Genomic DNA, 288,358 nt, shown 5'->3' with positions numbered 1-288,358 from the left:
GGGATCCCCGGTGCTCGGGCCATGAACTTGGGGGGAAGTGTGCACCCCTTGGGATACCCACTGCTCATACCATGAACCTGGAAAAGGTGCGGGGACTCTGCGGGGTCCTGGAGCCCGTAGTGGTGAACTCGGGGGAAGTGCATGTCCCCTAGGGATCCCCCGTGCTCAGGCCGTGAAATGGGGAAGTGTGCACCCCTCAAGATTCCCAGAGCTCACACCGTGAATCCAGAAAAGGTGTGGGTACTCCGCAGGATACCAGAGCGCTTGGTGGTGAGCTCCCAGACCCACACACAGGGCCATGCAGAGAGGCACCAGACCAGCTCTGAGAAGAGGCTAGCCCTGGAGACAGTACCGGAGAGACTGACTGAGTTCAGACTGGGAAGGCAGAAAAGCCACTCCAATCGCCCCTCAGCCTGCTGAAGCCAGCAAGACCAGAAAAACTGGTTTGGCCAGTTATAAACCAACAAGAGGTTTTGTTGTTGTTGTTGTTGTGGTTGTTGTGGTTGTTGTTTTGTTAGATTGTTTGATTTTATCTTTTTTAAGTAACTATTTTTTAATTCTTATTATTTTTATATCTCTCAATTCCTTATGCTTCCCTTTCTTTCACTCTAGTGTTATTCCTTCCTTTCCAAATTTATCTCTTTTTCATTCCATTCTCTGCTTTTTTTTCCTGTTTTTTTAACCTGCAAGTTATTGCATATTTGTATTACCTTTCTTTCATTATTTTTATATTTTTTATTTTAATAGTATTTTGGTATTCCTCTTCTTTCTGTATAGTCTTCTTTGCTTGGCTGATTATACTGTATCATTTCATAGGTTTCCTCTATTATCTCTTTCATAGTGTATTGCTAATTTACTATCCTTCATTTGTGTTCCATTAGTACACTACTCCAGGTTCTATACTCCCTATTCTTGTTATCTATATTATCTAGATCTCACAGATTCTGTCATACAATTATTACTCTAATATTACTGTAAATAAGACCTATTCCATATAATTGTAAATACTACACAACACCCCACCCAGATCTCAGCCCACTTCGCGGTTTCCTGAACTCTATTACTGTAGTGGTTAACTCTATTCTCTCACACACTACACCTATGTACTATTTTTTACTCTCACCCTAACTCAGAATCCCATCTCCCACAGCCTCACTGCTTTCTAGATCCAACTCACAATCCTTTCCTCCCCAACAAGAGTCTTATCTTCTTTCCATTCTTTCTAAAATGTGAATAGTAGGGTGGAAGATCACAGTTAACACAATACATAACCAAAGAATCTCCTATCTCTTCTCTACTGGCTGCTACTGTAAATATCATAGAATACTCTCTTGCTGTCCTAAACCATTTTGCCTTACCCCTCCAAATGATCACAAAAAAGAGTAGAGGGAAGCTGTGACCACCAGCATACACAAAAGAGACTGCACCACTGAATCTCACAGGTATTCTACCACAGAAGTTCACACCATAAACCCAGGGAACTACAACAGATCAATTTAAGAAACAGAGGCTAACAAGAAAAATCTCATGAACAATGAGAAGACAAAGAAACAATCCCCAAATGAAGGAAAAGGAGAAAGCCTCAAGTAGAATGCTAAATGAAATAGAGGCAACTCAACTATGAAATATTGAGTTCAAAGACATGATTATCAGGAAGCTCAACAAACTCACAATGAGCTATGAGAAATTACAGGGAAACTACAATGAACTCACTGCAAATTACATCAACATGAAAAAGGAAAAAGAAACTATCAACAAGGGCCAAGAGGAAATGAAGAATACAATTTCTGAACTGAAGAACACAGTAGAAGGAATGAAAAGCAGGATTGATGAAGCAGAAGGTCGGATCAACTAATTGGAGGACAAAGGAGAAAAAAACACCCAGAAAGAGCAAGAAAAGGAAAAGAGGCTCAGAAAGAATGAAGAGGGATTAAGAGAAATGCAAGACAATATGAAACGTAATACTATCCGTATAATAGGGATACCAGAAGAAGAAAAAGAGCAAGGGATAGAACACCTATTTGAAAAAGTAATGATGGAAAACTTCCCTAATGTGATGAGAGAAAATGTCACACATCCAGGAAACACAGAGAATCCCAATCAAGAGAAACCCAAAGAGGGTCACAACAAGACACATCATAATTAAAATGGCAAAATTTCAAGAAAAAGAGAGAATAGTAAAGGCACCAAGGGAGAAACAGAAAGTAACATACAAGGGAACCCCAACAAGGCTAACAGCTGACTTCTCAATGGAAACACTCCAAGCCAGAAGAGAATGGCAAAAAATATTCCAAGTAATGAGAACCAGAGGTCTGCAAGCAAGGCTACTTTACCCAGCAAGGCTCTCAATCAAGATAGTAGACCAAATAAGAAACTTCCCAGACAAAAGAAATCTAAAAGAATACACTTCCACCAAACCAGCTCTGCAAGAGATGCTAAAGGGCGTGCTCTAAGGAAAGAAAGGGAAAGACAGAGAGAGAGAGAGAGGAACACAGGCACATAAATGACAATGAATAAGTACCTATCAGTAATAACCTTAAACATAAATGGATTAAATACTCCAATCAAAAGACACAGAATAGCTGAACAGATAAGAAAGCATGACCCACACATATGCTGCCTACAAGAGACCCACATCAGGATGAAAGACCTGCACAGGCTGAAAGTGAAGGGCTAGAAATAAATTTTCCAAGCAAACAGACTAGGAAAAATAACTGGGGTAGCAATACTCATATCACACAAAATAGACTTCAAAAAACGGGCCATAAAGAGAAACCCAGAAGGCCGAATACACCAAAAAGACATAAACATTGTAAACATATATACACCCAACACAGGAGCACCCAAACACATAAAGAAAATCTTAGAGGACTTCAAGAAAGATATTGACAGTAACACAATTATAGTGGGGGAATTTAATACCCCACTGTCAAAAATGGACAGATCTCTCAAACAAAATATCAACAAAGATTTTGTGGCATTGAACAATACCCTAGATGAAATGGACTTAACTGATATATATAAGCCCTTCATCCTAAAAGAGCTAAATACACATTCTTTTCAAATGCACATGGAACAATTTCAGATAGACCACATCACAGGACAAAAAAACAAGCCTCAACAAATTTAAGAAAATTGAAATTATACCAAGCATTTTCTCTGATCACAAGGGACTGAAACTAGAAAGCAAACCCAAGGGAAGAAACCTGAGACACTCAAAATCATGGAGAATGAATAGCATGCTATTAAACAATGAATGGGTCAAGAATGAAATTAGGGAAGAAATCAAAAAGTTTCTGGAAACAAACGAAAATGAACTCACAACAACCCAAAACATATGGGACACAGCCAAGGCAGTCCTGAGAGGGAAGTTCATAGCAATACAGGCCTACCTAAAAAAGATAGAAACATTTCAAACATACAACCTAGCCCTACGTCTAAAAGAACTCAAGGAAAAACAACAAAGACAGCCCAGAGCAAATACAAGGAAGGAAATAACCAAATTCAGAGCACAATTAAATGAAACAGAGACTAAAAGCACAATTCTAAGGATCAATGAATCCAGGAGCTGGTTATTTGAAAAGATAAACAAAATTGACAAGCCTTCAAGCAGACTCAAGAAAAAAAGAGAAAGGATCCAAATAAACACAATCGGAAACGAAAGAGGAGAGATACAAGTGAAACCACAAAAATACAAAGGATGGTAACAAATTACTATGAAGAACTGTCTGCCAAGAAATTTGAAAACCTAGGTGAAATGGACAAATGTCTAGAAAAATATAATCTTCCAAAACTCAATGAAAAAGAAGCAGAAAGCCTGAACAGACCGGTAACACCAGATGAAATTGAAGCAGTAATCAAAAAACTCCTGACACACAAAAGCCCGGGTCCAGATGGTTTCACAGGATAATTCTACAAAGCATTTAAAGAAGAGCTAATCCCTATCTTTCACACACCAAAAAATCCAGAATGATGGAAGACTCCGAAACTCTTTTTATGAAGCCAGCATCATCCTAATCCCAAAACCAGATAAAGACACAACAAAGAAAGAAAACTTCAGGCCAATATTGCTGATGAAGATAGATGCTAAAATCCTCAAAAAAAATATTGGCAAACTGCATCGAAATATACATTAAAAAGATCATTCACCATGACCAAGTGGGATTCATCCCAGGGATGCAAAGATGGTTTAATATTTGCAAGTCAATAAACATAATACATCACATAAACAAAAGCAAAGACAAAATTCACATGATCATGTCAATAGATGCGGAAAAGGCATTTGACAAGGTGCATCACTCATTTATGATAAAAACACTCAGCAAAGTGGGAATAGAGGGAGCATTCCTCAACATAATAAAGGCCATATATGAGAGACTTACAGCCAACATCATATTAAATTCTTTTCCACTAAGATCAGGAACAAGACAAGGGTGTCCACTTTCACTACTTCTATTCAATATAGTACTGGAAGTTTTAGCCACAGTGATCACACAAGGAAAAGAAATAAAAGGCGTCCAAATCAGAAAGGAGGGAACAAAACTGTCACTGTTTGCAGATGACATGATAGTGTACATAGAAAATCCTATAGACTCCACCAAAAAACTGCTTGACCTAATACATGAATTTGGCAAAACAGCGGGATACAAAGTCAATATCCAGAAATCAAAGACATTTCTGTACACTAACAATGAGGCAGCAGAAGCAGAAATCAAGAAAAAAGTCCCATTTGATATAGCAAAAAGAAAAATAAAATACCTAGGAATAAACTTATCTAAAGAGGTAAAACACCTGTATTCAGAAAACTACATAACACTGAAGAAAGAAATCAAGGAAGACAGAAACAAACGGAAACATATACTGTGTTCATGGATTGGAAGAATTAACATCATCAAAATGTCCATACTACCCAAAGCAATTTACAGATTCAGTGCAATACCTATTAAAGTACCAATGCATATTTCACAGACATAGAACAAACACTTCAAAAATTTATATGGAACTATAAATAACCACAAATAACTGCTGCAATTTTTAGAAAGAAGAGCAAAGTAGGAGGGCTCACAATACCTGATACTAAACTGTATTACAAGGCCACTGTAATCAAAACAGCCTGGTAACTGGCATAAAAACAGGCACATGGACCAATGGAACAGAACACAGAGCCCAGACATAAACTCAAGTCTCTATGGTCAATTAATATTTGACAAAGGGGGCAAGCAACATAAAATAAAGTAAAAATAGCCTCTTCAACAAATGGTGTTGGGAAAACTGGACAGCTATGTGCAAAAAAAATGAAACGAGCACCAACTTACACCTTACACAAAAATAAATTCAAGGTGGATAAATGACTTAAATATAACCTGTGACACCATTAAAGTCCTAGAGGAGAACATAGGCAAGAAAATCTCAGATATTTTACACAGAAACTTTTTTACTGACATGTCCCCTAAAGCAAGGGACATAAAGGAAAGAATAAACAAATGGGATCTCATCAAAATAAAAGGCTTCTGCATGACTAAAGAAAACAGTACTAAGCCCTGGCTGGTGTAGCTCAGTGGATTGAGTGCGGGCTGGGAACCAAAGTGTCCCAGGTTCGATTCCCAGCCAGGGTACATTCCTGGGTTGCAGGCCATAACCCCCAGCAACCGAACACTGATGTTTCTCTCTCTCTCTCTCTCTCTCTCTCTCTCTCTCTCTCTCTCTCTCTCTCTCTCTCTCTCTCTCCCCCCCTCCCTTTCCTCTCTAAAATAAATAAATAAAATCTTTAAAAAAAAAAAAAGAAAAGAGTACTAAAATAAAAAGAGAACCAACTGTATGGGAAAACATACTGCCAATGATAGCTCAGACAAGGGCTTAGTCTCCAAAATGTATAAAGAACTTACACAACTCCACTCTAAGAAAAGCAACCCAATTAAAAAATGGGCAAAGGACTTGAACAAACACTTCTCCAAGGAGGACATATAGAGGATCCAGAGACACATGAAAAGATGTTCAATATCACTAGCTATCAGAGATATGCAAAATAAAATCACAATGAGATACCATTTCACACCAATCAGAATGGCCATCATAAACAGCAACAAACAACAAGTGTTAGAGAGGCTGTGGAGAAAAGGGGACCCTAGTGCACTGTTGGTGGGATTACAGACTGGTACAACCACTATGGAAAACAGTATGGAATTTTCTCATAAAATTAAAAATGAAGCTTCCTTTTGACCCAGCAATCCCACTGCTGGGACTATATGCTAAGAACACTGAAACAACAGTCCAAAAGAACCTATGCACCCCAATGTTCATCACAGCACAATTTACAATAGCTAAGTGCTGGAAGCAACCTAGGTGCCCATCAGTAAATGAATAGATCAAAAAAACTATGGTACATTTTCACAATGGAGTTCTATACAGCAGAAAGAAAAAAGGAGCTCCTACCCTTTGCAACAGCATGGATGGAGCTGGAAAGCACTGTGCTAAGTGAAATAAGCCAGGCAGTGAAATACAAATACCATATGATCTCACCTTTAACAGGAACCTAAACAACAAAACAAAGAAACAAACAAAATATAGTCAAAGACACTGAAATAGAGGTAGGCTGACAGTGACCAGAGGGAAGAGGGGAGGGAATTTCAGGGTGAGAATAGGAAGGGTTTACAGGAACAACTATAAAGGACACATGGACAAAAACTGGAGGGGGGAATGAGAGGGAGGTGGGGAGAGATGGGTGGATGGGCTGGAATGGGAGTAAAGGACAGAAAAATGTACTTGAACAATGATTCAAATAAAATTACAAAAATAAAATAAAAGAAAGATTACTCTATCCAGCAAACCTATCATTTAGAATGGAATAAAGTGCTTCCCAGATAAGGAGTTCATCACCAAGCCCTTATTATATGAAATGTTAAAGAGACTTACCTAAAAATAGAAGATCCAAAGCTATGAAGAGTAAAATGAAAACAAGCTCATAATTATCACCAATGAAAGCCCCCCCCTCAAAAAAAAAAAAGAAAAGAAAAACTAAGCAAACAACTAGAACAGGAACAGAATCACAGAAATGGTGATCACATACAGGTTTACCAGTGGAGAGGTGAAGGGAGTGAATGAGGGGAAAAGGTATAGGGAATAAGAAGCATAATTGGTAGGTACAAAATAGACAGGGGGAGGTTAATAATAGTATCAGAGGAACCAAAGACCTTATATGTGCAATCATGGACATGAACAAAGGTGGGAGGAAATGTAGAAGGGTGAGGTGGATGCAGAGCAGAGGGAGATAAATGGAAGAATAAAACTGGGACAACTGTAATAGCACAATCAAAAAAATATACTTAAAAAATATAAGAAAAGGAAGAAATAAAGACATGGAGATACCTTAAATGAATATCACTAAGTGAAAGAAGTCAATCTAAAAACATAGCATACTGTTTTATTTCAACTACTTGACATTGTGGAAAACTATGGAGACAGCAAAATGTTAAGTGATTGCCAAGGATTGGGAACAGAGAGAGGGGTTGGTGGGTAGAACTCAGAGACCATGAGTTCTTTCATTATTAGGACCATGAAACTACTTGGTATGATATCATAATGAAGGATACATGACATTTTACATTTGTTCAAACCCATAGCATGTAAAACACCAAGACTGATTCACAATGTAAACTATGGCTTTTGTTGATAATGATGTGTCAATGTAAGTTCACTGACTGAAATATACCACTCTCAGGAGGGATACTAATAATAGAGGATGCTGTGCATATGTGGGGGATGGGAGTAATGAGAAATATTTTACCTTCCTCTTAATTTTTCTGTAAACCTAAAACTGCTCTAAAAAATAAAGTTAAAAAATATGAGGGTAGCGTTCTAGTCAAGATGGCAGACTACATAAATGTTGTGCTATTCTGTTCCCACAACTACATCAAAATTACAACTAAATTATAAAATAAACAACCTGAATAACTATCTAAAGACTGCTGAACAGAAGTCCTATAAATAAAGATATATAGAAGAAGCCACATTGAATTGCTAGGAAGGGCAGAGAGGTGAAACAGGCTGGACACACACCTACGGGTGGCAGTTGAGATTTGGGGAAAAATATCTCAGCCACAGAAGGTCCCCTTTGAGGAGCAAGAGGTCCCAACCCCAACTTGTGAGGACACAAGTCTCCACAGTCTGGAGAACCAATGCTAGGAAGAGCAGCCCCCACAATTGCTGGCTCTGAAATTCAGCAGGGAGTGAGTCCTTCTGGGTGAGATGGAAAGCTGCTGGAAACCCAGGTATCTTCTTAAAAGAACATACACACAGATGCAGTTGATCTCAGTCACTCATGTTGGGCTCTAGAGGAAGGGTAGAGGCTTAAAGGATAATAGGGACATACAGGGAGAAACTGAGTTGTGTGGATTCAGGGCAAGTGCTGGAGGGATAGACAACATTGTTCCTGTGTTGAGCCCTCCCGCATACAGCCAAATCAGAATCTGCATTAACTTGGTGAACACAATTCACCCTACACTGGTGACTCCCTGAGACACCACCAAAGACTCTTACAGAAGTCTTACAAAACAGCAGGCAAGTGGTGGGACACTGGCCTTGGGGTGCCCTGTGGCTTTTACTAAGTGGTTGCAGGCATGGTACAGGTGCAGCCAGACTTGGTTCACAACATGGACTCTCCTACACATCCAGATCCATCAAAAGCTGCTACCAACAGTGGATTGCTTTGTAGCACATACCAGATATACGAAGAATGGTCAGAGGCAGTGTTTGACACTGGTCTGCACCTGAGCCAATTTCAAGAGACCCCAGAACCAACACACTTAGTGATGACAACAGAATTATCTCTATAAGAGGCAAACCCAGAAGGTAGTCTCAGCAGGCACCAGAGCACACTGAGCAGAAACCAGTTCATTTGGGTCAGTTACTGCACAGCAACAGCTTGTATTGATATGGTCATGGCCAGTTCTCACAGCCAGTCGCCTGAAGGACTATCCCAGTCACTGATGTACCAACAGCAAACATGGCTCAACTAAAACAGGAGGGCACACATAACACAAGGAACTCTTTGGGAGCACTCAGCTCAGGTGATCAGGGAAACAGTACCACTGGTCCCACGAGTTACCTACTACATAAGGCCGTCTTGACAGAACTGGGAAATATGGCAAATCTACACTATCATAGTTTGCTGTATATAATGGGTACTTTTTTGCCCAAAATTTTGAGGGAAAAATAAGAATGAACATTATATATGGGTAGTACCTGAAATACCTTGTATCTGTTCTTGTGTTTTGTAATTATTTGTTGCATAAAATTTCCTGTAACATAATATGTTAAAAAATAAATGCTAAAATTCCTTTATAATATAAATAACAAGAATCTAAATATAAATAAATAAATAATTGAATTAAAAAATTAAAATAAAATATTTTTCCTGAAAGCTTGGGCCAAAATGTGGGTTCATGTTATATACAGAAAAATATGGTAATATAATTCTAGAAGATGGCAGTGAGATAGGTGGGACTGAAGTCAACTTTCCCCTACACATGGGTGGAATACCTAGCCAATTCTCTGAGGAACAGAGTGAATGACCAATGGTATCCCAGCATATATGAAGACTGGAGGTCAAAACTGTAGAAGACATTAAAAAAATCAGATGGTAAGGAGAGTGCTTCAGGACTATAAGATCCCTGGGACCAGCACAGGGACCGGGGACCAGGACCAGGGCGGCTGCAGGCCCAGTCCCGGCACCCACCAGGTCTGCCTCAGGATTCTTGGAAGAAAACCAGGTCAACAGCTCCCTCCTCTGCCAAACAAGGTTTGAGCAGCACCAGGATGGCCTGGATGCTTGAAGTCATTGAGGGAATAAGGACAAAGTGGCAAACACCCAGGGACAGTGTCCACCCACTGAGACTGTGGATGCAGACTAGGAGGAGTTGGGCCATAACAGACCCTGACTCATATAGTCCCCAGTCTGGTTGGAGAGTTGGGCTCTGTGAGAGGCCAGGCACTTGTTTGGAGCAGCAAACTTGAATAGGAGGAATTTTTCAAAAAGAAAAACAGGCACTCAGTGGCTGTTTGGAGAATTTTCCTGTAGCAGCCCCCCATGCCTCCCCCAGCACTTGCAGCCTCCTTTGCCTCAGCCGTGGGCCCACTGCTGCTGCCATGACCACGACTGTGCCCCTTCCCCCAGCAGCAGAGAGCACCCAACTGCACCAGCAACCCCAGGGGCACACCACTGACCCAGCCACCCTCCACCCCGCTATGGCTGCTGCCACAGCAGCGGAGGCCAGCACTACATACCCAAACCCACATCCCAGTGGCTAACAATCCCACCCCACCAGCAAAGGCTGAGTGCTCATGCCCAAAGCCCTGGTGAGGGAGTGTGCCTGACCCTGCCACCCTGGGCACAGCAGCAGAGGAGGCACATGCCTGCATCCACAGTCATGGCAGAGCCCCCAACACAGAGGGCTGACTGGCTCTCCTGCAGAGGAGAGCAGAGGGGCTCAGGGAGTCAGCAATCCCCAGAAAGACTTAACTCAGTGAGGGGAAGAACTACCCTGAAGAGACTCTGAAAGTTCTTAGCATCTAGGACAACAAAGAGTGAGAAGGTGGTGTGTGAGTTGCTCCTAACTGGTGCACTTCAAGGATGGCACAACTGGTGGACTGAAGGCTTTGGCTGGGTGCAGAAGGGCATTAGGGGCCTGGCAGCAAAATGAGGAACTGGGTGGGAGGCTGGGCTTCTACAAATAGTACAGCTCAGACCTGGCCCCATCTTGGCAAAAACACAGGAAGGGAGAAAGAAGAAACCAACCCTTCCTCAGCTTGCTGCAGCCAGAAAGACCAGCAGAACTGGCTTTGCCAGTTTAGAGCCAGCAGGAGCCTTGTTTTTTAATTCTTCTTCTTTTATTTCCTTCTTTCTTTGTTTTATTCTTTCTTTCTTTCTTTCTTTCTTTCTTTACTACTTCTCCCTTCCTTCCTTTTTTTTAAATTCCCACAAATGAGACAATAAAATCTGGAGCTATGAAAAGACCAGAGTTAGACCCAAAGAAGGGTCATCCCAACAACTAAAACACTGAGACAAATTTCACTTTGCTACTCCAGAGAACTTGAAAGTTATTGTATATTTGTATTATCATTATTTCTCATTATTCTTATATATTTTATTTTATTAGTATTTTTTATTTCTCTTCTTTATTTCTCTTCACTTGATTTGTTAAATTGAATTGTTTGGCTTGTTTCCCTTGTTCTCTCTTTCATAGTGTATTTTTAATTTTCTATCTATCGCTTCACTTGTGTTCCAATAGCACACTACTCTAGCTCCTGTACTTCCTATTCTTGTTATTTACACCACATAGATTCTGTCATAGGATTGTTGCTCCATTACTATTGTAAATAATTCCTATTCTGTACAATTGTAAATACTACACAGCATCCCTCTCGGATCTTAGCTCACTTCACTGTTTCTGAAACTTTATTACTGTTGTCATTGACTCTATTCTCTTGCACACTACACCTATTTTTTATCCTTTACTCTCACTTTACCTCATAATCTGACCTTGCACAGGCTCACTGCTTTCTCGATCCAACTCACAATCCTTCCCCACCCCTAACAAGAGTCTTACCTTTGTTCCACCCTTTCTAAAAAGTGGCTAGTTGGGTGAAATGTCATGGTTAACCCTATACATATCCAAAGGATCTCCTATCTCTTCTCTACAGGTTAGTACTTTAAATACCTTACAATACACTCCCACTGTCTTAAACCATTTTCCCTTCTCCCTCCAACTGATCACAATAAAAAGTAGGTGGAAGCTGTGAACACAACTATACCTGATGGAAGAGGAAACCCACCAACAAGGAAACCACCAAGAGATAACAATGGAAGAAGGTGAGGGAGGGAGTAGAAGCCACACTGACTTCAACACAGGACCAATCTGGAAATACAACCAAATAGTGGAGAAATTACACAGAACAAACAACTGAACAGGAGTGAGACAGAAGCCTCAAAACCTCATGCAGACAGAAGAACCACCTTCAACACAACCTGTCCACACCTCCACAACAGAATACAAGACGTGGTGGATGGAGTGACCCTCAGTTAAACAGCTGGAGGGAAGGACCCAACAACAACAAAACTCTAAGACATACAGAGAACCAACATAAATGACAGCTCAACACCAGAGAGCTCAGGATACCTAGGAGACTGCACCACTGAATCTCACAGGTCTTCTACCACAGAAGGTCACACAATAAACCCAGGAAGTCAGAACAGATCAATTTAAGAAAGTGAGACAAACAAGAGTCTTACAAACAATAGGAAGACAAACAAACAGACCCAAAATGAAAGGAAAGGCAGAAGCCTCAGAAAGAATGCTAAATGAAATAGAGGCAAGCCAACTATCAAATATTGAGTTCAAAGCAATAGTTATCAGGGACCTCAATGAGCTCACAGACAATTATCAAAAACTACAGGGAAATAACAATGAACTCACTTCAAACTATATCAACATGAAAAAGAAAATAGAAACTATCAACAAAGGCCAACAGGAAATGAAGAATACACTTTCTGAACTGAAGAACACAGTAGGAGGAATCAAAAGCAGGCTAGATAAAGCAGAGGATCAGATCAGTGACTTGGAGGACCAAGTAGAAAGGAACACCAAGAAAGAGCAAGAAAAGGAAAAGAGGCTCAGAAAGAGTAAAGAGGGGTTAAGGGAAATGCAGGACAACATAAAACATAATGATATCCATATAATAGGTACAGAAGAAGGAGAAGAGGAAGAAGAAGGAAGAGAAGGAGAAGAAGGAGGAGGAGGAAGAGGAGAGGAGGAGCAAGGGATAGAAACCCTGTTTGAAAAAGTAATTATGGAAAACTTCCCTAATTTGATGAGAGAAAAATTCACACAAATCTAGGAAGCACAGAGAGTCCCAGTCAAGAGGAACCCAAAGAACAACACTTCAAGACACACCATAATTAAAATGCAAAATTCCAAGACAAAGAGAGAATCTTCAAGGCAGCAAGGGAAAAACAGGAAGTAACATACAAGGAAGCCCTGATAAGACTAGCAGCTGACTTCTCACTGGAAACACTGCAACTCAGAATGGAATGGCAAGAAGTAGTCACATAATGAAAACCAAGGGACTACAACTGAGACTACTCTATCCAGCATTGTTCTCAATTAAAATGGAAGGCCAAATAAGGAGCTTCCCAGACAAAAGAAGCCTCAAAGAATATACTTCCTCCAAACCAGCTCTACAAGAGATGCTAAAGGGTCTCATTTAAGAACAAGAAGAAAAACAGTGAGAGAGAGAGAGACAGAGAGAGAAACACAGGTATGAAAATGGCAATGAATAAGCACCTATCAGTAATAACCTTAAATGTAAATGGATTAAATGACCCTATCAAACAACATAGAATAGCTGAATGGATAAAAAATCATGACCCACACATATGTTGCCTACAAGAGACCCACCTGAGAACAAAAAAGGTACACAGACTTAAAATGAAGGGCTGAAACAAATATTCCAAATAAATGGATAGGAAAAAAAAGTCATGATAGCAATACTCATATCACACAAAATAGACTTCAAAAAAGAAAGAGCCATAAAAAAAAGACCCATAAGGTAACTTCATAATACTCAAAGGAAGAATCTATCAGAAAGACATACACATTGTAAATATATATGCACCCAACACTGGAGCACCCAAATATATAAAGAAAATCTTGGAGGATTGCAAGAAAGAGATTGACAGCAGCACAATTATAGTAGGGGATTTTAACACCCCATTGTCAAAAATGGGGTGTCATTGACACATCTTCCAAACAAAGTATCAACAAAGATATTGTGGCATTCAACAATGCCCTAGATGAAATGGACTTAACTAATATATATAGAGCCTTTCATCCCAAAGAAGCAAAATACACATTGTTTTCAAATGCACATGGAACATTTTCAAAGATAGACCACATGATAGGACACAAAACAAGCCTCAACAAATTTGAGAAAATTGAAATTACTTTTAGCATTTTCTCCAACTACAAGGTTGGAACCAACCAGAAACCAACCTCAAAGAAAAAAAACCCCAAACATTCAAACTCATGGAGATTGAATAGCATGCAATTAAACTATGAATGGGTCGTGAATGAGACCAAGGAAGAAATCAATAAGTTTCTGGAAACAAATAAAAATGAACTGACAACAACCCAAAATTTATGGGACACAAAATAGACTTCAGGACAGCAAAAGCAGTCCTGAGAAGGAAGTTTATAGTGATATAGACCTACCTAAAAAATATAGAAACATTTCAAATAAGCAACCTAACTCTATGCCTACAAGAACCACAGGAACAACAACAAAGACTGCCCAGGGCCAGTAGAAGGAATGAAATAAAAAAATCAGAGCAGAATTAAACAACATAGAGACTACAAGCACAATTCTAAGAATCAATGAATCCAGGAGCTGGTTCTTTGAAACGATAAACAAAAAAAAAAATGAAAGAGGAGAGATTACAACTGATACCACAGAAATACAAAGGACTGTAAGAAATTACTATGAAGAACTATATGCTGAGAAATTTGAAAATTTAGGTGAAATGGACAAATGTCTAGAAAAATATAATCTTCCCCTGGCTGGCGTAGTTCAGTGGATTGAGTGCAGGCTGGGAACCAAAGTGTCCCAGGTTCGATTCCCAGCCAGGGTACATTCCTGGGTTGCAGGCCATAACCCCCAGCAACCGCACATTGATGTTTCTCTCTCTCTCTCTCTCTCTCTCTCTCTCTCTCTCTCTCTCTCTCTCTCTCTCTCTCTCTCTCCCTCCCTTCCCTCTCTAAAAAATAAATAAATAAAATATTTTTTAAAAAAGAAAAATATAATCTTCCAAAACTGAACAATGTAATAACATCAAGCCTGAACAGACCAATAATAGCTGATTAAATTGAAGAAGTAATCAAAAAGCTTCCTACACACAAAAGCCCTGGACCAGATGGTTTCACATGAGAGTTTTACAAAGCATTTAAGGGAGAGCTAACCCCTATCCTTCACAGATTATTCCAACAAATTCAAGAAGATGGAAGTCTCCCAAACTCTTTTTATGCAGTCAGCATCATCCTAATCCCAAAACCAGAAAGAGACATAACAAGGAAAGAAAACTTCAGACCAATATTGCTGATGAATATAGATGCTAAAATCCTCAACAAAACATTGTCAAACTGCATCCAACAATACATTAAAAACATCATACACCATGACCAAGTGGGATTCATTGTAGGGATGCAAGGATGGTACAATATTCACAAAACAATAAACATAATACATCACAGAAACAAAACAAAAGACAAAAATCACATGATCATATCAACAGATGCCAAAAAAACACTTGATAAGGTACAGCACCCATTTATGATAAAAAACAATTAGCAAGGTGGGAATAGAGGGAGCATTCCTTAACGTGATAAAGGCCATATACAAGAGACCTATAGCCAACATCGTACTCAGTAGGCAAGAACTTAGAGCTTTCCCACTAAGATTAGGAACAAGACAAGGATGCCCTCTTTCACCACTCCTGGTCAACATAGTACAGGAAATCCTAGCCACAGCAATCATACAAGAAAAAGAAATAAAAAGCATCCAAATCAGAAAGGAGGAAACAAAACTGTAGTTGTTTCCAAATGACGTGATAGTGTACATAGAATCCTACAGACTCCATCAAAAAAATACTCGATCTAACAAATGAATTTGGCAAAACCGTGGAATACAAAGTCAATGTTCATAAATCAAAGGCATTTTTGTACACCAACAATGAAATATCAGAAACAGAAATCAGGAAAAAACCTCATTTGATATAGCAACAAGACAAATATAAAGTACCTAGGAATAAACTGAACCAAGGATGCAAAAGACCTGTACTCAGAAAACTACACAACACTGAAGAAAGAAATTAAGGAAGACACAAATGGAAGTGTGTACCATGCTCGTGGATTAGAAAAATTAACATCACCAGAATGTCCACGCTACCCAAAGCAATTTATAGATTCAGTGCAATCCCTATTAAAGTACCAATGACATATTTCACAGATATAGAATAAACATTTCAGAAATTTATATGGAACCATAAATAACTCTGAATACCTGCAGCAATTCTGAGAAAGAACAAAGTGGAGGGATCACAATACCTGATATCAAACTGTATTACAAGGCCGCTGTAATCAAAACAGCCTGGTACTGGCATAAGAACACACATATGGATCAATGGAACAGAACAGAGAGCCCAGAAATAAACCGAAGTCTCTATGGTCAATTAATATCTGACAAAGGGTCAAGAAGCATAAAATGAAATAAAAACAGCCTCTCCAAAAAATGGTGTTGGGAGATCTGGACAGCTACATGCAAAAAAAATGAAACTCTATCACTAACTTACACCATACACAAAAGTAAATTCAAGGTGGATAAATGACTTAAATATAAGTTATGACACCATAAAAGTCCTAGAGGAAAACATCAGCAGGAAAATCTCAGACATTCCATGCAGCAACATCTTCACTGATATGTCCCCTAAAACAAGGGACATAAAGAAAGAATAAACAAATGGGACCTCTTAAAATTAAAAAAAAAATAGTGCATGGCTAAAGAAAACAGCATTAAAGTGAAGAGACCCCACTGGGAAAACATATTTGCCTGGGACAAGGGTTTGATCCCCAAAATATAGAAAGAACTCACATGACTCCACTCCAGGAAGATAAAAAACCCAATTAAAAATGATCAAAGGCTTGAACAGACACTTCTCCAAGGACATACAGAGGGCCCAGAGACATACAAAAAGATGCTCAGCATCACTAGCCATCAGACAGATGCAAAGTAAAACCACAATGAGATACCACTTCACACCAGTCAGAATGGCCGTCACAAATAAAGCAACAAACAAGTGTTGGAGAGGATGGAGAAAAGGAAACCCTAGTGCACTCTTGGTGGGATTGCAGACTGGTGCAACCACTGTGGATAAAAGTATGGAATTTCCTCAGACAACTAAAAATGGAACTGCCTTTTGACCCAGCAATTTCATTGCTGGGATTATATCCTAAGAGCCCTGAAACACAAATCCAAAAGAACCTATACACCCCAATGTTCATAGCAGCACAACTTATAATAGCCAAGTGTTGGAAGGAACCTAAGTGCCCATCAGTAAATTAGTGTATCAGAAAACTATGATACATTTACACAATGGAATTCTAAGCAACAGAGAGAAAGAAGGAGCTCCTACCCTTTCAATAGCATGGATGGAACTGGAGAGCATTATGCTAAGTGAAATAAGCCAGGCCATGAGGAACAAATACCATAAGATCTCACCTTTAACTGGAACATAATTGACAAAAGAAAAAAAGCAAGCAAAATATAACCAGAGGCATTGAAATTAAGAATGATCTGACAGTAACCAGAGGTAAGGTGGGAGGAGATAGTGGGGGAAAGGGTCTTCAGGAATTACTATGAAGGACACATGGACAAAAACAAGGGGGGTGGAAACAAGGGAGAAAAGGGGATTTGGCTGGGGTGTTGTGGGGTGAATGCAGACAACTGTAATTGAGAAACAATAAAAAAATGTGGTAATACATATGCAAACACAGAGAGACAAGCAAAATGAAGAGACAAAGAAACATGTCCCAAATGAAAGAATAGATACCTCAGAAAACTACCAAACAAAATGAGCCTAACAATCTACCAAATACAGAGTTCAATAAACTGGTTATAAGGATGCTCAGGAGACTTAAGATAAATTGATGAACTATGTCCTGGCCTGGTAGCTCAGTTGGTTAAAGCACTTTCCTGATTTTTCCAAGACTGCAGGTTCAAACTCCAGTAAGAGTATGTACAAGAAACAACAAATGAATGTATAAATAAATGCAAAAACAAATTATTACTTCTCTCTCTCTCTCTCTCTCTCTCTCTCTCTCTCTCTCTCTCTCTCTCTCTCTCTCCCTCCCTCCCCCCTTTACTCCCCCCAGCTCTGTTCCATTCTCTCTTTGAAAAATCAATAACAAAAATTTTTTAAAAAGAAAAACAGTTGAACTCAATGAGATCTTCAACAAAGAGATATTCAGCCTAACACAGAATTCATTAAAAAAGAGCCAATCAGAAATGAGGCATATAATAAGAAATAAAAAAAAATTACACTAGAATGGAACAGAAGCAGATAAAATGAAGCAGAGAATGAAATCGTCAATTTGAAAAGCAAGTTAAAAGAAAACACCTGTAGAAAAAATAAAAAGAAAAAATAATCAAAAAAGAAGAATAGCTTAAGGAATTTCTGGGACAACATCAAATATAACAACATTTGTATCACACAGGTACCAGAAGAAGAGAGAAAAAAATTGAAAATGCATTTCAAGAAATAATGACTGAAAATTTCCCTATCCAGGCAAAGGAAATAGACATACAAGTCAGAAAGTGCAGTGAGTCCCAAACAAGATGAACCTGAAGAGGTCCAAATCAAGACACATCATAATTAAAATGCTGAAGATGAAAGACAAACAGAGAATGTCAAAAGCAGCAAGAGAAAGTGTGAGACAGGAGTGTCAGCTGATTTCTCAAAGGAAATATTTCCTAAATGACTGTCACAAAATATTTAAAGTAAGGACAAGCAAGGACCTAAAACCAAGATTACTCAGCAGTTATTATTTATAATCAAAGGAGGAATAAAGACTTGCCAGAAAAGATAATGAGTTTATCACCACTGAACCAGTACTACAGGACATGTTCAAGGGACTTCTTTAAGAAGATGGAGGGGGAAAAAACACAAATATGAATAATAAAATGGCAAAAACTACATACCTATCAATAATAACTTTAAATGAATTAAATCCTCCAATCAAAAGACACAAAGTAGCTGAATGGATAAGAAAATAAGATCCATCCATATGCTTATACAAGAAAACCAATACAGATGGAAAGACACATATAGATACAATGTAAAAATATGGATAAAGATATTTCATGAAAAACAATTTTTTTAAAGATGGAATAGCAATACTTAGACAAAACAGACTTTAAAACAATGGCTATAATAAGAGACAAACAAGGACATTACATAATGTTAAAGGAATAATCCAACAAATTTGGAGGTATCATGCTACCAAATATCAAACTATACTACAGGGGTATAGTAATCAAAACAATATGATACTGGCATAAAAAAGAGACACATACATCAATGAAACAGATTAGAGAATGCAGATATAAACTTACACTTTATGTCCATTATTATTATTTGACAATAGAAGCAATAATATGCAATAGGGTAAAGACAGTTTATTCAATAAATGGTGTTTGAAAAATTGGACAGATATATGCAAAAATGAAACAGGACCACTTTCTTACACCATGTACATAAAACAACAATCTCAAAGTGAATTAAAGGCTTAAATATAAGACCTGAAACCAAGAAACTTCTAGAAGAAAACAAACTGCCTGGCATTGCTCTTAGTAACATTTTTTTTTCTGATGTATCTCCCTGGGCAAAGAAAAAAAGAAAAAAGAAACAAATGGGACCACATCAAACTAAAAATATTTTGCATGTCAAAGGAAACCATCGACAAAACACAAAGACAATTTACCATCAGGAGAATATATTTGTCAATAATATATTTAATAAGTATTTAATAATCAAAGAATTAAAAAAACTCATACAACTTAACACTCACAAAAAAAAATATCCAACTAAAAATGGGCTGAGCCCTGGCTGGTGTGGCTCAGTGGATTGCATGCTGGCCTGTGAACCAAGGGGTCACCAGTTCAATTCCCAGTCAGGGGACATGCCTGGGTTATGGGCCAGGCTCCCAGTAGGGGGTATGCAAGAGGCAACCACACATTGATGTTTCCCTCCCTCTTTTCCCTTCTGTCTAAAAATAAAGAAATAAAATCTTTCCAAAAAAGGGGGCCAAGGACCTGAACAGAAATTTCTCCAAAGAAGACATACTGATGACCAATAGAGTTATGAAAAGATGTTCAACATCACTAATTATCAGACACTTCTCCACTGAAGTAGCAAATCAGGTAGATCTCAGGAGCTTCCTTGAAAGCCACCATATATCACTCATATGCTCACAGCAAATTAAAACCACAATGAGATATTACCTCATATGTGTCAAAATTGGTATCATCAGTAAATCAACCAACAAGTATTGTCACTGATGTGGAGAAAAGGGAACCCTCATGCATTGTTGGTGGGATTGCAAATTAATGCAACCACTATGGAAAACAGTATGGAGATTCTTCAAAAAGTTAAAAATAGAACTACCTTATGACCCAGCAATTCCACCTCTGGGTATTTATCTGAAGAAACCCAAAACACTAATTTGAAACAATATGTGCACCTATTTATTCAATGCAGTATTATTTATAACAACCAAGGTATGGAAGCAGCCTAAGTACCCCTCTGCAGACAACTGGATAAAGAAGATGTGGTACACAATTTACAACAGGCAAGTGCTGGAAGCAACCTAAGTGCCCATCAGTAAATGAGTGGATCAAAAAACTAGGGTACATTTACACAATGGAATACTACAGCAGAAAGAAAGAAGGAGCTCCTACCCTTTACAAGAGCATGGATAGAACTGAAGAGCATTATGCTAAGTGGAGTAAGCCAGGTGGTGAAAGAAAAATACCATGTGATCTCACCTGTAAGTGGAACCTAATCAACAAAACAAACAAGCAAGCAAAATATAACCAGAGCCATTGAAATAAAGAATAAACTGACAGTAACCAGAGGGGAGGGGGCAAGGGCATAATAGGGAAAACAAGGGAAAGTGTTGTCAAGGAACATGTATAAAGGACCCATGAACAAAGCTGAAGAGGGGAAGGATGCAAGGTGGGGCAGGGGAAAGTGGTGGTGGGAAAATGGAGACAACTGTACTAAATTAAAAAAAAAAAGAATATGTGGTACAAATATAAAATAAAATGTTACTGGGCCATAAAAAGAAATGTTACTTCCACAAAAAAGACTGAAATCTTATCAGTTGGGCCAGCATAGACTAACATATAGGGTGTTCTGCTAAATGAAATAAGTCTGATGAAGAAATATAAATACATTATGATTTTACTCATATGAGGAATCTAAAAAAATAAATAAATGAACAAACAAACCAGAAACAGACTCACAGACATGAAGAACAAAATGATGGTTGCCAGATGGGAGGACAGTTGGGAGCTGTGTAAAAAAGGTGAAGGGATTAAGTACAAATTGACAGTTACAAAATACAGTGGAAACTCAGTTCCAGAACGCTGTTCAAGAACAGAATTGTTCGAAATGGGAGATGTTCAGAGGCCCAAGGTTTGACTGTAGTCTCAGGGATGTAAAGTTCAACATAGGAGTTATAGTCCATAATACTGTAATATCTATGTATGGTGCCAGGTAGATACTAGACTTAATGGAGGATCACTTTGTAAATTATATAAATGCACAACCACTATGATGGAGCTCCTACCCTTGGTCCCTGATGACTTTCTGATACTAATATAAAGTAATATTGAATTTCAACTGTAAATAAATAAATAAATAAGCATTCAGCCTTTAAAAATAAATAAATAAATGGGAAGGTGGAAATATTGGCTCTATCTCTTGATTGGAAGAGTGACAAAGTGACATTTGCAAAGGGATATGCATTTGGAATGGGAAAAACTTGTGGCTATTAAACAACTTACTACCCTTAAATATGAGTCTTCAGTTTTTCTTCTATAGCTCCTTGTCCAAATCACTATGATTTTATTTTCCCATAAATTTGTCCAAATTTTAATTTAAGGTTATGCTTCCATGAGAAAAACAAAGAGGAATTCTTACACAGGAGTATTTGCATGGATATACTATCACCAACACCATATTCCAAGGTTTCTCTACAACATGAAAGAGAAGCTGCACTCCATTTTCCTAAATCCTTTCCCTGTGTGGTTCTGAATAGACTCTGTCAATCAGGGGATCCAAGAGGAGATATCAAAGGTGACAGAGAATGATGAGTCCTTGGTCCCTGAAGGCAATCATGGGCAAAGCTGTAAGCAATGTGTGATTCATAGCTGCTTCCCAGTAAGCTCTTGAGATCTATCTTCTTCACTGCTTCAGTGGTGATGGGTGGAAGAAGCTTCCCAGAAGTTCCTGAGAATGAAAGTGGTTTCTTGGAGAGCTACTAAGAACCACACTCTGCCCTGGTTGGTGTGGCTCAGTTGGTTAGAATGCCATCCCATGAACCAAAGGATGTGTGTTAGATTCCAAGTCAGGCAGGCACATAACCAGGTTGCACATTTGATGTTTCTCTTTCACATCGATATTTCTCCCTCTCTTAGCAATGAAAAAATGTCCTTGAGTGAAGATTAAAAAAAAAAAAAAAAGAACAACACTCGGGTGTGTCAGGCAGGGGTCACTGGTGGCAGCTTACCTAAACTTTACTCATATACTTCTTCCAAAAGTTTGTGTAAGCCATTATTTCCCTACATTAAAACCACTAACTGCCCTGAACAGTATGGCTCAGTGAGTTCAGTTCTTGGTTGGAGCATGTGTGAGGACGCAACTTATTTGTTTCTCTCCCACATTGATGTTTCTCTCATTCTCTTTCACCTTCCCTTCCACTCTCTAAAAATAAATAAATGAAAATAAATAAATGAGATAAACTCTAACTACACACTCAAATATAAGGTCTGTCTGAAAAAAGTCCAGCCATTTATTAACATAATGAGAACAGTTTGTGTGACATCATGTAACCTAGCAGCCAAGGAGAGTGGACTGGAATGCACACGCATGAACAATGATGACTTCAATGTACGAGTTACTGGAGGTGGTAGACACCATTGAGTGGGCATGTGTCCTGTGTGGCCCTTGCATTAAAAATAACTGAATGAGTAGAGCAATGAATTTGCATCAAATTTTGCATCAAGCTTGAACATTCCTCCATGGAAACTATTCAGAAGATTCAGAATGCTGCAGCTATGGACAACTGGTAATTGGCAGCTTCGTCACAACAAGGCACTCCATGCATCATGTCTCATGAAGAATTTTTGGTGAAACATTGAACCACCCAAGTGACTCAACCCCCTGACAGCACAGATTTGATGCTCTGTAACTTCTGGCTTTTACCAAAACTAAAATCACCTTTGAAAGGGAAGCATTTTCAAACCATCAGTGAGATTCAGGAAAATATGACTGGGTAGCTGATGGCTATTGGGAGAACTGTGTGAGGTCCCAAGGTGCCTACTTTGAAGGGGACTAAGGCATCTTTTCCTGTGTGCAATGTTTTTTGTATCTTACATCTTCTTCAATAAATGGCTCTATTTTTCATAGTACATGGCTGGATACTTTATGGGCATGCCTCATAAATTGTATTTTAAAAGATTTGCAACAATTGAGCAATGGTGTTGCTGACACCTTAGAGTCTTATTGCCTAGATTCATAATAGAAGGAAATATAAATCTTCAGTTATCATTTGTGAAAATTAAGATGTAATTTTTTCCACCTGAGGTAGGCAGAATAATAGCCCTCTCCCAAAGATGTCCACATCCTAATCCCAAAAACCTATGAATAGCAAAAAAAGTTTGGCAGATGTGATTAAGTTAAAGGTTTTGAGATGGGGAGATTATCCTGCAGCCAATGTAATACAAGGGTTTGTGTAAGAGGGACAGTGTCAGAATCAGAGAAGGAGATGTGAAGACAGAAGCAGTGGTTGGATTAATACAGCCATGAGCTGTATCCAAAAGCTGGAAAAGAGCAAGAAAGTGACTTCTCCAGGAGAAACACAGCCCTACCAACACCTTAACTTTGGACTTCTAACTGCCAGAGCTCTAAGATAATAAATTTTTGTTATTTTAAGCCAAAAAGTTTGTAGTATTTTGGAACAACAGTAATAAAAAATTAATACACCACCCAAGTTCATATATCCTTGAATTCTGCCCACTGTCCTTGTGCATTCATAGACCTTAGGTTAAGAATGTTTTCATAGAGTCTAATTCCTTTGAAAGGATCTCAATTCATTCATCTACAAAATAATAGTGGTTTATCCTAATGAAATGTATGGCCTTTCTTGCTACTTGACTTACTAATTTTAGTGTCATTCACTGACTTTGTCAATTTTGCCCTGGAAAGGGTGATACCTAGTACTAGAACTAGAAATGTGAGATAAATTTCCTCCACTAACTGTTGTTTGCACCCCTAACTAGAGAATACAGACATTCTCAGCCAGGAAAACAGGAGAAGCTAGAAGGACTTGGGGTTAAGTCTTGGTGTATACTAGCTAGATGGTTGGAAACCAAGTAGAGCAGCTAGGGAGAGTAGTTTAGGTGCCAGAGTTTGAGCAATGTTGGCCCTAGTGATTTGGAAGTAATCAATGGGAAATAATAAACCTCTTACTCATCAAAAGCATATTCAGTCACTCAGTGATATTGATTTCTGTTAAAGGACCTTAAAATACAGTCAGAGAGAAATGACAAACACTCAAGTAGGCAAAGCAAAGAATTTTTCCCTAACAGTCAAACTATGGTTGGTATAAAGACTGCTCTAGGATTTTAGAAAAGAAAAGAATCAACATAGGGTTCATGGAGGAGGTGGAAACTGAGTTTGTTTTTAGTAAATGGTTAGTGTTTGAACAACTGAAGAGGTAAACAACAGAAAGGCATTGTGTGGATATGAAGCAACACAAACCAAAGCGTAGAGGGTTGAAGAGGGTTGTGTGCTTATTTCAGCTAATCATAATGAACTAAAACCATTAATTCAGAATTGTTTGTTGGGAACTTCCCTGCCTGGTTTCAGGAGCTGTAACTCCCCCATGGCTAAGGCTGAGTGAGAGATTTTGGGACCATAAGCCACTACAGAGACAAAGCTTATCTCCCTGGAAGGGGTTCCACCTCTGCCCCTTTTACTTCACCCAGCCTGGCACCCAATGCATGATTGGTTAGCCAATGATGGGTAAGATTCCTCAAGGGAGGGACAACCTAAGACAGGCACAATCATGGGGGGCCCAGGGAAGGACTTGGGGGCTATAGCAAGAGGGGGGATGGACCCTTGCCCCTTGGCTTTGACATAGCTTGAGTCCTCATTCTGTCTGCAAGAAGTCTCCTAATCTCTTGGCTGCCTTACTTTCCCTGCCTGACTTAAGCCTAAAGCAATGACAGAGGACATTGCAGCCCTGTGCTGAAAAGGGTGCATTCCCTGGGTGATCAGTCCTAAGAAAGAATACATAAAATCCTGTGAAAACTGTTTTGCTAAGAATGCTCTCAATTAATTGATAAGAGTCTGAGCAGGAAATGAATTTGTTTTCCAAAATTTTGTAGCCCCTTAGTTAATAGATCCTGACTCAGAATAAGCTCTCATAGATCTTTGTGTGTTATCTATTGTTTGATCTTTACTGCCTGACAATGATTAATGAGCTTTACGTGTATTCCTGTGCAAAATGAACCCAATAAAAGTCTATTGAGGAAAAGACTCTGGGCCCTTCTCCTTTAAAAGATTGGCACCTTTTCTCCCCAAGCAGATCATGATCATATCTTGGTAGACTTATTCTCATCCATGGCAGCTGGGGGTCCCTGCAGGCGGAGCCCCCCACAATTATTCCCTCTGCCTAGCACTAGACCTGCCATGTGATCTCTACCCTCAAGTTGCCCACAGATGGCATAGGAAGACAAACACTAGAGAAATGAGCACAGCCCTGCTCTCTGAAATGGTTTTCTACCAGTGTACCAAGAGACCTAAGGATAAAGGCTGCTTTTGGCAATGGGACCGAAAAGGCTTTGTGGAGGAAGGGACACTCAGGTTTAGACAGTGTTTTAAAGATGAATAGAGTGGGAGAGTGGCATTGAAGCACAGTGACTAGTGGAGGATAAGCCACAAAATCTCTGCTGAGCACCTGCACCCAGCTACGTGGTGGAGAGGCAGGCAGGAAGGTTACAGGAGGAGGTCAGCCTTCAGTTGTGTCCCTCCATGACAAGTACAGCCTTCACTTCTGTACTCTCCCAGAAGTACAGGCAAGTAGAGAGAAGATAAACCAGAGAAACATATTAAATTCCAGGACTTTCCACTGTACTATAATAATCCTTCAGAAAACAGAAGTGAAAAGGAAAAAATTGCATGAAATTTTCAAACCAGAGCTCCTACAAACAAATCCTTTTTCCACATCCTTTGTCCAAGTATTTTGGTGGGTGATTTGGGATATGAGGATTTATCTGTTTTTATTTCATTTTTTCCAAGTATTTTTGATTCAAATGTTAGAGGTGGGTTGAAAGAATAAATTAAGCTTGACAGAACATCAGAAAGACCAAGGGTAGCTTGTTTCATTCCTTTTCAAAAAAGAACCAGTTTAACTCTAATGCAGAGCAGAAACATTTTAAGTAGTTCAGACTTTTAAATACACAGAATTTTTCAGAATAAGATCCAGTTAGCAGCTTTGTTATTGGTGACCCTAAACAGCAAAATTGGAAAACAATTAGGGTCACTAGATCAGAGAAGCATTGTTCTAGGTGTATGTGGAGGCCTGAGTGTTTATTCCTAATGTCCATTCCATCTTCACACCTCCTCAACTATACCTTTAGAGCAAGACTGTAGCCACCTAAGGTAGCATGTCAGAGCCACAGGGTCCATGGCCTCAGCTGGGGGCCCCTGGACAAGAGCACAAAGGTGATATCTCTTCTATCTCTTGTGCAATGGGATGATAGATCTGCAGTGGCAGCTGAGGAACCTCAATCTCATGACAGTGCTTCTCTACAATGAGTTTGGAAGAATGGAGAAGGTGTTTGGACTGCCTGTGTGTAGCTCTGGAAACATTTGCCTGATTTTGGGCCCAGAGCCCTTGAAGGAAGAAGATTTGAAGGACCAAGTTACTGTCCTCTATGGATTGAATTGAGTCCCCAGTTTAATATGTTAAAGCCCTAACCCTTCTAACATGATTTTTATTTGTTTAAGCCATCCAGCCCATGGTATTTTGTTATGGAAGCCCAAGCTGACTAATACCCTATTAGTCCCTTGGGACTTCCATCTCAAGAGAACTGGGCACCAACCTTGTTCCCCCTCATGGATCACAGCTTGCCTGTGGCTGGTTTGTCAACTGCTGACTCTGAGGATTGAAAATTGTTTTCTCAACAATGGCCAGTTTTTCAGGAGACAATAACAGCTGAGACTCTATTAATTGGGGATTGTATACAGCTTTGAATAACAGAAAGCTGATCTAGAGTGCCTTAAACAAATTAGGGGTCATCATTATATTTTTCACCTGTAATGAGAAGTCCAGCGAGCATTCCAATGTTGGTATAGCAAATTCATGATATCATCAGACACTCAGGCTCTTTCTGTCCTTCTGCTGTACCTAGATGGCACATTTGTCCCTTTTTGATTACAAAATGGCTTTTCAACTTCCAGTGTCAAGAGCCCATTCCAGGATGGAAGAAAGAGCAGGACAGACAGCACATGCCAGCTGATTCTGCCCATTCAGTGACTTCCATTTAAATCTCGTTAGCCAGGACTGTGTCACCCCCACCTGAAAACAGGATGGTAAATTTGGTATTTTCAGGACATACATAGTGCCCCCAACAAAGTGAGAATTAGAAAGAAGTGGAAGAGGACATAAGGAAGGTGAAATCAGTCCCTGATACACAGAACCCTCAGAGCCAAAAGAAGGCAAAAGGAAAACAAAACATAAAACCAAAAATAGCCTCACTTATGCAGTCTTGACTATCAGAGGGGTGAAGACAGAACAAAACTTAGAATAAGGGCTTTCACTCAAATTTGAGTTAAAAGAATCATCACTTTAATAATAACAAAAAAGGAATAAGAGAAATTCAGGACATTCAATTAGGTCCAAAGAGTACTTTCTAGAACTGACAGTTCATTTGTAACTTAAATAACTTATTTAACAAAATCCTAGAAAGAATTGTAATTCTTGAGAACCAAATGAATTGCCTAAATAATCAAACAGAAGAAAAATATCAACACATAGATAAGAAAATATGAAGACATTGAAATTATGAGCAAAGGGATAAGTTACTTGAAGGACCTGCCTGGAAGATCTGACCTGAGAAGCTAGAGTGTTTCAGAGAGAAAAGGGAAGGTTGGGGTTTGCATTGGGAAAGGGCTTATCAAGTCCCAGGTAGGAAGAATTTCTTTAGGAAATCCTGAATTCATAGAATAAAAAAGTAAATTTTACAAAACAAAGGCCTGAGCCAAAAAAAAAAGTTACTTATAAGGAAAATGACCTTAGGGTCATCAGGCTTCCCATGTGCCTGACAGGAAGCCAAAATACAGTGGGTTCGCACCTCTTGACCATCACTTCCTGATGGCATGAATGAGGAGAACATTTGCACATATGAAAGGTTCCCAAGGGGCATTAGTTGTCTCAGGATTACATTTGAGAAAGTACCCTAATCAGGTCAACTCACTGCTTTCAGAAATTATGAAGATGGTGAGTTTAAACTAGCAGTTAAAAATAAATCTACTATGCAGCTATAAAAAAAGAAGGAACCCTTATCTTTTGAGACAACAGGAATGGACCTGGAGATAATTATGCTAAGTGACATAAGCCAGTTAGTGAAAGACAAATACCATATGATCTCACTTTTAGGTGGAATCTAATTAACAAAATAAACTGATGAACAAAACAGAAACAGAGGCATGGATACATAGAATAGACTGACAGCTGTCAGAGGAGAGAGGGGAGGGAGACTACATAAAAGCAGGTGAAGGAATTAATTAAAGAACAAATATTCATGGCCCATGGACAGAGACAACAGTGTGGTGATGGCCAGAGAGAATGATGGGTGAGGGTGGGGGTGAGGGGAAGGTGAACAAAGGAGAGGAAAATGTGGACATCTATAATACTGTAAACAATAAAAATAAAGTGAAAAAAGGTAAATCTAGGAAAATCTTCAGAGATTTCTGTTGATTGTTCAAAGGGAAATCAAGTGGAAAATCCAGTATTGCTCTGTGATATTTTACAATCAATTTAGCTGCAGACTTCCCAACTAAATCAATGCACAGATATGAATGCTAGGGAGTTGCTGTGACAAAGATTCAAACATAAAAATAGACCTCAAAGTTGGTGTTGATTAAAAGAGCCCTCAATTGCTGAGGCTTATGGGAGAAAATACAAATGTAGAATTTAAACTAGATAAAAGATATAAGGGAGAACCAGATGGGCAACTGTTGCAGGCTTATCTGCTGATGTCGCTCCAAGGCCATGTGAGCCTGGGGTGGGCAGGAAGGAAAATGTTGAGGGGCAGGGAAAGGTAGGGCTTATTGGTTGCTGGTCATCCTTGAGTCTGGATTGGAGGTTCCACTTGTGGGTTTGTATCTAGGAGTTGAGAAGTTACCTCTTTTAGAACTGTGGTTTCAGAAAACAAAAGGAAAGGGAAATGGAGAAAAAAGGAAGGAGAAGGGAAAGGAATGGAGGAGAAGGAAGTCTTAAGTAAGGAATCAGAAAAGGCTGATTATGATTGGTGACCAAAGTGAAGGGGGCCCAAGTGGCATGTTTCATGCCCAGAACATTGACAGTGATAGTGAGGGTGCTTCTCTGCAGGGGCTTAAGTGTCAATTCTCATTCAAGGGCCTGGTGGTTATATGGGGAATCCTTTATCTGAATGCCAAGAAGATAGAACCGAGAACCCAGACAGAAAAGGCCTATGCTTTTCCAAAGAACAAAAGCATTTAACTAACAAGAAACAGGTCAATATTGTACTTGAGGGTGAAAAAAAGAGGGTGAGTTATTACCAGAAATAATGGTAACTCCAAAAACTAGGGCCACAGGTGGCTGTCAAGAGGGATGTGGATGACTGAGTCTGAGAAAAGGTTTTGGACTAGAGTCAGAGAAGCAAAAGCCTGAACCCTGTGCACAGACACACCAGAATTTGCTGGCACTGCTAAAAATGTCTGATTCACTAAATTATCATGATCCTTTAGGTGAAGGCACTGTGGACCTTCCAACATATATCCCAGGAAGTGTATTTCCCAGGTCTCCTTGCCTCTGGATTGCTGGTAAGTTTAGCCAATGAGAAGTATATGCTCAAGATTGGAGTGCAAGCAGAAGGAAGAGGCCAGGGTACTTTTACCCCTCTGCAGTGACCAAGTCCCCTTGGTAAACCTGTGCTCCCCTGAAGAAGCACCCCCTCTGTAGATTCACTTCCCAGCAGGATGGCCTGCTCCAGTTCATGCTTCTGGTGGCTGGTCCAAGGTCCTGGATCTACTGGTACCATTGCCTCTCTCTTTCCCTCCGGCCCTAGGAGGAACAAATCTCTTGTTTGCTTACCACCTCCCCCTTTTATTTTGCAGGGTCTACAAATAATTTTATTGAAGCTGAATAAATAACACCGCAGCCCCTCCCCGACACCATTTCCCAGGATCTTAAAGCACAGAACTTGCATAGTAGGGAATTACAAAAAAACTCATTTGTACATAGAAATCAGACTCTGCCCCAACATCATCATGGGTTAGACTATTTATAAACTTTCACATTTAAGTATTTCTTTGATGTCCTTACCTAGGAGCTCCAGTCCTTTCTCCTGACTGATCCTAAAGGATGGGCATATTATAAGTGAAGGGGTGGTGGGCTCAGAGCTACTGACACCAGCCCTATGGTCCTTTCCATCACAACAAGGTGGCAGATGGTCTCCTCCTAGTATGGGGGGGAGGGGCGGGGTGGGGGGCTGTTGGTGCAAAGGCAAGGGAGATCAGGTGGAGTAGGTAGGTTGCGGCAGGTCCCTATGGGAACAGGCATCCATAGCCCATCCTGATCCCTTCCTATGACCTCTCAACTGCGGGGCGGGCGGGGGTGGGGGGGGAGCAGGATGACAACAAGGAGCAACAACTAGTTGCAGTGGGGAGGAATCGGCCCAGTCCTGGGTAGAGGGAGAAGCCTCCCACATCAGTCAATACTCTTTTTAACAGCCAGCAAACTGTCCATCCATCTAGGGGTAAGGACACATGGATAAGTAGTTAGGAAGAATCAGGTTTGCATTGCCCCCAGCCTCTGTCTAACAGATGAGTATTCAAGGTAGTGGCTGAAATGCTCCAAGAAGGAGTAAAGGAAGTGAGAGAAAGGAAGTTCCCACTTGTGTATAGCTCCCATAGCCCAGGGACTGGAGGAAAGCAGATGTTACTTGTAAAGCAGCCCTGACACTAGCAGGGCTGGGCATAGGCAATCTTGGAAGAAAGGTCAGGCATGGGCAGAGGAATCGGACACTCCCCATTAGCATATGCCCTGCCATGCTCCTTGTAGGCATTTGATGAGGTAGGCTGCTAACTCTGCTATTAGCTCTCACCAGCCACCAGCAACCTCTTGTCTGCAGACAAATCAGCACCAAACCAAACTTGCAGGGCTTCCCCACTCACAGCTGGAGGTTCTGGACCAGTGGACTTGACACAGGATTGTGGCTTCAGCTTAGGTTTCTCAATGGAAGCCACAGCTTGAGCCTGGGGTTTTTATGCTGAGGCAGGGGGTATTTATGCTGGCCACTGCCAAGCTCACACCTCATAGAGGATCACAGGGAAACCCATGTGGATATGTGGATCCAGCTTTAGGAAGTCCTGAAAAATCAGGTTCTTATACACCTGCCTCATCTTGGTCACTTCTGCATGTTCATAGTGATGATCATCTTCTCTTAGAATTTGTGAGCCTGATACCATCCTCCCCACAGAACACAGAGTTGCCTTGCATGAATAGGAAGGGACTGGACTCAGCCTTATGGATGCACCAAAGGTGTCTCAGAGACCATGGCCTCCCTAGTCCCCACTAAGCTCTGGACCTGCCATTATGCCCTGCCTGGACGTCTGCTTGCAGGTGCCACTATGGCATTACAACCCCTTTTTATGTCCTCAGCTCGTTTACCACCCATGCCACCTAATCACTGAGCTAAATTTTTCCTATCTAGAGTGACTTCTATATTGCTGAATGACCCCTGCCCAATTCACCTTGTATAATTTCTACCCAGTCTAAATTTCACTTTCCTATCCCTACTCACAGCAGGTGATATTCCATTAGGCTCCAATATTGAGTTTATACATCTTTGGAGTTATGGGTCTAGTAGCAGAGAAATGCATTAGAGAAGAGACTATAACAGAGGCTAGACTTCAGAAGAGACTTCTCCAACCCTGTTTTGACATTCCAGGTAGTGGTTCTGAACACTGCCCTAAAACAGTGTCTGGAGTATCCCCCAGTGAAAGTCTTCTGAAAACAAACAGTGCTGTCACTCTCCTGCCACTTGCCTAGGCAGTCTGGAATTTTAAGGACTTCTCTAAATTAATAGATAGAACTATTAAAATCTAGAATGTACTGAGGGGAAAACATCACTCCTGTAACTGACCCTATTTTAAACATTTTGGAGATATGATAGAGTGGTGGGGACCATGGTACCCACTCAGAATTGAGAACTGCCTCTCCTATCTCCCTCCACCTCCACACACCCCAATGTAACTAACAAAGGGGGGACATCTAGATGGTCCTCAAATTCACCTGGAAATTTTCACTTTAGATGAGTCCACAGAAAGCATAACCTTCTGGTATTGTTTTTCCTTCTAGGTCTCTACAGGGTTCCAACTGTGTGGAGATAACTTCTCAGTGGCATTCCAGACACCTCAAATTTTACTCATTAATATATAGAAATGTGATTTCTCCCATCCCTCAGTCCCTCTCTCATCTGGCAAGCATTGAAACATTCTCTATATCTATGAGGATTTTTGTTGTTTGTTCATTTATTTGGGTTTCTTTAATTCCACATATTAGTGGAATCATATGGTATTTGTCTTTGTCTGATATATTTCACTTAGCAAAATACTATGTAGGTCCAACCATGTTGTTGCAAATGGTAAGAATTTTTATATTTTATGGCTGATTCATATTCTTTTGTATGTAAGTACCACTTCTTCTTTATCTATTCACCTATTGATGGGCGTGTAGGTTGCTTTCATATCTTGGCTATTGTTAACAATGATGAAAAAGGTGAAGCAGTTTAGTACAAACTGGTAATTACAAAATAGTCATAGGTATATAGAGAACAGCATAGGCAAAACAATCAATAATATTTTAATAACTATGTATGGTGTCAGATAGATAATAGAATTATCAGAATGATCACTTCCTAAATTATATAAATGTCTAATCACTATGTTATACATCTAAAAGTTCCATTTTCCATGTATAATATGCACATTCTTCACAAATTTTGAGAAAAAAATAAAGATGCACACTATACATGGGTAGTACTAATTCCATATCTTTATAAATGTTTTTAATTCTTTTATTTATGTTTATGCATTAAAAGTGCAACTCTAGAAAGCAATAATGATATCTGTGTGCAAAATAATATCCTAGAATATGATAATACATTTTGTTTGTAAATATAAATAAATAAATAATTAATTAAAATGAAAGATTTTTTTCCTGAAAGTTTGGGCCAAAAGCTATAGATGCACATTATACATGGAAAAATATGGCAATATAATATTGTATGTCAACTGCAATTGAAAAATTGAAAAATATTTACTAAAAAGAATGAAGTTTTCAAAAATATTCTCATATCAAAGGGATAAAAATGATGCTACCTGACTTCCATTTTAGGCAACAATAAGTACTTCTGCTTACCTCAATTTTTGAGAACATGTCACTCTTACCTGTAAATTCTCTTTTAAAGATATTATTTTTCATAAAAAGTAGTTTTTATTCTATTTTAGGAATACAATTTTTTATTTAATCAAACCATCCTTTTTACACTCATTTTGTTAACTTCATCTGAGACCTACAGCCAGTAGTATGAGGGAATTTGAATCCATGTGAAACAGCTTATAGGAGACTTCGTAACTTTGTTAGTAAAGACCTTTCTCTCTTCTATACTTTTTCCCTCTGAATTGGCATTAAAGGCTTGACCTGTGTCCTCTGTTGTTTTGAAACTGTAACTCAGTGTGGGACTCTCAAATTTGGAAGAAAAATAGAGGAAGAAAAAAGAATGTCTTCCTATGATACTGCAAGTAAGCAAACCTATATCGACTGAATAATTTTTATTTCTTTCTTGACTAAGAAATCCAGCTGGTTCTTTGCCCAAAATTTTAAGGGAAAAACAAGGATGCATATTATACATCAGTATAATAATTACCATGGGTATATTAATGGGTATAATAATCCCGTGTATAATGTACACAAAAACGTGGGTGAACATTATACAAAGAAGTGCTTTATACATGGCAAAATATGGTAATTGTCATAATATTTGGGGATTCTCATGTAGCTCTTCATCATATTAACTCATGGAATCAATGCTTCTTTCTGTGCTTCTATTAGAAGAACTGGCTGTCTTTTTTGAATAGATGTTAGACTGTACTGTCTTTTATGTTGTTTATTTATAAAGGTGTTAAAATTGCCAGTTTAAAAGTTAAGACTGGCAAATTGTTTGGTTTTGTTTGGTTTTTAAATTGTGCATGGCAGGTGTCTATGAATTCTACATATGCATTATAATTTCCCTTAAAGTACAATCATCCAGGAAGATTGCACTTTAGATATTTGCAGTGTATATACAAAATAAGGCAGCAAATCTTGCAGTTCACTTGAAGACACCCAGCAGCAGCACACAGAGTATAACCAAATGTTTTCAGGTATTCTCTGTTTTCATCATCCCTTCATGGCCATGTACCAGATAGGGCATTTAAAATATATTTCAACAGGACTTCTGGCCAAGATGGAGGTGTAGGTAGACACACTGTGCCTCATTGCACAACCAAAAGAAGGACAACAACAAATTTAAAAACAAAAAACAATCAGAACTGACAGAAAATTGAACTGTATGGAATTCTGACAACCATGGAGTTAAAGAAGAAACATTCATCCAGACTGGTAGGAGGGGCAGAGATCAGCAGCCAGGTAGAGAGGACTCAAGGCAAGGCAGCGGCCGGTGGGCCAGGTGAGGTGGTGGCTTGTGAATTGGGTGGTCCCACATTGGTGTGCAGATAAACCAGGAGGAACAACTGGGGAGCAAAATAGACCATACAACCCAGGTTTCCAGTATAGGGAAATAAAGCCTCAAAGCATCTGACTGAAAACATCTGTGGGGGTTGAAGCAGCAGCAGGGGAAACTCCCAGCTGCGCAGGAGAGTTTGTTGGAGAGATCCACAGGGTACTAGAATGTACACAAACCCACCCACCCAGGAATCAGCCCCAGAAGGGCCCAATTTGATTGTGGGTAGCTGGGGAAGTGACTGAAAACCAGCAGACAGTGGAGCAAGCAGCACAGTTCCCTCTCAGACCCCTCCCCCACATGCAGCATCACAATGCATCCACCTGAGTTGCCCCACCCTGGATACCTAAGGTTCTTCCCCTTACTACTTAACAGGCATGCTGAGACAATAAATAAACAAACAAACAAATAAATTAATTAATTAAATGGCCCCAATGAAAGAACAGTTCAAAGTTCCAGAAAAAATACAACTAAGTGATGAAGAGATAGCTAACCTATCAGATGCACAGTTCAAAACACTGGTTATCAAGATGCTCCAGGAACTCACTGGGTACTTCAACAGCATAAAAAAGACCCAAGTAGCAATGAAGGTTGCATTATGTGAAATAAAGAAAAATCTATATGGGACCAACAGTTATGGGAAGGAAACCAGGACTCAAATCAACAGTTTGGAACAGAAGGAAGAAAGAAACATTCAACCAGAACAGAATGAAGAAACAAGAATTACAAAAAATGAAGAGAGGCTTAGGAACCTCCAGGACATCCTTAAATGTTCCAACATCTGAATCATAGGGGTGCCAGAAGGAGAAGAGGAAGAGCAAGAAAGTGAACACTTATTTGAACAAATAATGAAGGAGAACCTCCCCAGTCTGGTGAAGGAAATAGACTTTCAGGAAGTCCAGGAAACTCAGAGAATCCCAAAGAAGTTGGACCCAAGGAATAACACACCAATGAGTGCAATCATAATTACATTAGCCAAGATTAAAGATAAGGAGAGAATCTTAAAAGCAGCAAGAGATAAGTAGAAAGTTATCTACAAGGGAGTTCCCATTAAACTATCAGCTGATTTCTCAAAAGAAACCTTTCAAGCAAAAATGGACTGGAAAGAAGTTTTTGAAATCATGAAATGCAAGGACCTACAAGCTAGGTTACTCTATCCAGCAAATCTATCATTTATGATAAAGCAGATAAAGTGCTTCCCAGATAAGGTCAAGTTGAAGGAGTTCATCATCACCAAGCCCTTATTATATAAAATGTTAAAGGGACTAACCTAAGAGAAAGAATATAAAAATATGAACAGTAAAATGACAAGAAACTCACAGCTATTAACAACTGAACCTAAAAAAAAAAAAAAAACTAAGCAAACAACTAAAACAGGAACAGAATCACAGAAATGGAGATCACATGGAGGGTTATCAGTGGGGGAGTGGGAGGAGGAGGGTGGAGGAAAAGGTACAGAGAATAATTAGCATAAATAGTAGGTACAAAATAGACAGGGGGAGGTTAAGAATCGTATAGGAAATGTAGAAGCCAAAGAACTTACATGTACAACCCATGGACATTGACTAAAGGCAGGGAATGTGGGTGGGAGGGCGTGAGCAAGGCAGAGGGGAATAAAAGGGGGAAAATGGGACAACTGTAAAAGCATAATCAATAAAATATATTTTAAAAATATATATTTAAACAAAGAGGGAAATAATCTTTATTCAGATCTAAATTAGTATACAAGAATGACTAATTTATGACTGTTTTGTGTGTAAGGATGTTAAATATTGTTGAGAGAAAATACAGCATTTAAGAGACAAAACTTTAAAGATTGAGTATTAAATGATTTTTTCAGACTATATAATGACACATCGGTATTTTTATATAAGCATGTGAAGACATGGAGGTTTTAATAATATTGCAACTTTATTACAAGCTTTTGGATTGAGGAACTTCTTAATTGTGTAAGCAAATCTTATGTTAATAATCATTAATCCTTTTCCCAGGGAAATCACCATCATCTTGTTTTGTCAGTATCTAGGATATTGAAAATAGAAGATTCTTTTAAGGTTTTTCAGTCTTGGACGAATTTTGTCCTTCTTAACACATAAAACAAATGACTGACAGCTGGGTGACACTTTCCCTTGGGCAACCCAACACATCTAGCTATCAATTCACTCTCAGATCAAAAACTTTTACCAAAATTCAACTGATTGTGACAAATAACAATTGTGGGATATTGTTAAATTAGTTCTCACTTACTTTTTTTAATTTTATAAAAATTGAGGTGAAATTCACATAAAATTAACCATTTAAAATGCATAATTCTGTGGCATTTATAGTACACTCACAAGATTGTGAAAGCATCACTTATATCAAGTTGCTAAACTTTTTTCAGATTTTATTTATTTATTTTTAAAGAGAAGGGAAGAAAAGGGGAAAGAGAGGGAGGGAAACATCGATGTGTAAGTTGAACAGCTGCCTCTCTCACGACCTCAGTAGGGAACCTAGCCTGCAACCCACGTGCCTTGACCAGGAATCAAACCAGCACCATTTTGGTTCACAGGCCAGCACTCAGTCCACTAAGCCACACCAGCCAAGACCAAGTTGGCAAACGTTTTCATCTCAAAGGACAACCCCACTAAACAGTTACTTCCCATTCACCCTTCTCCCCAAGCCTGGACAATCATCAATGTGCTTTTTGTCTCTGTGGATTTAATCATTCTGGATATTTTTACAGAAATGGAATAATACAATATGTGACCTTTGTGTCTGGCTTTTTTTTACTTAACATAATATTTTTGAAGTTCCTATATGTTGTAGCATATATCACTACTTTATTTCTTTTCATGGCTAAATAATATTTCATTTATTTATATATCACATTTTTATCTATTTATTTGTTGATCTATTTGTTGTTGTTTCTTTTGGCTATGTGAATAGTGCTACTATGAATATTTGTATTCATTTAGTTTGCTTTGTTTAAATATCTTATTTCATTTCCTTTAAGTATATACCTAGATGTAGAACTGCTGGACTATATGTTAATTCTATGATTACTTTCTTGGAGAATTGCCAAACTGTCTCCACAGCAGCAGCAGCACTTTATATTCCCACCAGCAATGTATGAGGGCTCCTTTCTCTATGTCTTTGATAATGGTCCTTCCTTCCCTCCTTCCTTCCTTCTTTCCTTCCTTCCCTCCTTCCTTCCTTCTTTCCCCCCTCTCTCTCTTCCTTTAAATTATCATTATAGCCTTTTCAATACATGTGAAGTTGTATCTCATTCTGGTTTTGATTCGCATTTTCTAATGACTAATGATGTTGAGCATCTTTTCATATGCTTTTTGGGCATTTGTAATCTTTGGAGAGATATCTATTCAAATTCCTTCCCTCGTTTTCTAATTGGGCTGCTTGTCTTTTTATTGATGAGCTGTAAGTGTTCTTTATATATTCTGAATACTAGATCCTTATTAGGTACTTTCAAATATTTTTCCCATTCTATAGGCTGTCTTTTATACTTCCTTGATAATGTTCTTAGATGCAAAATATTTTTAAATTTTGATGTTATATGTAAGAATCCACTCACAAATCCAAGGTGATGCAATTGTACTTATATGTTTTCTTCTAAGAGTTTTATAGTTTTAGTTCTTACATTTAAGTTGTTGATACATTTTGAACTAATTTTGGTATGTGGTGTGAGGTAGCATTCCAACTTCATTATTTCACTTATTACTATCCAGTTGCACATCTTTGTTTGTTGGAGAAACTATTCTTTTCTCATTGCAAATCAATTATCCAGACAGGGATCAAGGTGGCAACAAAGTAGGTAGAAGCTACACCCTCCTCTTCCCCAGGTCCAAACTGGAATTGCAACTAAAGTATAGAATAATCAATCTGAATAACCAGTTGAAGGCTAGGTAAACAGAAGTCTTATAACCAAGGATTTACAGAAGAAGCCATGTCAGGACTTGCGGGAAGGCCTGACATGCAAAAAGAAGTGGTCACACTCCCACAGGTGGCAGCTGGGAAACCAGAAGGATATCTCAGCTGCAAAGGTCCCTCCTGAGGAGTATGGGGTTTCAACCTCTAGCCAGCCTCCCACCCCAGAGAACAAGAGCTAGGAAGAGTGGCACATATAACATTTGGCTGTGAATATCAACAGGGGTTCTTGTCTACCAGGGAAAGATAGAAGTCTTATAGAAACCCAGGTACCCTCTTAAAGGGCCAGCATACAAAATCTTATTCACAGATACCCACCCTGGGCTCTGGCAGAGAAAAGGTGGCTAGGGACAGATTGAGGTCATCTGAAGAGACACTAGGTTGTGTGGCTCTGGGAAGAAAGCTAAAGAAATGGCCACAAGGGGCCCTGTTCTGAGCCCCTAACACTGCTCAAAGACACATTTTTTCCTGGGTTGAGCACTTCCCTCTATATGGCATCAGCCTGGGAAAGTGCAATAGCCCCACCTTCCTGGCTCCCTCGTGTCCCATTCTGATGTGCTCCTGCCCTGCAGAGGAGCAAACTGCCTAAGCACATGGTATAGAGGTCCAGATGGACTGAGAAGGTGTCAGACATTGAGTTGTGTAGCTCTGGGTTGGGGGCCATTTTACCACCTGTTCCTGGCTGATGCCTCCATTTTTGTGCAGAGCCCTGCCTTTACATGGTCAAATGTGGGTATTCTGGGACCTGATGAAGTCTTCAGCCTCATCCTGATGACTCCTTGAGACCCCTCCAAACTATGAAGATTCACAGGCAGTCAGTAGGTGGTGGCTTGCTTTGTTGTATCCTGGGACTATTGCTGAGTGGCCTCAGGTTGAGCACAGGTGCTGAGTTTAAACTGTCACAGTCTGGTGAAAACCACTCACTCCTACCTGGTGATTCACAGAGAAACTACATCATGTAACTTGCAAACTGCCAGAGGCTTTTTCAGTGGCTGAGCCTAACAGGCAACCAGCAGGAGGTGGGGCATGTGAGAGTGCCTATGGCCTTTTGCAGACCTCTAACTGGCTCAGAGCTGGTGGAAGCCAGCCTTGGTGTTCAGCTTGGCTCCTCTCATGCAACCTAGGCCCAGCAGAGGCATCCACAAATGCTGATCACTTTGAATCTTGAAACAGACAGCTTAGGCTCATTCACAGGAAGTGCAGGACATTAACCTATACCAGAGTCTCTCCCAAGAGGCCCCAGAACCAATACATTCAATGGCAGGCTTCAGACCACATTAGAGCATGACCCAATTAGCTCCAAAGTGGCACATCCAAAGGGAAATCTTTTCAGGCATCAGACCCTGCTGAGGCAAATTCTGCTTCATGAGATCAGCCTCTTCATAACAGCTTGTACACTATGGTTGGGGATGATTCACACAGTCAGCCACACTGTGGGTCAACCCCACCTATGGATGAATCAACAGCAAAAAAAGACTCATCTATGACAGGAGAGCTCACATAACCCACAAAAGAGACATTCCTGGAGCACATAATCTGAGAGAACAGCTCCACTGAGCCACACCAGACATCTATTACATAAGACAGCCACACCAAGACTGTGAGACATAGCTGATATATCTAGTACACAGAAAAAAAGTACACAGAGGCAGCCAAAATGGGGAGACAAAGAAATATGCCACAGATGAAAAAAAAAATCCCTATAAAAAGAACTAAATGAAATGGAGGCAAACAATATACCAAATACGGAGTTCAAAACATGCAGAGAACCATTTCACGTGTCCTGGAAATGTAGCTCAGCTCTCATGTGGAAAACCAGTGGAGTGTGAGTGGCACACAGGACCACCCCTGCAGATAGGTTTTTCCATGGGGAATCAGGCCTGCATTGTATCCAGACTGCTATGAGACTTGTTTTTGCTAAAACTCCCTCACCCTGAATTGAGGCAGCAAGTGCTTACTGCAACTTCCTAAAATCTGAGCTAAACCTCCCAAGTATGGAGTGTGACCTGTTCAACCACTTTTCCCCTTGGTCTGCAACATCCTTCTTTTTGAAGTAATTAACAACATTCTTTCCTTTGTTATCTGTAAAAGGTAATCCCCTGCAGTGAACCCGTGCATACTAAATGAGGACTACCCTCTATGTAACATACCCAGAGAAGCAATAAAAGCCTGTCCTGGCAGGGATTGAGTGCTCTGGCCCTCTTGCCTTCTCTCTCTCAGAGAGTGGCCATGCTATCCCTTTCTCTCCACAAGACTTCTGTTGTCCATGTGTATTTGTTCACGAGCAGCCACAACATACACGGATCCTGCCAGCCAGGATCAACCACAAAACAATGGCTACAGGATGATTAAAAACTTTAGTGAGACCTTCAACAAAGATGTAGTTGGCATAAAAGAGACATGGAAACTTTTTTAAAAAGAATCAGGAATGAAGAATACAATATTTGAAATAAATTATGAGTATGCACAAAAAAAGAACCAATAGCAGATTAGATGAAGCAAAGGATCAAATCTACAATTTAAAAGGAAACACCAAATCAGAGCAGAATTTTTTTTAATGATGATAGTTTGAAGTACTTCTGGAATGACATAAAACATAACAATAACATCTGCATCATAGGGATACCAGAAGGAAAGAGAGCAAGGGATTGAGAACCTGTTTGAATAAATAATGACTAAACAGTTTCCCTACCTGGTGAAAGAAAAAGACACACAAGTCTAGGAAGCACAGAGATTATTAAACAAGATGAAGCCAATACAAAGAGAAAATCTTAAATACAGCAAAAGAAAGTTAGTTGCCTACAAGGGAGCCCCCATAAGACTGTCGGCCAATTTCTCAAAACAAAAATTTTAGACCAGAAGGAATTGGCACAAAATATTCAAGGTGATAAAAAGTAAGTGTCAAGCCCTGGCTGGTGTGGCTCAGTGGATTGAGCAACGGTCTGCAAAGCAAAGGGTTACTAGTTCAATTCCCAGTCAAGGCACATGCCTGGATTGTGCGGGGCAGGTCCCCAGTGGGGGGCATGTGAGAGGCAACCACACATTAATGTTTCTCTCCCTCTCTCTCCCCCTTCCCCTCTATCTAAGAATAAATAAATAAATAAATAATCTTAAAAAAAAAGCAAGCATCAATAACCAAGACTTCTCTACACACAAGGCAACCACTGAAATTTAAAGGAGAAATAGATTGCTAGACAAGAAAAGCTAAAAAAAATTTACTGCCACCAAAACAATATTATAAGAAATATTAAATAAACTTCTTCAAGAAAAAGGACAAAAAGTAATATTATTATAATGGATAAAATGACAATAAAGAGTTACCTATCAACAATCACTTTAAATGTAAATGGATTAAATGTTCCAATCAAAAGGCATAGGACAGCTGAATATATTAGAGAACAAGACTCATATATATTGTCTACAAAAGACACACCTCAGAACAAAAGATATACAAAGACTAAAAGTAAATGGATGGAAAAAGATATCTCATACAAATACAAATTAAGAGGAGAATCCAAGATGGCAGCAGAGTAGTGGGCAGCTCTGTTCATTTATTCTCAGACACAAACCAAATTTGAAGTCAGGACTCAGAGTGGAGAGTGAGTTAAAGCATCTGTGAGTGAGAACATACATGGAAGAGAATGTGGGGAGTATGCAGGAGTACACAGGAATGGGCTGCCCTGCAGGGCACCTAAGGGGCCAATGGCTGGGCTTTCTATGTGGCCCACTACTGCTGCCCAGCCCAGCACTGCTGGCTGCACAGAGTCTGAATGGCTGAAGATTGGCTCAGGACCCTCAAGCTACCAGGGTGGCTAAAGAAGGCCTGGGAGGTGCTGGATCCAGAAACAGCACAGAGGGAACAAGCAGGCCTGAGGCTGAAGACTCTCTGGAGGGAGCAGGGGACAGTATGCCAGCTATCTTGAGTTATTACTGAGCCAAAGGGATCTTCCCAACACCATCCAGGAAAGATTCAGAGAGAAGCTTTACCTAAAATTGTTGGAGGCCATGTAAGGAGGTAGCCAGTCCTTACTGGGAGACACTGTGTGATTGGGGGAGAGAGGGAGTATGGGCAGAAAAGACTGCCAATGACCTACACTATAGCATGGGGAGCAATGAGACACCCTTTTAAAAGGAGACCTGAGACATACCCGAGACTTGTCAGGGACCCGGGTACACAGGCTAGAACACTTAGGCAGGACACAGCAGCTTTGCTAACCAAAAAACTCAGAGACAGAGGGAGCACTGAATGGGAGGACCCAATCCAATGCAGATTTCAAACAGAAAGCAAAGCAGAGTGCATAATTCAGGCAGAACCTCCTGTGAGAGAGCAGCAGGCTTGGGTCTGGAAGACAGGAGTTGAATGCCTGAGATTTGCTATACCCAGCCAGAGCCTTTCACAGACAAGAGAACCCAACCACCATCTGCAGGATTATAGGCTTGGCAGAGCAGAGAAGTCAGGCCCAGGAGTTTCCCCAGGAAATGTATACATTTCCTCAGGGGAAAGAAGAAAAAGGAGATAATACATGCTACACAGCTCCTCAGACCCCTATTTACTAAAGCTGGCAAAGCAGAGAAAATAGAGACAGGTGCAACAAGATGCTATCTTCATTCCTGCAAAGCTGTTTGACATTAATTTCATATACTTTAAGTTTGGGATAATGAGGCACCAGGTTTTATAACATAGTTTATTTCAAGCCTTATATATTACTCTTCTCTTCTCTTACTCCATACTACCTCCTTCCTCCTTCTTTGTTTATATTTTTTAAATTCTATTTTCTCTCTTACTATGACTTGTTTCTATTCTTCACTATTACTATTGCTTCCCCTCCAGCCTCTCAAAACCCTTTGTGATTGTCATTAGTCTGCTCACATTCTATCTCCCATTCTTAAAATACCCTTATTCTCTCTCCACCTTTATCAATTTTTGCTCATAGGTGGATATGGTGGTGGTTCTTACAGTTCTTCAATCGTATTTCCAGATAGTGACTACCTTTGTATTTCAAATCTCAGATTTCACTGTTCCACTCTCCTATTGCATTTTGTCTTCCTGCTGCTTCTCCTTTTTTTTCATTTTAAATGTTAATTATTCCCTGTCTTAGCAGGATTTTCACCCCACACTCTTAGTATTCTTTCTCCCCCTATCCTCTCAAAATAACTTCTCTTTCCTCGTTACATCACTTAAGCTCTCCTTTCTTTCCTTGTACTCTCTTATTCCCATTCCACCTATATAAATCTTACCTCATTGGTTGTTGATGTCTCTGTGGTGGACATATACATATACATATACATATACATATCCCTAATTGGATAAGAACCAATCCTAATTGGATATCCTAATTGGATAAGAGAGAGAGAGAGGGACATGCAACAGATGCTATATACCACAAGATGTAAAAAATATGTATATATGGCCCTCTACAGCCCCTAGAGATTCTTAATCTGGCCACGACAAGGACAAAATCCAAGATAAGAAAATTAACATATATAATTTCTGAACAGGTGCTTTTTCAAAGTCTGAATGGCCACAGGCCAGGGAGGAAAAAGGCAGAGAACTTCTCATGAGAAAATGGAAAGTTATAAATATGAAGAACCACAGTATTTCCATCAGTATATTATGCACAGCAAAGCAGCAGGTATGAACTGGCCATGGCTAATACAATTAATTCCACTAAAAATTACACAAATTTTACTTAATCACCCACTTTCAGAGAGGCAAATTAAGGCTCAAAGAGATGATGACTATTCCCAGATAGAAGCTAAAGGTAGACAGAGTCACCTTGTGCTACTGAGAAAGCCAATAATCACCTAGTAGAAAGCTGGTCCACGATATACTGTGTGGTATTCAATGCCAGATAGTTGAACATCTAGGTAGTCATGTACATGGATGTTCTACATTTAATGGGAAGTACTATAATTATATGGGACACCACTTTCTAATGCCTCCTGGATAGCTCCCAAGGTGCAGGTTTCATTCAGAGATAATCTAGTGTTATCTTCGCACTAAGTAAGTGGAAAAAAGACCTAATGCAGGCAACATCCATAGGAACCACCAAAAAAATCATGATATGAACATCAGCCAGAAGCTCTGAGTTCTTTATAGATATGGGTGGAGGAATAGAGATTTTTAACATAAAAAAATATTTTGAGCTGGAAATATACAATTTCTGTTAACTGGTTTGAAAAAAATACATACAATTATTTCCTTCAAAGCATTTTCTTAGGTGAGGAACAACAGATCCTCCTGCAGGAAGTCTGTCTTAAGAGCTTTGTCCCAGTGAGTCTGCAAGAAACACCCTGAATATAGAGACTAGAATACAGAAGTTTATGGATTTGAATGGCTGCTCAAGCTCCTTCAAGTCAGAACTGACAACCCTCTAATACATCTCTCCACATTCCCTCTAAGCTACTGAGGCTTGATCTGCCCCTGATTTGAAATAAAATCATCTGCAAGATATCATACTTTTCCAATTTGGAGATACTGTACAAAAAACAAACACATTATAATAACTTTTAATATTTCAAGTAAGAATATTGATTGTTCTTCCTTTTTCAGTAACTCAAGTTTCCATACCCTCAGTATGTACATTTTAGATTTAGCAAAGGGGTAATTGGACAATTCAGTTGGTGAGATAGACCACTACAGGAAAAGATTTTGAGCCAGTTACACAGCAATAGACAAGACTTTATGTGGCCAATGAATATCTGATAAATCTTTATAGTATCAATGAAATAAGGGGCTATGAAGGAGCAGTGAGAGAGCATGAACAACCTGACACCAGGTAGGTTTAAAACTAAAAGAATAATTATGCCTGCCTTGTAGGTCAAATCCCCATTAGGGGGTGTGTGAGAGGCAACCACACACTGAAGTTTCTCTGCTTCTCTTTCTTGCTCCATTACCCTCTAAAAACAAAGAAGTAAAAACTTTAAAAAAGAACTCAGAACCAGATGCACGTTCCAGCCAAAATGGAGGCATAGGTAGAAAACCTTTATTTCTTCACACAACCAAAAGGAAAATAACAACCAAACTAAAATCAATAAACAACCAGAAATACCAGAAAATTAAACTGCATGGAACTCTGAAAACCACTGAATTAAAGAAACAGTCAACCAGGCCAACCAGATGGTAAGACAGGCAGGTGGAGAGAACCTATGGTGATGCTTTGTGACTCATGGGTGGGGCTGGGTGAATGGGAAACTAAGACTCAGAGATGACTGTGGAGTAAGGTGGAGATTGTCGTGTTGGGATAAACTCCTTATCTCACACAAGGGTTCCTTGGAGAGTAGACTAGAGCCAAGCAGGTGAGCTGCATTGTTCCCTCTCTGGCCCCTCCCACACAGGGAGGAGGAGCAAAGATAGGCAGAGATGGGCAGAGGAGAGTACTCACAGCAAAGCAGTAGCTGCAGTACCAGGAGAGGCGAGGCAGTGGCTAGTGGACTGGTGAGGTGGAAGCTGGTGGAGCTGATGGTCCCACATTTGCCTGTGGATAAACCAGGAGAAACACCTGGGAAGCAAGACAGACCACGCAACCCAAGGGTCCAGCCTGAAGAAATAAAGCCTCAAAACCACTGACTGAAAAAATCTTTGGGGGTTGAGGTGGCAGAAGAAACTCCCAGACTCACAGGAGGGTCCATTGGAGAGACCCACAGGGTCCTAGAATGTACACAAAACCACCCATGCAGAAATCAGCACCAGAAAGGCCCAGTTTGCTTGTGGGTAGCCGAGGATGTGACTGAAAGCACCCAAGAGTCAGGCAAGCAGCAATGGTTCCTCTCAAACTCCTCCCCACCATACAGCCCCACCATGCAGTGATATGGGTTGCCACCCCTCCCCTGGCAAATACCTATGGCTCCATGCCTTACTACATAAAGGCATGCTGAGACAAAAAAGTACAACCCAAATGAAAGGACAGATCAGAGTTCCAGAAAAAGTACAACTAAGTGATAAAGAAATAGCCAACCTATCAGATGCACAGTTCAAAACACTGGTAATCAGGATGCTTACACAAATGCTTGAATATGGTCACAAAATAGAGGAAGAAGTGAAAGGTATGCAAAGCAAAATAAAGGAAAATGTACAGGGAACTAACAGTAACAGGAAGGAAACCAGGACTCAAATCAATGATTTGGAACAAAAGGGAGAAATGAACATTCAACCAGAACAGAATGAAGAAACAAGAATTCAAAAAAATGAGGAAAGGCTTAGGAACCTCTAGGACATCTTTAAACATTTGAACATCCAAATCATAGGGGTGCCAAAAGGAGAAGAGAAAGAGCTAGAAATTGAACATTTATTTGAAAATATAATGAAGGAGAACTTCCCTAATCTGGCAACGGAAATAGACTTTCGGGAAGTCCAGGAAGCTCAGAGAGTCCCAAGGAAGTTGGATCCAAGGAAGCACACACCAAGGCACATCATAATTACATTAGCCAAGATCAAAGATAAGGAAAGAATCTTAAAAGCAGCAAGAGAAAAGGAAACAGTTACCTGCAAAGTAGTTCCCATAAAACTATCAACCGATTTCTCAAAAGAAACCATTTGGGCAAGAAGGGGCTGGAAAGAAGTATTCGAAATCATGAAAGTCAAGGACCTATAAGCTAGATTACTCTATCCAGCAAAGCCATTATTTGGAATGGAAGGGGAAATAAAGCGCTTCCAAAATAAGGTCAAGTTAAAGCAGTTTATCATCACCAAGCCCTTATTAAGTGAAATGTTAAAGGGACTTATCTAAGAAAAAGAAGATCAAAAATATACACAGTAAAATGATAAACTCACAACTTGCAACAACTGAAGCTCATAATCAAAACAACAAACTAAACGAACAACTAGAACAGGAATGGCTTCACAGAAATGGAGATCATACTGAAGGTTATCAGTACAGGGTGAGTGGGGAGCAGAATGGGAGTAAAGGTACAGGGAATAAAAATCATAAATGGTAGGTACAAAATAGACAGGGAGAGGTTAAGAGTAGTACAGGAAAAGGAGAAGCCAAAGAACTTATATATGACCCATGGACATGAACTAAGGTGGGGGAATGCTGGTGGGAGATGGGGTACAGGGTGGAGAGGAATAATAGGGAGAAAAAAACAGGACAACTCTAATAGCATAATCAATGAAATAGATATAAAAATGAAAAAGAAAATCTCAAAGGATTCCACAGGTTTAAAAAATCATGAAAAAACATAAACAATTACATATGAACACATTTGACAATCTAGATAAAATGGAGTTTCCTCAATAACATAAGTCTCCCAAGGCTCAACTAGAAAGAAAAGGCAAAAGTCTATAGAACAATTCCCAGCAGTGAAAGTGAAACTGTAACCAAAACTCCCCAAAAAAACAAAATCCCAGGACCAGGTGGCTTATAGGTAAAGTCTGACAAATATTTAAATAGTAATTAGTACATTTTCTCTTCAAACTGTTTTTAAAACCTTAGAATAACACTGGAGAGAGTATATGAGGGCATTGTCACAGTGGTTTTGTGTGTAAAGCAATGAGAAGGTACTAGGATCTCATTTTGGGAGAACCCTTCCATAAATCTTCCCTACCACTGTGGTTTCATCCCCAACCTCACATGTTCTGTCTGTAACCTGGGATCACTTGCTTGCATGGCATGTGGGTGTGGCCCAAGTTAATAGCCAGATGGCAATTTGACCTTATTCTCATCCTGTCTGGGCAAAGAATCCACCAAAAAAATGAGAACAGGTGGATGTGAAAGAGGTCACCAGAGGCTTTGATGAGAAATAATTTAGTCTCTCAGAGAAATGTGATGCCTCTTAGGAAGGTAGGAATGTCAGCGAGTTTTGCCATCCCTCACATTTTATCCAATATTCCCTCAGTGACTGGGTGTCCATAAGGTGAAATGTGCACATTGGCCCATGATCACATCAATGTGGTTGGAAAAGGAAAATAATGGAATTTGCCAATATGTCTGATAAGGGTTTGACATCCAAAATTTATAAAGAATGTAGAAAATCAACACCAAAACAGAAGCAATCCAATTTTAAAAATTGGAAAAGAACCTGAATAGACACTTCTGCAAAAAGGACATAAAAGGTTACTAGACATATGAAAAGATTCTCAATGTCACTTATCATTAGAGAAATGCAAATTAAAAGCTGTTACATTAAAAGTCAATGTCATGTGTTTGAAGTGTTTTTTTCTTTTAGGCAATAAAACTTATACAGTGATTCTCATAGTAAATTATTAATAGAAGTCTTTTTTAAAAAAAAGATTGTGTTTACTTACTTTTAGAGAGAGGGTAATTGAGGGAAAAGAAAGGGAAAGCAACATAAATGTGTGAGAGAAACAATTACCCGTTGCTTCACAAGTGCTCCCCAAATGGGACCTGGCATGCATCCCAGGCATGTGCTGGACACCTATCAGTTCACAGGCTGATGCTCACTATGCTGAGCCACACTGGCTAGGGCAATAAAATCCTTTATAAATATTTATGATATCAAGTGTTTTAATGTGGCAGTTTAAGCCATTATTTGTAATTAATTTATTAACAGATAGTATTATAAATGCAAATTACTGCTAAGCAAAATTTTACTCCACATTTATTATCACAAGGACATTTTGAGTTGAGTCCATTTTAATCTCAGTATTTCAGATAAAAATCACAAAAGATAAGTTTTGTACATTAAAATGACCATCTATCTCTGGCAGTTCCAAAATTTTAAACCTGGAACTATATACCTTTTTAGCTCTTCATATCCTCTGTAAGTGTAGAAAAAACTCAAGGAGAGTTTGGGTAAACCTGGAAAAGAAATGGGCTTTCTCACCAGTGGTTCTAACCAGGTTTTGTACAAGTGACTCTGTGGAACTTGACTTTCCAGGGTCTGGGCACATGTCCTCTTATGGCACAAACCAATGATGGTAAAGGTAGTGGTGATAGACACCCCATGGAGTCAGCACCTGTAATGAGATCAAATAGAAGAAGACGCACAATAGGATGGACTTCAAGCAAATCTAGGATTCTGCCATGCCTTCCTCACCCACAAATTAATGCTATCCAATTAAACCTATATTCTGTAGAAACATGAGGTTTTTCTTCTGGACACAAAAATCATACCCTTTGTATATGGTCCTATGATCCATCCTGATCCATCCCACTAGTCACCATTGGAAAAATGCCACCAGATGCTACAAAGGCTATGAAAATACCATAAGTGACTGATGGCAAGAGATTTCAAATAATGTCTTCTACAACTGTTTGACTCTCCTATTAAAACTGAAGTTAACAGATTTTGTTCTGACTCCTTCACTAGTGTTGCAAGCTGTCTCAGAATGTGTCTACATTAGCAGGTGTATAATATGGAGTTTTATGAATGAAGTGATTTAAAAATCATATGAAAAATCTGAGTGGGCCTTGGGACTTTTTGCTGCCTGCATGAATGCCTTATCTGGCCACCGCAAAACACAAACTAGGACCCCATAAATGGCAGCACAAGCTCCTTGAGGGTTGCTTTACAAGTACTTTTTAAAACTCATAATGGCCACAGTTAAATAAGGAGAAAGGTAAATGATTTTATGGGAAGTTAAAATTTATGAAATACAACAATTGTGGTGGACTCCGGCCAGCAAAGTCCTCCTGTTGTGACTGAAAGAGAAAATAAATGCACAGGAGACAGCAATACTGTGGAGAAAAGGGGGACGTCATGGCTACTCTCTCAGGGGGAGAGTGCCAATGAATGCCTCGATCACTCTCTCAAGAGGAGAACACCTCGACCCTTGCCTAGACAGGCTTTTATTGTTTTTCTTGGGTCTTACATGAAAGAAGGATTTATTACCTACTACATAGAATATTATTGTCTACATTTTAGATACATTCAAGGAAATGAAAATAACATGCAGAAGGGAATGGCAGCAAGCTGATTAGCTCTATCCTTGGAAAATTCACACAAGCTCTGGAAATTACCTTGAAGATAGACAATACACATTTGCTGTTTTAGACCAAGGTGGTGGAGTTTTAGCAAGAGCAAGCCATAACAGTCTGTATACATTTTCTAGATCTGATTCCCATGGGAAAACTCGGTTTGAAGGTCTGGCTCCTGCCTACCACCTCACTTCTGTAGGTTTTCCATACAGAGCTGAGTCACACATGCCAGACCAAAACAAACCGGCCCCCTACAAACAACCACAGCTGGGCCAGCTGCATAATCTGCAGGAAGAAGCATAAGGGGGAAACCTGCCATGACTGATCCATTTAATCCATCTAAAATTACACAAGGTTTATTTTACACAACCCAATTTTCAGAGATGCAAACTACATCTCATACAGATGATGGGATACTCCAATGACACAAACTAGATGTTGGCAGAGTCACCTTGAGCCAAGGGGATAACCAGTGCCCACTTTCTGAAAAGCAGGTACAAAATGTGTTGTTTGGTGTTATGCCGGATAAGTGAACAGGTAGGTAGTCATGTAAACCATGGTTGTACATAGAAAGCTTGGTATCAAACTATAGTTTATCTCAATAAATTCAGTCAGAATAGGGGCTGTGCATAGAAAGACAGCCAGATGAAATAGTTATATATATTGTAGCTATAGTCTGATTCCAAACTGAATAGGCTGGAATTATCACACTGTTATCTCTCTGTGATTTTAGCTACTTTATTGCAAACAGCCAGACTGTAAATTTATCATTTTATTAAGTGGAAACCGCCCTTGTGTTCTAGTCCTCAAATGTGTTTTTCCATTGGTCATTGATGAGCACTGGTTTTAATGGTACTTTGAAGCACCTGTAAGCTGAGTTACCTGCAAAACAGATTTCTTCCATCCTGAGTTGTCATACACACTCTTTGCTGGAATGTGCTATTTCTCTTCCAGAAATCATTAAGTATTTTCCACTTTTAGAAATTTGGAATCTCCATAATAAGAGTAACAAAATTCAATTTAAAGTAAACCAAAAGCAATCAGTATCTTCATTTAAGATCAAGAAGGTTCTTATTGTATATGTTGTTCCTGAACACTGTCTCCAGATTGGGGAGGAAAGGCATTCTGCAGATATTTCCTCCATTTCACAGGTAGATGAAGGTTCAGAGCTTAAACCAAATGTGATTCTTCCAGACTTTAGGGGGTTTGTAATTCTGGCCTTTAAGCCTTTGAGGGACAATTTGAAATCTTGAGGCCTCTCTTTCCTTTTTTTTTTTTTAACTGTTTCTCAGCCTTTCTTTTTTATTGCACTCTTTATTCACTTTTAATTGTAATTTATTCATTTTTTATTGTCATTCAAGTACAGTTGTCTCGCATTCTTATTTCTATAATGAGAGTGTTGGTTTCAGACTCACTGAGATAATGCTCTTAATACAGACTACCCATAAAGGTGGACCAGTTGTTTCTTAGCTAACAAAATGCCTTGAGAACAATAATTGAATAATTTTCTTCACCATTAAACTCAAATTATATATTTATAGCTTAGAGTTTGTTTTTATCTTATGCACACCTGTCCCTGCAAAAACATATCTGAAGTGATAGTGTTCCTGAATAACCTCTGGAAGTTTGTTCTTCTGCTTGTTAAATGTAATGTAGCTGAAATTATGTCCCTTTTTGTATTATTGTGAGGATGACATCAGTTCATCCATGGATGAGGCTTGCACATTGAGGTCTCTCTGAAGTCATAATGCTGAAGTGCCCATAGTGTCCCTGGTACTAAACTTCACTCAGAGGACCTTTGTTTACATGACTACCTACCTTATTTCCTTTCTGACCTTCAAAAGCACCCCAAATATCCTGGGCCAGTTTTTCACTATGTGAGCACTAGCCAATTACATGTCACATGGTGACACTGCCCATTTCTAGGATGTTCCACTGGTCTAAATCCTCATCTTTCTGAGCCTGTTTGCTTTTGTGAAAATTGTTAGAAAATATATTTTATATGTATTTGGAAGGATATAATGGATCAGCCATGGCTAGTGTTTACCTGGTACTTGGTTTTGCAGAACATATTGCTGTACCTGCTGTGTTCTTTGATCTTTATAAATTTCCACGCACTCATAGAAAGGCCTTCTGCCTCTACCTTCAACTGCCTGTGGCCTCCCAAAGTTTGAAAAAAAAAAAAAAACACCTGGAAAGCAAACTGTCAAGGAGCTTCAGATGCCATTTATCTAGTCTGGGTTTTTGGTTTTGGTGTGGCCTGTTTAGGGATTTACAGGCTGAGTAACTGAAAATCCCCAGGCCCACCTAGATATTTGGTATCATTTTGGATGCAGTTCACTCTTTCAACTCTGTACCTTACATACTTCATTCAAGAAGGCCCTCTCTGAAACATTTACCATAACTCACTAAAAAAAATCAGGTACAACAATTGATCTTCAGTTTTTGTCAGAGGATCTGGCAGTCAAACTATGTATCTCTTTATCATTCCTCCACATATGTCATATGTGGTATTTTCTTAGAATGCTTTGAAACTGGAGGCATTTTCCAAATGTGGACATGAGTGAAGGATCACAAGACAATATAGATAGGTTAGTGATCTTTGAGTCCAGAGTAGGCACCTGCCATTTTTTTAGTACATGTCCTGAGGAGGAAAGAATTGCATATGGCTGAGAAGGGCCTGGAAATACCTTGGGTCTGGTCCAACCCCTTTCTAAAATTGTTGTCACTTTGTTATTTTATTACACTTCAACTGCTCTTGAGGCCTCACCCAGCTGGGGACCTGGTCTGCAGCCCATGCATGTGCCCTGATAGAGAATTGAACTGGTGATCCTTCATTCATAGGCCAGTGCTCAATCCACAAAGGAACACCAGGCAGAGCTATATTAACCATATTTTCTGCCCACAGTGGTAAGTAACTGGAAATCATTTGATGATTTGAAAAAAACAAAACCAAGCAATATATTTAGAAATTAATCAATATACTACCAGACATTCAACAAATCAAAAATTAAAATAAAAAGCCCTGGCTGGTGTGTTAAGTGAACTGAGATCTGGCCTTCAAACCAAAGGGCTACTGGTTTGAATCCCAATCAGGCAACATGCTTAAGTTGCAGGGCCATTCCCCAGCAGGGGGCATGTGAAGGCAAAAATACATTGATGTTTCTCTCCCTCTCTTTCTCTCTCCCTACCCCTGGTCTAAAATAAATAAATTAATTAAATCTTTTTAAAAATTAAAAGAAACAGAAAACCCACAACTACACTCAGACAAAGAAAAATTCAAATATGGTCTTAGAAAACCTGCATTTATCAGAAGCTCTTATAAAAGGAGCCTATAACAATACAGTTCTAACTAAAGAGCAAAAATATTGCAATAAAATCATTTGAGTTTCTAAATACATTAGAAAAAGAAGTAATTAACCAAAAAGTAAGTTGAAATGAATGTAAAACAAAGATCAGTGCCATAATAAAGAAAGAAGAGCAACAATGTAAACACTACTAAAACTAAAGGCTTTTTCTTTGAAATGGCAAATAAGTTTATAAAGCCTCTAATAAGACCCATCAAGCAGTAAAGAGAGAAAATAAAAATAAATAAACCAAAAAAAAGGGAAACAACAATCAACACTACAAAAACAGAGAATCTTTAAAGAGTACCATCAATAATCATATACAACAAATTTGACCATTTAATAAAATAGAAAATGTATAAATAATACTCCTTTGAAAGTTAACTGATGACATATCACATTATCCAAACAACATTATTCCTGGCAATATATTTGAATCAGTAATTAAAACACCCCCCAAAAAAAGCCCAGGCCCAGAGAGATTTACAGGAGAATTCTAACAAATATTTAAAAAATGATCAATACATATTTCTGAACTAATCAATAAATTCATGAAGTTCACTTACAAATTTGTTTTCTGAGACCAGCATTACTTTAATACCCAAACTAATGTAAGAGAATGAAAAAAAAAAAGACTTACAGGCCTATATTCTTGATAAATGTGCATGCTGAAATTCTCAACAAAATATACCAAACCAAATTGATCTTAAAATTGTATTCAATGTATATTAAATGTATTAAATGGATATTAAAATTATACACCCTGATCAAATGTGAATTATACCAGTGATGCAAGAAAGGCTCAATATCCAGGAAACAATTGATGCAATTCAGGACATCAAAAATAATCATATAAATATTCAAGAGATACAAGAAAAGAAAAAGAATACCATATGCATTACTGAAAGACCAGCCACCTGAATACTGGTGCTTAGTCTAGTCCTATACTGCACCAGCCATCCGGCTCAGGCAGACCACCCCCCACCCCAAGGAGCAAGCAGCCTGAAGGGAAACAAAAGCTACCACCCCAGGAGGAATTCTGCCCCACCCTATGGGGCTTAAGCCTGACAGCCCAGTGCAAAGTGATTAATTAACAACTAAAAGAGACAACTATAGACAGCAGATCTCTGGTAGTCACAGAGCAGGCTGCCTAAGGTCAGACAGGGTCAACATCTGACACCACTCAAGGTGGATTTGGAGAGAAAAAAACAGTGTTAAATACTGAAGGCTACCAAGTCAAAATTGACTGTGGTATTCTCGATGATTAGTGATATTTTCTTTCCTGCATAGCTTTTCAACATTCATTTCTTGTCCAGCAGTTAGGCATAATAAGTCACAAGAATTTATACTATAAGTTAATTCTCTCTTTTCTTATAAAAGTCTTCATCTGTTTACACCCTTATTAATACTTGTTCATATGCCATTGATACTGACATTGTGCAGGTGAAAAATTTTTGCAGAGGTAGATGTGTACCCTGGGCCAAACCAATTGATGATGAAGTTCAATGCAAATACTATTAAAATACCAATGACATATTTCACAGATATAGAACAAACATTTCAAAAATGTATGTGGAACCATAAATGACCCTAAATTGCTGCAGCAATTTTGTGATTGAAGAACAAAAGTAGGAGAGATCACAATACCTGATATCAAACTGTATTACAAGGCCAGTTTAATTAAAACAATTTTGTAGGGTTGTAAGAACAGACACATGGACCAAAGGAACTGAATAGAGTGCCCAGAAATAAACCCAAGTCTCTATTGAACATTAATATTTGACCAAGGGGAGCAGAAGCATAAAAAGGAATGGAAAGAGCCTCTTCAACAAATGCTGTTGGGAGAGCTGGAAAGCTACATGCAAAAAATGAAACTCAATCAGCTACCTACATTATACACAAAAATATATTCAATATGGACAAAAGACTTAAATACAAGTCCTGAAACCATAAAAGTGCTAGAGGAGAATTTAGGCAAGAAAATCTCAGATATCCCATGCATTAAAATCTTCACCATTATGTCCCCTAGAGCAAGGGACATAATTCAAAGTATAAAGAAATAGGATCTCATCAAAATAAAAATGTCATATTTGGCTAAAAAGAATAGCATTAAAATAAAAAGAGAACCAACTATATGGGAAAATGTTTTTGCTAATGATGCCTCAGACAAGGGCTTGATCTCCAAAATATATAAAGAACTCACATGAGTCTACTCAAAAAAAGACAAATAATGTTACAGGGTGCAGCCAAGAAGAGGGACCCCAAATGGGCATTTAAAATGGGGTCCAGAACTCAAGGTGTCTAGGAGATTTTAGGATGTCTTCATCCCCCGCCCACCCACCCAGGGTGTGGGTTGGAGGAAGGGACAAATGGAGCAGGGCCTTTGAGAGCTGTTTGGAATAGCAACAGCCTTGTAGCTAACCTCTGGTGTGGTCATTTAACATATCTATAGCCTTTGGCTGGTCACTTAGATATGTTAAATAGCTGTGGCCAGGCTCTGAGCCAGGGGAATGAAAGTAACTACCCCACCAAGGCGTAACTGGGGGGCAGGTCCCCCAAGTTACAGTGCCTGTGTGGGAGCTTGGAGAAGATTGGCTCCATGACATGGGGTCACACCTGCCCAGACCCATGATGGCAACCAGAAAAGCTGGAAAAGACAGCAGATTGAGGGCAAGTGTGCCCGAGTGTAGGAGGAGTCGGAAATGGGGCTGCAGAGGAAGATTGGCACGGGGATTTAAACCCAGACATGGCAGCCATTGAGGGGAGAATCACACGGCCTTGACAGAGTGGAGACTCCCGCAGCCCTGAGAGAGAGAACCATGCAGCCTTGACAGAGTGAGGACTCCCATGGCCCTGGGAGAGAGGACCACATGCCTTTGCCAGAATGGGGACCCCCGCAGCTTTAGAAGGGGGAACTACCACCTGGTTTTAGCAGAGATCCCGGCGACTCAGCTGAGGGTGCCAGGAACTCAGGGAGGTCTCCCAGTCGAGATGGAGTACTAACTGGGAATAACCAGAGGACCGCCTGAGTCATGGACTTCTATTTCCTTTCCTGAGATACGGTACTCTGGACTGGGCAAAGGGGGAAGGAAGGAAGGACTGTGTCTGTGGGTGTTTTAAGGGACTTTAGGATTTTTGATAAAGACATTAGGTCACTACTTGAAGTTTGTATAGCATTAAATAAACATTTCCTTTCCTTTTCATGAATCTCTGGCATTGAGAGACGTCTTTCCTCGGGCAGCGGACATAACGGATCCGGGGGCTTCTTTCAATAGTAGTATATAATCCCAGGCCCCCCTTGTTTGTTCTGTAACAATAACTCAATTAAAAAGTGGGCAAAGGACTTGAACAGACACTTCTCCAAGTAGGACATAAAGAGGAACCAGACATATATAAAAAGATGATGAGCATCACTAACCATCAGACAGACGCAAATTAAAGGCACAATGAGATGCCACTTTACACTGGTTAGAATGGCCATCATAAGCAAATCAACTCACAAGTGTTGGAGAGGATGTGGAGAAAAGGGAATCCTAGTACACTGTTGATGGAAATGGAGACTGGTGCTGCCACTGTAGAAAACAGTATGGAATTTCCTCAGAAAACTAAAAATGGAACTGCCTTTTGACCTGGCAATTACACTGCTAAGATTATATCCTAAGAACCCTGAAACACCAATCCAAAAGAACCTATGCACCCCAATGTTTATAGCAGCACAATTCACAAAGCCAAGTACTAGAAGCAAACTAACTGCTCATCAGTAAATTAATGGGTCGAAAAACCATGGTACATTTACATGACACAATACTATGCAACAGGAAGAAATAAGGAGCTCTTACCCTTTACAAAAGTGTGGATGGAGCTGGAGAGAATAATGCAGTGAAGTTATCCAGGTAGTGAACGACATATACCATATGATCTCACCTATAAGTGGAACCTAATCAACAAACAAGCAAAATATAACCAGAGGCACTGAAATTAGGAACAATATGAAAGTAACCAGAGGGGAGGTGGGATGGGATAAAGAGAGGAAAAAGGGAGAAGGTTTTTTAGGAACATAGACAAAGGACACATGGACAAAACCAAAAGGGGGTAGGATCGAGGGTTAGAGGTGGGCATCATTGGGCTGACAGGAGTGATGGAGGGAAAATGGAGACAGCTGTACTTGAACAACAATAAAAAAAGAAAAAAAAGAAAAAAAGAAATTCTGTGTAGAGTATCATGTCATCTATAAATGCTGACAGTTTACTTTCTTTTTTATTTAGATGTATTTTATTTATTTATTTTTATTGCTATGTTTAACATTCCATTATTATTTTTAATAATAGTAATGAGAGTGGACATTCTTGATATGTTTTTGATCTTTAAAAATGTTTTCAGATAACCCTCCACGTGGAGAAGGAAGATGGCGTCGGAGTAGGAGGGAACAGATTCGGCTTTCCTCTGCACAAGGGAGAAAATCCTGGCCGAGCTATGGAGTAGAGTAGAAAGCAACCAACATACCTCAACATATGTGAAAATAGGGGACCAAGGATTGTGGCAGAACCAAAAAACCAGACCCTGAGAGGAGTGCTCCAACATGGTAGGGCCCCAGGAACCAACTCGGAGTCTGGGGGGCTGCAGCCCCAGGCCCAGCACCTGCTGCTGGGTTTGCCACAAAGGCCTTGGGAGAGAGCCAGGACAACTGCTCCCTCCCCAGCCAAACAAGGTCTGAGCAGCACCGGCACCGGGAGGAACCCAGTTGCTAGCAAACATACAAGGGCTGTGAGCACCCTCAGAGGCTGCAGACACCAACAGGGTTGGGTCATGCAGCGCGCCTTGATCCCCATGGTCACCAGTCTGGCTGGAGAGTTCAGCTTCGGGAGAAGCCAGGCTATTGTATGGAGCGGCAGGCTTGAATAGGAGGAATTTCTCAAGAGGAAGGAGTGAAAAAACATACAGTGTTTGGGGAATTCTCCTAAAGCAATCGCTCCAGGCTTCCCTGCCACCCAGCCAGGCAGCGATCCCGTGGTTGCACAAAAAGGTGTGCTTCTGTGGAGGACCCTGCACACCCCCATAGCACCAGGAAGGGTGAGGCAGTCTGGCTGAGGGCACTCAGGTGTGTGCACGGGGGAGAGCATCCCTGCGCCCCAGTCCACAGCACTAACCCTGGGGAAAGACCTGATTCCCACACCCAGGGAGCAGGGCCAAGGAGCCACTATCGCTTCCCAGACACTGCCCGCCACTGACAGAGGAAGAAAAGCCATACCAATCACCCCTCAGCCTGCCTCAGCCAACAAGACCAGAAACTGGTTTGACCACTTTGAAACCAAGAGACCTTTTAATTTTATTCTATTTTCTAAACAATTTTTAATTTTTAAATTTTTATTATTTTTATTCTCTTTTAATTTTGTTTTCCTCTCTTTACTTCTTTCTTGTTTTATTCCTTCCTTCTCTCTTTCCTCCAATTTTATCACTTCTTCCTTCCTTATCTGCTTTTCTTATTTTTTTAAATACATACCAGTGAGACAAAAACCTGGATCTGTGAAAAGACCAGATTTGAACCCAAAGAAGGGGCATCACAACAGCTACAACAGTGAGATAAATTTCACTCTGTTATTACAGAGAATATGCAAGTTATTGCATATTTGTATTATTATTGTTTTTCCAGTATTCTAACATCTTTTTTTAATCATATTTTTTTCTTCTTCTTCTTTTTGTATACTCTGCTTTGCTAGGCTGGTTATATTGAATCACCTGACAGGTTTCCCCTGATATCTCTTTCATAGTGAATTGCTAACTTGCTGTCTTTTAACTGAGGTGTATACCATTAGCATACTACTGAAGTTTCTGTACTCCCTATTCTTGTTACCAAGATCGCATAGATTCTGTCATATGATTGTTGCTCTAATATTATTTTAAATAATTGCTGTTCCATGCAATTGTAAATACTTCACAACACCCCTCCCAGATCCTAACCCACTTCACAGTTTCCTGAACTCTATTACTGTACAGGTTATCTCTATTCTCTCACACACTACACCTATTTACTATCCTTTACTTTCATCTTACCTCAGAATCTGACCTCCCACAACCTCACTGCTTTCTAGATCCAACTCATAATCCTTCCTTCCCCAACAAGAGTTTTATCTTCTTTCCATCCTTTCTAAAATTCAGATAGCTGGGTGGAAGATCACAGTTAACACTATACATAGCCAAAGGATTTCCTATCTCTTTTCTACCAGCTGCTACTATAAATATCATAGAATACTCTCTTGCTCTCTTAACCCATTTTACCTTCCCCCTCCAATTGATCACAAAAAGAGTAGGTGGAAGTGGTGAAAACCAGGATACCTACTGGAAGAGGAAACCCAACAACAAAGGAACCACTTTCCTCAATCCAGGACCTATCTGGAAATACAACTAAACAGCAGAGACAGTACCCAATACAAACAACTGAACAAGAGCAAGAGAGAATACTCAAAACCTTATACACACGGAAGAACCAGCTTCAACACAACCTGCCCTCACCAGCACAACAAAATACAAGAGGTGGTGGACAGAGTGGCCCTCATTTAACCAGCTGGTGGGAAGGAACCACTAAAGAAAACCCTAAGAAAAATTAAAACCCAAAGACAAACACAAAGCCAACTTAAATGACAGCCCAAGACCAGTGAGTTCTGGAGATCAAGGAGACTGCACCACTGAATCTCACAGGTATTCTACCACAGAAGTTCACAGCATAAACCCAGGGAGCCAGAACAGATCAATTTAAGAAGCTGAGGCTAACAAGAAGAGTCTCACAAACAATGGGAAGACAAAGAAACAATCCCAAATGAAAGGAAAGGAGGAAGCCTCAGAAAGAATGCTGAATGAAATAGAGGCAACTCAACTATAAGATATTGAGTTCAAAGCAATGATTGTCAGGAAGCTCAATGAGCTCACAATGAATTAGCAGAAACTACAAGGAAACTACAACTAACTCACTGCAAACTATATCAACACAAAAAAGGAAATAGAAACTATCAACAAAGGCCAAGAGGAAATGAAGAATACAATTTCTGAACTAAACAACACAGTAGAAGGAATCAAAAGCAGGACTGATGAAGCAGAAGATTCGATCAGCAAACTGGAGGAAAAAGTAGAAGAAAAAAACACCCAAAATGAGCAAGAAAAGGAAAAGAGGCTCAGAAAGAATGAAGAGAGATTAAGAGAAATGCAAGACAATATGAAATGCAATAATATCTGTATAATAGGGATACCAGAAGGAGAAGAAGAAGAGCAAGGGATAGAACACTTATTTGAAAAAGTAATGATGGAAAACTTCCCTAATTTGGTGAGAGAAAAAGTCACACAAATACAGGAAACATAGAGAGATCCAATTAAGAGGAACCCAAAGAGGGTCACTTCAAGACATATCATAATTAAAATGGCAAAATACCAAGATAAGAGAGAATCTTAAAAGCAGCAAGGAAAAAAGAAGAAGTAACATACAAGGGAGCCCCAATAAGGTTAGCAACTGACTTCTCAATGAAAACACTCCAAGCCAGAAGAGATTGGTAAGAAATATTCCAAGTAATGAGAAAAAGAGGTCAGAAACCAAGGCTACCTTACTTATCAAGGCTCTCAGTCAAGATAGAAGGCCAAATAAGAAGCTTCCCAGAGAAAAGAAATCTAAAAGAATATACCTCTGCCAAACCAGCTCTGCAAGAGATGCCAAAGGGCCTGCTTTAAGGAAAAGAAGGAAGAGACGGGGGGGGGGGGGGGAGAGAGAGAGAGACAGAGAGAGAGAGAAACACAGGTATGAAAATGGCAATGAATAATTACCTATCAGTAATAAAGGTAAATGGATTAAATGCTCCAATCAAAAGACATAGAATAGCTGAATGGATAAGAAAGTATGACCCACAAATATGTTGCCTACAAGAGACCATCCTGAAGACAAAAGATCTACACAGACTAAAAGTGAAGCACTGGAAACAAATTTTCCAAGCAAATAGACAGGGAAAAAAAAACCAGAGTAGCAATACTCATATCAGACAAAATAGACTTCAAGAAAAGGGCCATAAATAGAGACCCAGAAGGTCACTTCAAAATACTCAAGGGAAGAATCCACCAAGAATACATAAATATTGTAAATATATATGCACCCAACATAGGAGCACCCAAATACATAAAAAAAATCTTACAGGACTTCATAAAAGATATTGACAGCAACACAATTATACTAGTGGATTTTAACACCCCACTGTCAAAAATGGACACATCTTCCAAAAAAAATATCAAAAAAGATATTGTGGCATTGAACAATGTCATAGAGGAAATGCACTTAACTGATATATATAAGCCCTTCATCCTAAAGAAGCAAAATACATTCTTTTCAAATGCACATGGAACATTTTCAAAGATGGACCACATGATAGGACACAAAGCAAGCCTCGACAAATTTTAAAAAATTGAAATTATAGCAAGCATTTTCTCCGACCACAAGGGACTGAAACTAGAAAGCAAACCCAAGGGAAGAAACCAGAAACACTCAAAATCATGGAGATTGAATAGCATACTATTAAACAATGAATGGGTCAAGAATGAAACAAAGGAAGAAATCAAAAAGTTTCTGGAAACAAATAAAAATAAACTCACAACAATCCAAAATTTATGGGACACAGCCAAGGCAGTCCTAGGAGGGAAGTTCATAGCAATACAAGCCTACCTAAAAAAGATAGAAACATTTCAAACAAACAACCTAGCCCTGCGTCTAAAAGAACTCAAGGAAAAACAACAAAGACAGCCCAGAGCAAGTAGAAGGAAGAAAATAACCAAATTCAAAGCAAAATTAAATGACACAGACACTAACAGCACAATTCTAAGGATCAATGAATCCAGGAGCTGGTTATTTGAAAAGACAAACAAAATCGGCAAGTCTTTAAACAGGCTCATCAAGAAAAAAACAAGAAAGGATCCAAATAAACACAATTAGAAATGAAAAAGGAGAGATTACAACTGATACCACAGAAATACAAAAGATTGTAAGAAATTACTATGAAGAACTGTATGCCAAGAAATTCGAAAACCTAGGTGAAATGGACAAATGTCTAGAAAAACATAATCTTCCAAAACTCAATGAAAAAGAAGCAGACAGCCTGAACAGACCGATAACAGCAGATCAAATTGAAGCAGTAATGAAAAACTCCTGACACACAAAAGCCCGGGTCCAGATGGTTTCACAGGATAATTCTACAAAGCATTCAAGGAAGAGCTAACCCCTATCCTTCACAGACTATCGCAAAATATCCAAAATGATGAAGACTCCCAAACTCTTTTTATGAAGCCAGCATCATCCTAATCCCAAAACCAGATAAATACACAACAAAGAAAGAAAACTTCAGGCCAATATTGCTGATGAACATAGACACTATATTCCTCAACAAAATACTGGCAAACTGCATCCAACAATACATTAAAAAGATCATTCACCATGACCGAGTGGGATTTATCCTAGGGATGCAAAGATGGTTTAATATTTGCAAGTCAATAAACATAATACATCACATAAACAAAAGCAAAGACAAAAATCACATGATCATGTCAATAGATGCAGAAAAAGCATTTGATAAGGTGCAGCACCTCAGCAAAGTCAGAACACAGGGAGCATTCCTCAATATAATAAAGGCCATATATAGAGACCTACAGCCAGCATCATACTCAAGGGGCAAAAACTAAAATCTTCTCCACTAAGATCAGAAACAAGACAATGTTGTTCACTTTCACCACTTTTATTTAATATAGTACTGGAAGTTTTAGCCACAGTGATCACACAAGAAAAAGAAATAAAAGACATCCAAATTAGAAAGGAGGAAACAAAACTGTCATTGTTTGCAGATGACATGATAGTGTGCATAGAAAATCCTATAGACTCCACCAAAAAAACTGCTTGACTTAATAAACGAATTTGGCAAAACTGCAGGATACAAAGTCAATATCCAGAAATCAAAGGCATTTTGGTATACCAACAATGAAACAGCAGAAACAGAAATCAGGAAAAAAATCCCATTTGATATAGCAAAAAGAAAAATAAAATACCTAGGAATAAATCTAACCAAGGAAGTAAAAGGCCTATATAAAAAAAACTACACAACACTGAAGAAAGAAATTAAGGAAGACACAAACAAATGGAAACATATACCATGTTCATGGATTGGAAGAATTAACATCAAAATGTCCATACTACCCAAAGCAATTTACAGATTCAGTGCAATACCTATTAAAGTACCAATGCATATTTCACAGACATAGGACAAACCCTTCAAAAATTTGTATGGAACCATATACGACCCTGAATAGCTGCTACAATTTTGAGAAAGAAAAGCAAAATAGGAAGGATCACAATTACCTGATACCAAACTGTATTACAAGGCCACTGTACTCAAAACAGCCTGGTACTGGCATAAAAACAGGCACATGGACCAATGGAACAGAACAGAGATCCCAGAAATAAGCCCAAGTCTCTATGGTCAATTAATATTTGACAAAGTAACATAAAATGGAGTAAAAACAGTCTCTTCAACAAATGGTGTTGGGAAAAGTGGACAGCTATGTGCAAAAAAATGAAACTTGAGCACCAACTTACACCACACACCAAAATAAATGCAAGGTGCATAAAAGACTTAAATATAAGCCATGTCACCATTAAAGTCCTAGAGGAAAACATAGGCAGGAAAATATCAGATATTTCAGGCAGCAACATTTTTACTGATATGTTCCCCAGAGCAAGGAACATAAAGGAAAGAATAAACAAATGGGATCTCATCAAAATAAAAGGCTTCTGCACAGCTAAAGAAAACAGCATTAAAATGAAAAGAGAACCAACTGTATGGGAAAACATATTTGCCAATGATACCTCAGACAAGGGTTTGATCTCCAAAATATATAAAGAACTTACATGACTCCACTCTAAGAAGACAAGCAACCCAATTAAAAAATGGGCAAAGGACTTGAACAGACACTTCTCCAAGGAGGACATATAGAGGACCCAGAGACACATGAAAAGATGCTCAATATCACTAGCTATCAGAGAGATGCAAATTAAAACCACAATGAGATCCCACTTTACACCAGTCAGAAAAGCCATCATAAACAAAGCAAAAAACAACAAGTGTTGGAGAGGTTGTGGAGAAAAGGGGACCCTAGTGCACTGTTGGTGGGAATGCAGACTGGTATGACCACTATGGAAAACAGTATGGAATTTTCTCAGAAAACTAAAAATGGATCTGCCTTTTCACCCAGCAATCCCACTGCTAGGATTATATCCTAAGAAACCTGAAACACCAATCCAAAAGAACCTATGCACCCCAATGTTCATAGTAGCACAATTTACAATAGGCAAGTGTTGGAAGCAACCTAGGTGCCCATCAGTAAATGAATGGATCAAAAAACTATGCTACATTTACACAATGGAATATGATGCAGCAGAAAGAAAGAAGGAGCTCTTACCCTTTGCGACATCATGGATGCAACTGGAAAACATTATGGTAAGTGAAATAAGCCAGGCAGTGAAAGACAAATACCATATGATCTCACCTTTAACAAGAACCTAAATAACAAAACAAAGAAACAAGCAAAATATAACCAAAGACACTGAAAGAGAGAAGAGGCTGACAGTGACCAGAGAGAAGACAGGAGGGTATTTCAGGGAAAAAGGGGAAGGATTTATAGGAACAAGTGTAAAGGACACATGGACAAAAGCCAGGGTGGGTGGAAATGTGAGAGAGGTGGGGAGGCCCGGGGGGGCGGTGGGCTGGAATGGGAGTAAAAGATAGAAAATTGTACTTGAACAACAATTAAAAGAAAAAAATAAGACAAATGTAAATGCATCCCTAAGAAACAATATGCACCCTAACAACCAATGTAATAGTGCAATGTTTTCTATGTCTGGAATATTTGTGTCAAAACTAAGATCAATTTTATGGATTAGGACAATTCTTTTTGTGCTGTAAAATTTCATTTTAAGAATAATAACTTTTAAATAATAAAAATACTGTATTTCATTTTCAATAATAGATATTCCAGCAGTTTTTGTGCAGCATGTCACGTAACATACCTAGACCACCAAGGTCAGAAGCTGCAACCTAACTTCTTTTCATGAATTCCCACAGTGGATACCATTTTTCAAAGGGTCACACTGTAACAATGCCACTAGTACACTACTTGATTCCACTGAGTTGCCGTGTCAGCAGTTCTGCCAAAAATATCTAAAATGTCTCCTGGTAAGTAATATTATTTTGCTTGTGCTGTCAAAATGTAGTGTTATGTTGGTGGGTGTAAACAACATACTTTTTAACTTATAGTTCTGGAAGTTTGAATTTTGAAATCACATTGGGTGCTGGATTATTTTCACCTGGGGACCCTTTCCTTGTTTGCAGGTGAGTATGTTTAAACTTCTTGTTCCCAGGTGTCTCCTCTATGCTTCTCTCTGACCTGACCATTTGGTAAAGACACCACTTTTATTGGATTAGGACCCCCACAAATTAACTCAACATTATTCCCCTAAAAACTATGAATCCAAATACCGGCACACTGTGAGCTAATGGGCCTTTAGACTCACACTGTGAATTTGGAAAACACATTTGAGCTCTTAACACATGCTCCTGCTTGGCTGAAGAAACTTACATAGAAATGAGGCTACAGAGAGAAACATATGTATATGTAATATATTCATGTGTGTCATAGGTACAGCCACATGTGAACTAAAAGTTCTTTCCCAATGACAGTGCCACCAGCAGTCTCTGATGGTGGTAGCTTTCTGAACCAAGACTCACTTGAAATTTATAATTGTTTCAAACCAAATCCTCAAGGTGTCAAGTTGTCCAACACTATCACAGTAGTCATTTTGTACAGTATTTCTTTTACCAATGTTATGTGTAAGGTGTCAGCCATTTACTAGAGATGTGGATTTCTTCCATGTCATGTGATCTGATACTGTCCCTGAAAAGGGCTGTATTTCTTCATTAAATCTCCAAGTATTTGTGCCTTTACTAATTCTGTTACCTCTAAAATGAAGGCTTCAAAACTTGATTAAATATAAAAACAATCATTGCCTTTTTTTTTCAAAATCAAGTGGATTCCTTTCATAAGTGTGTCTCCTGTACACTGTCTTTAAATTGTGGAGGCAGAAAATTCTCCATAAATTGATCTTTCATGTCAGGGGAGGCCAAGATTCAGTAGCTCAGAGGAATATGGTGTTGCCTGACCTTTTGCAGTTCTCTGTACTGGCCTGCAGGAACTTGAGAACCATTTGACATATTTAAGTCTGTGTTTTCTCATCCTTTCATTTGGGTTATTTGTTGTGCAACCACTGAGAAAATCCTTTTATACAGACTATTCATAAAGGGAGGTCTCTTGTTCCGAAGCAAAAAAAAAAATGCCTTGAAAAGAATGATCATATAATTCTTCTTGATCAACTATCTTATGATAACACATTTAAAGTTCAGAAATTGTTTCAGTTTGTGCGCCCTGTCTTTATATATGTGTCCCTGAAGAGCTCTGGGTTCCGGCAGGTACTCCACATTGTCATTCTTTCTGTGGTAATTGGTGATGTTGTTTACATTGTGTCCCTTTTTGTTTAACTAAATATGAAGGTGACATTTGCTTGTCAACTTGAGGGCCATTTAGAATGCATAATATATAGGATTCATAATGTCTATGGTAGCAGCCTACCCCTGTTCATAACATTTTAAAAATAACTACCCATGTGTTCACTTTTCTGGTATTTAGTGAAGTGCAACATGTCCTAGACCAGCTTTTTACTACATGGGCATTGGCCACGTCCTTGGTACCAGGAGATTCTTCCCAGGTTTTGTCGTGGGAATATCTCTTACTTCTGGGAGGCTCAGATTACTTGTATACAAATTGCATGTTAGAAACCAAACCTTGTATTATTTTGGTAGGATCAACTGCATCAGCCATGGCAAGTCCTTACCTAGTACCTGGTCTTCCAGTATATACTGCTGGATCTGCTGTGAATTTTTATATAAATAAATTTCACTCACCTATGAAACTTTTCTGCCTTCTTCACTGGCTTGTGGACCTTGTCAGTTTGAAAAAGATATAGAATACAATTTTTCAGGGAATTTGAGATGGTTTCCACCTGGTCTTGATATTTGTCCTTTCTGTGGCCAGATTTAAAGCTCTATCAGGGGAGTAGACAGTGAAATGCCCACTGAGATAACTGGTACTGTTTTGGATGAAACTCACTCATTCAACAATATGATACATCTGGTGTGTGGTGACCATTCAAGGCCAGACAGGTTCATGAGATTTAGGCAGACAGAAAATTCACGGAGTCATTGGGGTGCCTGACATGCATTTATTCAAGGGTGGGCAATTCACATATGCTGCAAGCTGCATGTCCACCTGCATGTCCCTGCACATCACCTGTCCCCTCTCCACAGCACCCCAGCATGGTATCCACTGTGGACTACTTACATGTCTCTCATCATCGAACGTGGCAGCCAAAGAGATCTCATACATCCTCTAATACTAGATAATAGACAAAGCCAGCACAGTGCCAACAGAATATGCAACAGAGCTTCACTGTATGCAAGTGAGCCCAATCAAGGCTATGGGAACAATTTTTTGGAAACAGTCTCAAGACTATGGGAAAAATATTTATCAGGCCCATTCTCAAGGTTATGGAGACTTCTTCCCTTAATAAGTCAGACACCTGGATGAGGAAGCCAGACTGCCCCCTTTTACCCTACATCCTGTGTAAGTTAAAACACAAGGGGACTAAACCATGCCTGACATTAGTTGGAAAGCAGGGAACATAGGCAAGAAAGGCGTTAGTTGGCGGGCAAAAAGTGGTGGGTGGATCTAGAATTATCTCTGAAGCAGGGAACAATGGGGTGCTAACTTCTATTAGAAGGCTGGGATGTGGGTAAGAGTGAAGTAGGGCTGGCATCAATTGAAAATATGGAAGAAGTGGGTGAGATTGGTATCAGCTTAAGTTTATTTTTTAATATGCTGTAAGACAGTGTCCAGTTTCTGTTGATTATGTATATTTTGTTTTCCAAGGATGAGCTGTTGAAAAGTCTGTCAACTAAGCAATATATATCTTTACCTTCTCTGTCATACATTAGTTGTTCATGTAAGAGGGTTAATCCTGGATACTCTATACTGTTCCATTGTTTTAAGGGTCTGTTTTGTGTCAATACCTTTCTGGGTTGATTATTGTAGCTTTCTAGTAGAGTTTGACAACACGGATAATGACATCTATAACTTTGTTCTTTCTTCTCTAAATGTAGTTACTTATTAAGTTATTCATTGTTCCATATAAATTTTAAGATTTTAATTTCTGAGAAGAAAGTAAGTTGTAGTTTGATAGAATTTCAGTTGAACCAATTAATTGTTTTGGGAGATATCATAATTATAACAATTTAATCTTTCCAATATATAGGAATGGTTTGTCCTTTCATTTTTTGTGTTAAGTTCAATTTCTTCCTTCAATGCCCTATAATCTTGAGAGTGCAGTCTTTCACCTCTTTGTTGATGTCAATTCAGAGGCAATCATTTCTTTTTCATACAGTTGTCAATGGGATTACTTTCTTTACCTCTTCTTCCTGTGTTAATTATTCTATATCAATGTGACAGATTTTTGTACACTTTGCATTTTGTTTCTTAATGAATCATTTTATTAATTCAATGAATTTTGTTGAATTCTTTAATTAATTTCATATAGAGCACCATATCATCTGCAAATAGTGACAGTTTTAATTCTTTTTTATTTAGATGTGTTTTATTTATTTTCCTTTGTGATCGCAAGTGTAATTATTCCAATGCTATTTCAAATAATAGACATGAAAATGGATATTCTTCACTTGTTTTGAGTTTTCAAGAGATCGCTTTCTTTATTTCACAATTGAGTATATAGTTATTCATGAGGTAGTCATATATACTCTTTTTCAAGCTGAGATTGTTTCCTTGTAGAAGCCTTCTGTGAAATATTTTTATCAGTAATGCATAGAGTATTCTATTTCTTTTTCTGTATATCTTGAATATTCATATGATTTTTTTGAAGTGGTGAATCACATAAGTGGTTTCTGGATGTTGAGCCATTCTTGCATTGCTGGTATCATTCATACTTGATCAGGGTGTGTACTCTTTTTACTATATCATTCAATTTGGTTTGGTACAATTTTCTTGAGAATTTCAGTGTGTACATTTATCAAGAATATAGGCCTGTAAGTTTCTCTAATTATTTTTGCAGTTTCTTGCATTAGATTTGGTATCAAGGTAATGCTGGCCTCTTAGGATAAATTGGTGAAGGATATGTACTTATCATTGTTGTCATATTTGTTAGAATTGCCCTGTAAATCTCTCTGGTCTTGGGCTTTTATTTTAGGGTGTTTTAGTTACAGATTCAAATGTATTTCTAGTAATTGGTTTGTTCAAATAATGTGATTTGTCATGATTTAGCCTTCAGAGGGAGTATGATTTAAAAATTTTCCATTTTATTAGATAGTCCAATGTATTGTACCTAATTGTTGATGGTAGTCTTCAAAAAAATCTTTGTGTTTATGTAGTGTTGATTGTTGTTTCCCTTCTTTCTGCTTTTGTTTCTTTTTGTTTTCTCTCTTTACTGCTTGATGGGTCATCTTAGAGGCTTTTCAAATTTATTTCTCATTTCAAATAATGAGTCATTAGTTTTATTTATCTATATATTTTTCTCAATTTTTTATTAGGATACTGATCTTTGTTTTATTTTTAATTCAATCTACTTTTTTGTTAATTCATTTTAATGTATTTAGAAATTCAAATGATTTTATTGAAATTTTTCTGGTCTTTAGTTAGAACTGTACAGTTATAGTCTCCTCTTACAAGAGCTTTTCATAAATGCACATTTTCCAAGACCATATTTGATTTTATATTCATTTCAGTGCAGTTGTGGTTGTTCTGTTTCTTTTAATATTTTATTTATTTATTTATTTTAGACTGGGGAAGTTAGACAGAAAGAGGGGTCGAGAAACATCAATGAGTGGTTGCCTCTCACATACCCTCTACTGGGGACCTGGCCTGCAACACAGGCATGTGTCCTGATTGGGAATCAAATCAGCAACACTTTGGTTCACAGACCTGCACTAAATCCACTAAGCCACACCAGCCAGGGCCTCTGTTTTAAGTTTTGATTTATTGAGTGTTTCATAGTATATTGATTAATTTCCAGATGTATTGTGTGTTTTTGTTTTCTGTCCTATATTTGATTTCTAGTTTCTTACCATTATGCTCAGACAATACAGTTAACATAGCCCTGGCTGGTGTGGTTCAGTGGACTGAGCACCAGCCTGCGATTGAAAGGGTCACCAGCTGGATACCCTCTCAGGGCACATGCCTGGGTTTCAGGCCAGGTCCCCAGTTTGGGCACATGAAAGACAAACACACTGATGTTTCTCTCCCTCACTTTCTCCTTTCTTTGCACTCTCTCTAAAAATAAATGAATACAATCTTTCTAAGCAGAGGAAAAATATAATTAATATAACTTAAAAACTTTTAATTTATGGAGGGCCATTTTTTTCTCTCAGTACAAGATCCATCGTCAAAGTTTTCCATGTGAAATAGAGAAAAATATGTACCCTGCAGTTTTAAATGCAATGGTCTATAAATATTTGTCAAGGATACCTGTTTTGCAGTTAGTCTAATTTTATGTTTTTAATTGTCTAAAACACAGTTTTAAAATAATATTATTCTTCTTTAATCATTCCATACCACATTTAATCCTCAAAAGGAGCCCTTGAAATAAATGCTTTTTTACCTCAGCATTACAGACAAGGAAAGTGAAAGGTCTTTTAGCTACTTTAAATCCACAACACCATTAATAGGATTTCCAATTTTTCATCCAGGAACTGTCTGTTTCCCTAGTCATCCCTATCTAGTAATAATACAGTAAGGAAGTTTAAATAGATTAGCAAGATGGGTAGACAAAAGAATAAGGTGGCTCTAGCAAGGGGCTCTTAGCAGTATTTGTACACCTGACTCTGTGGGTCTGAAGTTCACAAAGTCTACCTACAGGTTGTCTGTATGGCACAGGATGAATATAGTACAATTGATCATTCAAAAGCATTAGGAAAAGGCCAGAAGTTGAAGTGTAAAAAAATAACAAAGTGGCAACAAGATTAGAAAGGGGTTGGACAAAATCCAGGTTACATCCAGGCCCTTCTCACCCATAATGCCATTCTGTCCTCCCCAGGACATGCTATAGAAATGGGAGGCACTTTCTCTGGCCTCAAGGACCACTAACTTATGTCTATTTTCTTGTGATCATTCATTTAAGTTCACATTTGGAAAATGCCTACACATACAAAGAATGCTAAGAAAATACCACATATGACATATGTGGAGGAGACATCAAGTGATATCTATTTTGACTGCATGATGCTCTGACCAAAACTGAAGATCAATTGTTGTGTCTGCTTTTTTCTTACTGAGTTATGATAAGTATGTCAAGGTGGGCCTGTTTGAATGAGGTATATAAGATACAGAGTTGAATGTGTGAACTGCATCCAAAATGATACCAAATATCTGAGTGAGCCTGGGGATTTTCTGCTTCCCCCAGAAATCCCTAAAGAGGCCACACCAAAACCAAAAACCCAGACTAGATAAATGGCCTCTGAAACTCCTTGGCAATTTGCTTTCCAGGTGTTTGTTTCTAACTTCAGATGGCCACAGGCAAGTGAAGATGGAGGCAGAAGGCCTTTTATGAGAGAGTAGAACTTTATAAAGATCAACAAGCATAGGAAGTCCAGCAATATATTCTATAAAACCAAGTACCAGGTAAACACTAGCCATGGCTGATCCAATATGTCTACCCAAATTTATGTAAAATATATATTCTAACATCTTTCACAGAAGCACAATGAGACTCAGAGAAAGGAGCGGTTAGCCCCAAGACACAACTTAGAAATGGACAGAGTCACCATGTGACATGGAGTTGGCCAGTGCTCACCTAGTGAAACACTGGCCCAGGATATTTTGGGTGCTGCTGAATGTCAGAAAGGAAAAAACATAGGTAGTCATGTAAATGAAGGTCCTACATGTAAAGTATAGTACCATGGACACTATGGGCACTTCAAGCATTATGCCTTTTGGAGATTCCTCAACGTACGAGCCTCATCCAGGGACAAATTGATGTCATGCTCACAATAAGTTATTTTAAAAAGGGACATAATGTCACCCGCATTACATTTACAAACAGAAGAATAAACTTCTGGAGTTCACCCAGGAACACTCAGCACTTCAGAGATGTTTTTGCAGGCACAAGTGTGCCCAAGATGAAAAATCTCTAAGCTATAAATGTATAATTTGAGTTTCATGGTGAGGAGAATTATTCAATTATTGTTCTCAAGGCATTTTGTTAGCTGAAGAACAACTGGTCCCCCTTTATGGGTAGTCTGTGTTAGGAGCATTGTCTCGGTGAGTTCGAAGCCCACAACCTGATTATAAAAATAAGAACAGGAGACCACTGTGCTTAAACAACAATAAAGAAATGGATAAAATCAAATTAAAAAGAAAGAATACAATAATAAAAAACTAATGGCTTACAGATTATTAAACAAAGAAAAGGGAGGCCTCAAGATTTCAAACTGTCCCTCAAAGGCTTACAGGCCAGAAATATAAACCCCCTAAAGTCTGGATGAGCCACATTTGGTTTAAGCTCTGAACCTTCATCAATCATGAAAAGGAGGGAAATATCTGCAGAATGCCTTTCCTTTTCAATCTGGAGACAGTGTGCAGGAACAACACACACAACGAGAACCTTCTTGATCTCAGTGAAGATACTGATTGCTTTTTTATTTACTTTAAATTGAATGTTGATACTCCTATTATGGAGATTCCAAATTTCTAAAAGTGGCAGATATTTAATGATTTCAGGAAGAGAGAAATAATACATTCCAACAAAGAATCTGTATGATAACTCAGGATGGAAGAAATCTGATTCTCTGGTAGTCCAGTTTACAGGTGCCTCAAAGTTTCATTAAAACAAGTGCTCATCAATGACCAATGGAAAAACACATTTGAGGACCAGAACACAAGGGCAGTTTCCATTTAAAATAATGATAAATTCATAGTCAGGCTGTTAGCAATACAGTAGCTAAAAACAGAGAGAGATAGTGACATTGTGACAGCTACAGCCTATTCAGGTTGGAATCAGGCTATACCTATAATATATATAAATATTTCACCTGCCTATCTTTCTATCCACAGCCCCATTTCTGAGTGAATTTATTGAAACAAAGTGTTGTATGATACCAGTCTTCCTATGTACAACCATCCTTTACATGACTTCCTACCTGCTCACTTATCTGGCATAACACCAAACAACACATTCTGGACCTGCTTTTCAAGAAAGTGGGTACTAGCTCATCCCCATGGCTCAAGATGACTCTGCCAACATCTAGTTAGTGTCATGGGAGAATCCCCTCATCTGTATGAGACTCAGTTTGCATCTATGAAAATTGGGATGTATAAACTAAAACTTGGGTAATTTTAGATGGATTAAATGGATTAGTCATGGCAGGTTTGCCCCTGATGCTTCTTTCTGTAGCATATGCACCTGGCCCAGCTGTGGTTGTTGTATTTTGTGAATTTCAATGTTCCATAAAAATCACTTGCCTTTTTTCTCACTGACCTGTGGCCATTATGAGTTTTAAAAAGCACATGAAAAGCAAACCTCAAAGAGCATGGATGCCCCTTATGGGGTCCTGGTGTGTGTTTCTGTAGCCAGGTTAGACATTTAGGCAGGTGGCAAAAATCCCAAGGCCCTCTCAGATTTTTCATATGATTTGGAATACACTTCATTCATAAAACTATATATTATATTCCTGCTAATGCAGACACATTCTGAGACAACTTGCAATACTAGTGAAGGAGGCAGAACAAAATCTGTTAACTTCAGTTTTAGTAAGAGAGTCAGGTAGTTGTAGAAGAAATTACCTGAAATCTCTTTGCCATAATTTACTTGTGCTATTTTCATAGCTTTGTTGCATCTCTGGTGGCATTTTCCAAATGGGGACTACAAGGGTGATCAGGATGGATCACAGGGTCATATAAAGGGGGAGTGGTTTTTGTGTCCAGAAGAAAAACCTCATATCTCTACAGAACATAGGATTAATTCAAGAGCATTAGTTTGTGCCTGGCAGGATCCTGGATTTGCTCCAAGACTATCCTAATTTGTGTCTTCTTCAATTTGTTTTCACTGGAGGTGCTAGCCCCACTCTGGTGTCCATCACCTTTGCTTTCACCATCATTGTTTTGTGCTATAAAAGGACATGCAGCCAGACCCTGGAACATCAAGTTCTACAGAGTCACTTGTACAAACATGGATAGAACCACCAGCAAGAAAGATCATTTCTTTTTCCAGGTTTGTCCAAACTCTCCTTGAGTTTTATTTTCTAAACTTATAGAGAATGTGAAGGGCTAAAAACATACATAGTTCCAAGTTTAAAATTTTGAAACAGCCAGAGATAGGTGGTCATTTTAATATACAAAATATACCTTTTGTTCCTTTACCTGAAATAGTGTGATTAAAAGGGACTTGACTCAAAATGTCCTTGTGATAATAAACGTGGAGTGAAACTTTTCAAAGCAGTAATTTTAATTTATACTATATGTTAATAAATTAACTATAAATGATGACCTCAGCTGATACTTTAAAACACTTGATATCATAGATATTTACAAAATATTTTCTTGCCCTGGCTGGGGTGGCTCAGAGGTTTGAACATCTGCCTGTGAACCAAATGGTAGCTGGCACATGCCTGGGTTACATGCCAGGTCCCCTTCTTGGAGCTCCTGAGAGGCAAAATATCAATGTTTCTCTCACACATTTATGTTACTCTCCCTTTCTTTCTCCCTCCCTCCCCACTCTCTGAAAGTAAATAAAAACAATCTTCAAAAAAAGGCTTTTATTAACATTTGACTATGTAAGTTTTACACTGTTTAAGTTTTATTGCCTAAAAAAAACCCTCAAAACAGCTGGGTTAGGGTTAGGGTTAGGGTTATTATAACTTCTATTATAACAGCTTTTAATTTGCATGTCTGTAATGATCAGAAACATTGAGAATCTTTTCATAGTCTATTAAACTTTATGCCCTATTTACAGAAACATCTATTAAGGTTCTTTTTCTATCTTTTAAATTGCATTGATGCATTTTTGGTGTTGATTTTCTATGTTCTTTATAAATTAAAGAAAGGATTATCAAATCCCTATCACATATATTGGGAAATTCCAATATTTTCCTTTTCCAATCATGTTGATATGATCATGGGCAAATCTGCACACTCACTTCATGGACACCGAGTCACTGAGGGAATAGAGGATAAAGAGTGAGGTAGGGCAAATCTCGCTGGCTTCCTACCTACCCCAGAGGCATCACATTTCTCTGAGAGACTCTAAGTGATTTCTTATCAAAGCCTGTGGTTATGTCTTACACATCTACCTGTTCCCTTTTCTTTGGTGGAATCTGTTTCCAGACAGAATGAGAATAAGGTCAAATTGCCATCTGGCTTTTAACTTGGTGCACACCCTCATGACATGCAAGGAAGTGATCCCAGGGGACAGACAGAACATGTGAGGTTGGGGATCAAAGCACATTGGTAGGGAGGAGTAATGCAAGGATTTCCCCAAAATGTGGTCCTAGTACCTTCTCACTGCTTTACACCCAAAGCCACTGGGACAATGCCCTCATACACTCTCTCCAGTGTGTCACAGGGCATGAGAGGCAGTGTGGTGTAGGAACAAGCATTGGCAATTGGTCACCCTAGGCCTAGTAGGAGTAGATCATTGGCCATATGCTTCATTTTTGCTGCTGCGTGGTTTTAAGCAGATCCCTTGCTGCATATATACATTTTTTTTGATTTTTTTATTTTATGAATTTAACGGCTTGGCAAGAGAAATGTAGAAGGCAAGTGAGAAACATCAATTTGTTGTTCCACTTATTTAGGCATTCTTTGTTCAATTTTTGTATGCCCTGACTGTCGGCATAAGGCACATACAAAACCTGCAAACTTAATGTATAGGGATGATGCTGCAACCAACTGAGCTACCTAGTCATGAAATATTTAATCACTTATTTACTTTGTTTCAAACCCATATAATCTACACATTGCTCTCATGTTGTTGTTGTTATGGTAAGAAATGCTGAAATCCACAACCAATCGACATTGCACCAATGTTGCCAACATCCATCCACTTGCTTTCTTTGGGCTTTGTTGTGGTATATGCAGAGACAGATTTCTCTTAAACTTTTTTTAAAAGAATTTATTTACTTTTAGAGATAGAGGAAGGGACAGAGAAAGAGGTGGGGGGAAACATCAATGTGGGGATACCTCTCCCATTCCCCCATACTGAGGACCTGGCCTACAACCCAGGCAAGTGCCCTGACTGGGAAGTGAACCAGTGGCCCTTTGGTTTGCAGGCTGGTGCTCAATAAACTGAGCCACACCAAACAGGGCAGATTTTTCTTAAACTTTTATGTAGCCTGGTTTATGGTTCTTTGCCTGTATGGCTTCAGGATCATTTGTATGCCTTGGAAAGACCTCCTACCTGTTCTGGATGTGGTAGCTTTATGGTGGGGTGGGCGAAACCAAAGACAACAAAGGAAAAACATGGGATAAATCAGGAGGAAAAGAGACCTTATAACTTGTGCCATGAGTGCTAGATGAGGTTTCCTTGAGATGTAGACTTAAAAATCTGTAGGGGTTTTTAGTTTTTAGGAGTTCCATAGAAGGATTCTTTATTCTGCTTTATTGCATTCTTTAAAATCTGTATGGTTTATTAATCAATGCGCCCCAAATAAATTCAATATTTAAAAAAGGAAAAAGGAAAAGAAAAACCAGAAAATGGTTCTTCCGTTGTTCTCCTGTGAATACTCACCTCGCTAAGGTTTTAGAGTCCCTAGGCACAAAAATTTTCCTAGGTCCTCCTGGGAGCCCAGAAATAGCTGTTGTCTCACTTGGAAGCTTGGGCCTGTAATGCATTAGACTTCAGGGAAATCTTTCAAGTCCGTGATGCCTGCTTGGTCCCCTGTCCTGGCTGCTGGGCCCAGAGAGCCAGTAATTTTCCATGTTCTCCTTTCCCTGCTATGGGCACAACGTGCCAGCCGGGAACTCCCAGGTGGACTCCCCACCACCCACCAAAGGCTGAGAAACTGGATCCCAGTTTGGGAATGAGATCAGTCTGCTAGGAGGGCCAACTGGTTCAGTCCCACTGACCTTCCAGCTTCTGTCGGGCGCCACCTGTCGGCTGCTTGTATATTTCTTTCCTGCAGAGCCACGAAGGAGGTGATTTGGCAGTGGTGGTGGAAGAGGATGACTTCCAATGCACCAGTGGCACTGGGGAGATCTTGCACACGGTGCGGGGCCTCAGTGCTCAGCCTGTGTTCTGGGGATTGGACCTGCAGGACTCTTGAGAGGGTGGCTCCCTGCATCTCCAAGGACACCTGGAATGTTTGACCTGCGTTCACTCATGCTGCCCCTCCTCCCACTGGGATCCAAAGACCAAATGATGACACTGCCTGGCAATAGCAGATGTTGATGCCTGGAGTCTGCTCCAGAGGTGCCTACCAGTTCTGGGTGTATGAGGTGGATGCACAGGATGGCACACATCTGGCCACCTTTCTCCTGGGGTCCTTTCCTTCCTTGGCAGCACCTCTGAAATACTTCTAAGTCCTGACCAGAAGATGTGAAGAGACAGGCCACCCTCTGCCCACGTGGGTTCCAGCTGATGTCTACCTAGCCCATGTGTGTGTTGGCCTGACTGCTGGTCACCAAAGCAGACTTTCTTGTCGAGTGAAGTTCCCAAGGTGGGGACAGCCATGGACTGTGCACTGAGGCACTTGGAGGGCAAGTTTGTCTGGATGTGGGTAAGCCTGGGTCCCAGCCATTGGACTAAATTTTTTACACTGTTTTCTCCAAAGACCCCAGTTGGGGGAGTGCTGTGAGCTGTGCTATGGGTGAAGAAGGCTGGACACTGGTCTTGTCTTGCATGGTGTCTCCTCCAATTCTTCCTGTTCCCACCTCCTTCCTAGGTGACCAACAGAGCTGGTGTCCATGACTGGTTCTCCAGTGCCACCCACGCATGGCTTTTGGCTTTAGAATGTGCATCTCTGGCTGTCTGGATGACTATTTACCTGGGTGCTGAAGCTAACCAATTGACCTGGCCTGGAGTTAGACTGATGGGCACAGCAACTGGGTTGAGAAGCTGACCAGTCAGTCCCATACTCATCAACTTGCTCACTTAAAAATACTGCACATAGGATGATTAAGCTTTCTCCAAGTGGAGGGGGATGGAAAACAGAGGCATAAATGCTATGTAACACTTATTTTTTTTTTCAAATATGGCTGGTATACAACAGCCTGTTACTTGCAGATGTACAATAAGTGATTCGATATTTACCTTGCCTATAGTGCAATCAACCCACATTATCTGTTCAGTTGTTGACATGCAAACTTATGACAAGATTATTAAAGTTATACATCTCTTTTTCCAAAAAGAGTAAACACATGACCATGTAGCATATCATCATTGCCATGATTACCATTTCTTCACTGCCTATCGTTTATGAACATTTCACAGTGGCATCTTCTACTACAACACATAGTGACTCCAGTCAAGTTTCTTTGCCCAAAAAGGGTACCCAGTTGACCCCTTTCTTTGAGGGAATTTCTAAATTGGCACAGAACCAGTTGCCCCAGGTGGGAGCCCTGTGTGACTTTTCCAAGTTCACCAAACTTGCATTCAAACAAGCTCTTCAGTGGCCTGGCCTTGCCACTGTAGAAGCATAGGGGAGGAGTTATTCCTTGACACAGTGACCATCCCAGAACCAGTGGTGTTGGAACACAAGAGGAAAGAAGAAAGGACAGAGAGGAGAAAGCAAAGAGGAGAGAGGAAGAGAGATAATATAGTTTCCAAAGTCCCCTTCTGCTGCCATGATACTAGAGGAGGCCTAGCTGCTGAGGGGGTGACCATGTTTCCAAACTGGAGGGCTCAGTATGGAGCCCAGTAGTCAGTCCCCACTGGACTGGTGGTCACTTTTATAGCTTCCAGAGAATAAAGGTCAACTACATGGTTGGGCCAAGAGTAACAGGAGATGTGGAGGGCTGATGGAGGCAAGCAGGGGAAGGGTATAGGGAATGAGGGAGATGAGTAAGCACATTGTGCAGTGGAGAGCAGAAGGCAGTTTAGAGGTTCATTGTAGGTATTCATAGCAACCATTGCCATTGCTTTCATTTATTCATAACATTTAAAATAACATATAGAAGTATCTCAAATATAAATTTCCTTCATGTACATCTGAAATGAGGTCTCATCACTTTCAGAATATTGATACATGGTACCTGCAGAAATGTAAATATGTGATTACTTCCCACTCCTTCCCCTGCCTTCATTTTCTGCAAAATTCCAGTGGCTGTGTAGTAGCTGATCCTTGTTTAACTCTACAGGTTATTTTTTCTTGGGTTCTGGGGAGACAAAACATTTTTAAAAAACAGCAAAGCACTCAGAATTATACCCATTCACATTGTCATTAAGTATGTGGCTTCTGTGGTGTTCTCACTCTCCCTCCATTCTTGTCTCCCCTCCTACCCATCCCAAACCATCCTACCCCAACTCACACAACACCACAATCACCAACACGACCACTCTCCCAATCACAACCCCAGACCACCCAATCTGCTGTATCACTCTAGGGTTTCACTCTTCTGGCAATGGCATAGGAATGGAATCATACTCTGTCATCTTTGATGACTGGGCTCATATCATGTAGCACAAGGTTTACTACATATAGAGCCACCCATGTTTGTGCATGTATCAGTGTTTTGTTTATTTGTATGGCTTCAAAATTTCCCATCATAAGCCCTTTTTTATTTTAATTGTTGTTCAAGTACAATTTTCTATCTTTTACTCCCATCCCAGCCCACCTACTCAGCCCTCCCCACCTCTCTCACATTTCCACCCACCCCTAGTTTTTATCCATGTGTCCTTTATACTTGTTCCTGTAAACCCTTCCTCTTTTCCCCTGAAATTTCCTCCTGTCTTCCCTTTGGCCACTGTCAGCCTGTTCTCTATTTCAGTGTCTTTGGTTATATTTTGCTCGTTTCTTTGTTTTGTTGATTAGGTTCCTGTTAAAAGTGAGATCATATGGTATTTGTCTTTCACCACCTGGCTTATTTTGCTTAGCATAATGCTTTCCAGTTGCATCCATGATGTTGCAAAGGGTAGGAGCTCCTTCTTTCTTTCTGCTGCATCATATTCCATTGTGTAAATGTAGCATAGTTTTTTGATCCATTCATTTACTGATGGGCACCTAGGTTGCTTCCAACACTTGGCTATTGTAAATTGCACTGCTATGAACATTGGGGTGCATAGGTTCTTTTGGATTGGTGTTTCAGGTTTCTTAGGATATAATCCTAGCAGTGGGATTGCTAGGTGAAAAGGCAGGTCCATTTTTAGTTTTCTAAGAAAATTCCTTACTGTTTTCCACAGTGGTCATACCAGTCTGCAATCCCACCAACAGTGCACTAGGGTCCCCTTTTCTCCACAACCTCTCCAACACTTGTTTGTTGCTTTATTTATGATGGCTATTCTGACTGGTGTGAAGTGGGATCTCATTGTGGTTTTAATTTGCGTCTCTCTGATAGCTAGTGATATTGAGTGTCTTTTCATGTGTCTTTGGATTTTCTGTATGTCCTCCTTGGAGAAGTGTCTGTTCAAGTCCTTTGCCTATTTTTTAATTGGGTTGCTTGTCTTCTTAGAGTGGAGTTGTGTGAGTTCTTTATATATTTTGGAGATCAAACCCTTGTCTGAGGTATCATTGACAAATGTTTTCCCATACAGTTGGTTCATTTTTCATTTTAATGCTGTTTTCTTTAGCTTTGCAGAAGCTTTTTATTTTGATGAGATCCCATTTGTTTATTCTTTCCTTTATGTCCCTTGCTGTACGGGACATATCATTGAAAATATTACTGTGTGGAATATCTGAGATATTTTCCTGCCTATGTTCTCCAGAAGGACTTTTATGGCATCACTATTATATTTAAATCTTTTATCCACCTTAAATTTATTTGTGTATATGGTGTAAGTTCGTGATTGAGTTTCATTTTTTTGCATGTAGCTGTCCAGCTCTCCCAACACCATTTGTTGAAGAGGCTATTTTTGCTTCATTTTACCCTGCTCCCCCCATTGTCAAATATTAATTAATCAATATTAAACAGACATGGGTTTTTTTCTGGGCTCTCTATTCTGTTCCACTGGTCCATGTGTCTGTTCTTTTGCCATTATCAGGTTGTTTTGATTACATTGGCTTTGTAATACAGCTTGATATCAGGTATTGCAATTCCTCCTACTTTGTTCTTCTTTCTCAAAATTGCTACGGCTATTCAGGGTCATTTATGGTTCCATATAAATTTTTGAAGTGTTTGTTCTATATCTGTGAAATATACTATTGGTAATTTAATAGGTATTGCATTGAATCTCTAAATTTCTTTGAGTTGTATGGACATTTTGATGATGTTACTTCTTTCAATCCATGAACACAATATATGCCTCTATTTGTTTCTGTCTTCTTTAATTTATTTCTTCAGTGTTATGTAGTTTTCTCAGTATAGGTCTTTTACCTTCTTGCTTAGGTTTATTCCTAGGTATTTTATTTTTCTTACTCCTATATCAAATGGCATTTTTTCCTGATTTCTGTTTCTGATATTTCTTTGTTGGTATACAAAAATACCTTTGATTTCTGAATACTGACTTTGTATCCTGCTGTTTTGCCAAATTCATTATTAGGTCGAACAGGTTTTTGGTGGATTCCATAGGGTTTTCTATGTACACTATCATGTCATCTGCAAACAATGAGAGTTCTGTTTCCTCTTTTCCAATTTGGATGCTTTTTTTTTTCCTTTTCTGATTGCTGTGGCTAGGACTTCCAATACTATGTTGAATAGAAATGGTGAAAGTGGACAACCTTGTCTTGATCCTGAGCTTACTGGGGAAGTTTAATTTTTGTCCATTGAGTATGATGTTGGCTGAAGATCTCTCGTATATGGCCTTTATTATGTTGTGGAATGCTCCCTCTATTCCCATTTTGCTGAGTGCTTTTATCATAAATGGGTGCTGTACCTTATCAAATGCTTTTTCCACATCTATTGATATGATCATGTGATTTTTGTCTTTGCTTTTTTGTGTGATGTATTATGTTTATTGACTTGCAAATACTGTACTATCATTGCATCCCTGGGATGAATCCCACTGGTCATGGTGTATGATCTTTTTAATGTATTGCTAGGTGTGGTTTGCCAATATTTTGCTGAGGATTTTAGTGTCTATGTTCATCTGCGATATTGGCCTGAAGTTTTCTTTCATTGTTGTGTCTTTATCTGGTTTTGAGATTAGGATGGTGCTGGCTTCATAGGAAGAGTTTGGGAATCTTCCATCATTTTGGATTTTTTGTAATAATCTGTGAAAGATAGGAGTTAGCTTTTTCTTAAATACTTTGTAGAATTCTGTGAAACCGTCTGGTCCAGGGCTTTTGTGTGTCAGGAGGTTTTTGATTACTGCTTCAGTTTCATCAGATGCTATTGGTCTCTTCAGGCTTTCTCCTTCTTCTTCATTCAGTTTTGGAAGATTATGTTTTTCTAGGATGTGGAACAAGTTAAAAGCTAGATGGCAATTTGACCTTATTCTCATCCTGTCTGGGCACACAATCTACAAAGAAATGGGAACAGGTGGAGCTGTAGAAGATCACCAGAGGCTTTGATGAAAAATAATTTAGAATGTGGCCCTGGCTGGCATAGCTCAGTGGATTGAGCGTGGGCTGTGAACCAAAGTGTCACAGGTTCGATTCTCAGTCAGGGTACATGCCTGGGTTGCAGGCCATGACCCCCAGCAACCTCACATTGATGTTTCTCTCTCTCTCTCTCTCCCCCTCCCTTCCTCTCTAAAAATAAATAAATAAAATCTTAAAAAAAATAATTTAGAATCTCTCAGAGAAATGTGATGCCTCTCAGGGAGGTAGGAAGGCCAGTGAGCTTTGCCCTCCATCACACTTTATTTCCTATTCCCTCAGTAACTGGGTGTCAATAAGAAGAGTGCAGATTGGTCCATGACCACATCAATGTGGTTGGAAAAGAAAAATAATGAAATATGCCAATATATCTGGTAAGGGTTTAACACCCAAAATTTATAAAGAACATAGAAAATCAACAACAAAAAACAAGCAATACAATTTTTTAAAAAAGAAAGAAAAGAAAAAGAACTTGAATAGACACTTCTCCAAGGAGGGCATAAAAGGTTAATAGACATATGAAAAGATTCTCAATGTCACTAATCATTAGAGAAATGCAAGTTAAAAGCTGTTATAGTAAAAGTCAAATGCCAGGTGTCATGAAGTGGTTTTTTGTGTTAGGCAACAAAACTTACACAGTGATTCACATAGTAAAGTGTTGATAAAATCCTCTTTTAAAATGATTGTATTTATTTACTTTTAGAGAGAAGGGAAGGGAGGGGAAAAGAAAGGGAGAGCAACATAAATGTGTGAGAGAGGTTTGATTGGTTGCCTCTCAGGTGCTCCCAAAAGGGGACCTGGCATGCATCCCAGGCATGTGCCAGTGACTTTTTGGTTCAGAGGCTGATGCTCAATCCACTGAGCCACACTGGCCAGGCCAATAAAATCCTTTATAAATATACATGACATCAAGTGTTTTAATGTGGCAGTGAAGGTGATTTTTATAATTAATTTATTAACATATAGGATTATAATTGAAAATTACTGCTCTTTAAAAATTTTATTCCATGTTTATTCTCACAAGGACATTTTGAATCACATCCCTTTTAATCTCAGTATTTGAGATAAAAATCACAAAAGGTAAGTTTTGTGCATTAAAATGATCCCCTATCTCTGGCAGTTCCAAAATTTTAGCCTTGGAACTGTGTACATTTTTAGGTCTTCATATGTTCTATAAGTGTAGAAAAAACTCAAAGGGAGTTTGTATAAACTGGAAGCCAGTTTCTCACCAATGGTTCTACCCAGGTTTGTTTTACAAGTGACTCTGTGGAACTTGCATTTACAGGGTCTGTCCACATGTCCTTTTATGGCACAAACCAATGATGGTGAAGGTAATGGTGATGGACACCAGAGTGGGGCTAACACCTGCAGTGAAAAAAATAGAAGGCACAAATTAGGATGGACTTGGAGAAAACCTAGGATGCTGCCAGGCATTTCTCCTCCAAAAACTAATGCTCTGAAATTAAACCTATGGTCTGTAGAAACATGAGGTTTTTCTTCTGGACACAAAAATCACTGCCTTTGTATATGGTCCTGTGATCCATCCTGGTCCACCTTCTAAGCAACATTTGAGAAATGACACCAGAGTCAACAAATACTGTGAAAATGTCATAAGTGACCTATGGCAAAGAGATTTCAAATAATGTCTTCTATGACTGTCTGACTCTTACTAAAACTGAAGTTAACAGATTTTGTTCTGCATCCTTCACTAGTGTTGTAAATTGTCTCAGAATATACACCTAGCAGGTGTATAATATATAATTATATGAATGAAGTATCTTCAAAATCACATGAAAAATCTGGTTGGGCCTTGGAATTTTGCTGCCTAGAGGAATGCCTAATCTGGCCACCCCAAAACACAAACCAGGACCCCATAAATGGCATCACAATCTTTTTCATGTAATTTTTATTTTTTTAAGATTTTATTTATTTATTTTTACAGAGAGGGGAGGGGAAAGAGAAAGAGAGGGAGAGAAACAGCAATGTGTGATTGCCTCTCACATGTTCTCTGCTGGGGACCTGAGCTGCAACCCAGGCATGTGCCCTGACTGGGAATCAAACCGGTGACCCTTTGGTTCACAGTCCAGTGCTCAATCTACTGAGCAACATGAGCCAGGGCTTCATGTACTTTTTAAAACTCATAAAGGTAAGTGGTTTTTATGGAAAGTTAAAATTCATGAAGTACAGCAACCACAGATGGGCCAGCTGCATATTCTGCAGAAAGAAGCATCAGGGGCAAACCTGCCATGACTAATCCATTTAATCCATCTAAAATTAACCAAGGTTTATTTTATACCACTCACTTTTCAGAGATGCAAACTGAATCTCATACAGATGAGGGGATTCTCATGACACTAACTAGATGTTGTCAGAGTCACCTTGAGCCAAGGGGATGACCAGTGCCCACTTTCTGAAAAGCAGGTCTGGAAAGTGTTGGTTGGTGTTATGCCAGGTAAGTGAGCAGGTAGGTAGTCATATAAAGGACGGTTGTACACCAGAAGGCTGGTATTATACAACACATTTGTCTCAATAGATTCACTGGGGCTGTAGATAGAAAGATAAGCAGGTGAAATATTTATATGTATTATAGCTATAGCCTGATTCCAACCTGAACAGGCTGTAGCTGTCACAATGTCACTATCTCTCTCTGATTTCAGCTACTTTATTACAAACAGCCTGTGAATTTATCATTCTTTTCAATGGAAATGACCCTTGTGTTCTAGTCCTCAAATGTGTTTTTCCATTGGTCATTGATGAGCACTTGTTTTAATGAAACTTTGAGGCACCTGTAAACTGGACTACCAGCAAAACAGATTTCTTCCATCCTGAGTTATCATACAGATTCTTTGTTGGAATGTGCTATTTCTCTTCCTGAAATCATTACGTATTTGCCACTTTTAGAAATTTGGAATCTGCATAGTAAATGTATCAACATTCAATTTAAAGTAAATAAAAAAGCAATCAGTATCTTCATTTGAGATCAAGAAGGTTCTGGTTGTGTGTGTTGCTCCTGCACACTGTCTCCAGGTTGGGAAGGAAAGGTATTCTCCAGATATTTCCCTCCATTTCACATGTAGATGAAGGTTCAGAGCTTAAACAAAATGAGGTATATCCAGATTTTAAAGAGTTTATAGTTCTGGCCTGTAAGCCTTTGAACTACAATTTGAAATCTTCAGCCTCTCTTTTATTTTTTTAAATAATATTTAAGCCTTTTTTCTTATCACACTCTTTATTTATTTGTTCTTTTATTTTGTTTTATTTATTTTTTAGTGTTCTTTAACTTCAGTTTTCTCCTTATTTCTATAATCAGGTTGTTGGTTTCAGACTCACTGAGACAATGCTCTTAACGTAGTCTCCCATAAAGGGGGGCCAGTTGTTCCTCAGCTACTAAATGCCTTGTAAACAACAATCGCACAATTTTCCTCACGATTAAACTCAAATTATACATTTACAGCTTAGAATTTTTTCATCTGTGCCTGCAGAAACATCTCTGAAATGCTGAGTGTTCCTGGGTGACCTCTGGAAGTTTATTCTTCTGCTTGTTAAATATAATATGGATGACATTATATCCCTTTTTGGATCATTTATTATGAGCATGACATCAGTTTGTCCCTGGATGAGGCTTACACACTGAGGGCTGTCCAGAAGGCATAATGCTTGAAGTACCCATAGTGTCCTTGGTACTGAACTTCACATGTAGGGCCATCATTTACATGACTACCTACTTTTCTTCCTTCCTGACATTCAGCAGCACCCAAAATATCCTGGACCAGTTGTTCACTAAGTAAGCACTGGCCAACTCCATGTTACATGGTGACACTGTAGATTTCTTTGTTGTGTCTTGGGGCTAAACCCTCATCTCTCTGAGCCTCAGTTTGCTTCTGTAAAAGTTGTTAGAAAATATATTTTATGTGAATTTGGGTGGATACATTGGATTGGCCATGCCTGGTGTTTACCTGGTAGTTGGTTTTGCAGAATATATTGCTGGACCTGCTGTGCTTGTTGATATTTATAAATTTCTACTCACTCATAAAAGGCCTTTGGCCTCAATATTCCTTTGCCTGTGGCCATTCAAAGTTGGAAAAAAACACCTAGAAAGCAAACTGCCAAGGAGTTTCAGAAGCCATTTATCTAGTCCTGGTTTTTGGTTTTGTTGTGAACTATTTAGGGAATTCCAGGGACAGCAGAAAATCCCTAGGCCCACTCAGATATCTGGTATCATTTTGGATGCAGTTCACACATTCAACTCTGTATCTGATATACCTCCTTCAAGCAGGCCCACCCTGAAACTCTTACCATAACTCAGGAAAAAAAGTAGACACAAGTGATCTTCAGTTTTGGTCAGAGGATCAGGCAGTCTAACTACATATCACTTGATGTGTACTCCACATATGTCATATGTGGTGTTTTCTCTGTATCTGGAGGCATTTTCCAAATGTGGACTTGAGTGAAGGATCACAAGACAATAGATATAGGTTAGTGATCTTTGAGTCCATAGAAAGTGCCTCCCATTATTATAGTACATGTCTTTGGGAGGAGAGAATGGTATTATGGGTGAGAAGGGCCTGAAAGTACCCTGGATTTGGTTCAACCCCTTTCTAAACTCATTGCCACTTTGTTATTTTTCCCACTTCAACTGCTGGCCTTTTTCTAATGCCTTTGCATGATCAACTGTATCATCTTTATCCTGTGTCGTATAAACAACCTGCAGGTAGACACTGTGAACTTCAGACCCACAGTCAGTTGTACAAATACTGCTAAAAGCCCCTTGCTAGAGCCACCTAATTCTCTTGTCCCTCTGTCTTATTAATTTATTTAAAATTCCTCACTGTATTATTACATTATATGAATGGCTGAGGAAACAGACCTGGATGAAAAATTGGAAATGCTATGAATGGTGTTATAAATTTAAAGTAGCTAAAGTGCCTTTTGGTTTCCTCATCTGTAAAGCTGAGGTAAAAAGGCATTTATTTCAACAGGTCATTTTGAGAATTAAATGTGATATGAGATGATTAAAGAACAAAATCTTATTTTAAAACACTGTTTTACACAATTAAAAAATAAAATTAGACTAAATGCAAAACAGGTTTACTTGATAGATATTTATAGATATTTAAATACAATATTTAAAACTGCACAGTACACATTTTTTCTCTATTTTACATGGAAAACTTTCCAAGATATATCTTATACTAGAAGCAAAAACAATCCTCAATAAATTTAAAAATTTAAAGTTATATCAACCATATTTAGTTTGTCTTTTTAAAAAAATATTTTATTTATTTATTTTTATAGAGAACACAAGGGAAGGAGAAAGAGAGCAAGAGAGACATCAATGTATGGTTCCTCTACCATACCCTCTACTGGGAACCTGGACTGCAACCCAGGCAGGTGCCCTGACAGGGAATTGAACTGGTGACCCTTTCATTTGCAAGCAGGTGCTCAATCCACCTAGCACACCAGACAGGGCTATATTAACCACATTTTCTGACCACAATGGTAAGAAACTGGAAATCTAATATAAGAGAGAAAACATAAACACAGAATACATTTGGAAATTAATCAACATACTACCAAACACTCAATAAATCAAACACTGAGACAAACAGGAAACCAACAATTACACTGATACAAATAAAAATGGAAATATGGTTTTCAAAACCTGGACTTATCAGAGCTGTTACAAAAGGAAACTATAACTATAGAGTCCTAGCTAAAGAACAGAAAAATTTCAGTGAAATCATTTGAATTTCTAAAAACATTAGAAAAAGATGTAACAAAACAAAAGTTGAAGTAAAATAAAACTAAGATAAGTGCCATAATAAAGAAAGTAGAAAACAATGTAAAGACTAGTAAAACTAATGGCTCCTTCTTTGAAATGGTAAATAAATTTGAAAAGCCTCTAAAAGACCCATCAAGCAGTAAAGAGAGAAAACACAAATAAATAAAAGCAGAAAAAAGAGAAAGAACTATCCACACTACAAAAACAAAAACAATTGTTTAAAAATACCATCAACAATTATATGCAACAAATTTGACCACTTAGTGACATAGAAAATTTTTAAATTATACTCCCTTTGAAGGCTAAATCACAAGTAATCACATTATCTAAATAAACCAATTACTAGCAATAAATTTGAATCAGTAACCAAAACACCCCCCAAAAAGAAGGCCAGGCCCAGATTGACTTACAGGGAATTCTTACAAATATTAAAAAAGTTATTAGTACATATCCTTCTCAATTAATCCATAAATTGATGAAGTTCACTTATAAGTTTAATTAATGAGGCCAGCATGACTTTGATACCCAAACTAATGCAAGAGACTACAAAAAAAAAAGACTTACAGACCTATATTCTTGATAAATGTACACATTGAAATTCTCAACAAAATAGTACCAAACAAAATTAAATAATATATTAAAATGATTATACACCCTGATCAAGGGTGAATTATACCCGTGATGCAAGAATGGCTCAATATCCAGGAAACAATTGATGTGACTCGAAACATCAAAAAAACATCATATGAATATTCACAAGATACAGGAAAAGATATAGAACACTATGTGCATTACTGATAAAAATATTTCAAAGAAGGCTTATACAAGGAAACAATCTCAACTTGACAAAGAGTATATATGACAACCTCATGACTAACTATATACTCAATTGTGAAATAATGAAAGTGATGTCTTTAAAATCAGAAACAAGTGAAGAATGTCCACTTTCATTATCATTTGAAATAGTATTGGTATGTTTAAAATAGCAATAAGAGTGGAAAATTAAATAAAACACTTCTAAATTAAAAAGAATGAAAACTGTCACTATTTACAGATGCTATATATAACTCTATATAGAATTTCTCAAGAATTCAACAAAATTAATCAAATTAATAAAATAATTCATTAAGAAACAAAATGCAAACTGATGGTACAGAAGTCTGTCACGTTTATAGACAATAAAAAAACAAAGAAGAGGTAAAAAATAATGCCATTTACAATTGCATAAAAAAGAAATAAACGCCTCTGAATTAGCATCAACAAAGAAGTGAAAGATCTGTACTCTCAAGGTTATAGGACATTGAAGAAAGAAATTGAAAATAACACAAAAAATGGAAGGATAAACCATTCCTATATATTGGAAAGATTAAATTGTTATAATTATGATATGTCCCAAAGCAATTAATTGGTTTAACTGAAATCCTATCAAAATACTACTCACATTCTTCTCAGAAATGAAAATCTTAAAATTTACATGGAACAACAAATACCTTAAATAAGCAAACAAATTTAGAGAAGAAAGAACAAAGTTATAGATATCACACTCCATATTCTCAAACTATACTATAAAGCTATAATAATCAAAGCAGAAAGGTTTTGGCAAAAAAAAAAAAAAAGACACTTAAATCAACAGAACAGCATATAGTGCCCAGGATTAAAACCTCACTTACATGAACAACTAATGTATGACAGAGAAGGTAAAGATATACAATGCACAGTTGACAAAGACTTTTCTACAGCTCATCCTGGAAAAGTAAAATATACATATTCAATAGAAACTGGGCACTCTCTTATATCATATTCAAAAATAAGCTTAAATACCAGCCTCACCTACCTCTTCCATATTTTCATCTGCTGCCAGCTGTGCTTCTTTCTTACCCACATCTCCCGGCCTTCTAATAGAAGTTAGCACCCCACTGTTCCCTGCTTCACAGATAATTCTAGATCCACCCATCACATTTTGCCTGCCAACTAACTCCATTCCCACCTATATTCTCTGCTTTCCAACTGATGTCAGGCATGGTTAAGGCTCCCTGTGTTTTAACTTATGCCAGATGTAGGGTAAACACAGGGAATCCGGATTTCTCCCCCAGGTGTCTGGGCAACTAAGAGAAACAGTTCCCCATAACCTTGGAATGGGTCTGATAAGTATTTTTCTCGTGGCCTGAGGCTGTGTCCAAAATACTATTCCCAAAGCCTTGAGTGGGCTTGCATGCATAGTATGAAGTTCTGTTGCATAATTCTGTTGGCACCTTTCTGTCTTTGCCTATAATCTAGTATTTAAGGGGTTAAGGCATCCCTCTGGCTGCTATGCTGGGTGATGAGAAACATGTAGTGGGCCATGCTGGGAGCCACACAAAGGGGACAGGTGACATGCAGGGACATGCAGAGGGACATGCAGCTTGCAGCATGTGTGGATCACCTACCCTAGAATAAAGGCATGTCAGACATCCCAATGGCTCAGTGAATATTCTTCTGTCTTCCTGAATCTCATGAATCTGTCTGGCCTTAATGGTCAAAACATATCACATGTATCATACATAGTTTATGAGTGAACTAGTACCAGTTATCTCAGTGGACATTATACTTACCTACTTCCCTGAGAGATATTTAATCTGGCTGCAAAAAGGACAAAAATCAAGACCAGGTGGCAACCATCTCAAATTCCTTGAAAGATTGCATTCTACCCTTTTTTCAAACTCAGAATTTCCACAAGTCAGGGAGGCAGAAGGCAGAGAGCTTTTCATGGCTGAGTGAAATTTATTTAGATGAAAATTCACAGCAGGTCCAGCAGTATATACTATAAGACCAGGTACTAGGTAAGCACTTGCCATGGCTGATCCAGTTGATCCTACCAAAATAATACAAGGTTTCCTTTCTAACACCCACTTGGTATATAAGCATAGTGAGCCTCAGCGAAATAAGGGATATTCCCAGGACACAACCTGGCATTGGGAAGAGTCACCTGGTACCAAGGACGTGGCCAGAGCTCACATAGTAAAAAGCTTGTCTAGGATATGTTGCACTGTACTAAATACCAGAAAAGTGAACACATGGGTAGTTATTTTTAAAATGTTTTTTCAGGGGTAGGCTGCTACCATAGACTTTATGAATCCTATATATTATGCATTCTAAATGGTTCTCAAGTTGACAAGCAGATGTCACCTTCATATTTAAACAAAAAGGGACACAATGTAAACAATATCACCAATAACCACAGAAAGAATGACAATGTGGAGTACCTGCAGGAACTCAGAGCTCTTCAGGGACACATTATAAAGACAGGGTGCACAAACTGAAACAATTTCTGAACTTTAAATGTGCTATCATAAGATAGTTGATTGAGAACATTTATATGATCATTCTTTTCAAGGCATTTTTTTTAGCTTAGGAACAAGAGACCTCCCTGTATGAATAGTCTGTAAAGAGAATTTTTTCAGTGACTCCACAACAAATAACCCAAATACAGAGATGAAAAAACACAGACTTAAATATGTCAAATGATTCTCAAGTTCCTTCAGGCCAGCACTGAGAACCGCCAAAAGTCTGGCAACACCACATTCCCTGTGAGCTACTGAGGCTTGGCCTCCCCTGACATCAAGAGATAGGTTCTGGAGAATTTATACCCCCACAATTTAAAGACAGTGTACAGGAAACACACACATGAAAGAAATCCAGTTGATTTTTTTAAAGGTACTGATTGTCTTTTTTATTTAATCAAGTTTTTATGCTTTCATTGTAGACATTTCAGACTCAGTAAAAAAGACATTGTTGGAGATTTAAGGAAGAAATATAGCCCTTCCCAGGGACAGTATCTGATCACATGACTTGGAAAATAAAAAATCCACATCACTGGTAAACTGCTAACATATGACACATATTAGTGGTAAAAAAAAATAATGCACATCAATAACAACTGTGATAGCACTGAACAGCTTGACACCATGAAGATTGAGTTTGAAATAATTATAAATTTCAAGTGAGGCTTGATTCAAAAAGAAACCACCATCAAAGACTGCTGGTGGCAATGTCCTTGGGAAAGAATTTTTGGTTCAAATTTGGCTGTAGCTATGAAACACATGAATATATTACATATGCATCTCTTTCTACCTGCAGCCTCATTGTTGTGTAACTCTCTTCAGCCAAGCCGAAGCATGCATTAAGACCTCACTTGTGTTTTCAAAATTCACAATTTGAAGTCTAAAGGTCGTTTACCTCACAGTGTGCTTATACTCGGATTGATAATTTTTAGGAAAATAATGTTAATTGAGTTCATTTGGGTGAGTCCTAATCCAATAAAAGTGGTGCCTTTACCTAATTGTCAGGTCACAGAGAAGCATAGAGGAAACACCCAGGAACAAGAAGTTTAAACATACCTGCAAGACAAGGAAAGGGTCCTCAGGAAAAAACAATCCAACCCACATCCTGATCTCAAAATTTGAGCTTCCAGAACTGTAAGTAAAAAAAAGTATATTGTTTACACCCACCAACATAGCACTACATTTTGACAGCACAAGCAAACTAATATTACTTATCAGGAGACAATATAGATGGTTTTGGCAGACCTGCTGACACGGCAACTCAATGGAATCAAGTCATTTTTATTTAATCCACGCATGCCATAAGCTGTGTGCCTTTCTAGTGGGAAGCCCCTACCTGTTTAAGTACTGAAGGGGAACAAGCCTGGAAAACTGCCAAAACCTTACGTAACATAACATAGTCTAGTGGCATTGTTAGATTGTGACCCTGTAAAAAATGGTCTCCCTTGTGGCAATTCATGAAAACAAGTGAGGTTGCAGTTTCTAACCTTGTGGGCCTCTGTTTGTTATGTGACAAGTTGCACAAAAACTGCTGGAACAGCTTAATCACACCTGCCATTTTGTGTATAAATGATGCTATTAAGTGTGATAATGGGTAAGTGTCTGAGAAAGTTTGAAAGGACAATGGAGCTGACTGCTACACAAATACCTCAGGCAGAGAGTTCCATGAAAACAGTAGCCAAATGGAAGATGCTTATGGATTGCTGTGTAGTTGAGCAAAATATCATTTTCTCTAATATTCCCACAAACATGTAAGGAATGACTTTCTACATCTTCGTTTAGCGGCTGGTGGTAGAAAGAATGGAGGCTCAGATTCCATTTGGAGTGGGACAGAGTGACATCTAATGTGAGACTGTGGGAGGGTCCCAAGGATTCTGTAGACTAGAGTCTGGGATATGGGCTCATTCTTATCATGTTAAGATTTGAGCTAAACAGACCTTCTGTGCACAATCTCACCTCTGATAGGTTTTCACTGTTGTTGCTTTGTTGTATGTGTTGCAATCAGTCAAGGCCAGGCAGATCCACTCTTGCCTCCAGTAGGCAGAAGAAAATGCTTGGAGCTGTGGGGATGCTTGACATGTCTTTATTTATGAGTGGGAGACCACACATGCCATAAGCTGTGTGCCTTTCTAGTGGGAAGCCCCTACCTGTTTAAGTACTGAAGGGGAACAAGCCTGGAAAACTGCCAAAACCTTACGTAACATAACATAGTTCTGCGCATGTGAGCCCACTTTATGTTTTGGGAAGGGTTTATGGGACCCAGTCTCAAGGCTATGAGAAAACTGGTTATCAGGCCCCCCCAAGGCTATGGGAACTCTTCTGCCCAGACACCTGGGCAAGAAAGCCAGACTGCCTCCACTTACCCTACAATCCACCCCTTCTGGGTTTCCCACATTACAATCTACGCAAGGTTGTCTTCCATGAAGTGCCTTGGTGAAGAGGGCAGAGCCCTGCACCATAACCCACAATAGCAATAGAGGCTACAGCAACAAGCAAGCAAAAAACAAGTACTGCCACCCAGGACAGCAAGAACCCACTGCCACTCAGAAATGCCCACCATTTCTGCAAAGGATTGCCTGTCAGGCTTTCAATGGCACAAGTCTCAAAGGCTAATGCCTACAAGTCTTTATTAACATTGAGGTAGACATCAGGGACATATACACAGCATCCTGCCCCTACTAGGGCACATACCCTATCTTGGGATGCAGTAAGCTTATCTAAAGCCATATGATTCTGCAAGGCTACTTTTCTTAATTGATACACCTCCTCATTTAATAAGCTTATAGAATTACAGGTATTTCTAATGCATGAGCAGTGTACAAAGCCAAAGCAGCAATCTCAATCTCAGTGACTATAGAAGCAGCTTGAGGAGAAAAAACAGCTAATGGATAATACCACCAGGCAGTATGCTGTACCCAGTGTTGCACTTTGAACACTTCCCAGTTTGTTGGCTGGGTTTCAAGAGTTCTCTGACTCAGGCAGGCAAATAAAGCCATCCCCAACTACAATGACCAATCCAATTTTCAGTCAGGTAAGACCACCCATGTGAGCCACACACCCAGAGGGCTTCAATAGGAACTGCAGCCCATACATCTTTCCATGCTCCCCAGAAATGCTCAAAAGTCTGAGTCTGACACAAGCCTATTGGAGTTCAGCCCATCTGGGCATGTCCTTCAGACTTCTCGATGCAAAGGGGAGCTGGTCCAGCCAGCTCCACAGCCTCAGTTGTGAGCCACCCCAAGCCATCCCACATGGAGTTGCCACCTAATGGCCTGGGCTGGTCATACCACTGCTTCGACCCAGCATAGATGTCAGTCCAGGTCGAAATTCACAAGGGATGTGCACTGTTCCACTGGTTCTGAAGCCAAGTCCAGTTTGAGACATAAGCAGGAGAGATGCACCATGGGAGACCAATTGACATGCTCAGGAGAAGTTCATTGCAGACCCAGCATGCTGGTTGGTTAGCCAGTGATGTATAGGTATGAACCCAGTCCACGAAGGTGTTACCTTGCACTCTAAGGGCAAAAAGACAGAGCAGTTATAGGCACCAGGAAAGGAAAGTCACAACCCTCAGGCAATATACAAGCCAGCTTCTGGTCAGTCAATAAGGCAGTGGCTGGCAGACAGGGTCTTCCTGGGTATGAGTACCAGACCTTTTGTGTCTCAACTGGGGGCTCAGCATCTATTTGCAATAACAAGGGAGAACTCATAATAGGCCCTAAGAAAATCACAAAGATGCAATGAAGAAGCATTTCATGGTTTGCTGGCCCTGGATATGTCACCTTTAAGGCTGGAGGGTATATCTCAATCACCCAGGGCACTATTTGTAAGTTTCTCTCCACCCTTTGGTCCCAAGGGGCAACAAGAGCCACCCAACGCATGTGGGAGGCTCTGATTTCCCAAGGCCACATCCAAGTGGCTGTTTGCCCTTGCCACAGGCCCTGAGGGGTGGGCAAGAGAATATTCCCCTATTTTTCCATGCCTGATTTCAGCAAAATATTCTTAGTCTGTACCTGCAGCTGAATAGGAGCAGAAGTCAAGTGAAGCAAGGCTTCCACTGGAGCTGGGAACCCCTCCAACTCCTCTTATTTGGAGTCTGGAAGACAGTCTATAAGCATTTTGTCTAACCCCTCAGTATCAGGGTGGCAGCTACAGCTCACAGACCCTGCTTTAAAAGACCATTGTACCATACAATCATTCCAGCAGCTTGGGGATGATAGGCCACATGAAATTTCCAGTCAGCTTGCAAGTCTAGAGCCTACTATTGTACTAAGGCCCCCGTGAAATACGTTCCCTGATCACTTTCAATGATTAGGGGTCACCCATAAGCAGCACATAACTGCTCCAGTGCAGCAATTACTGCATTCTGATGTCATGCAGGATAAGCAGTTAAAGTCCTGTGGCTGTGTCTACACCTGTAATAGCATGCTTATACCCCTCTGAACCAGGTAGGGGTCCAATTACATCCACCTGCCACTGGGTCAGTGGTACTGTGGCAGGAAAAGAAAACCCCATGAAAAAAGTTTCTATGCTCTGTAGATAAGCAGTACTCTCTGTAACACTTGCAATGTCACAGTGCCTTTGTTTTTATATGACAAGGAGCTGACTAGGAGCCATCACCAAGGTAACAGTTATCTCAAGGCCACTGACCTTCACTCCTGCTTCTGTATGCTTGCTTTAGCAGATGACTCACCCCGCCTCCCTTTCTGCCTGTGTATTTAAAGAAAGCCCCAGTCCAGCCTTTTTGGGGCTCAGAATTTGGGATTCCCCTCTGAGCCCCCCAGGTAATAAAGTTTGTGCTTCGTCATCTCCCCTGTGTGTGATTTTCCGCAACAGTACTTGTCCCCGCACTACCTGTCCAGAAATTCCCACAGGCCTGCAGGGATGCTCTTGCAAGCAGACAACACGGGTCATACAAGCTTCTTGTACCTCCGCCAACATAACATGTAACCCCCAAGTTTTATAGTGGACCACATGGCCTTTTGCCCAGCATGTAAGAGGCAACAGTGTAGCCACTGGGCTACTTCCTTTCCTGAGGGACTGGCAGGTACTGTTTCTAGCCACCACACCTTGGCCAGAGTATCAGTGTCATTATTTCTAGGGAAAGCAAGAGGTGCATGTCCACTAACATGACTTACAGTGATTTGTTTCTGGTGGCCTAACTCTCATAAGTCTTGCCCCAAAGCCTGTCCCCACAATGGTCTATGCATAACTATCCATTTATTTGGATAGGTAGTTATCTATAATGTTAGCCCCCAGTACACTGCCCAAATATCTGTACAAATAGTCAGGGGCAGGGCTTCATTGACCACCATGAGCCATATGGCTCAGAGTTCTACCCACTGACTGTTCTGTCATATGCTAGTGTCAAACCAGATCATCTCTATTTCTGGTTGGATGGCCACAGCAGTCCACACAGTAGGCTGGCCTCTGCTGGACCCATCAGTGTACCATGCATCTGAGGGAATGGGTGCCTGCCCCTCCTGGAAGGGGCTAGTTTTTATCCCCTCTATAGGGACAGGAGCAGTAGATTTCTCATCTATATAAATAACTAGATTTAATACTTCCTGGAGCTCAGCCCACAAAGGGCTAGTGGACAGAGTACTCCTTTGTTGCAGATAAGGCCCCCACTTTGCCAATATGAGCATCTGAGCTGACCCACTACAAGGCTTGGCCATCCAATCCTGGATCCATCCTGTAGTGGGATACATGGTCCCAACTGTCACAAGGGCAGTTCCTGTTATGGCCTCCATGTCCAACAGGGCAGCATATACTGCAGCCAGCTGCTTTTCAATCAGGAAGTACCATACCTCTGCTCTTTTCTATAGCTGAGACCAGAAACCCAAGGGTTGACAAAGCCATTCTGATTACTGCTACAAACTCCATCTAAAGCATTTTTGTGTCACATGCACGTTTAGCTTACGGGGTCTAACAGGATATTCTTCCCTCTTCTTGGGAGGCTGACACAGCCAAATGGCCATTTAGACACACAGAACGGGCCTAACTGAGTCACACCCCCAGGGTTTTGACAGGTAATTTGAGCCTGCATCAGATGCCCATGTGTGGGCACCAGGAGCTGCACTTGTGCAGCACCACATGCTGCCTGGGTGGGTGCCAGTTACTGGCACTGCCACTGTATCCCCTCAGGTCACTGGGTCACTGTTTCTGTGACTCAGGTGACTGCTGTCTCTGTGGCTCCAGGTGCAGTTGTCATCTTCCTGGACCTCTCTGACAGGTGCTGCACTCGCCTGCCATCACCACCACTATCACAGCTCTCTGGTCTGTTCCCTATCGGTGAGCTTTCTGGATGCCGTCACCTGCTTCTCTGTCTCGTGCCAGCTCTAGCCTTCTCTCTCACAGCCTCTCGAGCCACACCGCCAGCTCATGGGTCCCTGCCTCTTCTGATCAGCATGCTTTCAGCAGATCAGCACCCAGCCCAGGCCAGTTATCTGGCCAGTCACTCTCAGCAACTGTGTTCACATCTGTGTGGGGCAGGGGAGGGAAGGAGATTCCCAGACCCAAACTTCCCCTAAGAGCCATAGGCTGCTGCCTTCAGGGAACTCAGTTCTTTTCCCTACTACCTTTTCCCCTTAAATCACTTACTGTGAATGGGGATGGGATTGCAGCAACTCAGCTGCTCAGAGGCTTTTTACCAGGGCACAGACTCAAGCCTTCAAGGTTTTGTTTTTCTGCCTCAGTGTTTGAGTAACTTTGCAGTGTGGGGAAGTGCAGCCTCCTCTTCTTCAGCCTTCAGGGCTTCTGCTCCCACTCAGGGTTCTTGGAACTTTGCTGTCTCAAAGCATAGTCTCCATCTCAGCTCACAAAGCTGAAAGAAACACCCAATCAATGACCCCCATGGGCACTTGGCTTTGCTAGGGTCTTCCCCACCACTCACAAGGCTTTCTCCACTGTGTCAGGTGTGCCACTGACATAGGGCCAGTCATGGGGTGGGAGGCCAAGCTTCCAGGGCCTAGCCATCAAATACTAACTACTGGTGATCAGCCACTCCAAGTCCCCCATCAGAGGTGCCAGCTCCATAGCATTCTGCAGCGAATCCTGCTGACTGCACCGATTGTGTTGCCACCCTTCAAGGCCAGGCAGGTTCATGGTGTTCATGCAGACAGAAAATATTCACAGAGCCGTTGGGATGTCTGGTGTTCCTTTATTCACAGGTGGGCAAGCCACACATGCTGCAAGCAGCATGTCTATCTACATGTCTCATGTCATGGCCGTTGCTCCCCAGCATGGCAATGATCATTGCACCCGTGCCATTCCATGTCTCTCATCATCATTGCCCCCAGCAGGGAGTTCCTCCCTTTTTAAATACTAGTGGGGAACAAAGCTGGCAAGATGCCAGAACATAACATAACATAACATAACATAACATAATTCTGTGCATGCGAGCTCACTTTGTGTTATGGGAACAGTTTATCAGACCCACACTCAAGGCTATGAGAACACTACTTATCAGGCTTTTTCAGTGCTGTGGTAACACTGCTTCCCTTAGCTACCCAGACACCTGAGTGAGGAAGCCAGACTGCCTCCATTTACCATACATTCATCTTATGAATAAAGCACTGTCTAGGTTTTGGATCCAAATAAGAGACCTCAGAGACACTGTCTCGATATAAGTATAAACTAGATTCATAATAATTAAACATAAATCACAATATATATAACAATTAAAAAATAAACTGTTTGCAACCTGGAGGCATTGTGTTCCCACCACACACACAAAATATGACCAAAAAATGAGGTAATGAGGTTAACCAGAGGGGCAATGTGGAGCGGTAGATTCTGGGCAGTGTCTATACTGGACAGAGGATGAGTCCTAGTTCATTGATAAGCACATGCCCAAACATTGCAAAGTGTGCCATTATAATACAGCCTTCTATATCCAAGTGGCATATAAGCGAACATTTTCAACACACACTTGAGAAATAAAAATGCTAGTTTCTATTTTCTAAAAGAGGAAATAAACACCCAGAGGACTGGAAGACCTCCAAGAGTCCACAATACCTGGGTTTTTGAGAGGATTGGTGCTGCTCTCACTTAGGGGTGGCTATGGCTGATCAAAAGTGATTAGCCTGAGAAGCCCAGTTTGGAATACAAGGGCAATGCCTCCTCTTCTCAAAGGTGGCAGAATTGTAGGAGTTGACCTTGGGGATTTCTGACTTCAATTCACTGATAATGACACTTATTCTCAAGAGTTCCAGGGGTTTTTGTTTTGAAAGACAACATATTTTGGGGGATAGCTGTTCAACCTCAAGTTTTAGTTTTTAAATTCCAGAACAAAAACCAAAGAAATGTGTGGAGGAGTTTTTATCTATTTAATGTGTATTGAATTTATACTGGTGACATTGCATAATCAATAAAATTTTCAAGTATATAATTTTATTAGACATTATTGATCTATATTGTTGTGTTTTCATTATCTGAAGTCAAGCCTTTTTCTATTGATAATTATTTTTCCCTATTCTCTTCCATTCCCTTCTTTGATCATCATACATTTCTCCTAGTCTATGAGATTCTTCTTTCTTTTTTTCTCATTATTTATGAAGAGCTTTCAAGCCCATCTCTTCTGGCATGTATCAGTCTCTATTTAGTTTCCATGACTCTGTTTGTATTTTATTTGTTTATTTTGTTCACTATATTATACATATAAATTAATCCATGTGGTATTTTTCTTTCTCTGTCTTATTTCATTAGCATAATACACCCTATGCACATCAATGCCACTACAAAAGATATTTTTTTCTTTTATATGGTTGGGGAGTATTGAATTGTGTAAATTTTTTTCATGCACTTGTTTTTATAAAGATTTGTAGTTGGTTTTAGGAACAGATAAGGAGGGAGAAAGAGAAGGAGAGAAACATCAATGTGTGGCTGTGTCTCACACACTCCCCACTAGGGTCATTGTCAGCAACCCAGGCATGCGCCCTCAGTTGGAATCAAACTGACAATGCTTTGGTTCACAGGGTGGTGCTCAATCCACTGAGCCTCACCAGCCAGGGCATCATGCACTATTTTTGAGAATGTATATTACTGCAGCAACCATAGAAAACTCTAGGTGTTTCTTCAAAGTATTAAAAATTAAATTGCCTAAATTGCCAGCAATTCCACTTCTGGAATTGTACCTGAAAAAACTTGAAACACTAATTAAAAAAATATGTGCAACCCTGACACAGATAGATCTGATTAAGATAAATGAGCATTGAGGAAGGAAAAAGGGGCTATATGAGGAATTTGCCTAGACAATGTTGGACAGTCTAGGACAGGATTTTCCAAGAAGCTTAAAGCTTCCAGAGCCAGTGGAGAAAAACAAAGTGCTGGTTCTGTCTAACTGGGAGGCTGTGGGGCTCACTGGAACTCTCTGGCTCCTGAGGTGGGGCTCTCAGTCTCACACTTTCAGGCTGTTCTTCCTGGAGTATGCCTGGATGATTGTGCTGCAGTTGCCTGCATTTCCCAATGGATTGCACTTTCTATGGGTAGGATCTTGGGGAAAAGCCTAGGGTCAGGCAGGCCTGGCAGAGGGTAGCAGGTTTATTTTTTATGTGTTCTGCAGGAAACAGGCTCTGAGGCAGAAGCCTCCCATTCTTCCAGAATTGTCTAGTTTTTGTATATTATGTTGTTTTTTGTTTGTAAGTTAATCCTAGAGAAACAAGGCAACTATAGAAACTAACAGAGAAAAGGTAGGACAACTCAGGTGTTTAGCCTTAATTGATGGGGTAAAGTGATTAAAGCTGTGACTTGATAGGTTTCAGTCTGCTTTTGAAAAGAAGCCTTTGCCTCTGAAATTCTTGCCTCTGGAGAGTGGCAGTGGGCAGCAGAACCCAAAGTGCTGTTCAGTAACACTCCTATTCAATGCGATGTTATTTACAGTAGCCAGATTTGAAGGCAGACTTAGAGCCCATCAGTATATGAATGGGGGGAAAGGCCTGAGGAATTCTTTTTAATTTGTGCTCCTTCACCTTTTGTTTACAATTTTGGGGTTCCCCAGAAAACACACTTTGTGGTAATAGCAATTATGTTTGAATTTTCCTTTTATTGTATATCTGATATCAGCTTCCTACAGTTCTGGCCTTTATTATCTTAGTAATATTTTTTAAAACTCTGTACTTTAAAATAAAACTATTGTTATTTAACCATTTTATTCCACATTTAACTCTCAAAACAGTCCTCTGAGATAAGTGTTTTTTAAAATCACATTATTAGAGAAGAAAGAGGCAAAATGCAACTTCTGTACTGTGTAGTAGTTTCAAGGTTCTACTGTGAAATTTTTGGCCAAAATATCCTTCAATATCTTTTCTAAAGTGTAGCATATCTTTTAGTGCAGTCAAAGACTGCATAAAATGTGGGGAAAACAAGAGTATTTTTCTCAGGGATCTCATAATGTTTTGTACAACTGTCTTTGTGGATCTGAACTTCAGAGACTCTGGCCTCACAAACAGGTTGACATAGGCCAGTGTCAAAGAAGCTGAGAGTAAAGGGTACAAAAACAAAGCCATCAGCTGCAGGAAAAAGGATAAAAACAGCCTCCACCACATGATAAGTGTGGACAGAATCCAGACTTCAGCTAGGACATCCTCACTCACAATGCAAGACTTTTCTTTCCAACACATACTATGTGGCAACATGAGGCCTTTTTTCTAAAGTCAAAGATTAATCACATTTTTAAATGTTCCTGTGATCCTTCATTACGGGCAGTGTTAGGAACATGCCTCTAGATGTGTAGAAGGCTCTAAAGACACCATCTGTGCTTCATGGAGAAGAGAACCAAATGATGTCTAGTTTGTCTAAATTTCTACTAAAACTCTGAAGCTCTGGAATTGTGTGTAACTTTTTCATGAGTTATGCTGCTCGTAGAAAGTGCCTGCAGCTAGCATAAGGAATCATACACATATGTAGTGGAATAAATAAACTCCATCCAAAATTATACCAAACATCTGAGTTAGTCTGGGGCTTCTCTGAAGCCCCCAAAGATTCTTAATCTGGCCCCAACAAGGACAAAATCCATAATGAGAAAATTAGCATATATAACTTCTTAGCAGGTCGCTTTCCAGGTGCTTTTCCAAACTCTGAGTGGCCACAGGCCAGTGAGGAAAAAGGCAGAGAACTTCTCATGAGAAAGTGGAAATTTATAAATGTGAAGAACCATACTAGTTCCAGCAGTATATTATGCACAACAAAGCACCTGGTATGCACTGGCCATGGCTGATACAATTAATCCCACTGAAAATAATACAAATTTTATTTAACTACCCACTTTCAGAGAGGCAAATGGAGGCTCAAAGGAATGATAACCATTCCCAGATAGAAGCTAAATGTAGACAGGGTCACCTTGTGCTATGGAGAAAGCCAGTAATCACCTAGTGAAAAGCTGGTCCACAATATACTGTGTGGTATTCAATGCCAGATAGTTGAACAGCTAGGTAGTCATGTACATGGTTGTTCTACATTGAATGGTTAGTACCACAGGTACATGGGACACACTTTCTAATGCCTCCTGGATAACCCTTAAGGTGAATGTTTCATTCACAGATAAGCTGGTGTTATCTTCACACTAAGTAAAAAGCTAAGACATGTAATATAGGCAACACCCCTAGGAACCACCAAAAGGATCATGATGTGAACATCACCCAGGATCTCTCAGTCCTTTAGGGACATGGGTGGAGGAACAAAAGTTGTTAACATAAAAATATTCTGAGATATGAATGTACAATTGGTGGTTACTACTCTGAAAAAATATATACATTTATTCCCTTCAGGGTATTTTGTTAGGTAAGGAACGACAGACCTTCCTGTATAGATAGTCTGTTTTAAGAACATTATCCCAGTGGGTCTGTAGTAAACAACCTGATTATAGAGACAAGAATACAGAAGTTTATGGGTTTGAATGGCTGCTCAGCACCCTCAGATCAGAACTGACAACCCTCTCAGACACATGTCTCCACATTCCCTCTAAGCTACTGTGGCTTGATCTGCCTCTGACATGGAGTAAAATGATCTGAAAAATGTCATCTATTTTTAATTTAGAGACACTGTACAAATATAAGACACATTATAATAACTTTTAAAACAAAATAAGAACATTGATTGCTCTTTTTTACATTATATCATTTTAATACCTTCATTATGAACTTTTTAAATTTATCAAAAGCATAATTACTTTAACATTTTACTTAGGGAGACAGCCTAGTACAGGGAATGAACTTGAGCAAATGACTCAGGAGTTAGCAAAGTTACGTACCCCATAAAAAAACTGACAATTTACTCAAAGTACCAATGAAACAGAGTGCCTATAAAGGAGCATTGAGAGTGCAGGAACAACCTGACACTAGGTAGGCTTAAAATTATAACAACAATGTATTCCAAGTCAGACTGAGTGCACTGAAACAGCCATGATCAGAGAGAGATGGTGGCAATGTCACTACTACTGTCATTTTGGTTTGGAATAGCCATTGATGTAAAAATGAGAAAACATTACAAATTCATATCCTTGTACCAATAACACCATTCTTTTGTGATATTTTTCAGCTGAAAATTAGCATATCTTAAAGCTAAATTTTGTTCCACACTTACAGTTTGAAGTCTAATGGCCTGTTAACTCTTAGTGTTCCTGTATTTGGATTGACACTTTTGAAGAAATTAAAGTTAGTTAGATCATTGGGCTGGGTCCAATGTTGCTGACACCCTGATCTCAAATTTGTAACATCCAAAGTTGAAAAAAATTTATTATCTATGTTTTACATCAACTCACATGATGCAATATTTGTGTAATGTGAGGAAACTAATATCATCAAGAAGGACACACTTTAGATGCCCCCAGCAGAACTGCTGACATGGCAACTGAATTAAATCACAATTTCTAACAACATTGAAAGATTTCATCACTGCAGCCAATGTTCTCTTTTTGATACATCATGAAACAAGTGAGGCAGCAGCTCCTGACCTAGGGGTTCCAAGTCCATGAATTAAAAAGTGGTCTAGAAAACTGTAGAATAGCTTAATATTTACTCCCCACTTCCCTGTAAAAACATTTCTGTTACATATGATTATGTGTCTATCTTGGAGAATGTCTGGATTTACAATGGAACTGACTGTTATCTGGGGTAGGTAGTTCAACCAATCAATACAAAAGCAAAATCAAGAAACACATGGCCTACTGTGAAGTCAAAAAACAGTATTTTGTCTAGCATTTCCACAAATATGTGAGGACTGAATTATATTTTGTCAAGTATTTGGTCATGCAGAAAATGACAACATTTTGGGGGCTGTTGGGTGTTGGGAACTGCCCTGACTGGTATCAGAAGCTGAAACCCCCTCCTAGGCTAAGGCTAAGGGAATGCCCTTGGAACTGTAAGCCAGCAAGGAGACAAAAGCTTATCTCCCTGGCAGGAATGCTGCTTCTGCTGCTTTATTCATAACTGAACCCCAAAAAGCTTGGTCGGTTAGCCAAAGACAGGTAAGATTCCCCAAGGGGGGAGCGACCTAAGACAGGCACAATCACTTTGGGAGGCCCCTCCAAAGAAAGACTTTGGGGGCTGCAGCAAAAGGGGGTGATGGACCCTCGCTCCTCGGCTTTGTCATAGCCTGAGATTTCATCGTCTGGGAGAAAAACTCCTTATCTCTTGGTTGCCTTAGTTCCCGTGCTCCACCTAAGCCTGAAACAATGACAGGGTGGTGGAGCTCTGTGCTGAAAAAGGTGGATTCCCGAGGTGATCAGGCCTAAGAAAGAATATGTAAATTACTGTGAAACCTTCTTTGTTTAGAATGCTCTCAGTTGAATGAGAAGGGTCCAAGGAGGAAGTTAGTTTGTTCCTCAAAGTCTTACAGCTCTTTGACCCCGACTCAAAATAGACCCTCAGACTTCCTTGTTTTCTATGGTTCCTTACTTCCCCCTAATGAACTGTACTTTACCTGAATTATTATGCAAAATGAGCCTAATAAAAGCAGGTATGGATGGTAAATCAGCACGCTCCCCACTAGGGGGGGGTGGCCATTTCATCCCTACTTCCCCACAGAAACTAGTCTGTTTCTGTGCATGTCTTTTCTCACGTGTTATCATCGAGCCATCCACAGAATTCCATGGTCACTGCTGGCTGGTGACCCCACACAACAGTTGAGGACCACCCTTCCTGGTTTCAGAGGCTGTAACACATGCCCCCATCCCCATAGTAAAAAGACCTTGGGACCATAAGCCACTAAGGAAATAAAACTTATCTTCCCAGCAGGAGTACAGCCTCTGCACCCTTTACTCCACCCTGCTTGGCCCCTGGAGGATAGCTGGATCGTCAATGATGGGTAAGATTCCCCAAGGAAGGAACAACCTAAGACAGGCACAAAGGTGTCATCAGGGAAGGGCTTAGAGGATTATGGAGGAGGGACAAAAGACCCTCACCCCTTGGCTTTGTGATAGCCTGAGTCCTCATTCTATCTGTAAAAAGTCCCCTAATCTCTTGGCTTCCTGCATTCCCCACCTGATTCAGGCCTGAAACAATGCCAAAGAGGGGTACAGCCCTGTGCTGGAATGGGGAGTTCCTGGAGAGAGGGTAACTATGCCTAAGAAAGAATGCATAAAATCCTGTGAAACCTGCTTTGCTAAGAATGCCCTCAATTTAAATGTTAAGGATCCAAGCATAAAATGAGTTTGTTTCCCAACATTTTTGGCATCTATCTGACCCTGACTCAGAGTAAGGCCTTTGAGTTCTTTGAATGTTATCTGCTCCTTCACCATTACTGCCTGACAATGATTGATGAGCTTTCTGTACACAACCTGTATTCTTATGCAAACTAAACCCAATAAAAGCCCAGGGAAAGAGGTGTTCAAGGCCCTTCTCCTCTGAGAGATTGGCCTTTCCTCCCCCAGCAGATCATGTCTTGGTAGATTTATATTCATCCATCGTGGCCAAGAGAGCTCTGCTGGATGGAGCTCCCCCACAGGGGACAGTGGACCAGTGAGAGATATTTTTGTGAAAGCCTTGGAGATGCCCAAGTGGTACATACATTGCCATCTGAAATATGGGCTCCTTTGGTTAATCTAAGATATTGTGTCTGTCTTCAATTCCTTCTCAGTATTACCTACACAGTTGACTGAATCATAGTTTCTATATAACTGCAGTTCTGATGACATGAGAGAAATAACCATACACTAAGTGCAATGCAATCGTTAATTTTAGCCATGTTCTAAAGCTTACAAAGAAAACTCACCCTGCCATCCATTTTGTGTATCTGTTAACATTCTCAGGTGTGGGCATAACCAAAATTTGATCTTCCAATCCATGCTCAGTCCTATACTGTTTCATTGAACAAAGCTTATATAAATGGCTTTACACAAACATAGCCTTTGTTTTATCGAACTTCCCTTTTGACATCATCAAATGTGTTTCAAAATATGTTTTATCTTGTGTAAAGGCAATGTTGGACAAGACATGATGAGAAGAGTTTGTATTTACAAATTGTAGTCTCTACTGATAAGCACTCCCAAATCTCACCTGGTAGGTGTTGGGGACTGCCCTGCCTGGTCTCAGGAAGCTGTAACCCCCCATGACTTAGGCTGAGTGAAAGACCTCCAGACCAGGAGCCACTGAAGGAGACAAAACTTATTTCCCTGGCATGATTGGCAGTCAATGACGGGTAACAATTCTTTAAGAAAGAGAATGAATCTAAGACAGACTCAATCAGTGAAATGGCCTGAGGGAAGAAACTCACGGGGCTGTGGAAATGAAAGGGTGATCGACACAACCCCCTGTCCCCTTGGCTTTGTCAAAGCCTGAGTCTTTATTCTTAGATGTGAGAAATTCAAGTCTCCTGGCTGCCTCTGTCTCCTGCCTTTCTCAGGCCTGCAGGGGTGAAACAGCCCAGAACAGAAACGGTGGACCCCCCCCCCAACCCAGGGGTGATCAGGCCTGGGACATAGAATATGCAAGATCCTGTGAGATCTGTTTGCTGGAGGATGTTATTAACTTGGAATTTAAAGCACAGGCAGGAAACTTTTGGAACCTGTAGCTCTTTCATATGTTAAAGACCTCAAACCTTGCCCAGAATCACAGCAGGGATTCTGTCTACACCTTTGTAAGTCACCTACTTCTTTTGATCTTTTCTGCCAGACTGTGAATCCACAAACTAAGTCTGTTTTCTCAATAAAAATCTGCTTGGGTATGGACACGAGGTACTCCCCACGAGAGGGAGTGGCCATGGCGCCCTCCAGGAGAGAGGGTGGCCTAGGCGCTCCCCACGTGAGGAATGGCCCTTCTGTTCCTATTCCCCCACAGGACCTGGTTGTCTCTGTGTATGTTTTTAGCATGTTTCAATGAGCATCCGCAGCCAAGATGGATACTGCTGGCCGGTATGATTCCGGTATGCTTAAGTTTAATGCCTACCTGTGGAGGCATTGTCCTACCTGTGGGAGTGCATGTTCAAACATGGCACTTTGGCTTTCCATATACAACAAGCAGGCTGAGAGTGATCAATAGATCCTCCAACATATATTTTTCTCATAAACTTAGGCAACTTCCAGATTTCAAGAAATGTAAGATAGTAATTTGATGTTTCTTTGTTACAATGCCTTTTTCTCCTTGGAACTGTATATTACTCTCTCCTTAGACATATCTCTAGCCCTGGCCCTAGCTCAAAACCTAACCCTAAACCTAACCATAACCGTAGCCCTAACCCTAACTCTAACCCTAACTCTCAACCTAACCCTAAACCTAACCCTAAGCCTAATACTACCCATAACACTAATACTAACCTAATCCTACCCCAAACCCAATCCCAGAGCTAAACCTAACCCTTAGCCTAACCCAAAACCTAGACTTAACCCTAAACCTAACCTTAATGATATCCCTAAACCTAACCCTAATCTAAAACCTTTGCCCTAGCCCTAATTTAAACCCTAACCCTAAACTTAACCCTAACATTAACCTTAGCCCCAGCCCTAACTCCATTCTAAACCTAAACCTAACCCTAGTCCTAGCACTATCCCTAGCCCTGGACCTAGCCTTCAAACTACCCCTAGCCCTAACTATAACCCTAAACCTAACACTAACCATAACCTTAAACATAACCATATCTGACTTCTAAAGAGACCTTTTCTAAGCTTCTCATAGCTCTGAAAGTGACAGTTACCACATGATCTACAAAAACATGAGCACAACTTAACATACACTACTGCCCAAATGGTTGTTTCTGTCCTCATATTATGCCCAGTATTACCTACACAGAGGGGAAAACCATTCACTTCTGTGTAAGTGCACTTCTGATGACCTGGTATGCATGAAACTAAAGAGTGTTCAAATCCTACACTGTGGCTTTCTGTGCAGGAAAAGAAGGCCGAGAGTGATCAGTAGATCCTCAAAAATATATTTTCCTCGTAAACTTAAGCAACTTCTAGATTTCAAGCAATTTAAGGCAGTACTTTCAAGGTTCTTTGTTACAATGCATTTCTCTCCTTAGAGCTGTAAATTGCTGTAGCCCTAGCCCAAACCCAAGTCCAACCTTAGGCCTAACACTAATCTAACCAAAATTAAAACACTAACCCTCACCCCAGAGGTAACCCAAAATCTAACCATAATGCTAACCCTAACCCTAGACCTAGACCTAATTCTAACCCTAAAACTAACCTGAACACTAACCCTAAACTTAACCCTAAACCAAAACCCAGCCTTAACCCTAACCATAACAATAAACCTAGCCCTAAACCTAACTATAACCCTAACCTAACTCTTGCCCTATCCTTAACCTTAAACCCTAGCCCTAACCCTAAACCTAACCCTAGCCCAAACCCTAACACTAACCCTAAACCTAGCCAGATCCCTAGCCCTAACCCTAGTCCTAAACTTAACCCTATCCCTAAAAGTAACCCTAAGCATGGTCCTAGCCCTAGCAATAATTCTAACCCTAAACTTAAACCTAACCCCTAAAATCTAACCCTAAATCTACCCCTACCCTAATCCCTACAGATAACCCTAAGTGTAACACCAACCATAATATTAACCTAGCCTTGAGACTAACCCTAACCCTAGACTAAATTTAACCCTAACCTGACCCTATACAAATCATAACCTAACCCTAACCCAAGACCTAGCCCTAACCCTAAACTAACCCTAAAAATAACCCTAACCCTAGACGTAATCCTAAATCTAAACCTAGTGCTAGCCCTAACGAATGCTAAACCTAATGCTAATGCTCAACATAACCCTTGCCCTAATACTAACACTAACCCAAACCCTAACTCTAACCCTACCCTTAACCCTAAACCTAACTCTAACAATAACCCAAGCCCTAAACTGAACCATAAATCTAAACCTATCCTGAGGCCTAGCCATAACTATAACCTAACCCCAATCTTGACCCTCTCCCTAGTCCTAGTAATAAACCTAACTCTAGTGGTAGCCTAACACTAACCCTACCTAATTCTAACCCTAAACATAACCCTATCCCTACTTCTAACCCAAACCCTTACCCTAGCCCTAAACCTAAATCTATCCCTAACCCTAAACTCAACCTAATCCTACACCTAGCCCAAACCCTACATTTATTGCTAACCCTAACACTAACCCTAAACCTAGCCTTTGTCCTAACACTAACCCTAACACTATGCCTACCACTAGCTCTAAAAACAAACCTTGCCCTAAAACTAACTCTAGCTCTAAACCTAAAGCTAACTCTAAACCTAACCCTAGCCCTAGACCTAACCCTGTCAAAAACCCTAAACACAACCCTAGCTCTACCCATAGCCATAGCCCTATCCCTAACCCTAGCCCAAGCCCAAGCACTAACCCTACGTGTAGCCCTAGGCTTAACCCTAACCGTAACACTAACACTAACTCTAATCATAGCCCTACCCTAAACATAGCACTAACCCTAGCCATAGCCCTATCCCTATCCCCGTCCCTAGCCTTGATGCAGACTCTGGCCAGCAGTTTCCATGGTGTTGTGGATGTGACGAACAAATTCACATGGACTACAGAAGTTCTGTGGAGGAAAAGGGACAGCATGACCACTCTCTAAAAGAGACAGTGCCTCAAACCTTGCCTGGACAGGTTTTATTGCTTTCTAATATACATCAGAGAAGGTTTTCATTCATTATGCTCAGGTTTGCTTTAGGTGATTACTTTTTACAGACAACAAAGGAAAGGATGTTACTGATTACTTCTTACAGATTAAAAAGGAAAAAGTGTTGCAAATGCAAGGGAACGATGAGAATGATTGGTCTGGTTACACTCCATCCTTGGGAGAATTAGCAGACTTCAGGAAGTTACTTAAAAGATATGCAGTAAGCATTTGTTGCTACAACTCAGGGTGAGGGAATTTTCTCAAGAGCAAGCCTCAAAGCAGCCTAGGTATAATGTATGCCTGGTTTTCCACAGGAAAGCCGATTCATGGGTTTGGCTCCTGTGTGCCGATTTGTGCACGCCAGTTTTCCGATAGGGCTGGGCTACATTTGCCATACCAAGTGAATCGGTTCCCTATATAGCCATAGCCCTAACCCTAACCCTAACACATACCTTAAACCTATCCTAACTCTGACCCAAAACCTAACTGTAACCCTAACCCAAGACTTAACTCTAACTATAACCTAACTTTAGCCCTAAGCCTAACCCTATCCCTAGACTTAACTCTAAATCTATACCTAACCTAACCCTAAACCTTTCCTTCACCCTAACTTTAAACCTAAACATGGCCCTAGCCCTGATATTCACCATAAACCTAACTCTAATATGCATCTAGCCCTAACCTAACCCTAAACCAAACTCTACCCCTAGCCCAAAACCTAATCTTAAACCTAGTGCTAACCCTAACACTAACCCTAAACCTAATCCTAACCCTAAACCTAACCCTTCCCCTAACCCTACACAAGCCCTAATCCTAACACTAACACTATCTCCACACCTAAACCTCACCCTAACCCTAAACCTGCGATGTAGCCCTAACCCTAACCCTAACCCTACTTTATCTCTAACCATAGCCCTAACCATAACTCTAAGCCTAACCCAAGCCCTAACTATAAATGTAGCCCTAGCCATAGCCCCAGCCCTAGCCCCAACCCTAACCCTAAAACTTTCCTTAACCCTAACCTCAACCCTAACCTGGCCCTGGCCATAAATGTCATCATAAACCTAACTCTAACCCTACACCTAGCTCTAACCATAACCTAACCTTAACCCTAATCCTAGACCTAGCCTTAATCATAAACAGAAACCTAGTGCTAGATTTAAAAATAACCCTAAAGCTAAACCTAACCTTATATCTAACAATTGCCCTAACTGTAAACCAAGCCCTAACCCTAACTTTAAAATTAACCCTATCCCTAACCCTAACCTAACCCTAACTCTAACTTTGTCCTACCCTAGCCCTAACCCTAACCCTAACCCTAGACTTAGCCCTAGACCTAGCCTGAACCCTAAACTTAGGTGTAACCCTAGCTCTAGCTCTAATACTAACCCTATCCTAACACTTGCCTAAGTCTTAAACCCAAACCTAGCCCAAGCCCAGGTTTAATCCTAGTCCGAAACCTAACACTAACCCTAGCAGTAGACCTAGCCCTAGCCCAAAACTAGCCATAACTCTTACCCTAAAACGTATCCTAAACTTAAAGGTAACCCTAGCCCTGGCCTTAACCCTAACCCTATACCCAACCTTAACCATAATAATAAACAATAATAATAACCATAATAATACCTAACCATAATAATAAATCTAGCCCTAAACTTAACCATAACCCCAACCCTAACCCTTGCCCTAACCTTAACCTTAACACTAGCCCTAACACTAACCCTAAACCTAACCTATTCCTGAACCTAGACCTAACACTGGCCCTGGCCCTAGGTCTTTCCTAAACCCTAGCTCTAACCCTAGACCAAGCCCTAAATGCAACACCATCACTATCCAAAACCTAAACTTAACCCTATCCCTGAACCCAGCCCTAAAACTAACCCTAAACATAGACCTAACCCTAGCCCTACATCTAAGTCTAACACAAAACCTAACCCTAGCCCTTTCCTTAGCCCTAACCCAAGTCCTAGTCTTAGCCCTAACCCTAGACCTAACACTTACTCTACCCCTTACCCTGACACTAACCCAATCCTAACCTTAACCCTAGCCATAGACCTAAATCTAACTCTAACCCTAGACCTAGCCCTAACACCAGCCCTCACCCTAACCCAAAACCTAAACCTAGCTCTACCCTAGCCATACCCCTAATCCTAACCTTAACACTAAACCTAGCCCTAGCACTAGCTCTAGCCCTAGACAGAGCCCTAGCCCTAAACCTAACCCTAATTTTAACCATAGCCCTAACCCTAATGCTAGCCCTAGCCCTAGCCATGGCCCTAACCCTAACCTTAGCCCTAGTCCTAATCCCAACGCTAACCTTAACCCTAACCCTAGTACTAACAAGACCCCTGGTCCTGGTGCTAAACCTAACCTTAAACCTAATCCTAGACACAGCCCTAAACCTATCCCTAACCCTACCCTAACACTAGACCTAAATTTAACCCTAACCATAACACTAACCCAAAGCCTAGCTCTAACTATAATCCTAGCCCTAACTCTAATGCTAACATTTGCTCCACCCCTAGACCTAGACCTAATCCTAACCCTAACAGGAACTCTAACCTTAGCCCTAGCACTAACCCTAAACTTCAACCTGGCCCTGGCCCCAACTCTAAACTGAACCCTAGCACATAACCCAAAACCTCACCCTCATCCATGGCCCTAAATCTAACCCAAACACTAACCCTAACAATAACAGTAGCCCTATCCCTAGACCTAAACTTAAACTAGCTATAGCCCTAACCCTAAACCTAGCCCTAGACCTAACCTTAACCCTAAACTTAATCTTAACCCTAGCTCTAGCTGTAGCCCTATTCTAACCCTAACCCTAATCCTAACCCTTGCCCTAACCCCAACCCTAACCATAGCCCTAAACCTAGCCATAACCCTAATCCTAACCCTAAACCCAACTCTTAACCCTTAACCCTAAACTTAACCCTAAATGTGACCCTCACCTTAAGATTAACAATAAACCTAACACTAGGCCTAAACCTAACCATAACCATATCCAAAATCCTAGCCCTGACTTTAACCCTAACTTTAATCTTAACCCTAGCCCTAGCTGTAACCCTAACATAACCGTAACCCTAATCTAATAGTAACACTACCCTAAACCTAAAACTAGCCAAAACCCTAACCCTGATCCTAATCTAAAACCTTACCCTAGGTCCAGGGCCAGCATTAGGGTTAGTGTTATGCTTAAAGTTAGGGCTAGTGTTAGGTTTAGGTTTAGGGTTAAGGCTAGGGTTATGGTTAGGTGTATGGATAGTTTTAGGGTTAGGATTATGTTTAGGGTTAGGTTTAGGTTAGTATTGGGGTTATGGTTTAGGGCTCTTGTTAAGGCTAGGTTTTTGTTAAGGTTATAGTTAAGGCTAGGGTTCAGGTTAAAGTTAGGGTGTGGGCTAGGATTAGGGTTAGGATTAGTGATGGGGTTATAGATAAGAGTTAGGGCTAGGGTTAGGGTTAGGGTTAATATTAGGGTTAAGGTTATTTTTGGGTTTAGGCTTAGAATTAAGGCTAGGATAGGTTAAGATTTAGGGTTAGTTCTAATGTTAGGGTTAAGGTTAAGATTAGGGCTACAGTTAGTGTTATGTTAAGGTTAGGGTTAAGGCTAGGTTTATGGTTAGGGTTAGAGTAGGCTTCAACTAGGGCTATGGTTAGGGCTAAGGTTAGGATTAGGGTTTGGTTTAAGGTTAGCATTAGGATTTAGGGTTAGGGATCATTTTAGGGCTAGCTTTTAGTGTTAAGGTTAGAGTTAGGTCTAGGGTTAGTTTGAAGGTTAGGGTTATGGATAGTGCTGTGGTTAGGGTTAGGGTTAGTGTGGGACTAGGGCTAGGTTTAGGCTTAGGTTAAGGCTTAGGTTTTAAAGTTAGGATTAGGGTTAGGTTTAGGGCTAGGGCTTAACGTTAATTAATGTTAGTGTTAGAGTTAAGGCTAGGTTTATGGTTAGGGTTATGGTTAGAGTTAGGGTAGGTTAGGGACAAGGGTTAGGGTTTAGAGTTAGGGTTATTGCTATGGCTAGGGTTAGGGTTAGGGATTGTGTTAGTGTTTGTGTTAGGGTTAGGGTAGATTTAGGGTAAGATTTAGGGCTAGGGTTAGGTCTACAGCTAGGAATATGGATAGGGCCAGGGCTAGGATTGTTGTTATGGCTAGGGCTAGGGTTACAGTTAGGGTTAGAGTTAGGGGTAAGGGTAGGAGTAGGGTTAGGGCTAGTGCTAGGGTAAGGGCTAGGGCTAGTGTCTGAATTAGGGTTAGGGATACAGCTATGGTTAGGGTTAGTGTTAGGTTTAGGGTCAGTTTTAGGTCTATGGTTAGGGTTACAGTTAGAGCTAGGGGTCCAGTTAGGGCTTGGGCTCGGTCTAGGGCTAGGGCTAGTTTTAGGGTTAGGATTAGGGTTAGGGTCAGGCTAGTGTTAGGGCAAGGGCTAGGGCTAGTGTTAGGGTTTGATTTAAGGCTAGGGATACAGATACAGCTAAGGCTAGCACTAGGTTTAGGTTTAGATTTAGGGTTATGGTTAGGGTTAGGTTTAGTAGTAAGGCTAGTGTTAGAGTTATGGCTCAGACTATGGCTATGGTTAAGGTAAGTTTTAGGGTTAGGGCTATGGTTAGGATTACAGTTAGGTCTAGGGCTTGGGTTAGGGCTGGGGTCAGGTCTAAGGGTAGATCTAGTTTTAGTGTTATGTCTAGGGACGTAGAGAATTAGTGCTAGCATTATGGTTAGGATTTAGGGATTATGGTTAGGATTAGGTTTAGGGCTAGGACTAGAGTTAGGGTTAGTTTTAGGTTTAGGGCCAGGGCCACTGTTATTGTTAGGGCTAGGGTTAGAGTTAGGGTTAGGGCCCCTGCCAGGGTTATTGTTAGTTTTAGGGCTAGGATTAGGGTTAGGTTAAGGGTAAGGTTAGTCCTAGGGCTAGGGCTAGGTATAGTTTGAGCTAGGGTGTGGGTTAGGGTTTCTGATACAGTTAGGTTTAAGGTTAGGGTTAAGGCTTGAGCTAGGTTTAGAGATAGGGTTTCGGTTTAGATTTCAGATTAAGTTTAGGGTTAGTGTTATAGCTATCACTAAGGTTAGGTTTAGGTTTAGACCTAGGCTAGGGTTAGGGTTATGGTTAGGTTATATTTAGGGGTAGGACTAGTGTTAGGGTAAGTTTAGTGCTAGGTTTAGGTTTAGGTTTAGGGCTAAGGCTAGGATTAGGGTTATGGTTAGGGTTAAGGTTAGGGTTAGGGTAGGATTAGTGCTAGGGCTAGGGTTTAGGCTAGGGCTATGTTTAGGGTTAGGGTTAGAGTTACATTTAGTGTTATGATTAGGGTTATGTTTAGGGATAGGGTTATGATTAATTTTAGGTTTAGGATAAGGGTTAGTGGTAGGTTTAGGATTACTGTTATGGTTAGGGCTAAGGCTATATTTAGGGTTTGAGGTAAAGTTAAGGTTTAGGGTTAGGGTTAGAGTTAGGGCTAGGGTTAGGTTTAAGGCTAGGTTTGGAAATAGGGAATGGGTTAGTGTTAGGGGTGAGGCTAGGTCTGGGCTAGGGCTAGAGTTAGGCTATGGTTAGGGTTAAGGTAAGTGTTATGGCTGGGGCTGGGGCTGGGCTAGAACTAATGCTAACACTATGGTTAGGATTTACAGATTAGGGTTAGGGATAGGTTTAGGGTTAGTGTCAGAGTTAGTGCTAGGGTTATTTTAGGGTGAAGGTTGCATTAGGTTTATGGCCAGTGTTATGATTAGGGTTAGGGTTATGGCTAGGGGTAGGGTTAGTGCTAAGCATAGGGCTAGGACTAAGGTTAGCGCTAGCATTAGGTTTATGGTTAGGGTTTGGTTTAGGGTTAGGACTATGGCTAGGATCAGGGTTAGAGTTAGCATTAGGGTTCAGGCCATAGTTAGGTTTAGGGTGCAGGTTAAGGCCAGTGCCAGGGTTATTGTTAGTGTTAGGGCCAGGATTATGGTTAGAGTCAGGTTTAGGGTTAGGACTAAGGCTAGAGCTCAGCATAGGTTTAGTGTTAGGGTTAGGGCTAAGGTTCAGTCTGGGTTTTGAGGTAGGGTTCAGTTAGGGTTAGGTTTAGGGTTAGGAATAGGGCTTGGGTTAGTGTTAGGGTTAGGGTTAGCATTAGGGCTTGGGTTAGGGTTAGGGCTTGGGATAGGATCACACTTAGGGTTTGGGCTATCACTAAAGTTAGGGGTAGGGTTATGGCTACAGCTAGGGTTAGGGTTAAGTTTAGGATTAAGGTTAGGTTTAGAGCTATGGCTATGGTTAGGATTGTAGTTAGGTTTTGGGCTAGGGCTTAGGCTAAATCTACCACTAAGGTAACATGTAGTTTCAATGACAGAAAGCCATTGCAACAAACAACTGTGAAAGTATTTTATTAAATCTTGAAATCTGGAGGTTGCTTAAGTTTACAAGGAAAGTATATTGGAGGATTGAGTATGGATTGGAAGATAAGATTCTGGTTACTTCCACACCTGAGAGTGGTAATAGATACACAAAGGGGCTGGCATGGTGAGTTTTCTTTGTAAGATATAGGACATGGCTAAAATTAAGACTGGGTTACATTTACTGTACTGTTACTCTCTTCATGTCATCAGAACAGCAGTTGCAAGGGAGCAAATGGCTTTCTCCTCTGTGCAGGTAATTGTGGCGGACCCTGGCTGGCAGGATCCATATATGTTGTGCTGCTCGTGAACAAATACACACGGACAACAGAAGTTTTGTGGAGAAAAAGGGATGGCATGGCCACTCTCTGAGAGAGAGAGCGAGAGGGCCAGAGAGCTCAGTCCCTGCCTGGACAGGCTTTTATTGCCTCTCCGGGTACATTACATGCAGGGTGGTCCTCATTTACTATGCACAGGTTCGCTGACAAAGGAAAGAATGTTGTTAATTACTTCAACAAGAAGGATGTTGCAGACCAAAGGGAAAAGTGGTTGAACAGGTCACATTCCATACTTGGGAGGTTTAGCTCAGATTTAGGAAGTTGCAGTAAGCCCTTGCTGCCTCAATTCAGGGTGAGGGAGTTTTAGCAAAAGCAAGTCTCATAGCAGTCTAGTACAATGCAAGCCTGATTCCCCTTGAGAAAACCTATCTGCGAGTGTGGTCCTGTGTGCCACTCACACCCCACTGGTTTTCCACATGAGGGCTGAGCTACATTTTTATGACATATGAAATGGTTCCTTACAGGTAATACTGGGAATAATATTAGGACACAATAAACTATTTGGGCAGTGATGTATTTTAAGTTGTGCTCTTGTTTTTGTAGATTGTACAGTAACTTTATTACTTGTAAAGCTGTGAGAAGCACAGAAATAAAATCTCTTTACAATTCAGATATGATTAGGCTTAGGATTGTGGTTAGGGGTAAAGTTAGGTCTAGAGCTAGGCTTAGTGCTAGGGTTAGGGATTGGGTTATGGTTATGGTTAAAGTTTGGACTAACACTAGGGGTAGGACTACATCTAGGACTAGGGTAACCTACAGTTTTAAGGAAAGAAAGGCATTATAGCAAGAAAACATGAAAGTACTGTCTTAAATTTCTTGAAATCTGGAAGTTGCTCAAGTTTATGAGAAATATATATGTTGGGGGATCTACTGATCAGTCTCAGCATTCTTGTTTTTCTGAGAAAGCAAAGTGCAGTGTTTGAAAACACTTAAGTTTAATGCATGCCAGGTGAGATTTGGGAGTGCTTATCAGCAGAGACTACAATTCTGAAATACGAACTCATGAAATACAAACAGAATTGGAATACAATTCTAAAGGAATTTAGTTGGAAACAACCATTTGCATGATGAAGTTTTTTAAGGTGTGCTCTTATGTTCTTCTTGATTGGGTAGTAATTTTGTTACTTCTAGAGTTCTGAGAAGCATAGAAATAAAGTTCTTTTCAGAAATCAGGTAGAGTATGGTTAGGGTTAGGGTTAAGTTTAGGATTAGATTTAAGATTAGGGATACAGCTAGGGTTTGGCTTAGGGTTTAACAGTTAGGGCTAGGGAGAGTGTTATGGTTAGGACTAGAGTTAGCTTTAGGTTTAGAATTATGTTTAGGGTTAGGGTTAGGTTTACAGCTAAGGCTAGGGTTAGGTTTAGGTTTAGGTTTAGGGCCTGTTTTAGAGTTACTGTTAGGGTTAGGTTTATATTTAGGATTAGGGCTAGGATTAGGGCTAAGTCTAGGGTTAGGTTTAAGGTTAGGGTTAATTCTGGTTTTAGGTTTAGTGATAGGATTAGGTTTAGGTTTAGGTTTAGGGCTAGCACTAGGATTAGGGCTAGTGCTCTGATCAGGGTTAGGGTTAGGGTTTGTGTTAGAGTTAGGGACTAGGTTTAGTTTTAGTGAGGGTTAGAGTTAAGTGTAAAGATTAGTGTTAGGTTGCAGGGTAGGGTTAGGGTTAAGGTTAGGGTTAGGGTTATGGGTAGGGCTAGGTTTAGGGTTAGGGTTATAGCCATGGTGAGGGTTAATTTTAGTGTTTGGGGTAGAGTTAGGTTTGGGGTTAGGATTAATATCAAAGTTAGGATTTGGAGATAAGGTTAGGGCTAGTTTTAGGTCTAGGACTTGGGTTAGGGGTAGAGCTATGGTTAGAGCTGAGGTTAGGGTTTGTGATAAGGTTAAGGGTAGTTATATTATTAGGTTTAGGTTTAGATTTAGGGTAGAGTTATGGCTAGGGATGGCTTAGGGTTAGGGCTAGGGTAAGGTTTAGGGTTAGGGATAGGGCTAGAGTAGGGTTAGAATTAGGGTTATTAACTCTAACATCATTAGCATTAAGTCCGTTTGATTTAGGGCATTATTCAATATTGCAATATCTTTGTTGATATTCTGTTTGGAAGATCTATCCATTTTTTACAGTGGGGTGTTAAAATCCCCCACTATAATTGTGTTGTTGTCAATGTCTTTCTTGAAGTTCTCCAAGATTTTCCTTATGAATTTGGGTGCTCCTATGTTAAGTGCACATATATTTATAATGTTTATGTCTTCGTGATGGATTCTTCCTTTGAGTGTCATGAGTTGACCCCCTATGTCTCTTTTTAAGGCCCTTTTTTGGAAGTCCATTTTGTCTGATAAGAGTATTGCTACTCCACCTTTCTTTTTCTGTCCATTTGCTTGGAATATTTTATCTAGCCTTTCACTTTCAGTCTGTGTAGGTCTTTTGTTCTGAGGTGAGTCCCTTGTAGGCAGCATATGTGTGGGTCATGATTTCTCATCCATTCAGCTATTCTGTCTTTTGATTGGAGCATTTAAACTATTTACATTTAAGGTTATTATTGATAGGTACTTATTCATTGGCATTTTTTCATACCTGTGTTCCTCTCTCTCTCACTCTTTCTCTTCCTTTTTTTAAAGCCCTCCCTTTAGCATCTCTTGTAATGCTAGTTTAGTAAGGAGTATTCTTTGAGACGTTTCTTGTCTGGAAAGCTCATTTGTCTTTCCATTACAATTGTGAGTCTTGCTGGATAGAGTAGCCTTGTTTGCAAACCTTTGTTTTTCATTACTTGGAATATTTTTTGCCAGTGCCTTCTGGCTTGTAGTGTTTCCATTGAGAAATCAGCTGCTAGCCTCATTGGGGCTGCCTTGTATGTTACTTCCTGTTTCTCCCTTGTTGCCTTGAAGATTCTCTCTTTGTCTTGGAATTTTGCCATTTTAATTGTGATGTGTTGGTCTCTTTGGGTTCCTCTTGATTGGGACTGTGTTTCCTGGATTTGTTGCATTTTCCTCTCATCAAATCAGGGAAGTTTTCCATCATTACTTTTTCAAACAGGTTTTCTGTCTCTTGCTCTTCTTCTTCTCCTTCTGGTTCCTTATTATATGAATATTGATATGTTTCATGTTGTCCTGCAGTTCCCTTAACATCTTTTCCTTGTTTCTGAGTCTCTTTTCCTCTTCACATACAAGTGAAGTGAAAGAAGGAAAATTAAAAATATACTATGAAAGAGAGAACATGGAAAACAAGTCAAACAATGCAATGAAAAAAACAATAAATAGAAAAAAACTAACAGAAAGAAGAGAGATAAAAACAATACTAATAAAATAAAAAGAAGTAAGGGAGATCAAGATGGTGGCTTTGCTTGAGGGAGTGTGATCCCCTTCCTCAGTGCAGGGGAGAGAAACTCGAGGATCGGTGGAGGAACAAAGGAAGGGGCCTAGGTTACAGAAACATTTATGAAAACAGGACATCAAAAATTACAGTGGACATTGAAAAACCAGATGGTAAGGAGACTGCTTCAGGACAACAGGGGCCCAGGGATCAGCACAGGGACCAGGGGGGGTCGCAGGCCCTAGGCGTGGTGCTCCCAGGTCTACCTCAGGGCACCTGGGAGAGCGGAGTTGCTGTTCCCTCCCTGGACAACGGGGGTTGATCAACACCAGGGGGGACCTTGTTGCTTGAAGGCACAGAGAGGGGAGTTGGACTGGGAGACAGTTGGGCTGGGAGATAGTTGTGCAGGGGCTGCAGGCACCAACGCATAGTCCTGGGAGGGGTGAGCGCCTGGACATGCGCTCACGCCCCCAGCCCTGTGGGAGTGTGGATCTGTGGAAAACCCAGACCTCACAGCCCTGAACAAGGAAAGGGTACAGGGGTTCGAGGGTTTCTAGGGCCTGCAGTGGTGAACTCAGGGAAGCCCGCACCCCTTCAGGATTCCCAACTCTAGAGCTGTGAACCCGGAAGGGACACGGCGCTTCAGGGGTTCCTAGAGCCCGAAACAAGGAAATTGGTGGAAGTGCTCACCCCTTCACGATGCCCGGAGATTACACCATGAATCCAGAAAAGATGCGAGTGCTTCCTGAGAACATAGTGCCCACTGCAGTGAAATTTGGGGGAAGGGCACGTCTCCTTGCAATCCCTGGAGCTTGCATCGTGAACCCAGAAAAGACGAAGGAGCTCTGTGAGGTCCCAGAGCCCGGGAGACCAAGGCAGCTAGCTCCAGAGAGCATGCTCGGGAGCGCCCTGGGTCCTCTAGGGGAGAGTCGGATTGGCTCTGGGGAGAGCGTGTTGCTGGCCCTGGGGACAATACCCCAGAGACCAGACTGAGTTCTGACAGAGAAGAGTGAAAAGCATTCCAAACACCCCTCAGCCTACTGAAGCCAGCAAGACCACAAAAACTGATTTGGCTAGTTAGAAACCAACAAGAGGTTTTTTGGGTTTTTGTCCCATTTTTTTTGGGGGGGTGGGGGTTTGGCTGTTGTTGTTCTTTCATTTTATCTTGTTTTTTTAGTGACTCTTCATTTTTTTAATTCTTATTATTTTTATAACTCTCAATTCCTTATGTTTCTATCCTTTCATTCTAGTATTATTCCTTCCACTCCAAATTCATCTCTCCTGCATTCCATCTTCTGCTTTTTTCCCCTTTTTTTTTGAGATGTAAGTTACTGTAAATTTGTATTATCTTTTTCTCACTTTTCTGACATTTTTTATTTTAATAGTATTTTGGTATTCTTTTTCTTTCTGTATAATCTTCTTTGCTTGGCTGGTTATACTGTCGTTTGATAGGTTCCCCTGTTATCTCAGTCACAGTGTGTTGATAATTTCCTGTCCTTCATGTGTGTTCCATTAGTACACCTCTCAAGCTTCTATACTCCTTATTCTTGTTATCTAGATCTCATAGATTCTGCCACATGATTGTTGCTTTAATATTACTGTAAATAAGACCTAGTTCATACAATTGTAAATACTACTCAACACCCCTCCCTGATCTCAGCCCAATTTGAAATTTCCTGAACTATACTATTGTGGGGGTCGTGTCTATTCTTTTACACAATACTACTATTTACTAACCTTTATTCCCACCCTACCTCAGAATCTGACCTCCCACAGCCTCACAGCTTTCTAGATCCAACAAACAATCCTTACATCCCCAATAAGAGTCTTATCTTCTTTCCATCCTTTCTAAAACATGGCTAGTGGAGTGAAAGATCACGGTTAACACTATATGTAGCCAACGAATCTCCCATCTCTTCTTTACTGGCTGCTACTGTAAATATCATAGAATACTCTCTTGCTGTCTTAAACCATTTTGCTTTACTCCTCCAACTGATCACATAAAAGAGTAGAAGGAAGCTGTGAATACCAGGATACACAAAGGAGACTGCACCACTGAATCTCACAGGTATTCTACCAGAGAAGTTCACACCATAACCACAGGGAACCAGAACAGATCAATTTAAGAAACAGAGGCTAACAAGAAGAGTCTCACGAACAATGACAAGACAAAGAAACAATCCCCAAATGAAGGGAAGGGAGGAAGCCTCAGAAAGAATGCTAAATGAAATAGAGGCAACTCAACTATCAGATATTGAGTTCAAAACAATGATTATCAGGAAGCTCAATGAACTCACAACGAGCTACCAGAAACTACAGGGAACCTACAACGATCTCACGGCAAACTATATCAACATGAAAAAGGAAATAGAAACTATCAACAAAGGCCAAGAGGAAAGGAAGAATACAATTTTTGAACTGAAGAACACAGTAGAAAGAATGAAAAGCAGGATCGATGAAGCAGAAGACCAGAGTAGTGAATTGGAGGACAAAGTAGAAAAAACACCCAGAAGAGCAAGACAAAAAAAAAGAGGCTCAGAAACAATGAAGAGGGATATAGAGAAATGACAGACAATATAAAACGTAATGATATCCCTATAATAGGGATACTAGAAAGAGAAGAAGAAGAGGAAGGGAAAGAAACCCTATTTGAAAAAGTAATGATGGAAAACTTCCCTAATTTCAGGAGAGAAGAAGTCACACAAATTCAGGAAACACAGAGAGTCCCAATCAAGAGGAACCCAAAGAGGCCCACCTCAAGACACATCATAATTAAAATGGCAAAATTTCAAGACAAAGAGAGAATCTTAAAGGCAGCAAGAGAAAAACAGGAAGTAACATACAAAGGAGCCCCAATAAGGATAACAGCTAACTTCTCAATGGAAACACTCTGAGCCAGAAGAGAATGGCAAGAAATATTCCAAGTAATGAGAACCAGAGGTCTGCAACCAAGGCTACTTTACCCAGCAAGGCTCTCAATCAAGATAGAAGACCAAGTAAGAAGCTTCCCAGACAAAAGAAATCTAAAAGAATACACCTCCACCACACCAGCTCAGCAAGAGAAGCTAAAGGGACTTCTTCAAGGAAAGGAAGGAAGAGAGAGAGAGACAGAGAGAGAGAGAGACAGAGAGAGAGAGAGAGGAACACAAGTACAAAAATGGCAATGAATAAGTACCTATCAATAATAATTTTAAACATAAATGGATTAAATGCTCCAATCAAAAGACATAGAATAGCTGAATATATATAAAAAAAGCATGACCCACACATATGCTGTCTACAAGAGACCCACCTCAGGAAAAAGACCTGCACAGGTGAAGGGCTGGAAAACAAAATTTCCAAGCAAATGGACAGGAAAAAAAAGAGCCAGGGTAGCAATACTCATATCAGACAAAATAGACTTCACAAAAAGGGCCATAAAGAGAGACCGAGAAGGTCACTTCATAATACTCCAGGGAAGATCCACCAAGAAGACATAAATATTGGAAATATATACGCACCCAACATAGCAGCACCCAAATACATAAAGAAAATCTTAGAGGACTTCAAGAAAGATATAGATAACAACACAATTACAGTGGGGGATTTTAACATCCCTCTGTTAAAATGGACAGATCTTCCAAACAAAATATCAACAAAGATATTGTGGCATTGAACAATACCCTAGATGAAAAGGACTTAACACAGAGCCCTCCATCTCAAAGAAGCTAAATACACATTCTTTTCAAATGTACACGGAACATTTTCAAAGACAGACCACATGATAGGATGCAAAACAAGCCTCAAAATTTCAAGAAAATTGAAATCATACCAAGCATTTTCTTGGATCACAAGGGACTGAAGCTAGAAACCAACCCCAAGGAAAAAAACCCCAAACACTCAAAATCATGGAGATTAAATAGCATGCTATTAAACAAGAATGAAATTAGGGAAGAAATCAAAAGGCTTCTGGAAACAAAGGAAAACAAAATCACAACAACGCAAAACTTATGGGACACAGCCAAGGCAGTCCTGACAGGGGAGTACATAGTGATACAGGCCCACCTAAAAAAGTTAGAAACATTTCAAACAAACAAACCTAACCCTACATCCCCAAGAACTCGAAGAAGAACAACAAAGACAGCCCAGAGCAAGCAGAAGAAAGGAAATAACCAAGATCAGAGCAGAATTAAATGACACAGACAATAAAAGCACAATTCTAAGGATCAATAAATACAGGAGCTGATTCTTTGAAAAGGTAAAAAAATTGACAGTCCTTTAAGCAGACACATCAAGAAAAAATGAGAACCCAAATAAACACAATTAGAATTGAAAGAGGAGAGATTACAACTGATCCCACAGAAGTACAAAGAACTGTAAGAAATTACTATAAAGAACTATACGTCAAGAAATTTGAAAACCTAGGTGAAATGGAAAAACTTCTAGAAAAAATATAATCTTCAAATACTGAATGAAGAAACAGAAAGCCTGAACAGATCAATAACATCTGATGAAATTGAAACAGTAATCAAAAAATTCCCAACACACAAAAGCCCTGGACCAGGTGGTTTCACAGGAGAATTCTACAAAGCATTTAAGGAAGGGCTAAGCCCTGTCCTTCATAGACTATTCCAAAATATCCAACAACATGGAAGACTCCCAAACTCTTTTTATGAAGCCACTGTGATCCAAATCCCAAAACCAGATAAAGACACAACAAAAGAAGAAAACTTCAGGACAATATCACTGATGAACATAGATGTTAAAATCCTCAGCAAAATATTGGCAAACCACACCCAGCAATACATTAAAAATAGCATACACCATGACCAGTGGGATTCATTCCAGGGATGCAAGGATGGTACAATATTCACAAATCAATAAACGTAATACATCACATAAACAAAAGCAAAGATAAAAAGCACATGATCATATCAGTAGATGGAGGAGAGCATTTGATAATGTACAGCACCCATTCATGATAAAAAAAAAACACTCAGCAAAGTGGGAATAGAGGGAGCATTCCTCAACATAATAAAGGCCATATACAAGAGACCTACAATTCAATGGGCAAAAACTAAAAACTTTCCCACTAAGATCAGGAACAAGACAAGTTTGTCCACTTTCACTGTTCAACATAGTAATAGAAGTCCTAGCCACAGCAAGCAGGCAAGAAAAGGAAATCAAGGACATCCAAATTGTAGAAGAAGAAGCAAAAATGTCATTGTTTGCAGATGACGTGATAGTATACATAGAAAATCCTACAGACTCCACCAAAAAATGGTTTGACCTAATAAATGAATTTGGCAAAACAGTGGGATACAAAGTCAATATCCAGAAATCAAAGGCATTTTTTATACCAACAATAAAATGTCAAAAACAGAAATCAGGAAAAAATCCCATTTGATATAGCAACAAGAAAAATAAAATACCTAGGAATAAATTTAACTAAGGAAGTAAAAGACCTGTACTCAGAAAACTGCACAGCCCTGAAGAAAGATATTAAGGAAGACAGAAACAAATGGAAGCATGTAGCATGCTCATGAATTAGAAGAATTAACATCATCAGAATGTCCATACTACCCAAAGCAATTTATAGATTCAATGCAATCCCTATTAAAGTACCAATGACATAGTTCACAGATATAGAAGGAACACTTCAAACATTTATATGGAACCAAAACTGACCCTGAATAGCTGCAGCAATTTTGAGAAAGAAGAGCAAAGTAGGAGGGATCACAATACCTAATACCAAACTGTATTACAAGGCCACTGCAATCAAAACAGCCTGGTACTGGCATAAAAACAGGCACATGGACCAATGGAACAGAACAGAGTCCAGAAATAAACCCAAGTCTCTATGATCAATTAATATTTGACAAAGGGGGCAGAAGCATAAAATAGAGTAAAAATAGCCTCTTCAACAAATGGTGTTAGGGTATCTGGAAAGCTACATACAACAAAATTAAACTTGATCACCAACTTATGCCATACACAAAAATAAATTCAAAATGGATAAAAGATTTAAATATAAAACGTGACACCATAAAATTCCTAGAGAAAAACATAGGTAGAAAAATCTCAGACATTCCATGCAGCAATATTTTCACTGGTATGTCCCCTCGAGCAAGGAACATAAAGGAAAGAATAAACAAATGGGACCTCATCAAAATAAAAAGCTTCTGCATGGTTAAAGAAAATAACATTAAAATGAAAAGAGAACTAACTATATGGGAAAATGATTTTCCAATGATATCTTGGGCAAGAGTTTGATCTCCAAAATATGTAAAGAACTCACATGGCTCCACTCTAGGAAGACAAATAATCCAATTAAAAAATGGGCAAAGGGCTTAAACAGATACTTCTCCAAGGGGGACATACAGAGGGCCCAGAGACATATGAAAGGATGCTCAGTATTGCTAACCATTAGAGAGATGCAAATTAAAACCACAATGAGATACCACTTCACACAGGTCAGAATGGTCATCATAAACAAAGCAACAAACAACAAGTGTTGGAGAGAATGTGGAGAAAAGGGAACCCTAGTGCACTGTTGGTGGGAATGCAGATGGTGCAGCCACTGTGGAAAACAGTATGGAATTTCCTCAAAAAACTAAAATGGAACTGCCTTTTGACCCAGTGATTCTTCTGCTGGGATTATATCCTAAGAATCCTGAAACACGAATCTAAAAGAACCTATGCACTACAATGCTCATAGCAGCACAATTTATGATAGCCAAGGGCTGGAAGCAACCTAAGTGCCCATCAGTAAATGAGTGGATCAGAAACAATGATACATTTACACAATAGAATACTACTCAGCAGAGAGAAAGAAGGAGCTCCTACCCTTTGCGACAGTATGAATGGCACTGGAGAGCATTATTCTAAGTGAAATAAGGCAGGCGGTAAGGGACAAATATATTATGTCATCTTTAAGTGGAACCTAATCAACAAAAGAAAGAAGCAAACAAAATATAACCAGAGACATTGAAATTAAAAACAATCTGACAGTAACCAGAGTGGAGTTAGGAGGGGATAGTGGGGGAAAAGAGGGAAGTGATTACAGGAACAACTACAAAGGACACATGGAGAAAACCAAGTGGGGTGGAGGCATGGGTGGGAGTTGGGGATGGTTGTGGTTGGGAGGAGTGGTCGGGGGTAAATGCAGACAACTGTACTTGAACAACAATAAAATAATTTTAAAAAGAAAAAAAAGCAGAAACAACACAAGTAATTGAAGATTTACCAACATGTTTGTAAACAACCAATAGAACAAAGATACTTAAAAAAAACACATAATCTACCTTGAGACACATGAACATAGAAAAACAAGTTAACTAAAACTGACACAGCAAAAGCATTTATAAGAAGTACATTTATAGTTATACTGGACTAAATTAACAGGAGAAAATATGAAAAATATTTCAATTTATTCTTGAACAATCCAGAAAAAAAAATCATGTAGATGAATAAATATATACCAGAGCATCTACACATAAAATTGGGATACAAAGAAAAGGCTAATAAAACTATGTGCTAATTCTTTGAAAAATTATTTTAAATTTACAAGCTTCTTGTAAGTTGTCAAGCAGGAAAAAAATAAACAAAAATTCATAAAAAAGACATTTTAACTGACACCACAGATAAGAATCATTAAAGAATGCTGTGAACAATTACCTGCATTTTCATCCACTCCAACACACCTAGGACAAGTGTCAAGGACTACAACTATTCCCATGTGGGAATCACAGTTGTGGCCTTACCTTGGTTGGCCTGCTCTGGGCTGCCGTAACTGACCTGCGGCTCCACAGTACTGGCTGACCACAGGCCTTAAAGAAGAGGTTAGAGCCACTGTCTATAGTGAGTGAAACAATTTTAGTATAGGCTTTCCAAACGCCAAAGTCTAAGAAAGTCTGGAGATGATGGGAAAACATCCTGCTCTCTCAACTCTGTTTAGTCGAGTAAGCTAAATAGGGGCCTGTCTATGAAATGTGGGTGCCTGGTTATGAGAGTTCTAAAGTCTGTATTTTTCTGTCACTGAGGAAGTGAAACTTCTTCAACTTTATATTCCACTGGCCTTTTCCTATCATCAGTCTTACCTGTAAACTTCTCAGGGCTTTCAATTTATCAACTACAACACCTTTATAAATACAGAAAGATTTCCATCATGGCTCTCCCCATGATTTCTCAGTACTGAAACCAGAGTCCTAGCTTTTGGGACAGAGAACTGCAGTTAGACTTGTGACTTCTGATTCATTGAGTTTCCTGCAAATCCATGTGTCTTCCTGGCCTCCTATCACAGTATCACACTCATAGCATCATTAATACACAAAATGGCAGATGCAATTAAGCTATTCCAGTAGTTTTTCTGCAACTTGTCACCTAACAAACCTAGACACACAAGGTCAGCAGCTGTGTTTGCCATGCCCTGTACAAATACTCATTTCAGTATGTGGTGAGTTCTAGTGGTGTTAAGTGCTGCTTTTGGTAGATCTATTGAAGTAACTTTGTGAAACGTGATCACTGCAATGGCAAGTTTGATAGTGAAATACCTAATTAAATAAATGTTCCATGGACAAAAGAGTGAATGGATGCTTAGGTGGTCAGTTTTGAAGGAATATAAATTTCTAGACCTCAATTTTTGGCAATGTATTCTTCAGAGCAGAAAACCGTACCCAACTAGGACATGCATAAATAGTGTACTATATGACTTGGACTATTCAGATTTGAAAATATCAGAGTGAATATGAAATCAGCAGTCTACTTCCCATACTCAATGTGAATTTCACTCTGATAATACAGTAGTGAAGTGTTTGGACACCTAAAAACCACAGGGGGATGGGAAAACTTCATACAAAACAGGTTTTTGGGCAAACTCATTGGGAGTGTTTGTAAAGCCATCTACAGGTACTCATTTTAGTTTTTGACGAAATCTAGTGGTGTCTGAGATTGTAAGTGCTGTTTTTGGCAGATCTGTTGAAGTATCAAGTATCTTTAGGAAACATGATCAGATCAGTGGGAAGTTTGATAGCGAAAAAGATACTGAAATCACTGTTCAGTGGGCAAAAGAGTGAATGGAAAACTAGGACTACGTCAGTTTTGAAGTAGAATAAATTTCTGGACCACAGTTTTCTCCACTCTATTCTTCCAAGCAGAAAAGCTTACACCAACTAGGACATGCATATGCAATATAATACATGACTTGGACCATCCAGGTTTGTGAATGTCAAAGTGAATATGAACTTGTAGGTCCACTCATCATGCTCCAAGTGCACTTCACCCTGATAATACTGAAGTGTTTGAACATCTCAAAACTACCTGGGGAATGAGAAAATTTCATATGAAGTGGGTTTTTGGGAAAACCAATGTGCAGCATTTGTACTGCATGGACTGGTACTCATTGCAGTACATGGTGATTTCTAGGTGTATACAAGATAAATGCTGTCTTCAGCAGACCTGTGTATGTATCTTTGTAAAGCATGATCACTTCACTGGTAAGTTTAATAGCGAAATCACTGTTCCATGGGCAAAAGAGTGAATGGAACACTAGGAATGTGTTAATTTTGAAACAGAATAAGCATCTAAATGACAGTTTTCTGCAATTTATTCACCCAAGCAGAAAAGGATATCCCACCAAGTTCATGCCTGTACAGTCTACCACCTTCCTGGAAGATCCAGGTTGTGAATGTAGAAATAAATATGAACCTAACAGTTCACTTGCAACACTCCAAGTGCTTTTCACTGTGATAACACTATAGAGAAGTGTTTGGACACCTCAAAACCACTGGCAAATGAGAAAATTTTGTACAAAGCATGTTTTCGTGAAAACCCATTTGCAGCATTGTAACATTATGTACAGATACTGATTTCAGTATGCAATGAATTCTAGTTCGGTATGAGATTGTAAGTGCTGTTTTCAGCAGATCTGTTGACATATTTGTGAAACATCACTTCTGTGGTAAGTTTGGTAATGAAAAAGCTACTGAAATCACTCTTCCATGGGCAAAAGAGTGAATGGAAAACTAGGACTGTGTCAGTTTTGAGGTAGAATAAGCATGTAGACCAGTTTTCTCCAATGTATTCTTCCAAGCAGAAAATTGTACCACAACTAGGACATGCATGTTCTGTCTACCACATCACTGGGACTGTGCAGTTTTGTGAATGTCATGGTGAATATGAACATAAGTGTTCACTTGCCGGGCTTCAAGGACATTTTACTCTACTAAGACAGTAGTGAAGTATTTGAACACCTCAAAACCACCTGAGAATAAGAAAATTTCATACAAATTGCATTTTGGGGAAAAACCATGTGAAGCGTTTGTAACGCCATATACAGGTATCATTTCAGTACCCAATGAATTCTAGTGGTATCTAAGATAATAAGTACTATTCTGTGAAGACCTGATGAAGTATCTTTTTGAAATATGATCACTTCAGTGATAAGTTTGAATGCTAAATAGGTATTTAAATGTTTCACATGCAATACTGTCACTGGTTTCTTACGACTGTGTCAGATTTAAGTAGCGTGACCTTCAGGCCCCCATTTTCTGTAATGCATTATTTCTTTATGTTTGTTTTTTTTTTACTGTTGTTCAAGTACAGTTGTCTCCATTTTCCCCCATCCATCCCCCACCCCAACCATCCCCACCTCCTACCGTTTTTTATTGTTGTCCAAATACAGTTGTCACCATTTTCCCCATTCTTCCAAGGGGAAATGCATATCCCACATAGGACATGCATGTACAGTCTACTACATGACTTGTACTATACAGCTTAGTGAGTATGAATGTGAATATGGACACAACAGTCCACCTGTCATTCTCCAAGTGCATTTCACTCTGACAATACTGTACATATATGTTTGAACAATTCAAAACCACTTGGGAATAACTACATTTTGTACAAACCAGTTTTCTTCAAAAACTTCTGCAGCATTTATCCACCATAAACATGTACACACTTCATTATTTTATGAGTGCAGGTGGTGTCTGAGATAATAAGCACTGTTCTGTGAAGATCTCATGATGTATCTTTGTGAAATATCATAACTTCAGTGGCAAATTTGAATATTAAATAGGTATTAAAATCACTGTTTCATGTGCAAAACAGTCAATGGTTTCATATCACTATGTCCATTTGATGCAGAATGAGCTTCTGGCCCCCAGTTTTATGCAATGTATTCTTCCCAGCAGAAATGCATACCCCACATAGAACATGCATGTACAGTCAACTACATAATTTGGTTATAGAGCTTAGTGAATATAAGTGTGAAAGTTAACATAACAACCCATTTATCATCCTCCATGTGCATTTCACTCTCATAAAACTCCAGTGAATTTTTTGAAACCTGAAAACCACTGGAGAATAAGTATATTTTGTATAAAGTAGGTTTTCATGGAAACATTTCTGTAGCATTTATACCACATGTTCATGTACTCATTTTGGCTATTTTATGAATGCTAGTGGTGTGAGATAATATGATTCTGTGAACATCTGGTGAACAATCTTTGTGAAATATGTTCTTTTTCATATGATCATTTTTTCACTTTTGTGGTTTGATTGCTAAAGACCTATTAAAATTGGTGTTTGATGTACAAAACTGTCAATGGATTCATAACAACTATGTCAGTTTTGAAATATAATGAGTTTCTGGCTCACAATTTTCTGTAATGTATTCTTCCAGGCAAAAAGCATAACCCACACAGGACATGCATGTATAGCACTGCATGACTGGGAATATGGAGTTTAAATACCAAAGTGAATATAAACATAACAGTATACTTTTCATCCTTCAAATGCATTTCTCTCTGATATAAGTCTAGTGAAATGTTTGAGCACTTCAAAACCACTTGGAAATAAGTAAGTATATTTCATACGAAGCAGGTTTTCATACAAAAACTTCTAGAGTTTATATGCTAGCTACATGTACTCATTTCAGTATGTGATGAATACTAGCTGTGTTTGAAATAATAAGAACTGTCCTGTGAAGTTCTGTTGAAGTATCTTTTTGAAATGTGATCACTTTCGTGGTGTGATTGATAAGAGCTATTAAAATCAGTGTCCCATGTGCTAAACAGTCAATAGATTCATATGACTACATCAGATTTGAAGTAGAATAAGCTTTGGCCCACAGTTTTCTGTAACATATTCTTCCCAGCACAAAAGCAAACCCAACCTAGGACATGCCTGTATAGTGTGCTGTATGACTGGGAGTATACAGATATTTTAATATAAAAGTGAATATGAACATCACCTTCCACTTGTCATCCTCCATGTGTGTTTTATTCTGGTAAAACTGTTGAAATGTTTGAACTCCTCAAAACCATTAGGGAATAAGTGTATTTCCTACAAAGAGAGTTTTCATGCAAACACTTCTGCAGCATTTAAATGATATGTACATGGACTCATTTAAGTATTTTATGGCTGATGGTGTCTGAGATAAGTACTGTTCTGGGAATACCTGGTGAACAATCTTTGCAAAATATGAACACTTCAGTGGTAAGGGTGATTGCTAAATAGGTATTAAAATCACTGTTCATGTGCCAAACTGACAATGGATTCATATGACTATGTCAATTTGAAGTAGAATAAGCTTCTGGCTCATGGTTTCTGTAATGTATTCTTCCAAGCAGAAAAGCATAATCCACCTAGACATGCATGTACAGCACTACCTGAGTGGGAGTATACAGGTTAATAAATATCAAAGTGAGTATGCACGTAACAGTACACTTGTCATCCTCTAAGTGTATTTCACTTTGATAAAATGGCAGGAAAATGTTTGGACGCCTCAAAATCACTTGAAAATAAGTAGATTTCATACAAAGCAGGTTTTCTTGAAAACGCTTCTGTAGCACTTATACACTATGTACATGCACTCATTTCAGTATGTGATGAATTCTAGTAGTGTCTCAGATAATAAGTATTCTTCTGTGAAGATCTGGTGAAGTATCATTTTGAAATATGATCACTTCAGTGTTGTTTCAATGCTAAATAGGTATTAAATGCACTGTTTCATGTGTGAAACAGTCAATGGTATCATGATTATGTCAGTTTTGAAGTAGAATGAGCTTCTGGTCACCATATTCTGTAATGTATTCTTCCAAGAAGAATTGTGTACCCCACCTGGGACATGCATGTACAAGCTACTAGATATTAGTGAATATAAATGTGAATATGAACATAGTAGTCCATTTGTCATCCTCCAAGTGCATTTTACTATGATAAAAGTGTAGAGAAATATTTGAAAACCTCAAAACTACTTGGGAATAAGTATATTTCTTATGAAGTGGGGTCCATGCAAACACATCTGCAGTATTTATATTCCATATACATGTACTCATTTCACTATATGATGAATGTTAGTAGTATCTGAGGTAATAAGTACTGTACTCTGAAGTTCTGATTATCTTTGTGAAATATCACTTCAGTGGCAAGTTTAATTGCTCAAGACCTATTAAAATCAGTGTTCCATGTGGAATTCCATCAATTGATTCCTTTGACTATGACAGTTTTGAAGTAGAATAAGTTTCTGGCTCAGTTTTCTGTAATGTATTCTTCCAAGCAGAAAAGCATAATCCATGCAGGATGTGCATGTATAGCACTACATGCCTAGAAGTATATAAGTTTGTGAATATCACAGTGAATATGAGGTAACAGTCCACTTGCTGTCCTCCAAGTGCATTTCACTATGAAATAACTAGTGAAAAGTCTGAATACCTCAAAACCACTTGGGAATAAGTATATTTCATATGAAGCAGGTTTTCGTGACAATACTTTGGAAGCATTTATGCACCATGTACATGTACTCATTTCAGTATTGGATGAATGCTGCTGGTGTCTAATATCATAAATACTATTTTGTGAAGATCTGTTGAACTATCTTTGTGAAATATGATCATTTAAGTAGTAAGTTTGATTGCTAAAGAGCTATTAAAATCACTGTTCTATGTGGAAAATTGTCAATGATTCATAAGACTATCAGTTTTGAAGTAGAGTAAGCTTCTGGCCCACAGTTTTTTTGTCATGTATTCTTCCAAGTAGAAATGCTTCCCCCACCTATGACATGCATATACAGTCTACTATATGATTTGGCTGATACATGTTTATTAATATCATAGGGCATATGAACATCAAAGTCCACTTGTTGCCCTCCATGTGCATTTCATTTTGATAAAACTATAGTCAAGTACTGAACACCTCAAAACCACTTGGGAATAAGAATATTTTGTACAATGTAGGTTTTTAGTCAAAGTCTTCTTCAGTGTTTATACGCCATGTACATGTACTCATTGCAGTGTGTACTGAATGCAAGTGGTGTGTGAAATAATAAGTCCTATTCTGTGAAGACCTGTTGAAGTATCTTTTGGATATATGATCACTTCATTGGTTAGTATGACTACTAAAAAGCTTTTAAAATTACTGTACTATGGTCATACCCAACACAGTCAATGGATTCATACAACTATATCAGTTTTGAAGTGGAATAAGCCCACAGTTTTCCTTAATGTATTATTCCCACCAGAAAAATGTCCCCCACCTAGGAGAGGCATGTACTGTCTACTACATGTCTTGGACAGTACAGTTTTGTGAATATCAAAGTAAATATGAACATAACAGTCCACCTGTCATCCTCCAAGTGCATTTCATTCAATAAAAGTGTAGTGAAGTGTTTGAACACCTCAATTCTACTTGGGAATTTAAACCACTTAAAATATTTAGCTGTAAGTTTCTGCAGGAAATGCTTCCAAACTACCAAAAACACTGTTTCTTCAATGACTGCTTGTTAGGAAAGATTACATTTCTGAAGAAATATTCAGAAACTAAGGATTCCCATTCTGTAACTCAGTGACATTATGTTATGGTGACATTTTCTAAATAGAAGGTTTTGGCTCACCCTACTCAGCAACTTATCTTTTCAGTCAAAGAAACATATTCTCACTAAGACGTGCAGGTATCGTGTTTATAACACTTGTAATCCACAAGGTTCTAAAACTGATGAGGAAATCATTTGTACATCAGTGAACTTACTAGCCTAAATGATTACTTCCATCTGTGAACCTAGTCATAAAATGTTGGAAAACCCATACATTTAACTGGTACCAAATGAGATTTCAGTATACACTTCAGTACAAATATGCTTTCTAAATAGAATTCTTATCATTGATTGTTGAATCTCTGGATGCAGAAAGAAATAGAGTTATTTGAAGACGGTGACTGAAAATTGGGAAATCATGATAAGTTAATGGGAACCTTTGTGGTTTATTTTACCTTTTGCTTTAGATTAACTTGAGAGAGCACAATTGAGAATTCAGGTGAAGCGAAAAGTTGACAGTTTTAAATGAGACTGTTAGAATGCAAAGTGCACACAGTTCTCACTTTCCTTGATGTATAGATACCTAGGTTAACTAAAGTGTTCAACTCTATGGATCATGCTTATTGTAACATATGAATTGCAGTTATATTAAGCTTCATGGTTGACATTTATTGCAATTAAGGACTGAACCAACGTTACAGTCAGAGAAAACACATAGACGATGACTGATCTTAGTTATGACATTGGGTTGGACTTCTGTATGAAAGTTACCCTGGCATGAGGGTGGCAAGGAGAGTTGAAATTAGTGTTTGTTAGGAAGTTAAAAGATATAGCCCTGAGTTTCTGCAGTAAACACTTCCAAACCATCAAAAATTATGAGTTCTTCAATGAGCACTTGGTAGGAAAGATTACATTTCTGAAGAGATATTCAGAAACTAAGGCTTCCCGGTATAAAACTCTTAGTGGCATTGTTATGGTGATATTTTCTAAATAGAATAAGGCTTTGGCTCACCCTACTCAGCAACCTATTCCTTCAGCCAGAGAAACATATTCTCACTAAGATGTGCAGGCACTGTGTTTTACAATACATGTAATCCACAAGTCTCAAACCAACAAAGAAACCATGTAACATCTGTTAACTCATTAGCCTCAATTAGCACTTCAATCTCTGCATCTAACCATGGAGTTTGAAAATCCTTACATATAACTAGAACCAAACAAGATTTCAGCAAATTCTTCAGCACAGGATATACTCTCTGAATAGAATTCCTTTTTTGTTCTTGTTCTTGTACAGTTATCTCCACTTTCCAACACCACTTTTCCCTCCTGACTCACCCCACCTCCCACCCACAATCCTTCCCCACTTTGGCTTTGTCCACGAGTCCTTTATACATGTTCTTTTTGATGACCCTTTCCCTTCTTCCCCCATCATCCTCCTTCCCCCCTTCACTCTGCTTATGGTCAGTTTATTTATTTCCATGTCTCTGGTTATATTTTACTTGCTCATTTGTTTTGTTGATAAGATCCACTTACAGGTGAGATCATATGGTACTTGTCTTTCACCACCTGGCTTACTTCAGTTAGCATAATACTCTTCAGTTCCATCCATGCTGTCCCAGAGGGTAGTACTCCTTCTTTCCTTCTTCTGCATAGTACTCCATTTTGTAAATGTACCACAGTTTTTTGATCCACTAATACTTAATGGGCACCTATTTCGCTTCCAGCACTTGGCTATTGTAAATTGTGCTGCTATGAACATTGGGATGCATAGGTTCTTTTGAAATAGTGTTTCAAAATTCTGAGGGCATAATCTCAGCAGTGGAATTACCAGGTCAAAAGGCAGTTGCATTTTTAGTTTTCTCAGGAAATTCAATACTGTTTTCCACAGTGGTTGCACCAGTGTGCATTCCAACCAACAATTTACTAGGGTTCCCTTTTCGCCACAACCTCACCAACACTTATTGTTTGTTGATTTGGTTATGATGGCCAATCTCACCAGTGTGAAGTGGTATCTCATTGTGGTTTTAATTTACATATCCCTGATGGCTTGTGATGCTGAGCATCCTTTCATATGTCTCTGGGCCCTCTGTATGTCCTCCTTAGAGAAGTGTCTGGTCTTTTTGTAATTTTGTAGTTAGATTGTTTATGTTTCTGCAGTGGAGTTATGTGAGTTCTTTATATATTTTGGAGATCAAACCCTTGTCCAAGGTATCTTTGGTAAGTATATGTTCTCATATGGTTGGTTCCCTTTTCATTTTGCTGATGTTTTCTTTAGGCATGCAGAAGATTTTTATTTTAATGAGATCCAATTTGTTTACTCTTTCCTTTATGTCCCTTGCTCTAGGGGACATATCAGTGAAAATACTGCTGCGTGGAATATCTGAGATTTTGCTACCTATGTTCTCCTCTAAGGCTTTTATGGTATCATGACTTATAGTTAAGTCTTTTACCCATCTTAAGTTTATTTTTGTGTATGGTGTAAGTTGGTGGTAAAGTTTCATTTTTTGCATGTTGAGATTTTTGCATGTTGAGCTGTCCAGATCTCTCAACACCCTTTGTTGAAGAGGATGTTTTTACTCCATTTTATGCTTCTGCCCATTTTATCCTATATTAATTGACCAGAAACTTGGGATTATTTCTGGGCTCTCTATTCTCTTTTTTTAAAGATTTTATTTATTTTTACAGAGGGGAAGGAGGGAGAAAGGGAATGATGATGACAAACATCAACATGTGGTTGCCTCTCAAATGCCCCCTACAGGGAACCTGACCAAAAAGCCAGGAATGTGCCCTACACTGGGAATCAAACTGGTGACCCTTTAGTTCACAGCCTGGCACTCAATCCACTGAGCAACACTACCCTGGGCTCTCTATGCTGTTCCATTGATCTATATGTCTGTTCTTATGCCAGTAACAGACTGTACTGATTACTGTGGCCTTGTAATGTAGTTTGATATCAGGTGCCATGACACTTCTTACTTTGTTCTTTTTTGTGACAATTGTTGCACCTATTTGGGGTTGTTTATGATTCCATATAAATTTTCGAAATGTTTGTTCTAACCTGTGAAATATGTCATTGGTATTTTAATAGGGATTACATTCAATCTTTAAATAGCATTGGGTAGTATGGGTATTTTGATGATGTTAACTCTTCCAATACATGCACTAGGTGTATGCTTCCATTTCTTTGTGCCTTCTTTATTTTGTTTCTTTCAAGTTTTATAGTTTTATGAGTACAGGTGTTTTATCTCATTGGTTAGCTTTATTCCTAGCTCCTTTATTTTTCTTGTTGCTATATCAAATGGGATTTTTTTCCTGATTTCTGTTTCTGATATTTAATTGTTGGTGTACAAAAATGCCTTTGATTTCTGAATATTGACTTTGTATCCCGCTTTTCGCAAAATTCAGTTAGGTCAAGTAGTTATTAGTGCAGTCTATAGGATTTCTATACACACTATCATGTCATCTGTGAACAATGACATTTTTGTTTCCTCTTTTCCACTTTAGATGCCTTTTATTTATTCTTCTTATCTGATATCTGTGGCTAGGACTTCCAATACTATGTTGAATAGAAGTGGTGAAAGCAGACATCCTTGTCTTGTTCCTGATCTTAGTGGGAAAGCTTTCAGTTTTTGCCCATTAAGTATGGTTGGTGTTACCTGTAGGTTTCTCATATATAGCCTTTACTATTTTGAGGAATGCTCCCTTTATTCCCACTTTGCTATTTTTATCATAGATGGGAGCTATACTTTATCACATGCTTTTTCCACATCTATCAATATGATCATGTAATCTTTGTCTTTCCTTTTGTTTATGTGATGTTGTTTCTTGATGTGCATATATAGTACTATCCTTACATCCTTGGGATGAATCCCACTTAATTATGGTGTATCTTTTTAATGTACTGCCAGATGTGTTTTGCCAATATTTTGTTCAGGATTTTAGCATCTCTGTTCATCATCAATATTGGCCTGTAGTTTTCTTTCTCTGTTATGTCTTCATCTGGTTTTGGGATTAGGATGATGCTGGATTCATAAAAAGTTTGGGAGTCTTCTATGTTCTTGGATTTTTTGGAATAGTCTGTGAAGGACAGGGGTTAGCCCTTCCTTAAATGCTTTGTAGAATTCTCCTGTGAGTCCATCTGGTCCAGGGCATCTGTGTGTCAGGAGTTTTTTCATTACTGCTTCAATTTTGTCAGCTGTTATTGGTCTGTTCAGGCTTTCTGGTTCTTCTTCATTCAGTTTTCGAAGATAGTATCTTTCTACAAATTTTTCCATTTCACCCTGGTTTTCAAATTTCTTGGTATATAAATGTTTGTAGAAATTTCTTACAGTCCTTTGTATTTCTGTGGTATCAATTGTAATCTCTCCTCTTTCATTCCTGATTTTTTTATTTTGGACCTTTTCTTTACATGTCTGCTTAAAGGTTTGCCAATTTTGTTTATCTTTTCAAAGAACGAGCTCCTGAATTTACTGGATTTTTTCTTTGAATTGATATTTTAGTCCCTATGCCATTTAATTCTTCTCTGATCTTGGTCATTTTCTTCCTTCTACTTGCTCTGGGCTTTGTTTGTTGTTCCTCCAGTTCTTGTAGATGTAGGGTTAGGTTGTTTATTTAAAATCTTTCTATCTTTTTTAGGTAGGCCTATATCGCTATGAACTTTCCTCTCAGTACTGCCTTTGCTGTGTCCCATATGTTTTTGGCTATTGGGTGTTCATTTTCATGTGTTTCCAGAAAATTCTGAGTTCTTCCTTGATCTAAATATTCACCCATTCATTGTTTAATAGCATGCTTTCAGTCACCATGTGTTTGAATATTTTGAATTTCTTTTTTCTTGAGTTTCATTTCTCGTTTCAGGCCCTTATTGTCCAAGAAAGTGTTTGATATGATTTCAATTTTCTTGAATTTGTTGAGGCTTGTTTTGTGTCCTGTTATGTGATTTATCTGAAACTGTTCCATGTGCATTTAAAAAAATGTGTAGTTTGCTTGTTTGGGATGGAAGTTTCTCTCTCTCTCTCTCTCTCTCTCTCTCTCTCTATATATATATATATATATATATATATATATACACACACACACACACACACACACACACACACACACACATATATATGTTAAGTCAATTTGATCTAGGGCATTGTCCAATGCTACAATATCCTTGTTGACATTTTGTGGTAAAAAGATCTATCCATTTTTGATAGTGGGGTTAAAATCCCCTATATAAGTGTGTTGCTGTCTATATCTTTCTGGAAGTCCTTCAACACTTTTCTTATATGTTTGGGCGTTTCTATGTTAGGTATATATATGTTTATAATGTTTAGGTCTACTTGATGTATTCTTCCTTTGAGTATTATGCAGTGTCCTTCTGTGTCTCTTTTTATGACCTTTGTTTTGAAGTCTATTTTGTCTGATATGAATATTGTTATATCAGCTTTTTTCCCTGTCCATTTGCTTGGAATATTTTTTCTAAACCTTCACTTTCAGTCTGTGTAGGTCTTTTGTTCTGGTCTGGGTCTCTTGTTGTTAGCATATATGTGGATCATGTTTTCTTATCCATTCACCTACCCTATGTCTTTTGATTGGAACATTTAACCCATTAACATTTAAACTTACTACTGATATGTACTTATTCATTTTCCCCACTTGTACTTGTGTTCCTCTCTCTCTGACTCTTTTTCTTCCTCTTCCTAAAGCAATCCCTTTAGCATGTCTTGCAGTACTGGTTTGGTGGTGTATTCTTTCAGTCAACTTTTGTCTGGGAAACTCCTGTTTTCAAAAGTTAAAACTTCCATTTTAATTGAGAGCCTCACTGGGTAGAGTAGTTTGGTTGCAGGCCTTTGCTTTTCATTATTTCATTATTTCTTGCCATTCCCTTTTGGACTGTAGTGTTTCTGCTGAGAAATCATGTGCTTTATTGGAGCTTCCTTGTATGTTAATTCTGGTTTCTCCTTTGCTGCTTTTAAGCATCTCTCTTTGTGGTTAAAACTTGGCATTTTGATTGTGGTATGTCTTGGAGTAGGCCTCTTTGGGTTCATTTTGATTTCGACCCTCTGTGCTTCCTGAACTTCCTTGGTTTTTCCCCACTCCAGGTTTGGGAAGTTTCTGTCACAGTTTTTTCAATGGGTTTCTAGCCCTTGCTCCTTTTCTTCTCCCTCTGGTTTTCTTATTATTCAAATGTTGTTGTATTTCATATTGTCTTGCAGTTCACTTAAATTATTTTCATAGTCTTTGAGTCTTTTTTTTGTGTTTCTGCTCTACCTGGGTATTTCTTTCTACTTTGTCTTCCAGCTCACTAATTCAGTCTCTGCTTCATCCAGTTTGCTTGTAATTCCTTCTAGTTGAAAAATTTTTGGTTCAACATCGTACACTTCATATCTTCCTGGTTCTTTTTATAGTTTCTATTTCCTTTTTCATACTGTTTAACTTCTCACTCAGCTCCTTGTAGTAATCTATGAGTCCCTTCAGCATCCTTATAACCATTCTTTTGAATTCTATATCTTATAGTTTGTTTGCCTACATTTCATTTAGCTCTTTTACTGAAGAGTCTTGCATTCCTTTTTTATTGTGGGTTGTTTGTCTCCCCATTTTAGGTGTTTCTTTTTGTTTCTGTAATTCCCAATGCTCTGCTTTGCCAGCTATCTTTGTAGGGTAAACTCCTATGGTAGGATTTCTGTGGGACTCAGTGGTGCTGTCTCTTTGATCTCCCATCTGGATGTTCTAGGGTTGCTCTTTCTTCCATTTGTGTGGGATCTCTTGTTGTACTTGAGGCTTTACTTGTTGGTGGCTTCTCCCCTCAAGCAGGTTTACTGACATTCACAACTCCCACCTTGTATGTGTTAAGGGGCAGTGCAAAGGCAAAATGGAGTAAGACAATGGGAAAGTATTCTATGGAATTTAAACTACTAACAAATTGACAACAGATTGGATATCCTGTGGAGAAGTATGGCAATAACTGTGATATTTCACCAACTAGCCACTTTTTATAAAAGGTGAAAAAGGTAAGACTCTTATCAGAAGGGAAAAAGAATGTGAGCCGACTTTAGAAAGCAGAGCACTGATGTGAGGTTAGATGGTGAGATTCAGTGAGAGTAAGGGGTAGAAACTTGGCATAGTGTGTGAGAGAATAAAGTTATCAAAAACAGTAATAAAGTTCAGGAAGATGGTGAAATGGATGAAGGCCAGGGAAGGGTGCTCTTGTTAAAATAACAACAATATGATAACGTATATATAATCTGAATAAAAAGAATAAATAGCAAAAGACCAAGAGTAGTGTGTTACTTGAATATGAGTGAAATGAAAGAAGAAAAGTTAAAATGCAATATGAAAGGGAAAATAAAGAAAACCAATCAAACAATGGAGTCAAAGAAACAGAAGAAAAAGAACTAAATGAATGGAAAGAAGAAAAATAAAAAAACAGAAAACAAAATAAAAATAACAAAAAAACAATAAAATGCAACTTCTTAAGGACAGTAAAGTGAAATTTGTCTCAGCTGTTGGTGTTAGCCTTTTGACTTCTTCTGGATCTGTCTTTGGTCTTCTCACAGCTCCAGGTCTTATCATCTTACACTAATTAAAAAAGAAAGAAAAAAAAGCTTCCTGCTGTCTTTAAACCTGTCATCCACTCTCTTACTGATACCACCTCTAGGTATTCTGTGTTCTGAGAAAACTAGTCTTTTCTTCTGTTAACACTTATTCTATTTTCTGAGGTATCAGTGATAGAATAGTTTTGTTTCTGGGTACTCCATTCATCTTTGGCTATAGCAGGAGATATCTCTGGATGTTGGTGTTGGAATTATGAAATTTTTATTTTTCAGTTAAATTTTTTTTTTATTTTGTGCATACATGTTTTGATAAAAAATTACTCTGGAAAAATAAAACTAGAAAAAAATAAAAAAATCTTTTGCCAATATGCTCCATGAACAGCACAATAAAATATCAGTATTTTGGAATCTACAATATATATAATATATTGTATTACAATTATGTAATATGATACAATTATATACAATTATATAATACAATTATAGAATATAGAATATAGAATATATAGAAAAGTTTTAATATGAAGATAGTAGTTAAAAATTATGCACCTTTGTTTCCAAAAGGAGAAATTTCTAATGTCTATTTTTAAAGATTTTATTTATTTTTTAGAGAGAGGGGAAGGAAGGGAGAAAGAGGGAATGAAAAATCAATGTGAGCAAGAAATATCAATCAGTTGCCTCTCATATGAGCCCTGGCTGAGGACCAAACCCATAACCTAGGCATGTGCCTGACAGGGAATTGAACTAGTGACCTTTTGCTTTTCAGGACAATGCCCAGCCAACTGATCCACACTGTTCAGGGTGATTTCTAATAGATTAAGAAAACAGAATGGCAACATGATTTAACGCTGTTCAACATAAACACCAGTTTTATTCCAAATAATCACATAATTTTTAAGAACTTTTCTAAAGCAGTTACAAAAAATAACCCCAGTGTTATTAATTCTGGAAATTCTATTTTGCACATTAGTACTGCCTTAGTTGAACTATAACATTCCATAAATTTCAGAGCTTCTATAGATTTTATTTTTAAAGTTAAAAAAATTTTTACTTTATTTTTCATGATAAATGATGCTACTGAAAACTTCACTTGGTACACTTTTAGTTTGATGATTTTTGCAATCTTACAAATAAGCAACACATATGTAATATATATGAAATAATAATAAAGCCTGTCTAATGGCTTCCATTGGAGGCCAGGGAATTGTATTTCGTTAAACCCAAATTAAACAGAGTTGAATTTAAATTAATACAGAGAAAGGCATGCTCTGGATGTGTGGTTCTTTGTATTTCCTGAAGCATCAGATGAATTGTAAAAAGTTCAAAGAACTTTTTATTACTCCTGTAAGAGAATGAATATATTAATTTAATTACACCCACTTACAGAATTCATCTGTAATGACATTGAGAGATAATGTATAAATGTGAAAAAATGGCGTGTTTTAAATATAGTGAAGAAAATACAGAATTAAAGAATTACCATGCCAAGACAAACAAAATGGGTTTATGAGATTAAGTGAAAATGCATTCAAAGAAAAAATAAATGCACCCTATTCACTATCACTACACTTGAGAATTACTTTTTTCTAACCACTCAAAAGAGTCAAATACTTGATTATCTTATGTTAAGTAAGATGGGCTTTTTAAAGTAGTAGAATACTGGTTTACCTTTTGCCTTTCCTCCAAAATACCTTTTCAACCATTCTCTTTCTACTAATGAGTCAGTAACTTTGTTATCAATTAGTTAAAATTATATCTGATTATATATTTAATATTTCCTATCTACATATACTTATACCTTGTGAGAAGTTATTGAATATAATAACCATCCACTTGATACAAAGTAATTTCATCTTTGTGGTTTTAAATAGTTACTTCAAGCAAAATTGCTTGAGCATCAACTATTCTCAACTCTCTCATTGAAGTTCTATTCTGATTAACTTCAAGTCTGAAATAAACAAAAACTATAAAAGATATCACAGATAGTAAAACGCTTTGGCAGAAGTATATACTTGTACTTTGTAACTACTACTTGGAAAAAAAACATGATTTAATAGCTAAGAAAGAATTAAACCTAAGTAATGTAATTGTAGCTTTCTGACACTACAGTTAAACTATAGCAGGTCTTACTGAGAATGTACTGATTATAAATCAATGCACTCATATTACACTCAGTCTTCAAGAAAAGAAAGACAATGATTTGGAAAGTGTAATTGATACCAGATGAAAACCAGTAATTTGATGAATTGAGTATGAGGTTATAATTTGATAACTAATAATTTACTGAGGTGTGGTGTGGTGTGCTAGGCACCAAATAGAACATATGGGCCCATTATCATACATCTGCAAATAATTTTAAGATGCATTACATTTACTACTCAAGCACAGTAAGGTCTGGTAAAATACCTAAGTTCACTACGATGGAAATCATGGATGATGAGAAAGGGAGGGTGTAGAACAGCTGAACCAAAACCACAATTTTACTGTTACTAATAAAGTGTTCTAATTTGCCTCAAAAGAAACATTGGATTATACAAAGATTCTAACAAAATATAGCTTAGTACTTTATTTATAATTTTAAAAACGATTATACCACTGTTGGCATAAGAGAAAAGAAGAGGAAATATAAAAAGCTCACAATTCTTACAATGAAATACAAATTAGTGGCAGTAGTGAGTCCATAATAATTTCCTAACATGAACTAATTTTTAAATCTCTACTAACATATTTTAAATCTTTTCTGCCTGCTTCTTTCTCATTCCCTAAGCATAGTACATCAATAAGAACCTGAAAAATATACTTTTATTATCTTTTTTTATTTTCACCCGCAGTAGTACAAAATACCAACGTGCAATAATTTGTTCTGACACTATCACTTGGTTCCTAAAAATTGCTCGTTTTACATATTCTGTTTGTGGCATTTAAAGTTCATTTAGTAAAAAGACTAAGATATTCTAAGACCAAAATTCTAATTCTATTGTTTCAATAAGTATATGGTGTTAGATAAATATTAATATTTATGAATCTTAATTTTCTATATGTTTATTGAAAATTTTGATTTAATAATCAAAGTTAGACTAGTATAGAATGCAGAAAGGTCTAAATGATCACAATAAGATATCTGTGAATAAAAAATGTTAGAAATTAAAAATTCTTACTTGATTTTTGAAAGTTTCTGTAGAATAATACTGAGCTTTTCTAGTATTTGGAGATCAAGCTTAGGGGTCCGAAGCAGCACAGAGCAAGTACGAAAAAATAAATTGTTGCTACAGGCTTCCAAGAAGGGCTGCAAGGATTCTGCAAAACAAATTATTGGTGCTTTACTGTTAGAGAGTAGCCTAAAAAAGACATTAAGAAACAAAATAAAACCAGAATTGTACAGGATATTTATAAATATTGATTTAATTTTCACTCTTTTCATGCATAAACTTGGGGCAAAAGTATCATCATTTGAAGAATTAAAATATCTACCAACTCCTGTTGAACACTGCCAGCCAAAGACAATATTATTTTCCATAATATCAAACTTTTATTAAAACAGAATTGGGAAGAAATACTGTGCTTGACCAATAGGGGCAAAGTCATATCTTAAATAAGTTCATGACAGTAAGAGGAATTTAAATAATTAGCAATAAAAATTGTTGTTGGGGGCATGGAGAAGATGGTAGCAATGTGGGTGGGAGCTGAGCCTACTTGCTCATGCACCCAAACTAGGACACTTAGTCAATCTTCTGAAAAACAAAGTGAACAGCCAACAGAATCTTACCTGATAGAAGTTTGGAAGCCAAAGTGTGCAGTGGATGCTTCAAAACAGGATGTAAGGGGGCAGGGGATCGGGACAAGGAGAAGGTCCCTGGGCCTGGCACAGAGACTGCAACTGCCACAGGGGCACTGGAGGAGAGCTGGGTCAGGGATAGCAGCCTAGGGGCTCCCTCCCCTCTCAGGGTGGGGAAGTCCCAGACCCACACCAGGGGAGACCTGAACAAATAAAGTTGCTGGGGGTGAAAAGGCAACAAGCACATAGGCCAGCGAGGTACCCAGGCTAGGGAGACCATCACTGGCTGGGGCAGTGCCAGAGAATTTGGGAGATCCTGATGGCACCTGGAGCTGGGAAAGAAGGTGGGCTGCAACTGGCCATGACTCAGATAAACTCTAGACTTGCCAAAGAGTTGGAGTGTGTGAAAAGCCAGGCAGTGGCCCCCAAAAAGACTTTTTTCAAAAGGGGAACTGAGGTCCCATGTAGGGACCTCTCCCGCACAGCGGTCCAGCCAACAAAGAGGGAGGAGTGTGGGCACAATTTGCTCCCACACAGTGCACCTCACAGATTGATCAAAAGAGTTCAAAATGAGGTAGCTTATCAGTGCCAGCCTGGCACAACTGCTCAGGATGGAGAGAGCAGACTGCACAGTGCTCTGAGCGTGTGGGATGGAAACTGGGCACCTGTGATTATTGTAGCCCAGACAGAGCCCCTATCCTTGTAAACCACAGGAAGGGAAAAACAGAACCCAGCCACCAATTGCCTGCAGGAGCCGGGAAGATCTGCAAAACCAACTGGGAAGGCTTAACAATCAGCAGGAGGCTTTTTTTTTTCTTTCTTTTTTTCAAGAGTAAGACAAAAAGTCCTGCAGCTAAAAGAAAACCAGACACAGAGACAAATCCAGAAAGAAGCCAGAAGCTGAGAAACCAGCAGCTGAGACAAATTTCACTCTGTTCTTCATCAGAACTTGCATGATTTTTTTAAAAAAAATTCTTTCTTCTTCCGTTTATTTAGCTGTTTTTGTTGTTCTATTTTGGTTTCTTGCTTATATGTGTTCTTTCGTATGTCAGCTCACATTCTTTTTCCCTTCTAATAAGAATCTTCTTTCTTTTCCACTTTTTATAAACTGTGGCTAGCTGGGTAAAATAACACGGTGTTTGCTCTTTTCCAAAAGAACTCCTATTTGCTCACTGTTTGTACTTCAAATCCCATAGAATACCTTCCTGCCGTCTTACTTCATTTCTTCTTCCCCCTGCCCCTGATAAATTGAGTAAGGAATTTTAGTTCAATGTTGCCTCTCTCTGTTTTCCTCTCTCTCAACCTGGGCTTTACTCCTTACTTTTTTTTTTTTAAGATTTTATTTACTTATTTTTAGACAGGGGGAAAGGACAGGAAAAAGAGAGGGAGAGAAACATCAATGTGTGGTTGCCTCTCTTACACCCCCTATTGGGGACCTGGACTGCAACCCAGGCATGTGCCCTGACTGGGAATCGAACAAGCAACCTTTGGTTTGCAGGTCAGCACTCAATCCACTGAGCCACACCAGCCAGGGCTTCTCCTTACCCTTATTAGTTAACTTCCCCCACCCTCTCAAAAATCATTTTTCTTTACTGTAGGCATATCATATTCACTTTTTGCTTTTGTGCAATATTCTCATTCCTGTTCCACCTTTATTAATCCTCATTCAGCTGTCGTTACTATAGACCTCACTGTAGCTTTTCTGCAATTTTGTTACCGTTGGTCCAGTACCTTTTCAATTTTACTTCAGACCTCATAGTATACTCATCCCTTTTTGTGCTCCATAATTCCCATCACTCTTTTGTGTTTCACTTACATTTTAAACTTTATTCTTTCCCTTTCTTTACCTTGGTTCTATCCCAGCTCCTACCAATTCTCCTCCCTCTTACCACTCAACAACATTTCCCCCTCTTTTAGTCAGCTTATATTCCTTTTGTCATATCTTATAATATCTGCAATCTCTCTTCACCTTTATAAACCTTGGTTCAATTGCTGATGTGGTAGGGGGATTCTTTGCTGGTGTATGGTTGTCTGGTAATACTGCTTTGTTAACCAACACCTGTGCAACACCATACAAGACAAGGTGGGAGTTATGATTAACAGTAAATACAGTGGAGGGGAGAACCCTGCAACAAAGAAGCTACCAACAGGTACAGCCCAAGTATAAGAGAGCCCACACAAACAAAAGAAAGGGCAACCGTAGAGCATCCAGACAAAGAGATCAAAGAGACCACACCAGAGTCCCACAGAACCCCTACCACAGAAGATCACTCCATGAAGGAAGCTGGCAAAGCAGAGTTCCCAGAAACCCAGAAACAAAGAAAATTATTCACTTAAAATGGGGAGACATAGAAAGAACCCCCAACTGAAAAGAATGTAAGAATCTCCAGGAAAAGAGGTAAATGAAATGGAGGCAAGCAGTCTATCAGACACAGAATTAAAAAAAATGGGTATAAGTATGCTCAAGGAACTCAGCAACAACTACCAGGAACTGAGTGGGAACTACAACAGCATGAAAAAGGAAATAGAAACAAGAACCAGGAAGAAATGGAGAATACAATTTCTAAAATATAAAATACACTAGAAGGAATCACAAGTAGGCTGGATGAAGCAGTGGATCAAATTAGTGAACTGGTAGACAAGGCAGGAAGAAATGCCCAAGTAGAGCAGCAGCACAAAGAGGACTCAAAAAATATGAGGATGGCTTAAGAGAACTTCAGGACAACATGAAGCACAACAACATTCAAATCATAGAAATACCAGAAGAAGAAAAGGAGAACGGAATAGAATGCTTGTTTGAAAATATAATGACAGAAAACTTCCCAAACCTGTAGAGGGGAAAAGGCACAAATGTTCAGGAAGCACAGAGAGTCCCAAACAAAATAAACCCAAAGAGGCCCCCTCCAAGACACATCAGAATTAAAACACCAAATTTCAAAACAAAGAGAGAATCTTAAAGGCAACAAGGGAGAAATAGCAAGTGACATATAAGGAGATCTGATTAAGCTAGCAGCTGATTTCTCAACAGAAACACAACAACCCAGAAAAAAAATGGCAATAAATACTCCAAGTAATGAAAAGCAAATGCGTGCAACAAAGACTACTCTACCCAGCAAGGTTCCCATAAAATGGAAGTGAAATAAGGAGTTTCCCACACAAAAGTACACTAAAAGATTACAACTCCAGCAAACCAGCACTGCAAGAGATGCTACAGGGACTGCTTTAAAAAGAGGAAAAAAAGAAGAGGGGAACACAGGTACAATGTGGAAATACAAGTAACTATCTATAAAAAATAAGCTTAAGTGTAAATTGATTAAATGCTTCAATTAAAAGACACTGGTGCCCTGGCTGGCATAGCTCAGTGGATTGAGCGTGGGCTGCGAACCAAAGCATCGCAGGTTTGATACCCAGTCAGGGCACATGCCTGGGTTGCAGGCCATGGCCCCCAGCAACCGCACATTGATGTTTCTCTCTCTCTCTCTCTTTCTCCCTCCCTTCCCTCTCTAAAAATAAATAAATAAAATCTTTAAAACTAGTTGTATATAGCCAACATCTTAAAAAAAAAAGACACTGGCTATCTGAATGGATAGATATCATGACCCTCACATATGCTGCCTGCAAGAGACCCACCTCAGAAAAAAAGACCTACACAGACTGAAAGTGAAGGGTTGGAGAAAATATTTCAAGCTAATGGACAGGAAAAAAAGCTAGGGTATCAATACTTGTATCACACAAAATAGACTTCAAAACAAAGGCCATGAAAAGAGACACAGAAGGAGTCTTCATAATATTAAAGGGAAGAATCCATCAAGAAGACAAATATTGTAAACACATATGCCCCCAACATAGAATCACCCAAATATATAAGGAAAATCTTGAAGGACTTCAAGAAAGATACAGACAGAAGCATACTTATAGTAGGGGATTTTAACACTCCACTGTCACCAATGGGTAGATCTTACAAACAAAAAATCAACAAGGACATGACAGCATTGAATGAAGCCCTAGATCAAATGAACTTAATTTATACATACAAAACCTTTCATCTCTAAGAAGAAAAATACTTTCTTTTGAAATGCACATGGAAACTCTTCTATTAAAATGTACATGGAACATTTTCAAGATAGTCCATATGATAGGACACAAAACAAGCCTCAAAAAATTCAAGAAAACTGAAGTATATCAAGCATTTTCTCATATTTACAAGGGCTTGAAACTAGAAACCAAGCTCATTGGAAAAACTCAAAAACATTCAAATTCATGGAGACTGAAGAGCATGTTAAACAATGGATGGGTGAACAATTAAATCAAGTAAGAAATAAAAAAGTTTCTGGAAACAAAAGAAAATGAACACACAACAGTACAAAACTTACAGGACCCAGCAAAGGCAGTCCTGAGATGGAAGTTCACAGCAATACAGGCCTACCTAAAAAGTTACAAACATTTCAGAAAAACAACCTTACCCTACATCTATAAGAACTGAAAGAACCACCACCAAAAAAAGCCCTGAGCGAGTACAAGAAAGGAAACAATCAAGATCAGCACATAATTAAATGACATAGAGAATAAAAGAAAAATTCAAAGGATTAAAAATACAGGAGCTGGTTCTTTGAAAAGATAAACAGAATTAACAAGCCTTTAAGCATGCTCATCAAGAAGAAGAGAAAGAAGGCCCAAATAAATAAAATCAGAAGTGAAACAGGAGAGGCTACAACTGATACCAAAGAAACACAAAGGACTGTAAGAAATTACTACAAACATCTATATGCCAAGAAATTTGAAAACCTGGGTGAAATGGACAAATTTCTAGAAACATAATCTTCCAAAACTGAATGAAGTATTGGGAACTGCCCTGCCTGGTTTCAGGAGCTATAACCGCCGCCCCCCACCCCCATGGCTAAGGCTGAGTGAGTGTACCGTAAGCCACTAAGAAGACAAAGCTTATCTCCCTGGCAGGGGCACTGCCTCTGTTCCTTTTACTTCACTCTGCCTGGCCCCCAATGCTTGATCGGTTAGCCAATGATAGGTAAGATTCCTCAAAGGAGGGATGATCTAAGACAGGCATGATCATGGGGGCCCCCAGGGAAGGACTTGGGAGCTACAGAAAAGGGGTGATGGACCCTCGCCCCTTGGCTTTGACATAGCTTGAGTCCTCATTCTGTCTGCAAGAAGTCTTCTAATCTCTTGGCTGCCTTATTTCCCCTGCCTGACCTAAGCCTGAAACAATGCCTTAAGCCTGAAACAATGCCTTAAGCCTGAAACAATGCCAGTGGTAGGTACAGCCTTGTGCTGGAAAGGGTGGATTCCCTAGGACAATCAGGCCTAAGAAAGAATATGTAAAATCCTGTGAAACCTGCTTTGTTTAGAATAGTCTCAATTAAATGATAAGGGTCCAGGCAGGAAGTTTGTTCCCCAAAGTTTTATAGACATTTAGCCATCTGAACCTGACTCAAAATAGGCCCTCAGAGTTCTTTGTATGTTATCTGTTGTTTGATCCTTACTGCCTGATAATGATTAATGAGCTTTACATATACACCCTGTATTCCTATGCAAATTGAATCCAATAAAAGCCATTCAAGGCAAGGGTCGGGGCAGGCACTCTCCTCTTGAGAGGGTAGCTAAGGTGCTCTGAGGCTTGCTCTCCCCTTGAGAGAGAGAAGTCAAGCTGTCCCTTTTCCTCCACAGGACTCGGTAGTCCGTGTGAATTTATTTCATCTTATCCGTAATGCCTCAGACACTGTGGGCCAGTGTCTGCATCAAAGAAGCAAAGCCTGAACAGACCAATAACAGCTACTGAAATTGAAGCAGTAATCAAACACTACTGGTACACAAAAGCCCTGAATCAGACGGCTTCACCAGAGAATTTCACAAAACATTTAAGGAAGAACTAACCCCTATCCTTCTCAAATTATTCCCCAAAATCCAAGAATAGGGAACACTCCCAAAATCTTTATATGAGGACAGCATCATCCTGACTCCAAAACCAGATAACAACAAAAACAGAACACTACATGCCAATACCAATACCATCAGTTCATCACTGATGAACGCATATGCTAATATCCTCAACAAAGTATTGACAAACTGCATCCAACAATACATTAAAAAGATCATATACAATGATCAAGTGGGGTTCATCCCAGGGATGCAAAGATGGTACATATTCTCAAATCAATAAATGTAAGACATCACATAAACAAAGGTACAGCACCTACTTCTGAGAAAAACACTCAGCAAAGTGGGAATACAGGGATCATACTTCAATATAATAAAGGCCACATATTAGAAACCTACAGCCACCATCATCCTCACTGGGCAAAAACTAAAAGCTTTCCCACTAAGATGAGAAACAAGACAAGGATGTTCGCTTTCACTATTTCTATTCAACACATTATTGGAAGTCCTAGCCACAGTGATCAGACAAGAAAAGGAAATAAAAGGCATCCAAATTGGAAAGGAGGAAGCCACATTGTCATTGTTTGTGAGGGCATGATAGTGCACAGAGAAAATCCTATAGACTCCACCAAAAAACTACTCAACCTAATAAGTGAATTTGTCAAAGCAGTGGTGTACAAAGTCAACATTTAGAAATTGAAGGCACTTTTGTACACCAATAATAAAATATCAGAAACAGATAGGGAAAAAATCCCATTTGATATAGCAACAAGGAAAATAAAGTACCTAGGAATAAACCTAACCAAGGAGGTAAAAGAACTATACTCAGAAAACTACACAACCCTGAATAAAAATATTAAGGAAGACACAAAGAAATGGCAGAATGTATTGTGTTCATGGGTTGGAAGAATTACCATCATCAAAATGTCCATATTACCCAAAGCAATTTATAGATTCAATGTAATCCCTATTAAAATACCAATGACATATTTCACAGATATACAATAAACATTTCAAAAATGTATATGGAACTATAAATGACTCTGAATAGCCACAGCAATTTTAGAAAGAAGATCAAAGTAGGAGGGATCACAATACTTGAGATCAAACTATATTACAAGGCCACAGTATTCAGAACAGTCTGTTACTGGCAAAAGAACAGGTACATGGATCAATGGAACAGAATTGAGAGCCTAGAAATAAACCTAAGTTTCTATGGTTAATTAATATTCAACAAAGAGGTCAGAACATAAAATGAAGCAAAAAAAGAAGCCTCTTCAACAAATAGTGTAGGCAGATATGAACAGCTACATGCACAAAAAGAGAAAAAGAAACTCGACCACCAATGTACACCATACACAAAGATAAACTCAAGATGGATAAAAGACTTAAATATAAGTCGCAACTCCATGAAAGTCCTAGGAGAGAACATAGGCAGCAAAACCTCAGGTATTCCATGCAGCAATATTTTCATGGATATGGCCCCTAGAGCAAGGGATCTGGAGAGCATTATCCTAAGTGAAGTAAGCCAGACAGTGAAAGACACCTGTATGATCTCACCTATAAGTGAAGCCTAATCAACAACACAAACAAACAAGCAAAATATAACCAGAGACACTGAAATGAAGAAGAAACTTCAATAACCACAATGGAGAGGAGTGGGAATAATGGTGGGAAAAGGGAAAGGGCCGTCATGGAACATGTATACAGGACATATGGATGAAAAAAAGGTGGGTAGGATCGAGGGTGGGATATAGGGATGGCTGGGGCGGGGGAAGTGGTTTGGTGAAAATGGAGACAACTCTACTTGAATAACAATTAAAAAAAGAAGACAAAATTTTTTAAAATAAATAAATTAAATTAAATCTTCCTTCACATCACAGAATTAGTCTAAAGATAAACCATATAAGCAATAATAGTTTCCATTTATTGAAGAATATGCTAACATTTTAGAAATACTATTTCTAAACAGTCTGGCATATCATTATTATTCCCAATTTACAATATGAATAGCCTGAGACTCAGAGAAATGATATATCTTCTCCATTGGTAATTATCAGAAAGTCAGCTTCAAAACCCCACCCTCTTTCTACTCCACTGGGCTTCCTGGATTGGCAGTACCTCCCAGTGTGTCTAAAATGTTGAAGGATCTCAGTCAATATTGACTTTTCTATCAAGTAATCTAGTAGGAGAGCAGACATATAATTAAATGATTATAATATAATGTGTCAATATTACTATATATATACAGAATGCAATGCAAAACTAGAGAAAGAAGAAAATGATTTTGTGAGGTCTGGCTAATGGGCAAAAATTTGAGGAAGCTTCAAAGGTGTTGAATCCAGTGTTGAAGGATGAGGTAACAATGGAGAAACAAGAGGCAAGGGATTTCAGGTAGAAGTTCAACAGATGCAAAGTCACACTGGTGTGATGACAAGGGTGATGGGGAAGCAGGGTACTAAGGAAGGATGCAGTCTGAGAAGTGATAAACGATTCTGGACAGGTAGGCAGAAACAAAGAGGGTCTTGTGTGCCATGTTTAAAAGTTCACACCTTATCCTCTTGGATGAAGTGGCACATCTGCTCTCACTGCCTCTCCCTGCACATGTCAGAAATCACAAATCATAGCACTTTATTAAACTTCAGACAGCCCACACTTCAGCAGCCATCACCAAAAACCTGGAATTGGCACCTGAAAAGAACCATTTGCTATCCCTACTCTAGGCAAAGGGAGGCTGCAGGGTTTTCAACAGGTGGTTGGTAAGACTGGTTTTGTGTATAATAAAGATGAAGCAAGATGGCAGTGAGGGTTGATCAAAGGACAGACTGCAGGCACAGTAACCAATGAGAAGGAGGCGCACATCTAAAAAAAGTCAGAACTAGGTGAAACTTCAAGCTTTTGTCCAGTCCTTGTCAGGGCATATTACAGTGGAGTAAGCATTTAAAGTGTTCTTCAAACAATAAACTCCAGCAGCCAAGGCAAGCTGATAGTAATGCACAGGTGACAGTAAGACCCAGGAGACAGGACTGGAGTGGGAGTAAAGCAAGCAGTCAAGAGATATGTGAATACATTCACTGACCTTGAAATTCCATTCAAACACAGGTGCAAAGTGACCACAACAGTACTGTAACACCCTAGGTCCTATCACCTATTAGTCACTTCCTCCAGCGATTGAGGTGCTAAGTGAAAGATTATCATTTAAAAGGCAATTAGTCACAATTTCTAAATCATGAAAAAGACGTGTGATATTTAAGTACCTAAGTTAAGACACACCCATGTGTGCACACAGACATATGATGCAGTTAGGAAGCAATCCAAACAGGAAGATGGGGGGAGAAACAGGTTTCTTAACTTTGAGGAGTAGTTGAGTATTGGGTACAGTAAAAACAAGACACAAACAAAACCCCCCCAAAAACTGGGTTTCATATCTTCTTTAGGCTCAGTTGCCTTGACTGAAAAATAAGAGGACTAAAAGAGAGAATCTCTTCTCATGTTATAATGCTCACTCTGAACCTCCTCTCATAAGAAAATAGCAAAGAGGTTCAGGAGAGAGTTCTTGCTATGAGCTCAGGAAAGTCAGGTTACATACTTGCATGTGTGGACCCAGGGAGGGTAGCAATAGCACATCCAAAAACATTGTATTATGATTGAGAAAACCAAAACCATATTGTAACTCAAGGGCTGGGGAGCACACACATTTTGCTTTAAGATGCAGACTATTTTTGAAATAAAACTTTAAAATGTGCTGAAAAGAAAACTTCTGGCCAAGATAGAGGCGTAGGTAGATATAACCTGGCTTCTCACACAGCCAAAAGAAGGACAACAGCAAAATTAAAAACAAAACCCACCAGAACTGACAGAAAATCAAACTGTATGGAAGTCTGATAACTAAGGAATTAGAGAAGAAACATTCATGCAGACTGGTAAGAGGGGTGGAGACGGGCAGCCGGGTGGAGGACTGGGATGGGCAAGGCAGTGGCTGGAGGACCAGACAAGGTAGTGGCTTATGGACTGAGTAGCCCCACATTCACATGCAGATAAACAGGGAGGAACAACTGAGGAACAAGATAGACCACACAACTCAGGGTTCCAATTTGGGGAAATAAAGGCTCAAAGCCTCTGATTGAAAACATCGGGGGGTGGGGCAGCAGCAGAAGAAACTTCCAACCTCACAGGAGAGTTCGTTGGAGAGACCCACAGTGTCCTAGAATATACACACACCCACCCACTGAGAATCAGCACCAGAAGGACCCAATTTGATTATGGGTAGCGGCGGAAGTGACTGAAAACCAGCAGAACAAGTGGCACTGTTCCTTCTCGGACCCCTACCCCACATACAGCAACACAATGCAGTAATGTGGGTTGCCCCACACTGGTAAACACCTAAGATTCTGCCCTTACAAGGCAGACAAGACAAAACAAAATGGCCCAAATGAAAGAACACATCAAAGCCCCAGAGAAAATACAACTAAGTGATGAAGAGATACCCAACCTATCAGATGCACAGTTCAAAACACTTGTAGTCAGGATGCTCACAGAATTGGTTGAATATGGTTGAAAAATAGAGGAAAAAGTAAAGACTATGAAAGTGAAATAAGGGAAAATAAAAGGGAACCAACAGTGAAGGGAAGGAAACGAGGACTCAGATCAACAGTTTGGAGCAAAAGGAAGAAAGTAATATTCCACCAGAACAGAATGAAAAACAAGAATTCAAAAAAATGAGGAGAGGCTTAGCAACCTCTGGAACATCTTTAAATGTTCCAACATCCAAATAACAGGGGTGCCAGAAGGAGAAAAACAAGAGCAAGAAGTTGAAAAGTTATTTGAAAAAATAAAGGAGAACTTCCCCAATCTGGCAAAGGAAATAGACTTTCAGGAAGGCCAAGAATCTCAGAGAGTCCCGAATAACTTGGACCCAAAGAGGAACAAACCAAGGCACATCATAATTAAATTACCTAACATTAAAGAGAAGGAGAGAATCCTAAAAGAAGCAAAAGAAAAGGGGAGAGTTATCTACAAAGCAGTCCCATAAGACGATGAGCTGATTTCTCAAAAGAAACCTTTCGGGCAAGAAGGGGCTGGAGAGAAGCATTCGAAGTCATGAAAGGCAAGGACCTACACCCAAGATTACTCTATCCAGCAAAGCAATCATTTAGAATGGAAGGACAGATAAAGTGCTTCCCAGATAAGGTCAAGTTAAAGGAGTTTGTCATCACCAAGCCCTTATTATATGATACGTTAAAGAGACTTATCTAAGAAAAAGAAGATAAAAAATATGAACAGTAAAATGTCACCAAACTCATAGCTATTCACAACTGAACCTAAAAACCAGCTGGCAGTGACCGCAGAATGCTGCGGATGGCTCGTCGAAACACAAGAAAAACATACACAGAGACAACCAGGTCCTGTGGGGAAATAGGGACTGAATGGCCACTCTCTCTAGTGGGGAGTGCCATGGCCACCCTCCCTAGGGGAGAGCACCCCTAAGGGAGAGCACCTCGTTCTCCTGCCCAAGCAGGCTTTTTATTGGGTTCATTTGCATAAGAATTCAGGTAAAGCTCATTACTCATTGGTGGGAAGTAAGGATCAAACAATAGGTAACAAGGAAGTCTGAAGGCCTATTTTGAGTCAGGGTTAAAAAGCTGTAAAAAACTTTAGGGAACAAACTTACTTCTTCCTTGGACCCTTATCATTCAATTGAGAGCATTCTAAACAAAGCAGTTTTCACAAGATTTTACGTATTCTTTCTTAGGCCTGATCACCTGGGAAACCCGCCCTTTCCAACACAGGGCGGCACCACCCTGTCATTGTTTCAGGCTTAGGTGGAACAGGGAACTAAGGAAACCAAGAGATTAGGAGATTTTGTCACAGACAATGAGGACTCAGGCTTTATCAAAGCCGAGGGGCGAGGGTCCATCACCCCCTTTTGCTGTAGCCCCCAAAATCCTTCCTTGAGGGCCTCCCACATGATCATGCCTGTCTTAGATCGTTCCCCCCTTCGGGAACCTCACCCATCATTGGCTAACAAACCAAGCATTGGGGGCCAGTTATAGATGAAGTAAAAGGAGCAGAAGTGGCGCTCCTGCCAGAGAGATAAGCTTTTGTCTCCTTGGTGGCGTATGGTCCAAGGTTGTTCCCTCAGCCTTAGCCTTGGTGGGGGTTACAGCTTCTGATACCAGGCAGGGTGGTTCCCAACAAAGGACAGATAAAGTGCTTCCCAGATAAGGTCAAGTTAAAGGAGTTTGTCATCATCAAACCCTTATTATATGATATGTTAAAGGGACTTATCTAAGAAAAAGAAGATAAAAAATATGAACAGTAAAATAACAACAAACTCATAGCTATTTACAACTGAACCTAAAAACAAAAACAAACTAAGCAAACAACTAGAACAGGAAAGAATCACAGAAATGGAGATCACATGGAGGGTTATTAGCAGGGAAGTAGGGAAGGGAGAGACAGGGAGAACATAAAGAGAATAAGTAGCATCAATGGTAGGTAGAAAAGAGAGGGGCAGGTTAAGAACAGTGTAAGAAATGTAGAAGCTAAAGAATTTACATGTATAACCCATGGACATGAATTAAAGATGGGAATGATGATGGGAAAGGGTGTGCGGGGCGGGGGGAATAAATGGGAGGAAGGGAAATGGGACAACTGTAATACCATAATCAATAACATACTTTTTTAAAAAGTACAAAAAAGATAAAAATACGAAAAATAAAGTGGAAACAAATACATATTTATCAGTGACAAAGAGGCAACAAATACAAATCTATCAAAAACTGAATCTAACAGGTATGAAAAATGATAATGAATAAGTACCTATCAGTAATAACCTTGACTTAAATGGATTAAATGCTCCATTTAAAAGACCATAGGGTAGCTAAATGGAAAAGATATCATGACGCACACATATGCTGTCTACAAGAGACCCACCTCAGAACAAAAGACCTACACAGATTGAAAGTGTGAAGGGCTGGAAACAAATATTCCAAGCAAATGGACAGGGAAGAAAAGCCAGGGTAGCAATACTCATATCAGACAAAATAGACTTCAAAAAAAGGGCCATAAAGAGAGACCCAGAAGGTAACTTCATGATACTCAAAGGAAGAATCCACCAAGAAGACATCAATGTTGTAAATATATATATACCGAACATAGGAGCACCCAAGTACATAAAAAAAAATCTTGAAGGACGTCAAGCAAGATGTTGAAGCCAACACAGTTATAGTAAGAGATTTCAACACACCACTGTCAAAAATGGATAGATCCTCCAAACAAAATATCAACAAAGATATTGTGGCATTCAACAATGTCTTAGATAAAATGAACTTACCTAATGTATATAGAGCCTTTCATTCCAAAGAAGGAAAATACACATTCTTTTCAAATGCACATGGAACATTTTCAAAGATAGACCACATGATAGGACACAAAACAAGCCTCAAGAAATTCAAGAAAATTTAAATCATATCAAGCATTTTCTCAGACCACAAAAGAAGGAAACTAGAATCCAACCTCAAGGAAAAAACTCAGAAACACTCAAACTCATGGATATTGAATAGCATGCTATTAAACAATGAATGGGTCAAGAATTAGATCAAGAAAGAAATCAAAAAGTTTCTGGAAACAAATGAAAATGAGCCCAAAACAACCCAAAACTTATGGGACACAGTGAACGCAGCCTTGAGAGGGAAGTTCACAGCTATAGGCCTGCCTAAAAATGACAGAAATATTTCAAATAAACAACCTAATCCTACGTCTACAAGAACTGGAGGAACAACACAAATACAGCCCAGAGCAAGCAGAAGGAAGGAAATAACCAGGATCACAGAAAAATTAAATGACATAAGAGACTAAAAGCACAATTCTAAGGATCAATGAATCCAAGAGCTGGCTCTTTGAAAAAATAAACAAAATTGACAGCCTTTAAGCAGATACATCAAGAAAAAAAGAGAGATGACACAAATAAACACAATCAGAAATGAAAGGGAAAAGATTACACTGATCCCACAGAAATACAAAGGACTGTAAGAAATTACTACAAAGAACTGTATGCCAAGAAATTTGAAAACCTAGGTGAAATGGACAAATTTCTAGAAAAATATAATCTTCCAAAACTCAATCAAAAAGAAGCAGAAAGCCTGAACAGACCAATAACAACAAAAGAAATTGAAGCAGTAATCAAAAAACTCCCAACACACAAAAGCCCTGAACCAGATGGTTTCACAGGAGAATTCTACAAAGCATTTAAGGAAGAGCTAACCCCTATCCTTCACAGACTATTCCAAAAAATCCAAAAAGATGGGAGTCTCCCAAACTCTTTTTATGAGGCCAACATCATCCTAATTCCAAAACCAGATAAAGACACAACAAAGAAAGAAAACTTCAGGCCAATATCACTGATGAACATTGATGCTAAAATCCTCAACAAAATACTGGCAAACCGCATCCAACAATACATTAAAAAGATCATACACCATGACCAAGTGGGATTCATTCCAGGGATGCAAGGATGGTTCAATATTGGCAAGTCAGTAAGTGTAATACATCACAGAAACAAAAGCAAAGACAAAAACCACATGATCATATCAATTGATGCAGAAAAAGCATTTGATAAGGTACAGCACCCCTTCATGATAAAAACACTCGGCAAAGTGGGAATAGAGGGAACATTCCTCAACATAATAAACGCCATATATGAGAGACCTACAGCCAGCATCATACTCAATGGACAAAAATTAAAATCTTTTCCACTAAGATCAGGAACAAGGCAAGGCTGTCCACTTTCACCACTTCTGTTCAATATAGTACTGGAAGTTTTAGCCACAGCAATCAGACAAGAAAAAAGAAATAAAAGGCATCCAAATCGGAAAGGAGGAAACAAAACTGTCACTGTTTGCAGATGACATGATAGTATACATAAAAAATCCTATAGACTCTACCAAAAAACTGCTTGACCTAATAAATGAATTTGGCAAAACAGCGGGATACAAAGTCGATATCCAGAAATCAAAGGCATTTCTGTACACCAACAATGAAACAGCAGAAACAGAGATCAAGGAAAAAAATCCCATTTGAAATAGCAAAAAGAAAAAATAAAATATCTAGGAATAAACCTAACCAAAGAGGTAAAAGACCTGTATTCAGAAAACTATATAACACTCAGGAAAGAAATCAAGGAAGACACAAACAAATGGAAACATATACCGTGTTCATGGATTGGAAGAATTAATATCATCAAAATGTCCATACTACCCAAAGCAATTTACACATTCAATGCAATTCCTATTAAAGTACCAATGGCATATTTCACAGACATAGAACAAACACTTCAACAATTTATATGGAATTATAAACGACCCCGAATAGCTGCTGCAATTTTGAGAAAGAAGAGTAAAGTAGGAGGGATCACAATACCCGACACTAAACTATACTACAAGGCCACTATAATCAAAACAGCCTGGTACTGGCATAAAAACAGACACATAGATCAATGGAACAGAACAGAGAGCCCAGAAGTAAGCCCAAGTCTCTATGGTCAATTAATATTTGACAAAGGAGGCAGCAACATAAAATGGAGTAAAAATAGCCTCTTCAACAAATGGTGTTGGGAGAACTGGACAGCCACGTGCAAAAAAAATGAAACTTGAGCACCAACTTACACCATATACCAAAAATAAATTCAAGGTGGATAAAAGACTTAAATATAAAAGGTGACACCATTAAAGTCCTAGAGGAGAACGTAGGTAGGAAAATCTCAGATATTTCATGAAGAAACTTTTTTACTGACTTGTCCCCTAGAGCAAGGGACATAAAACAAAGAATAAACAAATGGAACCTCATCAAAATTAAAAGCTTCTGCACAGCCAAAGAAAACAGTATCAAAATTAAAAGAGAACCAACTGTATGGGAAAACATATTTGCCAATGATACCTCAGACAAGGGTTTAATCTCCAAAATATATAAAGAACTTACAAGACTGTACTCTAAGAAGACAAGGAATCCAATTAAAAAGTGTGCAAAGGACTTGAACAGACACTTCTCCAAGGAGGACATACAGAAAATCCAAAGACACATGAAACGATGTTCAATATCTCTAGCTATCAGAGAGATGCAAATTAAAACAACAATGAGATACCACTTCACACCAGACAGAATGGCCATCATAAACAAAGCAACAAACAACAATTGTTGGAGAGGTTGTGGACAAAAGGGATCCCTAGTGCACTTCTGGTGGGACTGCAGACTGGTACAACCACTATGGAGAGCAGTATGGAACTTCCTCAGAAAACTAAAAATGGATCTGCCTTTTGACACTGCAATTCCACTGCTGGGACTCTATCCTAAGAATACTAAAACACCAATACAAAAGAACTTATGCATCCCAATGTTCATAGCAGCACAATTTACAATAGCTAGATGCTGGAAGCAACCAAGATGCCCATCAGTAAATGCATGGATCAAAAAATTATGGTACATTTACACAATGGAATTCTATGCAGCAGAAAGAAAGAAGGAGCTCCTACCCTATGCAACAGCGTGGATGGAGCTGGAAAACATTATGCTAAGCGAAACAAGCCAGGCAGTGAAAGACAAATACTATATGATCTCACCTTTAACAGGAACCTAAATAACAAAACAAAGAAACAAACAAAATGTAACCAAAGACACTGGAATAGAGGACAGGCTGAAAGTGACCACAGGGGAGAGTAGAGGGAATTTAAGGGGACAGAGGGAAGGGTTCACAGGAACAACTTAAACTTAAAGGACACATGGTCATAAACTAAGGGGAGGGTGGTAATGGGAGGGAAGTGGGGAGGGGTGGGAGGGGGGAATGGATTGGGAGTTAAAAGGAGAAAAGTGTATTTGAACAATGATTAAAAATAAATAAATTAATTAATTAATCAATCAATTAATTAAATATTTTAAATGCTAAAAAAAAATGGGCAAAGGACTTGAACAGGGACATCTGCAAGGAGGACATACAAAGGGTTCCCAGAGACTTATGAAAAGATGTTCAGCATCTCTAGCCATCAGAGTGATGCAAATTACAATCACAATGAGATATCTCTTCACACAAGTGAGAATGGCCATCACAAAACAAAGCAATAAACAAGAAGTGTTGAAGAGGATGTGGAGAAAAGGGAACCCTAGTGCACTGTTGGTGGGATTGCAGACAGGTGCAACCACTATGAAAAGCAGAATTCAATTTCATCAGAAAACTAAAAATTGAACTGCATTTTGACCCAGCAACTCCATTGCCAGGATTATATCCTAAGAACCCTGAAACACCAATCCAAAAGAACAATATGCCCCAATATTCATAGCAGCACAATAGCCAAGTGCTGGAAGCAGCCTAGGTGCCTATCAGTAAATGAATAGATCAAAAAACCATGGTACATTTACACAATGGAACACTACAGAGCAGAAAGAAAGAAGGAGCTTCTACCCTTTGCACCAGCATGGATGGAACTGGAGAGCATTAAAGCAAGTGAAATAAGCCAGGCAGTAAAAGACAAATACCATATGATCTCACCTATAAGTGCAACCTAATCAACAAAACAAACAAGCAAGCAAAATATAACCAGAGACATCGAAACTAAGAACCAATGGACAGTAACCAGAGGGGAGATGGGAGGGGATAATGGGGGGAAATGTTAAAGGGTTTTTAGGGACAACTGTAAAGGATGCATGGAAAAAACCAAGGGGAGGTAGAAGCAGGGATGGGAGGTGGAGATGGCTGGGTGGGGGTGTTGAAGCAGTGGAAAAAGCAGAAAACTGTACTTGAATAACAATACATTTTTTAAAAATGGAAAAAAAATTAATCTAAAAAAATAAACAAACAAGTAGAATAGAAACAGAATAATAGATACAGGGAAGACTTTGATGGCTGCCAAATAGAGGGGGGGCAGGGTGAAGGGATTAAATACAAATTGGTAGTTACAGAATAGTCATGAGGATGTAAAGTTGAGCATAGGAAATAAGAGTAGCCAAAGAACATATATTCATGACCCATGGACATGGACTACGGTGTGGGGATTTCCTGAGTGGGTGGGGCTTGGTGTAGGGGGACAAAGAGAGAAAAATTGGGACAATTGTATCAATATAATCAATAAAATATAGTTTTAAAAATAACTGAGTCTGATCAAAAAAGGTTTCTCTGAAATAAAATTACACTCAAATTTTCACACAGCTAAATCTAAATAAGTGAGTAATAAGTTTCAGCTACTGGCAGAAAAAAAATTACTAAGTAATTTTCTGAGAGTTACATTACTAAGTTACTATATAATATACACTAATGCCCCAAACAGATACAATCAGAAGCCCTTAATCTAAAAAGAAATATTGTGCTCATAATAAATATGTTGAGGTAAATCAATATGCAGATCTTATACTTAATGTTTTAGCAGCTTTTACAAAAATAATACCTACACAGCTAATAAAATTTCTCATATCTGAAAAGATGAATTTGAGGAAAGAGTAGAAGGGAAGAAGAAGAAAAATCCCTTGCAGCAGCACTAACTATAACATAACTTAGCATAAAGCACACATACAGATGGAGTACCCCACTGCTTCTCAAACTACTGTGGTGGAGGACTAGTCTTTCAAAACTTCCAATCCTGCACAAAGAACCCATCACACTTTCACCAAATACTATCAAAGTAGTTCAACAAGGAGGATGTTAGACTGGGGTGGCTCTAGTGCCTTCCATTACATAGCCTACATCAACAAACAAAACCTAAGCCAGAGTCAATGCACTTGAATCTCAAAAAACAAAACTCAAAAACTATTAATCATAAACAGTCAACCAGATTTTCTTGAACCAGAGAAAATGAAACTCAAGAACGACTATCATAATAGCCAAATTCCTAAGTAAGGTAAATTTTTAAATTATAGCCAAATAAATTTTTGCTTTATATCCATGTCTTCTCTAGGAAAACCTCTGTCCTAACCCCACCTGCAGAGCACCCCTAACCATTTTCAGTTTTGGTGCTGCCCCATTTAAATCATTTGCTCAAATAAACTTTTCAAAATGTAATGTGTCTCTGTTCATCTTTTTACATTACCATGAAAAACATTAGACAATGAAATAAAACAAATACACAAAATACAAGTCCAAATGTTTTAAATTATTATTGGATTTAACAGAGATAAAATTACTGTTAAGTTACTATATAGGTTTCTAAACACTGTGTCTATACTGACCTCCTAGTTAACCACTACTAGGCACCCTGGGTAGTCTAGGGCTAGAGATCAGCCCACTGACACCTCCCTCCAGCTCCTTGCACTGAAGCTCTAGAAGGGACTTCAAATGAAGCTCCAATGTTCAGCAGAACACTGCAAATACAATGCTTGAAACATGGCATCCCGCACACAGCTGGCCACAAATGCACTTTTGATGGGTGAGATAAGCCATCTGCAAATCAATTCTATCAAGATTTCTTTTCCAACAAGTTTTTACTGTAAGTTAAAAATAAATGGCATGTGGATATTATGTATATAGTGAAATAAGTTTCCCATGTCAAATCTAGAAAAAACAAAACATAAAACCAATAGCTAGATAAGTATTTGCTGTATTAATCTATCACTAATTTATCCTTTCAACAAATTTTGTTGGCTCACTAACACCAGTTACTGGATTTATATTAAAAATGGAAACTATATCAAGAAAATGAATATAAATATCATTAAAGATCTTCCCCTTATGGGTCTTCCAAAAGTTTCCCATCACTGAAAACAACATGACTTTCTAGCAATCAACATTAGAATTTGCTTTGTTTATTCAATGTGAGCATGAAATGATAGCCTTGGATTTCATAACTTTAACAAAGGTAAACAAAGTAAATGAACTGAACATCTATTGACTGCCTAAGCTAATATGAATTTCCCCAAATGTGAACATTATGATGCCACAAAACCATTTCAACAAAGTAGGACCACTATTTCATAAAATTTTACTTAGTTGTCCTTTGGCTACAAAAAACTTTATCTCTGTCAAGAAATATACCGATCTGTATTTGATGAATAAATACTTGAACCTGTAGGATTTTTGTTTTCCTCATTAAATAAAATATTTTCTGTGAAGCTAGTTGGAAATCTACCCACTTAAACAAGTAATCTTGGGTCTCTGTGCCTCAGTTTACAATTTTTCACTTTTTGCTCTACACCTTAAGTTGGTACATTGAGATTTAAAAACCCAAGATTATTTATCAAGGTAGCTAGTTCCCCAACTATAAATCCAATATCTTATGGTTACAAATGGCTAAAAATTATAACAAAAAAGGTCAGTGAAAATATGACATTTGGGGGCCAGAGGGGAAAAAAACAAACCTGGAAAACCTCGTTACAGTGCTATATGGTAAAATGCACTTTACATTTAGAAACAGAGACCCAGTTTGGAGTCTAGTTCTATCGCTGCAGAGCTGTGGAGTCCATGAACAAGTTACCTAATTTTTCTAGGCCTCAGTTTTTCTATCTGGCCTCCTTCAGAGGGATGTTGTAGGAAAAATGAGATTGTATATAAAAGTGAATTGGAAATGTAAAGCTATATGCCAAAGGTACCTAGTTAGAAACATAACCATGTTGTGCACCCAGACAACCAACACCAAGTACAATAGATTGCTAACTACCACAATGAGCAATGGCTTTCCATGTTTAGCTTCCACTTTCTGGAAGGCATAAACATTTTAATTTTAGAAGTGCTACAGAGGGAAGAAGTATAGGAAACAGGACTGACTACAAGTGAAAAAGAATTACTGAAGTAAAATGGCTACCTGTTATAAGTCAAGGGGTTACTCGGAATTGAAAGAGCAAAGGCAACCAAAGCTAATAAAAATATTCATGTTCAGCATCCCTCTACTAAGTTAGGAACCACCAATAACAAAGGAACTTGTATGTCAATATAAAAACAATAGAAAAAAACAGGCTACAAAACATTATAAATATGAATATAAAAGAATAGCCTCCAAAAAAACAGTATGGGTGGACAGGCAACAATAGGGAATATGGTTGTGTCATTGTTCTCACTTCTGGTGGAGAAACATTTGATGATCTCATTCCCTCTGAGCAAACAGGGAACATAAGAATAGAACTGTCAGACTGATGACATGAAAGAGAAGCAAGAAAGTAGCTTGAATATACAAGTAGCATAACTGAGATGACTACTGGAAATTGTGCTAAGTTAGAGAAAACTCAGACAAAGGGTTAGGTTTTATAACTTACTGATACTATTAATGACTCTATTACAGTCCTGTCAAAAGTATTTTTAAACATATATATGCTGTCTTACATGCTGTCTTATACATTTAGAATAGATGAGAAAAGTCATCCCACCAGGATTTCTTTATGTACATAAAACTTTAAAACTTACTGGATTCCACCGTCATCTGAAGCAAACTATCAATGACATTGGATAAGAGGCCTTTACTGGATATCCGTAGGTGGTTTAATATTACTGGAACTGCTTGATACTCTAAAAATAAGACTTTTCCTTCATCTGTCTTTAAATCCAAACAAAGAGAATCAAATGCCTGAGCCAGGTAGTCAGCTGAAAAACAATATATAAAATCAACCAGAAACAGGTATAAAGGGAATATCATAACTTTAACATATTCAAAAGTGCAACAAATTTAAATGACCAGAGATTATAAACAATTTAGAGCCTAACTAATTTACTTAGAACTCAAATGGGAAAAGAGGAATCACATTATGATATGGTAAATTTTATTCAAAATTTTTGTATTTTAACATTGAAATAATAATATACCCCATTTCTATTTATATTAAGAAAACAATTGATGTTTAATAGTAAATACCAAGTAATATCTATTTTCCACATTTGATTATAACTATCACATGCTTCCAAAAATTTAAACAGCATTAGTATTTCTTTCACAACAGCTTCTGAGATTATAATTTTGGCGGTTGCCGCTTTCTAAGTGTTTACCTATTTCAAAATGTAACTTTATTAAAAATTGCTTGAATAAGTCTTAAACTAGGATTTCTGTCTCCTAATAAAACACTAGCATTTAAAAACCATCTTCAGAAGAGTGGATGTGCACCGGTGTGTTAACTTTTTGTGATACATTTGCCATTACAAATGGCAGCAGGATTTTACCAAGGCCAATGCTATAATGGCACATGCCATATCAGAATCCCTGGAACTTTCTTAAAAATGTTCAACATATGTTTGGGAAGCTTATAAAGCCAGGGTTAAGAAGCAGTGATTTAACCAGAATCAATGAGAATGAGATATTAAGATATTTATCTCACACCAAACAACCTAAGTCACTACTTTTACAATGATTTTACATTGTGCTTTTAACTGTACAGAATATTTTAGTTTTCGAAAACTCATTTCAGCATACTATTCAAAGGAATACAAAATTGTTCATGCTATTCAAATACTAGCAAATTTATTTTCTACTGAGATTTCTGCTTAAAGGAGACTCAAAAGTGCCCTTGAAAATATGATACATCACCCCATTAAAATTTACTGTCTTCTGATCTCATGTTGCATTTATCCTTTGCTGTTTCAGCTTACATAAAGTAATAATTAAGAAACCCAATTATTAAGAATGATTATTTGAGAGTAACCTATGTGAAATTAAAGTCTGGATGGTGTGGTTCAGTGGATTGAGGGCCGAACTGCAAACCAAAGGGTCACTGGTTTGATTCCCAGTCAAGGCACATTCTTGGGTTGCAGGCCAGGTCCCCAGCAGGGGGCACATAAGAGGCAACCACACATTGTTTCTCTCCATCTCTTTTTCCCTCCCTCCCCCTCTCTCTAAAAAATAAAATAAAATCTTTTTTAAAAAATGGATTTTGAGAAATTAAGATCTATGCCTGTGGATCACTACATTTTTGCTTTTGATAGAACTTAGTTCAAGGAACACTAACATTGTACTTAACTTTTGTAACTCAATAAAATACAACACTGCAAGTAAGTGAATATTTAGGTTAAGCAAATTTTCTAGATTCCATTTAGACTTAACTTATTTAAAAACCCATCTTTATTCAGCAACAACTCAGGTAGAGGAATATAGATGAAACCCAAATTCAATTCTTCACAGAAACAAAAGTTTTTATCACAAATTATTTGACACAAATTACTTCACTTCTTATTAATACACCATCTGAGATTAAATAAGCTGAAAACTATATGACATAGCAAGCTTGCAAACTTAAAAAATTGTCCTTTATTAAGGAAAGAATAAACAAATGGAATCTCATCAAAATAAAAAGCTTCTGCATAGCTAAAGAAAACAGTATTAAAATGAAAAGAAAACCAACCACATGGGAAAATGTATTTGCCAATGATACCTCAGACAAGGGTTTGATCTACAAAATACATAAAGAACTCACACAACTCCATTCCAGGAAAACAATCCAATTACAAAATGCACAAGGGCTTGAACAGACACTTCTCCAAGAAGGACACACAGAGGGCCCAGAGACATATGAAAAGATGCTCTGCATCACTAGCCATCAGAGAGATGAAAATTAAAACCACAATGAGATACCACTTCACACCAGTGAGAATGGCCATTATAAACAAATCAACAAACAACAAGTGCTGGTAAGGATGTGGGGAAAAGAGAACCGTAGTGCACTGTTGGTGGGAATGCAGATTGGTGCAGCCGCTATGGAAAACAGTATGGAACTTCCTCAGAAAACTAAAAATGGAACTGCCTTTTAACCCAGCAATACCACTGTTGGGATTACACCCTAAGGATCCTGAAACTCCAATTCAAATGAAGTAATGCAACCTAATGTTTATAGCAGCACAATTTACAATAGCCAAGTGCTAGAAGCAACCTAAGTGCCCATCAGTAAAAGAGTGGATCAAAAAACTACATTTACACAATGGAATACTAAACAGCAAAAAGAAAAAAGGAGCTCCTACCTTTTGTGACAACATTGATGGAACTGGAAAGCATTATGCTAAGTGAAATAAGCCAGGTGGTGAAAGAGAAATACCATATGATCTCACCTATAAGTGGAACCTAATCATCAAAACAAGCAAATAAAATACAACAAGAAACATTTAAATAAAGAACAAACTGATAGTTACCAGAGAGGAGTGGGGAAGAGGGATAACAGCAGAAGGGCCATCAAGGAACATATATAAAGGACATATGGACAAAGCCAAAAAGTGCAGGTTCAAGGGTGGGAGGCAGGGATGGGTAGATTGGGGTGTGTGGGGAGGGGGTAAGGGGTAAAAAATAGAGAAAACTGTACTTGAGCAACAATAAAAAAGTTTGTCCTTTATTAATTTGAGGGGGAAGAAAAATGGTATTTATTTCTGTTTTTTAATCCCCAACTGAGGATCTATTTATTGATGAGGGAGAGATTGAATGAGTGACAGAGTAAGAGAGAGAAGGACATTGATCTGCTGCTTCCCCTACCTGTTTCAACCAGGGATTGAACCCACAACCTTTTGGAATAAGGGATGATGATCCAACCAACTGAGCCACCTGGCCAGATGGGTATTTGATTATATTTAAAGTGGCTTTATCAGGAAGAATAAAAAATATATCCTTATTTTAATTTCCCAATAGTGAAGATTTTCTAAAAACCAGACAAATTTAATATCTGAGTATTTTTTAAAGTTTTATTTACCTATTGTACCAAAACTGATTTCTTTTTATGAATATGGTATATTACTAAGTCTTAAAAAATGTCCTGACATTTAACTATAACTTTTTTGTTCCTTACCAAAAGTCAATCAGCTGATCTTAATCAGCATGAAAGTGTTTTATGTTGCTTAGTTTATACTGCAGACTGAAAAATTAGAAACACTTTGCAACAACTTTCATCAAAAAGTAAATTCTACTGCCCATCCTTTGAATTTGGGCTAACCCTGTGATTTTAACTATTAGAACACAGCAGAAATGACATGTGGGTGTTAGAAGCCTGAGCCTGAACTTGAAGAGGCCAAGCCTCTTCCAGTCACCAGCAGGGTGGCATGTAAACAGCTCCAGAAAGCCCACTTGAGATTGAAACCGAATGGAGACCCCAAATATGAGCAAGCCCAACAAAGAATAGGGGAGTCCAACAAAGCCCAGGCACCCAGCTGAGCTGAGCCCAAGTTACCCAGGCAAAGAGTGGTGAGCTAGTAAATATTATGGTTATTGTTTTAAGCAGTTAAGTGTTTGGTGGTTTACTATGCAGCCACAGAAATCTAATGCAATTTAACAGGCCTCAATTCTAATCTCAAGTAAAACTAGTCTAAGAAATTAATGATGATGTTTATATTAGTCAATATATTAGTACTTTACTCTATGCCAAACCCTTGACTAAATCTTCACATTCTCATTTATACTTTAAAAAATTGTGTAAAAATGGAAAGGGACTTGTCCAATGCCACATACCTAGTGATGGGGCTGGCATTCAAACCTAAACTGGCTGGCTCCAAAGTGGAAGTTCTTAGTTACACTGCACTGCTATCTTACCAAGTCAAACTTTCCTGTTATTCAAAAATGGCAGTAATTCCTTACATTTCTCTAGCCCTGAAGAATAAGTATATAATTTGTAAATATATAAATATGCACAAATTTAAGGCCAAATATTGAGTAGTGCAGGACAGAACTAGCCCAGATGCACACATTTTATTTTTAAATTTTTATTGTCCCCTATTTTCCCCTTGGCACTCCTCCACACAGCCCAACCCCCACTCCCACAGTCAATCCCCACACAATTGTCCATGTCTATGAGTCATTTATACAGCTTCTTTGATTATTCCCTTCCCCTTCTTTCCACCATTATTCCCCTTTCCTGTACCATCTGATCACTGTCAGTCTGTTCCACGTTTCCATGTCTCTGTTTCTATTTGCTCATTAATTTATTTTTGTTCATTAGGTTTCTCTTATTGGTGAGATCAAATGGTACATCTTTCACTGACTGGCTTATTTTACTTATCCACTTCCATCCATGCTATCATGAGAGGTAAGAGTTCCTTCTTTCCTTCTGCTGCATAGTATTCCATTGTGTAAATGCACGTACTTTTTTGATTCAGTCATTTACTGCTGGGCATTTATGCTGTTTCCAGCACTTGGCTATTGTAAATAGCGTGCTATGAACATAGAAGTGCGTAAGTTCTTCAGAATTGGTGTTTTGGGATTCTTAGGGTATATTCCAAGCAGTGGAATAAGTGGGCCAAAAGGCAGTCCCATTTTCAGTTTTCTGAGGAAATTCCATACTGTTTTCTACAATGGCTGTACCCATCTGCATTCCCACCAGCAGTGTACTAGGGTTCTCTTTTCCCTGCATCCTTGCCAGCACTTGTTTGTTGATTTGTTTATGATGGCCATTCTGACCAATGTGAGGCAATATCTCATTGTGGTTTTAATATGCATCTCTAGTGGCTAGCAATGTTGAGCATCTTTACATATGTCTATGGGCCATGTGTATGTCTTCCTTAGAGAAGTGCCTATTTAGGTTCTTTGACCATTTTTTAAATTGGATCGTTTGTGTTCCTGAAGTGGAGTAGTGTGAGTTCTTTATATATTTTGGAGATTAAAACCTTGTCCAATGTATTATTGGCAAATATGTTCTCCCACATAATTGGTTTCCTTTTCATTTTGATGATGTTTCTTTAGCCTTGCAGAAGCTTTTTAATTTGATGTACCACTTTTTCCTTTATTTTTCTTGCCAAAGAATATATATTGGCAAAAATATTGCTATGTGAGATATTTGAAATTTTATTGCCTATGGTTTCCTCTAGGACTTTCATGGTGTTATGACTTATATTTAAGTCTTTTATATACCTTGAGTTTATTTTTGTGTATGGTGTCAGTTGGTGGTGTACTCTCATTTTTTTTTTGCATGTACCAATCCAATTCTGCTAACACCATTTATTAAAGAGGCTAATTTTAGTCCATTGTATGTTCATGACTACTATGTCAAGTATTAATTGGCCACAGAAGACATGGGTTTATTTCTGGGGTATCTATTCTATTCCATTGAACTACATGTCTTTTTTTTTTAAGATTTTATGCATTTTTAGACAGAGGGGAAGGGGGGAAGAAAGAGAGGGAGAGAAACTTCAAATGTGTGGTTGTCTCTCACATATCCACCACCAGGGACCTGGCATGCCACCCAGGCATGGGCTCTGACAGGGAACTGAACTGGTGACCCTTTGGTTCACAGGCCAGTGCTTAATCCACTGAGCCACACCAGCCAGGGCTGAACTATGTGTCTGTTCTTAGGCCAGTACCACACTGTTTTCATTACAGTGGCTTTGGAGTATAGTTTGATATCAAGTATTGTGATCCCTCCTACTTTGCTCTACTTTCTCAATAATGCTGAGGCTATTTGGGGTAGTTTATGGTTCCATATATATTTTTGAAATATTTGTTCTAGATGGGTGAAACATGCCATTGGTATTTTAATAGAAATTGCATTCCTGGCTGGCGTAGCTCAGTGGATAGAGCGCAGGCTGCGAACCAAAGCATCGCAGGTACAATTCCCAGCCAGGGTACATGCCTGGGTTGCAGGCCATAACCCCCAGCAACCACACATTGATGTTTCTCTCTCTCTCTCTCTCTACCTCCCTCCCTTCCCTCTCTAAAAATAAATAAATAAAATCTTTAAAAAAGAAATTGCATTGAATCTATAAATTGCTTTGAATATGAACATTTTGATAATGTTAATTCTTCCAATCCATGAACACGGTATATGCTTACATTTATTTGTATCTTCCTCAATTTCTTTCTTCAGTGTGCTATAGTTTCCCAACTACAGGCCTTTTAACTCCTCTATTAAGTTTATTCCTAGGTACATTATTTTCTTGGTGCTATAGTAAAAGAGATTTTTATATTTTCTCTTTCTGATATGTCATTGTTGGCATGCAAAAAAAAATGCCTTCAATTTCTGAATATTGACTTTGTACCCTGCCATTTTGCCAAATTCACTTACTAGGTCAAATAGTGTTTTGGTGGTGACCATAGGATTTTCTATGTATAATATAATGTCATCTGCAAACACTGACAGTTTTACTGCCTCCTTTCCAATTTGGATACCTTTTATATCTCTTTTTTATCTGATTGATGTGGCTAGGACTTCCAGTACTATGTTAATAGAAGTGGTGAAATCAGACATCCTTGTCTTGTTCCTGATCATAATGGGAAAGTTTTTAGCTTTTTCCCATTGAGTATAATGTTAGCTGCAGGTTTCTCATATATGGCTATTATGTTGAATTATGCTCCCTCTACTCCCACTTTGATGAGTGTTTGTATCATAAATTTGTGCTGGATTTTATCAAATGCTTTTTCTGCATCTGTTGTTATGATCATGTAGGTTTTGTATTCCATTTTTTAAGTGGTGTATTATATTTATTGACTTGCATATACTGTACCATCCCTGCATCCCTGGGATGAATGCCACTTGATCATGGTGTATAATCTTTTTAATGTATTGCTGGATCTGGATTGACAATATTTGATGAAGATTTTAGCATCTATGTTTATCAGAGATATTGCCCTCTACTTTTTGTTCTTTTCTTTACCTGTTTTTGAAATTAGGATAATATTGGCCTCATAAAAATTGTTTGGAAGTCTTCCCTGTTCTTGAATTTTTTGGAATAGTTTGAGAAGAATAGGGGATAGCGCTTCCCTAAATGTTTGGTAAAATTCATCTGTAAAGTCATCTGGTCCAGAGATTTTGTGTGCCAGGAGTTTTTTGTTACTGCTTGAATTTCAGTAGTTGTTAGTGCTCTCTTCAGGCTTTCTGCTTCTTTCTGATTCAGTTTGGGTAGATTGTGTATTTCTAAAACTTCATCTTTTTCCCCAGATTGTCCACTTTCTTTGGCATATAGTTGTTCATAGTAATTTCTTCCAATACTTTGTATTTCTGTAGTATAGGTTGTAACTTCTCTTTTGTTTCTGTGTTTATTTATTTGGGTCCTCTCTTTTTTTCTTGATGACTCTGGTGAAAGGTGTGTCAATTTTGTTTATCTTTTCAAATAACCAGCTCCTAGAATATTGATCCTTTGTTTTTTTACCCTCAATGCCATTTAATTCTACTGTGATAATATTTCCTTCTTTCTACTTACTCTGGGCTTTGTTTGTTGTTGTTCTAGTTCTTGTAGATGTAGGATTGGTTGCTCATTTGAATTTTTTTATCATCTTTAGGTAGGCCTGTATTGCTATGAACTTCCCCCTCAGGACTGCCTTTACTGTATCCCAAAGGTTTTGTGTTGTTGGGTGCTCACTTACATTTGTTTTCACTTTTTTATTTCTTCCTTGATCTCATTGTTAATCCATTCATTACTTAATAACACATAATTCAGTCTCCATGAATTTGAATGTTTTTGAGTTTTTTCTCTGTGGTTAGTTTCTAGTTTCAAGTATTGTGATCCAAAAAGGTGCTTGTTATGACTACAATTTTCCTGAATGTGTGCAGGCTTGTTTTGTGTCCTGTTAGGGTTTGAAAATGTTCAAAATGTTCCTTTGAAAATGTTCCATGTGCATATGAAAAAAAATGTGTATTTTTCTTCTTTGGGGTAAAAGGTTTTCTATATATCAACCAACTCCATTTGATCTAGAGTGTTGTTCAATGCCACAATGCCCTAATTGGTTCTTTGTTTGGAAGATCTATCCATGGTTGACAGTGAAGTGTAAAATCCCCCACAATGACTGTGTTGTTGTTCATGTTCTTCTTGAAGTCCTCCAAGATTTTCCTTATGTATTTAGGTGCCCAATGTTGGGTAAATATACGTTTAAAAGGGTTATATTCTCTTGTTGGACTATGCCCTAAAGAATTATGTAGTGAACTTATTTATCTCTTACTATGGCAATTGGTTTGAAGTCTATTTTGTCTGATATAACTGTTGCTACCCCAGCTTTTTTTTTCATGTCTGTTTGCTTGGAATATTTTTTTTCCATCCTTTCACTTTCAACCTATGTTGATCTTCTGTTCTGAGGTTGGTCTCTTCTAGATAGCATATATGTGGGTCATGTTTTCTTACCCATTCAGCTATCCTATGTCTTTTGATTGAGAAATTTAATCCATTTACATTAAAGTTATTATTGATAGGTACTTACTCATTGCCAGCTTTCCCCTTTTACCTGTGTTCCTCTCACTGTCTCTTTTTCTTCATCTTCTTAAAACAGATCTTTTAGCATCTCTTGCAATGCTGGTTTAGTGGAGATATACACTTTTAGCATTTTTTTTTTTTTGGTCTAAGAAGCTCTTTATTTCAACTTGCATTTTAACTGAGAGCCTTGCTGAGTAGAGTAGTCTTGGTTGCAGGCCTTTGCTTTTCATTACTTGAAATACTTCTTGCCATTCCCTTCTGGCTTGTAGTGTTTCTGTTGAGAAGTCAGCTGTTAGCCTTATTAGACCTCCCTTGTATGTTACTAGCTGTTTTTTCCTTTCTACCTTTAAGATCTCCTCTTTGTCTTAAAATTTTGTCAGTTTAATTTCGATGTATCTTGGATTGGGCATCTTTGGGTTAATCTTGATTGGGACCCTCTGTGCCTCCTGGACTTGTGTGAGTTTTTCCCTCACCAAGGTAGGGGAATTTTCTGTCATTACTTTTTCAAACAGGTTTTCTATGTCTCGCTCCTCTTCTTATTCTGGTATCCCTATGATACTAATATTGTTATGTTTCATGTTGTCTGCACCTCCCTGAAACTATATTTGCCCATTTTTTAGTGCTTTTTTCATTTTATTGCTTTGTCTGCGTGTTTTTTTCTACCTTGCCTTCCAAATCACTGATTTGATTCTCTGCTTGATCTAGCGTGCTTTTAATTCCTTCTAATGTAGTCTTCATTTCAGATATTGTATTCTTCATTTCCTCCTGGCTTCTAGAAACCATTCATGGTTTCTATGTCCTTTTCATGTTGACCTAGTTCTCAATAACTTCCTTGTAGTTTCCATAAGGAATTCCTTGGAGGTCTCACTGAGCTCTTTGAGCATCATTATTACCATTATTTTCAACTCTGTGTCTGACAGATTGCTTGTCTCAATTTCATTTAGCATTCTTTCTGGGGATTCCTTGTTTGCTTTCATTTTGGTGTTTCTTTTTCTCCCATTTTAGGTGACTCTTCTTGTTTTTTTCCTGCATATTAGATTGATCTACATTGATTCCCTGTCTTCGTGGGGTGGCCTTCTGTGGTAGAACTGTGGGATTCAGTGATGCACTCTCCTTCATCTCCTGAGCTGAATGCTGTTGCGATGCCCCTTATGCCATTCATGCAAGCTCTCCTGTTATAAATGGGTTTGTGTTGTTGCTATGTCATTCTTTGGTGGTTTCTTCCTTCCAGCTGGCTGACTGAGAGTCTCACCCTCAACCACATCTTATATTCTCTTATACAGGTGTGGAAAATACCTGTTGTCTTTGGCTTCAAAAATTTATATCAGCTGAGATTCTGTTAATCGTCCATGTCACTTATCAGAAGATCAGTCGAAAATCCATTCACACTAACAAAAGCCAGACTATTGGGAAGTATGTCAATATCAGCACCAGCTTTGATGCCTTAAATCAGGTGACAGTTTGGAAAATCTAAAGATTTCTTTTCACGGAAAGCTTTAAGTCATTTCCTGAGCACTAGTGCTATTCCCCCAGATATACACATGTTAAAAAGAGTACATTTTAATTTAAAAACAAAGTTATCCCCCCAAAAATTCTGAGATAAAACTCTTGACTTTTATCATCTTTACATAGATCATATGTATACACATCGAAGGTTTTATTAAACAAAATGTTTTCACACTGATTCCCAATCTACATACTTGTGACTGTTAATGACATATAACATTGTACTGTCCTCCTGATATTGTTAAGGGTCTGCTTATTTGGGGTCAAGAAATATGGATCCCTTACATTTCTCTGACCATCAGTCTGATCTTCTGTAAAAATGACAATACGTCCATCTACCATGTAATGTTATTGAGGGGCATATATTTCAAATAGCAAAGTGAATGATTGGAAATATGCCAGCAACAGTGCCATAAATCACTTAATGTTCATTTCCTTCACTATTCCAGTTGTGAATTTGTTATTTATTCTTAATCATTATTACAAACAGCAAATTAACAGCTTTTAATTTTTTTCCCATCTGAATTATTTCCTTATAATAAATCTTATTAAAGGTTATATGGTATTCTGGCATGTATAATGAGCTACTGTGTATCATGTACATCCACATTTTTGACCCAAATTTTCAGGGAAAAAATTATTTTAAATTTTTAATTCAACTTTTAATATATTTATAATTTTTAAGGAAATACCTTGTACATTGTTTTAATCATTGTTCAAGTACAGTTTTCTGTCCTTTACTCCCATTCCAGCCCATCCCACCCATCCCTCCCCACCTCCCTCCCATTTCCACACCCCCACTAGTTTTTGTCCATGTGTCCTTTATATTTGTTCCTGTAAGCCCTTCCCATTCTCCCCTGAAATTCCCTCCCCTCTCCCCTCTGGTCACTGATATTTTCTATATTACAAAGGAATTTTAGCATTTATTTTGTGATTATTTTTAAGTATATTTTATTGATTATGCCATGAGTTTTTCCAATATTTTCCTCCTCTTTATCGACCCTCCAACCTGTACCCACTGACCCTCTAGCATTACCCCCACCCTTAGTTCATGTCCATGGTTCATACATGTAAGTTCTTTAGCTTCTCTGTTTCCTTTACTATGTTTAACCTCCCTCTGCCTATTTTGTACCTTCCAATTTGCTTTTACTTCCCTGTACCTCCCCCCAATTCTTCCCCACACCCTCCCCACTGATAATCCTCTATGTAATCTCCATTTCTCTGATTCTCTTCCTGTTCTAGTTGTTTGTTTAGTTATTGTTTTTGTTTTTTAGGTTCAGTTATTGATAGTTATGAGTTTGTTGTCATTTTACTGTTCATAGTATTTGACCTTCTTGTATTTCTTAGATAAAGTCCTCCTTTAACGTTTCATATAATAAGGGTTTGGTAATGATGAAGTCCTTTAACTTGACTTTATCTGGGAAGCACTTTATCTGCCACCCAAAATGATATATTTGCTGGATAATCTTGGATGTAGGTTCTTGCCTTTCATGACTTCAAATATTTCTTTCCAGCCTCTTCTTGCCTGCAAGGTTTCTTTTGAGAAATGAGCTGATAGTCGTATGGGTACTCCTTTATAGGTAACTCTCTCCTTCCCTCATGTGGCTTTTAAGGTTCTTTCCTTATCTTTCATCTTGGGTAACTTAATTATGATGACCCTTGGTGTGTTCCTCCTTGGGTCCAATTTCTTTGGGACTCTCTGGGCTCCCTGGTCTTCCTGGAAGTCTGTTTCCTTCACCAGATTGGGGAAGTTTTCCTTCATTATTTGTTCAGATAAGTTTTCAATTTTTTGCTCTTGTTCTTCTCCTTCTGGCACTCCTATGATCAGATGTTGGAGCACTTAAAGTTGTCCCAGAGGTTCCTCAGCTTCTCCTCATTTTTTTTTTCAGTTCTTATTTCTTCATTCTGTTCTTGTTGGATGCTTATTACACCCATTTGTTCCAAATCATTGATTTGAGTCTTGGTTTCCTTCCCTTCACTGTTGGTTCCATGTATATTTTGCTTTATTTCACTTTGGGTAGCTTTCATTTCTTCCTTCATTTTGTGACCAAGCTCATCAGTTCTATGAGCATCCTAATTACCAGTGTTCGGAACACTGCATCAGATAGGTTGTCTATTTCCTTGTCACTTAGCTCTTTTTCTGGAGTTTTAATCTGTTCTTTCATTTGGGCCACATTTCTTTGTCTTGGCACACTTGTTATGCTGTAAGAGAGCAGATCCTTAGGTATTTGTCAGGGCAGGGCTACCCTCTTTGCTGCATTGTCATGCTGTCTGGGGGGAGGTCAGAAAGGGAACAATGCCACTTGCTTGCTCTGTTCTAGCCCCACTTTCAGACAAACTCTTCTGTGAGACTGAGAGTTTCTCCCACCGTCGCAACCCCCACAGTATTTTACAGCTAGAGATTTTGAAACTCTTTAGTTTCCTGTTCAGCCAGTCCTGCCTCACCCACGCAGTCTGCCACCTTGCCACATGTCCTCTCCACTCAGCTGCCTGTCTGTCCATCTCTGGCCTTCCTACTGGTCTACATGAATGTTTCTTTAACTCCTTGGTTGTCAGAGTTCCATGTGGTTTGATTTCCTGGCACTTCTGGTTGTTCTTTGTTTTTAAATTGGTTGTTATCCTTCTTTTGGTTGTGCGAGGAAGAGAAGCATTTCTGCCTATACCTCCATCTTGGCTGGAACTCCTATTTTTTAACATATTATGGTACAATAAATTTTATGTAACAAATTACTTAAAAGCACAAGAACAAATACAAAGTATTTCAAGTACTACCTATGTATAACGTGCATCCTTATTTTTCCCTCCAAAATTTAGGCAAAAAAAGTGCTCATTATACACGGCAAAATACAATACCTCAAAAAGTGATTATAATTTACAATATAATAAAAATTGTACATTTCATCTCAATGTTACATTATATTTGATCGTTTTCCTTTTGTAATTGTCATAAATATGAGTTTATATCTGAGGGTTAAATTTTATTTCAGAGATTCAGCATGGTATAGTGATTAAGAATATAGGCTTAATCTCTCCATGCCTCTATTTCCTCATTTGTAAAACTGAGATATTAGTAATACTCATGTAAAAGGATTAAGTGAGTATATATAGTGCTTAGCCTACAACATATTACGTGCTGTGTTTGTTAATTTTATTAATTGTTGTTCAAGTACAGTGTTCTGCCTTTTACTCCCATCCCAGATGTGTTTGTTGTTGTTATTATTATTATTACCTCAGGAAGTACATGCTCTTAGGAAGTCATATAGTAGGGTCAAGAGTATGGGCTTTACATATGGAGAGAGCTGAGCTGGACTGCATTGTCAAACACTGGTGGTGTGGCTGTGGCACAATCATCTAACCTCTGTAAACTAATCACCAGTAATAGGGGGATTAATAATCTTCAGAGATAATAAAGAATTTAGCATTATGATATCAAATTCACACCAAGTATTTCTATGTTGATTCTTATATGAACCATCTATTTGCACTATCCATTCATTAAAAACCAGGTCTTATCTTACAGATCTATATATTGTCAACCTAAGGTCACCTTGGTCAACAGGAGTCCCTAATTTGGCATAGGGAGGGGCAAGAGTTTATTCAGTGCAAACAGCTCAATTGTGAAACAGCTCAGCTGTAGATCAGCTCAACAGTGAATAAGCAGCCTTCCTGTTACAGCTCTGCTCCACTCCACTACTGAGAGACAAATGCAGCTCTGATGTTGCTGCTCCAGCTTGGGAAGAGTCATGAAGGGAAAACAAAAGTGCTCTCCTGAGAAAGAGGGGAAGCTGACTTATAAAGAGAGGAGCTCTTACACCAGCCCCCGCAAATGGCCCTTTCCCATGCAAATGAGGATCTGAAACCTGACAGTTTGATTGGTCCAAAACCCACTGTCTGGATTGCTAGGAATGGAGCCATTCTCATTTGTCAGTGAAGATGCAAAGGAGGATAAAGTTGCACTGCTCTAAATGGGTAAAATTGCAATCCTATTGATACATGTTCTCTCCCTGCAGTAAAGGGACAGGAAAACTATTCCTTGTGGTAATGTGAATCTTCATAAGGTATTACAAAGGCACTTCATAAACTCTAAGACAGACTTTTCTGAATAAGACTTTTCTTACTCAGAAAATTAGTTCTGTAAGGGAGTAAACGGGTTTGGGAGGTTAAGTAAGTTTGGGAAATGCTGCATACACTATATTCAAGTTTCAGAGATTCATTATATGCACTAGGACATTAAAGTAAGGAAATATTAAATTTTAGTTATACCCAGATTTCTCCAACATTTTTAACTACAGACCACAACAGCTCCCTGTTCTTCTTGAGTCACATCTATTATTTAGCCCACAGAGCGGCTTTTCTATGAGACAGACTGCTAGGATGAACAACAAAACCCTCTAGAAATTTCATATACTCTCGCTCATACTTCCCATAGAAGTTGGCACAGTTTTAAATCTATCAGAGCTTCTAGTAAAAATTTTTTAAATTTCAAGTAGAATTCTGAATTTTTCAAACAGAGCAAATAGAAAAAAATGATATAAAAGACACTCATGTTATACTACTTCCATTTAGATTTAGCAGCTGTTAGTATTTTACCAAAGATTTTTGGGAAAAAAAGTTACCAAAAAAATGAATTCAACAAAAATTCATTACAGATGGGGGTGGTTTTATAATTTGGAGAACCAAATTGTCCCTTTATTAACATCATCAATTACAAAAATTGGGAGAGGGTGTTTTCATGGAGGGTGGTTATTTGGTATTCCGTAAGACAATCTGTAAATTTTTAAACACATTTAAATACTTTCAAATTTATCATTTAGATTTTTAATAAGATATCCAATACCTTTTCAGTTACTGTATTTTGCCATATATAATGCACATTTTTACTCAAATTTTTGCAGAAAAATAAGGATGTGCACCATACATGGATATAATGATTACATAATGGGTATAATAATGGGTATAATAATCCCATGTATAATACACACAAAACTTGCCTGGGTTGCAGGCCATAACCCCCAGCAACCGCACATTGATGTTTCTCTCTGTCTCCCTCCCTTCCTTCTCTAAAAGTGAATAAATAAAAAATCTTTAAAAAAAATACACACAAAACTGTGGTCATGTATTATAAAAAGGAGCAATTATAAGTGGCAAAATATGATAATCACATCATTCTGATGTTTGCTAATGTTTTAACTAATTTTTTAAATTAATTGTTGTTCAAGCACAGTTGTCTTCATTTTACCCGTACCCTTCCCCCGCCACTCCAGCCATCCCCACTCCCCAACCTTGGTCCTATCCTTCTTTGGTTTTGTTCATGTGTCCTTTGTACATATTCCTGAACACCCTTAGCCCTTTTCCCCCATTATCCCTTCCCGCCACCCCTCAGGTTATTGTCACTATGTTCTTAATTTCAATATCTTTGGTTATATTTTGCTTGCTAGTTTTGTTGATTAGGTTCCTGTTAAAGATGAGATCATATGGTATTTGCCTTTCACTGCCTGGCTTATTTCACTTAGCATAATGGTCTCCAATTCCATCCATGCTGTCTGTCGCAAAGGGCAGGAGCTACTTCATTCTCTGTTACGTAGAACTCCATTTTGTAAATGTACAGGGATCCCTCACCTATCATGGGAGTTATGTTCTAGAGATCCCCGCGATAGATGAAAATCCTCAAAGTAGCAGCATTATATTTATTTTATTATTTACATATATTTTAAGGCTTTATAAACTCTTCCAACACTCCTATAAACCTTTCCCACACTCTTATTAAGCTTTCTCACATACTTATAAACACTTCATATGTTCTTAAACACTTTCTACACGCTTAAACCTATGTAATTTTAACAACATATAAAATTCTATATGGGTACTCACCAGTGAAGTATACAGTCATCCCTCACTATATCGAGGTTCACTTACTGTGGCTCCGCGATACAGTGAAGCCACAATAAGTGAACTGCGATAAAGGGAGGGATGACTGTAACCCGTGATACAGTGAAGCCGCAATAAGTGAACCACAATATAGTGAGGGACGACTGTACCATACTTTTTTCATTCACTCATTTACTGACGCACACTTATGTTGCATCTACAACTTCCCCACTGTAAACTGTGCTGTTATGAACACTGGGGTGCACAGGTTATTTTGGATTAGTTTTTCAAGGTTCTTAGGATATTATCCTAGCAGTGGAATTGTGGGGTCAAAAGGCAATTCAATTGTTTGTTTTCTGAAGAAATTCCATACTGTTTTCCATAATGGCTGCACCAGTCTGCAATCCCAGCAGTAGTGCACTAGGGTTCTGTTTCCTTAACAAGGAACCCCTTCCAACACTTGCTATTTGTTGTTTTGTTTATGATGGCCATTCTCACTGGTGTGAAGTAATATCTCACTGTGGTTTTAATTTGCATCTCTCTGATGGCTAGTGATGAAGAGCATCTTTTCATATAATCTAGACCCTCTCTATGTCCTCCTTGGAGAAGTGTCTGTTCAAGTCCTTTGCCCATTTTTTAATTGGGTTTGTGGTGGGGGTTTTTGTGGGGCTTTTTGTCTTTCCAGCATGAAGTCATTTGAGATCTTTATATATTTTGGAGATCAAACCCTTGTCTGAGGTATCCTTGGAAAATATGTTTCCCATATGGTAGGTTCTCTTTTCATTTTAATTCTGTTTTCTTTAGCTGTGCAGAAGCTTTTTATTTTGATGAGACCCCATTTGCTTATTCTTTATGTTCCTTGCTCTAGAGGATATATCAGTGGAAATGTTGCTGCGTGGAATATCTGAGATTTTCCTGCCTATATTCTCCTGGAGGACTTTTATGGTGTCATTACTTATATTTATGTCTTTTATCCACATTGAATTTATTTTTGTGTATGGTGTAAGTTGGTGCTTGAGTTTCACCTTTTTTTGTTTTTTTTGCATGTAGCTGTCCAGATCTCCCAACACCATTTATTGAAGAGGATATTTTTGCTCCATTTTATGCTGCTTCCCCCTTTGTAAAATATTACGTGACCATAGAGACTTGGGTTTACTTCTGGGCTCTCTATTCTGTTCCATTGGTCCATGTGTCCATTTTTATGCCAGTACCAGGCTGTTTTGATTGCAGTGGCTTTATAATACAGTTTGAGATCAGGTATTGTGATCCCTCCTACTCTGATCCTCTTTCTCAAAATTGCAGCAGCTATTCAGGGTCATATATTGTTCCATATAAATTTTTGAAGTGTTTGTTTCATATCTGTAAAATATGCCATTGGTATTTCAATAGGTATTGCATTTAATGTATAAATTGCTTTGGATGGTATGGACATTCTGATTATGTTAATTATTCTACTCTGTGAATAAGTATATGTTGCCATTTGTTTGTGTCTTCATTAATTTCTTTCCTCAGTGTTGTGTAATTTTCTAAGTATAGGTCTTTTACTTCCATGGTTAGGTATATTCCTAGATATTTTATCTTGTTTCTATATCAAATGGGATTTTTTTTCCTGATTTCTCTTTCTGATATTCCATTGTTGGTATACAAAATGCCTTTGATTTCTGAATATTGACTTTGTATCCCACTGTTTTGCCAAATTTATTTATTAGGTCAAGCAGATTTTTGGTGGAGTCTATAGGATTTTCTATATACACTGTCATGTCATCTGCAAACAATAACAGTTTTGTTTCCTCTTTTTCAATTTGGATGCACTTTATTTCTTTTTTTGTCTCATTGCTGTGGCTATGACTTCCAATACTATGTTGAAGAGGTGGTGAAAGTGGACAAACTTGTCTTATTCCTCATCTTTATGGGAAACTTTTTAGTTTTTGTCCATTGAGTATGATGTTGGCCATAGGTCTCTCCTAATGTGGACTTTATTATGTTGAGGAATGCTCCCTCTACTCCTACTTTGCTAAGTGTTATCATAATGGGTGCTGTACCTTATCAAATGCTTTTTCTGCATCTATTGATAGGATCGTGTGATTTTGTTCTTTACTTTTGTTTATGTGATGTATTGCATTTATTTATTTGCAAATATTGTACCATTCTTGCATCCTGAGATGAATCCAACTGAATCATGATATATGATTTTTTAATGTATTGCTAGATGAGGTTTGCCAAAATTTTGTTGAGGATTTTAACGCCTATGTTCATCAGCAGTATTGACCTCAAGTTTTCTTTCCTTGTTGCATCTTTATCTGGTTTCGGGATTAGGATTATGCTGGCTTCATAGAAAAATATTGGGAGTTTCCCGTGTTCTTGAATTTTTGGGAATAGTTTGTGAAGTACAAGGGTTAGCTCTTCCTTAAATGCTTTGTAGAATTCTCCTGCGAAACTCAGTGGTCCAGGGCTTCTGTGTATTGGGAGTGTTGATTACTGCCTCAATTTTGTCAGCTGTTATTGGTCTGTTCAGGCTTTTTGATTCTTCTTCATTGAGTTTTGGAAGACTATATTTTTCCATAAATGTATCCATTTCACCTAGTTTTTCAAAATTCTTGGCATATAGTTCTTTGTAGTCATTTCTTACAATGACTTCTTACAACTGTGATAGCAGCTGTAATCTCTCCTCTTTCATTTCTGATTTTGTTTATTTGGGTCCTCTCTCCTTTCTTCTTGCTAAGTCTACCTCAAGGCTTGTCAATTTTGTTTATCTTTTCAAAGAACCAACTCCAGGATTCATTGATCCTTAGAATTGTGCTTTTAGTGTCTATGTCATTTAATTCTGCTCTGATCTTGGTTACTTCCTTCCCTCTACTTGCTCTGGGCTGTCTTTGTTGTTGTTCCTCCAGTTCTTGTAGGTGTAGGGTTAGACTTTTTATTGAAATGTTTCTATCTTTTTTAGGTAGGCCCGTATCAGTATGAACTTCTCCCTCAGGACTGCCTTCACTGTGTCCCATAAGTTTTGGGTTATTGTTACTTCATTCTGATTTATTTCCAGAAACTTTTGTATTTCTTCCTTGATTTCATTCTTAACCCATTCATTGTTTAATAGCATGCTATTCAATCTCCATGAATTTGAGTGTTTTTGTGATTTTTTTCCTTGAGGTTGGTTTCTAGCTTCAGTCCCTTGTGGTTCAAAAAAATGCTTCATATGATTTCAATTTTCTTGAATTTATTGAGGCTTCTTTTGTGTTCTATTATGTGGTCTATCTTTGAAAATGTTCCATGCACACTTGAAAAGAATGTGTATTTTGCTTATTGGGCAGAAAGGCTCTATATATATATCAGTTAAGTCCATTTGATTTAGGGCATTATTGAATGCCACAATATCTTTGTTGATATTTTGTTTGGAAGATCTGTCCATTTTTGACAGTGGGGTGTTGACATCCCCTATGATAATTGTGTTGCTATCAACATCTTTCTTGACGTCCTTCAAGATTTTCTTTATGTATTTCGGTGCTCCTATGTTGGGTGCATATATATATTTGCAATGTTGATGTCTTCTTGATGGATTCCTCCCTTGAGTATCATGAAGCGACCTTCTTGGTCTCTCTGGCCCTTTTTTTTTGAAGTCTATTTTGTCTGATGTGAGTATTATAACCCCAGCTTTTTTCCCCTGTCCATTTGCTTGGAATATTTTACCAGGCCTTCACATTCAGTCTGTGTAGGTATTTTGCTCTGAGGTGGGTCTCCTGTAAGAAGCATATGTGCGAGTCATGATTTCTCATCCACTCAGCTACTCTATGTCTTTTGATTGGAGCTTTCAATCCATTTACATTTAAGGTTATTATTGATAGGTACTTATTCATTGCCATTTTTTCGTACCTGTGTTCCTCTCTCTCTCTCTCTCCCCCCTTCCTTTTCTTAAAGCAGTCCCTTTAGCATCTCTTGCATAGCTGGTTTGTGGGAGGTATAGTCTTTTAGACTTCTTTTGTCTGGGAAGATCCTTATTTGGCCTTCCATTTTAATTGTGGGCCTTGCTGGATAGAGTAGTCTTGCTTGCAGACCTTTGGTTTTCAATACTGGGAATATTTCTTGCCATTCCCTCTGTCTTGGAATGTTTCCATTGAGAAGTCAGCTGCCAGTCTTACTGGGGCTCCCTTGTATGTGACTTCCTGTTTCTCACTTCCTGCCTTTAAATTCTCTCTTTGTCTTGGAATTTTGTCATTTTAATTTTGATGTGTCTTGAAGTGGGCCTCTTCGGGTTTCTCTTGATTGGGATTCTCTGTTTCCTGGATTTGTCTGGCCTTTTCTCTCATCAAATTAGGGAAGTTTTCTATCATTACTCTTTCAAACAGGTTTTCTATTCCTTGGTCCTCCTCTTCTCTTTCCACTGTTTTATGGATATTATTACCTTTCAAGTTGTCTTGCAGTTCCCTTACCACCTCTTCATTCTCCTGAGTCTCTTTTCCTTTTCTTTCTCTTTCTTGGTGTTTTTTTTCTACCTTTTCCTCTAGTTCTCTGATTTGATCCTCTGCTACATTCAGCCTGCTTGTAATTCCTTCTAGTGTATTTTTTATTTCTGAGATCTTATTTTTCATTTTTTTCTGTTTTCTGTTTATAATTTCTATTTCCTTTTTCATACTGTTATAGTTCTCACTCAGTTCCTTTCAGTTTTCTGTGAATTCTTTGAGTATCTTCATAACCATTACTTTGAATTCTACATCTGATAGTTTGCTTACCTCCATTTCATTTCGCTGTTCTAGTGGGGAGTCTCCCATTCCTTTTGATTGTATATTCTTTTTTTCTCCCCATTTTAGGTCGCTTGTTTTGTTTGTTTCTGTGCTTCCTAATGTTTCATTTTGCTGCCTGTCTTTGTAAGATGAAATTCTATGGTAGGAATTAATAGTTCCTACCCTATAGTAGGGTTCAGTGGGACGGTCTCTTTGATCTCCTTGTCTAGACGCTCTAGGTTTGCCCTTTCTTCTGTTTGTGTGGGCTCTCTTGTTGTACTTGGGTTTTTACCTTTTGGTGGTTCGTTTGTTGGTGGTTTTTCTCCCCCAGCAGGTACACTGATGTTCACAGCTCCCACCTATTCTTGTATGTGATCAGGGCAGGGAGTAGGCAAAATGGATTAAGACAGCGGAGAGTATTTTATGGGATTTAAAGTACCAGCAAGTAGAGAAGATATAGGAATACTTATCTTTGGATAAGTATAGCTGTTAACTGTGATATCTCACCCAACTAACCACTTTTTATAAAAGATGAAAGAGAGGTAAGACTCTTGTTAGAGGGGAGGAGAATTGTTAGCTGAATCCAGAAAACAGAGCACTTGTGCAAGGTTAGATGATGAGATATAGTGAGAGTAAAGGATAGAAAGGAAGCATAATATGAAAAAGAATAGAGTTCACCAGAATAATAATAATGCTCAGGATTGAAGTGAAGTGGGCTAAGATCATGGAGGGTTGCTGTGTAGTATGTACAATTGTATGGAACAACAATTATTTACAATAGTACTGGAACAACAATAATATGACAGGAAATATATGATTTGGCTAAACAGAATAGAAAGTACCTGATCAACAGTCATGTGTTATTGGAACACAGGCAAAGTGAAGAAGGAAAATTAAAATACAATATAGAGAAAATAAGGAAAACCAGTCAAATGATGCAATAAAACAGAGAAATAAAATGAGTAAAACTAAAGATAAGGAAGAGAAATAAAAAAATGCTAATAAAATAAAATGTAAAAATAATGAAATAATAATAATAATACACACAAACAATAAAATGCCAGCTCTACAGGATAGCAAAGTGACAATTGTTTCAGTTTCTCAGTTTTGGGGGTTAGCCTTGTGCTCCACCTATGGATCAGTGTTCAGGCCTTTCATAACTCCATGTCTTATTGTCTCACTTGGAGAAAGAAAGAAAAGGAAAAAAAAGAGAGAGGAACAAAAAAAAGAAGTCTCCTGCTAACTTTAAACCCATGCAGTGAGTTCTGCTGGTCTTCCTGGATGCCACAGGAAGAAGAAGGCTGGGCTTCACTTTTTTACCTTCTTACGGTTTTGAGAGGAGGGGGACCAGGTCTGGGCCACAATATTTGCAGTTGTCCAGCTTCTGGCCCAGGTCCTCTATGAGATGCCAGACTCAAATCAGCCTCTCAGTCTCTGGGCATGCAGTACAAGTCAAGCTCAGGAGCACTGTTCCTGACTGAAACATTTTTTAATTCATTGATTTCCATTCACTATTATATGTGAAGTACTATGCTAGGTGCCAGGGGACATAATAGTATAAAGGTATTTTTTTTTCCCCTCATGAAACTTAAAAACTAGTACAGGAATTGAAAAGTTTTCTGTAAGGGGCCACACAACAATATTATGAGCTCTGGGGGAAATAAAGTTTCTGTTGCCAACTACTAAGCTCTGTTGTACACCAAAAGTAGTCATAGACAATAGACAACAAATAAGCATGGATGTGTTCAAAGAAAACTTTATTTACAGCTAGTGGGCCAGATTTGGCAAATGGGCTATAGCTTGCCTACATCTGCTCTGGTGGAAAATAATTAATGAGCAATCTCAATATTATATGGTAAATGCAGTAATAGTGGTAAGCCAAAGCTGTTATAGAACATGCTACAAAAGAATCAACTTAGGTTCTGGGAGGGACAACAATTTAACTGATGCTTCTATTGTCTCAAATTTAAAAACTAAAAGTAGTTTTTATAATATGCTACCATTATAAAACAATTTTTAAGACTTTATTTACTTTTAGAGAGAGGGGAAGGGAGGGATAAAAAGAGGGAGAGAAACACTGATGTGTAAGAGATACATTAATCAGTTGCATCTTGCACACCCACAACTGGGGACCTGGCCTGTAACCCAAGCATGTACCCTGACTTGGAATCAAACCAGAGACCTTTGGGTTCACAGACTGGCACTCAACTCACTGAGCCACACTAGCCAGGGTCCATTATAAAACAATTTAAAATCTCATTCTGGAAATGTAAAACATATTTGACTATGAAAACATTGCTTAATTATGTAGTATTCTCTTCTGGTTGTTTATGAAAATTTATACCATAGGCACATTTGAAAGCTTACCTTGAGTGACTGTTTTGAGAATAATTAAAGTTGATAAAAATCTTAATGGCAAATTGGAACTCCTAAAGAAAGCAGCTGTCTTTGGTTTATTCTCCATAGAATGCTCTGAAGAATTATCCTGAATTGCCTTAGTTACTACTCCTTTGAATATGTCTTCACCCAGTCTCCTCAGTGTTGATGTCATAGTTGAATGCTGTTAAAAATATGTATTATCTTAGTATACTTATGTTCAGAAAATATAATTTTAAATACAGTCTAACATATGAACTAAAGATGTCTATGTCTTGCTAATTAAAAATATAAAACAGTTGAAAATATGCAAGCCTGCAAAGTAATAATTTATAATCAACTTAAAATTACTTATGACTATGTATTTTTCTAAAAGAAATGGGCAGTCTACTAGAATTAGAAAGTTGAAAAGAATAATTTGCTGAGAATAAAATTAGAGGAATAGAAGTGAAATTCAATTTCAAAATGTTTAAAAGGATAGGATCATGAGATATTTCTGGTACAGAGAGGTCAAAGTAACAGAGACAGACTCTACAGGCTGTTCATTGCTCTACCATTAGTATTAAGTGGCTTATCAGGTATATCTTACAGTGTTAGCTTATAAAGTGATCGACTATGCCCTCACTACCTTAGAGCTCAGTATGACTATAAATGTCACAATGATTTTGATAAGTTTAAGTTTCAGAAGAATAAAATACTGGGTTATAGTATTTTATTACTGGTTAGAATCTAGAATTATTAACATGGCAAATAAACTAAAAGAAGAAAATATGCAAAAGAGAAATAATAGCATATAACTACCTCTAAAATAAAGGGAAATCATTCCAAACTGCTGAAGGAGAGAATGCTTTTGCCAGACATACAAATAATTTATATTTTTCTTTATTATTACCTAGTATTCCAAACCAAGTTTGATAAGTTTCCCCATTCTATCAAAATCTGTGACCAATTGGTACCCAAATCAGTTTTGATCTTAGAAAATGAATAACAAGAATTAGAATTTCTGTTCAGATTTTATGGGGATCAAAGGCCAAAAATAATTGGGTGGTAAGGGGCACAAGCACTGCAATCTAATTTAAATATATTGTCAATAGCTTTTAATATCTAGGAAAAGATAACACATATGTGTTTTAAAACCTTTCTGTAAAAAGATAATAGAAGAAAGTATTTCAAAATTCTACTTAGAATAATTGTGTTAGAATGATAAGATCAGGAGAAATTTGCTTATTTCAAAAGTATCTATAATGCTTTATACTATACTTTAAAATGGGAAGTACACTTTTTATTTTTGATAACATATTGATACTATTTGCCTTTAAGTGAAACAGAAGAGGAAAAAAAAACACAAAAAATAGCATTTTTGATGGTTATTGAAGCTTCACCCAATCGCTGAAATCTTTGCTGAAATCATATGGGTACTAACTTTTTCATTCATAGTATAGTACGTGATTTTTCTACTGGGGTTATTCATCTTTACCAGAATTTGAATTAAAACATTGGCATTAAACCACATTTTGTAGGGTGCAAAATATGTCAAGAATAACTGACCCCAAAATATAGCAAGTTTTTAAAAATAAAACACTTCTGGCTATAGGAGTACTTTTCCCTAGTCTTCCTGCTCTGAAAACAACATAAATCCCTAGACATTATACAGAAAACAAATAAGATGACTCCAAAAGGTTTAGTTCTTTGAGTTGTCTGATGCCTCATATTCCCTTGACTTATAGCTGAGAAAGCTGGCAACCTGACAATGCCAAACTGCCCCAACAAAAGGCTGCTCTCTTTAGCCAAAAGAATAGGAAAATGGTAGCATAGCAAGATAAAAAAACTCAGACAAAACCATGTGCCAGCCAAATACCCCCACCAAGATCAGCAAAGTGGCCCAACCCCAATCCAGACCAGCAAAGTATAATGAGGTATCAGTAAAGGCCATGTGGGAAGTTGTAATGAAGCACTGCTAGCCCTCCTAGTTAAGGAGGTATCAGGAAGATCTAGTAAGGGTCCAAAACTGACCCTCTCCCCTAGATAATATCAAGAGCTAGTGGGGAATCTGGACTTCTACCTCACTGGAAAATAAAGAGGAGGTACCTCCCCACCCTTTCCTCCACCACAGCAATGTCAAAGAAAGCCAGATAAAACAAAATGTTTAATAAGACCCAGAATCTTACAACATAATATCAAAATGTCCAGTTTTCAATTAAAAACTCACTAATCACATCAAAAACTAGGAAGATATCAAAATGAATGAAAAAACAGTTACTAACACCAACATGACAAAGATGTTAGAATTACCTGACAATCATTTTAAAGTAGCCATGATAAAATAAGAAATTATGTTTTTAAGTACAAATTGGAAAACTTATCAACGAAATAGTCTTACTAATGAAAATAATGAAGAATCAAAAGGAAATTTTGTAACTGAAAATACAATAACCAAAATTAAAAACTCAGTGGATACCTTTAACAGCAGTATGGAGGGAAGACAGGAAAGAACCAGTTAACTGGAAAATAAAACAATAGAAATTACCCAATCTGAACAACAGAAGAAAAACCTGAGAAAAAACATAAACAGAGCCAAAGAACTGAAGGTCTATAACAAAAGATCTAACAATAATGTCTATCAGAATCCTGAATGAAAAAAAAAATCACATGGAGCTAAAAAAAATACTTGAAGAAATAATGACTGTAAACTTTCCAGACTTGACCAAAAATCACATCCGAAGGTTGAAGAAGGTAAGAAAACAGAAACAGGATGAATCCAAAGAAATCAATAAGACACATCATAGCCAAACTTATGAAAACCAAAGAAAAAAGAAAAAAAATTGAAAGCAGTGATAGAGAAATGAACATATTTCGGGAAAGGAATTCAAATGACAGTGGGTTTCTTATCACAAACCATGAAAGTCATCTAAAAGGAACTGGCACATTTTTTAAGTACAAGAAAAGACAAGTCATCCCAGAATGTGATATCTAGTGAAAATACCCTTCAGGGATGAAAGGAAAATCAGGACATTATAGGATGAAGAAAAAACTAAAACAATCTGTCATCAGCAGACCTACTTCGAAAGACTACCTAAGGGAAGTTCTATAAACAGAAATGAAATGATAAAAGAAAGACTACTGAAACATCAGGAATCAAGAAAGGAAGAAAAAAAGGAAACAATAAGCAAAATACAGGTAAGTATAACAGACTTTCCTTCTCAAATTTCATGTTTGACAGATGAAGCAAAAATGGTAATACTGCTAATTTGGTCCTCTATATACCTAGAAGAGTATTAACACAATTATGGGGGGAGGTTAAAGGAAGGCAAGATTTCTATGAACTAATAAAATGACAAAACCATTAGATGGTAATAGTTACTTATATATGGTGTAATACTTTGAAAAATTACTAAAAAAGCTGTACAAACAGATACACTCAAGCTGTAAGGATAAATCAAAATGGAATTCTAAGAAAATGTTTAAGTAACCCAGATGAAAGCAGGTAAAAGAAACCAAAGAAATGAAGAACAGACGAAAAAGAACAATAAACAAACAAACAAACAAAAAATAGACTGAAGCCCTAACATAAATGTCCTAGGTACACCAATTAAAACAGACAAGTTAAAATTGATTAAGTTGATTAAGAACATAAACTAGCTATATGCTATCTACAAAAAACCTCATTTCAAATATAATAATGTAAGCAGACCAATTAAAAGAATGAAAGAAGACATAATGAATTAAATGAAAGCATAAGTGGCTATATTAGTCGTATCAGAGACTGGACCTGAAAATGAAGAAAACTGTCAGGGACAGAAAGGGATGTTATATGACGATGAAAGAGTTAACCCATTAAGAAGACATAATTCAAAATGTATGTGTTCTAACACAGTTGCAAAATATGTGAGCCTAAAACTGATAAAACCCAACAGCAGAAATATATAAATCCACAATTATAGCTGAAGACTTCAACATTCCTTTCTGAACAATTGATACAACTAGACAGAATCTTAGCAAGGCTGAAACTCAACACCATCAACCAGCAGGATCTAATCCATACTTACAGAACACTCTACACAACAATAGCAGAATACACAGTTTCAGCCAAAAAAGAAAAAATCAATAATACAACCAAACTAGAAAACCAGTAAGATAACAATAAGACTTATAACAAACGTCTAAATAATACATGGGGAGGTCAAAGAGGCCATCTCAAGCAAAATTTTTTAAAAATAAAGTTAATTGAAAGTAAATGAAAATGCAATGTATCAAAATTTATGGGCCACAGTTAATGCAGTGCTGGCAGAAAAATGTCATTAAATGCATGTATTAGAAAAGAAAAGTCTCAAATCAATAATATTTTTCACCTCTGCAACCTAAAAAAAGGAGATGAGAGGAGGGGAAGATGGCAGTGAAGTAGGTGGGAGTGGAGCCCACTTTTCCTTGTGCCAAGCTGGAACACCTAGAAACAGAGTGAACAGCCAATGGAATCCCAGTTTACATGAAGCTTGGAGGAAAAAAATTGCAGAGGATACTGAAAAACAGGCAGTGAGGACAGTGCGCTGGGATGGTAATGTTCCTGGGATCTATACCAGGACCAAGGCTGCTCTAGCCCCCAGCCCGGCGCCTGCTGCACAATATGGGGAGGAGAGTTAGAGCACCAGCTCCTTCCCCTACCAGAGCAGGGAGGGCAGCCTGGCACTAGGAGGGACCTAGGTGCTGAAAGTCGCTGGGGGAATTAGAGATGAAGTGGGAGACACACAGAGGCGGTACACACCCCCTGGGACTGGGGATGCTGGCACGAGAGAAATGGAGATGCCAGGGGGTACCTGGAGATAAAGGAGTTGAGCCGTGTCAGACCCAGACTTGGATAGCCTCCAGAGTAGCAGAAAAAGTGGGGCTGTGCAAGGCAGTTGTTAAGAACAGCGGGCAGCTGCTTTGTTAGGAACTCTCCAGCAGTGGCTAGCGCACCCCAAAGAAGATTTTAGCTACGTTCGCCCAGAGGGAGTGGCAGAAGGGAACTCTGTGTGTCCCCCTAGTCTCGCACAGTGCGCCCAAACACAGTAGCTGAGCTGAACCTTGTGCCCCACCTGTCTGGCACTGCCCCCACTCAGAGTAAGTAGAGGTGGGGAACTTTGCACTCTGCCTGACTCACATTGCATGCACCCAGAGTGAGTGGAGGAGGGGAACTGTGTCACCACCCCCCCCGCCTCCGCTGCCACAGCTCTGGCACCAAGTGCCTAACTTGTCTGGGGCTCAGCGCCAGAGATTGACTCATGCTGTGAGCAGCTGAGTGGCTGATTTGAGCCTGGCAGCTCACAGAAGACCTCTGTGGAGGCCAGGAAACTGTGAATAGTGCAACCCAAACCTGGTCCCCATCCTCTCAGAACCAAAGGAAGAGAGAAAAAGGAAGCCCAGCCCCCTCTTCAGTAGCATCTAGGAAGACCAGAAGAACTCACTGAACAGGTTTAAAGTCAGCAGGAGGCTTATTGTTATCTTTTTTTTTCTTTTTTGATCATCTTTCTTCCCACCCCCACTTTTTCTTCTTTTTCTTCTTTTTTTTTCTTCCAAGTGAGACAATAAGACAGAGTTACAAAGGGCCCAGAGACAAATCAAAAGGGGAAGCACAAGGCTAATCCTGAAAACCAAAAACCTGACACAATGTCACTGTGCTGTCCTCACAGAGCAGGCATTTTATTGTGTATGTGTATTATTATTAGCATGCACTTACTTTTTACCACTTTAATTTTATTAGTATTTTTTATATCTCTTATATTTGGTTTTTCTAAAATTATTTCCCTGTTTAATTGAATTGCTTGACTGTTTTTCCTTCTCTCTCTGTATTGTATTTTAATTTTCCTTCTTTCATGTCACTCATGTTCCAATAACACCCAACTCTTGATCAGGTACTTTCTATTCTGTTTAGCCAAATCATATATTTCCTGTCAAATTATTGTTGTTCCAGTACTACTGTAAATAATTGCTGTTCCATATAATTGTACATACTACACAGCAACCCTCCATGATCTTAGCCCATTCACTTTAACCCTGAGCATTGGTATTGTTGTGGTTAATTCTATTCTCTAACACAATCCATCTACTTTCTATCCTTTACTCTCTCTATATCTCATTATCACTCAGCAAACACTGTTTTCTGGATTCAGCTCACAATCCTCCTCCCCTCTAACAAGAATCTTATCTCTCTTTCACCATGTATAAAAAGTGGCTTAATCCATTTTGCTTACCCCTGCCACTGATCACATATAAGAATAGGGAGCTGCGAACATCAGTATACCTGCTGGAGGAAAAAAACCAGCAACAAAGGAACCACCAAAAAGTAAAAACCCAACTACAACAAGAGAGCCCACACAAACAGAAGAAAGGGGAAACCTACAGTGTCCTGTTAAGTAGATCAGAGACGATACCACTGAACTTCACAGAATTCCTACCATACAATTTCACCCTACAAAGACAGGTAAAAAGTGAAACATCAGGAAACACAGAAACAAACAAAAAGAGTCATCTAAAATGGTGACACATAAAATGAACATGCAATCAAAAGGAATGGAAGACTTCCCACTAAAAGAGATAAATGAAATGGAGGTAACCAACCTATCAGATATAGAATTCAAATTAATGGTTATAAAGTACCTCAAAGAGCTCATAAAGAACTACAAGGAACTGAGTGAGATCAACATCAGCATGAAAAAGGAAATAGAAACTATAAACAAAAAACAGGAAATGAACAATAAACTCTCAGAAATAAAAAACATATTTGAAGGAATGACAAGCAGGCTGGATGAAGCAGATGACTGAAACAGTGAGCTGGAGGACAAGGTAAAAAAAACCTCCTAGATAGAGCAAGACAAAGAAAAGAGACTCAGAACAAACCAACAAGTAATAAGGGAACTGCAAGACAACATGAAATGTAACAATATCTGTGTAATAGGGATATCAGAAGGAGAAAAGAAGAGCAAGGGATACAACACCTATTTGAAAAAGTAATAATGGAAAACTTCCCTAATTTCATAAGAGAAAAAGTCACACAAATCCAGGAAACACAGAGAGTCCCAATCAAGAGGAACCCAGAGAGGCTTACTTAAATACACATCATAATTAAAATGGCAAAATTTCAAGAAAAAGAGAGAATCTTAAAGACGGCAAGGGAAAAAAGGAAGTACAATACAAGGGAGCCGCAGTAAGACTAGTGGCTGATTTCTCAATGGAAACACTCCAAGACAGAAGAGATGGAAAGAAATATTCCACATATTGAAAACCACAGGACTGCAAGCAAGATTACTCTATCCAGCAAGGCCCTCAATTCAAATGGAAGGCAAAAGAAGGAGCTTCCCAGACAAAAGAAGTCTAAAAGAATATAGCTCCCACAAACCAGCTCTACCAGAGATGCTATGGCACTGCTTTCAGTAAGGAAGAAAGTGAGAGAGAAAGGCACACAGGTATGAAAAGATGGCAATGAATAAGTACCTACTAATAATAACCTTAAACATAAATGGATTAAATGCTCCAATCCAAAGATACAGAATAGCTGAATGGATAAGAAAGCATGACCCACACATATGCTGCCTACAAGAGACCCACCTCAGAACAAAAGACCTACACAGACTGAAAGTATGAAGGGTTGGAAACAAATATTCCAAGCAAACGGACAGGGGAAAAAAGCCAGGGTAGCAATACTCATATCAGACAAAATAAACATCAAAAGAAGAGCCATAAAAAGAGACCCAGAAGGTCATTTCATAATACTCAAGGGACAAATTCATCAAAAACACAACAACATTGTAAATATATATGCACCCAACACAGGAACACTGAAATACATAAAGAAAATCTTGGAGGACTTCAAGAAAGATATTGACAGCAACACAATTATAGTAGAGGATTTTAATACCTCACCGTCAAACAGTGACAGATCTTCCAAACAAAATATCAACAAAGATACTGTGGCATTGAACAATGCCATAGATGAAATGGATTTCACTGATATATATAGGGCCTTTCATCCCAAAATACACATTCTTTTTGAGTGCACAAGGAACATTTTCAAAGATAGACCACACGTTAGGACACAAAACAAGCCTCAACAAATTCAACAAAATTGAAATCATAACAAGCATTTTCTTGAACCACAAGGGACTGAAACTAGAAACCAACCTCAAGGAAAAATCGCAAAAACACTCAAACTCATGGATATTGAATAGCATGCTATTAAACAATGAATGGGTCAAGAAGGAGATCGAGGGGGAAATCAAAAAGTTCCTGGAAACAAATTAACTAACAATATCCCAAAACTTACGGGACACAACAAAGGCAATCCTGAGAGGGAAATTCTAACTATACAGGACTACCTAAAAACAAATAGAAACATTTCAAATAAACAACCTAACCTTACGCCTACAAGAACAATAAGCACAGCCCAGAACAAGTAGAAGGAAGTAAATAACCAAGATCAGAGCAGAATTAAATGACATAGATATTAAAAGCACAATTATAAGGAACAATGAATACAAGAGTTGGTTCTTTGTAGAAATAAAGAAAATCAACAAGCCTTTAAGCAGAGTCATCAAGAAAAAAAGAGAGAACACTCAAATAAACACAATCAGAAATGAAAGAGGAGAGATTACAACTGATAACACAGAAATACAAAAGACTGTAAGAAAATACTATGAAGAACCATATGCCAAGAGTGGACTTCTGGCCAAGATGGAGGTGTACATAGACACACTGTGCCTCCTTGAACAACCAAAATAAGGACAACAACATATTAAAAACAAAAAAAACAACCAGTACTGACAGAAAAATGAAATGTATGGAAGTCGGACAACCAAGGAATTAAAGAAGAAACATTCACCCGGACCGGTAGGAGGGGCAGAGTCAGATGGCCAGGTAGAGAGGGCGCGCGGCAAACCAGCAGCTAGCGGACCCGGGCTCGCAATGCAGCTGTGGGTGGACCCAGAGAGGCAGCAGATGTGGAGGGGCACAGCACAGAAGGGGGCTGCCAGACCAGGAGGTCCCACGTTCCAGCACAGATAACTTAGGTGAAATTGGAGAGCAAGAAAGACTGCACAACCCAGGGTTCCAGCAAGAGGAAATACAGCTTCAACACAACAATTAAAAACACCACTGGCAGATGAGGCACCAGGAGGAACTCCCAGCCTCACAGGAGAGTTTGATGCAGAAACCCATATGGTCATAGAACGTATACAAACCCACCCATCGGGGAATCAGAACCAGAAGGGCCCAGTCTGCTTGGGGGAAGCAGTCTAAGTGACTGAAATCCAGTAGAGCGCAGAGCAAGCACCATTGTTCCCTTTCGGACCCCTCCCCCACATACTGCGTCACAACCCAGCAACTGCGTTGCCCCGCCCTGGTGAACACCTAAGTCTCCACCACTCACTACATAACAGGCACGTCAATACACACAAAAAAATTGCCCAAACAAAAAAACATGTTGAAGCTCCAGAAAAAATACAACTAAGCAACAAAGATATAGAGAACCTATCAGATGTACAATTCAAAGCACTGGTGATCAGGATGCTCACATAATTGGTTGAATTTGATCACAAATTAGATGAAAAAATGAAGGCCACGCTAAGTGACATAAAGGAAAATGTACAGGGAACCAAGAGTGATGGGAAGGAAATTGGAACTTGAATTGATGGAGTGAACCAGAAGGAAGAAAGAAACAACTAAACAGAAAAGAATGAAGAAAGAAGAATTCAAAAAAATGAGGAGAGGCTTAGGATCCTCCAGGACATCTTTAAACATTCCAATATCCAAATTATAGGGGTACCAGAAGAAGAAGAGGAAGAATAACAAGTGGAAAAGTTCTTTCAAAAAAAATAATAAAGGAGAACTTCTCCAATCTGGCAAAGAAAATAGACTTCCACAAAATCCAGGAAGCTCAGAGAGTCCCAAAGAAATAGGACCCAAGGACGCACACACCAAGGCACATCATAATTACATTACCCAAGATTAAAATGAAGGAGAGGATCCTAGAAGCAGCAAGAGATAAGGAGACAGTTACCTACAAAGGAGTACCCACCAGACTGACAGCTGATTTCTAAAAAGAGACCTTATGGGCAAGAAGGGGCTGGAAAGAAGTATTCCAAGTCATGAAAGGCAAGGACCTACATCCAAGATTGTTCTATCCAGCAAAGCTTTCATTTAGAATGGAAGGGGAGATAAAGTGCTTCTCAGGTAAGGTCAAGTTAAAGGAGTTCATCAAACACCAAGCCCTCATTATATGAAATGTTAGAGGGATCGATTTATCTAAGAGAGAGAAGATAAAAAGCATGTACAGTAAAATGACAGCAAACTCTCAATTAGTAACAACCACACCTAAAACAAAAACAAAAAGAAACTAAGCAAACAATTAGAAAAAGAACTGAACCACAGAAATGGAGTTCACATGGAGGGTTGACAATAGGGGAGTGGGAGTAGGAGAGAAGGGGAAAAGGTACAGAGAATAAGTAGCATAGAGAATAGGTAGAAAATAGGGGGAGGGAAAGAATAGATGAGAAATGTTGAAGCTAAAGAACTTGTAAGTATGACATATGCACATGAACTAAAGGGAAGAATGCAGGTGGGAGATGGCGTACAAGGTGCAGGAGAGTGAAGGGGGGGCAAATGGGACAAAAACTGTACAGCAGTGTAATTGCATAATCAATAAACTATATATTTTTTAAATTTTAATCATTGTTCAAGTACAGTTTTCTCCCTTTTACTCCGATTCCAGCCCACCCACCCAACCCTCCCCACTTCCCTCCCATTACCACCCTCACCCTAGTTTTTGTCCATGTGTCCTTTAAATTTGTTCCTGTAAACCCTTCCCATTCTCCCCTGAAATTCCCTCTTCTCTCCCCTCTGGTCACTGTCAGCCTGTCCTCTATTCCAGTGTCTTTGGTTATGTTTTGCTTGTTTCTTTGTTTTGTTGTTTAGGTTCCTGTTAAAGGTGAGATCATATGGTATTTGTCTTTCACTGCCTGGCTTATTTCGCTTAGCATAATGCTTTCCAGCTCCATCCAAGCTGTTGCAAAGGGTAGGAGCTCCTCATTTCTTTCTGCTGCATAGAATTCCATTGTGCAAATGTACCATAGTTTTTTGATCCATTCATTTACTGATGGGCATCTAGGTTGCTTCCAGCACCTAGCTATTGTAAATTGTGCTGCTATGAACATCGGGGTGCAAAGGTTCTTTTGTATTGGTGTTTTAGTGTTCTTAGGATATAGTCCCAGCAGTGGAATTGCTGGGTCAAAAGGCAGATCCATTTTTAGTTTTCTGAGGAAGTTGCATACTGTTTTCCATAGTGGTTGTACCAGTCTGCATTCCCACTAACAGTGCACTAGGGTACCCTTTTCTCCACAACCTCTCCAACACTTCTTGTTTGTTGCTTTAATAAACTATATTTTCAAAAAAGAAAAAAGAACTATATGCCAAGAAATTTGAAAATGTAGGTGAAATGAACAAATTTTTCGAAAAATATAATCTTCCAAAATTGAATGAAGAAGCAGAAAGCCTGAAAAGACCAATAACAGCTGATGAAATGGAAGAAGTAGTGAAAAAACTCCCAACACAAAAACTCCTGAACCAGACGGTTTCACAAAAGAGTTCTACAAAGCATTTAAGGAAGAGGTAACCCCTATCCTTCATAGACTATTCCAAAAAATTCAAGAACATCAAAGACTCCCAAACTCTTTTTATGAGACCAGCATCATCCTAATTCCAAAACCAGATAAAGACACAACAAAGAAAGAAAACTTTAGGCCAATATCACTGATGAACATATATGTTAAATTCCTCAACAAAATATTGGCAGATCACATCCAGCAATACATTAAAATGATCATACACCATGACCAGGTGGGATTCATCCCAGGGATGCAAGGATGGTACAACATTGACTAATCAATAAATGTAATAAATCACATGAACAAAAACAAAGACAAAAATGACATGAACATATCAATAGATGTGGGAAAAGGATTTGATAAGGTACAGCACCAATTTATCATAAAAACACTCAGAAAAGTGGGAACAGAGGGAGCATTCCTCAACATAATAAAGGCCATACAGGAGATACCTGCTGCCAACATCATACTCAATGGACAAAAACGAAAAACTGTCTCACTAAGATCAAGAACAAATCAAGGTTGTCCACCTTCACCTCTTCTATTCAACATAGTGTCAGAAGTCCTAGCCAAAGCAATCAGACAAGAAAAAGAAATAAAAGGCATCCAAATTGGAAAGGAGGAAACAAAACTGTCATTGTAGATGACATGATAGTGTATATAGAAAATCCTATACACTCCACAAAAAATCTACTCAATGTACTAAATGAATTTGGTAAAACAGTGGGATACAAAGTCAATATCCAGAAATCAGAGGCATTTTTGTATACCAACAATGAAATATCAGAAACAGAAACCAGGAAAAAATCCAATTTGATATAGCAAAAAGAAAAATAAAATACCTCAGAATAAACCTAACTAAGGAGGTAAAAGACCTCTATGCAGAAAACTACACAACACTGAAGAAAGAAATTCAGGAAGACACAAACATATTGAAACATATACCATATTCATGAAACAGAAGAATTAACATCATCAAAATGTTCATACTGCCCAAAGCAATTTATAGATTCAATGCAATCCCTATTAAAGCACCAATGACATACTTCACAGTTATAGAACAAACACTTCAAAAAGTTATATGGAACCATAAATGACCCCAAATGCCTGCAGCAATTTTGAGAAAGAAGAGCAAAGTAGGAGGAATCACAATGTGTGATATCAAAATGTATTACAAGGCCACCGAAATCAAAACAGCCTGGTACTGGCATAAGAACAGACACAGGGACCAATGGAACAGAATAGAGAGCCCAAAAATAAACCCAAGTCTCTACAGTCAATTAATATTTGACAAAGGGGCCAGTAACATAAAATGGAGCAAAGATAGCTTCTTCAACAAATGGTGTTGGGAGAACTGGACAGCTACACGCTAAAAATAAGACTCGACCACCAACTTACACCATATACACAAATAAATTCAAGGTTGATAAAATATTTAAATATAAGTCTTGTCACCATTAAGGTCCTAGAGGAGAACATAGGCAGGAAAATCTGATATATTTGACGGAGCAACATTTTCACTGATATGTCACCTAGAGCAAGGGACATAAAGGAAAGAATAAACAAATGGGATCTCATCAAAATAAAAAGCTTCTGCACAGCTAAAGGAAACAGCATTAAAATGAAAAGAGAACCAACTATATGGGGAAACATATTTGTCATTCATCCCTCAGACAAGTGTATGATCTCCAAAATATGTAAAGAACACACACAAATCCACTCTAGGAAGCTAAGAAACCTAATTAAAAAATGGGCAAAGGACTTGAACAGACACTTCTCCAAGGAGGACATACAGAGGACCCAGAGACATATGAAAGGATGCTCAGTATCGCTAGCTATCAGAGATGCAAGTTAAAACCACAATGAGATACCACTTCACACCAGTCAGAATGGCCATCATAAACAAAGCAATGAACAAGTGTTTGAGAGGGTGTGGAGAAAATGAAACCCTAGTGCACTGTTGGTGGGATTGCAGACTTGTGCAATCACTATGGAAAACCGTATGGAATTTCCTCAGAAAACTAAAAATGGAATTGCATTTTGACCTGGCAATTCCACTGCTGGGATTATATCCTAAGGACCCTGAAACACCAATCCAAAAGAACTTATGCACCCCAATGTTCATAGCAGCACAATTTACAATAGCCAAGTGCTAGAAGCAACCCAAGTACCCATCAGTAAATAAATGGATCGAAAAACTATGGTACATTTACACAATGGAATTCTATGCAGCAGAAAGAAAGGAGCTCCTAGCCTTTGCAACAGCATGGATGGAACTGGGGAGCATTATGCCAAGTGAAATAAGCCAGGCAATAAAAGACAAATACCATATGATCTCACCATTAACAGGAACCTAATCAACAAAACGAATAAGCAAGCAAAGTATAGCCAAGAACACTCACATTGAGAACAGGCTGACTGTGATCCAAAGGGAGAGGGGAGGGGATAAAGAGGAAAAGGGTGAAGGGTTTACAGGAACAATTATAAAGGACATATGGACAACAACAAGGGTGGGGAATGGAAATGGGGGAGGGAGGTAGGGAGGTCTGGGGTGGTAGGAAGGGGTCGGGGGGGGAGGCAGAAAACTGTATTTGAAAAACATTTTAAAAATTGTAAATAAATAAAGGGAGAAAATAAAATGAAATGGCTTAAATTCCTCCCCCCCCCCCCCCGCGAAAAACGAGATGAAAGTAAATACAAAGCAAGCAGAAGGAAGGAAATAATAAATTTAAGAGATAAAATTGAAAATGGAAAAATAATGAAACAGATGATCCTTTGAAAAAGAAATCAACACAAACAGACAAACTTCTGGAAAGAAAGAAAAAGAGATCAGGAAAATTGACACAAATCATCAATACTGGAAATGAAACAGGGGTATCACCACAAACATTGAAGACATCAAAAGGATAATAACTCTACAAATATATGTATTTGACATCTTAGACAAAATAGTTCAATTCTTTGAAAAGCAGGAACTACTACAAATCACCTATGCAAATTACCTAGAGAAAACTACAGACCAATATCTATAATGAATAGACACAAAACTCCTTAACAAAACATTACAAAACAGAATTCAGCAAATTTAAAAAGAACTATACAACACAGCCAAGAGAGGTTTACTTTAGGAATGCATGGAGGTTTCAATATTTCAAGTCAATAAATGTAGTGTATCACATTATCAGGTTAAAGAAAAAAAAATCACATAACTGTGTCAGTAAGTGCAAAGAAAAGTAAACGAAAAAATCAATAGCCATTCATAATAAAAACTCAGAATAATAGGAATAAAGATGAACTAAACTTGATTTTAAAAGCATGTACAGGAGAGAAGATGGTGGTGAAGTAAATGGGAGCTGTACCCACTTGCTCGTGCTCCCAACGGGGACACTTGGTGATCTTTTGAAAGACAAAGTGAACCAACAGAATGTTAGCTAATATAAAGTTTGGAAGCCAGTGTGCAGAGGACATTTCAAAACAGGTGGTAAGGAGGTTTTACAGGCAGATGGGGAAAGTCCCCTGGCATGGTGCCAGAAAGCAAGGCTGCCCCAGGAGAAATATTGGAGAGCTGGGTCAGTGATTGCAGCCTAGCAGCTCCCTCCCCTCCCAGGGCAGGCAAATCTCAAACCCACCCCAGTAGAGACTTCAATGAACAAAGTTTCGGGGGGGGGGGGGGGATGGTCGGAAGGGTCAGGGGAAGAGGGAAGGGGTGAAGGGGAGAAGGCACAAAGGCACACACACACTGCTGGCAGTGCACAAACTGGGGGGAGGAGGGGCAGGGGAGGTGGTCTCAGGCCAGAAAAGTTTCAGAGAGTGTGGGGGATCCTGATGGAACCCAGAGCTGGGAGAAGAGGTGGGCTGCAAATGGTTGTGACTGAGATAGACTCTGGACTTGCTAGAGTTGGAGTGTGTGGAAAGCTGGGCAGTAGCTAGGGTTAGGGTCTCCAAAAGAGGCTTTTTTAAAAAAATTAATTGTTGTTCAGTTACAGTTGTCCTCATATTTTTTCCAGCATTACTCTCCCCCGCCCTACTCTCCCCCATCTACCACATTCAATCCTCCTATCCACCCCTTGTCTTTGTCCATTTGTCCTTTATACATGTTCCTTAACTCTTTCCTTCTTTCTCCCATTGCCCCGCTCCCCACCCCCTCTGGAAACTATCAGTTTGTTTCTTTATTTCTATGTCTGTTTCTATTTTGCTCACATGTCTGTTTTATAGATTAGGTTCTACTTATAAGGGGGATCATACGGTATTTGTCTTTCACCACCTGGCTTATTTCATTTAGCATAATATTCTCCAGTTCCATCCATGCTATCACAAATGATAGGAGTTCCTTCATTCTTCTTGTTGCATAGTATTCCATTGCATAAATGTACCACAGTTTTTTGATCCATTTACTGATGGACATTTAGGCTGTTTCTAGCACTTGGCTATTGTAAATAGCGCTGCTATGAACATAGAGGTGGGACTTCTGGCCAAGATGGAGGTGTAAATAGATATACTTTGCCTCCTCCCACAAGCAAAAGTAAGACAACAACAAATTTAAAAACAAAAAACAACCAGAACTGACAGAAAATCAAACTGTATGGAAGTCCGACAACCAAGGAGTTAAAGAAGAAACATTCATTCAGAGTGGTAGGAGGGGTGGAGACGGGCAGCCAGAGAGGAGAGGATGTATGGCAAGGTGGCACCTAGTGGATTGGCGGGGGGTCCCACATTCGCATGCAGATAAACTGGGAGGAACAACTGGGTAAAGGGATAGCCTACACAACCCAGGGTTCCAGTGAGAGAGGAAAAGCCTCAATAACTCTGGCTGTAAAAACCTGTGGGAATTGTGGATGTGGGAGAAACTCCCAGCCTTACAGGAGAGTTCGTCGGAGAGATCTACCAGGTCCTAGAACATACACAAACCCTCCCACCTGGAAATCAGGACCAGAAGGGCCCAATTTGCTTGTGGGTAGTTGGGGAAGTGACTGAAAGCTGGCCAAGAGCTGAGTAAGTGTCATTGTTCCTTTTCAGATCCCTCCCCCACACACAGCTCCACCACATAGGGATGTGGGTTGCCCTACCCTGGCAAACACCTAAGGATCTGCCCCTTTAGAGTATAACAGGCATACCAAGACAAAAAAAAATGGCCCAAATGAAAGCATAGATCAAAGCTCCAAAAATACAACTAGGTGATGAAGAGAGAGCCAACCTATGAGATGCAGAGTTCAAACCACTAGTAATGAGGATGCTCATCACAGAAATGGGTGAGTATGGTCGCAAAAGAGAGGAAGAAGTGAAGGCTATGCAAAATGAAATAAAACAAAATGTTGAGGGAACCAACAGTGAAGGGAAGGAAACTGGGACTCAAATCAATGTGGGCCAAAAGGAAGAAATAAACATTCAACCAGAACAGAATGAAAAAACAAGAATTTAAAAGAATGAGGAGAGGAGTAGGAACTGCTGGGACAACTTTAAACATTCCAACATCTGAATCATAGGGGTGCCAGAAGGAGAAGAACAAGAGCAAGAAATTGAAAACTTATTTGAACAAATAATAAAGGAGAACCTTCCAATCTGGCAAAGGAAATAGACTCCCAGAAAGTCCAGGAAGCTCAGGGAGTCCCAAAAAAGTTGGACCCAAGGAAGCACACACCAAGGCACATCATAATTACATTACCCAAGATTAAAGCTAAGGAGAGAATCTTAAAAGCCGCAAGAGCAAAGGAAAGAGTTACCTACAAAGGAGTTCCCATATGACTATCAGCTGGTTTCTCAAAAGAAACTTTGCAGGCAAGAAGGGGCTGGAAAAAAGTATTCAAAGTCATGCAAGGCAAGGACCTACATCCAAGATTACTCTATCTACCAAAGCTATCATTTAGAATGGAAGAGCAGATAAAATGCTTCCCAGATAACATCAAGTTAAAGGAGTTCATCATCACCAAGCCCTTATTATATGAAATCTTAAAGGGACTTATCTAAGAAAAAGAAGAGGATCAAAAATATGAACTGTAAAATTACAACAAACTCACAACTATCAACAACTAAACCCAAGAGGAAACTAAAAGAAAAACAAACTAAGCAAACAACTACAACAGGAGCAGAATCACAGAAATGGAGGTCACATGGAAGGTTATCAGCCATGAGGGAGACGGGGAGAATGGGGGAACAGGTACAGGGAATAAGAAGCATAAATGGTAGATACAAAATAGACATGGGGAGGTTAAGAATAGTATGGGAAACAGAGAAGCCAAAGAACCTATATGTATGACCCATGGGCGTGAACTAAGGGTGGGGGGCTGATGCTTGTGGGAGGAAGGCAGAGTAGTGGGGGATAAAGGGAAGAAAAAATTTTGGACAACTGCAATAATATAATCAATAAAATATTCTTAAAAATAAGTTTAAAAAGAATATTGTATATTTAAATGACAAGGAGATACCACTACATGTCAATAGAATGGCTAAAACCCCAAAATATGACAACACCAAAGATAGATGAGGATGTGAAGCAAGAGAATCTCTGTCATTCCTGCTAGAAACGCAAAATGGTATAGCCACTTTACAAGGCAGTTTGCAATTTCTTAAAAAAAAACTAATACTAGCCCTGGCTGGCGTAGCTCAGTGGATTGAGCGCGGGCTGGGAACCAAAGTGTCCCAGGTTCGATTCCCAGCCAGGGTACATTTCTGGGTTGCAGGCCATAACCCCTAGCAACTGCTCATTGATGTTTCTCTCTCTCTCTCTCTCTCTCTCTCTCTCTCTCTCTCTCTCTCTCTCTATCTCCCTCCCTTCCCTCCCTAAAAATAAATAAATAAAATCTTAAAAAAAAACAAACTAATACTGTTAATGTACTACCCAACAATTGTGTCCTTGGTGTTTACCTAGAGGAATTGAAAATATATCCATACAAAAACCTGAACATAGTTGTTTATAGCATCTTTATTCACACTTGCCAAAACTTGGAAGTAATCAAGATGGCCTTTAGTGAATGGATAAACTGTGGTACATAGAGAAATGAAATATTCTGATCTGAAAAGAAATGAGCTATCAAGCCATAAAAAGACATGAAGGAATCCTAAATGCATATTGTTAAATAAAAGAAGCCAATTTGAAAAGGCTGTATGTGTTTGATTCCAACTATATGACATTCTGTAAAAGGAAAAGCTATGAAGACAGTCAAAGGATTAGTGGGGTCCAAGAGTTAGAGGTGAGGGAGGCAAGAATAGGGAATAGGCAGAGCACAGAGAATTTTTAGAGCAAATTATTTTTAGTATCAAATTATTCTGTATAACAGAAAAGTGGTGCTTGCATGCCATTACATATTTGTCAAAAACTGTAGAGTACAAAACACCAAGAGTGAACCTTAATGTAAACTATGGAGTTTGGGCAATAATGATGTGTCAAGGTAGATTCATAGATTGTAACAAATGTCCCACTTTGGTGCAGGATGTTTTTAGTGGTCAAAGCTGTGTATGTATTGGGGACAGGGCATATATGAGAAATATCTGAGCTTAATTCTGCTGCAACCCTAAACCTGCTCTAACAAATTAAGTGTATATATATCTTTTTTAAATGAAGAATCTTTATGGAGATGGAACTGTTGTATTAACTTGACTGCATCAATGGTAATATCATGGTTGTGATATTGTACTAGTTCTACCATTGTGGGAAATGAGGTAAAGGTTACAAGTGATCTATTATTTCTTATAACTACAAGTGGATTCTACAATTATCTCAAATAAAGATAAATTTTTAAAAAGTAAATGCAATTAGACAATTGTTAAAATTAAATATTAAAAACTCATCAATAAATGTTGAATAAATAAATGTAAGAGTGGTAAGAACACCACTTTTCACTAGAAAAGTAGATGTAGGCTCACAGTACTCTCTATAATAGCACATAGAGTGGGATGTTGAACATGTAACAAGTGTGACAATAAAAGTAAACTGAAGCCCTGGCTGGCATAGCTCAGTGGATTGAGCACAGGCTGCAAACCAAAGTGTCGCAGGTTGGATTCCCAGTCAGGGTACATGCCTGGGTTGCAGGCCATGACCCCCAGCAACCCCACATTGATGTTTCTCTCTCTCTCTCTCTTTCTCCCTCCCTTCCCTCTCTAAAAATAAATTAAATTAAATTAAAAATCTAAAAAAAACCCTATCTCCAAATATAATAAAAAAAAAGTAAACTGAAAATTATCTGAAGGAAAATGAAAAAAAGATTTGTAAGGAAGAGAAAGTTTCACTAAGTCGAATCTTCTTGCTGCTGAAAGCAGGCATTCAGCTATGCATTTTCATAAACTTGTTCAAATAACAATTGAAAACATTGTAGAAAGAAGACAGTAGCATTAATGGATCTGATCATTTATATAACTTTGTTTGGTAAGACACAGTTAAAACCAATAAATTAAAAATGATATTCTGTTGGGTGGCCATGTGTGTGCACACATTGGCATAAATACTCATGTATTTACTCATGCACAGCATGGAGGCACAATATTTAGCATATCACCTCAGAAAAGATATTTTTCCTTAACCTTAATAATCACATGATTTAAACATCACACTACTCAATACTGATGGTTTGTGCTACTTAAACACCAGGACTGCAATGAGTGGTCAGCCATGTGCTTCTTCAATTCCATAGGACCAAGACTAAACTGCCTGAGCACAAATTCAATCTCTTTTTTAACCAAATGAAAGTTGTAAATGCATTTATCAATAGTAACTAGGGGGGGAATGAATAATTCATACAAATGATTATATATGTATGCATACAAATGATTATATATAATCATTTAGTTCATTATTTGAACTAAATGACCCTTAAATGAGTAGATAACATACTATTCATTTTATAAGATGCTGGACAATTTTTCTTTGATTAGGTTATCCCAACATTCATCATCCCATTTAGCTAGTGTGTATTTACTGGCATAAGCACAAGAAATCATTAACTTTCATTACCTTCTGAAAAATATAAAAAATTTTGAATTAAATAATGGGGGTATGACAGTTGGTTTTACCAACTCCTTACTTATACAATTCTGAAACTGAAAACACAACATTTCATATTGAATCACATCTATGGCATTGAGAAATAAGATATGCAAAAGGAGAAAGAAGAAAAAATAGTAAAAGAAGCAAGGGAAGCAAGAAGTCCTGATACATAAATATAACACACACACACACACACACACACACACACACACACAAAAGTGAAAAAACAAAATCACAAGAAATAATACCAAAAAGTAGTAGTTGAAGAGACTCCTATTAATAAATTACCAGTGTTCCAGCTTCTAGTTGCCGTAGAGACCAATATATAAATTTTAAAAATGGCTCATGAAGTTTGGAATTCACAAATGGCATCCACTGTAGCTGCTCTGTCATCACTGGCAAAAGCTAAAATGGTGAAAAACATAAATGCATAGTATTTTTAGATATCTGAAACAAATTAACACAATTTTCCAAAAATCATTTTTCTAAAAGAAAAAGAGTTCTCTAACAAAAAAATCATCACTTTAAAACTATATGCAATACAATATGGAAATACATATTTAAAATTTTAAACATAGTCATGTGCCACATGAGTTTTCAATCAACAGACTCCATTTACAATGAAGATCCCATGAAATTACTGACAGAGCTGAAAAATCCCTATCACCCAGTAATGTCATAGCCATCATAAGGTTGTAGTACAAAGACTCCAAAATCAACAAGATTTTGGTTAATGTGACAAATTTTAAGCTATATGTAGATGAGGATGACATCGAGGAACTCCTAGAGCAGGTTCCTAAGGAATTGATTGTTGAGGAGTTGCTGGAACTGGAATAGGAAAATACAGCTGAAGGAGAGGCAAAAGAAAAGGAAACTGCAAAAGAAAAAAAGAACCCTCAAGAGAATTCAGTGAAGGGTTTAGCAGACGCTTTTCCGGGCCTCAAAGAATTCCTTAAAAAGTATGAAAATATGGACCCCAACACCAACAGATATTCATGTAAGAGGGGAATGTCTAGGCCTACCCAAGCCTATGTAGGCCTAGGCTACTTTGTGTTTATTAGTTTTAAACAGAGTAATTTAAAATGTAAAAATTAATAATAATAGAATAAAAAAATTAAAAAATAGAAAAAACTTGTAGAATAAGGATATAAACAAAAAATATTTTGTGCAGCTGTACAATGTTTGTGTTTAAGCTAAAATTAATACAAGAGTCAAAAAGTTTAAAAATTTTTTAGTTTATGAAAAGTAAAAATGTTATAGTAAGCAAAGCTTAATTTATTAAACTTTATTATTGAAGAAATACTTTATAAATTTAGTGCAGCCTAAGATTACAGTGTTTACAAAGTCTATCAGAGTGTATAGTATGTCCTAGGCCTTCACATCCACTCACCACTCACTCAGTGACTCACCCAGAGCAACTTCCAGACCTGAAATCTCCATTCTTGGTCAGTGCCCTGTACAGGTATATCATTTTTAAATATTTTATACCACATTATTACTGTACCTATTTTTGTTTAGATATGTTAGATACACAAATACTTACTATTGTGTTACACTTGCCTGAAGTATTCAATACAGTAATATGTCATAGCCTAGAAGTAGCAGGTTATACCATATAGCCTAGGTATATAGTAGACTATACTATCTAGGTTTATGTAAATACATCTTGTAATGTTCACACAACGAAATCACCAATGTATTTCTGAGAAAGTATATTGTATTAAGCAACATGTGACTGTATGTATTTCCTTTGACCCAGTATTATCACATCTAGGATTTTAAGATTAAACTATAGAAACATACTCTCTGAATTTCAAATGTTTAAATAAATTTATACTACATATATAAACATTAAAATTTATAATGGCATCTATAATATTGTGATAGCTTATTTTGGGGTGATAAAAGCAGGTTACAAAAGCATAAGTACTTATTTACATAAAATAAACCTATTATGAATTTATATTAAAAAGAAATATGAAAGTATTTTTTAATATTAACAGAGATTATAGTAACTGAGGTGATATTTACTTTCCTCTTTATGTATCAGTCTTGCATAAATACTTTACTTAATGTCAATTGGTGAAAATAATAGAAAATTTTTAGGCCCAGAAGATGGCAGTGAGGTAGGTCGGAGCTGAACCCACTTGCTTGTGTACCCAACTGGGACACCTAGCCATTCTTCTGAAGAGCAGAGTGAACAGCCAACAGAATTCCAGCTTATATGAAGTAAGAAGCCAAAATCATAGAGGACATTGAAATACAGATGGTAAGGAAATTACAATAGGATGATAAGGTCCCTGGGACCTGTGCAGGGACCAAGGCTGCTACGGTGCCAGGCCTGGTGCCTGGTGCCAGGGTTGATGGCTGCTGCAGGAGCTTTGGAGGAGAGCCAGATCAGCAATTATAACTCCACAGTTCCCTCCCCTACCAGAGCAGGGAAGGCAGCCCCACACCAGAGAAACCTGTATGCTTGAAGCCACTGGAGGGAATAAAGATGAAGTGGTAGACACACAGAGGTGGTGTTGCCCCTCTGGGACTGTGATTGCCAGGTAGGACATTACCAGAGAAATTGGGGAGCCAGGTGACACCTAGAAAAGGGAGAAGAGTCAGGCTGTGATGGACCCTGACCCAGATTGTCTCTGGACTGGTCAGAGAGTTGAGCTGTGTGAAAAGCCAGGTGCTTGTTTAGAATGGCAGGCACAAAAAAGAGGAATGTACTCAAAAAACAGGCTCACAGCAGCTGTTTAAAGGAACTCTTGCAGCAGCTGGGCCAGTTAAGAGGGAGGAGGAAGGGCACGATTAGCTCCAAATCAGGGCACCTCATGGACTGATCAAAGTAGGGCAGTATGGGCACAGGGGGTAGCAGTCCTCAGAGAGACTTAATATACTAGGGGAACTATATTGCCTTGAAGGGACTTTGAGAGTGCACAGCACCCAGGACAGCAAAGAGGGAGGAGGTGGAGTGCAAGATGCTCCTAATCAGGGCACCTGCCTGTTCAAGAGCAGCATAATGTGGTGGATTAAAGGCACCAGCCTGGTGCAGGTGGACAGTGGGCACCTGGCTGTGCTCTGAAGACCTAGGCTGGAAGACAGTCACCTGTGAATTGCAGCCCAGACCTAGCCCTCATCCTCCAAAAAACAATGGGAAAAGAAAAAAGTGAAGCCCAGTCCCCCTCTGCCTGCAGCATACTCAGCAGGCTTGAAGTCAGCAGGTGGCTTTTTTTATCTTTTTGTCCCAAGTGTGAGACAATAATACCTGGAGCTGTGAAAGTACCAAAGAGATCCAGAGAGGAATCACAAGGCTAGCTCCAACAACTGAGAAACTGAGACAAATTTCACTTTTCTATCCTATAGACCTTGTATTTTATTATTTATTTTTATTATTTTCTTCTCATTATTTTTCTTTTCATTTTTTATTTCTATTTTTTGTTTAGTTTCTTTTTTGTTTGCTTATTTTTAATATTTTTATTAATTATGCTATTAGTTTTCCCAAATTTTCCTCCTCTATCCCTCCTCTGCCCTGTTCCCCCAACCTTCCAGTATTCCCCCGCATTAGTTCACGTCCATGAGTTGTACATATAAGTTCTTTGAGTCCTGTTTCCCATACCACTTTTAGCTCTCCCTGTCTAACTTATGCCTACTAACCATGCTTCTTCATCCCTGTACCTTTTCCCCCCATTCCTTTCTTTCCATTCCCCACTGAAATCCCTCCATGTGATGACCATTTCTCTGATTCTATTCCTGTTCTGGTTGTTTGCTTAGTTTTTGTTTCCGTTGTTTCCCTTTCTTTTAGGTTCATTTGTTGATAGTTGTGAGATTGTTGTCATTTTACTGTTCATATTTTTATCTTTTTCTTAGGTAACTCCCTTTAACGTTTCATATGATGGCTTGGTGATGATGAATTCCTTTAATTTGACCTTCTCTAGGAAGCAGTTCATCTGCCCTTCCATTCTAAATGAAACTTTTGCTGGATAGAGTAATCTTGGATGTAGGTCCTTGCCTTTCACGACTTTGAATACTTCTTTCCAGCCCCTTCTTGCCTGCAAGGTTTGAGAAATCAGCTGATAGTCTAATGGACTCCTTTACAGGTAACTCTTTCCTTCGCTCTTGCTGCTTTTAAGATTCTCTCCTTGTCTTTAATCTTGGGTAACTTAATGATGCGCCTTGGTGTGTTCCTCCTTGGGTCCAACTTCTTTGGGACTCCCTGGGCTTCCTGGACTTCCCAGAAATCTATTTCCTTCACCAGATTGGGGAAGTTTTCATTCATTACTTGTTCAAATAAGTTTTCAATTTCTCACTGTTGTTCTTCTCCTGGCAACCCTCTAATTTGGATATCGGAACATTTCAGGTTGTCCCAGAGGTTTGTAAGAGTCTCTTCACTTTTTCGAATTCTTGTTTCTTCATTTTGATCTGGATGGATGTTTACTTTTTCCTTTTGTTCCAAATCATTGCTTTGAGTCCTGGTTTCTTTCCTGTCACTATTGGTTCCCTGAACATTCTGCTTTATTTCACTTTGGGTATCCTTCATTTGTTTTCATTTTTCAACCACGCTCAATCAGGGCTTTAAATTCCCCATCAGATAGGCTGGCAATCTCCTCCTCGCTTACCTCTTTTTCCGAGGCTTTACTCTGTTCCTTCATTTGGGCCATATTTCTTTGTCTTGGTCTCTTGGTGCAACTGACAGGTTGTAAGGGCACTGGCCCTTAGGTATTCACCTGGGCACCGCAACCCTATTTGCTGCACTGCGAGGCTGCCTGTGGGGGAGGGGCCAGAGAGGTAAAGTGCTGCTCACCTGCTCACCTCTAGCATAATTTTAAAAAGACTCTTGGACTGGGAGCTTCTCCTACCATGGCAACCCCTGCCTTCGCCCACAGCCACATCTTAGTAACCTTATGTCAGTCCCTCCTGTGCAGCCCACTGAGCTCAGCAGCCAGCCCTGCCCCCAAGGTCCACTGCATTGAGGTTTTTCTGAGTTGGCCCACACAATCTACTGCCTTACCAGTCTGGTTGTTCTGGTTGTTCTGGTTTTTTCCTTTAATTCCTTTGTTGTTGTAGTTCGATGCAGTCTGACTTTCTGACGCTTTTGGTTGTTTATTGATTTCAGATTAGTCATTATCCTCCTTTTGGTTGTGCAAGGAAGTGAAGGCCAAAGCACCCACACATTGTTTTTTTAATTTAATTGCATTGTTTGATTTTCCTTGTTCTCTCTTTCATATTGAATTTTAATTTTTCTTCTTTCACTTCACTCATAATTCAACAACATACTACTCTTGGTCTTTTCCTTTCTATTCTTTTTATTCACATATTTTCCTGTCATAGTTGATCCAGTATTACAGTAAAAAATTGATGCTTCATATTATTGTAAATACCACAAATCACCCCTCCCTGGTCTTGGGTCATTACACTGTCTTCCTGAGCTTTATTACTGTTGTGGTTAACTCTGTTCTCTCATATACTACACCTACTTTCTTTCTTTTACTGTCTCTATATCTAACCATCTAACCTCGCACAAGTGCTCTGTTTTCTGGAATCAGCTTATATTTCTTCTTTCCTCTCATAAGAGTCTTATCTCTTTTTCACCTTTAAAAAAAGTGGCAGGGATGTTACAGAAGATGGTGGCGAGGTAGGCAGGAGTGGATTCTAGTTGGAACAACTAGACAACTGTCTGAGGAAAAGAGTGAACAGCCAAGGGAATCCCAGCTTACATAAGTTTGGAGGCCAAAAATTGGAGAGGACATTGAAAAACAGATGGTGAGGAGATTGCGCTGGAACCGTAAAGTCCCTGGGATCTATGCAGGACCAGGGGTGCTGCAGCCCCCAGCCCAGAGCCTGCTGCAGGATACAGAGAGGAGAGTTAGATCACCAGCTCCCTCCCCTACTACAGCGGGGGGCACCCTGGCACCAGGAGGGACCTGGATGGTGGAAGTCGCTGGGGGGAATAGAGATTGAGAGACACACAGAGGCAGTACACATCCACTGGGACTATGGACGCTGGCACCAGAGAAATGGAGGTGCCAGGCAGCACCTGGAGAAGGGAGAGGGGTTGGGCCATGTCACAGTCTGACTCGGATAGTCTCCGAACCAGGTGGAAAGTTGTGCTGTGTGAAAAGCCATGTGCTTGTTAAAAATGGCAGGCATCTGCTTTGTAAGGAACTCTCCAGCAGTGGCTGGCTCACCCCAAAGGTGATTTCAGCTGCCCACACCCAGAGATTGAGTGGCCAAGTGTGGAACTGCACCGCCCAGCTGTCTCATGCTGTGTGCAGCTAAGTGGCTTATTTGAGCCTGACAGCTCATAGAGGAACTGGGCCAGAGGCCAGGAAACTGAATATTGCAGCCCAGACCTAGTCCCCATACTCTCAAACCCATCCTAAAGGAGAAAAGTGGAGCCCAGCCCCTCTCTTCCTATGACATCTAGAAACACAAGCAGAACTTGATGAACAGGTTTAAAGTCAGCAGGAGGTTTATTGTTTTATTTTTTTCTTTTTGGATCATCTCTTTTTTTTTCCTGCCCCCAAGTGAGACAATAAGACATGGAGTTATGAAGGGTCCAGAGACACATAGAAAGGGGGAGCACAAAGCTAACCCCCAAAACTGAGAAGCTGAGGCAAATGTCACTTGGCTACCACACAGAGCTGGCATTTTATTGTTTATGTGTATTATTATTAACAGTTTTACATTATTTTACCATCTTTATTTTATTACTATTTTTTATTTCTCTTCCTTATGTTTAGTTTTCCTCATTTTATTTCTCTGTTTAATTGCATTGTTTAACTGGTTTTCCTCATTCTCTCTTTATTGTATTTTAATTTTCCTTCTTTCACTTTGCCTGTGTTCCAATAACACCCAACTCTTGATCGGATACTTTCTATGCTGATTACCCAAATCATATATTTCTTCTTGTATTATTTTTCTTCCACCACTACTATAATTAATTGTTGTTCCATACAATTGTACATACCACATAGCAACCCTCGTTACCCCACTGTACTTTAATCTTGAGCATTATTATGGTTGTGGTTAACTCTATTCTCTCTCACACTATGCCTACTTTCCATCCATTAATCTCACCATCTAACCTTGCATAAGTGCTCTGTTTTCTGGATTCAGCTCACAAACATCCTCCCCTCAAACAAGAGTCTTATCTCTCTTCACCTTTTATAAAAAGTGGCTAGTTGAGTGAAATATCACAATTAACAATATATTTATCCAAAGAATCTTCCCATTCTTCTCTACTTCCTGGTACATTAAATCCACCACTGCCTTAATACATTTTGCCTACCCCCAGCCACTGATCACATACAAGAAGAGGTGGGAGCTGTGAACATCAGTATACCTGCTGGAGGAGGAGAAAAACCACCAACAAAGGAACTACCAAATGGTAAAAACCCAAGTATAACAAGAGAGCCCACACAAACACAAGGGCAAATCTAGAGTGTCCAGTCGAGGATATCAAAAAGACCACACCACTGATCCCCACAGAAATCCCACCATAGAAGTTCAACCTACAAAGACAGATAGCAAAGTGAAACATCAAGAAACACAGAAACAAACAAAAAGAGTCACCTAAAATGGGGAGACAAATAAAAATAAAACATGCAATCAAAAGATATGGAAGACTCCCCACTAAAAGAGATAAAAGAAATAGAGGTAACCAAACTATCACATATAGAACTCAAAATAATGGTTATAAACATGCTCAAGGAACTCACAGGCAACTAAAAAGAACTGAGTGAGAACTATGTCAACATAAAAAAGGAAACAGAAACTATAAACAGATAACAGGGAGAAGTGAAAAATAAGATCTCAGAAATAAAAACACATTAGAACACATTACAAGGAGGCTAGATACAGCAGAGGGTCGAATCAGCAAGTTGGAGTACAAGGTAGAAAAAATACTGAGATAAAACAAGAGAAGGAAAAAAGACTCAAAAAGAACAAAGAGGTGGTAAGGGAGCTCCAAGACAACATGAAACATAACAATATCCGTATAACAGGAATAGGAGAAGGAGAAGAAGAAGAGCAAGGGATAGAAAACCTATTTGAAAAAGTAATGATGGAAAACTTCCTTAATTTAATGAGAGAAAAAGTCACACAAATCCAGGAAACAGAGAGAGTCCAAATCAAGAGGAACCCAAAGAGGCTCACCTCAAGATACATCATAATTAAAATGGCACAATTTCAAGACAAAGAGAGAATCTTAAAGGCAGCAAGGGAGAAACAGCAAGCAACATACAATGGAGCCCCAATAAGGCTAGCAGCTGACTTCTCAATGAAAACAGTCCAAAGCAGAAGAGAATGCCAAAAAATATTCCAAGTAATGAAAACCAGAGGACTGCAAACAAGATTACTCTACCCAGCAAGGTTCTCAATTAAAATGGAACGCCAAATAAGGAGCTACCCAGACAAAAGAAATCTAAAAGACTACACCTCCACCAAACCAGCTCTGCAAGAGATGCTAAAGGGGCTGCTTTAAGGAAGGAAAAGAGTGAAAGAAAGAGAAACAGAGGTACGAAAAAATGGCAATGAATAAGTACCTATCAATAATAACCTTAAATGTAAATGGATTGAAAGCTCCAATCAAAAGACATAGAATAGCTGAATGGATGAGAAATCATGACCCACATACATGCTGCTTACAAGAGACCAACCTCAAGACAAAAGACCTGCACAGACTCAAAGTGAAAGGCTGGAAACAAATATTCCAAGCAAACGGAGAAGAAAAAAAAGTCAGGGGAGCAATACTCATATCAGACAAAATAGGCTTCAAAAAAAGGGCCATAAGGAGAGACCCAGAAAGTCACTTCATACTACTCAAGGGAAGAAACCATTAAGCAGACATACACATTTTAAACATCAATGCACCCAACATAGGAGTATACAAATACATAAGAAAAATCTTGGAGAACTTCAAGAAACATATTGACAGCAATGCAATTATAGTAAAGGATGTTAAATACATTATGTATATAACTACATAATTTATACTTAAACATTAACTATAAATTAAATGACATAGTTATTTTAACACCCCACTGTCAGAAATGGGGTGTTAAATACATAGGGATATAGTTAAAATACCTATGTATTTTTACACTCCACTGTCAGAAATAAATAGATTTTCTAAACAAAATATTAACAAAGATATCATTGCACTGAACAATGTCCTGAATGAAATTAACTTAACTGATATATACAGAGCCCTTCATCCCAAAGAAGAAAAATACACATTCTTTTCAAATGTACACGAAACATTTTCAAAGACAGACCACATGATAAGACACAAAACAAGCCTCAACAAATTCAACAAAGTTGAAATCATATCAAGCATTTTCTATGCCACAAGGGACTGAAACTAGGAACAAACCTCAAGGGAAAAAAATTTTAAAACTCAAACTCATGAAGATTGAATAGCATGCTATTAAACAATGAATGGGCCAAGAATGAGACCAAGGAAGAAATCAACAAGTTTCTGGAAACAAATGAAAATGAATGGACAACAACCCAAAACTTATGGGACACAGCAAAGGCAGTCCTGGGAGGGAAGTTCATAGTGATACAGACCAACCAAAAACAGGTAGAAACATTTCAAACAAAAAACCTAACCCTACACCTACAAAAACTCAAGGAACAACAACAAAGACAGCCCAGAGCAAGAATAAGGAAGGAAATAACCAAGATCACAGCAGAATTAAATGACATAGATATTAAATTACCATTCTAAGAATCAATGAATCCAGGAGCTGGTTCTTTGAAAAGATAAATAAAATTGACAAGCCTTGAAGCAGGGTCATCAAGAAAAAAAGAGAAAACACCCAAATAAACACAATCAGAAATGAAACAAGAGAGATTATAACTGATACCACAGAAATTGTATTTCTACCACAGAAATACAAAGGACTGTAAGAAGTTACTATGAAGAACTGAATGCCAAGAAATTTGAAAACCTAGGTGAAATGGACAAATTTCTAGAAAAATATAATCTTCCAAAACTCAATAAAAAAGAAGCAGAAAGCCTGAACAGACCATTAAGACATGATGAAATTGAAACAGTAATAAAAAAACTGCCAACACACAAAAGCCCTGGACCAGATGGTTTCACAGGAGAATTCTACAAAGCATTTAAGGAAGAGCTAACCTCTATCCGTCACAGACTATTCCAAAAAACCCTGAATGATGAAAGACTCCCAAACCCTTTTTATGAAGCCAACGTCATCCTAAATAAAAACCAGATAAAGATACAACAAGGAGATAAATACGCCAGAGGGAAGATGGCGGCAAGGTAACAGAGAGCAGATTCCACTTCCCCCTACACACTCGAGAAAAACCTAGGTGATCTATGGAGGAACAGAGCAAACAGCCAACAGTACCCCAGCATATATAAAGATAGGAGACCAAAAACTGTAGTGGACATTGAAAAACCAGATGGTAAGGAGAGTGCTTCAGGACAGTAAGTTCCCAGGAACCAGCCCGGGGGCCAGGGTGGCGGCAGCCCCAGGCCCAGCACCTGTCGGGTCTACCACAGGGTTCTTAGGAAAGAGCCAGGTCAACAGCTCCCTACCCTGCCAAACAAGGCTTGTGCAGCACTGGGAAGACCTGATTGCTTAAAGTTGCAGAAAAGGGAATAAGGACTACATGGCAAACACACAGGGGCTGTGAACACTCACGAAGTATGTGGATGCTGGCTGGGGAGAGTTCAGAGTTGGGCCATCATGGGCCCTGAAACACACAGTCCCTGGTCTGGTTGGAGGATCTGGCACTGTGAGAGGGCAGGCCTCTATACAAAGCAGCAGGCTTAAGTATGAGGAATTTCTCAAAAAGAAAAAGTGAAAAGAGAGACACTCTTTGGGAAATTTTCCTGCAGCAGCCACTCCAGCATTCTCCCCACCCAGCCAGGCAGCATTCCTGAGGTGGCGCGGAAGGCCCTGTGCACCCCCATACCCCTGGGAAGGGTATGCACCAGAACTTGAGAGACCAGAGGCAGACTGCCCAAGTACCTGCAGCCTCAACCCAGGGAAACTGCACTCTGAGGAAGGCTTGGATCTCACACCCAAAGCCCTGAGGAGAAACACCTGGCTAGCTCTGGCAAGAGTGCTTGGCTAGCCCTGGGGAGAATGCTCACCAAGACTGACTGAGAGCTGATCAGGAAGTGAGAAAAGCGAAACCAATTGCCCCTCAGCCTGCTGCAGTCAAGCAAGAGCAGAAAAACCGGTTTGGCCAGTTTGAAGCCAGCAAGAGGCTTTTTTTTAAGTAATAATTTTTATTTTTATTATTATTTTGATCTTATGATTCCTTTTTCCCTTCTTTCCTTCTTTCTTGTTTTATTCCTTCTGCCTTTCTTCCAATTTTATCTCTTCTTCCTTCCATCTTCTTTGTCTTCTTCTTTTTTAAAATACCCACAAGTGAGAAAAAAGAAAACACCTGGAACTGTGAAAAGACCAGAGTTGGACCCAAAGAGGGGTCACCCCAACAGCTGAGACAGTGAGACAAATTTCACTTTGCTATTACAGAGAACCTGCAAGTTAGTGCATATTTCTATTATTATTTTTTCATTATTCTTACATCTTATATTTTAATAGTATTTTGACATTCTTCTTCTTTCTGTTTAGTCTTCTTTGCTTGGCAGGTTAAACTGTATTGTTTGACAGGTTTCCCCTGTTCTCTCTTTCATAGTGTATTGCTAATTTACTGTCCTTCACTTCACTTGTGTTCCATTACCACATTACTCAAGGTCCTATACTCCCTATTCTTGTTACCCAGATCACATAGATTTTGTCATGATTGTTGCTCCATTATTATTGTAAATAACAACTGTTCCATACAATTGTAAATACTATACAACATCCTTCCCAGATCTTAGCCCACTTCACAGTTTCCTGAACTCTATTACTGTAGTGGTTAACTCTATTCTCTCATACACTACACCTATTTACTATCCTTTACCTAACTCTTTTTATGAAACCACTGGGATCCAAATGCCAAAACCAGATAAATACATAACAAAGAAAGAAAACTTCAGGCCAATATTGCTAATGAACACTGACACTAAAATCCTTAAGAAAATCTTGGCAACCTGCAACCAGCAATACATTAAAAGGATCATACATCATGACCAAGTGGGATTCATCCCAGGGATGCAAGAATGGTACAACATTCACTAATCAATAAATGTAATACATCACACACCAAAAAGCAAAGACAAAAAGCACATCATCATATCAATAGATGTGGAAAAAGCATTTGATAAGGTACAGCACCTGTTTATGATAAAAACACTCAGCAAAGTGGGAACAGAGGCCTTTATTATGTTATTCCTCAACATAATAAAGGCCATATATGAGAGACCTACAGCCAACATCATTCTCAGTGGGTGAAAACTAAAAACTTTACCACTAACATCAGAAACAAGACAAGAATGTCCACTTTCACTACTTCCATTCAACATAGTATTGGAAGATTCAGTCACAGCAATCAGAGAAGAAAAGGAAATAAAAGGCATCCAAATCAGAAAGGAGGAAACAAAATTGTCATTATTTGCACATGACATGATAGTGTACATAGAAAATCCTATAGACTCTGCCAAAAAACTGCTCAACCTAATAAGTGAATTTGGCAAAGCAGTGAAATACAAAGTCAATATTCAGAAATCAAATGCACTTTTGTATACCAACAAATGAAATATCAGAAACAGAAACCAGGAAAAAAATCCCATTTCATACAGCAACAAGAAAAATAAAGTACGTAGGAATAAACCTAACCAAGGAGGTAAAACACCTGTACTCAGAAAGCTACACAACAATGAAGAAATTAAGGAAGACCCAAACAAATTGAAACATACACCATTTTCATGGATTGAAAGAATTAACATCATTAAAATGTCCATACTACCCAAAGCAATTTATACATTCAGTGCAATACCTATTAAAATGCCAATAACATATTTCACAGATATAGAACAAACACTTCAAAATATATATGGAACCATAAACAACCCCAAATAGCTGCTGCAATTTTGAGAAAGAAGAGCAAAGTAGGAGGTATCACAATACCTGATATCAAACTGTATTATATGGTCACTGTAATCAAAACAGCCTGGTACTGGCATAAAAACAGGCACATGAACCAATGGAACAGAACAGAGAGCCCAGAAATAAACCCAAATCTCTACAGTCAATATTCAACAAAGGGGACAGCAGCATAAAATGGAGTAAAAATAGCCTCTTCAATAAACTGTTGTTGGAAGGGCTGGGCAGTATATGCAAAAAAAAAAAAAGGAAACTGAAGCACCAACTTACACCATAAGCAAAAATAAATTCAAGGTGGATAAAAGATTTCAATATAAGTCATGACACCATAAAAGTCCTAAGGAGAACATAGGCAGCAAAATGTCAATTATTCTATGTATCAATGTTTTCACCGGTATGTCCCCCAGAGCAAGGGACATTAAGGAAGGAATAAACAAATGGGGCTGCTTCGAAACAAAAAGCTTTTGCACAGCTAAAGAAATCATCAGCAAAATGAGAAGGAAACCAACTGTGTGGGAAAATATATTTGAAAACGATTACACAGGACAACGGTTTGATCTCCAAAATATATAAAGTACTCACATAACTCCACTTCAGAAAGACAAAAAATAAAATTAAAAAATGGATGCAGGACCTGAACAGACACTTCCCCAAAGAGGACATAACAGGGCCCAGAGACATATGAAGTGATGCTCAACATCACTAGCCATCATAGAGATGTAAATTAAAACCACAATGAGCTACCACTTCATAAGGGTCAGAATGGCCATCATAACCAAATCAACAAGCAACAAGTCCTGGTGAAGTTGTAGAAAAAAAGTGAACCCTAATAGTGTTGGTGGGAATCCAGACTGGTGCAGCCCTTGTGGAAAACAGTATGGAATTTCCTCAGAAAACTAAAAATGGAACTGCCTTTTGACCCAGAAATTCCACTGCTAGGATTGTACCCTCAGAATCCTGAAACATCAATTAAAAAGAACCTGTGCACCCCAATGTTCATAGCAGCACACTTTACAATAGTCCACTGCTGGAAGCAACCTAAGTGCCCATCAGTAAATGACTGGGCTAAAAAACTATGGTACATGTAACACAGTGGAATACTATGTAGGAGCAAAGAAAGGAGCTCCTACCCTTTGGAACAACAGGGATGGGAACTGGAGAGCATTATGCTAAGTGACATAAGCTAGATGGTGAAAGAGAAATAGAGTCACAGCTTCGCTTCACCTGGGAACCTCCACGACCAGCAAAAGTAGCAGCCATTTCAGACTGGTTAATAGCTCAGGCCTGATAATCCCGGGGAAATACAGTTTGGGGTGACCTTGGCCTTCTCCACCCAGGAAACCCCAAGGCCAACACACCTAGTGGACAGCTACACACCACATCAAAGCACTACCACCCTGCCCCTGCACAACTGATCCTCCACGTGGGGTGGTAGTTGGTGGTAAGTGGTCACAGCCAGTGTTCGCAGCTGACTTGCCCGAGTAAATCACTCCCATTGTGATCTGCCAACAACGACAAATAGGAAAGTGTACTCAGCACATATGGAAGGTGCACCTCAAATACCCAGCCTGAGTGATAGGGGAGGATGTGCCACTGAACCCTACAGGACACCTACTACATTAGGCCACACTACGAAGACACAGTCAAAGCAGCTCTACCTAATACATACAATCAAACACAGGGGGGCTCGCAAAAGGAGGAGACAAAGAAACATGGTCAAAATGAAAGAACAGATCAAAACTCTGGAAAAAGACCTATGAAAAATGGAGATAAGAAATCTATCAAATGCAGAGTTCAAAACACTGGTTATAAGAATGCTCAAGGAAGTTAGTGAGGACCTCAGCAGCATAAAAAAGACCCAGTCAGAATTGAAGGATACACTAATTGAAATAAAGAACAATTCACAGGGAAACAATAGTAGAGTGTATGAAGCCAAGAATCAAATTAATGTTTTGGAACATAAGGAAGCAAAAAACAACCATGCAGAACAAGAAGAAAAAAGAATCCAAAAAATGAGGAAACTATAAACAAGCTTTGGAACAACTTTAAGAGGGCCAACATTTGCCTCATAGGGGTACCAGAAGGAGAAGACAAAGCATGAGAAACTGGAAATCTATTTGAAAAAATAGTGAAAAAATGTCCCTAATGTGTTGAAGGAAATAGATGTGCAAGTCAAGGAATCACAAAGACCCAATTATGATGGATGCGAAGAGGCACATTCTAAGACATATCATTATTAAAAGGCCAAATGTTAAAGATAAACAGGGACTCTTAAAGCAAGATAAAAGAAGGTAGTTACCAGAAGGTTGCCAAATGGGAGAGGAGAGAAGAATGGGTGAAGAGGTGAGGGGATTAAGAAGTACAAATAAGTAGTTACAGAACAGCCATGGGTATGTGAAGTACAGTATAGGAAATAGAGTAGCCAAAAATTTGTAAACATGAACCCCGAAAATGAACATGGTGGGGGGACTGCTTGAGGGAGTACAGGGTGCTGTACAGAGGGAAGTAAAAGGGGAAACATCAGAAACTATAATAGCATAATCAACAAAATATAATTTTAAGAAATTAAAATACCCTAAAATAGTTTCTATAACAAAGCTCTATTCCTTTAGAACTCCACCAACCCACTTTGTCACAAAGTAACATCAATGCATATTGTATAATCTATATAACCCATTAACATAGATTTAGTTTTATTATATTTTTGTCTTTTAAATTCTATTCAATAATTAAACATGGACTTATGCACCAAAATTGTAATACAGGTTACTAGAATAGAGGTTACAAAATTATAATGCAGGTTCCTAGATTTGTCTATTTTTTTTTCTGGAAAACTATATTTTCATATAACCTCATGTTGATGATTATATGCCTTTCTTTTCAACTTGAAGAAATCCTTTTAGCATTTCTTGTATGGCAGGTCTAATGAGTTCCCTGAATTTCTGTTTACATAAGGAAGTCTTACATATCTCTATTTTTGAAGGACAGTTTTGCAGATATTGTATACATGGTTGGTGGCTTTTTCAGCATTTTATGTATATCATTTTACTGCCTTTGGGCCTACACAGTTTCTGCTGAGAAAACGGAATGTTCTTATAAAAGTACACTTGTATGTAAAACGAGGTTTTTCTCTCAGATTTCAAGATTCTTGACTCCTGGTGGTTTGATTACAATGTGTCTCAAAAAGTCTTCTTGAGTTTCTCCTAGTGAGAGGTTGTTAGACCTCTTTAATTTGTATGTTCATTTATTTCCTCAGATTTGGAAAGTCTTCAACCATTAATTATTCAAGTAATTTCTCTGCCACTTTCTCTGTTTTCCTTTGGGTCTCCCATATCACATAGGGGACTAAATATTCCATCTGATTCACCTGACAATGTCCACAAAGCTCCTTAAGCTCTCTTAACCTTTCTTCATTCTTTTTTCATTTTGCTTCTCTGACTTGATGACTACAAATAATCTGTCTTTACCTTTGCTGATTCTTTCTTCTGCATGATCAAATCTCTTGTTAAGCCTCTCTAATAAATTTTTCAGTTCAATCATTGTATTCCTCAGCTCCAGAACTTGGTTTTCCTGATTTTGCTTAGTTTTCAATTTGTGTTCTCTTTTGTGTCATTGAACTTATTTTTCTTGGTATATTTTTATTGTATTTTTCCATTACCATTTAGTCCCCTTATACTCCCCTACTCTCACAATCACACTACTGTCCATGCCCACGAGGACTTTTTTTTTTTTTTTGCTCAATCTCTCCACCCTCTACCATTCCCCACACCTTAGCTGTCATCCATTCAGCATTCTGAGTCCATCTCTACTTTGCTTATTAGTTCAGTTTGTTCATTAAATTCCACAAGTGAAATTATATGGTGTTTGTCTTTCTCTGATTGGCTTATTTCATTCAGCCTCATGATCTCCAGATCCATCCATAATGTCACAAAGGGTAAAATTTTTTTTTCCCTTTTCCCAGGAGTGAAAATGCCAATAAAGATTTCATTGTGTAAATATCCCATAGCTGTTTTATCCATTCATCTACCGATGGATATTTGAGCTGCTTCCATATCATGGTGATTATAAATAACGCTGCAGTGAACATGGGGGTGCTTGCGTTTTTTTTATTTAGTGTTTGGGGTTCCTTTGGATGTATTCCGAGAAGTGGGAATCACTGGGTCAAAAGACAAACCCATTTTTAACTTTTTGAGGTATCTTCATACTGCTTTCCAGTGTCCGTACCAGTCTGCATTCCCACCAACAGTACCAGTACAAAAGAGTTCCCATTTCTCCACATCCTTTGCCAGTACTTGTGCTTTGCTGATTTGTTGATGATAACAATTCTGACAGGTATGACATATTTCAGTGTGGTTTTAGTTTGCATTGCTCTGATGATTAGTGATATTGGGCATCTTTCCATGTTTCTGGGCCATCTGTATGTCCTCTTTAGAGAAGTGTCTACTCAGGCCCTTTGCCCATCTTTTAATTGGCCTGCTTATGTTTTTGGTGTTGAATTTTGTAGCTTTGGACATTTGGTTAATGTCTAAAACTTATTTTTTTGGTGTTGAGTTTTCTAGTTCTGGACATTAACCAAATGTCCAAAGCTTAACTTTTGTAAATTTTGGACATTAACCCCTTATGTAATGTGTTGGCAAATATGTTTCCCATATTGTGGGTTGTTTATTTGTTGCTGTTTTCCTTTGCTGTGCAAAAATATTTTAGTTTGATGTAGCCTCAGTTGTTTATTTTTTTTCTTTTGTTTCTCTTTCCTCAGGGGACAGAATAGAACCCGAAAATAAACAAACACACACTCTTGCCTGGGGGACAGAATAGAGAGCTCAGAAATAAACCCACACCTTTATAGTCAATTAATATTCAACAGAGAAATCAAGCACATATAATGGGCTAAAGACACTTTATTCAATAAATGATGTTGGGCAAATTGGACAGATACATGGAGAAAAATGAAACTAGACCACCTTCTTACACCACTCACAAGAATAAATTCAAAATGAAATAAAATACTTAAATGTTAGACCTGAAATCATAAAAATCCTAGAAGAAAATGTAAGCAACAAAATCTCAGACACAGTTAGTAGCTTCTTTAAGAGAGTTTTTAAATTCTTTGTCTGGAAGTCTGAAAGTTAAGAGATCTTTATTTCTTTATGGTAGAATTCTGGAGCTTTGTTTTGTTCCTTTAAGCCATGTGTCCCCTTTTCTTTATATGCCTGGTGATCTTTTTTTTTTCATTTGGGCATATGACAAAATAAAATAAAAAATAAACACCTCTTCCAGCCTTTATAACTCTCTGGCTTTATGCAGGATACCTTCACCAATCAGCCCAGCTTGTCATTCTAAACTTTTCTAGGAATGTGTGCTTTTAACTGTCTTATTTTCTAATGTGGCTACTCATTTCTCTCAGGAACCCATAATCTCTTTCTCCACTGCCATCTGCATTTGGAAGTGTAGCACTCATATCATACTATAGCACTCATATCTATTTTTAAGGCTTCCAAACTATACCAATGTTCTTGTCAGCACCCTGAGTCAGAAAAAGAAACTAGTCCTGCAGCTAGTCTCTAACTAAAGTTAAAATCTTGGACACACAGTCCACTTTTATCCCAATGGAGGAGCTATGGTATAGGAATATTTTCTCCTGATTACACTGTGTTATGGCATACAAAAGAAAGGCATTAAAAATGTCAGAAACTTTCCTATTCCTTTTGATGGAGTGTGTTCCTAGTTATGTGTTGGCCTGGGTGCTGCAGCTTCTCAACTTGTCTCTAAAATTCGTACATACAATCGTGTTTTGGTCAGTATATTGTTACTGCAGTGTCTCTCTGTAGGGGAATAAGGGCTAGTGCTCCCCATTCTACCATCTTGATGATGTCAATCTTCCACAGATACTTTTCAACCATCATTTTTAAAAAAGATTTTATTTATTTATTTTTAGAGAGAGGGGAAGGGAAGGTGAAAGAGAGGGAGAGAAATGTCAATATGTGGTTGCTTCTTGCATGCCCCCTACTGGGAACCTGGCCCACAACCCAGGCATGTGCCCTGACTAGGAATCAAACCGGTTACTCTGGTTTGCAGCCTGTGCTCAATCCACTGAGCTACATCAGCCAGGGCTCAACCATCATTTTTTAACACATCATAGCAGATTCCACTTAGAGTTGTACTGAGTTACATTGTTCTCAGTTTCTCTGAAAACATTCCAACTCTCTGTATTTGAGACACACGAGAAAATCAGTCTTATAAGGTATACCAATTTGATTATCTACCTAATTTACCACATTTATTCCCAATAGTATTTTGTATGTATGTTTTAAAGTATTAAAAATCAATCCTCAAATGATACTGGATCAGAGGTGTAAAAAAATATACATGAGCAGTTTTTAAAGGTAATTTGGGAGAAATTATTTGGCAAAATTGTTTGAGTCATACAGGCAAACATACTTAAATATAGTGAACAAAGTGCTTCATACAATAATGCTATTACAAAAGTTTCAAAAAAGGGGGCTATATTATTATATAACCACAAATTGTATATATTCCTAAAAAAATCTTAATACTTGCTTGTGATGGTCACTAATATATTTAATTAATTAATTTACTAATTTGGTACTATTTATTTTCTTCTTAGTCTATCATAAAAGCTATTCTAAGCTTTAAAATTATCTTACTTTTACTAATGTGATAGTAGCCATAATTGCAAATAATATTTTAGTTAAGGATTTAAGCTCAACAAAAGTTGTTAGTCCAGAATAAGTCAATGTCTATATTTTAAGAATGATAAAAGGAATCCTGTGACAAATGTGCTTAACAATCTTCTCTTACACCATTAATCTGATATAAAAACAGAATATTATACAATCCATATTCCATTAGTTAAAATTGTCATTTTTTAACCTTAATATCCTAGGTACTATCCTATCACACCCAGTTCTAGCAGAACAAAATTTCTCCACAGAATTTTAACACTGTAGCCCTTCCTAATCAGCAGCTACTTTTAAAGTAAGGCTAGATATAGACAGGATAGTTCACACAGGTGGTAAAAGACAAAATTCTAAGCAAAGGTACATTTGTTTCCTATTGCTGCCATAACAAATCAGTACAATTTTACTGGTTTAAAGAATGCAAATTTAGGTGCTGGCTGGGTAGCTCAGTTGGTTAGAGCATCATCTCAATATTCCAAGGTTGTGGGTTCTATCCCCAGTGAGGGCACATAAAAGAAGCAACCAATGAATGCATAAATAAATGGAACAACAAATAGATGTTTCTTTTTCTTGTGCACACGCTCTCTCTAAAATCAGTAAATTTTTTAAATTAAAAAAAAAGGATGCAAATTTATTATCTTACAGTTCTGCTGGTCAGAAATCTAATTACAGTCTCAAGCAGCTAAAATCAAGATGTAAGCAGAGCTATGTTCCTTTCTAGAGGCTAGGGGAGGATCCATTTTTTTATTTATTTCAGGGTGTTAGCATCATTCCATTCCCTGTAGTTGCAGGACTGAAATCCCTGTTTCCTTGCTAATATGAGCAGTAGGTTATTCCTGCTTCTAGAAGTGACCAGCATTTCTTAGCTCATGGGCCTCTTACTGCATCTTCAAAGCCGGCAAAGATGACTTAAGTCCCTCATGTATCCACATGCTTCTTTTGCCATGGTTTAAAGAGTTCCTGTGATTACTCAGCCTACCCAGATAACACTGGGTAATCGCTAATTGAAGGTCAACTGATTAGCAACCTTAATTCACTTCTGCCATACTAACAGGTTCCAGGGATTAGGATATAAACATCCTGGGGGCTATTATTCTGTGTAGCATAAAAGGCATTTAGAAGAAACTTTTTAGGTGAGGATGAAAACAGAAAATAATTTCGTAATATGAAATCCTGGTCAGCTATAGGATAATCATAAAATTGTTTCTGAAAACATTAAACCAAACAAACAACTTTAGATGTATAATCTTCAAATGTTTAAGGTATTTCTTGTGGAATATAACTGTCGATCACTAATGGCCATTTATACCAACTACAAATCACAAGTACCAATATCCAAGTTAATGTCTGCAATTTAACAAAACCATTATTTCTCTTTGTTAATGAGAGGACCCTTGAAAATAGATATTTTATCCCTTTATAACAAAAGGCAAAATAAGTTATTTTAGTGGGAATGACCTTAAAATGGTGTGTTCACATCACTGATTATTTGCCTAACTCTACTATACAATTATTTTTCCATTTTGAGGGTAGGTCTTTAATTTCTGGTCTCTATTTTTAAAGAGAAATGCCTATCGTGTTAAGAAATATATATGCATTAATTACAATTAAATGTGAAATGTATCTTTATACAACTATTGGCATGGTCAATTTTCTACCAAAAATACTTTATTTTTTCTCTTGTAAAATATACCAGAGGCTTTCCTTTCTAAATCTTCATGTATACAGAGTCATATATTTCAAATGAAAAAAACGAACCTTTACACACTTCTCCTGAATATCATTTCTCTGAGAAGCAAATTTTAGTACAGGACTTTCACCACCCATTCCAGATCCTTCACTTTTCAATTTGCTAAGGTAATAATCTGATATCCAGTCCATGAAGATAGTTAAAAGTTCATAAACTTGTGCATTAAGTTGTACCTGTATGTAAAAAATTAAATCAAACATTTCAGTTCACAACCTCATAAAACTTCAAAGGCAAGCTTTAAATTTTAAGTGAGTATACCTAAAGCACTTCACTAAAATGTTTCAAAAAGCTCCAAATGAAAGAAATCCCATATCAAACAGCTCCAATTAATATTAGAAACATATTAAATGCTAGCTAAGAGAATAAAATTCATCATAATAAGGAAATTGAAAGTACTGCACCTCATTACAAAAATGGAAAACTTTCATGAAAATTCTTCATCCAATATTGATAATATAAAAAAATTAAAATTGGTCCAATTTGAGGGCACGAACCACCATAACTAAAAGATGTTAATAAATTAAATAATTCAAAAGGTGAACGAGTAGTATCATAAAAATTTATATTTCCTTCTCCTGCAAAATGTTATTTCTTTATATTACAGCATTTTCAAGTTTTTTTCTTGGAAATGCTGTTTGCTGACATGTTACCAAAATGAGAAAAAATAATACCACAAAAATTTTAAATGTTAAATTAGACTAATTTTAGTATTTCTTAAAATCAATTTTACTCAATTTAATTCAATATTTATAACATATCTACTTTAAGCAGAAAACCATGCTAAATTTAATTAGATATTTAAAAATCTTAAAAGACATAAATACAAAAGGAAATTAATAAAAACTAATAAAAAGGTAATATAAAGCAGACAGCAATCCATCAAAACAGAATCAGATGACTGAAAACAAACTGACAGTAATAAGGGGGGGAGGGGATAATGGGTGGGAAATGGGGAAGGGTTTTCAGGAACATGTATAAAAGACACGTGGGCAAAACCAAACCGGTACAGGATCAAGGGTGGGAAATGGGGATAGCTGGGGTGCAGGGGGAGAGTGATGGGGGGAAAATGGAGACAACTGTACTTGAACAACAATAAAAACAAGTAAAAAAATGTTACATTAATATGTATAAAATACTTTTAATCTTCTAAATCTTCTTCAAGTAAAATCTTCAGATAAAAATTAAAATCATCTTCAGTATCTGAGTTAAAAACTCCACTTTTGACTTCAGTCCAAGATAGAGGCATAGGAAGACACACTGTAACTCGTCCCATACCGGAAGAAAAACAACAACAAATTTAAAAACAAAAAACAACCAGGACTGACAGAAAATCTAATTGTATAGAAGTCTGACAACCAAGGGGTTAAAGAAGAAACACTCAACCACACCAGCAGGAACGGTGGAGATGGGGAGCCAGGTAGAGCGGACTCACAGTAAAGACAGTGGCTGGAGGACCAGGTGAGGTGGTGGCTTGTGGACTTGGCGGACCCACATTCACGTTCAGATAAACCCAGAGGAACAAGTGGGGAGCAAGATAGACCACACAACCCAGGATTCCAGTTTGGGGAAATAAAGCCTCAAGGCCTCTGACTAAAAACACCTGTGGGGGTTGAGGCAGCAGCAGGAGAAACTGCCAGCCGCACAGGAGAGTTTGTTGAAGAGACCCACAGGGTCCTAGAATGTACGCAAACCCACCCACCCAGGAATGCACACCAGAGGGGCCCAATTTGATTGTGGGTAGCTGGGGAAGTGACTGAAAACCAGCAGAGAATGGAGCAAGTGGCACTGTCCCCTCTCGGACCCCTCCCACACATACGGTGTCACAGTGCAGTGACTAGGGTTGCCCTACCCTGTGCACACCTAAGGCTCTGTCCCTTACAATGTAACAAGTAGGCCAAGACAAAAAAAAAAAAAAAGGCCCAAATGAAAGAACACATCAAAGCTCCAGAAAAAATACAACTAAAAGACAAAGAGATAGCCAACCTATCAGATGCACAGTTCAAACCACTGGTGATCAGGATGCTCAAAGAATTGGATGAATATGGTGGCAAAATAGAGGGAAACGTGAAATAAAAGAAAACGTACAGGGAGCCAGCAGTGAAGGGAAGGAAACCAGGACTCATATCAACAGTTTGGAGCAGAAGAAAGAAACATTCAACCAGAACAGAATGAAGAAACAAGAACTCAGAAAAATGAGGAGGGGTTTAGGAACCTCCAGGACATCTTTAAATGTTCCAACATCAGAATCATAGGGGTGCCAGAAGAAGAGGCAGAGCAAGAAATTGAAAACTTACTTGAAAACATAATGAAAGAGAACTTCCCCAATCTGGTAAAATAGACTTTCAGGAAGTTCAGGAAGCTCAGAGTCCTAAAGAAGTTGGACCCAAGGAAGCACACACCAAGGCACATCACATTTACATTACCCAAGATTAAACATAAGGAAAGAATCTTAAAAGCACCAAGAGAAAAGGAGATAGTTACCTACAAAGGAGATCCCATAAGATTATCAGTTGATTTCTCAAAAGAAATCTTTCAGGCAAAAAGTGGCTGGAAAGAAGTATTCCAAGTCATTATGTCCCTTATGACATAAAAGTCATAAAGGACCTACAGCCAAGATTGCTTTATCCAGCAAAGCTATCATTTAGAATGGAAGGGCAGATAAAGTGCTTCCCAGATAAGGTCAAGTTACAGGAGTTCATCATCACCCAACCCTTATTATATGAAATTTTAAAGGGACTTATCTAAGAAAAAGAAGATTAAAAATACAAACAGTAAAATGTCAACAAACTCACAGCTATTAAAAACTGAACCTAAAAAAAAAAAAAAGCAAAGAAAAAAAAGAAACTAAGCAAACCACCAGAACAGGAACAGAAACAAAGAAATGGAGATCACATGGAGGGTTATCAGTGGGGGAGTGGGAGCAGAAGTGATAGAGAGGGGGGAAAGGTACAGAGAATAAGTAGCATAAATGGTAGGTAGAAAATAGACAAGGGGAAATAAAGAATAATATAGGAAATGTAGAAGCCAAGAACTTATATGTACAACCCATGGACATGAACTAAAGGTGGGAAATGCAGGTGGGAGAAGGTGTGCAGAGTGGAGGGCAATAAAGGGGAAAAATGGGATAACTGTAATAGCATAATCAAAATATATTAAAAAGAAAAAAAGCTCCACTTTTTCCCCCTTTTTTACATGTTCATAGAGACTTTATTCATAATAATGAAGACCTAGAAACAATCCAAATGTGGATCAAAAATGAGCAAATAAATGAACTGTGATAAATACATGCCAATCTACTTAGCCATAAAAAAGAATGAACTGGCAACCATCAAAACATTCTCTGTATGTCTGAGTTTGTTTCTGTTGTGTTTGTTCATTTATTTTGTCTTTTTTATTTTATATTTTTATTGTTATTCAAGTACAGTTGTCTCCAATTTCCCCCCACCACTCACCCACACCCCAGCCTCCCCAGCTCCCATCCCCTCCTTAGGCTTTGTCCATGAGTCATTTATACATATTCCTGACAACCCTTTCCCCTTTTGCTCTCTTTATCCTCTCCCACCTCCCCTCTGGTCACCGTCAGTTTGTTCTTAATTTCAATGTCTCTGGTTATATTTTGCTTCCTTGTTTGATTTGTTGATTAGATTCCACTTAGAGGTGAAATCATATGGTATTTGTCTTTCATTGCCTGGCTAATTTTACTTACCATAATGCTCTCCAGACTCATCCATGCTGCTGCCAAGAGTAGGAGCTCCTTTCTTTCTGCTGTGTAGTATTCTACTGTGTAAATTTACCGCAGTTTTTTGATCTACTCATTTACTAATGGGCACTTAGGTTGCTTCCAGCACTTGGCTATAGTAAAGTGTGCTATGAACATTGGGGTGCATAGGTTCTTTTGAATTGGCATTTCAAAACTCTAAAGGTACAGTCTCAGCAGCAGAATTACCAGTTCAAAAGGCAGTTCCATTTTTAGTTTTTTGAGGAAATTCCATAAGGTTTTCTATAGTAGCTGCATCAGTCTACATTCCCACCAACAGTGTACTAGGATTCCCTTTTCTCTGCAACTTTGCCAGCACTTGTTGTTTGTTATTTGTTTATGAACCATTCTGACCATTGTGAAGTGGTATCTCATTGTGGTTTTAATTTACATCTCTCTGATGGCTAGTGATGTTGAGCATCATTTCGTATGTCTCTGGGCCCTTTGTATGTCCTCTTTGGAGAAGTGTATGTTCTGGTCCTCTGCCAATTTTTGTAACTGGGTTGCTTGTTTTCCTGGAGTAGAGTCATGTGAGTTCTTTATATATACTGGAGATCAAACTCTTGTCCAAGGTATCATTTTCAAACATATTTTCCCATACAGTTGGTTCTCTTCTCATTTTGCTGAAGTTTTCTTTAGCTGTGCAGAAGCTTTTTATTTTAATGATGTTGCATTTATTTATTCTTTCCTCTATGTCCCTTCCTCTAGGGGGCACATCAGTGAAAATATTGCTGTGTGGAATATCTGAGATTTCCCTGCCTATGTTCTCTTGAAGAAACACCATGACATTTATGGTGTCGTGACTTTTATGTAAGTCTATTATCCACTTTATTTATTTTTGTATATGGTGTAAGTTGGTGGTGAAGTTTCATTTTTTTGCATGTAGCTTTCCAGATCTCCCAACACCATTTCCTGAAGAGGCTATTTTTACTCCATTTTATTCTTCTTTCTGGTTGAATTCTGGTTGAATTATTCTTCTCTTGGTTGAATATTAATTGACCAAAGATACTTGTGTTTATTTCTGGGCTCTCTCTTCTGTTCCATTGGTCTATGTGTCTGTTCTCATGCCAATACCAGGCTGTTTTGATTACTGTGACCTTGTAATACAGTTTGATATCAGGTACTGTGATCCTCCGTTGTTCTTCTTTCTCAAAATTGCTGCTGATATTCGGGGTCTTTTACAGCTCCATATAAATTTTTGAAGTGTTTGGTCCATATCTGTGAAAAATATCATTTGTATTTTATAGGGATTGTTCTGAATCTATAAACTGCTTTGGGTAATACGGATATTTTAAAGATGTTAATTCTTTCAATATAAGAACATGGTACATGCTTCCATTTCTTTGTGTCTTCCTTAATTTCTTTCTTCAGATTTGTATAGTTTTCTGAGTACAGGTCTTTTACCTCCTTGGTTAGGTTTATTCCTAGGTACTTTATTTTTCTTGTTGCTGTATGAAATGGGATTTTTTTTCCCTGATTTCTGCTTTTGATATTTCATTGTTGGTGTACAAAAATACCTTTGATTTCTAAATATTGACTTTGTATCTTGCTGTTTTGCCAAATTCACTTAGGTCATGTAGTTTTTTTGGTGGAGTCTATAGGATTTTCTATGTACACTATCATGTCATCTTCAAACAATGACAATTTTGCTTCTTCCTTTCCAATATGGATGCCTTTTATTTCCTTTTCTTGTCTGATTGTTGTGGCCAGGACTTTCAACACTATGTTGAATAGAAGTGAAAGAGGACATCCTTGTCTTATTCCTGATCTTGGTGGAAAAGCTTTTAGTTTTTTTCCCCACTAAATACGATGTTGGTACTTCTTCCACTTTTTTTAATTAAAAATTTGTTTTGTCACCAGCATCCATGGAAGGTTGTATGCCAAGAAAAGGGGTTGAGGGTGGCATCCTAATCACAAAACAGACCATTTATATCTACTATAAAACCTTTGTACATATCTCATTCCTGGTAAAGGGAAGGGCAGGCAGAGTAATGGCTGCCATATGGGGCCAAGACTATCTGCACAAGAAATCATAGTATTCAGGCAAGGAGAATAGGAGGACCTTGAGCTTGGAGACCTAGGAAAGATGTGCAGGTTTGTATTCCCACCCTCACTGTTGCCGCTGCATTCCAGTGACAATGAGGGTCTTGTACAATGTGACAATATGGCTGTGGATAATCCATTTGTACATGACCACCACTTGATGCTGACAGAACTCCTTGACAGGCTGCCCATCTTCAATGAAGTGCTTGAGCAACAGCTCTCACAATGTTGGCAACAGAAGGTGAGAGGTTATTCAAGGTCCTCTGCTCACTGAAAGAGGCCAATAGGTTGACTACTGAGATCTGTTTCTTAACCAGCTAGATCAAGTCTACAAAAGTGTTATAGAAATCCTCAACTGTGAACTCCTAAAGCCTGAGACATCACATCCTCTTTTATGCTGGCAGACACAGCCTTGAACTAGTGTAATTCTTTGCACTAAAGAAGAGTCCAAAAGCTCAGTAGGAAAAGCTCCCATCAGGCCTAGTCTTGAAGATGTAGGAGTACTTTTTGTGGAGGTCCTTGAACTCCAGTTGATGGAGGTCATCCTCAGCATACTCCATATTATGGAAATAATAGCTCCAGCAGCTCTGAAACCAGATGGTTCTGCACAGCAGTCTTTGGCTGAATTTGGTTCTGCAGAACCATGATGACTTCATTACTGGCCAATTAACACCTTTAGAATGACTGCCCAACAGCAACTCCTGCTTCCATTGCTGAGGATCCTTTCCCCATCATTAAACTCCCAATTTACTTTGTGAAAAGAACTAGAAAATTTATCAAAATTATTAAAGCCCACAATGTGATATCACTACCTACCCGCTGGAAAGTTCAAAATGAAAAGGACTTAAAAATCACCAAATATTGGAATGGTTGTGGAGCAACCCGAACAATTATACGTGGCTAGCCAGTAGGAGAATAAAATAATACAAACACTTTTGAAAACTGACAGTTTCATTAAAGTTAAATATATATCTACTTTATGACACACAAATTCCATCCTTGGTAATACTGCCAAGAAAAATGCAAACACGTACCTACAAAGAGCTTTTTAAACAAATATTGTTAGCATCTTTATAATAAACAAAAACTAGAAACAGCTCAGGTGTCTATCAACAAGAGGGATAAATAAACTGTGACATATTTATACAATATAATATTGCTGAGCCATACAGAGGAACAAAGTACCTGATATATTCAACTATGAACATAATAAGCCTCACAGAAACAAGTAAATACTATACAATTCCATTGAATGAAGTTCTAAAAGAAGCAAAATTAAATTATGGTAACAGAAATCAGATCAACAATTATTTCTCGCAAGGAATAACTAAAAGGGGATATGATGGAACTTTCTAGGATAATGGAAATGCTCTATGCTTAGTTGTAGTTTATATCAGTGTAGACATTTGTCAAAACTGATAAAAATGTACATTTAAGGATCTTGCATTATGTTACTGTATAACTCAAATTAAAATAAATTCTTAGGAAAAAAAGTTAATGCATGGAGCCCATCTAAGGGATAAGATTGCAGTTTTGGTAGAAAAGTAACAATGAAGGCTTATGGAATCTCAAAACACAATGAGTAACAAAGCTATCATTAAGCTCAACTTCCTGTGACTTGTCAGTGTTACTGTACCTGAAACATTGCTGAAATACTGTTTTGTTTTGTAAAATAAATGCATATTTGAAACATTACAAAGATATTTCTCTGTAAAGGTATTATTATGGTTATGCCCTTCATACCAAAAACAGTGTTTACTAAATGAAATGAAAGATTAAAAAACAAACACAAAACTTCCTGACTTCCCACTGGAGAAAATTTCAATATCATACCTTACATGTTTTCGAAACTGGTATTTTTTCTTGTTTTAAACTTTTTATTTCATGAGCAGCATGGGAATTTCCTTTCAATCTCTGTACTGTCATAAACTCATACTTCCTCTGCAACAGCACAAATCCATGAATTAAAGAACAATTACATTAAAAGTGTGAAGGTCTACAAGCAAGCATTTTAAAATTCATTTGTGTCAAAAAGGAACACAAGCAACTTACCTGTAAATTATCTAAACGCGCTTGAACTCTTTTAGCCTGAATCTCCATCTTCCTATTTTCATCATTTACTTCATTTAACTAAAGTAGGAAAATGTTATTACATATTTCAATATAACCCTTAAACTGATTTCAAACTGAAGGTTTCCCAAATAATCTACTTTCTCTAGTCTGCATAACTAAGCAATATAACAAAACAGAAGTAACATTCATGATTAAAGATCACCTAATCAACAAAACAAACAAACAAGCTAAATATAACCAAAGACAAAGAAATTGAGAACAGGCTGACAGTGACCAGAGGGGAAAGGGGAGGGAATTTCAGGGGAAAAAGGTGAAGGGTTTGCAGGAACAAGTATAAAGGACACATGGACAATAACAAGGGGGGTAGAAACAGGAGGGAGGTGTAGGGGGCTGGGGAGTGGGCTGGGATGGAGGGAAAGGCAGAAAATTGTACTTGAACAATAAAAATATAAATAAATAAATAAATGAATGAATAAATAAATACATAAATCACAGCTGAAATCAACAAAATATTAAGACTGCCTAAGCCAGCCCAGCCTTGTCAGTGGATTGAACACTGGACTATGAACCAAAGGGTTGCCAGTTCGATTCCCAATCAAGGCACATACCTGGGTGTGGGCCAGGTCCCCAGTAAGGGGCATGTGAGAGGCAACCACACACTGATGCTTCTTTCCCTCTCTTTCTCCCACCTTCCCACAATGTCTTAAAATAAATAAATAAAATCTTTAAAAAAAAAAGAGTACCTAAATCTACTTCATTCTATGAAAATTTTGAAGTATCACAAGATCTTACAAGTATACATTTCAATGGGAAATATCTTTTAATTGAACATTTTTGTCTTTAGAATTTATTATTATTTAATAATATATTTTATTGATTATGCTATTAGTTGTCCCATTAATTTCTCCCATCCTCCCTATACCCCCTCCCACCAGCATTCCCCCATCCTTAGTTCATGTCCATGGGTCATACGTGTAAGTTCTTTGGCTTCTCCATTTCCCATATTATTCTTGACCTCCCTGTCTATTTTGTACCTACTATTTATGCTTCTTATATCCCTGTACCATTTCCCCCCCCTTCTCCCCCTCCACCTCCCCGCTGATATCCTCCATGTGATCTCTATTTCAGTGAATCTCTTCCTCTTCTAGATGTTTGCACAGTTCATTTTTCTTCTTTTTAGGTTCAGCTGCTGATAGTTCTGTTTGTTGTCATTTTACAGTTCATATTTTTTATCGTCTTCTTTTTCTAAGATAAGTCCCTTTACATTTCATATAGTAAGGGTTTGGTGATGATGAACAACTTTCACTTGACCTTATCTGGAAAGCCCTTTATCTGCCCTTCCATTCTAAATGATAGCTTTGCTGCATAGAGTAATCTCGGATATAAGTCTTTGCCTTTCATGACTTCGAATACTTCTTTCCAGCCCCTTCTTGCCTGCAAGGTTTCTTTTGAGAAGTCAGCTGACAGTCATATGGGAACTCCTTTGTAGGTAACTGTGTCCTTTTCTCTTGCTGCTTTTAAGATTCTCTCCTTATGTTTAATCTTGGGTAATATAATTATGATATGCCTAGGTTTGTGCTTCCTTGGATCCAACTTCTTTGGGACTCTGAGCTTCCTGGACTTCCTAGAAGTCTATTTCCTTTGCTAGACTGGGGAAGTTCTCCTTCATTATGTTTACAAATAAGTTTTCAATTTCTTGCTCTTCCTCTTCTTCTTCTGGCACCCCTATGATTCTGATGTTGGAACATTTAAAGTTTTCCCAGAGGTTCCTAAGATTCTCCTCATTTTTTTCAATAATTGTTTCTTCATTCTCTTCTGATTGAAAGTTTACTTCTTCCTTTTGCTTCAAACCATTTATTTGCGTCCCAATTTCCTTCCCTTCAGTGCTGGTTCCCTAAACATTTTGTTTTATTTCATTTTTCATAGCCTTTACTTTTTCATCTATTTTGTGACCATACTCACAAAATAGTCATACTCATACTTGACATACTCATATTTGTGAGTATCCTGATTACCAGTGTTTTGAACTGTGCATCTGATAGGTTGGCTATCTCTTTGTGTCTTAGTTGTATGTTTTCTGCAGCTTTGTTCTGTACTTTCATTTGGGCCATATTTTTTTGTCTCAGTGCACCTTTTACATAGTAAGGGCAGAGCCTTAGATATTCACCAGGGCAGGCCAAACCATATCCTTGTGGTGAGTAACTGTATGTGGAGGAGGAGCCTGGGAGGGAACAATGCCACTTGCTTGGCTCTCAGCAGGCTTTCAGTAACTTCCCCCACTACCCACAAGCAAACTGGGCCCTTCTGGTGCTGATCCCAGGTGGGTGGGTTTGTGTACATTCTTGGACCTGGTGGGTCTCTCCAACAAACCCTCCTGTGAGGCTGGGAGTTTCTCCTGCTACTGCCTCAACTCAAACAGGTTTTTTTCAGTCTGAGGATTTGAGCCTTTATTTCCCTGCACTGGAATTAATTGGGGGGAAAATCTGGTATCTTTACAATACTGAATCTTTCCATTCATGAACATAATAGAGCCTTCAATTTATTTAGGTCTTCCTCAGTTTCTTTTAATAAAGTTTTGTACTTTTCAGTAAATATATTTTATACATCTTTAGATTTATTCTAGAAAGCTAATGTTTTTTGATGCCATTACCTATGGTATCCTTCAACAAGTAATATTTACTTTCTGATTATTAGCACAAAAATACACTTGATTATTATATATTGAATTTATACCCAAGAATTCTTCTAAATTTGCTTAAATTTGCCCTGGTTGGTGTGGCTCAGTGGATTGAGCACCACCAGCAAGTGAGAGCTCACCAGATCAATTTCCAGTCAGGACTTGTGTCTGAGTTGCAAGCCAAGTCCCCAACTGCGGAAGAACAAGGGGCAACCAATTTATGTGTCTCTCACACATCCATGGTCTCTCCCTCTCTTTCTCCCTTCCCCTCTCCATAAAAGTAAATTAATAAAATCATTAAAAATTGGATTAACTCTAATAACTTGTCTATATAATCATTTGGATACCTATGTCAATAGGTACATAATCATATCATCTTTGCATAGTACTGATTTCTTCCTTTCCAATCTTGCTTTTTTTCCCTTATTTCATTGACTAGGCTGTCAGTGTTTTATGTTCAATAGAAATAGTAACAGTGAGCACATTTATTTTGTTATGATCTCAAAGGAAAAAGATTTCAATAATGTGAAATTAAGTATAAATTCCTTGTTGCATATTTAGATACGCTATCAGAATTAAGAACTTCGGAGAGGCAAGATGGCAGAGGAGTGAATGGAAACCACATTAACCTCCTCCCAGGACCAATCTGGAATTATAACTAAATTGTGGAGAAATCACCCAGAACAAACAACTGAACAATAGTGAGAGAGAAGCCTTATAACCTTGGACAAACATAAGAATCAGCTTCAGCAAACCTGTCTGGTAAGGAGTGCGAATGAGACTCAAGAGGGCTAGCTGAGGGCCCACAAGCAGCAGGGTCACAGGGATAATTAAGTGGCTGGTTGGATCTCCCTGAGAAGAATGGGGTCTGAACCCTAAGATGGAATCCCCAGCCTAGAACACCAGAGCCCCAGAAAGTACACAAATATCTATCCCTCTCTTTCTCCCTCCCTTCCCCTCTCTCAAAAAACAAATAAATAAAATCTTTTGAAACAAATTTAAAACAATAAAATGCTATATAAATGAATCACAGAAATAATTTAATTTTATAATTAGTAATTTCAAATCATTTATCATTCATCGTGCCAGAAGCTGGCAAGCTATGGCATGTGGGGCAAACCTTAAACACTGCCTGTTTTTATGAATAAAGTCTTATTAGAACAGAGCCATGCTCATTCATCTACTTATGGTCTATAGCTGCTTTTGGACTATGTTGGCACAGTTGAGGCATTATGACAGAGATCATATGGTCCACAGAGTTCAAAATATTTACTATCAGGTGTTTAACAAAAAATATGTGTTGACACTTGATGCACACTAAACCAACCATAAAAAAGTATTCTGTCACTTCATACCAAAGAGTTTCTTCCAGCCACTTTCACTTTGGACATACAGGCCATAAATCCAATTATTAATGGGTTCAACCACTTAATAATGCATGTAGGACCTCCAATCACCACACATTTATGTGTGCAGATATAAAATTATTAAAGATTATATAAATATAAACCTGGAGATGAGAATAGGCAACGATGTACCTATGCTAGCAATTAAAGAAACCCCTGTCTTTTTTGAGTGCTAGACTGAGACTGTGATGGAGAAAGTAATCTCCCTAGTGGTAATGCAAGTCCTTAGACAACAGTAAGTCAAGGTCATATACCAATTGTGAGAGACCATAAATGAACTCAGGGGAGTCAAAGAATTAGATGAAGTGATAAATTGGGTACCTTCCTGTAACTACAAAGGAGACAGATTATAGCCAGTAGTGACTATAGGAAATAAATAATAAAAACGGAGAACACATAGCCAACTAAGGAATCCCAGGAGGCAAATCATCTCTGTCCTTATTTACATTTTAGAATCCATAAAGTTGGATAGCCCAGTGCTGAGTTTACCCCAGTTTCAGATCATCCACTTCTCCTTCCAACAAATACAAATAATCATTGCCCTCTCTTCAACATATACCTTCACTTTCACATTTTCAGTCAAAAACTGAAAGAAATTTTAATAAAAAGAAAATTTAATAAAAAGAAATTTTAATATAAAGAAAATACACAATTTCACTAAATATTCACTAAATATTTTTGTTATGGAATGTCAATGTAATCAAGTACTTCAGGAAATATTCACTAAAATATTTGTTATGCAATGTCAATGTAATCAAGTACTGCCCTAAATAACACCACCCATAAAATAATCACAGTGCAATATGATACTGGTTTATACTCATGAGACAATGAGCAATGTATAGACTTCCTTCTAGTACAGTGCCTAGAATATAATATTCAGAAAATAAATGCTGTTAAATAAGCAGTAGTATGTAACAGCAGTTCCAGGTTATCAGGGTTTTCTTCTTTTGCTTGTTTTTAAATCTAGTACTTTCTTTTACTTAAAAAAAAAATTCAACTTGCCAAACTCACATGATTGTCAGAATAGAGGATGAGAAATCAAAAACTTAACAGTATTTTATATTTACCAGAGTTTAATACTACAGCTACCAAACAAAGTTATCAAAAATTTCTCTAGCCAGGAGGAATACCACGTGGTCCCACATTTGTGTGCAGATAAACCAGGAGGAACAACTGGGGAGCCAGACAAACCACACAACCCAGGGTTCCAGAACAGGAAAATAAAGCCTCAAAACCTCTGGCTACAAAAACCTGTTGGGGTATAGTGGCAGGAGAAACTCCCAGCCTCAGAGGAGAGTTTGTTGGAGAGACCCACAAGGCCCTACTTATACAAACCCAGCCACCCAGGAAAAAGCAGCAGAAGAGCCCAATTTCCTTGTGGATTGAGGAGAAAGTGACGGCAAGCTGGGTGAAAGCTGAGCAAGTGGCATTATTCCCTGTCTGACCCCTCTCCCACAACATAGTAACCTGGATCCACTCTGGAGGACACCTAAGGTTCTGCCCCTTACTACATAAACTCAAATCAAGACAAAAAAAAAATATGGCCCAAATGAAAGAACTGATCAAAGCTCCAAAAATAGAATGAAGTGTTGAAGAGATAGACAACCTATCAGATGGAGAATTCAAAATACTGGTAATCAGTATGCTCACAGAACTGGTTGAGTATGGTTGCAAAATAGAGGAAAAAGTGAAGGTTATGCAAAGTGAAATAAAGCAAAATATACAGGGAACCAACAGTGAAGGGAAGGAAACCAGACTCAAATCATCTGGAGCAGAAGGAAGAAATAAACATTCAACCAGAACAGAATAAAGAAACAATTATTGAAAAAAAAAATGAGGAGAGGTTTAGGAACCTCTGGGACAACTTTAAATGTTCCAACATCAAAATCATGGGTGTGCCAGAAGAACAAAAGGAAGAGCAAGACATTGAAAACTTATTTGAAAACATATTGAAGGAGAACTTCCCCAATCTACCAAAGAAAATACACTTCCAGGAAGTCCAGGAAGGTCACATCATTACATTACCCAAGTTTAGAGATAAGGAGGGAATCTTAAAAGCAGCCAGAGAAAAGGAAAGACTTACCTACAAAGTAGTACCCATAAGACTATCAGCTGATTTCTCAAAAGAACCCTTCTAGAAGGGGCTGGAAAGAAGTATTCAAAATCATGAGAGGCAAGAACCTACAACCAAATTACTCTATCTAGCAAAGCTATCATTTAGAATGAAAGGGCAGATAAAGAGCTTTCCAGATAAGATCAAGTTAAAGGAGTTCATCATCATCAATCGCTCATTACATGAAATGTTACAGTGACTTACCTAAGAAAATTAGTGGAGAGATGGAAAGGGAAGAACGGGGAAAAAGGTACAGGAAATAAGAAGCATAAATGGTAGGTACAAAATAGACAGAGGCTAAGAATAGTATAGGATATAGAGAAGTCAAAGAACTTACATGTACGACCTGTGGACATGAACTAAGGAGGGGGAATGCTGGTGGGAGGTAGGGTGCAAGGCAGAGAGAAATAAAGGTGAGAAAAAATGAGACAACTGTAATAGCATAATCAATAAAATATACTTCATAAAAACATTATAAAATTAGATGATGACATATACAAAAATTAGTAATTGGAAAAAAATTTCTCTAGCCAGAAGGTGTTCTAAGACTGACTTATAATTTGTTAGATACAAACCATATAGTTCTAAGAATGTCTTATAATCTAATACTAAAATAGGTCTTACCTGTTTTTTTAAGTACTCATTTAATTCTTTCAAAGTATCAAAAGAAGACCTTAGCCTCTTGCATTCTCTGTTTTTTTCCTTAAGAGCTTCAGTTAAGTGTACAACTTCTGCATCATGTTGCTAGGAGGAAAAACAATATTATCAAAAAATTAGGTACGGTTTGCCTGTCACTAATAATACTGAACATAAATTAAAAATTACAACCCCCTGAATCAAAAGAAATTTAATCTGCATATTAAACACACATAACTAATATTGCAAATAACTTATAAAAACTGTATAATCAATCAAAGTACAAACCAAGCATTAAAAGCACTTGTGAATGCCTAATTAAAACACATTACACAAATTAAGCAGCAATAAAGCTTTTGCTCAGAAAAATTCACCACATAAATTCAATCAAATAACTTCTACTGACATAATGGAATTATAAAACAAAGAATTTTGGATCCTTTTCAAAATAATAATGAGTTATTTATAGCTTTATACATTAAAAGGAGGTTAAGTTACCTTTAAGGAGAACTAGTCCACAAACAGAACAAAGTAATTTCTTGTTCTCATAAAGCAGTCGAAATTGGGTTTTTTTTAAAGATTTTATTTCTTTTTAGAGAGAGGGGAAGGGAAGGAGAAAAGGAGGGGGATAAACATCAACATGTGGTTAGTTGCCTCTTGCATGCCCCCTGCTGGGGACCTGGCCCACAACCCAGTCATGTGCCCTGACTGGGAATCCAACTGGTGACCCTTTGCCTCACAGACCTGTATTCAGTCCACTGAGCTACACCAGCCAAGGCTGTGGAAATTGTTTTAAATCTCAAAAAATTAATATACATAATAAAATTATTCTGACCCAAAACTATTTGACTCTCCTTAATCAGTTTTATAAAAGATTCAAATCAGTTTCTTCTTTAATTACTTTTAAATGAGATAGCATGTTTCAACTTTAAGTATGAATATTATTTCTTTCAATTCTGGCCAAGATGGAGGTATAGGTAGAAACCCTTCGCTTCCTTGCACAACCGAAAGGAAGATAACAAGCAATCTAAAAACAATAAACAACCAGAAGTGCCAGAAAATCAATCTGCATGGAACTCAGACAAACAAAGAGTTAAAGAAACATTCACCAGACCGGTAGAACAGAGAGAGATGGGCAATCAGGTAGATGGAGAGGACCCTGTGGCAAGGCAGAGTACACAGGGGACAAGGCTGTGGGCAGCACAAGAGAGGCAGGGCTGGCTTAGAGGACCCACAGCATGGTGGTGGACTGCACCAGTGAAGCTGGGCTGGTTGAGTGGGAGACTGAAGACTCAAGCTAGCTACAAACCACGTGGGGGTTGCCATGGCACCGGAAACTCCAAGTCTCATAGGACAGAATTCGTTGGAAAGTGAGGCTAGAGCAGAGCAAAGCAAGCTGTATTGTTCCCTCTCTGACCCCTCCCCCACAGACAACGCCACAAGGCAGCAAAGAGGGCTGCCTTCCCCTGGTGAATACCAAAGCCCCACCCACAACAAAACAGGTGCCCCAAGACACAGAAATATGTCCCATATGAAAGAACAGATCAAAACTCCAGAAAAAGAGCTAAGCCACAAAGAGATAGCCCAACTATTGATGCAGAGTTTAAAATACTGGTAATCAAAATGCTCACAGAACTGATCGAGCTCAGTCACAAAATAAGGGAACAAATGAAAGTTACCCAAAGTGAAATAAAGCAAAATATACAGGGAACCAACCGTGACAGGAAGGAAACTGGGACTCAACTCAACGATCTGGAACAAAAGGAAGAAATAACACCCAACCCCCAAAAACGAAGAAACATGAATTCAAAAACATGAGGAGAGGCTTAGGAACCTCTCTGGAACAACCATAAACTTTCCAATATCCAAATCATAGAGGTGCTAGAAGGAAAACAAGAGCAAGAAGTTGAAAACTTATTTGAACATATAATGATGGAACATTTCCCCAGTCTAGCAAAGGAAATAGACTTCCAGGAAGTCCTGGAAGCTCAGAGAGTCCCAAAGATAATGGACCCAAAGAGTAACACACCAAGGAACATCATCATTAAGTTACCCAAGATTAAAGATAAAAAAAGAATCTTAAAAGTAGCAAGAAGAAAGGAGAGAATTACCTATAAAGAAGTGCCCATAAGACTATCAGCTGATTTCCCAAAAGAAACCTTGCAGGCAAGAAGGGGCTAGAAAGAAGTATATGAAGTCATGAAAGGTAAGGACCTACATCCAAGATCACTCTATGCAGCAAAGCTCTCATTTAGAAAGAAAGGGCAGATAAAGTGCTTCCCAGAAAAGGTCAAGTTAAAGGAGTTCATCATCACCAAGCCCTTACTATATGAAATGTTAAAGGGACTTACTTATCTAAGAAATAGAAGAAGATCAAAAACTATGAACAGTAAAATGACAACAAACTCATCAACAAACTATCAACAACTAAAACAAAAACAAAAACTAAACCAACAACTATAACAGGAACAGAATCAGAGAACTGGATATTATATGGAAGGTTTTCAGTGGGAAGAATGTGGGGTAAAGGAACAGGGAATAAGAAGCATAATTGGTAGGCATAAAATAGATGGGGAGAGGTTAAGAATGGTACAGGATACAGAGAAGCATAAGAACTTATATGTACAACCCATAGATATGAACTAAGGGGGGTAAAACTGGAGGGTTGGGGGGTGTAGAGTGGAGAGGAGATAAAGGGGGAAACATTGGGAAGACTGTAACAGCATAATCAACAAAATATACTTAAAATATATTATTTCTTTCCCCCTTAACTCTCAATTTATTCCCAATGTATTAAAAATGCAAATTTACATATGAAATAAAAAACATGAGTTCTTCCAAGTAATCACATAGGTGCGTTAAATTCATCTGATCTAGAGATTCTACTTCAACTATGTATCTCTGAAGATACCCAAAACACTAATTTGAAAGAATATATGCACTCCTATGCTCATTGCAGTATTTTTTACACAAGTCATGAAATGGAAACAACTCTAGTGCCCATCAACAGATGAACGGATTAAAAAGTTTTGGTACATATTTACAATGGAATTATTAGCCATAAAAATAGACCAAAATGTTACCATTTGTGACAGCATGGATGGACCTAGAGGATATTATGCAAATAAGTCAGTCAGAGAACAACAAATATATGATATCACTTATTATATGGAATCTAGAAAACAAAATAAACAAATAAACTTCTATGACTCATAGACGCAGAGAACAGACTGATGGTTGCCAGAGGAGAGGGGGCTTAAGGAGTTAGTTGAAAAAGGTGAAGGGATTACAAAGTACAAATTGGTAGTTACAAAACAGTAACGGGGATATACTGTACAACATAGGGAATGTACTGAACAATACTGTAAACTATCTATGCAGCCAACTGGGTATTGGAAATATTGGGGGAACCACTTTATAAAGTATTGTATATGATTGTCTAACCACTATGCTGCTGTACACCTGAAACTAATACATAATAATACTGAATATAAACTGTAATTGAAAAATATAATTAAAAGAAATATACTTGTTTTATAAACCTGGTTAATATTCTCATTTCCAAGGTTTTACACATTCAAAAGATATTAAAAACATACAATATGTGTTTCATTTGCAGTATGGCAAGATAAACCCACTATAACCTCCTATTGCTCTTAGTGATTACAAGTAAAAACCCCAGACAAAACACAAAAATTGTTAAAAGTAAATTCTGTAAAAGTAAAACAAAGCAGGGAATTGTAAAGAGAAATGATAACTTGGTGAAGTACCTTAAAGTAAGTAGTTTCCTAGGGTTTTTTTTTTTCTTTTCCTTTTGTCTAGCACCCAGTTATCTTTGTCCCCCATTCTCAATCCCTAAAAATCACTGATCTATTTCTGTCCCTGTAATTCTGCCTTTCCCAGAATGTCATGATAATATAATCATGACATGATTTTTCTTTACCTTTGGTTTTCAGCAGCAACTCAATTGTGCTGTATCTCTGCATGCTCTTCTTTGAATTGATCCTGTTGGAGTTCAATGAACAGCTTGAATTTGTAAATTTATGTCTTTCATTAAATTTGGGTTATTTTTAACCAATATTTCTTCAAATATTTTTTCTGTTCCAATTGCTTCTCCTTTTGGATTTCTAATTACTTGTATGTTAGGTTTTTTTACTCTTACCCCACATATTTCTGAGGTCTTTCTTGTTTTCCTCATTTTTTCTTTTGTATTCTTCAAATTCGCTATTTATCTATCAAGTTCAGTGTTTCTTCCTCCATTTCCATGCTTCTATTGAGCTCATTTAGTGAATTATTTATTTCTGGTATGTTAAAGTTCTAAAATTTCCAGTATATTTTCTTAACTTTTAGTTTTTCTCATGAGAATTTGTTTTTCCCTTTGCATTTATTTACACTTACCTCATGGAACATAGTTAAAAATCCAATATATGGACCATCTAAGGATTGGCATTATATCTTGAGGCTTAGTCACATTTGTCTGGTTCTTTACATGTCCAGAGACTTGTGCATTGTATCCAGAACCTTTTAGATAGTATGTTGTGTTGACTCTGAATCCTGTTATAACGCTCTGGAGAATATTGGTTTTATTATTAACTTTTTTTAGTAGTGAGCCCAGTTAGAACTTTATCTTTTGTGGGCAGTGACCCAATCTCTGTACACTTTTCAAAGCTTTTGTAGTGTTGCTTTGGCATTGACTTTTGTATATGCCACTTAAGGCTTAGTCTGAGATTCAGACAATGGCTTAAATCTGAGTTCAGTTTTCAAAGCCTTTACTATGCTCCTGTGATTCTTTTCCACACTTCCAGCATTGGTGATAGGGAGTTAACCTGAGATTTGGGTGGTATTTTTAAAGTGCACTCTGATCCTTCTACCCTTATTCTGCAGCTTTTGGCTTGTGCTATGCAGACTGAGGGTAACCCAGATTTGTATGAGTTCATAAACGCCAGAGTGAAAGGATCTTCTTTCTAATCTCATCACCAAGATTCTCCCCACACTCTGTCATTTATAGGGGCCCCTTTTCCTGGTTTCTCTGGCGTGAAAGGCAGAGTTGGAGAGTTTTAGCAGCCTACACCAAAGATAAAGAAAAATCATGTAATGATTCTATTAACATGATATTCTGAGAAAGGCAGAATTACAGGGACAGAAATAAATCAGTCATTTTTAGAGGCTGAGAATAAGGGATAAAGATAACTACAAAGGAGCATAAGAGAACTTTGGGAGCTAGAATTATCATCTTGATTATGGTGATGTTACAAGACTGTATGCATATTTCAAAACAGAAAGAATTCTACTTTATGTAACTTATTCATACCTCTTAATATGAAATAAAGGATACAATACCACCTATATAACATTCTTGACACAAATACACAAATATTTAATCTGAATATAATCATTAGAAACAATAAGGCAAATAAGAATACGACATGCTCGTATACGACTACTGGCCTAGAACCTTCAAAGAAAAGTCTTACAAAAACCAAAACTTGGTAAAGTTGACTGCTCTAGATTTGAAGAAATCAAAAAATATATAAAAATCAAACATAATGCATGAATTATGTCTATTTCCTCGATCAAAAAATAAAACAGAACAAAAAACAATATTAAAAGACATTTCGAGAGCCAATTGGAAAAGTGAATATAAACAGTTAAATTATTTAACTAACATTAATTTCCTAATATGATAACAGCTGGAGAATGCACTTATTCTAGGAAATATATACTCCTAAAAATAAGCATTCAAAATACAAAGGAATTAGGGGTTTTGTGTCATGATTTTTGCAAGTTACTTTCAAATGAAAAAAAAATGTGTGTGTATATCAGTGAGAAGAAGAGAAGTGGGTTAGGAGAAGAAATAAAGCATATGAGGCAAAATACTAATAACTAGTAAATCTAAATTAAGAGAAAAAAGAGAAACTCTAAAATCAAATGCTATATACTTACCTCCTTTATAATCTGAAATTTTGCAAGTACCTCTTCTTCCATTCCTTTCATTTTACTCAAAGCAGTTTCATGTCTGAACAGCAGTTGTTCTCTTTCAACTAAAAAACGTTCTCGCTTTTGAAGTTCTTCAGCAAATTTCTGTTGTGCTGAAGTTTCACACTACAATAAAATGTCTGATTTAACTGTTTTAATGATAATACCATAGTGAGATTATACTACAGTAACTCTAGAAATTTGAGGCCCAAAATGGATCAGTACTATACAGAATTAATCACCTATTCAGCTTAAATTCCACGCTCCAGTTCAACTTAACAAGATACTCTTCTCCTATGCTCTCCATTCCTTTACTTTGAGCTAAAAAACCCATGCCTTGAACTAAAGCACTAGCCATCTTCCCTGACCCAGTGCTACATTGCTAAATACCACTGGAAAAAAACTACACACCATAAAAAGTAGTAGCATTGTGAATTCATGGTCTCACACCTTTACTGAGTTATTAATGCAGTCAGAAATCTTTTGCTGTGTTCATGGTTGTCTCTCCCATTTTCCACAGTGTTTATTTCAAACCTTCTCCATTCTAAACACATTCCTTCCTATGCCATTTGGAGTGGATAGCTTCGCCTCTATCTTCACAGGGAAAACAGAAGACAGCAGAAGGGAACATCAAGCCCCTGCACTCAGTACATACACATTTCTCTTTCCCTCTCCATTAAAAATAGACTCCAATCTCAGTGCCTTCTACCTTCTTTAATGGACAGTGCTATACTGACTATCACTGTAATATTTTCAACCTCTTCCATCTCATCTGAAATTAAAACTCCTGAGGGCACCCACCTTAACTCCTACCCTTCATAAAATTCTTTAAAACTCTGTCAACATTTTCTGAGCCATCTTCTTTACCTCACAAGCACTCAATTTATTCTAATGTGGCCTCAGTCTATGTACTCCCATTGAAATGTCTTACTTATGACAAATTCTGAACATTGCTGCCCAGTCCTCAGCAACCTTTCCTACTACTGCCCCTTTCTTCCAACTTAAAAGCTTCTCTTTGATTGGCTCCCATGACACCACATTCTCCTGGTTTTCCATCTCCCTAACCATGGCTTCTCAGTCTCCTTTGCTTAATCCACTGTCCTTTAATTACTAACTTTCCTCAGGATTTCAGCTTAAGTCACTTTATCATTTTTCACACTCTCTTTGCTTGGTTCCATTCACACAATGGCTAATTGTTCCTAACCTACAACTACTCAGCTCTTTCTCCCAAGCCCCAAACTCAAGTCCAAACTACCTATTTAAGATTTCAACCTACAAAGTTCAAGCAGCACGAAATAAGCATGTGTAAAACTGAATTCAATTAGCCATCAGAAAAATGCAAATCAACACCACCATGATTAGTAATAAAAAAGAACAAAATCCTGCCATCTGACAAATGATTTACATAAGAAACCACCACATCACCACATTAAGAATGGTAGGAAGTGAGGAGGCATGAGAGGGTTGGCTAGGCTCCCACAGGCAACTAATGAAGTTCCAGAGGGATATTTTGGTGGCCATGAGGTGAGCTTCCCCCTGAGAAGTACGGGGTCTAAACGCCAAGGTGGTCTCTTCAGCATAGAGCACAAAACTGGAGAAGGCACCCAGATAACATCCCACCATGAAAAGCACCAGGGTTTCTGTCTACCATGGAAAAATGACTAAAGAAGCAGTTATCCCCTTAAAGGGCTAAAACACAAAATTTCACAGTTATCCTGAGTTCTAGCAAAAGGAGGGATAGTGGAGTAGAGTCACATGAGGGAGTCTGGCGTGGTGGCTCTGAGAAGCTGAAGGGTCAGCCACAATTATCCCTGTGCTCAGTCATAATGCAGAGGCCATCTTCCTTCTGCAGAGCACTCCCATCCATGCAGCATCAACCTAGGGGGAAATAATAGCCCCATCTACAGGAATCTTTCTTGCCCCACCCTGTGGGGCTTAAGTCCTGCTCAGGAGTACAGCAAGAGGTTCTTTCAGTGACTCAGTCTAACAGGAAGCTTACAGGTAGAGGGTGTTTTGAAACTTTTCCAGACCCTCCCTGGGGCCCAGTGTTGGTAAACGCCAACCTTGATGCACAGCTTGGTCCTTTCAGTACACACCCTGGCCCAGCATAGGGAACCACAAGCTATAGATCACTGATAGCTGCAAACATGTTGCTCACAGCCAACCACAGGCCAGCGTCAGACATAGGCCTGCAGCGAAATCTTTGTAGATCTACCTAATACATAGAAACAAATAGAGTCAACAAAAATGGAAAGACAAAAAAAACAAGCCCCATATGAAAGCACAAGAATTCTCCAGAAAAACTAAATGAAATGGAGGCAAGCAATTTATCAGCTAGCTCAAAGTATTGATATAAGGAAGCTCAACAATATGTAAAAAGACATAGAAACCATAAAAAAGAACCAGTCAGAATTTAAGAATCCAGTATCTGAAATAAATAACATACTGAAAGGAATAAACAGGTGAGATGAAGGAGAGGATCAAATCAGTGATTTGGAGAACAAGGTGAAAAAACAACCATCCAATCAGAGTAGCAAAAAGAAAAAAGAATTTAAAAGAGTAAGGACAGATTAAGGGACCATTGGGACAACATAAAGCATGACAACATACCCATCATAGTGATATCAGAAAGAGAAGGAGAGAACAAGGGATCAAGAACCTATTTGGCAATATGACTGAAAACTTCCCTAACCCGGTGAAGGAAAAAAAAACACAAGTGCAGGAGGTACAGAGAGTCCAAAACAAGACATACCCATAGAGGACCATACAAAGACACATCAAAATTAAAAAAGGCAAGCTTAAAGACAAGGAAAGAATCTTAAAAGCTGAAACAAAAAGGCAGTTAGTTACCTACAAGGAAGCTTCCATTAGGCCATCTGATTTCTCCAGGAAACATTTCAGGCCAAAAAGGACTGTCATGAAATATTCAAAGTGATGAAAACTAAGAATCTACAACAAGGCTACTTAAAACAGAAAGGCTATCATTTAAAATTGAAATAAAAATAAAGAGCATCCTAGATAAAGAAGTTTGTTAACACCAAACCAGTATTACAACAAATGTTAATGGGCTAACTTTAAGAGGAAGAAAAAAAAACTAAAAGGAACACAGTTAAAAATATAAAATGACATTAAATATGTATCTACCAATGATCATTGTAAATCAAAATGGCAGAAATGCTCCAATCAAAAAATATAGGGTCACAGAACACATAAAAAAACATGACCCACATATATGATGGGTCACCACAACAAGAGACCCACCACAGAACAAAAGAAACACACAGGCTCAAAGAAAAGGGATGGAAAAAGATATTTCTTACAAATGAAAAGGAAAACACTGGGATAGGAATAATTATATATGATAAAATACAAGACTTTAAAACCAAGGCTACAGGACTCCCGGCCAAGAAGGAGGCATAGGCAGATACGCTTTGCCTCCTCACACAACCAAAGGACAACAACAAATTTAAAAACAAAAAACAACCAGAACTACCAGAAAATTGAACTGTATGGAAGTCTGACAACCAAGGAGTAAAACAAGAAACATTCATCCAGACTAGGAGGAGGGGCAGAGGCGGGCAGGCAATGTGGAGAGGACTCATGGCAGGGTAGTGGCTGGAGGACCATGTGGTCCAACATTCGCATGCAAATAGACTGGGAGGAACAGCTGAGGAGTGAAACAGATGATGCAAACCAGGGTTCCAGTGCAGAGAAATAAAGCCTCAAAACCTCTGGCTGTAAAAACATGTGGGAATTATGTAAGCAGAAGAAACTCTTGTCCTCAGAGTAGAATTCATTGGAGAGACCCAGAGGATCCTAGAATGTACAAAACCACCCACCCAGGAATCAGCACCAGAAGGGCCCAATTTGCTTGTGGGAAACAGGGGAAGTGACAGAAAGCCTGCCAAGAGCCAAGCAAGCGGCATTGTTCCCTGTCAGACCCCTCCTCCACATACAGCTCTACAATGCAGGCACAGGGGTTGCCCCAACCTGGCGAATACTTAAGGCTTTGCCCCTCACTACATAACAGGTGCACCAAGAAAAAAAAATACAGCCCAAATTAAAGAAAAGATCAAAGCTCCAGAAAAAATACAACTAAGTGATGAAGAGATAACCAAGTTATCAGGTGCAGAGTTCAAAACACTAGTAATCAGGCTGTTCACAGAAATGGTTGAGTATGGTCACAAAATAGAAGAAAAAGTAAAGCTATGAAAAATGAAATAAAGGAAAATGAAGAGGAAACCAATGGTGACAGGAAGGAAACTGGGACTCAAATCAATGAATTGGACCACAAAAAAGAAATAAATATTCAACCAGAACAGAATGAAGAAACAATTATTGAAAAAAGTGAGGAGAAAATGAGGAACCTCTGGGAAAACCTTAAACGTTCCAATGTCCAAATCATAGGGGCGCCAGGAGAAGAAGAACAAGAAATTGAAAACTTATTTGAACAAATAATGAAGGAGAAGTTCCCCAATCTGGCAAAGGAAATAGATTTCCAGGAAGTCCAGGAAGCTCAGTGTCCCAAAAAAGTTGGACTCAAGGAAGCACACACCAAGGCATATCATAATACATTACCCAAGATCAAAGATAAGGAGAGAATCTTAAAACCACCAAGAGAAAAGAAGGTAGTCATCTACAAAGGAGTTCTCATAACACCATCAGCTGATTTTTCAAAAGAAACCTTACAGGCAAGAAGGGACTGCAAAGAAGTATTCAAAGTCATAAAAGGTAAGGACCTACATCCAAGATTACTCTATGCGGCAAAGCTATCATTTAGAATGTAAGGGCAGATCAAGTGCTTCCCAGAAAAGGTCAAGTTAAAGGAGTTCATCATCACCAAGCCCTTATTATATGAAAAGTTAAAAGGACTTATCTAAGAAAAAGAAGATCCAAAACAGGAACAGTAAAATGACAAAAAACTCACAACTAAAAACAAACAAACCTAAAACAACAAAAACAACAACAACAAAAAACCCGAAATAACCAAACGGCTAGAACAGGAACAGATTCGAAGATATAGAGATCACATTGATGGTTATCAGGGAGGAGGGGGTAGGTAAGAATGGGGGAAAAGATACAGGGAATAAGAAGCATAAATGGTAGGTACAAAATAGACAGGGAGAGGTTAATAGTAGTATGGAAAATGGAGAATCCAAAAAATTTAATGTATGACCCATGGACATGAACTAAAGTGGGGGAATGATGGTGGGAGGGTTGGTACAGGGTGGAGGGGAATAGAGGGGAGGATAAAATGGGACAACTATAATAGCAGAATCAATAGAATATATATTAAAAAATGAAACAACAAATCCAAGGCTACAGGTTGACACTACATAACGATAAAGGAAACAATATAATAAAAGTACATAAACCTAGTAAACATTTATGCACCCCACATAGGAGCACTTGAACACTTTTTATAATTTTTTTTTATATTTTTTATTGTTTTTCAACTACAGTGGTCTCCATTTTAGCTTCTATGTTCATCAGTCATACTGGCCTATATTTCCTCATTTTGTTGTGTCTCTATCTGGCTTTGGGATTACAGTAGGTAATGCTGGCCTCATTCAGGAGTTTGGGAGCCTTCCTTCTACTTTAATTTTTTGTAGTCTGTGAAGGGCAGGGATTAGCTCTTCCTTAAATCTTTTGTAAAATTCTCCTGGGAAACCATCCAGACAAAGGCTTTGGTATGTGTGGCGTGGGGGTTGGGGGGGGGGGGTGATTACCGCTTTGATTTCATCAGTTGTTATCCATCTGTTCAGTCTTTCTGCTTCTTCTTGATTCAGATTTGGAAGATTATATTTTTCTAGAAATTTGTCCATTTCACCTAGGTTAAATTTCTGGCATACAGTTGTTCATCATAATTTCTCACACTCCTTTGTATTTCTGAGGTATCAGTTGTAATTTCTCCTCTTTCATTTCTGATTTTATTCATTTGGGGCCTGTTTTTTTCTTCATGAGTCTCCTTTATGCTTGTAGATTTTGTTTATCTTTTCAAAGAACCAGCTCCTGGATTTATTGATCCTTTGCATTGTTGTTGTAATCTCTATGTCATTTAATTCTGCTCTGATCTTAGTTATTTTCTTCCTCCTACTTGCTCTGGGCTTTTTTGTTGTTGTTGTTTTTTCTCCATTTCTTATAGGTGTAGGATTGGGTTGTTTATTTGAAATGTTTCCATCTTTTTTAGGTAGGCCCATATCACTATGAACTTCCCTCTCAGGCATGCCTTTGCCTTGTCCCATAGGTTTTCAACTGTTGTGTGTTCATTTTCATTTGTTTCCAGAATCTGTATGATTTCTTCCTCGATCTTATTATTCACCCATTCATTGTTTAATAGCATGCTATTCAATCTACAAGAATATAAATGTTTTTGAGTTTTTTCCTTGAGGGTGGTTTCTAGTTTCAGGCACTTGTGGTCCAAGTAAATGCTTGCTATAATTTTAATCTCCCTGAATTTGTTGTGTCTTGTTTTGCGTCCTATCATATGACTTATCTTTGAAAATGTTCCATGTGCATTGAAAAGGAATGTGTATTTTCTTTTTTAGGATGAAAATTTGGGAAAACACACACACACACACACACACACACACATCACTTAAGTCAATTTGATCTGCGGCACTATTCAGTGCCACAATATTCTTATCATATTTTGTTTGGAATATCTATCCACTGTTGACAGTAGGGTGTGTTAAAATCCCCTAATATAAGCGTGTTGCTGTCCATATCATTCTGAAGTCCTCCAAGATTTTCCCTATGTATTTGGGTGCATATATGGTACAATCCAGCCATGTTTATGTTTTCTTGATGGATTCTTCCCTTAGTATTATGAAGTATCCTTCTGTGTCTCTTTTTACAGTCTTTGAAGTCAATTTTAATTATCTAATTATATGGGTGCATCTAATTATATAAAGCACATATTGTTTCACATAAAGGGAGAGTCATAGTCAAGGATTTAACACCCCATTAACTTCAATGGATAGATCTTCCAGACAGAAAATCAACAAGGAGACAGCGGGTTTAAATGACACACTGGATCAAACAGATTTAACTGATATCTACAGAGTATTTAATCCCAAAGCAGCAGAATACACATGATTCTTAAGTGCAAACGGGACGTTTTCTAGGAAGACCACATGTTAAGACATTTAAGAAGTCTCAATAAATTTAAGATTGAAATCACATGAAGCATCTTCTCTTACCACAATGCTATGAAACTAAAAATCAATCACAAGAAGAACACTAAAAAACATGCAAAGACATGGAAGCTAAATAACATGTTAGTACACAATGAATGGGTCAAAAATGAGATCAAGGAAGAAATCAAAGGATACCTCAAAAAAAAAAAGGTAAACAAGAACACAATAACCCAAAATCTGTGGAACACAGAAAATACAATCCTAAGACAGAAATTCATAGCATTACAAGATGCTATGGCTTATCTCAAGGCTTATCTCAGGCTTATCTCAAGAAATATGAAAAAGTTCAATGACCAATCTAACTTTACTCTTAAAGAAACCTGAAAAAGAACAATAAACAAAGCCCAAAATGAGTAGTAGGAAAGAAAGAATAGAGGATCCAAGATGGCAGAGGAGTAAGTGGAAGTTACACTAACCTCCTCCCAGGATCAATGTGGAATTACAATTAAATTATGGAGAAATCATCAGAAATAAACAATGAACAATAACAAGAGAGAAGCCTTATAACCACAGACAAAAGAAATAGATTCAGCACAACATAACTGGTAGATAGTGTGGTAGAGACTAGAGAGGGCAGGCTGAATACCCACAAGAGGCAGCTGAAGTCCCAGAAGGATATTTAAGCATCTAGGGGATTCCTCTGAGAAGAGTGGGGTGTAAACCCAAAGCTGTGCTCCCCAGGCAAACCACCACAGCCTGAAAAGTACACAAATAACATCCAGTGGCAAAAAGCAGCAGGGTTTTCCTCTGCCAGACACTGATGTCTTGAGATGCAAAGAGCTCTTTAAAGCTTTCATATGCAGCCATTTACCCTGGGCTCCAGCAAAGGGCAGGGACACAAAGAGTGGCCTAAAATGCTTGAGAGAAAGACTGGGGATGGTGGCTTTGTGGAGAGAGCTGAGAGGAAAGCCACCAGGATCCCAGGGCTGTGTCATCCCCAATGGCAGAGACCATCTTGCTCAGGTACACCACTCACCTGTGAGTAACATTAGCCTGAGGGAAAGCAATAACCCTGCCCCCAGGAGGGACTCTGCCCCACCCATGGTGCTTAAACTTGACTGCTGAGTATGGAGTGACTAGAGTAAGAAATGAAGGAGTCTGCCACCGAAGGTAGATCCCTGGAAGTCTCAAACTGACCGCCTAAGGCTATACAAAGTCAATATCTGACATCACCAGAGAAGGGTCCAGAAAGAAAAAACAGAGGTAAATACTAGATGCTACTGAGACAAAATCAACCATGCCTTCTCCATAATTTGAGATATTTTCTTTCCTGTTTGGATTTTTAAAATTCATTTCGTATCCTTCAAGATTGTACATATTAAGTCACTACATTTTATTTCAATTCTCATACTTTGTTCCTCCTTTCTTTTACCCCATTTTAACTTCTTTCCTCTTATTATTTTCATTTTAAATTTTGCTTTCTCTATCGCTACAACTTGTTTCCATTCTCCACTCTTACTATTTCTCCCCTGTCCAGCCTCTCAAAACCAACTTTTTGTCAATGGACATTTGACATTCTTTTTCCCTCTCTTAAAATATCCGTGTTCTCTCTCCACCTTTAGCAATCTTTGTTCGTTGGGTGTGGATAGGGTAGTTGTTGTTGCATTTTGTCAATTTTATCCCTAGATCTTCACTATTTTTGTATTTCAAATCTCAAATTTTACTGTTCCCCTTGCCTACAATATTCCGCCTTCACCAGTCTGTTCTGGTTTTTTTTGGCTCAAATTTTAACATTTCTCTGTCTTAGCCTAGTTTTATTTCTTTCATCTTGCCTTTTCTTTTTTTCATCTCAAATTTTACTTTTTCCTTGACTTACCCTGGTTTTCATTTCTCACTCTTAGTATTCCCTCTGACTCTATTATCTCAAAATCACTTCACTTTCCTCTAGACAGCAACTCTTAAGTGTTTCTTTCTTTCTTTTCCCCCCTCTTATTGCCATCCGACTTATACTAATTTTAGCTCATTTGTTGTTGACACTGCTGTGGTGGACCTTTTTCTCCAATTTGTTCCCTATTTTTTTATTTACTCACTTTATTTTCTGTTTCTCTCTCAATTTATTTTGTTATTTTTTTAAACCTAATAATTTAGAACTCTTTTCTCTTACTCCATTCCACCTTTGTTATTCCCTTTCTTTACAATGTAAGTTTTTACATTCTCTCTTCACATCACTCCAATTCCCTACTCCTCCCTCTCCCCTCTCAAAATCACTGTTCTTTCAGTAAGTCATGTCATATTGACTACCCTTTCTTACAATAGTCTTAATCGCTTTACATACTTATTAATACTGGTACACTTGCTGTTGATAGTGGGATTGCAGGAGTCGGGGGAGATATATTCACAGGTGTGGGTTTCTTTCCTGGGATTTGTGGTTTTGATCTGGCAGCACCTGCACAACAGCATACAAGACACACTGGGTGCAGTGACCTTCAGTCAGACACCTGGACGGAACGACATACCAAATAACAGACCAACAACAATTAATGCCCAATTACATCCAGAGAGCCTACATAAATGGCATAAAGGACATCCCAATAGCATCCACTTCAGGAGATCAAGGAGACTATACCACTGAATCAAGTATACTACTACAGTAGTATACTTCACACCACAAAGTTCACACCACAAAGACAGGGAGTCAGTGCAGATCACTTAAGAAGGAGAAGCGAAAAAGAAGAGTCTCCCATAAAATGGGAGACAAACAAACCCAAAAGGAAGAAAACAACTAAGTCTCAGAAAAAATGCTAAATGAAATATAGACAGGTAAACTATTAGACAATGAGTTCAAAACAATAGTTATAAGGAAGCTCGAACAACAAAGCACGAGCTTAGTGCAAACTACAAAGAATGATAGGAAAACTACATGGAACTTACTGCAAACTAATCAGCATGAAAAGGGACATAGAAAAATATCAGTAAAAGCCAAGAGGAAATAAAGTACACAATTTATAAACAAAAGAACACAGTAAAAGGAATTAAAACCAGGCTAGATGGAGTAGAGGAGAGATTCACCAACTGGAGGACAAGGTAGAAAAAAATTCTCAGAAAGAAAAAGAAAAGGAAAAAAGACACAACAAGAAAGAGGGGTTAAGGGGGCTGCAGGACAATATGAAATGTAATAATATCAGTATAATAGAATTACCAGAAGAAAAAGAAGAGAAGGGATAAAAAACATGTTTGAAATAGTAATGATAGAAAACTTCCCTAATTTGAAGAGAGAAAAAGTCACACAAATCCAGGAAGCACAGAGGGTGCCAGTGAAGATGAATGCAAGAAGGCCCACTCGAACACACATTATAAATAAAAAGGCAAAATTCAATGAAAGAAAGAATCCCAAATGCAGCATGGGAGAAACATGAAGTACTATACAAGGGAACTCCAATAGGAAAACAGGTGACTTCTTAAAAGAAACACTACAAGACAGAAGGGAATGGCAAGAAATATTCCAAGTAATAAAAAGCAAAGGCCTGTAACCCACACTACTCTACCTAGCAAGGCTCTAATTTAAAACAGAAGGTGAAATAAGGAGTTTCTCATAAAAAAAAAGAAGGCTAAAAGAATACACTTCCACCATAATAAAACTGCTGCAAGATATGCTATAAGAACTGCTTTAAGAAGATGAATAAAACAAGTAAGAGATGGGGAACACAGGTACAAAAGGGGAAAATGAAGTACTTATCAATAATAAGTTTATAGGTAAATGATTTAAACACACCAATCAAAAGACAGAGGGTAGTTGAATACTTAAGAAAATATGACACACATATATAATACCTACAAGAGACCCACCTAACAACAAAAGATGTACACAGACTGAAAGTAAAGAGCTGAAAAAATATTCCAAGAAAATGGACAGAATAAAAAAGCCAAGACAGCAATATTTATATCACAAAAACGAGATTCCAAAAAAAAAAGAAGGCAATAAAAAAAGACAAGAGGATACTTTATGATAAGAGAAGAATTGATCAAGAACACATGACAGGAGTTCCGCCAAGAAGGAGGCATAGGTAGAAACCCTTCACTTCCTTGCACAACCAAAAGAAGGGTAACAGCCAATCTAAAATCAATAAACAACCATAACTGCCAGAAAAATCAAACTGCAAGGAACTCCGACAACCACATAATTAAAGAAACAGTCAAACGGAACAACCAGACCAGTAAGGCAGTGGACAGAGAGAAGCCGCTTTGAGACAGTTGACTGTGTGGGCGGGTCTGGCTAAGAAACTTCAGTGAGGCAGTGGACCACAAGGGGCAGGGCTGGCTGTGGTGAGGGAGCAGGGTGTGCAGGCAGGGCTGACTTAAGGATAAACTAAGACTCGGAGTTGACAGTAGAATATGGCGGTTGGCATGGTGGGAAAAACTCCCAGTCTTACATAAGAGTCCAAAGGAAAGTGCACTAGAGACAAGCAGGCAAGCTGCATTGTTCCCTCTCTGGCCCCTTCCCCACAGTCAGATCCACAGTGCACCAAGAAGGGTTGCCGTGCCCTGGGGAATACCAAAAACCCACCCCCTTACAACTTAACAGGTGCACCAAGACAAAGAAATATGAAGAAATATGGCCCAAATGAAAGAAGAGAGCAAAGCCTCAGGAAGAGAGCTAAACGATAAGGAAATAGCCATCCTATATGATGGGGAATTTAAAGCCCTGATAATCAAAATGCTCATAGAATAGATTAAGCTTGGTCGAAAAATGAAAGCACAAATGAAAGATACCCAAAATGAAATAAAGCAAAATATTCAGGGAACCAACAGTGACAGGAAGGAAACCAGGACTCATATCAACGATCTGGAACAAAAGGAAGAAATAAACATCCAACCAGAACAGAATGAAGAAACAAGAATTCAAAAATATGAAGAGAGACTTCTGAACCTTTTTGACAACTTGAAACGTTCCAATATCTGAATTATACAGGGGCCAGAAAAAGAACAACAAAAGCAGGAATTTGAAAACTTATTTGAACAAATAATGAAGGAAAACTTCCCCAATCTGGCAAAGGATATAGACTTCCAAAAAGTCCAGGAAGCTCAGTTCCAAAGAAGTTGGACCCAAAGAGGAACACACTAAGGCACATCATCATTAAGCTACCCAAGATTAAAAATAAAGAGAGAATCTTAAAGGCAGCAAAAAGAAAGGAAAGAATTACCCACAAAAGAGTGCCCATAAGGTTATCAGCTGATTTCTCAAAAGAAACCTTGCAGGTAAGAAGGGGATGGAAAGAAGTATGTGAAGCAGGAGAGGCAAGGATCTACATCCAAAATTCCTCTCGAAGCTATCATTTAGAATGGAAAGGCAGATAAAGTGCCTCCCAGATAAGGAAAATGTAAAGGAGTTCATCATCACTAAGCCATTATTATATGAAACATTAAAGGGACTTACCTAAGAAAGGAAGATAAAAAAAATATGAACAGTAAAATGCAAACAAACTCACAAATATCAACAAATGAACCTAAAAAACTAAAAAGAAGATAAACAATGAAAACGAAAACTAAGCAAACAATTAGAAGTGGAACAGAATCAGAGAAATGGATATCACATGGAGGGTTTTCAGTGGGGAAGGGGAAGAAAGGAATAGGGGAGAAAGGTACAGGGAAGAAGAAGCATACTTGATAGGCATTAAATACATTGGGAGGGGTTAAAAATTATCTAGGAAACAGAGAACTCAAACAACTTATATGTACAATCCATGACGTGAACCAAGTGGGCAGGATACTGCTGAAGGACTGTGGGGTGCAGGGTGGAGAGGGGATAAAGGGGGGAAAATTGGGAAAACTGGAATAGCATAATCCATAAAATATACTAAAAAACACCCAGAAGATTCACTTTAAACCTTCACAAAGAGGGTGGTAGAATTAAAAAAAAAAAGAAAGAAAAAAGAACATATAACAACTGTAATCAAATATGGACACAAGAAATGCATGGCTAAAGAAAACACCATTAAAACGCAAAGAGGACCAACTGTATGAGAAAACATATTTGTAAATGAGACCTCAGACGAGGGTTTTATCTCCAAAATATAAAAAGAACTCACACAACTCCACTCCAGGAAGACAAAACCCAGTTAAAAAATGGGCAAAGGACTTGAACCGATACTTCTCCAAGGAGGATATACAGAGGGTCCAGAGACATAAGAAAGGATGTTCAGCATCACTAGACATCAGAGAGATGTAAATTAAAACCACAATGAGATACCACTTCACACTGATGAGAATGGCCATCATAACCAAAAAACAAACAATAAGTGTTGGAGAGCATGTGGAGAAAAGGGAATCCTGGTGCACTGTTGGTGAGAATGCAGACTGGTGCAGACACTGTGGAAAACGGTATAAAATTTCCTCAAAAAACTGAAAATGGAACTGCCTTTTGACCCAGCAATTCCACTACTGAGATTGTATCCTAGTAACACTGAAACACCAATCCAAAAGAACCTTGCAACCCAATGTTCATAGTAGCACAATTTACAATAGCCATGTGCTGGAAGCAAACGAAATGCCCATCAATAAAGGAATGGATCAAAAAGCTATGTTACATTTATTTGATGGAATACTACACAGCAGAAACAAAGAAAGAGCTCCTATCTGTTGCAACAGCATAGTTGTAACAGGAAAGCATTATACTAAGTGGATTAAGCCAGGTGGTGAAGATAAATACCATACGATCTCACCTATAAGTAGATTCTCACCAACAAAACAAACAAGGAAGCAAAATATAACCAGAGACACGGAAACTAAGAACAATCTGACAGTAACCAGAGGGGAGGTAAGCGGGTACAAGGAGGGTAAGGGTTTTCAGGAACAACTATAAAAAACACATGAATAAAACCAAGGGAGCGTGAAACCAGGGGAGGAAGGTAGGGATGGCTGGGGTGGTGGGGTGTGGTGGGGAGTAATGCAGACGACTGTACTTACAACAACAACAACAAAAAGATAACATGACCCATACATATGCTGCCCACCAGACACCCACCTCTGAACAAAAGACCTACACAGACTCAAAGTGAAGAGCTGGATACAAATATTCCAAGCAAATGGACAGGAAAAAAGAGCCAGGGTAGCACTACTCATACCACACAAAATAGACTTCAAAACAAGGGCCATAAAAAGAGACCTAGAAGGTCACTTCATGATACTCAAAAGAAGAATCAATCAAGAAGACATAAACATTGTAAACATATATGCACCCAACAGAGGAGTACCCAAATATATCAGAAAAATCCTGGAGGACTCCAAGAAAGACATAGACAGCAAAATAACTATACTAGGGGATTTTACACTCCATTGTCAAAAACACATACATCTTACAAACAAAATATCAACAAACATACTGCAGCATTGAACAATAGCTTTAACTGATATATATAGAGCCTTTCACCCCAAAGAAGAAAAAAAAACATATCCTTTTCAAATGCACATGGAATATCTCCAAAGACAGACCACATGACAAGACATAAAACAAGCCTCAACAAATTCAAGAAAACTGAAATCATATCAAGCATTTTCTTCTACCACAAGGATCTGAAACTAGAAACCAAACTCAAGTAAAAAACTCAAAAAATTCATACTCACAGAGGTTGAACACCACGGTATCAAACAATGAGTTAAGAATGAGATCAAGGAAAAAATCAAAAAGTTTCTGGAAACAAATGAAAATGAACTCCCAACAATTCAAAACTAATGGGACACATCCACAGCAGTTCTGAGAGGGAAGTGTAGAGCAATATAAGCATATATAAAAAAGATAGAAACATTTCAAATCAACAACTTAACACTACACCTGCAAGAACTGGAGGAACAACAACACAGAGAGCCCAGAGCAAAGAGAAGGAAGAAAATAACCAAGATCAGAGCAGAATTAAACAACATTAGACATTAAGAGCACAATTCTAAGGTTCAATAAATCCAAGACATGGTTCTTTGAAAAGATAAACAAAATTGACAAGCCTTTAAGCACACTCATCAAGAAAAAGAGAGGACCCAAATAAACACAATCAGAAATGAAAGAGATTATAACTATACCAGAAAAACATAAAAGATTGTAAGAAATTACTGCAAAGAACTATATGCCAAGATATTTGAGAACCTAGGTGAAATGGACACATTTCTACAAAAATATAACCTTCCAAAACTGAATCAAGAACAAGCAGAAAGACTAAACAGACCAATAACAGGTGATGAAATGATGCAGTAATCAAAAAAAAAAAAAACTGGTACATTAAAGCACTGAACCAGATGTTTCACAGGAGAATTCTAGAAAGCATTCAAGGAAGAGCTAACCCCTATCCTTCACAGACCATCCAAGAAGTCCAGGGAGACAGAAGACTCCCATACTTTTTTTATGAAGCCAGCATCATTCTAATCCCAAAACTAGGTAACAACACAACAAAGAAAGAAAACTACAGGCCAATATCACTGATGAACACAAACACTAGTTTGTCAACAAAATATTGGCAAACTGCATCCATTAAAAAGATCATACAAAATGATAAAGTGGATTCATCACAGAAATGCAAAGATGGTACAGTATTTGCAAGTCAATAAACATAATACACCAAATAAATAAAAGGAAAGACAAAAATTGCATGATCATATCAATAAATGCAGAAAAAGCATTTGATAAGGTATGGCATCCATTTATGATAAAAAACATTCAGCAAACTGGGAATAGAGGGAGCACTCCCCAACACAATAAAGGCCACATATGAGAGACCTTACCCAACATCATACTCAACGGCCAAAAACTAAAAGCTTTCCCCCTAAGATCAACAACAAGACATGGATGCCCACTTTCACCACTCCTATTTAACATAGTATTGGAAGTCCTAGCCAAGAAAAAGAAATAAAAGGCATCTAAATTGGAAAGGAGGAAGCAAAATTGTCATTGTTTGAAGATGACATGATAGTGTACAAAGAAAATCCTATAGACTCCACCCAAAAACTACTAGGCCTAGTAAGTGAATTTGGCAAAACAGCGAGATACAAAGTCAATATGCAGAAATCAAAGGCATTCTTGTACACCAACAATGAAATATCAGAAACATAAATCAGGGAATAAATCCCATTCGATATAGCAACAAGAAAAATAAAGTACCTAGGAATAAAACCAACCAAGGAGGTAAAAGACCTGTACTCAGAAAACTCCACAGCACTGAAAAAAGAAATTCAGGAAGACACAAACAAATGGAAGCATATACCATGTTCACGGGTCAGAAAAATTAACATCATGAAAATGAACATACTACCCAAAGTAATTTATAGATTCAATGCAATACCTATTAAAGTACCAATGACATATTTCACAGATATAGAACAAACATTTCAAAAATTTATAAGGAATCATAAAAGACCCCAATACCAGCAGCAACTCTGAGACAGAAAAACAAAGTTGCAGGTATCACAATACCCAATATCAAACAATATTACAAGGCCACTGTAATCTAAACAGCCTGGCACTGGCATAAGAGCAGACACATAGACCAATGGAACAGAATAGAGAGCCCAGAAATAAACCCAAGTCTCTGCAGTCAATTAATATTTGACAAAGGCAGCAGAAGTATAAAATTGAGTAAAAATAGCCTCTTCAACAAATAGTGTTAGGAGATCTGGACAACTACATGCAAAACAATGAAACTTGATCACCAACTTACACATTACACAAAAATAAACTCAAGGTGGATAAAAGACATAAATATAAGTTAAATATAAGTTGTGACATCTTAAAAGTCCTTCAGGAGAACATAGGCAGGAAAATCTCACATATTCTACGTAGCAATATTTTCACTCATACGTGACCTAGAGCAACGGACATGAAAAGGAATAAACAAATGGGATCTCATCAAAATAAAAAGCTTCTGCATGGCTAAAGAAAACAGCATTACAATGAAAAGAGAACCAACTTTATGGGAAAACATATTTGCCAATAATACCTCAGACAAGGGTTTCATCTTCAAAATATATAAAGAACTCACAGGACTCAACTCCAGGAAGACAAAGAACTGAAATTTAAAAAATGGGCAAAGTACCTGGACAGACATATCTCTGAGGAGACATATGAAAAGATGCTCAGCATCACTAGCCATCAGAGAGATGCAAATTAAAACCACAGTGGGATACCACTTCACACCAGTCAGAATGGCCATCATAAACAAAGCAACAAACAAGTGTTGGAGAGGATGTGGAGAAAAGGGAACCCTAGTGCACTGTTGGTGGGAATGTAGACTGGTGCAGCCACTGTATTAAATAAACAGTATGGAGTTTTCTCAGAAAACTGAAAATGGAACTGCCTTTTGGCCCAGAAATTCCACTGCTGGGATTATATACTAGGAACCCTGAAACACCAATCCAAAAGAACCCATGCACCCTGATGTTTGTAGCTGCAGAATTTACAGTAGCCTGGTACTGTAAGTGCCCATCATTAAAGGAATGGATCAAGGAACTGGTACATTTACACAATACTCCTCAGTAGAAAGAAAGGAGGAGATCCTACACTTTGCGACTGCATGCATGGATCTGAGATAATTATTCTAAGTGAAATAAGCCAGGTGGTTAAAGACAAATACCATATAATCTCACCTTTACGTGGAACCTAATCAACAAAATAAACAAGCAACAAAATATAGCCAGAGACACTGAAATTAAGAACAATGTGACAGTAACAGAGGGGAGGTGGGAGGGGATAATGAGGGCAAAGCGTGGAAGGGATTTCAGGAACAACTCTAAAGGACACATAAAAAAAACAAGGGGGGGCGTGGAATCAGGGGAGGGAGGGAGGTAAGGCTAGGGTCGGGGGGAGTCATGGGAGGTAAATGAAGAAAACTACTTAAACAACAATTAAAAAAAGAAGAAGAATACACTGACCATAACCAGACAGTAGGAGGGAGAGAGATAATGGGAAAAATAAGAGAAGGACCATCAAGGAACATATATAAAGGACACGTGGACTAAGCCAAATGTTGTAGGTTCGAGGGTGTAAGGTTGGGGATGGGTGGGGTGGAGGGTGTGGTGGGGTGAAAATGGAGCAACTGTCCTTGAACAACAATAAAATTAGTGGGAAAAAAACCCTCAAAGAGTTACCACTTCACACCAGTCAGAATGGCCATCATAAACAAATTAACAAACAACAAGTGTTGGAGAGGTTGTGGAGAAAAGGGAACCCTAGTGCACTGTTGGTTGGAATGCAGACTGGTACAGCCACTACGAAAAACAGTATGGAGTTTCCTCAGAAAACTAAAAATGGAAATGCCTTTTGACCCAGCAATTCCACTGCTGGGATTATACCCTAAGGATCCAGAAACACGAATTCAAAAGCACCTATGCACCACAATGTTCATAGCAGCACAATTTACAAGAGCCAAGTGCTGGGAGCAGCCTAGTTGCCCATCAGTAAATGAGTGGATCAAAAAACTCTGGTACATTTACACAATGGAATACCATGCAGACTAAAGAAGCAAGGAGCTCTTATTCTTCCAGACAGCATGGATGGAACCAGAGACCTTTATGTTAAGTAAAATAAAACAAATGGTGAAAGAGACATACCATATGATCTCACTATAAGTGGAATCTAATCAACAAAGCAAACTTATGAGCAAAATAAAGAATAAATGGACAGTGGAAATAAAGAATAAATGGACAGTAACCAGAGGGAAGAGTGGAGGGAAATAACGGGGGGAAGAAGTGGAAGGGGCTAGCAAGGGAACACAAATAGAGGACTCATGGGCAAGGAAAACAGGTGGGGACTGACTTGTCACAGTGGCAAGGGATGTGGTCGGGGTGAGCAATGGAGCAAAAGGCAGGAGAACTGTAATTGAACAACAACAAAAAAGAGAGAGTGAACCTAAAAATGAAAAATTAAATAAATTTTTATAAAATAGAAACAAAAACAATAAATAAAAAATGAAGTAGCCAACAGAAATATTAATATGAACAATGGGGACATGGTTGCTGTTATAGTAATTTTGTTTTTACATGTCCTAAGTATTCTTTAAATTAAACTTTTAAAAACTAAAACAGTTACCTAGTAAAACAATAAAAATGAAAAGATAATATTTATAATAAATTCCTTCTTTCCTGCAAAAACAATGGTTATAAATTTTTAAAAAACTGATTAATTCTCTCCTGTTCAGTTTTGTTTCCATATCTCAGCAAAAAAAAAAAATGCATTTTGCTATTGACTAAATTCCTATTTCACACCTCCCATGTCAAAACAATCACCAAGATCTATTGATTCATTCTCTTAAATATATTTAGAGTCTATCCACTTATCTTTATCCATAAGGCCCTCATCCTAATACAGAATACCATCAGATTACTACCATGCCATCACATTCTACCCTCTCGCGACTTATGATGACAGCTTTAAATACCTATATGTAAATCACTTCCAAATTTAGATGCCCATCCAGTTACTATGTTCTGACTGCCAGGATGATATATTTAAACATCTACATTATATCTCCATTTAACACTCAAACCAAATCCATTCCAATGAAAATCACAATCTTTCTCTATAAACCCATTCTTTCTCCAATCAGTACAAACCAGAAATCAGGGAATCATCTTAGACACCTTATTCTTTGTATATAACATCCAATTCATTACACCAACTGTACTCAATTTTACCTTCAAAATAAACCTCTAATGTATTCATTTCCACTTCTCTGCTATCACCCTAGTCCAAGTTACCATTATCGCTCCCCTGTGCCAATACAGTAAAATATCCTATCGGGTCTCCCAACTTTCATACCTGTTCCACACCAATCCATTAATTTGAGCACATATTCATTTATGTAATTCCTCTACTTTAAAAATCCTCAGAGTTCTGTTTTTTTTTAAATCCTGAGAGTTACCTAACCACATTTTCCTTGAAGAATATGTTTTCACGCCTCTGGAGCTTCTCATACTACAATATCTCAATCAAGAATGTACCCACAACCACTGCGCTAACCCCTGCTCATCCTTCAAGGTTTAACTTAAATGTTACTTTCTCAGAAAAACTTTTGCCTGACCTCTCAATCTATCCCTATTAGGGGTTCATATTGTAACATTATTCACTTACAAATTTATAATTTACAGGTACTCAGAATTTACTTCTATAAGCTATGCATGGCAAGGCCCATACAGATTTTATTTAATTTTATATATTCAGCACTAAGCATACAAACACACAGTAAGAGGTGTTCAAATATGTGTTGAATAAATGAAATCATGCAGTATTACAAAATGTATATACTTAATGATACCTAACACAAAAGAAGACCACAAAGTAATTTTTAGAGTCAGATTAAACTAGAGATTAATTAAATCAGATTAATCCTTTTTACCTCATTTTTAAAAATGTTTATTGATTTCACAGAAAGAAAGAGGAGGGAGAAGGGGGAGAGGCAAAGAGAGAAAAGGGGACAATATCGATCAGCTGCCTTCCATATACACCCCAACCAGGGATGGAACTTGCAACCTAGGTGTATGCCCTGACTGGGAATTGAACTCCCAACCTTTTGGTGTATGGGGCAGTGCTCCAACCAACTGAGCCACACCAGCCATTCTTTTTTAAATTAAATATATCTTTCTGGTACAGCACCCATTTATGATAAAAACACATAGCAAAGTGGGAGTAAAGGGAGCATACATCAACATAACAAAAACCATACACCAGAAACCTACAGCCAACATCATACTCAATGGGCAAAATCTAAAAGCTTTCCCACTAAGATCAGCAACAAGACATGGATATCTGCTTTCACCACTTGTATTCAACATAGTATTGGAAGTTCTAGCCACAGAGATCAGATAAGAAAAATAAATAAAAGGCATCCATATTGGAAATGAGGAAGCAAAACTGTCATTGTTTCCAGATGACATGGTAGTGTACACAGAAAATCCTACAGACTCCACCAAAAAAACTACTCAACCTAATAAGTGAATTTGGCAAAACAGTGGGATACAAAGTCAATATTCAGAAATTGCAGGTGTTTTTGTACACTGACAATGAAATATCAGAAACAGAAATTAGGGGAAAAATCCCTTGTACTATAGCAACAAGAAAAACAAAGTACCTAGAAATGAACCTAACCAAGAAGGCAAAAGACCTGTACTACTCAGAAAACTACACAACTTGGAAGAAGAAATTAAGGAAGACCCAGATAAATGGAAGCATGTATCAATTCATGGATTGGAAGAATTAACATCATCAACATGTCCATACTACCCAGAACATTTTATAGATTCAATGCAATCCCTATTAAAATATCAATGACAGAGTTATAGAACAAACATTTCAAAAAGTTATATGGAACCATAAGTGACCTTGAATAGCCACAGCAATTTTGAGAAAGAACAGAGTTGGAAGGACCACAATATCTAATATCAAACTGTATTACAAAGCCACTGTAATAAAAACAGCCTGCTACTGGCATAAAAGCAGACAAACAGATCAATGGAACAGAACAGAAAGCCCAGAAATAAACCCAAGTTTCTATGATCAGTTAATATTCAACAAAGGGGCAGCAGCATAAAATGGAGTAAAAATAGCCCCTTCAACAAATGGTATTGGTAGGTCCGGACAGCTACATGCCAAAAACAAAAAACAAAAAACAAAAACCAACTCAGCCCTGATTGGTGTAGCTCAGTGCATTGAGCACAGGCAGCAAACCAATGCGTAGCTGGTTCAATTCCCAGTCAGGGCACATGCCTGGGTTGCAGGACAGGTCCCCATTAGGGGGCGTGCGAGAGGCAACTAGACATTGATGTTTCTCTTCCTCTCTTTGTCCCACCCTTCCCTCTCCCTAAAAATAAATAAATAAAATCTTTTATTAAAAAGTTAAAAAAAAAAAAACTAGATCACCAACTTGTACCATACACAATATTAAATTCAAGGTGGATAAAAGACTTAAATATTAAGTCATAACACCATAAAAGTCCTAGAGAAGAACATAGGAAAATCTGTTATTCCACGCAGCAACATTGTCACTGATGTGCCCCCTAAAGCAAGGGACATGAAGGAAAGAATAAACAAATGGGATCTCATCAAAATAAAAAGCTGCTGCACGGCTAAGGAAAACAACAGTAAAATGAAAAGGGGACCAACCATATGGGTAAATATATTTGCCAATGATACCTTGGACAAAGGTCTGATCTCCAAAATATATAAAGACCTCACAGAGCTGGCTCGTGTGGCTCAGTGGAGTGAGCACCAGCCTGCAAAACAAAGGGTCACTGGTTCAATTCCCAGTCACAGCACATGCCTGAATTTTAGGCCAGGTGTTGGGGTCCGCCCTGCCTGGTGTCAGGAAGCTATAATCCCCCATGACTTAGGCTGAGTGAGAGACCTCCAGACCAGGAGCCACTAAGGAGACAAAACTTACTTCCCTGGCATGAACTTGCCTATTCTGTGCCTGGCCTCCTATGCTTGATCAGTTAGCCAATGACGGGTAAGATTTCCCACAGAGGGAATCGCCTAAGATAGGCATGATCACGAGGAGGCCTCAGGGCAGAGACTCGGGGCTGTGGAAATGAAGGGGTGATGGACATCAACCCCTGCCCCCTTGGCTTTGTCAAAGCCTGAGCCCTTGTTCTGAGATGTGAAAAATCCAAGTCTCCTGGCTGCCTTTGTCTCCTCTGCCTGACTCAGGCCTGCGGAAATAGCAGGGCAGTACAGTCCAGACCAGAGTCGGCGGACCCCGGAGGTAATCAGGCCTGGTACATAGAATATGCACAATCCTATGAGATCTGTTTGCTGGAGGATGTTGTTAATGAGAATTTGAAGGCACAGACAGGAAACCAAAACTAGCCCTTTGAGCCCTGTAGTCCTTTCAAATGATAAAACTCCAAACTTTGCCCAGAATCACAGCAGGAGTTCTGTCAGTCCCTTTGAAAATTACCTATTCCTTTTGATCTTTCCTGCCAGACTGTGAGTCCACAAACTGTGTCTGTTTTCTTAATAAAAACCTGCTTGGGTGAAAAAACGAAGCACTCTCCACTAGAGAAAGTGGCCATTCCGTCCCTATTTCCCCACAGGACCTGGTTGTCTCTGTGCATGTTTTTCTTGTGTTTCCACGAGCCATCCACAGCGTTCTGCAATCACTGCAGGCCAGAGGTCATGTCAGCCAGGTCCCCAGTAGGGGGCATGCGAGAAGCAATCACATGTTGATGTTTCTCTCCCTCTCTTTCTCTCACCCTTCCCCTCTGTCTAAAAGTAAATAAATAAAATCTTTTGCCAAAAACAAAAAACCTCACATGACTCTACTCAAGGAACACAAACAACCCAATTTAAAAATGGGCAAAGAACCTAAATGGACACTTCTCCAAGGAGCACATACAGAGGTCCCCAAGACATATGAAATAATGCTCAGCATCACTAGCCATCAGAGAGATGCAGATTAAAACCACAATGAGATACCACTTCACATCGGTGAGATAAACAAATCAATAAACAAGGGTTGGAGAGGATGTGGAAAAAAAGGGAACCCTAGTTCACTGTTGCTGGGAATGCAGACTGATGCAGCCACTATGGGAAACAGTATGGAATTTTCTCAGAAAACTAAAAATGGAACTGCCTTTTAACCCAGCAATACCACTGTGGGGATTATACCCTAAGGATCCTGAAACACCAATTCAGAAGAACCTATGCACCACAATGTTCATAGCAGCACAATTTACAATAGCCAAGTGCTAGAAGCAACCTAAGTGCCCATCAGTAAATGAATGGATCAAAAAACATTTACACAATGGAATTCTATGCAGCAGAAAGAAAGAAGGAGCTCCTACCTCTCACGACAGCATGGACGGAACTGGAAAGCATTATGCTAAGCGAAATAAGCCAGGTGGTGAAAGAGAAATACCATATGATCTCACCTATAATGGAACCTAATCAACGAAATGAAAAAGCAAGCCAAATATAACCAGAGATACTGAAATAAAGAACTGACAGTAATCAGAGGGGAGCGGGGAGTGGGACAAAGGGGAAAATAGAGGAAGGGCCATTGAGGAACATGTATAAAGGATACATAGACAACACTAAAGGGGGTAGGTTTGAGGATGGGAGGCAAGGATGGGTTAGGCAGGGTGGCATGGTTGGGGAAAATGGAGACAAGTGTACTTAAAAAACAAAAAAAAACAAATAAATAGATGAATAAATAAAATATACCTTTATTTTTTAAATTAAATATACCTTTATTGTGTTTATTGAAGATCACTGGTATATCTTTAAAGCCCTGCTTATTCTTTTTTTATCCCATAATATATTAGCAAAGGAATCTTCCAAATGCAATAAATTTTTATTTTGTCACTCTTTTGTTTAAGAACCTATACTACCACTATTCACTATTTTCTTTCCCAGACAGGCTAATAAATTCACAATCTGACAAATTACTCTTTTCTAAAAACCCCCAACCTCCAATTCCAAGGAAAAACCCCTAATCCTTCCAAGGAAGGACCTGGAATGGCCTTCCCAATCCTCTCCCTTCTCTTTAAATTCTATATCTCAGTCATATACCAAGCTAAGTATCTCCTTGAACTTTTCCCCAGTGATTTTAGGCTAAACTAATCTTTTCTAAATGCTATGGTAATTATTATCTGAATTTAGACAAAATGAGATATTCATTGTTAAAAAATGTTTACTCCACGTATATAAAAATATATTCTGAACTAGAATTTCAAGACAAATTATATATTACATGTACTTTGATTCATTCTGTACTCCTATCTGGTGGACACTTGATAAATTCATTAATTACCTCCTTTAGAAAAAAAGCCCCTGAAGATAAAGGCCAGTGTTCTAAACTGAATATTAGTAAGAGTTGTCAAGAGAACTGCTTACATATACATATTTAAAGCAACAAATCTAGAACAACCACTTCAAAAAGCATGCTTTACCAGCAAATTTTATTTCTTAAACAAGGACTGGATGAAACTAGAATAAACAAAACATAAGATAGTCTGAAATTTAAAAAGTACCCCTACATATAAAAACACCACTGTTTATATTTTTCTCTCAGCCATACATTTTCCTCTCCAATTGTTCTTATAAATTGTGTTGGTTCCCTTCTGACCTTGTCTTGACACACTTATCAAAAACAATAAAAATGAAGTGCCTTGTAGTATTTAAATTTTGCAAATGTTGGTGTTTGGAACATAAATACTTCTGAATTCTCAAGCCAGTATTTAGTTCTTACCTGCAGTTTCTGATGAATTTGGAATAATTCATCATATATCTGATTGATCTGATGCGGAAGTAAACTCTGCTTATTTGGTGCTTTAAATGTTGGAGAGCTGACATGTTTCAAAGGAGAGTAACTTGCATCACTACAACATTCAGTCCAATTTCTTGAATTTGAGGCCAAATTAGATGGCCAGGCAACTGCTAAGAAAATATAATTTTATTTATAAACTTTATTAGTTTTAAATATTTGCAGATCAGGTAACTCTTCAGGAAGAACTATTTTAAATTTGAATTATACAATTGTATTGTTAAAGTTTCAAGTAATGTATGCAGAAAGAAAGAATGATAAAGCAAAGGTAATAAAATGTAACATTTAGAAAATTTGGATGAAGGCTACACCAGGTTCTTTGTGCCCTTTTGGCAACTTTTTGTTAAGTCCCTAGGCCAAGAAATATAGTTACCTCAGAACCTACTGATCATATATTCCTCCCTATCTCTTAATGCAAATATAGTACTGATCATTGCTTCACTTCTTTTTAATTTTTACTACCTATATAAATGGCCTTTTTAAAACTGTTTCTAGCTTTATACAGTGTCTATAATTTTATAATCATATAAATTATGTAATTTCTATAGGCTTCTCCTTTAAATAATGTTTTTTCTATTAATACCAGAATTACCTTCACTGCTTTATTCTATTTTATATTTTTGTATCCCAGAAGAGATGCACAGAAGTAATCAAGTACTCTCAAAATACTGCAGCCAAAGAGGAGGGTGCCATTTCTGATTGCCTCTTTCCTTGAAATCCTAACAGAACTATCCAGCCAGGCACATAAATATTAACTATTAGTTCAATGTGAAGGAAGGCATACATTAAGTAATCTGGAATATTTTCTTAAAATATTAAAAGATTCATCAATTACTACACCACAATATTTTACTCACTTCCTAACAAATACTGGCATGAAAAAGAAATAAATTATAATAAGTATTTAATTGATTAACTTTCATTAGTTTTGAGAGTTTAGGAATACTACTGGAAAATAATGAAGGTTTTTTTTTCTTTTACTTAAGTTTAATAATAAGCACAGTAACTATCTCATAGCTTACAAAAATTCAGAACACAGAAATATAAATGCCTCAGGGACAAGTTTTACTACTATGGAGTAAGCTTTATGTGCACTATCTCACATAGTTACTACTGAAAGGGCTAATCTAAAATGAATACTTATTTTACCTTCTATTTCTTTAAAAGATTGCTTGGTTATTTTGAAGCTATTAACTCTATGACCAGTTTCAATTAACTCTTCTTTTGTTTCCCTTTGCTTCAAATTATGAAAAGAATCCAGTTCATCTAGGCTTTAAAAAATATATATATCACAGCATTCTGGAAGTTTACTATAGCATTTTAAGAAGATAAAACTGCTTTTTAAATATTAATGGCATCACAATCAAGACAAATGTTACAAGTAAACATTTTTTTAAATGCAGAAAGGAAAAATATTTTTTAAAAAGTAAGTCACTGATACTGAAAACTCAACTATTTTCCTACATATATAAATGTGCTTAGCTGAAAACTGCATTTACCTCTAGAATGCTTTACTACTGTCAATCTTTAATTCCTAATACTTCTGTGTGACAGATATAATAGTATCTGTTATATCTATCATTTTAGCTAAAAGAAGTATTGTTTAACATGAGAAAACTAAACCCTAAAGCATTTAAATAACTAGTAAAAGGTGGAGGAGAACTAGACTCCAAAGTGTTCTCAACAAAAAGATTATCTCAAATTGAAATTTCTCAAGCAATACTGTTCAAAAGGAATATAGTGCATGTCACATAAGGTAATTTAAATTTTTCTGGTAGCCACATTAATCATATTAAAAATATAAAAAGATGTGCAATTTTAACTATGGTATTTTTAACCTAGTATATCTAAAAGATTATCATTTTAATATGTAATCAATGTTTAAAAATTAAGATATTTTAAATTCTTTAACTCATCTCCTTCAATCTGATATGTATTTTAGACTTCCAACATATTGGGTTGGCCAAAAAGTTGATATGGTTTTTTCCATACAATAAAAGACATATTTTTCATTTTCACCAATAATTTTATTGATTTGGACATGTCTTGATTTGTTCACTATCAACTTCAACTGGTCTGACTATGGAGCATTGTCCAGCAAGAAATCTCCAGCATGAACTGTCAGAAACCACTTTTGATGCATTTGATCAGTCACAGCACCTTCTCCATACACTATAGAAATCCTTTTTGGCATCAGTTGGGTTTTTACCTTTCTTGAAATAATAAAGCATAATGAGCCAAAAATGTTGCTTATCTTCTTCCATCTCCAATATTAAAATGGTTATACAAAAACTCACCAATTTTGATAAGCTTTATTTTAAATGTACGCTGATATGACAGCTGTCACCATACAACCTAAAAAAAATTGTTTCAAATGGAGTTAAAGACAACTAAAGCTGCTAGAGCCATCTTACGGAAAAAACACAAATGAACTTTTTGGCCAACCCAATGCCTCAATTCAGATAAGCCTATTTCAATAACTCAACAGCCACAAATGGCTCCTGTGCTGGACAGTACTATAATTCTAGACTAGATCATAACTAGGGGTTGTGAAAAAACTGTCCCATGTTATAAAAACCTTCATAGTCCAAAAGCTTCAAATTGTAATTTGAAATTATACCCAGAAACAAAAAATTATAAAATTATCTGTTAAATATAAGCAAATAATTTCTAATTACTCACAGTTACATTAAGGCAATTTTCACTTTCCTTACTCTATATTCAATTTACCTCATGTACAAATCTTGAATCCAGATCAACCATCTTACTTTGAGTACCAAATAGTAATGACAATGATGATAATAGCATATTTAATAGCTTTCTATGTACTGAATACTGTTCTAAATGCTTTACATGGATTCATTTAAGTAGAGAATCAAGCAATTACATTAAAAAAATTCAAGCTGCCAAATATCAATTACCTTAATATATGATATTTTAGGTACAATTGTCTTTTTTTTCCTCTCCAGAATTATCTCAACATTTTATTTTGTATATATACATATCTTTATGATATATATTTCAAAGTATTTACTCCTCCTTGATACCCATAGCAGTTCCTTCTGTCACACATTTTTGGCATTTAATAAAACTCAGTTTGGAATTTTATTTCACCTTAGCTTCTAGTTTTTATACCTGTTCTACCCAGGGTAAAATCTCCTGCACAAAACTGCTAAACCCCTCATACCCCAGGACTATATTATACATATTTTGTAGTGACCATCTCCCCAGACTGACTTCTTCAATCAATACATCTCTCTCCCTCTCTCTCCGTCTCTCTCTGTCTCTGTCTCTCTTTTTCCTCTCTCTTTCTCAACCTATCTAAAATCAATTGCTTACCACACTACTAGATACACGTTATTCAGCAGTCTCCAGCTTATGTTTCCTCTCAGGGAAAAGCAAACACATAAATTATCCATCCTTTGCCCTTTCTCAGTTTTCTGAAATACTGAAGGGGCAGCAAGAGTAAGGACTCAGGGTACTTGTTCATGTTGAAGTGCTTCAATGAACTACAAGGTGGTATCGTGGAATGCTTTCTTTTATCAGAATACCATCTTAATGAGGAAATAATTTTATCTCCAGATGAGTAGATAGCCAACTTGTCCGTTAACAATAAAGAAAATAGCTGCCCAGGCTGGCATAACTCAGTGGATGGAGCGTGGGCTGCGAACCAAAGCATTGCAGGTTCAATTCCCAGTCAGGGCACATGCTTGGGTGCCCTGCACACCGCACACTGTGCAACCGCACACTGATGTTTCTCTCTTTCTCCCTCCCTTCCCTCTCTAAAAATGAATAAATAAAATCTTTTAAAAAGAGAGAGAATTGAAAAACGGTTGAAAAAAAAGAAAATAGCAGAGATAACTTAGTAGGATCAAATATTAATGATCTCATACCAGTGATCTCAATGAGATCCCAAAGATAAAACAGCAAAATTACTTTGAGGATTTCTTACCTCTCTCTTTCCTTGATACAAACTTCAAGAAAACAGGCATCAAATCTTGTATTTTACTTTGGCACTTTCCTGATTACAAAATGCTCTTTCATCCATTACCTCAGTTTATCCTAGCAACCCTTCAAAGCAAGAAAGCTTTTCATTTTATTTTAATGGTTTGGAACCTAAGAACTAAATAAGTTGTCTAAATTTTCCAAGTAACACAACCAGCAATTAGAAGGAATAAAATTCAGAATTAAGCCCTCTTTCTACCTCATAATACCTTATCAGTCCTCAAATATTAAACATTTTATTTTTAATTTTATACACTTTAAACACTAAGATTTATTTAATAAATTGTTAGCCTATATCTAAATTCAGTGAAAAAAAGGAAAAAAGAGCTTCTATGATAAGTTAGACATACTTTTAAATGTACACACCCTTCTCTAACACTTATTTTTATACCCTCAGAAATCTAATGACCTATACTTCTCAGTTATATTTTTAAAGGTTGTGGAAGAACTCAAGAGTTAAAGATTTCAGACTCAGTCATAGTTGACAGGCTTAAGTGAAAAATGCATGTGGAAAACTGTTATTCCAGAAACTGAAATACCTGACCTATATGTCTGCAGGTGGTCCACAAGCAATTCAGCCTTTGTGCCCCTGGTGGTCTGCAAGCCATAAAGATGGTACCCAGATCACTGTGTTCCAGGGGGGAGAATGTCCCGGACTCAGAAAAAGAACTGTTGATCAGCAGATAAAGAAATACTAAGAAAATCCTGATAGACTGCAACTCTTATCTGATTAACCTTTTCCAAAATCCCTTACCTACCTTTTCCTTCTCCCTATAAAAAGGTTGGTATTAGGTAAGATGTTAGATGGTTTTTGAGGGTACATACCTACCTTCTCAGATCATTGGCATCTGAATAAAGAACCCATAAAGATTCAATCCTTGTCTCTACTTATTGGTTTAGGTAGTAACTGGTAGCACAAATGCCAACTTTTCCAGTTCACTAGGAAGTTTTAGAGCAATTTTCAAAATTAAAATTCAACCTTTTATTTTGAAGATACTAGACTCAATAATAACTGGAATATTTTTTTCATACTGGAAAACTTTCTGAAGAATGTTACAAAATTTCAAAATAAAGTAAGTTTGAAAAAATGAAATTCCTTAATCCAACATCTGATGAACTTTTAAAGATATTAACTACTATTTCTGCTATAATTACCTCCAAGTTCAATCATTATACTTACTAGTAAAAACACTGCCTAAGATATATCCACACATCAAAACTCTAAAGGTTAGCCCTGAGTGGTGTGGCTCAGTTGGTTGGGCATCATCCTGCAAATCAGAAGGTCACCAGTTCAAATGCTAGTCAGGGCACATACCTGGGTTTTGGGTTCTGTCCCCAGTTGGGGTGCATATGAGAGGCAACCTATAGATGTTTCTCTCTCACATGGATGTTTCTCTCCCTTTCTTTCTCCCTTCCTTCCCCTTTCTAGAAACAAAAATCTTTTTAAAAAAATTTCAACATGATTTTTAAAGACAGCTTACACATTCACCCCCAAATCAAGATTACTATTAGCTCATTACAAAACTGAAAAGAGCCTATTATCACAAGACATCTGGCAATATCTATTATGTCTAAACTTTATTTAAAAAGTCCTTTCTCTCAAATTAAATTTGTTAAAACCCCAAATACACAAAATCCTCTATCGGCTTACCTGGGGAGGTTAGAGATCTCTTACATTTAGCCTGATCAAAATCCGAAAAAGCATGCTAAAAAAGAAAAAAGATAACATCTAATGTGTATACTAAAAATCAACTTACTGTCACAAAACAGTTCTCTACAAATTATGCATGTATTACAAAGGTTAGCCTTTAATCTGACCAGTAAAGAAATCTGGTAGGCACCCCCTTAACCAAGTAAGGCACCCCCTTAACCAAAGGTAACATCACCAACAATGGGACAAAACAACATGTGTGTCGTGATGAGCACAGCAAGCCACTCATTATTCATGCAGTATTCCTGCCAAAAATGTATAACCAGTAACTAATCATGAGGTATCATTACACAAATCCAAACTGCGTGACATTCTAATAAATAATTGTCCTACACACAGAACCCATTCCAAATTAAAGGCAATAGTAGAAGAGAAAACCAAATGCAATGCTCATTTTTAGATTATATCTGCACCAGAAAAAAAAAGTGTTTACAAGGGATATTACTGAGATAATTGGTAACATTTGAATGTGAAATACATAGTATTGTAGCGATGGTTAAAGTGTTCTGAATTTATTACTCTGGTTATATAAGACAATGTTCTTATTTCCAGGAAAACACACTTATTTATATTTGACAGTAAAGAGTCACAATGCCTGCAAATTACCCTCAAATACTTCGGGGGAAAAAATGTATATATGGAAAGGGAGTCAAAAACAGGGAGAACAGTAAAGTTAATATGGCGAAATGTTTAACAATGATGAGTACAAGTGAAGGGCACAAGAGTATTATTCTGGCAACTTTTTCAAAGTTTGAAATTATTTCACAATAAGTATTTTAAAGGTACTAAAATGTTTTTTGAACCCCATTGAAGTCACTATAGACAAAAGTTCAAAAATACTTTCACAGTGACATACCACAATTGGTAGAACATAAACCTTCAAAAGCTTTGGTGAAGAAACCTGTTAGAAAACTTGCTTTCCCATGTATGTGACATTACCTGCCACCCATTAACATATCTGCGGTCGAGCAATACTCTCCCCTCGGTCTAACTTTCATTGGACCATTTTTATGCTGAAGGCCCAGGCGAGCAGGTGCCAGGCTATTTCCCGCTAGCAGGAACCCGCCCACCGACCCGGAAACTGGGCGGAGGAGGACTTCCGAGGCCTCACCTCCGCTGAGCAGCAGCCCCCTAATCCGTAGCGGCTTTTGAGACGCTCCACAGCGAAATCCTGTCCAGGTGGTTTGACAAGCCTTGGCTCCATCGTGTGAAGCTACCGTTGTCTCCCCGGGAACAGCGTCCAAAACTGAGGCCGTACGCGCAGGCGCAGAGCTCGCACAGCGGAAGTGCGTCACGAAGCAGGACACAGCCTGGTTCTCGCGTTAGGAGACGGGAGTCTGAGGTGTTGTGTATGTTGAAAACGTCTTAGTGTTATGTGTGTTATGTTCACTTACTGTTTTCTTTATTGATGTGTTACTTAGAGTGATAAATGGTGTTTAATCTTTTCAGTCCATTTTCGTCTGCCGTGCCCTAACTTAGGTTGCACTCAGCAGACCTGGTGCGGCCCCTAATTCGAGCTTCAGGGTTCCAGGGCCAGGGTCCTGTATCTCCGCAAGTCTCACGAGTACATGGCAATGCATACAACACTGGGGCACACCAGAATAGTCTTAACCTGACTGGTAGGATCCTACCCTGACCTGGGCCATGTCTAACGTTAAGTATATTACTGTTCTCGCTGGAGGACATGCTCATTAATTCTAGAAAGGGGAGAAAGGATGAAACATTGGTATGTGAAATATGGATGGGTTGCCTCTCTAGCAACCCCACTAAATGCAACCTAGGCATGTGTCCTGACCAGAATCGAACTGTAAACTTTTTGATGTAGGAAGGTTGCTGCAACAACTGACCTACCCGGCCAGGGCCTGAAGCATGTATATATTTAGTGTGCTTTAGACATAAACA

The 288,358-nt window shown here is 38.3% G+C and overlaps 1 protein-coding gene and 1 pseudogene across 13 annotated transcripts; both read right to left on the bottom strand.

The window, feature by feature from the left end:
* Window positions 1-145,210: 145,210 nt before the first annotated feature.
* Window positions 145,211-287,707, bottom strand: CCDC138 (coiled-coil domain containing 138). Of its 13 annotated transcripts, XM_045835230.1 has the most exons (15): window positions 287,568-287,701; window positions 286,377-286,451; window positions 284,223-284,338; window positions 281,890-282,011; window positions 280,666-280,853; window positions 255,276-255,434; window positions 249,321-249,440; window positions 242,477-242,554; window positions 242,258-242,365; window positions 234,633-234,797; window positions 213,440-213,556; window positions 192,536-192,728; window positions 169,413-169,589; window positions 147,528-147,666; window positions 145,211-145,711 (listed from the first exon to the last, which is right to left on the bottom strand). In XM_045835230.1, exons 1-15 carry the CDS (start codon window positions 287,658-287,660, stop codon window positions 145,546-145,548), a joined length of 2,016 nt encoding a protein of 671 aa, XP_045691186.1. In that variant the 5' UTR covers window positions 287,661-287,701; the 3' UTR covers window positions 145,211-145,545. The 13 variants fall into 13 exon arrangements, with proteins under 13 accessions (XP_045691186.1, XP_045691173.1, XP_045691174.1 ...); XM_045835217.1 differs by lacking the exons at window positions 281,890-282,011; window positions 284,223-284,338 and having other exon boundaries at window positions 286,397-286,451; window positions 287,568-287,707; XM_045835218.1 differs by lacking the exons at window positions 281,890-282,011; window positions 284,223-284,338 and having other exon boundaries at window positions 280,666-280,850; window positions 286,397-286,451.
* Window positions 240,150-242,069, bottom strand: LOC123816308 (annotated as a pseudogene).
* Window positions 287,708-288,358: the final 651 nt, after the last annotated feature.

This window comes from Phyllostomus hastatus, unplaced genomic scaffold (assembly GCF_019186645.2).
Source record: "Phyllostomus hastatus isolate PE091 unplaced genomic scaffold, TTU_PhHast_1.1 phas_contig_2, whole genome shotgun sequence".
Taxonomy (NCBI): Eukaryota; Metazoa; Chordata; class Mammalia; order Chiroptera; family Phyllostomidae; genus Phyllostomus; species Phyllostomus hastatus.
Note: the sequence above shows the minus strand (reverse complement) of the source record. Positions and strands in the feature narration are given on the sequence as shown.

Coding starts and splice junctions, on each gene's coding strand:
- CCDC138 (XM_045835230.1), bottom strand. CDS start 287,660: ATGGAGCCAAGGCTTGTCAAACCACCTGGACAGGATTTCGCTGTGGAG. Junction 286,452..287,567: donor GGGGCTGCTGCTCAGCGGAG/GTGAGGCCTCGG, acceptor TTTCTTTTTTAG/CATGCTTTTTCGGATTTTGA. Junction 242,555..249,320: donor ATGAGTACTTAAAAAAACAG/GTAAGACCTATT, acceptor TTCCTACTTTAG/TTAAATGAAGTAAATGATGA.